At 34.6% G+C, this 246,414-nt stretch overlaps 48 protein-coding genes and 2 non-coding genes across 75 annotated transcripts; 30 read left to right on the top strand and 20 right to left on the bottom strand.

The window, feature by feature from the left end:
- Positions 1-5,138: 5,138 nt before the first annotated feature.
- Positions 5,139-7,757, top strand: LOC105647572 (Heavy metal transport/detoxification superfamily protein). Its single transcript, XM_012233707.4, has 3 exons — positions 5,139-5,519; positions 5,681-5,762; positions 6,084-7,757. Exons 1-3 carry the CDS (start codon positions 5,490-5,492, stop codon positions 7,472-7,474), a joined length of 1,503 nt encoding a protein of 500 aa, XP_012089097.1. The 5' UTR covers positions 5,139-5,489; the 3' UTR covers positions 7,475-7,757.
- Positions 7,758-9,336: 1,579 nt separating this feature from the next.
- Positions 9,337-11,055, top strand: LOC105647832 (gamma conglutin 1). Its single transcript, XM_020684754.3, has one exon. It carries the CDS (start codon positions 10,044-10,046, stop codon positions 10,938-10,940), a length of 897 nt encoding a protein of 298 aa, XP_020540413.1. The 5' UTR covers positions 9,337-10,043; the 3' UTR covers positions 10,941-11,055.
- Positions 11,056-12,573: 1,518 nt separating this feature from the next.
- On the top strand, positions 12,574-15,405 carry LOC105647571 (signal peptidase complex subunit 3B). The gene is made up of 6 exons (XM_012233706.4): positions 12,574-12,886; positions 12,994-13,041; positions 14,242-14,304; positions 14,641-14,694; positions 14,931-15,017; positions 15,114-15,405. The coding sequence occupies exons 1-6, from the start codon at positions 12,761-12,763 to the stop codon at positions 15,237-15,239; spliced, it is 504 nt and encodes a 167-aa protein (XP_012089096.1). The 5' UTR covers positions 12,574-12,760; the 3' UTR covers positions 15,240-15,405.
- Positions 15,406-16,047: 642 nt separating this feature from the next.
- LOC105647570 (uncharacterized) lies at positions 16,048-23,113 on the top strand. 2 transcript variants are annotated; one of them, XM_020684704.3, is made up of 13 exons: positions 16,048-16,203; positions 16,926-17,267; positions 17,340-17,490; positions 18,113-18,441; positions 18,509-18,659; positions 19,004-19,344; positions 19,840-19,993; positions 20,319-20,653; positions 20,744-20,855; positions 21,141-21,466; positions 21,543-21,693; positions 21,880-22,217; positions 22,496-23,113. In XM_020684704.3, the coding sequence occupies exons 2-13, from the start codon at positions 16,935-16,937 to the stop codon at positions 23,009-23,011; spliced, it is 3,237 nt and encodes a 1,078-aa protein (XP_020540363.1). In that variant the 5' UTR covers positions 16,048-16,203; positions 16,926-16,934; the 3' UTR covers positions 23,012-23,113. The 2 variants fall into 2 exon arrangements, with proteins under 2 accessions (XP_020540363.1, XP_012089095.1); XM_012233705.4 differs by having other exon boundaries at positions 19,843-19,993.
- Positions 23,114-23,407: 294 nt separating this feature from the next.
- CAX11 (cation exchanger 11) lies at positions 23,408-26,065 on the top strand. Its single transcript, XM_012233704.4, has 2 exons — positions 23,408-24,491; positions 24,929-26,065. The coding sequence occupies exons 1-2, from the start codon at positions 23,658-23,660 to the stop codon at positions 25,691-25,693; spliced, it is 1,599 nt and encodes a 532-aa protein (XP_012089094.1). The 5' UTR covers positions 23,408-23,657; the 3' UTR covers positions 25,694-26,065.
- Positions 26,066-27,068: 1,003 nt separating this feature from the next.
- NF-YC9 (nuclear factor Y, subunit C9) lies at positions 27,069-29,381 on the top strand. Of its 2 annotated transcripts, none has more exons than XM_012233701.4 (2): positions 27,069-27,391; positions 28,538-29,381. In XM_012233701.4, exon 2 carries the CDS (start codon positions 28,576-28,578, stop codon positions 29,353-29,355), a length of 780 nt encoding a protein of 259 aa, XP_012089091.1. In that variant the 5' UTR covers positions 27,069-27,391; positions 28,538-28,575; the 3' UTR covers positions 29,356-29,381. The 2 variants fall into 2 exon arrangements, with proteins under 2 accessions (XP_012089091.1, XP_012089092.1); XM_012233702.4 differs by having other exon boundaries at positions 28,575-29,381.
- A 1,453-nt stretch (positions 29,382-30,834) lies between these two features.
- Positions 30,835-37,088, bottom strand: LOC105647567 (HSP20-like chaperones superfamily protein). 6 transcript variants are annotated; one of them, XM_089718257.1, is made up of 6 exons: positions 36,947-37,088; positions 35,701-35,796; positions 34,292-34,403; positions 34,103-34,210; positions 31,564-32,596; positions 30,835-31,196 (listed from the first exon to the last, which is right to left on the bottom strand). In XM_089718257.1, exons 5-6 carry the CDS (start codon positions 32,573-32,575, stop codon positions 30,961-30,963), a joined length of 1,248 nt encoding a protein of 415 aa, XP_089574383.1. In that variant the 5' UTR covers positions 32,576-32,596; positions 34,103-34,210; positions 34,292-34,403; positions 35,701-35,796; positions 36,947-37,088; the 3' UTR covers positions 30,835-30,960. The 6 variants fall into 6 exon arrangements, with proteins under 6 accessions (XP_089574383.1, XP_089574385.1, XP_089574384.1 ...); XM_089718259.1 differs by having other exon boundaries at positions 34,103-34,403; positions 36,817-36,957; XM_089718258.1 differs by lacking the exons at positions 34,103-34,210; positions 34,292-34,403 and having other exon boundaries at positions 35,717-35,796.
- Positions 37,089-39,387: 2,299 nt separating this feature from the next.
- Positions 39,388-41,834, top strand: LOC105647566 (HSP20-like chaperones superfamily protein). The gene is made up of 3 exons (XM_012233698.4): positions 39,388-39,547; positions 40,451-40,821; positions 41,215-41,834. Exons 1-3 carry the CDS (start codon positions 39,531-39,533, stop codon positions 41,448-41,450), a joined length of 624 nt encoding a protein of 207 aa, XP_012089088.1. The 5' UTR covers positions 39,388-39,530; the 3' UTR covers positions 41,451-41,834.
- A 332-nt stretch (positions 41,835-42,166) lies between these two features.
- Positions 42,167-43,067, bottom strand: LOC105647565 (uncharacterized). Its single transcript, XM_012233697.4, has one exon. It carries the CDS (start codon positions 42,989-42,991, stop codon positions 42,293-42,295), a length of 699 nt encoding a protein of 232 aa, XP_012089087.1. The 5' UTR covers positions 42,992-43,067; the 3' UTR covers positions 42,167-42,292.
- On the top strand, positions 43,063-45,787 carry LOC105647564 (root phototropism protein 3). The gene is made up of 4 exons (XM_012233696.4): positions 43,063-43,839; positions 43,921-43,990; positions 44,089-45,204; positions 45,291-45,787. Exons 1-4 carry the CDS (start codon positions 43,697-43,699, stop codon positions 45,657-45,659), a joined length of 1,698 nt encoding a protein of 565 aa, XP_012089086.1. The 5' UTR covers positions 43,063-43,696; the 3' UTR covers positions 45,660-45,787.
- Positions 45,788-47,092: 1,305 nt separating this feature from the next.
- LOC105647563 (RING/U-box superfamily protein) lies at positions 47,093-49,839 on the top strand. Its single transcript, XM_012233695.4, has 7 exons — positions 47,093-47,349; positions 47,750-47,844; positions 47,991-48,070; positions 48,165-48,220; positions 48,315-48,427; positions 49,068-49,129; positions 49,289-49,839. Exons 1-7 carry the CDS (start codon positions 47,235-47,237, stop codon positions 49,584-49,586), a joined length of 819 nt encoding a protein of 272 aa, XP_012089085.2. The 5' UTR covers positions 47,093-47,234; the 3' UTR covers positions 49,587-49,839.
- Positions 49,840-50,063: 224 nt separating this feature from the next.
- On the top strand, positions 50,064-54,867 carry LOC105647562 (amidase 1). Of its 6 annotated transcripts, none has more exons than XM_089718330.1 (11): positions 50,065-50,262; positions 50,562-50,714; positions 50,926-51,050; positions 51,138-51,263; positions 51,630-51,812; positions 52,045-52,192; positions 52,327-52,495; positions 53,001-53,135; positions 53,239-53,361; positions 53,493-53,535; positions 54,728-54,867. In XM_089718330.1, the coding sequence occupies exons 1-10, from the start codon at positions 50,153-50,155 to the stop codon at positions 53,520-53,522; spliced, it is 1,302 nt and encodes a 433-aa protein (XP_089574456.1). In that variant the 5' UTR covers positions 50,065-50,152; the 3' UTR covers positions 53,523-53,535; positions 54,728-54,867. The 6 variants fall into 6 exon arrangements, 4 of the variants coding, with proteins under 4 accessions (XP_089574456.1, XP_089574455.1, XP_089574457.1 ...); XR_016319715.1 differs by having other exon boundaries at positions 50,069-50,262; positions 53,239-53,431; positions 54,728-54,803; XM_089718329.1 differs by lacking the exon at positions 54,728-54,867 and having other exon boundaries at positions 50,066-50,262; positions 53,493-53,633.
- A 130-nt stretch (positions 54,868-54,997) lies between these two features.
- Positions 54,998-58,026, top strand: LOC105647561 (mevalonate kinase). The gene is given in 7 exon segments (XM_089718333.1): positions 54,998-55,132; positions 55,707-55,950; positions 56,033-56,286; positions 56,450-56,649; positions 57,274-57,335; positions 57,495-57,703; positions 57,801-58,026. Coding segments are annotated over 7 exon segments (1,155 nt in total). The 5' UTR covers positions 54,998-55,002; the 3' UTR covers positions 57,857-58,026.
- A 230-nt stretch (positions 58,027-58,256) lies between these two features.
- LOC105647560 (amidase 1) lies at positions 58,257-61,966 on the top strand. Of its 4 annotated transcripts, none has more exons than XM_037635696.2 (10): positions 58,262-58,460; positions 58,760-58,912; positions 59,124-59,248; positions 59,336-59,461; positions 59,842-60,024; positions 60,257-60,404; positions 60,539-60,707; positions 61,219-61,353; positions 61,458-61,650; positions 61,759-61,966. In XM_037635696.2, exons 1-9 carry the CDS (start codon positions 58,351-58,353, stop codon positions 61,602-61,604), a joined length of 1,296 nt encoding a protein of 431 aa, XP_037491624.1. In that variant the 5' UTR covers positions 58,262-58,350; the 3' UTR covers positions 61,605-61,650; positions 61,759-61,966. The 4 variants fall into 4 exon arrangements, 3 of the variants coding, with proteins under 3 accessions (XP_037491626.1, XP_037491624.1, XP_037491628.1); XM_037635700.2 differs by having other exon boundaries at positions 58,375-58,516; XR_005177031.2 differs by lacking the exon at positions 61,759-61,966 and having other exon boundaries at positions 58,257-58,460; positions 61,214-61,353; positions 61,458-61,538.
- A 1,068-nt stretch (positions 61,967-63,034) lies between these two features.
- Positions 63,035-65,867, top strand: MK (mevalonate kinase). Its single transcript, XM_089718334.1, has 5 exons — positions 63,035-63,423; positions 63,998-64,241; positions 64,324-64,577; positions 64,741-65,154; positions 65,446-65,867. Exons 1-5 carry the CDS (start codon positions 63,294-63,296, stop codon positions 65,562-65,564), a joined length of 1,161 nt encoding a protein of 386 aa, XP_089574460.1. The 5' UTR covers positions 63,035-63,293; the 3' UTR covers positions 65,565-65,867.
- A 62-nt stretch (positions 65,868-65,929) lies between these two features.
- LOC105647557 (NADPH-dependent aldehyde reductase 1, chloroplastic) lies at positions 65,930-67,520 on the bottom strand. Its single transcript, XM_012233687.4, has 4 exons — positions 67,238-67,520; positions 66,743-67,119; positions 66,300-66,658; positions 65,930-66,168 (listed from the first exon to the last, which is right to left on the bottom strand). The coding sequence occupies exons 1-4, from the start codon at positions 67,508-67,510 to the stop codon at positions 66,146-66,148; spliced, it is 1,032 nt and encodes a 343-aa protein (XP_012089077.1). The 5' UTR covers positions 67,511-67,520; the 3' UTR covers positions 65,930-66,145.
- Positions 67,521-68,145: 625 nt separating this feature from the next.
- Positions 68,146-69,114, top strand: LOC105647556 (putative GPI-anchored protein At5g19250). The gene is made up of 2 exons (XM_012233686.4): positions 68,146-68,304; positions 68,446-69,114. The coding sequence occupies exons 1-2, from the start codon at positions 68,223-68,225 to the stop codon at positions 68,922-68,924; spliced, it is 561 nt and encodes a 186-aa protein (XP_012089076.1). The 5' UTR covers positions 68,146-68,222; the 3' UTR covers positions 68,925-69,114.
- A 1,216-nt stretch (positions 69,115-70,330) lies between these two features.
- LOC105647555 (putative GPI-anchored protein At3g06035) lies at positions 70,331-71,209 on the top strand. The gene is made up of 2 exons (XM_012233684.4): positions 70,331-70,555; positions 70,635-71,209. Exons 1-2 carry the CDS (start codon positions 70,474-70,476, stop codon positions 71,117-71,119), a joined length of 567 nt encoding a protein of 188 aa, XP_012089074.1. The 5' UTR covers positions 70,331-70,473; the 3' UTR covers positions 71,120-71,209.
- A 742-nt stretch (positions 71,210-71,951) lies between these two features.
- Positions 71,952-78,333, top strand: LOC105647554 (uncharacterized). 3 transcript variants are annotated; one of them, XM_020684670.3, is made up of 10 exons: positions 71,952-72,914; positions 73,137-73,364; positions 73,474-73,716; positions 74,041-74,265; positions 74,366-75,034; positions 75,136-75,204; positions 75,458-75,622; positions 76,691-76,907; positions 76,995-77,339; positions 77,605-78,333. In XM_020684670.3, the coding sequence occupies exons 1-10, from the start codon at positions 72,042-72,044 to the stop codon at positions 77,715-77,717; spliced, it is 3,147 nt and encodes a 1,048-aa protein (XP_020540329.1). In that variant the 5' UTR covers positions 71,952-72,041; the 3' UTR covers positions 77,718-78,333. The 3 variants fall into 3 exon arrangements, with proteins under 3 accessions (XP_020540329.1, XP_020540330.1, XP_012089071.1); XM_020684671.3 differs by having other exon boundaries at positions 71,953-72,914; positions 74,041-74,259; XM_012233681.4 differs by having other exon boundaries at positions 71,953-72,914; positions 73,486-73,716.
- Positions 78,334-81,216: 2,883 nt separating this feature from the next.
- On the bottom strand, positions 81,217-85,322 carry LOC105647553 (uncharacterized). The gene is made up of 6 exons (XM_012233680.4): positions 85,086-85,322; positions 84,962-85,001; positions 84,571-84,651; positions 83,813-83,999; positions 81,955-82,222; positions 81,217-81,479 (listed from the first exon to the last, which is right to left on the bottom strand). Exons 1-6 carry the CDS (start codon positions 85,140-85,142, stop codon positions 81,273-81,275), a joined length of 840 nt encoding a protein of 279 aa, XP_012089070.1. The 5' UTR covers positions 85,143-85,322; the 3' UTR covers positions 81,217-81,272.
- A 653-nt stretch (positions 85,323-85,975) lies between these two features.
- PNC1 (peroxisomal adenine nucleotide carrier 1) lies at positions 85,976-88,806 on the bottom strand. The gene is made up of 5 exons (XM_012233678.4): positions 88,524-88,806; positions 87,395-87,626; positions 86,776-86,922; positions 86,501-86,658; positions 85,976-86,426 (listed from the first exon to the last, which is right to left on the bottom strand). The coding sequence occupies exons 1-5, from the start codon at positions 88,664-88,666 to the stop codon at positions 86,147-86,149; spliced, it is 960 nt and encodes a 319-aa protein (XP_012089068.1). The 5' UTR covers positions 88,667-88,806; the 3' UTR covers positions 85,976-86,146.
- Positions 88,807-90,419: 1,613 nt separating this feature from the next.
- On the top strand, positions 90,420-98,326 carry LOC105647551 (mitochondrial Rho GTPase 1). Of its 2 annotated transcripts, none has more exons than XM_012233676.4 (15): positions 90,420-90,579; positions 90,920-91,158; positions 91,330-91,462; positions 91,776-91,925; positions 92,275-92,451; positions 93,158-93,424; positions 94,004-94,072; positions 94,224-94,279; positions 94,659-94,740; positions 95,094-95,305; positions 95,403-95,472; positions 96,297-96,409; positions 96,764-96,914; positions 97,199-97,385; positions 97,953-98,326. In XM_012233676.4, the coding sequence occupies exons 2-15, from the start codon at positions 90,941-90,943 to the stop codon at positions 98,024-98,026; spliced, it is 1,959 nt and encodes a 652-aa protein (XP_012089066.1). In that variant the 5' UTR covers positions 90,420-90,579; positions 90,920-90,940; the 3' UTR covers positions 98,027-98,326. The 2 variants fall into 2 exon arrangements, with proteins under 2 accessions (XP_012089066.1, XP_012089067.1); XM_012233677.3 differs by lacking the exon at positions 90,420-90,579 and adding an exon at positions 90,593-90,830.
- A 766-nt stretch (positions 98,327-99,092) lies between these two features.
- Positions 99,093-100,033, bottom strand: LOC105647550 (Cyclin family protein). Its single transcript, XM_012233675.4, has 2 exons — positions 99,508-100,033; positions 99,093-99,428 (listed from the first exon to the last, which is right to left on the bottom strand). The coding sequence occupies exons 1-2, from the start codon at positions 99,879-99,881 to the stop codon at positions 99,146-99,148; spliced, it is 657 nt and encodes a 218-aa protein (XP_012089065.1). The 5' UTR covers positions 99,882-100,033; the 3' UTR covers positions 99,093-99,145.
- A 2,686-nt stretch (positions 100,034-102,719) lies between these two features.
- Positions 102,720-104,992, top strand: LOC105647829 (putative UDP-glucuronate:xylan alpha-glucuronosyltransferase 5). Its single transcript, XM_012234056.4, has 2 exons — positions 102,720-103,580; positions 103,949-104,992. Exons 1-2 carry the CDS (start codon positions 102,854-102,856, stop codon positions 104,899-104,901), a joined length of 1,680 nt encoding a protein of 559 aa, XP_012089446.1. The 5' UTR covers positions 102,720-102,853; the 3' UTR covers positions 104,902-104,992.
- Positions 104,993-106,225: 1,233 nt separating this feature from the next.
- LOC149498643 (mitogen-activated protein kinase kinase kinase NPK1-like) lies at positions 106,226-112,163 on the top strand. The gene is made up of 17 exons (XM_089718609.1): positions 106,226-106,641; positions 107,097-107,138; positions 107,679-107,744; positions 107,833-107,943; positions 108,017-108,097; positions 108,190-108,267; positions 108,376-108,458; positions 109,176-109,257; positions 109,417-109,517; positions 109,749-109,788; positions 109,951-110,010; positions 110,101-110,150; positions 110,257-110,470; positions 110,565-110,768; positions 110,874-111,208; positions 111,297-111,364; positions 111,778-112,163. The coding sequence occupies exons 1-17, from the start codon at positions 106,366-106,368 to the stop codon at positions 111,879-111,881; spliced, it is 1,995 nt and encodes a 664-aa protein (XP_089574735.1). The 5' UTR covers positions 106,226-106,365; the 3' UTR covers positions 111,882-112,163.
- A 377-nt stretch (positions 112,164-112,540) lies between these two features.
- ATN (cyclin family) lies at positions 112,541-114,550 on the bottom strand. Its single transcript, XM_089717437.1, has 4 exons — positions 114,204-114,550; positions 113,891-114,036; positions 113,728-113,786; positions 112,541-113,588 (listed from the first exon to the last, which is right to left on the bottom strand). Exons 1-4 carry the CDS (start codon positions 114,282-114,284, stop codon positions 112,795-112,797), a joined length of 1,080 nt encoding a protein of 359 aa, XP_089573563.1. The 5' UTR covers positions 114,285-114,550; the 3' UTR covers positions 112,541-112,794.
- Positions 114,551-114,936: 386 nt separating this feature from the next.
- LOC149498645 (P-loop containing nucleoside triphosphate hydrolases superfamily protein) lies at positions 114,937-119,775 on the bottom strand. 2 transcript variants are annotated; one of them, XM_089718525.1, is made up of 14 exons: positions 119,602-119,775; positions 119,417-119,500; positions 119,247-119,279; positions 119,116-119,148; positions 118,774-118,904; positions 118,463-118,559; positions 118,111-118,374; positions 117,731-118,010; positions 117,094-117,255; positions 116,620-116,835; positions 116,496-116,533; positions 116,224-116,391; positions 116,001-116,110; positions 114,937-115,887 (listed from the first exon to the last, which is right to left on the bottom strand). In XM_089718525.1, the coding sequence occupies exons 1-14, from the start codon at positions 119,606-119,608 to the stop codon at positions 115,114-115,116; spliced, it is 2,397 nt and encodes a 798-aa protein (XP_089574651.1). In that variant the 5' UTR covers positions 119,609-119,775; the 3' UTR covers positions 114,937-115,113. The 2 variants fall into 2 exon arrangements, with proteins under 2 accessions (XP_089574651.1, XP_089574650.1); XM_089718524.1 differs by having other exon boundaries at positions 116,001-116,114; positions 116,228-116,391; positions 119,602-119,774.
- Positions 119,776-120,120: 345 nt separating this feature from the next.
- LOC149498646 (DUF1995 domain protein, putative (DUF1995)) lies at positions 120,121-123,131 on the top strand. Its single transcript, XM_089717919.1, has 9 exons — positions 120,121-120,484; positions 120,816-120,903; positions 121,202-121,315; positions 121,573-121,655; positions 121,844-121,958; positions 122,092-122,183; positions 122,341-122,406; positions 122,645-122,738; positions 122,827-123,131. The coding sequence occupies exons 1-9, from the start codon at positions 120,219-120,221 to the stop codon at positions 122,935-122,937; spliced, it is 1,029 nt and encodes a 342-aa protein (XP_089574045.1). The 5' UTR covers positions 120,121-120,218; the 3' UTR covers positions 122,938-123,131.
- A 157-nt stretch (positions 123,132-123,288) lies between these two features.
- LOC149498647 (U1 spliceosomal RNA) lies at positions 123,289-123,449 on the bottom strand. Its single transcript, XR_016319846.1, has one exon. It is a non-coding gene; the product is annotated as a U1 spliceosomal RNA (small nuclear RNA).
- Positions 123,450-124,278: 829 nt separating this feature from the next.
- On the bottom strand, positions 124,279-127,229 carry LOC149498648 (Chaperone DnaJ-domain superfamily protein). The gene is made up of 7 exons (XM_089717920.1): positions 126,899-127,229; positions 126,728-126,808; positions 126,477-126,514; positions 126,221-126,300; positions 125,704-125,787; positions 125,454-125,562; positions 124,279-125,311 (listed from the first exon to the last, which is right to left on the bottom strand). Exons 1-7 carry the CDS (start codon positions 127,142-127,144, stop codon positions 125,170-125,172), a joined length of 780 nt encoding a protein of 259 aa, XP_089574046.1. The 5' UTR covers positions 127,145-127,229; the 3' UTR covers positions 124,279-125,169.
- On the bottom strand, positions 124,570-124,730 carry LOC149498649 (U1 spliceosomal RNA). Its single transcript, XR_016319820.1, has one exon. It is a non-coding gene; the product is annotated as a U1 spliceosomal RNA (small nuclear RNA).
- A 250-nt stretch (positions 127,230-127,479) lies between the features above and the next one.
- On the bottom strand, positions 127,480-129,786 carry LOC149498650 (Tetratricopeptide repeat (TPR)-like superfamily protein). Its single transcript, XM_089717918.1, is given in 3 exon segments — positions 127,480-127,692; positions 127,694-127,749; positions 127,752-129,786. Coding segments are annotated over 3 exon segments (1,962 nt in total). The 5' UTR covers positions 129,625-129,786; the 3' UTR covers positions 127,480-127,659.
- A 380-nt stretch (positions 129,787-130,166) lies between these two features.
- Positions 130,167-136,536, bottom strand: LOC105647543 (glycoside hydrolase family 2 protein). Its single transcript, XM_089718055.1, has 11 exons — positions 136,272-136,536; positions 135,904-136,042; positions 135,384-135,611; positions 135,168-135,226; positions 134,833-134,881; positions 133,898-134,128; positions 133,080-133,249; positions 132,776-132,980; positions 131,864-132,529; positions 131,548-131,775; positions 130,167-131,381 (listed from the first exon to the last, which is right to left on the bottom strand). The coding sequence occupies exons 1-11, from the start codon at positions 136,415-136,417 to the stop codon at positions 130,572-130,574; spliced, it is 2,931 nt and encodes a 976-aa protein (XP_089574181.1). The 5' UTR covers positions 136,418-136,536; the 3' UTR covers positions 130,167-130,571.
- Positions 136,537-137,997: 1,461 nt separating this feature from the next.
- On the top strand, positions 137,998-144,520 carry LACS7 (long-chain acyl-CoA synthetase 7). Its single transcript, XM_037635066.2, has 23 exons — positions 137,998-138,436; positions 138,636-138,696; positions 138,778-138,855; positions 138,969-139,040; positions 139,135-139,216; positions 139,381-139,486; positions 139,581-139,657; positions 140,172-140,216; positions 140,325-140,411; positions 140,726-140,815; positions 140,902-140,981; positions 141,083-141,176; positions 141,309-141,397; positions 141,486-141,574; positions 141,822-141,951; positions 142,042-142,160; positions 142,695-142,818; positions 142,905-142,991; positions 143,165-143,268; positions 143,351-143,436; positions 143,572-143,658; positions 143,742-143,828; positions 144,285-144,520. Exons 1-23 carry the CDS (start codon positions 138,322-138,324, stop codon positions 144,378-144,380), a joined length of 2,085 nt encoding a protein of 694 aa, XP_037490994.1. The 5' UTR covers positions 137,998-138,321; the 3' UTR covers positions 144,381-144,520.
- A 109-nt stretch (positions 144,521-144,629) lies between these two features.
- On the bottom strand, positions 144,630-149,959 carry LOC105647539 (Metallopeptidase M24 family protein). Its single transcript, XM_012233667.4, has 13 exons — positions 149,621-149,959; positions 149,176-149,301; positions 148,851-148,970; positions 148,243-148,518; positions 147,850-148,022; positions 147,240-147,494; positions 146,942-147,093; positions 146,644-146,834; positions 146,314-146,422; positions 146,025-146,179; positions 145,499-145,591; positions 145,104-145,184; positions 144,630-144,843 (listed from the first exon to the last, which is right to left on the bottom strand). The coding sequence occupies exons 1-13, from the start codon at positions 149,957-149,959 to the stop codon at positions 144,772-144,774; spliced, it is 2,142 nt and encodes a 713-aa protein (XP_012089057.1). The 3' UTR covers positions 144,630-144,771.
- Positions 149,960-150,249: 290 nt separating this feature from the next.
- AXR4 (alpha/beta-Hydrolases superfamily protein) lies at positions 150,250-153,212 on the top strand. 3 transcript variants are annotated; one of them, XR_002285952.3, is made up of 3 exons: positions 150,250-151,461; positions 151,656-151,791; positions 152,757-152,956. XR_002285952.3 is itself a non-coding variant. In XM_012233666.4 (2 exons), the coding sequence occupies exons 1-2, from the start codon at positions 150,250-150,252 to the stop codon at positions 152,976-152,978; spliced, it is 1,434 nt and encodes a 477-aa protein (XP_012089056.1). In that variant the 3' UTR covers positions 152,979-153,212. The 3 variants fall into 3 exon arrangements, 2 of the variants coding, with proteins under 2 accessions (XP_012089056.1, XP_020540391.1); XM_012233666.4 differs by lacking the exon at positions 151,656-151,791 and having other exon boundaries at positions 152,757-153,212; XM_020684732.3 differs by lacking the exon at positions 152,757-152,956 and having other exon boundaries at positions 151,656-151,792.
- Positions 153,213-153,723: 511 nt separating this feature from the next.
- LOC105647537 (peptidoglycan-binding LysM domain-containing protein) lies at positions 153,724-156,273 on the top strand. Its single transcript, XM_012233665.4, has 2 exons — positions 153,724-154,171; positions 155,479-156,273. Exons 1-2 carry the CDS (start codon positions 153,758-153,760, stop codon positions 155,854-155,856), a joined length of 792 nt encoding a protein of 263 aa, XP_012089055.1. The 5' UTR covers positions 153,724-153,757; the 3' UTR covers positions 155,857-156,273.
- Positions 156,274-157,344: 1,071 nt separating this feature from the next.
- LOC105647536 (protein BEARSKIN2) lies at positions 157,345-159,252 on the top strand. Its single transcript, XM_012233664.4, has 3 exons — positions 157,345-157,579; positions 158,129-158,406; positions 158,522-159,252. Exons 1-3 carry the CDS (start codon positions 157,411-157,413, stop codon positions 159,185-159,187), a joined length of 1,113 nt encoding a protein of 370 aa, XP_012089054.1. The 5' UTR covers positions 157,345-157,410; the 3' UTR covers positions 159,188-159,252.
- Positions 159,253-163,479: 4,227 nt separating this feature from the next.
- LOX1 (lipoxygenase 1) lies at positions 163,480-168,059 on the top strand. Its single transcript, XM_012233663.4, has 9 exons — positions 163,480-163,935; positions 164,741-165,030; positions 165,136-165,376; positions 165,535-165,876; positions 165,987-166,072; positions 166,164-166,271; positions 166,361-166,665; positions 166,777-167,040; positions 167,129-168,059. Exons 1-9 carry the CDS (start codon positions 163,713-163,715, stop codon positions 167,880-167,882), a joined length of 2,613 nt encoding a protein of 870 aa, XP_012089053.1. The 5' UTR covers positions 163,480-163,712; the 3' UTR covers positions 167,883-168,059.
- A 1,560-nt stretch (positions 168,060-169,619) lies between these two features.
- Positions 169,620-187,559, top strand: LOC105647534 (zinc finger (Ran-binding) family protein). Its single transcript, XM_037642067.2, has 29 exons — positions 169,620-169,854; positions 170,012-170,094; positions 170,329-170,386; positions 170,503-170,552; positions 170,666-170,778; positions 170,916-170,958; positions 171,069-171,137; positions 171,936-172,091; positions 172,198-172,369; positions 172,456-172,547; positions 172,645-173,043; positions 173,244-174,855; positions 175,038-175,265; positions 175,353-175,403; positions 175,478-175,815; positions 176,022-176,164; positions 176,619-177,210; positions 178,738-178,884; positions 179,239-179,514; positions 180,191-180,298; positions 180,368-180,573; positions 180,755-181,058; positions 181,256-181,873; positions 182,284-182,442; positions 183,008-183,699; positions 184,017-184,134; positions 184,653-185,005; positions 185,442-185,540; positions 185,760-187,559. The coding sequence occupies exons 1-29, from the start codon at positions 169,743-169,745 to the stop codon at positions 187,027-187,029; spliced, it is 8,661 nt and encodes a 2,886-aa protein (XP_037497995.1). The 5' UTR covers positions 169,620-169,742; the 3' UTR covers positions 187,030-187,559.
- Positions 187,560-187,667: 108 nt separating this feature from the next.
- Positions 187,668-189,171, top strand: CAO (chloroplast signal recognition particle component (CAO)). The gene has a single exon (XM_012233660.4). It carries the CDS (start codon positions 187,808-187,810, stop codon positions 189,104-189,106), a length of 1,299 nt encoding a protein of 432 aa, XP_012089050.1. The 5' UTR covers positions 187,668-187,807; the 3' UTR covers positions 189,107-189,171.
- Positions 189,172-191,418: 2,247 nt separating this feature from the next.
- On the top strand, positions 191,419-204,115 carry ALY2 (ALWAYS EARLY 2). Of its 2 annotated transcripts, none has more exons than XM_012233659.4 (19): positions 191,419-191,589; positions 192,688-192,804; positions 193,167-193,265; positions 193,463-193,525; positions 194,264-194,341; positions 194,864-195,038; positions 195,913-196,157; positions 196,252-196,624; positions 197,766-197,825; positions 198,426-198,703; positions 198,798-198,854; positions 199,759-200,085; positions 200,207-200,385; positions 200,502-200,784; positions 201,679-201,852; positions 201,967-202,122; positions 202,640-202,852; positions 203,167-203,457; positions 203,587-204,115. In XM_012233659.4, exons 2-19 carry the CDS (start codon positions 192,700-192,702, stop codon positions 203,749-203,751), a joined length of 3,321 nt encoding a protein of 1,106 aa, XP_012089049.1. In that variant the 5' UTR covers positions 191,419-191,589; positions 192,688-192,699; the 3' UTR covers positions 203,752-204,115. The 2 variants fall into 2 exon arrangements, with proteins under 2 accessions (XP_012089049.1, XP_012089048.1); XM_012233658.3 differs by having other exon boundaries at positions 191,420-191,589; positions 195,895-196,157.
- A 256-nt stretch (positions 204,116-204,371) lies between these two features.
- LOC105647530 (sucrose nonfermenting 4-like protein) lies at positions 204,372-210,884 on the bottom strand. 2 transcript variants are annotated; one of them, XM_012233654.4, is made up of 13 exons: positions 209,922-210,884; positions 209,682-209,769; positions 208,542-208,718; positions 207,851-207,952; positions 207,699-207,758; positions 207,385-207,474; positions 206,497-206,631; positions 205,887-206,031; positions 205,644-205,817; positions 205,476-205,539; positions 205,208-205,397; positions 204,987-205,098; positions 204,372-204,880 (listed from the first exon to the last, which is right to left on the bottom strand). In XM_012233654.4, exons 1-13 carry the CDS (start codon positions 210,029-210,031, stop codon positions 204,789-204,791), a joined length of 1,539 nt encoding a protein of 512 aa, XP_012089044.1. In that variant the 5' UTR covers positions 210,032-210,884; the 3' UTR covers positions 204,372-204,788. The 2 variants fall into 2 exon arrangements, with proteins under 2 accessions (XP_012089044.1, XP_012089045.1); XM_012233655.4 differs by having other exon boundaries at positions 205,328-205,397; positions 209,922-210,876.
- A 2,763-nt stretch (positions 210,885-213,647) lies between these two features.
- LOC105647529 (cullin-1) lies at positions 213,648-217,408 on the bottom strand. Its single transcript, XM_012233653.3, has 9 exons — positions 217,270-217,408; positions 216,442-216,589; positions 216,236-216,329; positions 215,816-215,998; positions 215,618-215,665; positions 215,341-215,541; positions 214,680-214,754; positions 214,264-214,353; positions 213,648-214,059 (listed from the first exon to the last, which is right to left on the bottom strand). Exons 1-9 carry the CDS (start codon positions 217,322-217,324, stop codon positions 214,024-214,026), a joined length of 930 nt encoding a protein of 309 aa, XP_012089043.1. The 5' UTR covers positions 217,325-217,408; the 3' UTR covers positions 213,648-214,023.
- Positions 217,409-218,031: 623 nt separating this feature from the next.
- Positions 218,032-220,591, bottom strand: LOC105647527 (cullin-1). Its single transcript, XM_012233651.4, has 8 exons — positions 220,252-220,591; positions 220,018-220,114; positions 219,652-219,837; positions 219,509-219,556; positions 218,972-219,175; positions 218,797-218,874; positions 218,467-218,550; positions 218,032-218,345 (listed from the first exon to the last, which is right to left on the bottom strand). Exons 1-8 carry the CDS (start codon positions 220,410-220,412, stop codon positions 218,265-218,267), a joined length of 939 nt encoding a protein of 312 aa, XP_012089041.1. The 5' UTR covers positions 220,413-220,591; the 3' UTR covers positions 218,032-218,264.
- Positions 220,592-221,550: 959 nt separating this feature from the next.
- Positions 221,551-224,058, bottom strand: LOC105647528 (cullin-1). Of its 2 annotated transcripts, XM_012233652.4 has the most exons (8): positions 223,729-224,057; positions 223,500-223,596; positions 223,110-223,295; positions 222,958-223,005; positions 222,382-222,585; positions 222,202-222,279; positions 221,948-222,031; positions 221,551-221,838 (listed from the first exon to the last, which is right to left on the bottom strand). In XM_012233652.4, the coding sequence occupies exons 1-8, from the start codon at positions 223,887-223,889 to the stop codon at positions 221,758-221,760; spliced, it is 939 nt and encodes a 312-aa protein (XP_012089042.1). In that variant the 5' UTR covers positions 223,890-224,057; the 3' UTR covers positions 221,551-221,757. The 2 variants fall into 2 exon arrangements, with proteins under 2 accessions (XP_012089042.1, XP_020540240.1); XM_020684581.3 differs by lacking the exon at positions 222,958-223,005 and having other exon boundaries at positions 223,729-224,058.
- Positions 224,059-225,039: 981 nt separating this feature from the next.
- CYCH;1 (cyclin H;1) lies at positions 225,040-229,162 on the top strand. 2 transcript variants are annotated; one of them, XM_037642064.2, is made up of 14 exons: positions 225,042-225,258; positions 225,514-225,564; positions 225,652-225,730; positions 225,863-225,981; positions 226,106-226,179; positions 226,368-226,488; positions 226,570-226,638; positions 226,795-226,836; positions 226,969-227,046; positions 227,764-227,822; positions 228,049-228,133; positions 228,344-228,432; positions 228,527-228,610; positions 228,900-229,162. In XM_037642064.2, exons 1-13 carry the CDS (start codon positions 225,199-225,201, stop codon positions 228,606-228,608), a joined length of 1,008 nt encoding a protein of 335 aa, XP_037497992.1. In that variant the 5' UTR covers positions 225,042-225,198; the 3' UTR covers positions 228,609-228,610; positions 228,900-229,162. The 2 variants fall into 2 exon arrangements, with proteins under 2 accessions (XP_089573802.1, XP_037497992.1); XM_089717676.1 differs by having other exon boundaries at positions 225,040-225,258; positions 226,368-226,638.
- Positions 229,163-229,311: 149 nt separating this feature from the next.
- LOC149498651 (uncharacterized) lies at positions 229,312-231,479 on the top strand. Its single transcript, XM_089717677.1, has 3 exons — positions 229,312-229,860; positions 230,509-230,569; positions 231,215-231,479. The coding sequence occupies exons 1-3, from the start codon at positions 229,798-229,800 to the stop codon at positions 231,430-231,432; spliced, it is 342 nt and encodes a 113-aa protein (XP_089573803.1). The 5' UTR covers positions 229,312-229,797; the 3' UTR covers positions 231,433-231,479.
- Positions 231,480-233,701: 2,222 nt separating this feature from the next.
- On the bottom strand, positions 233,702-234,796 carry LOC105647524 (nuclear transcription factor Y subunit B-4). The gene is made up of 2 exons (XM_012233647.4): positions 234,204-234,796; positions 233,702-234,114 (listed from the first exon to the last, which is right to left on the bottom strand). Exon 1 carries the CDS (start codon positions 234,779-234,781, stop codon positions 234,320-234,322), a length of 462 nt encoding a protein of 153 aa, XP_012089037.1. The 5' UTR covers positions 234,782-234,796; the 3' UTR covers positions 233,702-234,114; positions 234,204-234,319.
- Positions 234,797-237,679: 2,883 nt separating this feature from the next.
- Positions 237,680-240,176, bottom strand: LOC105647523 (S-adenosyl-L-methionine-dependent methyltransferase). Its single transcript, XM_012233646.4, has 2 exons — positions 239,802-240,176; positions 237,680-239,391 (listed from the first exon to the last, which is right to left on the bottom strand). The coding sequence occupies exon 2, from the start codon at positions 239,307-239,309 to the stop codon at positions 237,912-237,914; it is 1,398 nt and encodes a 465-aa protein (XP_012089036.1). The 5' UTR covers positions 239,310-239,391; positions 239,802-240,176; the 3' UTR covers positions 237,680-237,911.
- Between the last annotated feature and the right edge of the window lie 6,238 nt (positions 240,177-246,414).

Raw genomic sequence — 246,414 nt, forward strand, 5'->3', positions numbered from 1 at the left:
TGCATGATTTGTGAAGGTCATTGTCGAAAGTTATAAAGGAATATTTGCAATACAAGTTATGAAATGGGGTGAAAGTACTTTAGAATGTCTCATGGTGTAGTGACATAAAGAGTTAAAGAAGGAGACAAAGGTGAGGTCTTTGGTCTTTAAGTATTATCTGAAAGTGAAAGGAATCAGCAGCAATAGTTTCTTTTCTTCTCTTTCCTTTTCTTTTCCCTTTCTTTCTTAGAATTTTGAATCTTTGTTGGTCTTGTTCTTTACAGATCTAACTATTGGCTTCGATTTTCATGCCACCACCACAGCAGTATTCTGATTTCTGAATAACGTTGGGATTGATTCTCTCACTTTCTCTATTAATGGGTCCATATGATACACCAAGGCAAAAAGTAAAAGCCATGTTCAAAAATAATTTTTCTTTCCACTCAGGATCAACGGATTAATTCTCATTTAAAAAAAAAAATTATTCCAAATTTTTAATTTTACAGGTAAAGTTCGATGTTTTAAATATTATTTTTGCCATAACTGAAAACAGTCAAATAACTGTAGCAGTTAAAGAGCAAAACTTGCTCCCAGTAATCAATTAGGAACAGAACAGATTAACACAGTGATAACTCTAAGTTTAAAGTTCTGAAACTGGTTATTTATGCATCAGCAAAACAAATGGGTATGTCTTATCAAATTTGCTAGCTCAACAAAACAATGGCAGTGTGTCACCAACCAGTTCTTTGACTGTCCAAAATTCAAGGGTCCAACTCCTATCTTCAAGCACTGGAGGTCCCAAAGCTTACATGCCCCTCTGTAATTTTGTCTGTTGGTGACAAGTGACAACCTAATTGGGATTGCCATTTCACTATCCTCCTAGTACTACTAACACCACTTTTGGTACCACAACAATATAATATTGTAAAAATATATTCCACATTGGTGATGGAAAAAAAAAAATAAGAGGAAAAAAGAAAAATCAGTTTGAAATTTTTATTTTTATCATTAGACTGTTATTTTGATATTACTAACAGTAATATTGCAAATAATATTATCATTTAAGTATATTTAATTAATCCATTAATGGATATGTACATATAGGTGCATGTGCACTTATTTAATTAAAGAGATGGATGTGATTAAGAATAATTTTACAGTTGTATTATTCTTTTTTCCACATGATCAATATTATATTCTTTAAGGTGTTAGTAATTATATTATCCTTTTTTTTTTCTCCTTATTTTCCATTCTAGGTTTAGATCCACAAGAAAATATGAAGAAGAAAGGAAATGTAATGATGAATTTAGCAATTAGTCACTTCCTGAATACTTCTTTACTTTAGTATGGTCTGTCTAATCTTTTCAATGCCTCTTTTATTATTGCCAACGAACGCTACTAGGAGAATAAGGTAATTTCACGATGAATAGTGATATTTTCCTTAATTATACCATAGCTTCTCCCTGAATAATAAATCATCTATATAATAAATTTATGGAATTTATCTTATTTGTATAATTAATGATTTTGATTGCCCCAATTATATTTTATTTCTCTAAAAATGAGAAATGGTTTATAATATTATTACCAATTTATTATTTGAAATCTCTTACTTTGTAATTTGTACATATTCAAATCAGAAAAAGTATAGTCGAGATCAAAATTGATTGATATGTTATTATTTTATACATTTGCATTAAACAACATTATACATTTTTTTAATGTTCTTGAACTAAAGCATGTTTCTTTATTTACATGTTACAAACCGTACAATATGGACAATGCTTTGCTTTCTTCTAGGTGGGCACTTCACTGGCATCGTATCTCTAGTAATTGCCAACTCTCTCTATCTCTAAGCCCAACTGTCCAAGGATTCAAAATCAATAAACTAAACCAAACCGAACATTTTTTTCAAATAAATAATTAATAAGTTTCAAGACGATTAATTTTATCGAACATTCTTTATATTTAAACTAAACCGAACCGTACAAGTGGCGGGTGCGGTGGGGGGTGCAATGCATGATATAAAATTGAACCAATGATTCAAACCAAATGGATAAAAGGGTTAGTCAGCCGGTCAAAGATTGGGCTACAAAAGCCAAATTGTGACCTAACTCCATCACTACCCATAAAGCACCTAACCAGTCTAGCAGTAAGCAGCAACTAGTATATGTATATATATATATTATATTGTTTGTGGCTTCTTATGGGGTGTCAAATTTTGTCCCCATTCAAACATATCTTTTTTATACATGCCAAAGGGAACATAAAAGAAGATTCAACAGCACTTGCAAGGGTTTAGGCTTTTCATGACAACCATCAATAATTTTTCATTTCTAAAGAAGAAGACTCCAAATTTTTAGAAAAATAACTGTTCAACCACCTTTTTTTGCCTCTTAAGTGTTTTGTTTGTTTCTAATAATGAAATTTACCAATTTCAAACAATCATTCCTTTCTTAAAATTACAATTTTCCTCATTTTTGTTTGTTTCTGGCTCTAATACATGATGGGTAGTGTTGTCTAGTGTCTTCTTCATGCTACAATTTTTGGCTCATTAACCACTAGTGTTAAAGATGCTTCAAAAAAAAAAAAATAATAATAATAATTATTCAGTCATGAGTCGTGACTCATACAAATTATTACTCCCTTTGTTCCATTTTGTTTGAATGGTTTGATAAAATACGCAAATTAAAAATTTAGTCAATAAAAGTTATATTGCCTTTTTTTATCCTTAACTCATTAAAGATATTAACAAAAGTCTCTTGTTTAATGAAATATCATAAAAGTTATCATGGGACAAGAGAGTATTACATTATTTAATAAAATTACATATTTGTTTCGAATTTGATTTCGTTAAATTGTTCAACTTTTTTTTCCAAAAAATGTTATTTTTATTGTTAAATATATTATAATGTTTGAGTATTCGGTGTTTTATACTTAACATGATGTTACTCAACCGCGGAGTCAAGATTAAAGATAAAGGAGGCAAATTCTTTTTCTCAAAAGTTAAGAGGGGTTAAATTAAAAAAGTATACCATTTAAAGGAATAAATATTGAACTTTTAAAAATTTAGAGGTGAATTCGAGAAAAAAAATATTGCTGAAAGAGGTGGGGCCACCCCTGCCCCTCCCTTCATCATTGGTGTTACTGTTTCGTCTCTCACATTTACTATTTAATTCTCATTTTTTTTAAATAAGATGGTACTTTTTGGATCAAAAGATACAGCGAAACAGAGGTAAGTCTCCATTATAAGATAATAACTGTATAAAAGAGTAAGGATGTGATAGTAAGTTTTATCCAATTTTGGGGGTAAATATTAAATTAATCAAAGATGAATAAAAACCCTCTCCTCAACCCTATCTTTCAATGTAGAAACTTTTAGGAGTTTAATATTGAGCAAGATGACATTTTCTTTTGTTGTTTTGATCAAACAAATTACTTCCCAAAATCAAGTTATTTTTCTATAATCTTCCATTATTGATTGCTAAACTAGCAATTAGGTCATTAAAAGAAGTCTTCAAACTACTCAAGTCGGCAATTTTCTATATAGAGAGCTTTAATTTATTTGACACCTCCTTCTTGTATTGGTCTAAAAATAGTCATAACGGATGCGTCAGAGGGACGTCGAGTGATTGATATTATACCTTCAAGCCTTGCCCTTTTTATAATAAAACACAGTGGTTAGATTATGTTTGCATTAATTATATAATTACAATTAAAGTCTATCTAAAAATATTTTTCTTGTAAGGGCTCTCAAATATGTGAAAAGTACCTTTCAACTATTTGTGCAATATCTTAAAGTTTTTTTTTTCTAGAAGGCTATCATAAACATAATGTCATTATGATAAAATTTACTTTGATAATTATTTATTTAAATTGAAAGTAAATTTACTATAATTGTTATATTAAATTTAAATTTAAATTGAAGTAATTTTATTTAAATATATGAATTATCATATTTTTTAATTCAGAAATAAAATTCCAAAGAGTACAAGATCCAAATTTCTTTTATCCTTTGGTAGGTTAAAATTTAAAATGGTGTTAATTATTAAGATAAATAAGACTTTATTTATATATCTAATATTAGAATCACACGATTAAAAATTTTGAGATTGAACTGAATTTAATTGCAAGCACTTAAGGGAACAAACATCAACTATTGAATTACAAAAATATATCTATTATTTCAATTTCAAATTTAATCTTTTAGTCCAAAACCCACAAATATAAAATTTCATGATATGTATAGTAAGAAATGAGGAATATGTGATAAAAATAAAATAAAATAAAATAAAGCCGTTTTACTTTAGATTTGGTGCAACACAAAATAATCATTTTTTGTCGATACATTTTTTATGTACTGTGTACTCCATCTGTCCGAAAATATAAATCATTGAAAATTTTTATACAAAAATTAAGAAAGTAATTAATTCTCTTAGATTATAACAAAACCAAAGGTATTTTCATCAAATTATTTTTTTATTTTAAAACAAATAGTTATTTTTGAAATTATTTATTATATGTAATGTAAATAAGGATAATATTGAAAAATTTATTTATTATTCCTTAAAATACTCAAAACGATTTGTATTTTTAGACAAAATAATAAAAAAAGACTTATATTTTAGTGTAAATGGAGTATTATTTTAAATTTAAATGTTGAAATCAATCTACATCCATGGGTTGCCTCCATTAAATTAACAAATTATTTTTGAAACTATCCTATATATTTTGATAAATATATATATTTTTCCAAATGCCCCTCAAAATGATAAATATTTAAATGTGAACTCATGTGCCCATTGTTTGGCTCAACCCACAAAAAATCTAACAGCCGAAGCCCCCACCTTCATTATGGAGTCCTCTCCACTCAATTATGTTATAGATGGCGGTTGCATCAGCGTAATAAATTCAAATTTTTAATTAATTTATTTATAATATAAAAATTTAGAATTTATTAATATTATTAAAGAATTTTATCTGAATATTATTCAGATAAAAGGTACACATATCTGAGTTTAAAAAAAAAAAAAAAGAAAAAATCATTATTATTACATGAAAAAAGAATATGATTTAAAAAATGTTTTAAGTATAATTCCGAGTAAAAGCTGTAAAACACTTAACCCTGTTAGTATAAAGCCAGCTCCAGCTAGTACAAGCCAAAGATCTCTCAGTAGGATACCTTGCCCCTTCTGCAACCGAACCCTCTCTCTCTCTCTCTCTCTCTCTCTCTCTCTCTCTGTAAAAGAAAAAGTTTTAAAATAGTAGTAGTACTTACCCTGAAGAAGCAGCAGAGGAAGGGTAGCTAAAAACAGAAGTGTTAAATGCTCACCACCCACCGCTTTTAGCCTTCTATCTTTCTTGTAACCTAACCTTGTAGCTCAGTCTTTCTTATTCTCAGCTTTGAAGCGACCGCTTCATTTTTTAAAATCTCTCTCTCTCTCTCTCTCTCTCTCTCTCCCTCTCTTATCTCAAGTTCTGCTTTCAGTTCTCTGTTTGAAACAGAGAAAATGAGTAAACAAGAGTCAATGAAGATGCAGGTAATTTAAAACCCCTGTTGTCCATCTTTAATTTCTTCTTACTATGTTGCTTGAAAATCATATGTAGTTGCAGATTTCTTTCTTTCTTTCTTGTTTTCAGTTCTTGGTTCTTTTTTTTTTTCTAATTTTTTCTTGTTTTCTGTTTTTGGTTTTCGCTGCAGACTTGTGTTCTGAAAGTGAATATACAGTGTCACTGTGATGGTTGTAAGAAGAAAATAAAGAAACTTCTGCAAAAAGTTGATGGTATGCTCATATGATTCCTCAGTGATTTTTGTCTTTTCTACTTGTATGCAACTTTTTGTTTCTTTGTGAGAATTAATTAACTTGTGTTGTATCTCTGTAAAATTTCATTTGGGTTGTACTTGTATAAAGAATTATTACTTATTTATTTATTTGGGTTAGTTCTTTAACACCTCATGGCGTCAGAGAATACTAGATGGGACAGTCATAGACATGAACACAGGATACCTTGCTTCATTAATATCTTCATTTTTCCCTTTTTCTTCAACTTTTTTTCAATTTTATTGGATTTTTTCCCTTAATTGTTACTGTTGTTCTTGGCAGGGGTATACAATGCTACAGTTAATGCAGAGCAAGGAAAAGTGACTGTAGCAGGAAATTTTGACCCAGCAAAACTCATAAAGAAGCTTGAGAAGTCAGGGAAGCATGCTCAGATAATGGGAGGTCCAAAGGGTTTCAATAACTTCCAAAACCTTCCCAACAATCAGTTTAAGAACATGAAAGTGGAGAATGGTAAAGGAGGTGGTGGTGGAGGCAAAGATAACAAATCTCAAAAGGGTGGAAAAGGAGGCCAACAGCAACAGCAGCAGCAGCAAATGCAGCAATTTAAAGGACCTAAAGATCTGAAAATGGCTCATAAAGACCAGAAATCTGTCAAGTTCAATCTGCAAGATGATTATATTGATGCAAGTGATGTTGATGATTTTGATGATGACTTTGATGAATTTGATGACGACTTTGATGATGAAGATTTTGATGATGAAGATGATGGGGAGTTTAGTCATGGTTATGCGCAGGGACATGGTCATGGTCATCATTTGCCTAATAAAATTACGCCTGCGATGATGGGTAATGTCAATAGACCACACGGCCCCCCTCATGGTATGATGATTAATGGGCCTATGAAGGGTGGTGGAGCAGGTGGTGGTGGTGGTGGTGGGGGAGGAAATGCCAAGAAAGGAGGTGGTGGTGATTTTGAAATACCTGTGGTAATTAAGGGCAAAGGTGGAAATAATGATAGTAAGAAGGGTAACAGTGGAAAGAACGGCGGTGATGGTGGCAAGAGTGGTCATAATCATGGCAAAGGAGGGAATCAAAAACAAGAAAGTAAAGAGAAACATGGTGGTAAAAGTGGGGGTATTGCAGCGTTCTTGGGTTTTGGTAGGAAAAGTAAAAATGGAAGAGAAAGTAGTAGTACTACTACTACTGATAAGGGTAGTACCGGTAATGGCGGATCAGCTGGAAACAATCATAAAAACGGGGTCAAGAAAGGTGGAGGCAAAAATGATGGGGTCCATAATCCTAACAAAACCAAACAAGTGTACCATGACATTGATATCAATGGCGCTCATGGACCCAAAAGCATGGGCCAGGTCGGCCAGGTGAGGCCCATGGGAAATTATAGTGGGATGGCTAATTTTCCTGCAGTGCAAGGACTGCCTGCAGGAGCACCACCAGCAATGAATGGTGGATATTATCAAGGAATGGGGATGGGAGGAGGACCCAATCCTTACAGTAATCAACAATATATGGCTATGATGATGAATCAACAAAGGCAAAATGGGAATGATATGTTTCAGCCAATGATGTATGCCCGGCCACCGTATCCCGCTGTTAATTACATGCCGCCTCCGCCGATGCCGTCCCACCCCATGTCTGATCCTTATGCTCACTTCTTCAGTGATGAAAATGCCAATAGTTGCAGTATAATGTGAAATCTAAAGTTGCTAGAGGCTAGAGTAGTTTAGTACAATAATGTTGTTATTTTTGGTTATTTGAGATAATTTGATATGAGGTTTTGTAATGGGTGATTATACAAAAAAGGGTTTAAGGTTTTAAAACTTGCCTTCACCTATGTCATGTCACTTTTCTATGATCATTCAAACTCCTCAGTTTGATAGCAAATATTTTTTTTTTCTTTCCCAATTTTCATTTTAAAGAATGTATATTGTATTATGGCCTATTAGTGCTTTCAAAAAGATGTATCTTTTCTTTTTCTTTTTGTTTTTTTGTATTTTTTTTAAATCACGAAAGCAATTTGGGAATACGCTTCTGCAATTTCAAATTTTAGGTACGTTTGGTTTCCATCTTTTGACTTTCACCATGTGAACATTAGATTACTTGTCTGATACCATTTTCATCGAGTGCAAGAGAGCGTCTTGAAATTGATTGATGTATGTATATCATTAGGCCGTCGAACCACTAGTAGTAACTCCTTTTGCAATTTAGGCCTCCATAATCATCGAAGTTTAGATTTTGATAACCTTAGTATTCTTACGTTTCTATAAATGAATTTGGTTAAAAATAAGGTATGAATATATATCAAATTGCGTAGAAGGGTATTTATTAGTTGTGATTTAGTTGGCAATGCAGGCTGGGCATTTGAGAAAAGTTTTTAGGTTTGATTCCTATTAAATACACAGGGAAGGTTTGAATAGCATCAACTGTGATTAAATTTTGAACCGACTTGATAATAGAGTGCGAATATCGATGATTTGTACATAAAAAAAAGACCTAGAAGGATGGCAAACTAGCTAACTAATTAATTATTATTAACTTTTCGATTCTAGTCGGTTCAAGCACAAATAAACTCACATTATATATTTTCAGTTTCACGGATTTCAACTTTTATAAGAAAAGGTTGAATGTCTTGTCCTTTTTAATTACTAGATTTATCTCTATTGATCATTTCAATTAATCAAATCACACATATGAAACATAATTTTTTAATTATCGAATATCTATAAACTTTTTATACAGTTTTTAACGCAAAAATTAAATAATTTTTATATTTTTAATCATTAGATAAATTATTCGATAATTTTATAAATTAATGGAAATGTATTTAATTTTTTTTGGATGTCAATTCTGCATTTATTTTAAAAAAAAAAATCAATAATTGCTTGATTCACATGACATGTCTGCTTGTGACATTAATTGGTATGGAGTTTCAACTGTGAAACTTTGTGTATAAGCAAAGAAATAAAACTAGTTCGTATGAGTCCAAATGCATTCATGATAAATACCAATAAGAGATTGCCGCCACTTATAAATATAATTCAAATGGAGTCATTTTCACAATGTTGGTTATGATTAGGCCATTTAAATAACTATACATTCATCTTTTCCGCCATAAATTGCTGGATATATAGTTTAACAATGTTTCTAATAGATCAATACTTATCCCAATCTATTTCAATTTGGGTCCACAAAATGAGATCCACCACCATAGTTGTAAAGGTTGTCCATTCTTAATTTAGTGGTCTCACTTCATATTTTATATCATATCATATGTTAAATTACTAATATCATTAATCAATTTATCGTAAATACGCGATTAAATTAACAGCGAATTGAGTTACTAGCGAAAATGAACTTAATTTCTAAGTAAATTTCATCTGTGAGATTAAAGTTGGAAACTCAAAATTATTATTATTAGAAAAGTTTTATTTGAATATCATTATTATCTTGAGTACGTGGGATAAAAAAGAAGAGTTATTTTGACCAACAAACATTTCATTTACTATTGCACATGAACTTATAAGGTCATACTGGCCCATAATTGAAGTTACTGGGCTTTTGTTCAAGAAAAGTGCAAAGGTTCCTATATGAGCCCAACCCAATATGGCCCATTGTTTGCTAGCACTAAAAAAAGCATATGCATGGCAATTGAAGATCTTCTCGATTGCGATTGACAAGTACTTCTTCAAATTCACCAGCTCATTTCTGTTCTCTTCTTGATCTGCTTGTACCTATCTTTTAGCCTCACTCTGCCAGATTTTTCTTGTGAACTGTAACGTCTACTCTTTTATAAATCAATCTATAAAATCCACCGCTATCCGCTGAGCATACTCAGACAACCCGAGCTTTCCATTTCTTCAAGCTTTCTTGGTCCCAACAATGGTTTGTTCATCGTCCCTACATTTTCTCTTAATCTTTCTTGCCTGTTCCTTGTTCTTCTCCGTGTCTGAATCTCAAACCCGTTTTAGGCCAAGTAATCTTGTGTTGCCAGTTCGTAAAGATGGTGCAACCAATCTTCACGTGGCTACTTTTAGCAGAAGAACTCCTCGAAATCCACTTCAATTACTTATTGATGTAAATGGATGATTCTTGTGGCATACTTGTGAAGCAAACTACGTGTCGTCCACTTTGCAAGCCCCACGGTGCTTTTCTGCTCAATGCTTCAGAGCAAATAGTCGTGTCTGTTACTCATGCTCTGGACCCGGGTGCCATAGAAACGCATGTGGGATCGCGTTAACGAACCCTGTCTCTCACCAAACTGCCATGGGTGCGTTAGCTCAAGATTTGTTCTCGTTTCAATCTATTACAGGGTCCAACTGCGGTCCAACTGTTACAGTACCTCAATTCCTTTTTGGTTGTGCAACTTCTAATACGCTATTAAGAGGGTTACCAAGCAATGTTCGAGGTGTAGCTGGACTAGGTCATGCTCCTATTTCCTTACCAACACAAATTTTCTCACATTTTGGAATAAGACAAAACTTTGCCTTGTGCCTGAGTTCCACTCCTGCACAATCTGGAGCCATTCTCTTCGGTGAAGGTCTTTTCAATGCACGCCAGGGGCCTGATGTTTTCCGGCAGATGCGTTATACACCACTATCCATTACCAGACAAGGGGAGTACTTCGTCCAAGTGACACAAATCTTGGTAGAGCAGAAAGCTGCTCCACTAGATACATCGTTGTTAAGAAGATCTCAGAGCGGTTTTGGTGGAACAATGATAAGCACAACTACTCCTTATACTGTCCTTGAACACTCTATTTATCAAGCTTTCACTAGACTTTTCACCAGTCAACTTTCAGTGAAACAGCAAGTACGACCTGTAGCACCTTTCAGCGTTTGCTATAACTCAAGAAATTTTTCATATCCTCATCCTATCGGCCCTGCAGTTCCTAGGATTGATCTTGTTTTTGGTAATCGAAACCTCGTATGGTCCTTTTTTGGCGCAAATTCAATGGTGCAGCCATGTCCAGGTGTGATTTGTTTAGCATTTGTTGATGGAGGTTCGCGTCCTCCAGCTTCAATTGTTATAGGGGCTCACCAGTTGCAAGAGCAAATTATTCAGTTTGATTTGGCTAGGTCAATGCTGGGTTTTAGCCCTTCCTTGTCCTTTAGTAATACTAACTGTGCCAACTTCAACTCCAACTTCACCCGTACTCCATAGAGAAAGAATATGGGAATTGGCAAAGGAAGGGTATGGTTGTATGCTTCCTATAACGAAATGTGTATCTTGCTTCTATTATGTGAACGAATAAAACTACAAGGGTATCTTTTCTTGATTGCCTAAGAAAAACGTAGACAAGTCTTATTCTAATCGTTTAAAGTAGTTCATAGATTCAGATTTGACCATTGAATCGTATTGCAAGAGAAAGAACTGGAATTTGTTTTATGGATAAGATTTGCCTGCATCTGCTGCATGATACCTCTCATATAAACTGTCAGCTGTTTTATATTTTTTGTATGAATGGTCAAAAATATCTTATTAGTTTGGCCTAATCCTCATTGCTCTACGTGAGTTTGTGTATTGAAAAGTATACTGACGGTGATTTTTTTCATTTATAATCATCAAATACTCAACATTTTATTTAAAGAATTTGAATTATTTCTAATCAAATAATCTTTATGAACATCTTGTTTAAAGAATCTAAATCATTTCCACTCAGTCAATCTTTATTTTATCCATATTGAAAAGATAAGGTAAATTTAAGTCTTGATTTTATCGAGAATGGAGCATGATTTTTGATAGATTTCTTGTTTTTCCTTTCTTTGTTTTCTTAATTTGACTTTATTTTTCTTGGGTTGAAGACAATTTTTTTATATTTTTATAAGTTCATTCAGTTATGATGAAAGAAACCATGTATGCATCTGCATGGCTATTGAAGCTCTTGTCAATTGTGATTGACAAGTATTTCTTTCTTCACTTTCACCAGCTCATATGTTTCTTTATCTTCTTGATGACCCGTCTTTTAGCCTCACCCTTCCATATTTTTCTTGCGAACTGTGACATCTCCTCTTTAGATATCAATCACCGCACATTGCTCTAAAAGAGAGATAAAAAATCCACCGTTGAACATATAATACTCAAACAACACAGATTGTCCATATCTTATATTGGCAAAACTGGAACTATAGAGAAACACAAAAATTCGTACTATGCTAAATGACCCTTTATTAGAGCATTCTGTTTTTCAAGCTTTCTTGGTTCCAGCAATGGTTTCTTCATCTTCCCTACATTTTCTCCTGATCTCCTTTGCCTTTTCCTTGTTCTTCTTTGATTTGGCCCGGTCAAGGCTGGGTTTTAGCCCGCCCCTGTCGTTGGAAATGTCTGACTGTGACAGCTTGAAGTTCACCTATACTCCATAGAATATGGGGATTTGCAGAGCAAGGATGATAGTATGCTTCCAGTAATGAAATGTCTATCTTGTCGTTTTTATTATTTGAGTGAATAAAACTAAAAGGCTACCTTTTCTCGATGGCCTAATTAAAAATGATCTTGCAAGAACTGAGCAGTGGCAGTAAAACTCAAATGAAATTTAAAAACACTGCCACGCTAAAAAACGATGATCGGAGATCGGAAAACGTAATCGGAGAAGGAGATCCAACTCCATAGCTGGTTTATTCTTTTTGTCTTGTTAATCTAATCAAAATTATCCATACCCAACTGAATCCAAAGCTTAAAATGTGACGTTGACCAAGATGTACACGTCCGCAAAGTGGGCCCCAAAGATAGACGTGTATAGTCCAATCACAAAACAACAACTGGATCCTAAGTCATACCACCTACACTCCTTGCTCGTCTACCATAAGCCCCAAAAACGTTTTCAAAATCAGTTCTCAGACCGGAAGCCACAGCACAAACGTCAACAGCGACCATCCCTGAAAGACAATTGCTTTCTCAGAATCGCCACTACCTCCAACGAGGTAACAACATTGATAAACGAGCCAAAACGACAGGGATACTCGCAAGAACGACATCCAGAAAAAATGCATTCTTTTGGGTACAGAGCTAACGCCTTGCTAACTTTCGCTGTCACCATCCTCGCGCTAATGTGCGCTATTGCTTCTTTCTCTGATAACCTTAATTCTCCTTCTCCCTCTGCTCAAATACAGGTATGTGATTACTCTTATTTATATGCATTTTATGTATTAGTTGGATTACTTGGATCTGTTGGGATTGAAACCCTAAATTGTTATATTTGGGTTTTTTTTGATTGTAGATATTAAATATTAATTGGTTTCAAAAGCAGCCGCATGGGAATGATGAGGTAAGTTTAGGCTTTTGATTTGTTGGAGATGGGATAGAATTTTGCTAGATTAGTAGTTTTTTCCTTTTCTTCATTCTTCTTAGTTTGACTGTATTTTTCTGGGATTGAAGATATATATATATTTTTTTGGGGAAATTGAGATAAATATTTCTTTTCTTTATAAATTCACTCAGTTGTGGTTTATTGAATTGAATTTCCAGAATTCATGTTGATATGTAGCCATATCTTGAAGTGTAACATTTTATTTATCATGGCGCTTAGGCTATTTATAAAGCGAATATGTGGTGAATCCTATTCCCCTTTATTTTCTTTTAGAAGTTGCAATGAGCTACACAAATGCCAAATCTCTGACCATGTAATACATTGTATGATTTCTAGTGAGATTGCTTTGATGAAGTTGTCTAACTTCAAAGATTATAACTTCTGTCCACATCATCTCTACTAATGTCCATCACCATTTTCTTCTTGTGTTCATATCATTTTCTTGTCGGCAAACAATTGAAAACAAGGATATATTCTGCAGTATGCTACTTTACCATGTGCTGTCTCATTAATTGCTCAGGATAGTCAAAGAGTCCTGGTAATTGTTTTTGCATATTTACACAACTTTATGCCTAGAGGTAAAAGCATACAATGTTAAATCTATGTCAGTATGTTCAAAATATATGTTGAATTTGGTCCATTTGAGTTTGATTCTTCTGTTCAAATAAAATAAAAAAAGAACAAAAAGTGAATGAGCTTTTTAATTTTGTTACTTGAAGTATGCTCGTTCCTGTCTTTGCGACTGGTTCTATTTCGTCAATGTTTTTCTTCATGAAAATCTACACCTAGGTTTAAAGCATGGCTTAGCACCTGGTGCGATAATTTTGGTTAAGCAGTTTGAAATATGCCTTTTCAACTCATAGAAGCTTTGAAGACATGATCATAAGAAAGAATATTGAATGAGAAAAAATTCTCATTTGCAGCATTCCAGGTGTAATTTGGATGTAGGCTGTCTAATTCCTTCTTCCAAATGATCCCCTGATTATTGTTTCTCATTGTTGTGGATCTTACCTGTTTTAAGATAGTGTTTTGGAATCAACATCCTTATATTCTATGCTCAGATAATGCTATGAACTTGCATATGGTAATTTGTAGCGGACTACCTGATATGCTAGCTATTGTTATAATGTTAATGAAATTGTTTTTCATTCAATGTAGGTCAGCCTCACAATGAATGTAACAGCTGATTTACAGTCACTATTTACATGGAACACAAAGCAGGTATGTTGTTTGAAAATTATAGTGGTCTTCCTTTGTTAATGACTCCTGGGTGTGATGTGGCTATGTGCATAATAGACCCTTTGGGTATCCCCTTATGCCTATCATATTTTCAGTAAACTTACCCTTTCCCTATTGAAGTCTCTCTCTTTCTCTCTTTCAATATGACCTACTTCTTCATATACTCGCACAAAAATTATTTCACTGCCAAATGTCATGACTGTTAAGGTTTTAAATTTGATAACATGCCTTATTCATTGCTCTGTTTTTGGAATTTCTTGTGAATTATAATTGAAAACTGATTCGAAGTATATATGGATATTGCCTTGTTTATTGCAGGTTTTTGTATTTGTAGCTGCGGAGTATGAAACCCGAAAGAATGCATTGAACCAGGTATGTCTAGTCCAGCAATTAAGTAATTTCCATTTCAGTTTTGGTTGTTCCTTTTACATGTTCAACTAATTATAATTTGTAATCTGATAATGGGGCTAGAGTCAATTTGCCAATTCATTATTCTTGTTGTAAATAAAATTGAGGCAAGCCCATTTCAAGTGTTTTCCGAAATGTCAGGGTCTCCCACGGAGCATTATGTCGACTGCTTAAAAAATTGTTCAAATATTGTGTCTTAGGTATCACTTTGGGATGCTATCATACCAGCCAAAGAGCATGCGAAATTTTGGGTTCAAACTGCAAACAAGTACCGTTTTGTTGATCAGGTATGCCCCTTTGTTAAGATGCTTGCTTTTGTTTGTCCAGAATAGGCTCTTCTTTCGCAAGGTTTGAATACCAAAACATTATCTTTCAATTTGCAGGGAAGCAATCTTCGTGGTAAAGAATTCAATTTGACTTTGCACTGGCATGTAATGCCCAAAACTGGGAAGATGTTTGCCGACAAACTGGTCATGTCTGGATACCGCTTGCCTGAGGAATATAGATAGGGATAGGGCAATTTCTGTGTACGTTTTGGCTGTAACTTAAGAGCAATTTTAAGATGGGATAACGAAGTTCTCGCGGACTAAAAAACTAGAAACAGAGAAACCATTGTTGACAAAGGAAAATCAATACTGTTTTGGAATTTTTGAGTAATTTATATCTTTTTATACAGTTCTTGGCTTCCAATCTCCCTTTTTTCTCCTCCATTTTCTGCCTACTAATGTTGTTGAACTGATGCTACGCTCTCCCAGCAATTTTATCTTATAATTTACTAAATATTCTTAATAACTCTTCCAAGATTTGTCAGAGCCAGAGAACTAATGGGAAGAGCTTTCTTTACAGTTACAGATTTTCTTGAACCACTATCTGATACTTCATTGTCGTCAAAATCACAGGTTTGATCTGAGCAAGAAAATACTATTAAGCGAAAAGTCAACTTCTACAGTCATTCTTACTAGGAAAATTGAGTTATTTTGTTGTAATTAAAAACTTTTTTTATTGTTTTTCATTTAAATTATCCTTCTATCATTCATTTGAAAACCAGTTGACTATGAACTAACATTGATATTTTGATTCAGGTTATTTATGCAGTTCCATATCTAACCGTTAGCTAAATAGCCAATATTAAATTAAAAGGAGTAAAAAATATTTATTTTAAATAAACAAAAACTTATTTTATAAATAACCAATATTATTAGATTAATTCCATTATAAAAAAAAAAACTTGCAACAATTTGAATTAAAAAATATTTAATAATTTATAAATATAAAATTAAAAAAAAAAATCAATCTTTCTTAGGACAGTTTTATCCCAGTACCGGACCGGAGTATGTTAATCCAAATAGCCAATCATAACAATTCAGCCTAGAATGTGCTGGAGCTGCAAAAGATCCGTACAACTATCCGGCAACAATTTTCCTCTTCTCAATTGCTTCCGCTTCGTTTCTCTTATCAGACACATCGGATCAGGTAAAAGAATAATTTTCTTTCTTTCTCGTATCGCATATTCGCATATCGTCTCTCATAAATATACATAGTATGATGATTCGCGTTTGATTGCTGAGAAAATGTAGGAAAAAAGAAAAGATATTGGACTTCTTTTAGTTTAACTAACCATCCATTTCTCAATAAAAAAGAGAAGCAGATTTATCGTCTTCTGATTAAATTCTGGTAAACTTTGAGCTCGAATTATATCATTTTATGGCCTTGGTTTGTATTGGAATTATGTGCTTCCAATTTTCAGCTTATCAAATTGAGCAACATAGGTTTCATGCAAACTTCGGTTAATGCCTTCTATATGTCCCGATGCCTGAATTTTTTTTTTTTTTTTTTTTTTTTTTTTTGGCAAAAGACTTTGTCTTCAGATGCTTATGTTTAAAAGCCATTGGCTGGCTAGTGCGATGTTGCTGTCTTGGGCTGCTTGTGGATTTGAAGTATGAGAATAGCCAATTCTGTGGAAATGCTAGGAGTAGGGGCTAATGGCTGTCTCTAGACTTCCTTTCATGTTATGAGCAAAAACTTTTCTATGTAATGGATTTGGTATTCTGCAATGTAGGAATGCATTAGTTTGGTTGCCAATAATAGAAGAACATGTTCACAAACCAATGATTAAATATAAGTTTTCTTTTCGTATTTCTTGTTAGCATCGATTGCCCAAAACTATGATTGTGACAGAAGTTTGGATATTGTAGGGGAAATAAATGAGCAGCCAGGTCCCTTTGGGCTGTGACCGTGCAAGAATGAATTGGACACCGTTAATGGAACGGTATTTTATTGAACTTATGCTAGATCAGATGCATAAAGGCAATAGAATGGGTCATACTTTTAACAAGCAAGCCTGGACGGATATGCTTACCATGTTTAATGCAAAATTTGGGACTAAATATGACAGAGATACCTTGAAAAGTCATTATACAAATTTGTGGAAGCAATATAATGATGTGAAGAGTCTCCTTGAACAGAATGGATTTTCTTGGGATGATACTCGGAAAATGGTGGTCGCCAATGATGGTGTCTGGGATGCCTTCATCAAGGTTCATCAAGTCAATTTTTGTTTTCTGTTTTTTTTCCCTCTGAAATTTTATTGATAAAATATTTATCTGCAGGCCCACCCTGATGCACAATTCTACAAGAGGAAGTCCTTGATGAACTTCAATGATCTGTGCTTGATATATGCATATACAGCCGCAGATGGAAGATATAGTCGTTCTAGTCATGATGTAGACGTAGATGATGACATTCAGGGGCTAGTTATTGGTATGTTTTAGTCAAGGATTTCGAATAACGTTACATTTTGTATTGGCATTAAAAAAATACATGTTCTTTTCCTGCAGCCTACATTATTGCCAATTATTTGATGGATATGACTCTTCATGCCAGGCTCTTAATTTAAATATGAATCTAAAGCTCGCAGTGAAATGTAGTCATATGGAAGTGCACCATAGCACTTCATATTCTTGCAGGAAAATGTCAATGCATCATCTCTAAAATGTTAAAACAGTTCATATCACTTTAATTAAATCACAGGCTTCTTATCATAACTTCTATGTTCAAAAAGCAATATTTACCAAAGCTTGGCCTGAAATACTACCCTAAGTGCCTTAATCTGGGCCTTTTTTTTTCTATGTTAACATGTCTTTACAGAGGGAGGAATGGTAAAGTGTTGGATTTATATTTCCTGAAGTGACTTTATGTTTTTGTCCTTCAGCAGATATCCTTTTTATTATGTAATGAACTAGGAAACATATAATATAAGCTTGAGTTTTGCTGTTATTCTCTAGCATTATAGTTTTTGAATATTGTAATAAGCTTTCTTCGTTCTTTATGAAGAAATGGCAACATTTACTGATTTTTTTATCAATAAGAGGTGTTGTTATAGGTAGCATTCTTCCAGCAACTAGTGAGCGTGTGAAATCAGAGTGGACATCAGCCATGGATCGACATTTTATTGAGCTTATGTTGGACCAACTTAAAAAGGGAAATAAAAGGGATAGGACTTTCAGCAAACAAGCATGGAAAGATATACTCACTTTGTTCAATGCAAAATTTTGTTCTCAACATGGTAAAATCTTTTTGAAGCGACGTTATAAGAAATTGTTCAAGTACTATAGTGATATAAGAAGCCTACTTGAGAAGAAAGGGTTTTCTTGGGATGAAAGACAACAAATGATTGTGGCTGATGATGCTGTTTGGGAAAAGACTACCAAGGTATAATGTTAATTTTGGTGAAGGAATTTATACCCGTTATATTTTATGCTTACTATTTTGGATGTAGGCACGCCCAGATACACGTTCATACCAAAAGAGGACCTTGTCAAACTATCATGAATTGAGCTTGATTTATGGAAATCAAGTCATCAATGGACATCTGGATCATATGCACTTGGATAAAAACTTTGAAGATGGCACTGTACAAGTTAAGGCTGGTGAGTTTAAAATTTGTCAGATGTTTAATGTTTCTCAACGATGACTTATCAAACGTGTGATGTTTGCATAGAAATTTGATTTTTGTATTTGATTTTCTCATCGCATCACAGACCTGATGCAGTTACATTTAATTCATCTGAAGGTATAGCTCCTAGGCTCTGAGAACTTGTGGCATCTGTTGGTCAATTTGTAATTAAGATCATAGCTATTGACTTGTACAATTCTTGTAAATTGATCTACCAGGATGGTGGCAATTCATGTGCCTTGGCACAGGCATATAACTGTAACCTTTGTTTATTTTGCGATTGTGTTCTTGCATATAAGTAGGTTATCACTTGTACAGGTGAAGAAAAGGATGTGTATTTATTGACTAGAAGTAATGGTCTTGGACCCTGCTGGTCACCAGCTATGGATCGTTATCTGATTGATTTGTTGCAAGACCAGGCACTTAGAGGGAATAAAATTGGTCATGAATTGACAACTGAGGCTTGGATTGAAATGATTGGATCATTTAATGAGAGATTTGGGTCACATCTTGAGAAAAATATTTTGAAGAATCGGTACGAACATTTGAGAAAGCAATACAGTGGCATAAACTTTCTTCTTGAGCAAAATGGGTTTTCTTGGGATGAACATCGAGAGATGGTAATTGCTGAGGATTATGTTTGGGACTCTTTTATTAAGGTGAATTTCTTTTCAAATTTTTGTATAAAAGTGATTCAGTATTGTTTTTATTAAAGTCTATGGGCTCAAAAAATACAAGTTTATAAATGAGTGAGTGTTGAAATCTGGTTACAAAAAATCCATTGGCTTGTGTTAGGTTAACCACTCATGCAATTATGAGTCTTTAATTATTTTACTAAAAATTAATGTGAGCTCATTTCCTAACACTCCTTCAAGTGCAGCCATGTTGACCTTAACTGCTGGTTGATATTTGCTAGTGCATGAACTAGCTTATGGTAGCCAGAACGTGGGTCCCATGATCTAGATTGTTTGGGAATGAAGCTTTGGTACTATATTAAAGTCCATGGACCCAAACAACACGGACTTACAAATGAATGAGCATTGGAACCCACTTGCACAAAACCAATAGGCTTGTGCTAGGTCCATCATACACTCATTAGTTCTTTAGTTATTTTATTATTAATTAATGTGCAATAGTTCTGTCTCTCACATAAGCAGGTACATCCTGATGCTCGATCATACAGAAATAAATCTGTGCCAAGCTACCACAAGCTTTGTGTTATATTTGGTGAAGAAAGTTCCAATGGAAGACACAGTCATAGGGCTCACAATGTAGACTTTGACAGTAAAGGCCCAACATTTGTTATTGGTATCTTTCTATCTTCCAGTCATGAATTTACTTGATGGAATGCCTTCTTTTATAAGCTTTTATTATTTTCTCTGTTCCATAATGTTAATATGTTGCAGAATATTCACTTCATACATTATAAGTTACAGAGTTGTCTACATATTTAATTTGATTGTGTAATTTTTCCCCTCTCCTAGTCTCACTCCTAGTGCATTACTATAGCTGCTATTTTCTTAATTCTTGCAGAATTCCCAACTTATTTGAGATGCTTTCTTTAGTCTGTGAGATTAACCTACATTCTGAATTCTTGATTAAATTGCCAATTTTAATATTTTGTTTTTTGCAGGAGATGATGCTCAATGCTATGCAAATAGTGATTGTTCAAGGGCTGATTGGACACCTAAAATGGACCGCTATTTTATTGACCTTATGTTAGATCAAGTGATTAGAGGGCATAAGCTTGACCACATTTCAGATGATCAAGCTTGGATAGATATGGCTCTGTTGTTCAGGGAAAAATTTGAATTAAAACTGGACAAAGATGTCCTGAGGGGTTGTTATAGAAGTTTAGGGAGAATGTTCAATGATATGAAGTATTTACTTAGTCAGAGAGGATTTGCTTGGGATGAAACCCAGCAGTTGATCACAGCTTGTGATGATGTTTGGCATGTCTATATTAAGGTACTTTCTTTTCTTTCTTTTTTAGTTTTTTTATTTTATTTATGTTATTTCCAATTACAACCAAGTGGCTAACTTCTGGTCTAAATGCAGGAGAACCCCAATGCTAGATCATACAAAACTGAATGCAAGCCAAATTACAATGACTTGTACTTGATTTATGGAAATTCAAATTCAGATGGAGGGGTTCATCAATCAGGCCCAGGTATTGGCTGCAGTGGTGATTGTGAGTTTTATTTTTGTAGAGTTCTTTAGCACTTTGCATTCTGTGATACCCTCCATGCTTTTTTCCTTTTTGTTTTTTATTTTGTTACCTGCTTTTTTAACGTGAGGTTACTATCAGTGATTCAATGTTAATATCTGTATAGAGTAAGTGTTACATATGAGGTATGTATGATGAAGTACATGTTATCATGCATCAACTGCAGTGATTGGATATTTCGCGTTTAACACTTTTAAAAATTGTGCTTTGTTCTGAAATTTGTTCAAGGAGCCAAAGTTAACAATAACTGTTGCTCGAGAACTGATTGGACTCCACCAATGGACCGATTTTTCATTGATCTTATGCTAGAGCATGTTCGCCAGGGAAGTATGGTTAATCTAAGATTTAATAAACAAGCATGGAATAATATGGTTGCCAAGTTTAGTGCTGAATTTGGATCTCAGTATGATAAAGATGTTTTAAGGAGTCATTTTATGATTTTGGGGAAGCGATTCAGTAGTATGAAAAATCTACTTGATCAGAAAGGGTTTGAGTGGGATGAAGTGAGACAGATGATAATTGCTGATGATGATACCTGGAATTCTTATGCAAAGGTGCTTATTTCTTAGTTTATTGATCTGGTGAATGAAAATCCACAAGATCCTCATAGCTTACATTTGTTTAGTGCAGGAAAATCCAGATGCCCGTTCATACTGCAATAGCGCTCTCCCAAATTATAATGATTTGTTCTTGATTTTTGGAGATACAAACAATAATGGAAGACTCAATTACTCATGTCACTTGATGGACACTGATGACTATGTCTTGGGTCTAAATGTTGGTGTGTATTTTCCCTCTCTCTCTCTCTCTCTCTCTCTCTCTCTCTCTCTCCACAAGCACATACACACACTTGCACAGACATTGTGCCCTCCAAGTTTGAATTGAGTAGAAGATATATAGCTATAAGCATTATTATGACCTAAGGCTGTGTACACTTTGCTATACTCATCTTTGCTTTGGATTTCAGCTGAGGATGATGATCCAAGCCCAGTTGATTATGACCCTCAACAGATAAATTGGACAAAGTCAATGGAAATCTATTTCATTGAACTCGTGTTAGAGCAGGTGCTTAAAGGGAATAAGGTTGGTCAAACATTGAATGAGCAAGCATGGTCCTGGATTATTGCTTCATTCAATGAACAACTTGGCCTTGTATGTGACAAAGATGCTGTGGAAAGCTGGTACCTTAGCTTGATGGAAGAGTATAACAACATTACAGATCTTCTCAATCAAAATGGTTTTTATTGGGATGAAACTGAGCAAACTATAATAGCTGATGATATTGATTGGCAATTTTATATCAAGGTGTGTTTCTTTCTTAAACATAACTGGTTACTACAAGTATTCTAGTTTCCGACTCCAACTCCCTGAACCCCCCCCTCTCTCCTCTCCCATGCCAAAAAAAAGGAAAACCCCAAAACATGGTGTCGTTGGATCTCTCAGATCACTTGACCTTTAAAGAAAGAGTATCCAGGAATGTGAATGGACTGACTGATATGAGAAGAATAGATCTGTAACAGTTCTTCATTGAATTACCACCTTTTTTTTTTGGCTGCTTTTCTTATGATGAAACTTTTCTGCAGGAACATCCAGGTGCAATCAAGTATAGGGATAGAATCTTAAGTAGCTATAATGATCTTTGTATGATTTACGGTAATGGAGTGCTAGTTGGAAGATTAAGTAATTATGGTGCAAAGATGGAGATTGACAACAATGACCTAGACATGGGGCTTGATGATATTTATGGAGATGCACTATATCCAACTGGAGAATTTGAAGTATCTGATTATCGTAAAAAATGGAAACCCACAACTTCATCAACCTCAGTAGCTTCTAGGAAAGTTCAAAGACAGAATTTGACTTATCCGGAAGCACTTGGTCGGAAGGCACACATAGTCAAAACAATGGAAGGTAAGAAGGAAAAAGAATACATATCAATTGAAGTCATTGTTGATGCACTTCAAGCTATACCAGATATGGACGATGAGCTCTTCTTGGAAGCCTGTCAACTTTTAGAAAATGAGAAAAAGGCCAAGGTTTTTGTAGGAATGGATGTAAATCAGCGGCGGAAATGGTTATTCAAAAAGCTCTGTCGATAGCATTTGATTTTTAGTAACTTTGTTAGTATAATGCATACTATTGTACAGTTCAAAATTTGTGTAAAATAGTTCAAATGCAATCCAAAGAGAATTATTTCGTCCTTTCTTCCTTTTTTCATGTCACTGATGGATAGCAAAATTCCTTAGATCCAACTAAAATACTGCAAGGGATCTCGCATTACTAGCTCACCGGTGTGGGCAGGTCGGTAACTCGGTTGATGAAATGTGTCGATGAAGATATTTGATAAGAAGTGACAATTTTTCGATACAAACAGGGCAGCTTCAGGTTTCAATCCTGCTGGTTCCTGTTCCTATATCAATTATCAACCCCCAAAAACGGTTGCTTTCTTGCTTTTGGCAGATTGACACTTGATAATGTTATTTTATTTGGGAAAAACGCGTCAAAAAAAAAAAAATGTTGAACATCCCATGATCTAAATCTAAAGGCGAACCAAAGATCTCCATAATTTTTATCAAAGATCTAACAGTTCTCCAATCCTAATCAAGTGCAAAGCTCGTAACTTTTTTCAGTCAAAACTCAAAACTGATACCAAACCAGTACACACATATACAGTCGCTCGCTTAACACGGGGCAAAAAAAAAAAAAAAAACGAAGAGGAGGAAAAGCCATCTGTTGTGAAATGGCATGGCCTTCTCCTTCTCTCCCCCACTATCCCTCCTCAATTCTATTGCAGCACTGTCTCTGATCTTTCTCTCCACTGTTCTTTTCTCTAAATCTCCATTTCACTTCTCCATATCTCCTCCAATCCCACATAGATCTCTCATCTCCCAAACCCAGAACCAGACTTTGGCCTTCTCTTGCTCCTCTCTTCCCCCCACCGATGGCCTCCTCAACTACCTCTCCCTCCACTTTTGCCTCTTCAATGGGAAGCTTTTCCTATCGATTCCTTGTCTTTCTTCGTTCATTTTCCTTCACTTTTATATCCTCATCAAAACAGCCCAATCCCATTTCTCTATTGTCACCACTAAACTCACCAATCAATTAAACCTTTCTCCCAGTATGGGTGGAGTGACCCTTTTGGCTTTAGGCAATGGGGCGCCCGATGTTTTTGCCTCTCTGGCTGCAGTTCGTTCTGGGCAGTATAGAACTGGGTTTGGGGCTATATTATCTGCTGGTACTTTTGTTTCTGCTTTTGTGGTTGGATTCGTGGCGATATATGCTGCACCATTTAATGTGGATCCTGGGTCTTTTGTGAGAGACGTGGGGTTTTATTTGGTGGCAGCTTTGTTTTTATTCTATGTGTATTTGAGTGGGGAGATTACATTTTGGCAAGCTATGGGATTTGTTGGGTTTTATATGTTCTTTGTTGGTATTGTGTTTTGGATGGATTTGGGAATTGGTGGTGGTAATAGAAGGGATGGAGGAGAAATAGATTGTGAAAGAGGTGGAGCCGTCGTGGTGGATAGTTTGGAGGATGTGAAGCATGATCCTGGATGGTTTGCAAGGACTTACGGAAAGGTAATTATTATATTTTTCTTGGAAACTGATGAAATATTTAGGTTTATTTGATGATTTTGCTTTGTTGAAAATATTTAGATAACCGTGATGTTTGTTTGGCTGCTTTGAATCCTAAGTTGATTGGTTAGCTATGAGAAGTGAGCTTACTCAGTTTGTATGGTGTTTTGTGTGAACTAGGCTGATAAATTTTTTTTTTCTCTTTTTGAAGCCTGATTGGAGATTTGGGGTTTAGGTTTTCTTTATGCTGCCAAAGTGTAAAATTTTCATGTTTCTCCTTCATTTTCATCCTCTGCCAATGTCGTGGACAAGAGAATAGATATCTGAATAATAGAATAATATCTGAATTTTCTTGAGTTGGGACACTTATATTTATGTTGGAGCAGAGGTGAAAGCAACTTCCTATCTGATATGGCTTTTTTTCTTTTTCTCTCTTACAGATCTCAAAAGTATGGGAGCATCCAATCTCATTTGTTCTAAAGCTGACAATTCCCCAAACTGCACCTTCAGAATGGACCAGGTTCTACACGTCTGCCAACATTATTCTTTGCCCTCTAGCACTTTTATATGCTTGCAAGTCATTCATGCCATTAGATCATCCCATAGCATTCCTCCTGTCAAGCACCCATTTCCCACTATGGTTCGTAGTGCTCCTAGCAAGCTCATCTATGGCAGTTGTTCACTTCATACTGGAAAAGGAACCTCCAAAGACTGAGAAAATACCTGTTGTGCTTGTTGCATTTGTAATGAGTGTATTTTGGATATCTGCTATTGCTGGAGAGCTGCTAAACTGCTTGGCAGCACTTGGGATGCTTCTTGAAGTGCCCCCTTCACTCCTTGGGCTTACTGTACTTGCTTGGGGAAACTCAGTGGGCGATCTTGTGGCTGATGTTGCAGTTGCCAGAGCAGGCCAACCAGCAATGGCTATGGCTGGGTGCTTTGCTGGGCCAATGTTTAATATGCTTGTTGGACTTGGAACAGCTTTGGTGATTCAAACAGCTGACTTTTATCCAAAAGCTTATGAACTTCACTTACACACTGGCATTGTGATTGCATTTGTATTCTTGCTTTTGAGCCTGATGGGATCTTTGCTAGTTATCACTTGGTCCAGATTTCGAGTGCCTAGGTTCTGGGGATTTTGTCTTGTTGGCCTTTATGTATTTTTCATGATAGTTAGCTTAGTCATTGCCAAGTTCTCAGGATAATTTGTTCAATTCATTAAGTCAACATTTTGTGGAGCCACAGCCACTGCTTAATTGTTTAAACCAAATTATAGAAAAAATCTTCGCCCCTATATGTAAGGGAGTTGCAGTATATGCGGATTGATGCCAGAGGAAATTGCAAGGATTATGGAGCTTTTAATCTGTAATCTGCATAGATAGATAGTTTTCAAGATTTCTATGTTACTTAATCGGTCTTTCCTCCTTATTTATCCATTAATTTCCAAGTCCTTTACTGGTAATTAAATATCATGATGGTTCATTTGAAAATAATCTACTTTGTGGTAGAAAAGTATGAGCAGCATATCTATGTATTATCCTTCAACTAACTAATGTGAAATTTTTCTTCTATCTTTAGTTTTTTTTTGCACATCTTGCTTTTATTACCTTGTTCTGATTGACTTAACTAGAACTATACGTGATCATGGTTGTTTACCTTTAGTTCATACATATCTACTTACAGTCTAGCCAACGTATTATTGTTGGGTACAACAGTAAAGCTGTCGGCATTTCTTCCTGGTGTTGAGGAGCCATGAACTTTTGATGGTTGACATTTAGCTGTAAATGTTTTTTTCAATGATAGATGCTTAGTTTATGATTATATACCTAAGCATTCCAAATATATCCTTTTCCTCTGCAATTTAGGACAGTAGTAGGGTTAAAATATATACATTTTCTTAATTTAGAAGTAAAGTTCAGATCTTTTCCACATGAAAAAAAATGTTCTTTGATGAGTTTGAAACTCTGTATCAAAATGTAATTATTTGCACGTGAATAATGTTTTTTAATGAGTTCAAGGCAATGCTGTTGGTTGTCAACTTGATATCAATTAACATTGCATAAAATTTTGAAAATGCAAATTGCATTCAATTTGAAATGTAACTTTTCTTTACAAGAGAGATCACCTTAAACTTCTGTCCATTCTTGAAAGATTGCTGAAAATAGCTATACCAATTTTTGGGTGTGTCCCAAAATAAAAATGAGCTAATGTGTTTGGTTTTTTTTTTTTTTTTTCCATAAATTTCTCGACTCATGCTCGATTTAAATTTGATATTTAAAAATTTTCAGATCCATCTCGTAACAGATACAATCTATCTAAGAATTTCTTTAAAAGAAGGATTTTTTATGAGAATATACTAAACCCTACAATCTCACTCAGAGATTTTTTTTTTTTTTTTTTCTTATCTCATTCATGTAACTATTTTTTTCCTTTTATTGAATGGAAGGAAGTAAAGAGCACTTAACTAAAACTAAGCTAGGCTGGATTTTTACTCAATTTAAACGAAAGGTTATTCTAATTCATGTGGCCAAACACTCCAAAACAGACTGGCAGTTAAAAGCCAACTCTAACAAGGACAAAAAAGGAAAAAAGAAGTTTGGTTCTGACAAAACGAGTCAGAATCGAAGAAAACACTATCAGCTTTTTGTTCCAATGCTTTTATTAGTTTAATCATTTATTTTAGGTTACTTCCTATGAAACATTTTTACGGAATAACATCACCAACCGTGACGAAAACTTCTGATTCTGTTGATTCCTTCAAAAACCCTAGAATTTGATAAAAATCGGATCTTTTTCGCATATCTCATCCTATTCTAGAAGTTTCTTTCCTTTTTTCCCCAATTGTTTTCAGGGCCCTCAATCTTGCAAGCAAAAGCACAAGCTTAGCTCTGTAACCAGAAAAGGTAACATCATGTTCTTCTTGTAGTAATCATTAACATATGCGAGTGATCGTGGGCATATATCACTCCATAGATTTTATGGGTTTTTGTCCCGGCTGTATTTTCAGTTATAATTCTTTTCTTAATTTGGAAAAAAAGGCAAGAGTTGTGATACCAGTAAATTTTCCATTTTACTTAATTTCTCTTTTGCCAGGTATATTTCTGCTTAAACTACTGTATCAGTCAAACTGCTATGATCTTAATAAACAAGTAGGCTAGTAGCCTTCCCCTTGCACGTCTGTTTTGGTTTTTAATTTGATTTACCTTCTAAAAATCCTAAAATTTTAAGGAATTTTTTACCTTATCTGTTAGACTCTGGCACATGGAAGCTTGAAATTTAAAGTTTTTTTCTCTAATAGGACAACTTCTTTTGATAAATAGAGCTTTATTTCATTCAAAGGTTAGACAAATCTGTTGAAATTTACTGGGGTGATTAGGTAGCTATATTTGATATGATTCCAGAGTTGAAGTTCCCTTTTTTTTTTTTCCCCTTATGCAAAATATAGAACTCAATTACTGTAGGGACATTTTGGTCTACTTGATAAAGTTTTCCAATTTACCTGTACTACTATGCTGATAAATGGTGTTTATTCTTTTAAGCAAATGAGTAAAAAAGGTGAGGTGCTTGGTATTTTTGGCTTTCATTGGCACTAAGGGGGTATATTGCTTTGGGCGAGTGACTAAAAGAACAGTTTTTTTACTGGGATAGAAAACGGCTATCTATGATTTATCAGGAATTTAAAATTAAAAAAAAAAAAAAAATGACGATGATGCTTAGTTCTTTGGCATGTATCATTACTTTCTTGGTTAAGAATGTAGAAAAAATGAAGTTTTCTTCTTTTCTTTTTCTTTTTCTTTTTGTTTTTTTCGTTTTTGTTTTTGTTTTTGCTTTTGGAGTATATGATATTCAAAAACATTACTTCTGATTATTTTTGTAATAGTATTTGGAAGGTAGAAAGTTGGAGTTTTGCTGACATCTTAGCTGAATCAAATTTGCAATTCAAACAATCTCCATTAATAGATTTCTTTAGCACCCTGTAATATAGTATGCTACAAAATGGGCAAAACTCAATTCTTTTAATATTTCTTCTCTTTTCCCTAAAAGCACAGGCACTAAATTAAGTGTCGTTGAATTTATCTGCATCAGAATGGATCAGCAAGGGCATGGACAGCCCCCAGCTATAGGGGTAGTGAGCTCTGCAGGTCAAATGCCTTACGGGACAAACCCTTATCAACCAAACCAAATGTCTTCAGCCCAAAATCCAGGATCAGTTTCATCAGTTGGGACCATTCACTCTACTGGTCAGCCAGCAGGAGCTCAGCTTGCGCAGCATCAACTTGCCTATCAGCAAATCCAACATCAACAGCAGCAGCAACTACAGCAACAGCTCCAGTCATTTTGGGCAAATCAATATCAAGAAGTAGACAAAGTTGCTGACTTCAAGAATCATAGCCTTCCCCTAGCAAGGATCAAAAAGATCATGAAGGCTGATGAGGATGTGAGGATGATATCAGCTGAGGCACCAGTTGTTTTTGCGAGGGCATGTGAAATGTTTATTTTAGAACTGACCTTGAGGTCTTGGAATCACACAGAGGAGAATAAAAGGAGGACATTACAAAAGAATGACATTGCAGCAGCCATCACAAGAACTGATATATTTGATTTCTTAGTTGATATTGTGCCAAGGGAGGATTTGAAAGACGAAGTACTGGCATCAATATCAAGAGGAGCCATGACTGTTGGTGCTGATGCACTCCCATACGGCTATATGCCACCTCAGCATGCAGCTCAAGTTGGTACTGGTATGATAATGGGTAAACCTGTCATGGATCCACCTATGTTTGCCCAGCAGTCTCATGCCTATATGGCACAACAGATGTGGCCACAGCAGGGTTCAGAACAGCAACAATCACCCTCAGATAATTAGTGACTGTATATGGAAGTTGAGGAACTGTAAGTTCTCTTTTTAACTTATCTGATAATACAGCATGCAAGTTGTGTTTGAAAGTTCAAAACTACCATTTACAGTCATATGAACATATTGAGACTTTCATGCATATTGATAGCAGTTATAGTTCCTTAACTCTTTATTCTTGTATTTTAGCAAGCCTTGTAGACTGATGTGTGGGTGACTGCTCCAAAATGATGATTATATTTTCTGGTGAAAATTTCCTGGAGTGGTGTTGTAGTTGTAATGTTACAGATGATCTTATTGCTTCCATCCAACGTCTTGGTATATGACATGTTTATTCTACTTAGAATTCTGGTTCTTACATAGGATCGAACCTAGCTGCTGGTTTTGCTTTCTTTGATTTTTCAAATTGATTCATTTCTTTTAAAACATTTCTTTTTATTTGCCACTTTGGAAAGCTGAATCTCTCCTAGGTTTGATGTTTACTAACTATATGAATGTCTATGCCATTGTTACTCTGTTCTTATGGAAAGACTGATTTAGTTATATATCAAATTAAAAATATCTTTGACTCTCCTCTTGCATTCTCTTGTTTCAGTTGTTTCTTTTCCCACCAGTGCCCTTGTTCCGTTAATTTGATTACGTGTTTATTGATTGAAACCTGTTGTGAATGTCAAACAGAAAAAAAAGAGAAGTTCCCAGTAATGAAACTGAAAGTAGAGGCCTTCAGCAATCAAAATGTATGGTCAAGATTGGAGATCAGAATTCGCAAGATTTGCATATATAATATTTAGACTGAACTGTTTCAACTCTTTTTAGCGCTGGATCTATACTTAATTTTCAGCCTTGTATAAATGTTGAATTTCAATGCTTGGATTTTCGTCTGGTATATAGCAGGATTACTTTCCTTTAATGTTGCTACGTGCTGTCTATTTGGTAGCCGTTCTGTCGAATTAATTGTTTTGTGGCAAATGGCAACCTTTGCATGTGGGGTTAATCCCACCCAAACAGAGAGGGAGAACAAGAAGAGCTTCTATAGACTGAAATCTCAGACGCTCATACATCTCTTTTGATGTAAGATTTTGCACAAGAGTCCACATGCGTAATTATCGTAATGCTAGGGTTAGGGTTTTGAATTTTTACGTTAAGGATTATAGAAGATGAGATGAGACTGTTTGAAATTCATGGTCTTCATACTCTTCTTTCACCAACCAAATCATGGGATTTGGCAAAACCCATACTTTGTCTGAATAACCACATTTAGAATATGGGTATTCAGACAAAAAGATTGCCTTATTTTCTTTCAAAAACAAATAAATAAATAAACACTGCCTAATTTACTTCTCTTGTTCAAAATCTACCAACTTATCCCTGTGGTTGCCAAGACGAAATAGTACTGCATATGCTAAGTTAAGCTTTACTTCATGTGAACCATGAGAAGAAAAAGGGGGGGGGGGGGGGGGGGGGGGGAAGGGGACTATTAAACATTGCATGTATTTTGTTCAAGTTCATTCCATAACTTGTAAAATATAAACCAAACTATGTTTTTTTTTTTTTTTTTTCCAAACCAGCAAATAGCAGGGGTCCATGCTTGTAAGGTTAACACTTATCCACCATCATCTATCTTTTCATCACAATCCCTTCCAGAATCCCATCTGAACCAAAGTTACCAGAAAACTGCTCAGGATCAACAGGACCTGGCAGCTGAAATGCAATAGAAAACTTTCCTGGTGGACAAAGGTTCTTTGATTGCATTTCAAAGACTTGTGAGAACCTGCATACAGTCCTCTCGCCGGTTGTCGTCTCACCATTTATCAGAACCCTACCACCAGCATCAACTCCACAGCTGAATTCCTCTGCAGTCAGGAACAACAGTTTATCAATGAGTCAAAGCAAGCTAAAAAGGTTAATGATAAAGCAAAATGTCAAGATTTAACAATGAAGCAATGCAAAAATTACAAGGTGAATGGATCAATTACAATTTGAACTCGAACACTGTAATATGCTTTTTGGAAAAATAATCAAGTTAGTTCCGTCATAACAAAAGGGTATCTACCATCTGAATTGAGGATAACATTTGTAAACATTCTCAAATATTACAATGCAAGAAGACACACATGGAAAATAAGAGCAATTCCATTTAAATTAGAATAAAAATAAAGGCAAAACTCGTGAAAAGCAGTAATGAATTTATCAAGGCTTCAACTCTAATGAGAAACTTACTCTCATCTCTTTTCACCCCAGGAAGAGATATGCGAAACATATATGCATCATCGCATTCACCAATATCCATGAGTCCAATAATGGGTCCCACCTGTCCCATAGCAGCACTCCCAGTCAATGCAAATCCACCTTTTCCAGCAGCCACAATTTTTTCCAAATCTTCTTTACTTGGGAAGGGAGGAAGAAATAATATTCCGGGACTGACCTTCCCCATAGTTCTGGTGTCATCTCTGGTTGGCGGAGGAGATGTATGACTATGCTCCGGAGGCAATGTAGTACATGGCACAATGCTAAGAGGCTCCACAAAATGGACATGCTGATCCTCAGGTTGCATGGTGCTAGCAGAACATTTTCCCTTCTGAGAACAATCAGAAGACTTGAGAGGAGTCAATCCTCCAACCGGTTCACCTTTGTGCACTGCCACATTATACAAAGAGCTGCCATCCAGCGATGTCTTGTATCTTGTTGCATCTCTATCGAATAGAAGAATCTCGAGCCCGGTTATCCTCTTAAACCTTTCAATGTCTTCTGGCTTAATGTAAGAGGTATCTGGGTCATTGATGAATACTATGTTTTCAACAATTTTGCACCTATTTAACCGGTATTGGGGATGCAGCAGGGGAGGAAATATATCAGGAAATTGAGGGTAAACAGCACCAGACTCATTTTTAGAGGTGGTAATAGTGCCCTGAAAGAAATTGTGCAACTGATGTAGTTTAACAATAAGAGATTTGTCTGCCTTCTGAAGTGCATAATAGTAGACACGCTCCACTTCCACTGTTTTCATGTGTGAACCTGCTAATTGATCTGAGGTATATGCTGGGAGGCCCTCAGCTATTCTTTGCAAAATCGATTTTTGTGGCCTCTCCTCTTTCAGATCGGGCCCAAAATAGGTACCAATGATAAAGTAAAGGAGGAAACGCTGGTTACCGCTCGGCATCTTACTTGATATAGAGAAGGATTCTGATCCTGAAGCAACAACAGGATTTGCAGCCCGAACTTGTGTTTCCATAGAGTATAATAAAGAAGAAATCTGCAAGAGAAAGTTGCAGCACTTAATAAAAGAAACATCAAACGTTTTCCATATACTGAACAACAAGCATATAACTAAATACAAACAATATCTCTTTGAAGGTAGAATCCATTTATCAGAAGCCTATATTCAAAATCAGTCAAGTAAATTGCAATTCCTCAACAAAAACAAACCCAGCCACCTGCCACCTTCTCAACAGACAAACTTGTTGGCTCAACTTTATTTTCTTCTTAGAAGTAATTTTTGTCGTGCTGATTTTGTATATATTCAAACCAGCATCATCGTAGATCTGTAATATTCATCTGTCTTCAACTCCTTTTGAAATCATAGTCCGTTTCACCACAATAGTAATAAAATATCAAGGTTTTAATTCACAGTTGCAGGTTGCATCATCATTCATCAACCCATTTTATTATGTCAGAGCTGCCATTTAAACTTGCAAGGTATAGTTTCCCAAACAAGATGCAAATTATTGTGAAGATTTTTAAGGACGAAGTTTGTGAAGTTAAGCCTGGAAAAGAGCTAATTTCTTCATCGAGAATTTTATGGCTATAAATAGTATTCCGATTGACAAATGAAGGTCCCTACAAGCTTCCAGCTAGAAAATTTTCCTCATTGATTCCATTATACAAGTCAGTGCATAATGTACATGTGATGTTCTTGGAAAAAGTGCTAGGAAAAAGGAAAAAAATTTCAGAAATAGAAAGACTCATATGGAGTCAAATCTGGTGAAAAAAGAGACGACCGTCTTCTAGGCCCAGAAGCATATAAACCTACTACAAACATTTTCTTTTTGAAATTAATGTGCTTCAGACAGCATTTATGAACCAAGAAGTTTATAAAAAGGAATAATGATCATACAAAAGTGGCTTGTTTGAGATCAGTGAAAATTTTTTGGTTTTCCGTTTTTTATCTTCTCATGTCATGACTAATGCTATGATATCCGTCCGAATAGAGGCAATGATACATTTTCCATACTTCAGATGGATCTAAATATGACAGCATTTTCTGAAAATAACAAGTGCTATGTAATCTTTGAAAGAACTACTGAAGAAAATAGGTTTAGGTGAATTTGAAATCTACAGTTAGATGGTGGATGACAGCATAACAATTGTCTATCTATTTCAATGGCATTGTGTGACTTTGGCCCCTGTGATTGCAAGGTTTTTTTTTTTTTTTTTTGTTCCCGAAAACAAAGTCTCCAATTATGGACAAGTGAAAGTGGAAAAGAGAAATGCAAGATCCAAGAGAAGTCTGATTGTTATTTCAGGATGCAGAAATTTTCAATGGGCAATTCCATCAATGAAAGAATTGATTCATGCCAGTCCACTATAGTGAATATGAATCAGTAGGGAGGTTGTGATTGTTTTACAAACAACACAGCACCAGAGCTGTGTGATGGATCCTAATGTCCTACTGATCACATTCAATTTAGACTTAGGAATACATCACTATGGAAAGATAATTGGATTCAGGTAGAAAGAGCAAAGAAGAGGGAAATCTGACCTGTCATCGAAGGATGTTAGCAAAATCAGAATAAGTGGAGTCACGAATCCCTAGCAGCTCGAGATGACAAGCATTGAAGTGGTGAAAGAGAATTTGCTACGTAACAAGCTTGCAAAAAATTTCAACCAAACAAAACAAGATGAAGAACAAGGAACCATGCAGCAAAAATCCACACTTTAAGAAGCTTACTTCAGTAGAAATCTTCTGCAGACTTTTGCACTGAACCCATGTCCACTTGGCCAGCAGGACAAGTCAACCTTAAATATATTGGACTTATTATGTCTTTTCGTAAATATAAGTCCTAAAACAGGTTTGAGCATGAATTTAGTTGCTAGTGTTAAAACATTTTAGCTAAAGAATAACCATTATTGTGTCCCAATCCTAACAAGGAGCAATCAGTGAAGCTAATGGCAAGAGGATTTCAGAATAAGATCTGAATAAACAAGAAGTAGCATCAGTTTTTACAAAACAACCACAGTAAGGTTATTCTTAATAGTAGCATTACTTTGCCACAAACAACTAAAAATTGGATCAAGTAGTGACTCCAAAAGAAAAAATAACAAAAATATAGGTTATGATAATATATGGTAACTCGAGCTTTTCCAAAGGATCTACGCTACAAGTCATCAAGTCCAAATAGGACCTGGGAAAAATAAAAAATTTATTATCCTAACCAGTGATCAGGGAGTACAAACCCATTGATAACTGCCATGGTTATCGAGATCTTTAAATTGCTTGGATATTAATGGAATTGCCAATTTGGTAACCCATTTTTAACATTTACACTTACTCAACTTGGTATAGGACAACAGGAGTATGGAATGGATTATCCATCATACCAGACATTAGCAACTAACAAAGTATAAGCAATACTTTTAACAATTGGATTTTGCATAACAGAAGATATACCAGAATTTGGCAGAAATTCAAAAACTTTTCAGAAAAATCTTACGGGAACTTATGGCCTAATTCATAAGCCAGAATTTAGTGGAAATTCAAAAACTTTTCAGAAAAAGCATGTAGTGACTTGTGGCCTAATCCATAACAACCTCAGGAAAGAAATGCGGAAAATAAATTAGAGTGGTAAACCAAAATCTGAAAGATTAAGGAAGTTAATGATACTATTCACTTTCATTGACTTCACAAGGGTGGTTAGCCATTAGTTTGCGCAAATGTTTTAGTATCTCTTCAAACCATAATTTTGTTTAATGAAAAACTGAAGAAAGGGTAATTAAAATGCGGGAAGTGGGCAATCTGCTAAATTTGTAATAGGAATTGTCTTATAAAGCTTCCACATGACAGACTTCTTTAACCAATAGAACTGTAGCTGAATGAGTACAATGAGATATTCTTATTTATATAACAAAAATGCTATGAGAGCAATATTTTTGCTTTGCTTTGTCAGTTCCAAGAATATGCAATTAAGGACAATAAGCATAAGCATTTTAACTACTTGGAGCACACAAAAGGCAGCATTCATTTTTGAACAAGTAACAATCACGTAAACATAATGAATAAAAATATCACTTTGTTTTGCCATAAAGAGACATAATCGAAGCAAAAAAAATAGAAAGGGAAAACATGAAAAGATTGATTACAATAATTTCTGGCCACCTCGAGGTCTGTCGCTGGAATTTAGTACCCAACTCTGCTTGTCTCCCACAAACTTCTCGCCACCAAAATCCAGATAGGATCTAGACAAGCAAGAGAATCATTCTCTTCATTAGTGCAGCTGTGAGTGTAAATTAGTAACAGCATTTAAGGCAAACCAAGAAACAAATAATCGATTTTTCAAAAATGGTGTGAATCGTCATGTACATTTATGTTAGAAATGTATAGTCTACCAACTTCCAACAAGAGTAAACTTTGGTGGAACTTTAAACAAGTAAAAAATATAGTGATGCATTATAACGGTGCAATCCACCATTAGAATCATGCCAATTCCTCTTTCATATAGTAAATCATAACCTGGGATTACTAATTAGCAAATAAAAAAACTCAACAAACTTGATGACCATAAATTCTGCAATTTAAGCAATATAACTTTGCAATACGAGGTCAAAAGAGAGAATTAAAACAATATATCAATGACTAATTTTCTGATTTAAACATTGCCATTGCAATAGGACATAAATTTTGCAACTCATATAAGCATACTTTACACTGGATACAAGCTGTATGCTATATCATCAGCGTAACTTCCTTATAAAGATGCATCTTTCTATTCCCCTCTTTCTGAAACACATTAAACAAATTTGTGCGAGAGGGGAAAAACTGAATTTTTCCATCATTTAAACAAGAAGTTAAATCTAAATTTTCAGGATCACTTAAACACTAATATTAAACAAATCTATTAAATAAATAAAAGCAAGTTAATTTTTCCTATATCCAGAATCCAATTGGTTATATTTAGATGCCATGAGAATCAGATAAAACACATATGAAAATACACATGCAATCAAAGGATCCATGCAGACAAAATCTTCATGCAATATGGCTTGTCCCCTTAATCACACAAGGGAACAAACAATCGGTTACCCATTAAAATCCACTAAAAATAAGAGTGCAGACTAAATAAAAACAACACCTTGAAAATAAATTGTGTCATATGCTATCATAAACACACCAATAAAACTGTGATAGAATTTTGAATGGTACAAACAAACGGATCGCTCTAGACTATTTAACACGTTCCAAGTAAGAATCAAACATACCCGTTAATAAAAAAATGGCAATCCAAAGAGGAGAAGCAAAAATCACATAACAAATTAGTGGATGATCAAAGAAAAAACATGCACATTGTTGATAACTCGAAGGAGAAAATGAGCAGAAGAAGAAGCGAACCTTTGAGAGGGAGGTTATTGTGAATAAAGCCAATGAAAAGAAAAACTTGGGATTTTGTTTAGTTTGTCACTTGCGAAGTAAAGACTGTTACTGTATAAAAGTCAGGTTCTTGGTGCAGAGAGACAGAAAAAGAGAGACAGCAGGGCGCTAGACAGGATACTATATGCGTTGCCGTTACAAATAACCCACAGGGGCAGTCTGGGAATTTTGATAATATCCGTGACGGTCCACGCACTTACGTAAGCAATTTTAATTTTATATAAAAAGTATGTGAGATTATACTTGCCTGAGTCCATAGTTTCATCTGTAGTCAAAACCAATGAAAGACCAAATTTTAAAAAATTATTCTACTTTATTTTTTATAAATTTAAAAAATAGAAATACATAATTATATTCCTGTAGGAATAGAAAAAATGTAAATATAAAAAATTGCAATCATCAATTTAGAGATGATTTTGATTAAATAAATTAATTATTTTTCAAATAGGATATATAAAATAAATTTTTTAACATAATGCTTCAAACTCAACTATTACAATGGTCAATAACTTTTCAAATAGCTAATTATCAAATAGGAATTAGCTATAAAGTTTAATTAGCTTCTAATTTCATAATTTTTCATAGCTAATTTTCGTTTATATTATATTTAGATATTAACTTTATAAACGTTTTTATTATTATTATTATCAAAATAATATTTTCATGTATGTTATTTAAAAATAATAAATAACTATTAAATATTATAAAATTTATTTTATTAAATAATTATATTTTTACTAGTTAGTTTACATTTTAATAGTAATCACTATATTATGAGCGGAGTTATGTTTGTATGGTAAATAGTTAAAGTGCAATTAATTATTTATACAGTTACGTGTCTTGGCCGAAATTACCATCATATTATTGTTGTCCAACGAAATTATAGATTCATCTCTAAAATTTAATTTCATTAAATTATTTAATCATTTATGCAATTAATTCAAATATCTAACCTTTAAAATTCCATAAAGGATTCTCATAGATGAAAATATTTTTTAATAAAATTCAAATATGATGGATAAAAGGGGAAAAAAACGTATTCACCAAAGATGAAAAATAAGTTTCATATAGGACAATGGTGCAGCCGATGATGCTATATGAAAGCGAATGCCTAACACATTCACAAAATAAAAATTGGAGATGCAAATTTAAGATGGAAGATGATCATAATAGATAAAAGATGTAAGTAGTATAGGTTCGAGATAAAATAAGAAAAAACGTGTTTGAGATGGTATGATAATGTACCATTAGACTTTTACAATGCGTCGTTTTGTAAATGTGATATTTTGGTAGTGGAACTTACGAAGGTGCTAAACGATAAGATGCCAATCTAGACTTACTCGGAGGAAAGTTGTCGCCATTCACCGAAGATCTATAATTTTGGGATATTAGTAAGGATATAACTATAAATAGAACAAAGTTGAAATGAAATATTATATAACAAAATCCCAGTTAGTTGGTGTTGCCTATTTTATATTTGTTCTATTATTATCAATATATTGAATGATTTTAAAATTCGGCGTTGATTTTTTTTCTTTCACAAAAAGTATTACAAAATCGTTTCCGACTTATATTAGAAACAAATGATTTATATAACTAATCCGAACTCGCTTAGAACTAAGGCTTAGTTGTTATTTACGTTATTTTACCCTAAATGAGAGGGTAACACATTTATGAGAACTCTAATCCAAGATCTCCTACCTCTCACATCACCGAGAGTATTAACTAGATCATATTTAATCGACAATATTATTAAGTTTTTAAGAGTAAATATATTATTTTTTTGATACAAAATTTAATAATTTAATGAGATTAAATCTCAATTAAAAAATCCTTAATTTTATTAAATAATAGAGAATCAAAATTAAGCGACTAATTTTTTTTTTTTCTAAGAAAGGGAGTAAATAATTTTTTAGTTTTATGAAAGGAAAAGGGCATAAATAGTTAATTGCTCCGTTTTGGAAAGGTTAAATTAAGGTATAAAAGTCCAGAAAATAAATGTCTGGACAAAAAAAATTAGAAATCAGTTACTTTTTGAGTTGTTTGTGAATCACGGTCTTTTATGGTATGCCAGAAAATGGATAATTGGAAAAAAAATTTATTAAAAGAAAAATTAAAAAGGATGCTCTTGGGTGGGGCCATGAAAATATATGAGTAATTTCAACGTCTTGTCGTTTTATGAGACGGTAAAGCATGAAAATCATTTCAAAAAATAAGGCTTAAAAGCTAACAATTAGGTACCGTATGTAATCTACCGTAGTAAAGAAACGACAGGACGTTTAAAACTCTAGCATGTCGCAAAAGGCCTAGCTTTAATGATGAAACGGAGTACGCTAGAAGCGAAACACTGGATTATTTACGAGTTACGACCAAGAGCACAGACCATATCTGCATCTCCATAAAAAGGCACATAATGTTGTTTCCTTTCCATTACAGAAAGAGAGCCAATTAGCCAAATTCCAAAAAGAATCGAAACAGAAAGAGAAAACGGTCGCAAAGCTCAGAGTCCAAGGTCGCCGTTGCTTCATTTCGCCGGGACCTCCCGATGGCTTCTCCGATCAGGTATTATAAACAAAATGCATTTCCGTCTTTTAATGGAAGCTTTGAGGTTGATTTTAAGAGAATGTTTGCTTTTTAGATGATTTAAGGTGTTAATTTTCCTATGTTGAGGTATAACCTGTGATACTGCATGGTAAAACTTCAATTTTAAAGCGTATTGTTTCAATTTCTATTTCCAATTCTGGAAAATTTATTCTTATAGATTACTCCTGTTAAAATGCAGAATTTAAACCATTTTCAAATATTTTGCGCTTAAGCCTTTGTTATTTGCAATTTCTCTATTGTGAGAAATGATCTCTCAAGACTACTAGTCTACTACTCACTTGGCTTACAATGGTTTCTTACTTGAGAGCAACAGTTGCATAGCAACAACAGCTGCTTAAATGATAAGATGCCTTTATTTTATGTACATTGCTACAAGTTTCTTTTTTTTTTTTTTTTCGTTTTTTTTTAGATATTTTTTAATCTGAAATTGGTATATAAAGATGGATTTATGTATTGATGCGAATGTTTTGCTCATCACTTCACAAAGTTAATATATTCATCAAACTTGTAATTTGCAAATGTACTGAGTATGGCTGTTAAGAAAAGTATGGTGTGTCTGGTAACAGCTGGAATTATTCTAGTTTAAAGTTGTTCTTACTCATTTTGGTTCTTGCTAAAACTTTTGCTGGATATTTGGATGTAATCAATTGAAAAGCTTAATAGTTTTTTTGTTTTGCTTTTTTGATTGTGAATTTCCACTAGCTGTGTCTATTATGGATGCATATAATTTTGTGCTGTTGGATTCTGCAACTATTTATGCAATAATCGATAGTGTCTTTTTTTTTTTTTTTTTTTTTTTTTTTTTGCAAAATTTTCATGCAAATTCAAAATTTTGAATCTGGGAACTTTGAGAGACTTCAGGCCCAGTGGCATGCGTGGAGGAAATAATGAATCAGAGTTCCGGAATCACCAGCAACCTGTACTTGCAGTACCACCTCTTAATAGTGTGCCATACATTGGCTCACCTGGGATGGTTGTTGATGATACTCCATTGCCAGCTGAAGATGATGCCCAACCTGTTGAAAAAGTTGGGCCATCTATGGTCTTTCTCCCACCAAGCACAACTCAAAAGGAACGGGATAATGTATTGGCGTCTGCCAAAGGTGCAGTTGCCCTGTCTGGGAGTGCAGCTATGGGAATGGTGGGACCGGCTTTAGGATTAATGGACATTGGGGAATCTGATGATGCCTACCTCTTTAGAGTCTCCCTCCCTGGGGTAGCAAGAGATGAAAGTAAGTTCCATTCACATTTTAAAATTTAATCATTTGCCTTTTCCCCGGTTGCATTGCATGCAGAGATTAGTACACATTTTCTTAATTGGTGACATTATTTGGGTTTTACTAGCTTATTAAACCATTCTCTATTCATTTGCTTGCCTTTAGTTGTTACTATTGTACGTTTCAGGATATAAAATATTTAATTAATTTATTAAGTATGAAAATCAACCCTCCCAAGAGCCATACATGTGGGATGCTTTGTGCACTGGGTCGCCCTTTTTATCAAATTTGAAATCGAGTTTCATGTTCTATGAATTTGAGAATTTGGATACTGTTATTCATTAATTCATTCTCTTTTAGACTATCAATCTTGCATGGCTAGTCCAATCACTGATTTTGTTATTGCAGAGGAATTTAGTTGTGACATCGAACCAGATGGAACGATACTAATAAAGGGAGTGACGACCACTGGTGAGAAAACAGTGTGCAAGAATTCCCAAATCTTCAGGATGCAAACACAAAACCTATGTCCACCGGGTCATTTCTCCATCACATTCCAGTTGCCCGGTCCGGTTAATCACAAGCAGTTTAGAGGTCATTTCGGGAATGATGGAATGCTTGAGGGAATTGTGAAGAAAAAGTGAGCAAACAGTGGCCCCCTTACTCTGTATCTTTCAAGTTGTTAGCAAGGGCCAATTTGAATCACAGACAGAAAGGATCACTTGATCTCAGGTTTCCATGAGAACAACTAAAATAAAAAGGAGAGGTAACTTGTTGGAATAGACACATAATGGCCTGAGACATTTATGGTAAGAGAATAGAAATGCCCTTCTTTTGACTTGGATGAACAGGAGTAACATCGTGCAGCATTTGTGCTTGTGACTGTAATACAAGATGTAGCAATGTTTTAAGTACTTCCATTTTGTAGCAATGTTTGATCATTTCCATCATGAAGCATTTGTTTATCCTCTCTTCCTCTCTTTGTTGAGAGTTATATGTTTTGTAATACTAAGAGTTGCATTGTCCCATGTTCATCTCTGCAAAAATCCCTGTCATAGCTCTTACCTGCAAGTAACAGAGAGTAATTTGGAAACACATCTGAAATTGGTCTTAAAATTAACTGCCAAAAGCCAAAAGGGCAAGTATGTGAAAGGACCACTCCTGGTTCACATTTCAGCTCTTACCTGCAATTGATTAACAACAGTTTTGAGATCATATGAGAAATGCAAAGGTATTTTATTTAACTGTTAAGAAAGGTGATTAAACAGAAAAAAAAAAAAAAAAAACTAATGGCCCTCGAAACAAATCAAGAATCATAGTGGTAGAACAAATGAAAAAGCAAGCTTAACAAACATCAAGATCTTGCAACTCATTTTTTGCTTTTATAAATTGGCACTTCTTGGCCTTCGTATACTGATAAAAAAATTTTCAAATGGAAAACAAAACGTCATATAATGGTGAGAAAACAAAATTGTAAAGCTTTTCCTTATAGAACTCTTCTGCCATTTCTTCCCTTTCCCTTCACAAGCTCCAAAGCTGGCAAGCAAACACTAAGCCTGTGAAGCCATTGTTGCATTTCTTTTCTCCTTAACCTCAAACCCATCAGAGCACCAACAAGGCAAATCCCTAAAACCCAATTTTTTAGTCTTTTCTTATTTCCTTTAATCAAAACTGTGACAAGTAAGCCCGACGCCAGAACACCACACAAGAAAACTTCACATTTCAGTTGTTCTCTTCCAAATAACAACAATCCCAATCCACAAACTACTAAAATCCCTAAAAGCTGTAAATTTGTGTTCTTTCTTCTTCTCCACCCATCAGAATTTCCATCTCCAAAAACCTTCCAAAACCCTAAACCCCCTCCATCTCCACCACCAAATTCCGCAATTACCAAATTGAATGGTTCTGGTAAGATCTTGAGATTTGATGCTGCAATGTATACTAATTTTGGTACAATTTTGCTTAATTTTTGAGACCCTGATCCCCTTCTTTTCTTACTTGCACAAACAATTGGATTCCAGATTTGGGTTTGATGCGAAAGCAAAGGTGAAGAGTGGAAAAGAAGGGATTTTGATGAGAGATCGACACGTTGATGGTAACTGACGATAATTTTTCCAATTGCGTTTAAGAGAGGAGAGTACTTTGGAAGAGGGGGTTGGAATTTGAAATCAAAGGGCATTGGCATTGTATTGCCTTGAGATACAACAGAGAAGAAAGAAGAAATGGTGTTGGTGACCGTTACACAATGGGCCTATATTTTTTTTATTTTGTCTTTTTGAATTTGGAAACTGGGGCTGTAAAACTTTTGTCTTTCGGGGATTTATCGAATGCACCAGTTATTTTTTACCCTTTTTCACATTTTCCTTAACTTGTGTTAACAAAGAAGCAACCTACAATAAATATGGGCCACCCCTTAGCAGGCAAAAGCTATGAACTTTTCCTTTTTCTATAAAATGGAGTTTTAAGTAGGGTCAGTTCTCCCATAATCTTTGCTTTGATGGAATGAATGGACTATGGGGAGCGCTTTATGGTCCAGTTTTACGTCGGCCAATATTGAGTGAGAAAGGAGACAATTTGTCTTTTGGGTTAGTGGACAAGAAAGCATAACAAATACTAGTCATGGTGTTGGCTCCAATCTGTCCACTACCCACATCTAATACTCTTACAGATAAAGTGACAGGAGATAGCAAAAGGCAACAAACTATCTTAATGAAATAACTAATTTCAGCCAAGTATTTCTTTTAGTTGTCTGAACTTGCATTATGGTACTACATATAAATGGTAGTGAGAACTCGAGAAAACTCAGAAAGGTTGATCTTTTGAGCCTGCTTGTTTATCCAAAAGCAACTATTTTTTTCTTTTGAAATTGTGAACAAACAAAAGAGGGAGAATGAAGTACAGGTGTTCTAATAATAAGGCTAACATGGGAAGGAAAAGTGTCGATAGAAGGAATGTTAGTGGTAATAAGTGTGTTATTTTTCCATCTAAAGTGAGTATGGTTGCTGAAGCTCTTGAAAGAAGTAACAAAAATTGGTAAGTTAAACTGTTCTTTTGAGATTTTGTGTCTAAATTTAAGGTTTCTTTCTGCAATTTTGATTGACTTGGCTTCTGCAGGATTGTTAGAACAAAAGTTGCAAGTGATTTGATCATACAAGTTGGGGATTCCATCTTTCAGTTACATAAGGTGCAATTTTGATTGATTTGGGTCTTTTTGTCCTTGCTGTTATGAGTGTATATATATGAATCCATGACTCTAAGTTGATGTCATTTTTGGGTGGTCAGGTTCCTATGGTATCAAGAAGTGGGTATTTGAACAGATTAATATTCCAAAGAATAAGCATTGGAGAGAAAAATCCTATTTCTAAGATTCAAATAGACAATTTTCCAGGAGGAGCTGAAATCTTTGAATTAGCGGTCAAATTCTGCTACGGATGGAAAATTGAATTGACAGCAGCCAACATTGCTCCAGTATATTGTGCTGCAAATTTTTTAGAAATGAGTGATGATCTTGAACAAGGAAATCTCATTTCCAAGACTGAGGCTTTCCTGAGTTATATATTGTTCACATCATGGAAAGACATATTTCAGATTTTGAAAAGCTGTGAAACTATTTCTTCATTGACCAAGGAATTACTAATTGTGAAAAGATGCTGTGAATCCATCGCTTGGAAAGCCTGCTTAGACCCTAAAACGTTTGCTTGTAGTGATGATGATGCGTTTTGCTTTACTGGTCAAGCAAATGATGCAGAAAACACACTTGTATCTAAGAATTGGTGGTTTGAAGATTTTTCATTTCTTCGAATAGATCATTTTCTTGAAGTCATTGAATATATTAAACGAAAAGGGATGAGAACAGAACTTGTTGGGTCATGCATAGAAAACTGGACAAAGAAATGGGTTTCTCAAATTCCTCTCGGACAACTCATTCTGCCAAAAAAGCTTACACATCAGTTACTGAAAGTTACAGCAGAAAGTTTGATTAAGGTACTCCCTGAAGAGAAAAACTCAGTTTCCTGCAATTTTTTGCTTCACCTTCTCAAGTTAGGAATGATGATTCAAATCAGTTTTGAACTCTCAAAAAAATTAGAACAAAGGATAGGTGTTATGTTGGAAAAATGTTCAGCTTCAGATCTATTAGTCAAGAATTATGGAAGTAATGATACTGTTTATGATGTGAGAATTGTAACAAGGGTAATGGAAACATATTTTTCTTGTGTGTTAAACAAACCGGCATCAAGAGTATTTGCTGTGGGAAAGTTGGTGGATGACTATCTGACAATGATTGCTCGGGATGAAAAGCTTTCAGTTAAACAGTTTCAATTGCTTGCAGAAATGTTACCTAAGGATGCTCGATACTGCAATGACAACCTCTATCGAGCCATTGACTCGTATCTTAAAGTATGTAAAAGAATGTCTTTAATGTTATCCAGTTTTATATTTTCTTTACCTGTAAATCTAATTGACTGATTTTGCAATATATGCAGGCACATCCTAATCTAACAGAAGAAGAAAGAACAAGCGTGTGTAGAACCATGGACTATCATAAACTATCGAAAGAAGCTCGTCAGCATGCGATGAAGAATGATAGATTGCCCTTGTATATTTCAATGCGACTTATCCTTCTTGAACAAGTAAATATGACAAAGTCAATGACAGCTACTGAATCTAATTACTGTAGAACAAAGGCTCAATCTAGTATTAGAATAAGTAAGGGTCTCGAAAAGGTATGCATAACACCGCAGAAGGAGATAAAGATGATGAAGAAAGAGGTCGAACATATGAAAGTGCAACTAAACGCATTGCAAAAATGTAAAATGCACCTTCAGAGACAAGTGAAGGGATGCATTATGTAGAGGAGGGATCTGGGCTCTGTCATCTGTGAAAACATTGTACGTCTTAACTTTGACGTTATAAACTTTATTTGAAAGTCCTAAAATGTAGTTGATTTGTTTAAAGTTCAGAATAAAATGTCTCTTTTTCATTTTATGCTTTACTAGAAGATATTATGTTTCTGCACCATAAATTGCCTCGAATGTAATTAAGATTAGATTATGGCAAGTTCATAAGCTAGAGATGAGGTGTTTAATGTTAGATTATTTATGTACACGTGGCAAATCAAGTAAGAAAAATGTGCCAGGAGCATAATAAATGAAAGAAACCAGAACAGTTTGTGCTGGAAGAAATAAAAATTAATAGCATGACAGAGAAGAAAATTATGTTGTTCATGAATCTTTGACTACATAAATTATTTTCTTTACTTTCTCTTTGCATACTATAAGAATGACCACCATTTTAAGAATTAAAACTCATTATTTGCTGTCCTGGAAGGAATTGAGTAATTAACATCAGTGCATATTGTTTTCAATATGCGAGTATTGAACTCAAGGGAATTTGAGGACAGCCTTAAGATTTCGCCTTCAAGGGAATTTGAGGATTACATTTTGCAGAACTTGCCTGCAGATAGTCATAAAGCTTTGAACTCATGGCAGCCTGTTGAAGTATCTATTCATGATGTTGATACCGACGAAACTTTTAAGGTAAACTTGGCAAAGAAACAGTCTTTTTGGTCTGAACCATTACCTGATGTGGGGCAAAAAAAAGTTGCTTCTTCTGATTTAACAATTACAATGGAGAATTGTTTCGATGAATATAAGGATATGTCAGAAATGTTTGCTTACTCTCTTCATCCTTTTAGACAAATTATCAAGAAGAGGAAACTTAGTTATGATCAAGAAATTGGTCTACGGCTGGTCTGGAAGTACAGCAGTCAACAAATTAGACATCTCAGTTTTACATGCGCCAAGAAGGTTAGGGTCGCATGACTTGAGATTTTGGAGAAGTGACAGAGATTAACTTTCTGGAAACATTAGAAACAAGATTTAGACATAAATTTTTCTTGTAAAATTAAATAATTTTAGTCAAATATTTTAAATTTAATATAATCAATTCTACGAAATTAAAAATGTAAAATTATGCATAATTTTCATTTATATCAAATAAAAAATTTGAAATGTACAAATGAATTTTATGAAATTTATATCAAACAAGTTCTTTAATAATTTATTAAAAATTTAATTTTTGGTTATTAATTTGATCATCTCTAAAAATTACAACTTAAATTATCAACAATGTTTTCATTTTTAGACTTTATAATGATCAATGATATTATATGAATTCTAAAAGGAGATTTTAAGATACCCAAATTAATAATATGTTAATTTTTTTTTAAAGAATAATACGTTATTAACTGTGTCGTTTTATTCTGTATTTTGCTTTATTAGCGGGTCGTTGAACGACAGAGAAAGAGAAATCTTTCCGCTCAAGAGGGAAATTTTTCCGTCGTTCGGAAAAAACAGAGACGTTCCTCGCAAGCCAGAACCTGATTGTTTCACCTTCCTCTCATTTCTCCATTTTTCTCCGTCTACAAGATGTCCTCTGTTTCTCAATTCAGCGAGAACGAACCTTCTTCTTCACAGGATTCAAATCCATGCCCCATATGCCTCGGTCCTTTCATTCAGGAATCGTATCTAGATTCTTGTTTCCGTACGTTCTCCTGATTTTCTCTCAATTCCTTCCTTTTTCTTTCTTCTTTGACAATCCATATGTTTATTATTTTACCCAATTACGGAATTCCCTGTTTGGTTTTAATATGAGAATTTGTGGTTAAGGTTTAGGGTTTAAGCCAAGAATCGCACAGAACAGAAAGCAATTTGAAACCTTTATGATTGTAGTTGTGTATAACGCTTAAATACTAAATGCAGGTATTTGACAATTCTATAGTAATTTTGTCTAAGCCTTGTTTGAGCTTGTCTTTTGCATAGCTCTCTAGCAATCAGTGTGTACATGAGTGCTTTTCTGTGTGTGTGTTTTCAATGGGAGTACTGAGCAATGTCTGTGCACAGGGATTATTTTTAGTTAGTTGTCTTTTGTTCTTGTATCTCAGATAAGTTCTGTTACAACTGCATTTTGCGTTGGACTAAAGTAGTCGCTGGCAAGCATTCTCGTGCGCCTTCTTCTGTGAAGTGTCCTTTGTGCAAGGTTTGCTATTGTTTTCTCTTGTATTGAGCTTCAGCCTCAAATAAACAATGCCAGCTGCTTTTTTTTTTTTCTTCTCTGATTAACAGATTCGGTGTTAGAGTGAGTGTAAAACATGTTAATGGAGCTAGGGTTTGAACAATTTGCAGACGGAAAATCTTTCAATAATCTATGGGTATGATGGAAGTTCATTCCAAAGGCATTGTATAAATGAAACTCATGAGCATAGGTATCTCTCTTTGTATTATTGTTTCCTCTTCAATTCATTTTATATCTGTTAGTTACTTTTGCTGCTCTTTCTTTCTTGTTTTCTTTTTCTCTAGTTCTTTCTTTTCAAAAGCACACAAGTACAGATTACGATGCTATTATACTGAACCAGGTTTTCTACCACTTCTTGTTATATGCTTTGATTCTTAAGTTCATGGCAAAGAATTGTTGTTTAATGTGCTTTTTGGTATCTAATGTTCTATCAGGTACCTTGAGCAACATAGTTAATGTATCGCGATATTGGAAGTCCCGAAAGTATCTTCAGCCTAATCAGTGGCTTCAAAGTTGGTTGAAAAGAGAAATTCAAGCTCTTTTGCAGGTCCAACTGTTCATTTGTTGTTTTCTTTCTTTTTTTAGAAAAAAAAAAAAAGAAAATTCTTTGCCCTTTTACTTATTCCATCTTGAACATATCACTGAAATTCTTTTGTTTATTGTATTATGCACTTAATATGCTCTAAGCACTTGAACTAATACCATGGATGAAGTTGTGTTGCTGATAAGTTAAAGCTTTTACCAAAATTAATAATTCTCAGTTCTATGGCTCAATGCTGTCTCTAGCGGATGACTGCATAACTGCATAAGAAACAGTTGGGAGATTGTATTGGATGCCCATTCAGACCAAAGAATTCTTGATCATATTGATTTGCAAGTAACATCAACTGATGTTTTTTCCTACTTTACCATCAACTAAATTTGGATCAATTTTCTATTTACTGTTGTTATTTTAAAAGCATTGTTTCCTCCAATTCTTTCTGTGAATACACATTCACAGTTTTGAGTTACATATTTCTTGATGACTAAAGGAAATAGAGGAATGTTTATGTATATCATAGTAATCCCATTTGTAGAAGCCCCTCACTTTTTCTGAAATTGGAATATTAATCTTTTCAGCATTCAGCTGCCTATGGATGCTTTGTTTATCAATAACTGACTTTCTTCTTCTGTTACATTACTTGCAGGAAGAGAATGTTGACATTATTATACATCATATTCTTGGTGTGGTTGATTCATTCCTGAAAAGGTAATTCTTGCAAGTTAATTATGAAATCTACAATTTGATTCCAGGAGTTGGATTTCCATCTTGTTCAAAATCTTTCAATTAAGATCGTAGATAGTTTGACAGATGAATCTAATCATTTTAAGAAGTTTCTTGCTCATAACTTGCTTTAATGTTTGCTAGGAGCAATCAACTTCATGAAATGATGACATCTGAAACCAAACAAGAAGAGTTCAAGACTCTAGTTTGTGATGCAGCAAGGCCTTTCCTAGCTGCAAGAACAGACAGATTTGTGAATGAGTTGGAATTGTTTCTTGCTTCAGGTTTCAATATTGAAGCTTACGATGATGTTTACATACAGCAGCTGGGTTGGAACACTCCTGGAGCGACTGGTGAGTCTGCAGATGTAGAACCTAGTGTAGCCATACCAGCAGTCCCATACTTGTATATCTTTGATGATGACTCTGATGAAACCGACTGAGGCTGCAGGAGTAGAACCCTATGAATGGACGCCCAGCAAGCCCGAGTTCTATGCCTTGGTTGACAACTGTGATGAAGTTGATTGAAACCTTTATTTCCAATGTAGAACCACACAACTTCCATTACTCTGTATCTCAAATTTCAAGTGTATGTGCTGCCGATACATATACATATATATAGATTAGAGCATGTAATGCAGATTAGCTTGTAATTGAGATTGAAACTGTTTTTTCAGCATAGCGCTTTTTTGAATAGCCTCTCTAGCAGGATCATGTTTTTACCTTAATGCCATACATCTGCATGAAGCCATGAACTGTTCAGCAACAAACTTAAAATTAAGGCTATTTTGGTCATTTAATATAAAGAAACGCCAAATAGAATGAAAGTATTATTAAAATGCCGTCGTTGCCCTTGAAAAACCCAACTAAGGAAGCAGCCTCCTTGCTTAAAATCGAAAGGTTAAATAGGTCATCATGTGATCAGTCTGATGACAGTTATCTGATTTGTCTATCCAATATCCTTTTTCTGTTAATAAACGTTGAGGCAGACTACTAACGCATAACAAACATGGCAAGAAACCCTGATTATGGAGCTTTCATGGAAAAATTTGTGCTAAAGCCAACTAACTTATCCGATGAACTCCCCTTAAATGGGCTTACCTTTGCCGTTAAAGATATGTCAGTCCTTCAATTCACTTCCTTTTTGGTTTCCTTTCATTTCCTTTAATTTTATGGTGGGTTCATGAATATTTTCATCTATAATACTTGTTTTCGTGCTTTTCTTGAGCTTATAAGCCAATTCTGGCTACTGGGTTTCATCTGTACTGTTTAGCTACTTATGTTTTCAAAATGGATATGGAGTTTAATTCTTGGAATTAACTCAAAAAATTTTCTTCCCTTCTTCTTTGTTTATTTTTGAATCAGTATCTTCTCGTGCGTTTTGAGTGTTTAATTTGCCTTTCTGGGTTTGTAATTAGATTCGAGGTTGATGGATATGTAACTGGATTTGGCAATCCGGATTGGGCAAGAACACATTTAGCTGCTACATCAACTGCTCCAGCCGTTTTGGCTATCTTGAGAGAAGGAGCCACATGTATCGGTAAAACCGTTATGGATGAAATGGCATATAGGTGAGAATGTGAGACAGTTCTCTAATTTGTGGGTAATTGTCTTAGCTATGATTAAACAAATATGATGAAATATATTTGTTGTGTTAAGCTTCTGACTCGAGTACCTTATGCACTTTAGTTATTGTTCATCTTTTATTTGATAGAAGTCCCCTGAAAATTCAAATTGCTACTTGTTTCTTATTCAAGTGAATAATTTTTATTTTTGGGGCAGCATAAATGGGGAAAATAAACACTATGGAACGCCTATAAATCCTTGTGCTCCAGACTGTGTACCTGGAGGATCTTCCAGTGGATCTGCTGTTGCAGTAGGTGCAAAGCTTGTAGACTTCTCCTTAGGTGAATATCCACTCTAAAATGATTCTACTCTTCATACAGCTTAGGTTATTATAATTCAATCAAATTAAAAGATTGTCTTTGCTGCAGGAACTGACACTGGAGGAAGTGTAAGAGTTCCGGCATCATACTGCAGTATTTTAGGGTTTCGGCCTTCTCATGGTGTTGTTTCTACTGCAGGAGTTATTCCCATGGCACAGAGTTTCGATACTGTGGGTAAGTAACCAGAAACTTTGTGGATTCCTTTTGAATCAATTTGCCATTTTTGACCAAATTGGGTTCAGGTTTTTGTGTGGTTTTTTCCAAATTCAGAACTTTTATCTTTTCAAAACAGCATTTGAAACTTCTGAATTATGGAGCGGCAGTGGACAAGACTTGTTTAGATAAATTATTCAATCTGATATTTTTTCCTAGATTGATAACATAATTCATGCAACACTAAATTTTGTTACTTGATACCGTTTGTCTGTTCACTATTTTTGCTCTACCAATCAAAGGGGACATAGTTGTATGGCAGTTTCATAATTTCCAGACAGCTTGAACTAGACAGTTCATTCTTTTGACATCAATGCTTCACTCCAGGATGGTTTGCTAGGAATCCAGTGATTTTGAATCATGTTGGACGCGTTCTACTTCAATTGCCTGATGTAGATCTAGTCAGACCAAGTCAGATAATTATTGCAGAAGATTGTTTTCAACTCTCAAGCATTCCAAACGGTCGAGTTAGCCAAATTCTTGTTAAATCAGTGGAGAAGTTATTCGGGGGTCAGTTTTCTGTTATTTATGAGTTATTTTGGAATCCAGCAGACTCACTAGGCATTTTAAGGAACATTTATATGTTTCGTAATGGACCAAGTGAGTTTCTTTGGAGCATACAATAGAACACGCAACTTGGCTCCATGGAAATGTTAATCTGTCTTGTTTCATTGCTTTTGGCATCCAAATGCATTGGCATCCACATTGGGGAAGAGATAATTCCTTACATTTGTTGATGCAGGTCATGTTGTGAAGCATTTAACCCTTGGGGACTACGTTGAGAACAAAGTTCCAAGCCTGAAGCATTTTATGAGCAAAGAAATCAAAGAACAAGATTATAATATAGCATCACTGGCAGCCCTTTCAAGTGCCATGCGGTTGCTTCAAAGGTGTAAAAATTCTACAACTCTTTCTCTAAATTGATTGATCCATTGACCTGAATGCTAATTATCATATTCTTAATGTTTGTACTGGCTGAGAGATCTTAAATTTGTATATGTAACTACTGATACTTGACTTATAGGTATGAATTCAAGAATAACCATGGTGAATGGGTTACTACTGTCGAACCAGATTTGGGTCCAGGTATATCAGAACGAGTATGGGAAGCTGTTAAAATGACAGGAGGAAATATTGATGCCTGTTACTCAGTGAAGACAGAACTACTTGCTGCCCTGACAACTCTTCTTGAGGTACTCTCTTGAACTATTCCGAAGCAAAAGAAATCTTTTTCAAAAGAAAGCTTTTTACCAATGTTCTTTGGCTCAATGGTACAAGCGTTATCTCCAATGTTGTGAGATCGAGTTCAAACATCGGTAAGAGCCTAATTAATAATAAAAAGAAAAAACAACAAGAAGAAGGATCTAAGCTTATATTCAGGTGACGTCCTATGCTTTTTTGCAAATTAACATTTGTAAAATTAAGCATGCCACGTATTTAATGAAGAAAGTAGTTTTTAGGATTGATATGCTTCAAGTGAACATTATTGTATTCTATCTAAAATGCTGACATGACTTTGTTTAAATTATCTCAAATCTGGAACGTCGTGAACAAGGCTCAGTTGTGTAGTATCAGTGGCTTATAGGATAAGTGTTCCATTTTGCTATAAATCTGCTAAGTAAATTACATATGCAAGTCCTCTCTCAATTTTTTTTTTTTTTTATTACCTAAACTGGCTCTCTAATAATTGAAGCACAGGATTTTGGTATCCTTGCTATCCCTACTGTTCCAGGGCCTGCACCAAAACTAAATACAGATCCAACTACGCTGGAAGTCTTTCGTGCAAAGGCTTTTAGCTTGCTCTCTATTGCTGGAGTATCAGGATTCTGTCAGGTGACCTATCTTGCTCTTATTGTGACGAAATTCCGTTTTCCTTGGGTTTATGAAGGTTTTGCAATACTAAATATGTTGTATGAACATCATATCAAAACTGCAGGTGAGCATTCCACTGGGTATGCATGATGATCTACCATTGTCTATTTCGTTGTTGGCAAAAAATGGTTCAGATGGTTTCCTGCTCAATGTTGTTCAAATTCTTTACGACACTCTACAAGAACAGGTTGCTGTCAGTCTGAGAAATTAACTTGCTGAATGCAGTTTTCTGCGTTCTATCTTTAAAAAGAAAAAAGGTAAGAAATAATATTCTATTAAGTTTTTCATTCAACTGAACATTTTGTTTCAAAGTTGCAGGTTGCAGAACCACGAAACTCAACTCAATAGACTAGCTTCTAAGGTCAGTACTATCCTCCTGCTCTTACATCATGTATGACTATGCCATATTTGCAAACTGGGTATGTATTGTAATAATACAAGTGTGCCATGGATTATCAATTCAATTTGTAAGCTGCTTTCACTGAACACTTCTAATTTAAATCATTCCGTAAACAATTACCGGCTAACAGAATAAGTAACGGTTAGTAAACCAGCTAATATTACCGAATGCATCCTTATTAACATTCCATCATGATTCATAGAGGCGGTAAAAGGTCCACTTTTGGGAAAACACAAAGTGGGCTGGGCCCACAGTTGGCCTTTTGTCAACGGTCATGGTAGGTAAGGTGGATTAGTGTGGGTTAGCCATTTAATTCAATTTACAAAAAGAATAAACAAATGTGCTGATGACTTCATGGCAACATTAATTTCAATGTCCTGGGACGCTTCTGAACTGCCGTTGAATAACAAAATTGACCAAGGTTCTCTTTATATTCTTACAAAAAAGAAAAAAAAAATATTAGGAAAAAATATTTTGAAAAAATAAAAATAAAAATTTCATGATGAAAATAGGAACTTATAATATTATCAGCGTCGCTCACTAATTTTTGTTTGAGTATTACTTTGCAATGGACAAAAAATTCACGTTTTCAATTTGAAAACGTCAACACAAACTAGTCATTAATTACTTATATTACCTACTTCTTAAAAATAAAAATTACTTATATTGCCTGAATATAGACTCAAGATCGATTTCCCTTTTTAATATTGAAAAAAAATATAATATATATTTTAAAGAAAATATTTGAAGAATTTACTAAAGAAATTTCGGATCTATTTTTTGAATTAGCTGATGTTGAAAGAATTTATTAAAAAGAAAAAAAAAATAAAGGTTATCATGTAAAAATTAGAAAAACCAAAAAAAGCTAATTATTATTTACCCTCAAATTTTAATCGAGATTACTCTTTTATATATATTCAAAATAACTGATTTGATATAAGATTTAATTGTGTTAAACTATTTAATTTTTTTGTAAAAAAATTTATTTAATTTTTTAAAATTTAATTCAGTTAAATTATTTAATTTCTATTAAAAAACTATGTATAATAATTCAATAGTGAATCATACTATATTAAATGTAAAATATTAAACTGTTAAATATATAGAGTATTTAATGATAAAAGATATATTTTTTTAAATAAATGACTAACAGGTCCAATTCAACAACTCACACCTATGCGCCACCAACAAGAGCGTGCGTGCGCGTGGATGTCTCCAGTTACTCCCTCAGAGAGTGACACACAACGTGCACGAGTTAAAAGAGAATGTATCTTTGGTTTTCTCCGCCAAAATTGAGTTCCAGTTCCTCCCATGTCACCCTCTTCTTCCACTTTTGTCAATTAATGGATCCGTAAATCTCACAAACTACTAAAAGATTCCAACTTTATTTTTTTCTGGTAACGGAATTCGAGAAACGGAAAAAAACAGATGGAAGTTAAAGCAAGAGCTCCAGGAAAAATCATTCTTTCCGGTGAACACGCTGTGGTGCACGGATCGACTGCAGTCGCTTCATCCATTAATCTCTACACCTATGTCACCCTCTCTTTTCCCACTTCTGGTAAAATTTATGTATATGCGTTCTTTAATCGCTTCATTTTTAATTTTCTTGTTTGAATGTTGTTCACATTTTGGTTGATTAGCTAAATATGGATATGTGTGAAAGTTATTTGGGTTCCAGTTTTTGGTGCTAAATTTGCAGTCATAGAATTTTCAATTTGAGTTAGTTTGATCAAAAGAATAGTTTTTGAGGTTTTCTCATACATAATTCTTGTTCTCTTCTCTTGTTTGCAACATTTCTTGTACTTGAATTGGTTCAGTTCAGTTGTCAGTGGAAGATGAATTTGCAAAAAGGAAGATTTTCATATTATGTGAGGGTCAGGTTTACTTAAATATATTATCTAAAGAAACCATTTATACTCATTAATTGGTAAAAGTTGGTAACATAGGATGCCTCTAATAGTGATCTAACACCATAAACTACCCAATTTTATTGACAAATTACTGAAACTACAGGTTTTGATCAATTTAATTGAAGTCCTATTCCCCCTGCCCCTGCCTTTTGTTTAAGTCAATAAACTGATGATTTCAAATATAATTGTGTGACCTCTCGATGGATCATTCTTTTCCATAAGAGAATGATGGAACACTGAAACTCCAGCTCAAGGATATGGCACTAGAATTTTCATGGCCAATTGGCAAAATCAAAGAAGCATTACCTAACTTAGGTGCTCCTTCCGCTTCGACACCCACCTCTTGCTCAATAGAATCAGTCAAGTCAATTTCAGCTTTGGTTGAAGAACAAAATATCCCAGAGGCAAAAATTGCACTTGCTTCCGGAATTGCAGCCTTTTTATGGTTATACACTTCTATTCAAGGGTAAGCATTTGGTATTGTGATTTATCGTGATTATTTCGCTCTTCCCACTTGAATTTCCTAATTCAGTTCCTTTTTATGTCAGATTTAGACCTGCCACTGTAGTTGTCACTTCTGACCTTCCACTGGGTTCAGGCCTAGGCTCATCTGCAGCGTTTTGTGTTGCCCTCTCGGCTGCTTTTCTTGCTTTGTCTGACTCTGTAAACGTGGACAAAATGCACCAAGGGTGGTTAATATTTGGAGAGTCTGAACTTGAATTGTTAAACAAATGGGCTTTTGAAGGTGAAAAATTAATTCACGGAAAGCCTTCTGGAATAGACAACACAGTTAGCACATATGGTATGTGATATTGTTGAGCTTTTTAGAGATATCTTTCACACTACTATGTCTTGCTGTTAAGAATTGCTTGAACAAAATATATTATGCCTTCTGCTAAAATACAAAAACAGTGAGCCAAATTCACTGCCAAACTCAAGTTTTAATTTATTGGAGTCTTCCACAGGCAACATGATCAAGTTCAGGTCTGGTAATCTCACACGTATTAAGAATTGTTGTTTAATGTGCTTTTTGGTATCTAATGTTCCATCAGGTGCCTTGAGCAACATAGTTAATGTATCGCGATATTGGAAGTCCCGAAAGTATCTTTAGCCTAATCAGTGGCTTCAAAGTTGGTTGAAAAGAGAAATTCAAGCTCTTTTGCAGGTCCAACTGTTCATTTGTTGTTTTCTTTCTTTTTTTCAAAAAAAAAGAAAATTCTCTGCCCTTTTACTTATTCCATCTTGAACATATCACTGAAATTCTTTTGTGTATTGTATTATACACTTAATATGCTCTAAGCACTTGAACTAACACCGTGGATGAAGTTGTGTTGCTGATAAGTTAAAGCTTTTACCAAAACTAATAATTCTCAGTTCTATGGCTCAATGCTGTCTCTAGCGGATGGCTGCATAACTGCATAAGAAACAGTTGGGAGATTGTATTGGATGCCCATTCAGACCAAAGAATTCTTGATCATATTGATTTGCAAGTAACATCAACTGATGTTTTTTCCTACTTTACCATCAACTAAATTTGGATCAATTTTCTATTTACTGTTGTTATTTTAAAAGCATTGTTTCCTCCAATTCTTTCTGTGAATACACATTCACAGTTTTGAGTTACATATTTCTTGATGACTAAAGGAAATACAGGAATGTTCTTGTATATCATAGTAATCCCATTTGTAGAAGCCCCTCACTTTTTCTGAAATTTTAATATTAATCAACTTAATTATGGATGCTTTGTTTATCAATAACTGACTTTCTTCTTCTGTTACATTACTTGCAGGAAGAGAATGTTGACATTATTGTACATCATATTCTTGGTGTGGTTGATTCATTCCTGAAAAGGTAATTCTTGCAAATTAATTATGAAATCAACAATTTGATTCCAGGAGTTGGATTCCCATCTTGTTCAAAATCTTTCAATTAAGATCGTAGATGGTTTGACAGATGAATCTAATCATTTTAAGAAGTTTCTTGCTCATAACTTGCTTTAATGTTTGCTAGGACCAATCAACTTCATGAAATGATGACATCTGAAACCAAACAAGAAGAGTTCAAGACTCTAGTTTGTGATGCAGCAAGGCCTTTCCTAGCTGCAAGAACAGACAGATTTGTGAATGAGTTGGAATTGTTTCTTGCTTCAGGTTTCAATATTGAAGCTTACGATGATGTTTACACACAGCAGCTGGGTTGGAACAATCCTGGAGCGACTGGTGAGTCTGCAGATGTAGAACCTAGTGTAGCCATACCAGCAGTCCCATACTTGTATAGCTTTGATGATGACTCTGATGAAACTGACTGAGGCTGCAGGAGGAGAACCCTATGAATGGACGCACCAGCAAGCCCGAGTTCTATGCCTTGGTTGACAACTGTGATGAAGTTGATTGAAACCTTTATTTCCAATGTAGAACCACACAACTTCCATTACTCTGTATCTCAAATTTCAAGTGTATGTGCTGCCGATACATATACATATATATAGATTAGAGCATGTAATGCAGATTAGCTTGTAATTGAGATTGAAACTGTTTTTTCAGCATAGCGCTTTTTTGAATAGCCTCTAATAGCAGGATCATGTTTTTACCTTAATGCCATACATCTGCATGAAGCCATGAACTGTTCAGCAGCAAACTTAAAATTAAGGCTATATTGGTCATTTAATATAAAGAAACGCCAAATAGAATGAAAATATTATTTAAATGCCGTCGTTGCCCTTGACAGTTATCTGATTTGTGTGTCCAATATCGAAAGGTTAAATAGGTCATCATGTGATGAGTCTGATGACAGTTATCTGATTTGTGTGTCCAATATCCTTTTTCTGTTAATAAACGTTGAGGCAGACTACTTACGGATAACAAACATGGCAAGAAACCCTGATTATGGAGCTTTCATGGAAAAATTTGTGCTAAAGCCAACTAACTCATCCGATGAACTCCCCTTAAATGGGCTTACCTTTGCCGTTAAAGATATGTCAGTCCTTCAATTCACTTCCTTTTTGGTTTCCTTCCATTTCCTTTAATTTTATGGTGGGTTCATGAATATTTTCATCCATAATACTTGTTTTCGTGCTTTTCTTGAGCTTATAAGCCAATTCTGGCTGCTGGGTTTCATCTGTACTGTTTAGCTACTTATGTTTTCAAAATGGAGACGGAGTTTAATTCTTGGAATTAACTCAAAAAATTTTCTTCCCTTCTTCTTTTTTTATTTTTGAATCAATATCTTCTCGTGCGTTTTGAGTGTTTAATTTGTCTTTCTGGTTTTGTAATTAGATTCGACGTTGATGGATATGTAACTGGATTTGGCAATCCGGATTGGGCAAGAACACATTTAGCTGCTACATCAACTGCTCCAGCCGTTTTGGCTATCTTGAGAGAAGGGGCCACATGTATCGGTAAAACCGTTATGGATGAAATGGCATATAGGTGAGAATGTGAGACAGTTCTCTCATTTGTGGGTGATTGTCTTAGCTATGATTAAACAAATATGATGAAATATATTTGTTGTGCCAAGCTTCTGGCTCGAGTACATTATGCACTTTAGTTATTGTTCATCTTTTATTTGATAGAAGTCCCCTGAAAATTCAAATTGCTACTTGTTTCTTATTCAAGTGAATAATTTTTATTTTGGGGGCAGCATAAATGGGGAAAATAAACACTATGGAACGCCTATAAATCCTTGTGCTCCAGATTGTGTACCTGGAGGATCTTCCAGTGGATCTGCTGTTGCAGTAGGTGCAAAGCTTGTAGACTTCTCCTTAGGTGAATATCCACTCTAAAATGATTCTACTCTTCATACAGCTTACGTTATTATAATTCAATCAAATTAAAAGATTGTCTTTGCTGCAGGAACTGACACTGGAGGAAGTGTAAGAGTTCCGGCATCATACTGCAGTATTTTAGGGTTTCGGCCTTCTCATGGTGTTGTTTCTACTGCAGGAGTTATTCCCTTGGCACAGAGTTTCGATACTGTGGGTAAGTAACCAGAAACTTCGTGGATTTCTTTTGAATCAGTTTGCCATTTTTGACCAAATTGGGTTCAGGTTTTTGTGTGATTTTTTCCAAATTCAGAACTTTCACAATAATTATTATATCTTTTCAAAACAGCATTTGAAACTTCTGAATTATGGAGTGGCAGTGGATAAGACTTGTTTAGATAAATTATTCAATCTGATATTTTTTTCTTGATTGATAACATAATTCATGCAACACTAAATTTTGTTACTTGATACCGTTTGTCTGTTCACTGTTTTTGCTCTACCAATCAAAGGGGACATAGTTGTATGGCAGTTTCATAATTTCCAGATAGCTTGAACTAGACAGTTCATTCTTTTGACATCAATGCTTCACTCCAGGATGGTTTGCTAGGAATCCAGTGATTTTGAATCATGTTGGACGCGTTCTACTTCAATTGCCTGATTTAGATCTAGTCAGACCAAGTCAGATAATTATTGCAGAAGATTGTTTTCAACTCTCAAGCATTCCAAACGGTCGAGTTAGCCAAATTCTTGTTAAATCAGTGGAGAAGTTATTCGGGGGTCAGTTTTCTGTTATTTATGAGTTATTTTGGAATCCAGCAGACTCACTAGGCATTTTAAGGAACATTTATATGTTTTGTAATGGACCAAGTGAGTTTCTTTGGAGCATACAACAGAACACGCAACTTGGCTCCATGGAAATGTTAATCTGTCTTGTTTCATTGCTTTTGGCATCCAAATGCATTAGCATCCACTTTGGGGAAGAGATAATTCCTTACATTTGTTAATGCAGGTCATGTTGTGAAGCATTTAACCCTTGGGGACTTCGTTGAGAACAAAGTTCCAAGCCTGAAGCATTTTATGAGCAAAGAAATCAAAGAACAAGGTTATGATATAGCATCATTGGCAGCCCTTTCAAGTGCCATGCGGTTGCTTGAAAGGTGTAAAAATTCTACAACTCTTTCTCTAAATTGATTGATCCATTGACCTGAATGCTAATTATCATATTCTTAATGTTTGTACTGGCTGAGAGATCTTAAATTTGTATATGTAACTACTGATACTTGACTTATAGGTATGAATTCAAGAATAACCATGGTGAATGGGTTACTACTGTCGAACCAGATTTGGGTCCAGGTATATCAGAACGAGTATGGGAAGCTGTTAAAATGACAGGAGGAAATATTGATGCCTGTTACTCAGTGAAGACAGAACTACTTGCTGCCCTGACAACTCTTCTTGAGGTACTCTCTTGAACTATTCCGAAGCAAAAGAAATCTTTTTCAAAAGAAAGCTTTTTACCAATGTTCTTTGGCTCAATGGTACAAGCGTTGTCTCCAATGTTGTGAGATCGAGTTCAAACATCAGTAAGAGCCTAATTAATAATAAAAAGAAAAAACAACAAGAAGAAGGATCTAAGCTTATATTCAGGTGACGTCCTATTGCTTTTTTGCAAATTAACATTTGTAAAATTAAGCATGCCACGTATTTAATGAAGAAAGTAGTTTTTAGGATTGATATGCTTCAAGTGAACATTATTGTATTCTATCTAAAATGCTGACATGACTTTGTTTAAATTATCTCAAATCTGGAATGTGGTTAACAAGGCTCAGTTGTGTAGTATCAGTGGCTTATAGGATAAGTGTTCCATTTTGCTATAAATCTGCTAAGTAAATTACATATGCAAGTCCTCTCTCAATTTTTTTTTTTTTTTTTTTTATTACCTAAACTGGCTCTCTAATAATTGAAGCACAGGATTTTGGTATCCTTGCTATCCCTACAGTTCCAGGGCCCCCACCAAAACTAAATACAGATCCAACTACGCTGGCAGTCTTTCGTGCAGAGGCTTTTAGCTTGCTCTCTATTGCTGGAGTATCAGGATTCTGTCAGGTGACCTATCTTGCTCTTTATTGTGATGAAATTCCGTTTTCCTTGGGTTTATGAACGTTTTGCAATACTAAATATGTTGTATGAACATCATATCAAAACTGCAGGTGAGCATTCCACTGGGTATGCATGATGATCTACCATTGTCTATTTCGTTGTTGGCAAAAAATGGTTCAGATGGTTTCCTGCTCAATGTTGTTCAAATTCTTTACGACACTCTACAAGAACAGGTTGCTGTCAGTCTGAGAAATTAACTTGCTGAATGCAGTTTTCTGCGTTCTATCTTTAAAAAGAAAAAAGGTAAGAAATAATATTCTATTAAGTTTTTCATTCAACTGAACATTTTGTTTCAAAGTTGCAAATTTAATTCAACTGCTATACTCTCATGTATTACATGAAACTATGCAGGTTGCAGAACCACGAAACTCAACTCAATAGACTAGCTTCTAAGGTCAGTACTATCCTCCTGCTCTTACATCATGTATGACTATGCCATATTTGCAAACTGGGTATGTATTGTAATAATACAAGTGTGCCATGGATTATCAATTCAATTTGTAAACCTGTACGCTGACTTTTACTGAACACTTTCTAATTTAAATCACTCTGTAAAGAATTACCGGCTAACAGAACAAGTAACAGTATGTATCCTTGTTAACATTCAATCATGATTCGCAGAGGCGGTAAAAGGTCCACTTATGGGAAAATACAAAGTGGGCTGGGCCTACAGTTGGCCTTTTGTCAACGGTCATGGTAGGTAAGGCGGATTAGTGTGGGTTAGCCATTTAATGCAATATACAAAAAGTATAAACAAATGTGCTGATGACTTCATGGAGTTGGGATTATACCATTAAACCAACATTATTTCAATGTTCTGGGACGCTTGTGAACTGCCGTTGAATCACAAAATTGACCAAGGTTCTTTTTATATTCTTATAAAAAAGAAAAAAAAATATTAACAAAAAATATTTTGAAAAAATAAAAATAAAAATTTCATAATGAAAATAGGAACTTATAATATTATCAGCGTCGCTCACTAATTTTTGTTTTGAGTATTACTTTGCAACGGACAAAAAAATTCACGTTTTCAATTTGAAAACGTCAACACAAACTAGTCTTTAATTACTTATATTACCTGCTTCTTAAAAATAAAAATTACTTATATTGCCTAAATATAGACTCAAGATCGATTTCTCTTTTAATATTGAAAAAAATATATAATATATATTTTAAAGAAAATATTTGAAGAATTTACTCAACAAATTTCGGATCTACTTGTTGAATTAGCTGATGGTGAAAGAATTTATTAAAAAGAAAAAAAAAATAAAGGTTGTCATGTAAAAATTAGAAAAATGAGAAAAAGCTAATTATTATTTACCCTTAAATTTTCATCGAGATTACTCATATATATATATATATATATATATATATATATATGCAACTGATTTGATGTAAGATTTAACTCTGTTAAACTATTTAATTTTTTAATAAAAAGATTTATTTAATTTTTTAATATTTAATTCAGTTAAATTATTTAATTTCTATTAAAAAACTATGTATAATAATTCAATAGTGAATCATACTATATTAAATGTAAAATATTAAACTGTTAAATATATAGAGTATTTAATGATAAAAGATATATTTTTTTAAATAAATGACTAACAGGTCCAATTCAACAACTCACACCTATGCGCCACCAACAAGAGCGTGCGTGCGCGTGGATGTCTCCAGTTACTCCCTCAGAGTGTGAGACACAAAGTGCACGAGGAAAAAGAGAATGTATCTTTGGTTTTCTCCGCCAAAATTGAGTTCCAGTTCCTCCCATGTCACCCTCTTCTTCCACTTTTGTCAATTAATGGATCCGTAAATCTCACAAACTACTAAAAGATTCCAACTTTATTTTTTTCTGGTAACGGAATTCGAGAAACGGAAAAAAACAGATGGAAGTTAAAGCAAGAGCTCCAGGAAAAATCATTCTTTCCGGTGAACACGCAGTGGTGCACGGATCGACTGCAGTCGCTTCATCCATTAATCTCTACACCAATGTCACCCTCTCTTTTCCCACTTCTGGTAAAATTTATGTATATGCTTTCTTTAATCACTTCATTTTTAATTTTCTTGTTTGAATGTTGTTCACATTTTGGTTGATTAGCTAAATATGGATATGTGTGAAAGTTATTTGGGTTCCGGTTTTTGGTGCTAAATTTGCAGTCATAGAATTTTCAATTTGAGTTAGTTTGATCAAAAGAATAGTTTTTGAGGTTTTCTCATACATAATTCTTGTTCTCTTCTCTTGTTTGCAACATTTCTTGTACTTGAATTGGTTCAGTTCAGTTGTCAGTGGAAGATGAATTTTCAAAAAGGAAGATTTTCATATTATGTGAGGGTCAGGTTTACTTAAATTTATTATCTAAAGAAACCATATATACTCATTAATTGGTGAAAGTTGGTAACATAGGATGCCTCTAATAGTGATCTAACACCATAAACTACCCAATTTTATTGACAAATTACTGATACTATAGGTTTTCATCAATTTAATTGAAGTCCTATTCCCCGTGCCCCTGCCTTTTGTTTAAGTCAGTAAACTGATGATTTCAAATATAATTGTGTGACCTCTCGATGGATCATTCTTTTCCATAAGAGAATGATGGTACACTGAAACTCCAGCTCAAGGATATGGCACTAGAATTTTCATGGCCAATTGGCAAAATCAAAGAAGCATTACCTAACTTAGGTGCTCCTTCCGCTTCGACACCCACCTCTTGCTCAATAGAATCAGTCAAGTCAATTTCAGCTTTGGTTGAAGAACAAAATATCCCAGAGGCAAAAATTGCACTTGCTTCCGGAATTGCAGCCTTTTTATGGTTATATACTTCTATTCAAGGGTAAGCATTTAGTATTGTGATTTATTGGGACTATTTCGCTCTTCCCACTTGAATTTCCTAATTCAGTTCCTTTTTATGTCAGATTTAGACCTGCCACTGTAGTTGTCACTTCTGACCTTCCACTGGGTTCAGGCCTAGGCTCATCTGCAGCGTTTTGTGTTGCCCTCTCGGCTGCTTTTCTTGCTTTGTCTGACTCTGTAAATGTGGACAAAATGCACCAAGGATGGTTAATATTTGGAGAGTCTGAACTTGAATTGTTAAACAAATGGGCTTTTGAAGGTGAAAAAATAATTCATGGAAAGCCTTCTGGAATAGACAACACAGTTAGCACATATGGTATGTGATATTGTTGAGCTTTTTAGAGATATCTTTCACACTACTATGTCTTGCTGTTAAGAATTGCTTGAACAAAATATATTATGCCTTCTGCTAAAATACAAAAACAGTGAGCCAAATTCACTGCCAAACTCAAGTTTTAATTTATTGGAGTCTTCCACAGGCAACATGATCAAGTTCAGGTCTGGTAATCTCACACGTATAAAGTCCAACATGCTGCTCAAAATGCTCATCACTAACACAAGAGTTGGGAGGAATACGAAAGCACTAGTTGCTGGCGTTTCAGAGAGAACCTTGCGGCACCCTAATGCCATGAGTTTTGTTTTTAATGCTGTTGATTCTATCAGTAATGAATTGGCTACTATCATCCAGTCCCCTGCTCCAGATGAACTGTCCATAACTGAGAAAGAAGCAAAGCTAGAAGAATTGATGGAAATGAATCAGGGATTGCTGCAATGCATGGGGGTCAGCCATGCTTCTATAGAAACCGTTCTCCGGACGACATTGAAGTATAAGTTAGCTTCCAAGTTGACTGGGGCTGGCGGTGGGGGTTGTGTGCTGACACTTCTACCAACCTGTATCCAATGTGGCTTTATTTTTTCTCTAAATTTCTTTATATTATATCATTTTAAATTTTCTCGGATAGATTATTTTCTAGTACTTTTGAAAATCTTTCTTCTATGTTGATTGCCTTGCTCAACATGACAGCTTAGATCATTTTCTTCTATTGCTATAGCAAACACCATGAGATCTTTCTGAAACTTGCTCACTCATTATCATACTTGTCTGACAAAGTAATATCATGAGTGCTTGATTTGTGTCATCCTATTTCATGTTCTTTATACGTTCCCTTGACCACATAAATCAGTGCTTTCAGGAACAGTTGTTGATAAAGTAATTGCTGAACTGGAATCATGTGGATTCCAGTGTCTGATTGCTGGAATTGGCGGGAATGGTGTTGAGATTTGCTTTGGTGGTTCATCCTAATTATATCTAGGCTGCAATAAATTTGAGTAAGATCTGATCCCTGATGTTAAATTTCCAAATAATGTCATAAAAATGTATGCTTTGTTGGTCAAACTATATTATTTAATCTGATATCATTTGTACATTATTTTGTTGTTGGGTTTTCCCCTTTCTCAGTCTAGTAAGTTTCAAACTGTGTGAAGTCACCGGGATATTTGTCTTTTATTCTTTTCAGAATTCATAAATACAGTTCTGTAAAGACTAGTTATTTTTTTGGATTCTGTTTATGTTTTTTGGATGATCTATGAATGTTCCGTTTTGTTATTTGTGGATTCTGTTTATGTTTTATGGATAACCTATGAATGTTCTGTTTTGTGTAAGACGCGTGCAAAATCATGATATTATTTCAATTGAGTTGAGTATCATCCAAGCACACAAGCAGTGTATCCCATTTGAGAAGGGTACAACTTTTATTTATCCAAACAAACACGACATTTAACACCTATATAAGCTATAGAAGGAGACACCATTAAACCAGCAACACTCTAGATATATAACAAAAAGACAAAAAGAACTTTTGACTTTCTTCACAGCTATCTCCATCAACCATTCACAATAACGCCTCCTGCAAATCAATTAAACCCAAAATCATCAATAAGAATCTATAGCTGAACGTTTTAGCCATATTATTATTATTGATGCACGCACAAAATGTAATCCTGTCAAGTACATTAAAGAACAAAAACAGTAACTTACCATTGGGGTGAAGAACTTGGCCAGTGATATAAGAGGAGCAATGGTTACAAGCAAGAAACACATAAGAGGGTGCAACCTCACTTGGCTGGCCAGCTCTCTGCATAGGCGTTTGTTTCCCAAAGTTAGCCACCTCCTCTTCACTGAAAGAAGAGGGTATCAATGGAGTCCAAATAGGTCCAGGAGCAACACCATTGACTCGTATGCCTTTTTTCACTAGCTGAAGTGCTAGTCCTCTAGTGAAAGCCACTATTGCCCCTTTAGTTGCTGTGTAATCAAGCAGTTTCTTATTTCCCTTGTATGCATTAACTGATGTCGTGTTGATTATAGAGCTGCCCTCTTTCATGTGCTTCAGACAATGTCTGCCACCACCAACACCAACACCAACATATCAATGATTGGAAAATAGGGTAGTTAATGAGTTCACATTTGCATATTATACCTACCTGGTTGTGAAGAAGTAGGAGAAGATGTTAGTTCTGAACACCCTTTCGAGCCTCTCCTCATCGATTTCCTCAACAGAGCTACTTTTGTACTGCTCAGCTGCATTGTTAACCAAAATATCAATCCGCCCATATGCATTTACCACTTCATCAACCACTTTCTTGCAATTATCATCAAACCCTAAATCCGCTGCTATTGCTATAGGCTCCTTGGCGTCGGGAGTCTTGTTTTTCTTCAAGATTTCAATAGTATCTTGTGCATCTTTGTCTTCTTGTTTCCTCACATAAGTGAAGGCCACAGTTGCTCCTTCAAGAGCAAAGCTATAGCACACAGCACGTCCTATTCCCGAGTCTCCACCAGTGACTAGTGCCACCTTTCCCTGGAAACCAAAAATTATCACACATGCATATACCATACTTCAACTTACACGTTTCTCTGCAGCAACTAAACAGTAACTCAAACGGCTATGCTGATGCTAAAGGAGACAAGACGCATACCCTGAGCTTATCAGAGGGCTTGCTATCGGACATGGCATAGTGTGGGATAGGGTCCATGACATGTTCTTTCCCAGGCTGCTTCTCTTGCCTTTGAGGAGGAAACTGCTGCTCGCCGGAAGCCATTCTTACAAACAGTAATGTAGTGGGTCTTTGACTAGCAAAAAAAATTGCCGGAAAATGATTTTTCCGGTAAGTTCTCAGATGGTTTTGGATTGAATGCAAAGAAGAAACAGTTCCTAAAGGCCTTGTTATTGAAACAAATCGAAGGAGCATATCTATATATAGTTGTGCAGTGAAAGTGCAAGTGCAGTGTTATAATGTGGATATATAGGAAGTTTGACATTGATGTTTGCATGTAGACACGTAGGACTACGTGGCAGGAGAGAAGGAACACGTGTCACGTCATCCGAATTACAGTAGTGAAAGGGACAAATTTTCTTATGTTGACATGGAAGGTGGGAGTTTCCAGCTTCCTCTCCACACCGTCAAAATCCTTTAGGAGTCGGTAAAAACAAAACATAATCACAACAAAAAGAAATACATATTGAAAAAGGATAAAATTCAAAACTTGTTAAATTAGTAAATTTAATTTTTTTTTATTAATTAAATTTTATTTTACTCTTTTTATATTAAAATTTAAAATTTAAATCATTCACTCAAAGATAGATTTTCTTTTTAGTATCTTGGATTGCAATATTCTCAAGTCAAGAGAAAATTTTGTTTAATCACTATAACTTGCAATTGTGAAACGTGGGACACATAAACTAAGAAGCATATGCAAATCCTCAGTTCGAAGGCAAATCAACAAAGAAAGATGGAAATAAACAAAACAAAAAGTATTCGTATGACTCATAAAAGAATCTTAACAGACACAAAGTTTAAATCATCTATTCTTTTCTTTATTCCTGAAGTACTGATCATTCTTACATTATCTCTGTCATATATTTATATCTGTTCATCACTGAAAACAAGTAAGCTATTAGCTATGGCCTCTCTCAAACTTAGACTTATCCTTCTTGGCCTTCTTCTTGCCATTTTCTTGCTTTCTTCTCCAGTACATTGTGATGGTATTCTCTCTCTCATCTCTCTTACATTAGAAATTTATATTTATATATTATGCTCTGTTTATATATTACTATTTATGTTATGATTTATTAATTAAATTATTTATAAATGTTGAAGCCTATTAACCCAAAAGTAATCTACAGACGATGAAGATGATCTTTTCAAATGCCTGAATAGTCACAGGGCATATTTGGATCTCCCAACTTTAGTTAACAACGAGGATGCAGAATGTCTCGCCGGAGAAGTTGCCAAGGAACTGGAGGACCAACCATGTAACGGCAGCCACCCATTACAACTAGACGAGCATACTGATCTATTATCGAAATGCGACATTAACATTAGTCACGCTAAAGAAGGTGTCGTTTTGCCTGTTTGTGTGCCTGATTTGGTTCCAACTGTAGTTTTTACTAATTACACACGCACCCACTACGCCAAATATATAAACGATTCCAAATTTGCTCAAGCTGGAGTTGGCAGTAAGGGTGACTGGATGGTTGTCGTTTTGGGTACAAACAGTACAGGAGGTGACTTTGCAGCAGCTGCTTGTCGTTTGGTTTCTGCTGCTGGTTTTGGTCATTGCTTGGTATGTTTGTTGTTGGGGTTACTTGCCTTGTGGTTCTAATAAATGCCTTGCAATAGGATATTGAGAGGAAATTTTTTTTTTTTAACTATTAATTTGGTGAAATTGTGATGTTTTCTTAATTTAATTGGATTCAAGTCTGTGTATTTGTATTAATTGTCTTGTAATTCTGATTTGTGGTTACTTCTATTGTGATTATGCTTATAATAAAAAAGCAACATTGATATATAAATTATTGTCTTTTTTTTTTAGTTTGATTTTAATAATGCTATATATAGTGATTGAGCATATTTATATAAATATATATATATTTTTATTTAAATGGCGAAAAATGTCCATCCCGTCAACCACATGACAGTTTCCATAAAATTATGGCAATTTTAAATAGATATTAATATATTTTCATATTTTAACTTTTTTTTTTAGTATAATATTTATATAAACTATTAATTTTGTCAAAAAAATCCGTTTTCCTTTAGTTTGTGCAATATCGATTCTTAAATTAATTAAAAATCCCAATCTTAATTCTAAATTTTAATGTAAAAATAATATAAATATGATAATTTATATATGTGTTGTTATAAAATTGAAAAGGAGTAATTTATGGATTGCGACTCAATTGGCAACGCAAATTGAATATGTGAGAAGACAATCCTGATAATATGGTTCGCACCAAAATTTACACAAAAAAAAAAAATGAAAATAAGTGGAAAAGTTAAATTCATAACAAGCATTTGTTTTTTTTTTTTTTTTTCCATATTTATCAAGAAGCAAATAATTATATGGGTTGTCTTCTCATCTATACTTTTCTTTTTGGCATATATTAACCGCATGTATTCAAAATTAAACTCTGATTACTGCAAGATTCATACAGTGACAACTCTTTTAACGTGACAATTTTCATACGAAGGTTCAAAAAACGAATTTTTAATTTGTTCCATCCACTTTTATTCTGACCAACATTGTATATATATATATATATATATATATATATATATATATATATATATATATATATATATATATATATATATATATATATATTATTGTCTCAAGAATTTACGTATTTTAGATAATTCATCACTAAAACTTTCACCTCAGCTTTGACACATGATCTAATGGTATAGCTTATCCACCACTATAAATTTTTAAAAAAAAATAATTTAAGTAAATTAATAAATATTTTATTACACTCTAACGGGAATTAATTACCGATACTTAGATTTATGACGGATAGGTATTTCTCAAAACTCATTGAAAGAAAGAAAAGTGTTCCCTTAATCCTTAGCCAGAAGGCCCAGAACCTTGGCAATACACCAGAAGGTGCACAAAAATTTGCATTGCATGGCCGCCACGTGCAGTGGCGGTCGGTTTATAGGTGTCTGTTTGGCAGGCAGAGTAGGAATATTAGTGCACACATTTAAGGCACCTGTAACCAACGACCCCTTCAAATGTTCAAATTCAAGATCAACACTTCCAACACTTGAATTATCCGATTCTTGCATATTAAGCTTTTCCCCATTTTTCATAAATCTACTCTCTTCCCGTTGAAAGATCGTTTTATAGTTCAGATAAACTATATATTCAAGTTATGGCTTCTCTCAAACTCAGAATCTCACTATTTCTGATGCTTCTTGCCACTGCTTTGCTTTCTTCTCCAGTGCTCTCTGATGGTACTTTCTCTTCTCACTCCTCTGTGTTTTTCCAGGGAAATATTAGATATGACATTCTTTGGGTTTATGGAATTTACAGGTACAGATGAAGATAAGATTCTTCAGGGCATAAACAGTTACAGGACATCCTTACGACTTCCATCGCTTGCCCAGAATGATAAAGCATCCTGTCTGGCCGATAAAATTGCAGACAAACTAGAGGACCGACCATGTCCTCCAACTCCCACCACAGTCCAACAACAAGATTACCCTGAATTACTAGAAAAATGTGGCATTGACAGTAACCATACTACAGACGGTGTCGTTTTGCCTGTTTGTGTGCCTAAATTGGTTCAAACTCTTGTTCTTACCAATTATACACGCACGGATCATGCCAAGTACTTAAATGACTCCAGGTTTACTGGAGCAGGACTTGGGTCCGAGGATGATTGGATGGTCGTGGTTTTGACCACCAACACTCCCGGAGGTAACTTCGCCGGAGCTATGAGTTTGTTTTCTAAGGTTGGTTTTGGTCATTGCTTGATGTGTTTGTTGCTTGGAATGCTTGTTTATGTAGTAGTGTAGTAGTAATTGAAGTGCTTCCTATATGATTTGTATGTGATCATGTATTTTGTGTGATCTCGTAGCAGAAATGTAATATGGTTGTTAATTTTATTTTCTGGACATTCTCTTCCTTGCTATTGCATTCTAATGGTTTTCCCCTTCTCGCTTCTAATTGTGTTCTCATGAACTGCGTTCCCCTTGAACAATTAATTTCCTCCATTGAATTTCGAACCGCGCGTAGCATCGCAGAACGTCATTTTAAACTCTTATGCAGGTCTTGTCAATTTATTTATTTTTTTTTCAGTTTCATTTTGATCATTTGATGATCAATCAGGACGGCAAATTTTGAGGCGTCTTTCTATCAACCTTCTAAAGGAGGATCTGTGACGGCGGGTGGGGTAGTTAAAACGTTCATGTGGTTCTGTTCAATAGCAGAAAATAAAGAGGTTGTTTTTGGTATATATGAACATTTAACATTTTATATATTCACTGGACCATCTCCTTAACATAATCAATGAAGGCCAACTCAAAATGATTTTTGGCTATTACTAATGATGATATTTCTCATATTTACGATTTTAACCTTATTTGGCAAGTGGGATTTTACCAAAGTACTACTATGTATTAGTAATGCTAATTCATTTTTTTTAAATGCAAACGCATTTATTAAGAATATTTACAAATACCAGTAATTAACAGAAAAATAAAAACTGAATGATCACATAATTAAATTTCGAATCTGAGGGTTCTAACTACTAATTTAATAAAGTTAAATTACCAAAAGGCCCCCGTTCGCAAGGGCAGATACTTTAAAAAAAAAAAAAAAACATATACATCTAAAGTAAGCTGCATGTGCGCAGACGCTTAACGTGCGCATTTTGCACCGAAAAACAGAGGCAAAGGCGCAAAACCTGACAGAGAGGGGGAACTAGAGCTCTCAAAGATGGTGGACGATGATGACGATGGCTTCGGCGACTTCGAGTTCGCGCCATCGAATCCGACCGTCCATTCCAATATCAATTTCGTCAATGGCCAAGATTCGGCTTCTGGCGACGACGACGATGACTGGGGAGATTTTATAAACTCCGGTGGAATGTCCCATGCCATTTCGCTCCCTAATATCTCGAAAGCTGTTGACCCGTTCGGATTACTTACAGATCAAAAACTGGAAAACAAAGATCCAGAACCGACTCAGACTGGCTACGAACTCAGTCGAGTTAAATCGGGCATGAATCTGTGGGAGAAGCCGAACGGAGCTTTGCCTCTTTCGATCTTTGGGGAGCTAGAGAAAGAGGAAGAATCAGCTGCCAGCCTTCCACCATTTGGCGATGGTGCTGGGAGCTTATTCTCTAGTAGGAAGGTTGATTCTGTAAAGAAGGGATTAGATGTTAATGATTTGCTTGCTAATTTATACCAACAGAGAGATCCTAAAAAAGGATCTGTACCAGATACGAACGGGTCGAATTCTGTAGACAAAACAAATAAGAACGGGACGATTTCAGATTTGCATATGAGTATAGTGAATTTAGGCGTAACTGAGCCCAATTTGAATACGCCTGCTCCAGATTCGAGTTTGAATATCGTAAATACGAATACGATTCATCCAAACGCGAACGGTAAAAATGAGCTGAAAACGAATACAGAACAGTTGATTTTGGATTGGGATCCATTGAATTTGAATGCAGCTGCGTTGAACTCAAACCAAAATGGGACGAGTGAGGTTGTAAAAGGTGTCGATGAGGATGATGACGATGATGATGAGTGGGAATTCAAGGATGCACAACCCAGAATTCCGACCGGTAATGAGATTTCCAAGGTAAAAAATATGATTCTTGTAATCCTGAGTTTTTATATTTCATTTCTATTCTTGTTTCTTGGTGATAGAATTAGGAATAACTTCATTTGACTCCGCTTCTTATTTGTTACAGTTATTAGAATTCAAAAACTACGTATGCTTTTTCTTTTCCATGCTTTTTTCTTGGGACTTGAACTGAGATATTGGTTTAATGATTCATTTGTTGCAAATATATTGAGTCAGATGAGCCAAATCGAGACTGAGAATGGGCCAGTATCTGATCTTAATGGATTCAATACAAATTGGAATCCGTCGACTTTGGATTTTAGTGGGTGGAATTTAAATCTTAATATTGTTAATTCAACTACGAATTCAATAAACGTTGGTCCAATTCATGAAAATAGTGAAGTTGATGAGGAGGGGTGGAAATTCAAGGGTGCCGATCTCAAACTTCAGGTTGGGGATGATAAGGTAACAGAGATAACTATTTTTGTTTAATTGATTTTTAAATCAGAAAATTTTGCATTCTATCCGCAAAGAATGAAGTGTTTTGGTTTGGGCATTGCTTTGATGGCATCAGTGGAAATTTCAGGATAGCCAGACCAAGACTGAACATATGACGACATTGAATTTAAATTGGGCTGGTTCAGGCTGGGATCCATTTTGTTCAGATTCCAGTGGTTTCAGTTCAAGTGAGGTGAAATTGGACGAGAAACGGTTTATTGCAAACTTAATTGATGAAAAGAAGGATTCTAGGAGTGCTAATGGATGGGTCTTCAATGGTGCCGGACAAAAATTTCAGATCGGATATGAGAATTCTTTGGTAAATAATTCTTGCTATTTAATTGACCCTTGAGTTCTGTTTTTTTTCTTCTGTTGAATTGCTAAACGAAATGAGGAAATAAAAAGAAATATAACCTCTGATATTAAATATAAACTAACAATTCCGTAGTGTCAGCGGAAGTTTTAGTGTTTTAGCTTGCAAAGCCTAATGTACCTGAAATTTTCAGAATTTGTGTTGCTTTCATTTTCTTCCCTGTTTATCATGCAATTGGTTAATTTGTGAACAATCAGAAAGGTGGAGTTTAGAAGCTATAGGTTCGTTAATGGAGTCTTGTTATAACAATATGATTTCCATTTTATCCAGATCAAGTCTGAAAATGGACCAGCATTGAGTTCTAATGGGACTGATTCTAGCTGGAACACATTGACATTGGATGGAAATGCAAACTCAAATTTAAATGGGATGAATTTGGACAAAAAGCAAGCAAACTTGGATCTATTTGATGAATATGGTGATGACAACAATGGGTGGGAATTCAACACTGCAGAATCAGCATCTAGGCCCCAAGATGGGAATACTAAGGTGCAAGTAATGTTCTTATAATTTTCTATTTTGTTGGTGGAGCATGCTTTCATGCACAAGATTTTGTTTTTTCGGTAATTTAATGCTGTTCCTTCTTTGTGCCCAGGAGAGCGGGATAACGGCAGACAACCATAAAGGAGCTCTGCCTCTGTCCATTTTTGGTGATGAAGAAAAGGAAGCAGATGATCCTGTGATTTATCAAGACATTTCAACTCAGGCTTCCACCTCTGATCGAAGAGATGGCATTAAGGGTTCTTGTTCGAATATTTCCATCAATGATCTAATATCAAGTTTGTACAGTCAAGCTCAGCAGAATACTTCAGTTAATCATAAAAAAAATCTCAGTGAAAGTGGATTGGATTCCACCAAAACCATGATGGTCCGTTATTTGGCTAATCATGATTTTGGTGATGATTCCTGGGAATTTCAAGATGCCTCTATAGGCCCCAGTGCTGAAGATCGGACCTCTATTCTTGGACTCGGAGAGTCTGTCACAAAACACGAACAAAGTCTTAGTGGAAATGGACTGGATCCCACTAAAACCATAATGGCCTCTAGTTTGGCAAATGGTAATCATGATTTTGATGATGATTCTTGGGAATTTCAAGATGCCTCTACAGGATCCCGAGCTGAAGATCAGACTTCTGTTCTTGGACTTGGAGAGCCTCTCACAAAACATAATACCCAAACAGAGCTAAATGATTTTGTAGAATTCTTTTCCAAATTGAAAGAAGAATTGCACTATGTTTTACTTTTCCATCTTGAAAATCTGAAGGTCAGTATACCTTTTCAAGATTTCCTAAGTTCCATTCTCCCTAACCCAGTTGAGCATTGAATCATCATTGTCTGTAAATTTCGAAATCTGCCTTTTAATAGAAAGCTCGAAGTGCTGTTGCTCTTACTGGTGAAGATGTGAAAGTGCAAGCTCTTGACAAAGAAATACAGGTTAGTACCTGTATTTGACCTCTTGTTGTGGTTTCTTTAGCTATACTCATTATCTATTCACTATCTCTTGTCATTCTATTTCTTAAGGTACTGTTAGCGGAAAAAATCAGGAAGTAATAGTTAGAGAACATTATAATCTGAATTCAATTTTTTGGTGCTTGGGTTTCTTAGCAATCTAGTGATTTTATGTGAAGTTACTAATAAAGAGTGCTATTTGGGCTTATGTTATTTTCTTCCTGTTTCTCTGTTAAAGGATCTTAATGATGAACTGCACCAAAATAGTATTATCTCCAGTGAAGTCCATTCAGAGAATCACCCTACTGGAAACGTGCACCTCAATGTATTTGTTGAAGTTCTGCAGGAGCCAAAGTTCCACATTTTTGAGTCAGAATGTCAGTTAACAGAGAAATTATCACTAGTATGTATCTTGTGTTTTAATTTGTGATGAAAGAAATGTTTCTTATTAGCTTTAGGAATCGAGTCATCATTTTTCTGTGTCCATAGCACAATAAGATGGCTAGTGGTGCATTCATTCCGATTCGAAATATATCAGGTCTGATTTTTTTGGTGCCCAAAGTTTAATTTGTTTATTTTCGTATGCTTTTTTTTTTTTTTTTTTTTTTTTGAAAGGTATTTTTTATGCTCTTAGTATGTAGCATTATATAGCTTTCTAGAACATTTTCACTCATAGCAGATCTAGTTGTTGTGTATTTCTTCAAAGATATGTTGTAGCAAAGAACTTATTAGTGATACTGCATATGCTGAATTCATGTGCCTAGGCCCTGGGGCTCATCTAGGCTTCAGAAAAGATTTAGGTGGTTGCTGATACAACAATAACAAAAATAACTAAGCTTTAATCTCAAATTAATTGGGTTCAGCTATATGAATTGCTTTCACTTTGCTTTGTTCTTGACCGAGTCTACACTAATGTTAAGAAATAGTTAGTCTCTTCCCCTTTGAGTACCCTCCACTATCAAGTATTTCACTTATGAACAGGAGCTCATGGGGGTTTACACAGGACATGACCAAACCATCTCAAACGTCCTTTCATTATATCCTATGTGCTTGCACCTCTTGTCGGATGTAGTCATTTCTAATCTTGTCCAACCTTGTGCGACCATACAAACATCTTAACATTCTCATTTTTGCAACATGCATCTTGTAATCGTGTTAAGGATTTGGGCTCAATATTCACTCCTCTACATCATCATAGGTCTCACTGCCGATAAAACTCATCTTTCGCTTCTTCAAATAACTTCCTATTACATAGTATGTAACTTGTTTTGCTCGCCCAAGCCTACTTTTCATACACATCAGAAAATCTCTTTAAGGCTGAAAAGAATGCTTCCATTAGAAAAACTCAGAATATGAGTATAGGAATAAGTTAAGGTTTCGTAATTTATGTTTTGAAATGTGTAACTATCTATTCTGCTTGTTTGGATTTTAACTTATTTTACTTTGAATTATGACATTTTTGTCTTGATAGGCAGAGACTGATTTGGGATCAGCAATTGGAATCTTCAAGTATGTGGACTTTACACTGAAGATTTTAACATTGGTACGGAGGGAGGACCAATTTAGTTATATTTCTGTGTGGTCTAAAATGCTGGCTGTCTGTGCTCAAGAGTTGAGACATGGTGCACTCATTTGGAAACAGTCATTGCAGGAGAATGTCCATGGTCAAATATTATTTAAACCTCAAGGTACCTATCGTATGCATAAGCAGTAAATTTCATTATGATTCCATATCTTTTTGGTATGTTACTTACAGATGTTTTGGGCGAGTGCAGGCAAGAAGTATGTCCTTGCCCTTGGTGAAATTTACAGAATTGTTGAAGTTCTTGGATCCTCAGCCAGACTTTATAAACCATGGATATTAGCAAGTTCAACTAATCCCATGTTCATATATACCCTTCTAAGCGAGTGTTCTTCCCTATGGTTAAATTCAGGACTTGAAGAAGCTCTGCAAAGTATTTTGAGTTCAGCTGATTTTGAATATGATGGAAGTCTCAAGACATTGCCGGAATCTATCAAGTACATTCACGAACTTGATGTGGACACGCTTTATAACCATGTTTTCTCTGGACAAGGCCCTATCTGCCAACTGTCAGCATTAACTGCTGACACAGTGCCTGGTAAGCTTATACTTATTCTTTAGACATAAGATTAGGCGAGGCCACAGAAAAGAAGGCTTTCTAAAAATTGATTATGGATTGTTTGTGAATTTTGCTCAACTTTTTATCAGCGTGATGGAAATGAAACCTATATATTTATATCAAGTAATTTGTTTCAACTTGTACTACTTATTGCTTTTCTTGGCCCTTTTGGCATGCATGCGTAGATCTTATTATCTAGGTTGAACAAATTAATATATTCCACATGTTGGTTTCCTTGAACCAGGGATGAAGCCTGTAATCTGGAATGGAGAGTATTGCTTTCTTACACTTGCTAATTTATGGGCAAATTTAGTTAGCAGTGACCCTCCAAATTTGCCATGCATACATGTTGGCTGATGAGAATGTCGGGATATCTTGGAGGTCTTTTAGCAGCCTTTTGTCAGAGATCACTATCTAATTAAATTACACCGTTTGTGACAAGCCTCATCGGACATAGACCAGTTGGAATTAGTCTTGTGGACATAAACAACAAGCTGCACCACAGCAAGGATGGCACTCGGGGGAAGTTACAATTTGAAACTGAAGATCTGAGTGCCTGCATTGGAGCTTGGGAAGATTCCAGGTCGTCGTCTTTTTAAGTTTACCGTTGCCATTCATTAATATTGAAGCCGTGAGAGCAATTGAATATGGAGTTGCGTTGTTGTGAAATGGGCAAATTAAATGATGCCCACATACTTAGAAGTAGGATTCTTACATGAATATGGTTGCTTTTCATCTCCATTCTTTTGTTTTGAAAATTTGTCTTGTAAGTAGCAAGGAATAATGAGAGTTTCTCATGATCAAATTGTATGTTCTTCGATTTTGGAGTAGCAAAAGACATTGTTCGTCAGTTTTAATTTTATTGTAGAGAGAGGTTTTTTTTTTTTTTTTTGGGTAGGCTTAAAGCTACCTTGGGTCCTCCTTTGTAATTTTCCCATCAATGATTATTGCTTTTATCATTTTCTCTTTTCAATTAGTTTCAAGTGAGGCTTTGTAATTGATCTTTCTATGAATAAATGTCACATCTCCGAAAGTACTATGTCCATAAATAGGTGTTGCATTCGTGGATTTTAATAAATAATTTTTTTTTTTCATTTTTATCATTTGTAAAGTACATGGATTGCTATAATTTTTATTTTTTATTTTCAAAAATCTCTCTTTTATTATTAAAAATTAGAAAGCTGTGTCTTGAATTATTGCGTTGGAGTCAACATTTCTTCACATTTCATTTAATTTGATCATTCCTTCTTTCGCTTAAAGAATCTGCATCATTACATTACCCCCATCAATTCTTACTTCTGCTGCATTTTGCATTTCATAAATTCATTTGTAAAACAACCATTCAACCTGAAATTATTTGTTTTTACACTATTGAAAAATTTTCTTTAAGATGGAATAAGCAATTGACCATTGTCTATCTGCAAAAAAATTGTTTAACCAATTTCATAAATTTATTCATTTTATTCTAAAGAAAGCTGTGCATACCATATTTTTAACCCTGTATTGTGTGTTTCCTGTTTAATTAATAAAAAAAAAGTTAATTTAATACTCCTTTTAGGAAACAAAGAAACATGTCCACCTTCATTTACAGCCTATTTATTGAAGTCCTTTTAGGTGAGCCTTTTCTTCTTTTCTATTTCACTGAGTTTAAACCTGACTAGTGTAGATATGCTAAGTCCAGAAACCCAAATACAAGAGAGAAAGAGACGGACTTTTTTCTCACAAAGAAGAAGATGGTTTCATAGTAGTTAAGGGAAAAGAGTTCTTGGTACGAGCAGCAAAATGAACAAACCAAACGACATTTTTATATATACACTCAGCTCCAACAAATGAACAAACTATATATATTCTGCAAGAATATATACATACATGACTCGCTATATTAAAATTTTCAATTTTCAACAGTACAAATTAAAAACATTTGCACGAAAGATAGAAGGGAAAACAAAATCCCAGTTGTATTTAAGCTCATTACATTAACCTTTTAATCTCACAACAGCAGAATCTACAAGTTTATATATCTTTCTACATCCTGAAAAGATGTGTGTGTGTGTATATATATATATATATATATATATAGTTTGCTTGAATTTATATGAATATTTATACCCTGCTACTTGTTGTGTAAGGGGTCAGAGCCAGATGGCACCTCTCTATTGACAGTGGCAACAGAATCATTACCATTGTTAGTAGTGTCTGGAGCTTTTTCTTCTTCTACCTGATGATGGTTAATCTTATCTTGTTTGAAAGACCTGCTACCTTCCACAACTCCATTGTCAAAAGCTGATATACTCACTAATATCAGCAAGAGGAGACAGCCCACTTTAACCTTTGAGACTGACATAGTTAATTTAAGGCTTGTCTTTTTGCTACTCCTTGAGGAGAAGACGAAGAAGAGTTTTTTTCTCATGTACGGGTTGAAACTTTGGACTTTATGTCACATATGCAGATAGGTGGGATTTAAAGGGAACGATTATGCAAATAGTCATCCTCTCACCGACGAGCGGTCTCCAATCTTGTTGACAATCAATATCAAATCACCAGTTAATAATTGAGATTAACAATTTTCAAACCTAACAGAACTTGAATATTGTTTACAAAGGACCTCAATTCCTGGATTTTGATTAGCTTTAACTCTTCCCTGAGGCCCTTTTTTTCCTTTCTTTCTTTATTTTTTAATCTCTCTTGTAATGAAAGTCTGAAATGCTAGTGTCCATTTCAATGCAGTTTTCTAGGATCTCTTTATTAACTATTATATACAAAATGATGATTGAGTTTTTAAATTCTAGGGTGTTTGCATTTACAGAAGAAAGAACATACTAAATTACTAGCACTATATAATTTTGTTTGTTAAAAGCCATCTTGCTCTCGTATTTTTGGTGGGTTAGGTTACAATTTTTCTTTTTTTTTATTAATTTTTTGGACTATGTTATGGCAGCACTGCACACTTTTTTTTTTTTTCCTTAATTTTATAATGCTAGTCATTAATTTATAATCATAATAATGTGAATTCAAATATGTCAACTGACCAATCAAAACGAGTGACTCGCATTGATATTATTCACCATCTACGTGCTTATTGAATTAATAAGCAAAAATATATTTTGGATTTTGAGTACGATTATATATTTTTAAACTTTAGAATAAAAGTTGCCCTATAATTAAAATTGGAGAAAAATTAATATTATTAATTTATTTATTGGAATAAACTAATCAATTTGCATATATATTTTTTGAATTGGAGGGGTTACGGAGTTGTATAGGATTTTCACATTTTTAAACTTTTTATATTTTCTTAAATCAGCACTTGAAAATTGAAATCAAATACAATGATTAAGATAACACCATTGCGCAGGGTGAGGCTCCCTGTTGGTACCGCATGATTCGCATCTCCTCGATCTCGCCGTCTTGCGTGTGGTCCATCGTGTAATTGAATTGTCAATGTCGTTACCTGCCTAGCTTGCTTACGTGTAAAATGTTACAAAGATACGGAAAATTACAATAACTTCGTAAACATTTTCATGACATAATTTATATTTGACTAAAATTATTTTGTGGAAAAAGTGTTCAGCATATAGGTAAAAAAAATATTCCCATTTCTCTCCGATTTTAAAAAGAACAATCCTTCCTTTTGCTTCACTTCTTAACGATGGTGTTTTATTATTATCTTTTTTTAAAAATAATAATAGGGAATGCTAAATCTAAGAATAACAAACTTATTGAAACAAAATAGAAAGATTAGTTTACAATTTGAAAAATGACAATCATATGAACTATACTGCCACAAATTAAAGGTTCTAGAAACAATATATTGGTGAAATTATGTAAGAATAGAAGGCCAAAAAAAAAAAAAAAAAAAAAAAAAAAAGAAACCCTTCATTGTGCTCTACAGCCTGTTCATATAGTGTATTCTTATACTGTTACAGTGAACAAATAAAGCTTCAAAACCACAGAAAGAGCCAACTGCAATAGAAAGATGGCAGCTACAATCAAAACCCACCTTTCGCCTGCAGACTTGATGTGGGCTTTGAGATTAAGTGCCACGAAAGTTGCTGACATGAACCCTGCCACACCTGCAATCACCCATCTGAAAATTTCCAAAGGAATAATCGAGAGACACTGCAACCAAATAGATAAAAATATCAGCTGACTGGTAGATGAAATCTTGTTGAATGCAGGATAATCTCACATCTTTGCTTCACAAGAAAGTATACGGCTTATATTTAGACAAGCATGACATATCCCTAAAGTTTCACAACTCTAATGCTAAACCAATTCTATATCATAATTTTCTTCAGGATCATTGGGTAATCCTGTTCTGCTGTAAGATTTTTCTTTTCCATCAATTAGCCAATCCTTGCAAATGCCAAATTCCCAATGACATTCTTGTCAACTTAACACATCCGTTATATTTTACTATGAACAAATTTTTGGTTAGGAAAGACCATTTTGTTGAGCATCACTTGATCTGTAAGATATGACTACTTTTTGAGAATTCCTGAAGCTACAGATAATTATTTATTTCCTATTTTGCTTCGTCAAAATGATATAAGCAGAAGAAATTACAAGAATTCACTGCAAACAAAAAACTTACCAGAGCGGGAATGAAGATAAAGAGAGAGTAGCCATATAGACAAAACAGCTGGACAAGGCCTGATGGTGCTGAGAAGTACTTGAGGATGACATACAATCCAAGAGGAATGATGGTTACATAGCCATAGAAGACACCAGCAGACCAAGTCACCAGATTTATGTCATATTCCCATTCTTTATTCTTCAGTTTGTGTGCTATATAAGTGACAAAAGTGCCGATCGATGCTGCCACAAAGATTAGGGTGGTGCATATCCAGAATGGTCCGTACCTGCACAGATATGAAAAATTAAAACAAACGTATTGTTTTCAGGAAATAAAAGGAGGAAGAGACTATTAAGTACAACAGTTCCCTGACATATAATGGGTTTGCTAGGTTTTTCACTAGTGGCTTAGCATGTTGCTTAATATAAATTTATACCACAGTTTTTATTTTTTTGGAGAAGCAGAGGAAAGAACCAGTTTCTCAAAAATCAAAACTCAAAATTTACTGCAATCTCAGGGCATAGATCAAACTAATTATGTCAGTTAGACAAGATAAAGCTGAAGAAGTTGGCTGATATGATTACAATCAAATTCACAACACCTAAACAATTATAAGCTCACTTCTGAGGGAGGAAAGTCCTGAAATACAGAAGTCTTACTTAGAGATACTCTTGAAGTGATAATGTACCTATAATCCTGCCAAATCATTGGCATGCTTTTCCCCACCATCTACTTTGAAAAATCCAAATAAAGCTAATCATCTTTAAATATTTTATGCTTTCTTGCCACACAATATCTAGTTATAAGAGCACATAACATAAACCAACCAACTACATAGCTGTACCACTGCAGTGCTAGGCGGCCATTAAAATTACACAATAAGGTGCCATGTATGCATAAATAAAAGAAATAATGACTTCATAGAAAAATATGTATATATCTTATGCGGCCATGCTTCTAAAAGAACTTTCATTGTCATGAAGGAAAGAATGCTAATTATATCCATCATTTGTTTACAGGTAAACAAATATGAGATAAAGAATATGATCTTAAACTTGCATGTTTCTACCTAAAATTATCCACTTTTATGGTTGAGAAGATTCAAGCCATGGATCTCATCTAACCTCCCCCATATCTTTAAACACCTGAACCTAAGCACAAGGGAAGATTGTTTCTACTCTTTATCTGCTATAACTACATTATTAGAACTGCATCCCCTTTCCAGTTGCCCCATCTTTTTACTACCTCAACCAAAGTCCAACAGAAGGTTTTCTCTTATTAATCTGCTACAAACATATAAACAACAAATATTTTAAACTGACCATGAAGCTCAAAAGATCGCCATAAATATATATATTTATAAAACTTGCTCATAAAAGCATAGAAGCATTATGGACACAGTATATAGCATCAAGAAATTAAACACTATATATCATCAAAATATCATTTCCAAGTTCTATGGGGTCCAAAACCACACTTTAGTTCTTGAGGACATCTGGCAATACTTCTTTGCAAACCCTAACATCCAGACACGCCAAACCATTTTTGATAATAATTTTACACATCAACTTTTTAATCATCGTATTTATGTATTGGAGGCCAAAGACAATATCTTATCAGATCACAAAATGACACAATAACAATGTTGATATGTCTTCAATTTCCTGACACCTCTACTTCATGTTCATTACTAAATAGTCATCTAGAGATATGAGAGTTGAATTGTGATATATTTTTCCCATCCTTATATTTAATAAGAAATTAAATTCAATTTTTCAAAAACAAATAACAATACAAAAGATTACTGATAATCTAAATATTTAACTTAACAAAATAATCCATCAAACAGACAATGACTTAGGCAGAGATAACTCACAAATCTGGGTTGCCAGCAGTTTTCTCAGTGAAGGTTCCGTTGAAAGGGAAAAGTGAATCTTTGATCCTCTCTAAAACATCTACAGTGTCTACATCAAAGTATGGCTTATATGCAGCAACTGTGAATTTGCTAAACCAACCACTTTGTTGAGGTTCATCAGAATCATTAATAGGTTTTGAAAATGTATCTGCAACAATCCAAATCTGCCCATTAAACACTAAGATAAGGTCTAGAAGTAGCCATCAATATCTCACCAAGGCTTCCTAGAAAGTAGTGAAAATCGTATTATGAATTTTAGACTGTATTACCACCAATTAAGAAACATATTTTGATTATCAAACCTAGCAAAAGAATCGTTGCTACACTAACTTGAAGATTAATTTCAACCAACATCAGGAAGACAAGTGTCGTCATTGTCCTCATTGTCCTCCCTACAATCACTTCACTTAATTGTATATTACAAATCCATCCTGCTAATACATTCTCTTAATATCATTTCACCTACTGTTTAATTGTCTTAAGATACCAAAACTTTGGGGATGGGGGTGGAGGGAGAGTCAAGTTGGCGAGGGATTGAAGATGCAGTCATACAATCTCCAAACCACTTCTTCGACTCAGGTCACCCTTGATCTCCACATGATATAAATATCCATCCCTCTGTATTTAAGGACTTACTAAACTTATTATCGGTTCCCTATTGTTAGCTAAACCAAAATTAAAATCAACTCGAATTATAACTGGAATTCCATAAATTATACCATCGGCATCACGAGGAGGGTGAGATCCGCCAGAGATTTTCCCATGTGCACTTGATGGAGGAAATGTTTGAAGATTCGAATCTGCAACCGCATATCCAAGCAATCATATCATAAACACGAAGATTAACAAAACTGAAAAATGAAAACAAATGGCACTCATTAGCGTTAGCCTTTCCAACATCCAATAGTTCATGATGCAGGTTCGATTAACAAAAAGAAATGCTAAAAAACTCATTGGAAACTACAGATATTATTCAATTCATTAATGCGATATAATCCGAAATTTTCTTTCATATTTCCCGCATTTTTTCAGCTACCAAACAGCAAGGAACAAGTTCAGCACCACAATTGAAGGGGAAAAAATTTGATATTAATGAAAAATAGATTCTACCTGCGAATTGCACGCTTATGTGGCCTGGATCTGCAACAGCCTGCGAGATAAAACCAAAGAAACCAATCAGATCTCAATACAATTCACATTTATACGTAAAATCATATAGAGAAAAAAGACTTACAGGCACCGAACCCGAGACCGTTTGATTATCAATACTAGTATAATTGCCTGACATCATCTTTACAAGATTTCTCTTTCCTTCTTTCTCTGTTTCTCTTCTTTTCTGCTCTTTCGCCGCTAGCAGATCTCTATCTCTGCTCGCTCTCTACAAGCGTGGGCGTTGGGTTTATTGATTTTTCTATTTTATTTTATTTTATTTTTTGTTATTTTTCTTACATTACATGCAAAACTACAAATCTGCATCAAGTAATAAGAAAGGAAATGCGTATTAGTGCCCCTGAAGTTCGCATTGGGCCGATTCGGAGAATTAAAATATGGTTACGATGCCCAATCTGACTGGCTTGCTTATATGGCCCGACACGCTGGAGTTTAATTTTCCTGTTTTTAAAAGAGAATGCGTGGTCATCCAACGACTGCTCGTTCACACAGTGGGGAAACCATCGCTAATAAACGACTATCGGTTTTGATATCGTTAACAAAACACTGTGCCTCCGAACGACCGTTTTCTATTAAAGAGCGGATTACCATTTTTACCCATATTATGTATAAAACCTGAAATTAAACGGTAACACCGACGGTGTTTGAAATTGTGCGAGTTCTCTCTAACAAAACACGCAGTAGTCGACCGTTCCTTACAAAGCTGCGTTTTTCTCACTGTTATAACACATTCGCTCTCATAACAAATTTTCAAATAATCAAATAAAATTGGAATAAGGTTCAATTTGCCTCCACAATTTAAAAGCAATATACAATAAGGAAAAAACTGAATTTCATGAAACATTAAATCATAAATGATACAAATGTCAATCTGTCTCTTTCCAGAGTAAGAATTCCCACATTAGGTTATTACTTGCATACTGCCTTACCCCAGTATAAAATATGTAGCCCTGATTCAGTAACAGTTGCCAACTTATCATTCAACTTGGGCTATTTATTCTTTCCCATTTGACCTTCCTATTTTAGGAATTAAACCTGGCTCTCATAAAATCCATCTATGTTCTTGATATGAAGTAAAGCCAAGCTATTTACAAAGAACTAAAGTATGTCAATGGTGTATTACAATCAGGCACTTTTTAGTCTACCCCTGTTAAGCAGTAGATACCGTCTGACAGCGAGTATGAGAACCCAAGTACTTCTGGAAATTTTCTCTTTGATCATCAGCAGCAATGCCGAGCTCAGTACGGTTTTCAAGATCTGAGCTTGCAATCCCTTGAAAAAGCCCAAAAGTCCTTCTCCTCTCCAAATTGCTAAGATGACTCCAGGCACTGTTTTGCTGGATTTTTGTTTGATCTTCTTACTTCCATCATCATCCGAATCTGCTGCTTGAATCATTACCTTACACCTGCAAGGACAACACATCTCAATCCGGCTTTAAAAAGAATTTGAAGAAAACAGTTTAAGATGATGGCCACCGACCTGATTGCAGGATATGTAATGATGGTGGCAATACTCTTTGAAATTGCACCCAAAACAAAAGCTGAGACGGCAGAAAGGGATTCCGCAGAGGAACTCTTGTCAGCTGCATTTTTCTGTCCCTTGAGAAGTCTTTGTTTGAGTTGATCAAACACAGTATACTGCATTACACAATAACTCTGACATCAGACTCGTCTCTTAAATCAAATATTAACCTCAAATTGGAGATCTTAAAGCAATTCTTCTTATGGTTTAGAACTATAGAGCAAGTAAAGCACCTGAATTGCAGGATTTGAGGTCAGCAAAAGAGAGATGCCAAGGCCATCAAATGCATCGCTCCAAGTGCCCTCTGTCAATGTCTGCCAAAGTCCTTTTGATTTGCCAAAGGCACTTGTCTGCATCCTTGAGGAGGCTGTATCTAGGGGCTACACAGTGATATAGACACGATCTGATGTTAAAGTTTAATATTCACTATTAATGGAAGGAAAAGAAAAAGAGAACTGGGAAACAAAGAAAAAGCCGACAGTGAACAAAAAAAAAGGGAATAGATAATAAATTCAAGAATAATTGCATCATTTCAGAATTTCTTGTATTTGCTGCTAGTACCAAATGGAGCAATGTCAAAACTGTGATTCACAACCATATAAATGAAGATACTATTTGGACGTAAAATTAATGTCAATTGCAATTACATGATTTCTGCTTAACATAAGGGTATTACATTCTGAAACTATGCATATCCTCTAAGGAAAAATGAAAAGGGATTTGCTAGCGTGTCGCAGGATCCTAATATCCATTTGTGAAATTTGACAAACAAAACTTTAAGACAGAAGTTAAAACATTAAAATTAGATTGCGGTCTAGTTAAGAAAAAAGAAGAAGAAGATTACGGACTCACCTGAGTCACAATGGCAGTGCAAGCCCCTGCAGCAGCAGCTATGACCAAGTTTGCTTTTGTTCCAATTTTTTTAGAACCACTTTTTTCCACATATAGTCTTTTAAAGTAGCTGTACCCATAGAAATAGACAAACTGTGAAATGAAAGACTGCAGATTTTTTGTGCCTAAGCCTTGGTATAGTGAAAGAAATTGTCCATTGGATAAAGCTTCAAATAAAACATCAGAAAGGTGCCTGCATGAGCCACAAAAGCCACAAAACAAAATCAGTAAATTACACACTGTAAGTCTTGCAACAAACTGCTGACTGACTTAAAATATGTTCTTAAGCACTGGAATCATCCTTAAATTTAAGCTAGAAACCTCTTAGAAGGTTGCAGAATTAATGCATAATCCAATAGAGTAGGATAAAAGGCCATATAACAGAAATCAATACTTAGAAACAGCATTTTCCATCCCATTTCGCAGAAAGAACACAACAGAAAGAAAATAGGGTATGGTTCTTAAAAAAAAAGTTTCAATCCATCAGGCACCCTCAAAGAGAGAGTATAAGACTTTCATACGCTAGTACGAAACTAGATTCAATCCAAAATGTTTTATTAGAAGGCAATCATCTTATGACAGATGTTATCGACCTCTACATCCATTATTGACAGACGAAGCAGAAAGTTGGTAAACATTCATACAGGTTCAAGTTCATCAAGCATGTAACCGTCAAACTCCTCCTCCTTATCAATAACCACTGAAGCATTCAAAAGTAGCTCTAGCATTTAATTACAATGCCCAAAGTTGCCAAGCAATCTTAAATCATTATATATTTAGCCCACGAGTACAAATGAAAAGGGTATCGCTCACACCAAACAAACAGAACGCTATTCATACTTCAAGAGTTCGAGTAATGAAATTTTCGGAAAATTAATTTTCTGAGCATAAACCTCAACACAAATAGAAACAGATTCAGTTCAAAAACATGCAGATATAAATATGTGAAACAGATTCAATTCAAATGCCATATAACAAACCAAAAACATAAAACTCATAGAATTGACTTCTACCCGATTGATTTTCTGAGCGGATCATAATCACACGACAGAGTGACGCATAACCAGATCAAAATAAGAGATGGGCTAACCTGTATTTCCGCTGGCCATGGACACGAACCTCAGCTTGGTACTTGGTCTTACAGGTATCAAGAGGGTACAAGATCGTTGTACTCAATAAGGAGCCAATGGCACCTGAGGTTGCTTCTGATATAGATTCAAGATCGACACCCATATCTCCGACTGTATGTATGATAAATGAGTTTATGCCTTAATAAAATTAAGATTTATTGATCGAGATCATTTCGATATTGAATATGGGTTGTTTTTATATGGTGGCTGAAAAAAAATTGGAAACGGAACAGAAGGTATGGGACAATGATGGAAAGTGGAAATGGAGAAAATATATTTGGCGTTTCTCGGGAGTTGAAAAAACGTGATGCTATGCTGGTCTGGTCTTTCTCCGTCCATTAGACTAACGGCCAATTGACGGAGGGATCTAACGGATCATATAGAACCAATTTTTTTGTTAGCTATAGCCAATAGTTTTACGCCAAGCTGTCAAATCGCAAATAATGCGACGGACAACTCAGTCGCTCACGGCGGCTATTGCAAATTAGGGAAATAAACTGTGATTTATAATATTGGGAAATAATATTTGTTTTTATTATTTAAAGGCAAATATAAACTAATTCTTAGTAATTTAAATATCTGATATAATATATATTTATGTTTTAAATACAGCTATAATTTTCTTAAAAAAAATACAGCTATAATTTCATTTTTTTTAATATATGATTAAAAATATAGAAGGATTTCCTATATATATATATATATATATATATATATATATATATATATATATATGAGGACTTAAAAAAGTGATTGTCATTTTTTATTAACAAATGTTTCTTTTTCTCTTATTTTTTAAGAGAAATTCGAATTAAATTTATACTAACATCTTATAACATTTACTAATAAATTATGACTACCAATGCATTAATTGATCAAAGTTCATTAATATTCATGTGTTGATGAACAATAATGTTTTAAGTTTTCCCATGGGTTTGGAAAAAAATTTTAAATTTGATATTTTAATATTTAAATGACTCTTGCAAATTCTCAAATTTGATTTCCTTTTCGATCAATATTTAAAAAAAAAAAACTTTTTATTAACCAAAATATCCAAAACCACTACACAGTACATTAACTTCATTTTCAATTTCTTAAAATATATATATGACCTAAACAATTAAACAAATAAGCAGCTTGAAAACAAGACTAATGTTTTTACACTTAAAACTTGAAAACCATAAAAAAAAAAAAAAAAAAATCTACGGAAGTTAAAAAGTGTTCTTTAATGCAACCTTATTTCATTTCGTAGACATTATTATTGAGTCCCATTTCCTTTTTTTTTTTTTTTTTTTTTTGCCCTTTTCCATCTCATTTTCAACAGAGAACAGCTCGAGAAACTTGCATTTTACAGGCTGCCAACATCCAAAAGTGATTTCATTTCACATCAAACCAAGAAGTTTCCTCCAAAACGAAACAAGCTTCTATAAGTTGTTTCATGTTTGGTTGATTTTCAGAGAAAGATAAATCATACACCAAAGTCTGTGTGTATTGCTGCTATGTGCTGTCATTTATCTTATTTTTTCAAATATTTGAATTTTGAAGAAAAAGAAATATCATATTATATTCAATAATTTTATTTTCCAATTTTTTAAATTTTTTATTTTTTTACTTTTTCGTGGTTTAGGAAAGTAATTTCCGATTGAAATATTGAACCGTAGAAAAGCAAATTTCTATAGAAATTTTGCCTTACGTCTCTCACCTTTTCTTTTCAGTGAGAGTAATTTTTTTTTTTTTTTACAGTTGATCGTGAAACAAAATCACAGTTCCCAGGTCATCTGCGCCATTGCGGGTAATAAAGGAGCCTATACATTATATAAAATCCACATAAGAAATTAGAAATTTTAATTAAAAAAAAAAGAAAAGAAAATCCCTCAGTGTACGTGTTTTTTCACTTTCTCTTGAACCTTCATAGCTTGTTACATACTTCTTGTTCAAGCCTCCATAGCCACCCTCCACCACAAACCCAAAAACTAGGGTTTCTGGTGGCCTCTCTGTTTCCTTATCAGCTGTAAGGTACAAAATATCCACACTCACTATCAGCTTTATTTATTAATTTATTTATTTTTTTCTCATTGCACCAATGGCCGAAATCTAGAAAGTTCCACCCGAAAAAAGGGTGTAGCTGTGACGTTTTTTGGCCACTGCTTAAATCCCTAATTCTCATATATGTCAACCTCTTAATCCCGCTAAGGGTGTTCATGGTTATTCAAGTTTGTTAACTTTCATTTTGTCCCTCAATCCCAATTTTGACCCGGCTTCTCCAGGTTTTTTACGCTTTTTGCCACTCTCTTCTACGTCATGCGCGTTTATAGTATGTATATAGATTCTGATCGTCGCTGATTTCGTTTTACAGTGATTTACTAATCGAAAATTTATGGCGAAAGCTGCAACTGGAAGTGCTAACCATGGCGGTAAGACTGGAGTCCGTATCGTGGTAGCGGGAGACCGTGGCACCGGAAAGTCCAGCTTGATTGTCACCGCCGCTGCTGAAACTTTTCCGTCGAATGTTCCGCCGGTTTTGCCGCCCACGAGGCTGCCTGAGGATTTCTATCCTGACCGTATCCCTGTTACTATTATCGATACTTCCTCTAGGTATTTATCATTCTCTTCTCCTTTATATACACGCTAAAGACAGTAACAAAGAACGGAGAAGGAAAAGTATCAATTTGGACAGCGCTGTTTTTATTCCGAGTTTGTATTTTTTTGAATGGAGAATACTCTCGAGTAATGAAACTTCTCAGTAATTTTTCAAATGTGATTTAGAGCGGAGGATTCTGCTAAAGTAGCTGAAGAACTGAAGCGAGCTGATGCAGTTGTTCTTACTTATGCATGTGACAAGCCAGAGACTCTTGATCGATTGAGTAACTTCTGGCTGCCACAGCTTCGTCGATTAGAGGTTTCTATACTTTTTTCATCCATTCTACAATTGTTTCCATTAAGAATTTATTCATTGGGAATCTATGAATAATTGGTGGAGGAAAGTCATGCATATGATGTAAAATGATGCATCGTTTTAAACTTCCCTCTAATAATTATTCACTAATAACAAAAAACTAATTTGTGGCAAATGGAATCCTGAAAGTGTTTCTAGGAACCTTATTGGTTCTGTAAGAACAGATGGAATCTCAGTATGCATAAATGCACAAAAAAACCGACAGGGAGTACATGCTTCTACATATTTCTTATTGGTACACGTGAACAATGAGCAGGTGAAGGTGCCGGTCATAGTGGTGGGTTGCAAGCTGGATCTAAGGGATGAGAACTACCAGGTGAGCTTGGAGCAAGTGATGTCACCAATAATGCAACAATTTCGGGAAATTGAGACTTGCATAGAGTGTTCAGCGCATAAACATATCCAGGTATTTTTTATTCCCTTTGTTGCAATTATTTACATGGAATTGCTCTGTAGATATTGATGCTTGAATCTTTGAGTAACTTAATTATAATAATATTTGAACAGCCCCTCTTCAATTCAATAGTGCTTCTTGGTTTACCGTCTCTCCTGAGTTTGCTCCTCTTTGATGCCTGCTTGTCTACTTTTATGCAATGGATTCTGTTTTTAACCTATGATGACAAGGTTCTGGCATGATTTTAATTGCCCAGAGCTCACAATTAGTGAACAGATAGCACTTTTTTGGGGCTCTTGAGGCAGCTACGGGTTTTTGTAATTAACATCTAATTGTGAGATTTTCATTTCCCTCTTTTCAGATACCTGAGGTCTTCTATTATGCACAAAAGGCAGTTCTTCACCCAACCGGGCCACTCTTTGATCAGGAATCACAAACCTTGAAGCCCAGATGTGTGAGAGCCTTGAAGCGTATTTTTATTCTTTGTGACCTTGACAGGGATGGTGCCCTTAGTGATGCAGAATTAAATGATTTTCAGGTGCATATTTCTGTTCCTCAACCCTTCGTCTTCTTGTGTTTCTTTTCTACCCCTTTCCATTTTTTGTATGGTTGGGGGGTTGATACGAATTTCATTCTGTGGATAGCCTTTGTTAGTCCCACAAAGGTATAGGGTGCATGGGCATTTCAGCTCAGAAGCGGCTTGCACCCTAGAGTGTCTTGTTTCAGTTCTAAATATGAGAAACAGACTCTAATGACCCTTAAGGCTGAGAGGAGGTGTAGTGAACATAGTAGTGCAGCAGCAAGTAGAGAACTTGAGCGATTTGAATTTTCTTGCAAATTAGAGTTTCTGCCTGCTATTTTTGTGACCATACGACCACAAATGGAATAATGGTCATCCTTCTCAGAGTAAAAGCAGGGAAAATAAAAAGAGAGAAGAAGATCCACCCAAAAATGAGAGTGTCAATGCTCTTTCCTCAAAAAGCCCCCCTTCCCTTGTACTTTGCATCAAAATCCGAAAAGTCTGTTCCATTCCTTTCCTTAAGGGCATGGAGCTGGTTTTGTTAAATCAACCTAAAGCAATCTTCAGTGTCTGGTCTTATGGACTAGGGACATTCCTCATTGCATGGCAAGTAGTGAAAACAAAGTCTTGGGTCTAGGCACATGGCAACTGGTTATGGTTGGATATTTCTGAAAGTAATTTGTGTTTAGGTTTGTCAAGTATCTAATTTTACATTTTTCATCAGGTCAAATGTTTCAATGCTCCATTGCAACCTTCTGAAATTGTGGGTGTGAAGAGGGTTGTGGAAGAGAAATTACCTGGTGGAGGAGCCACTGATAGAGGAGTCAATGAACGTGGTCTTACCTTGACAGGATTCCTGTTTCTCCATGCATTGTTCATAGAAAAAGGACGCCTTGAGACAACATGGACTGTTTTGAGGAAATTTGGGTACAATAATGATATCAAACTCGCGGATGAATTAATTCCAACATTCAAACGAGCTCCCGATCAGGTATAATCTCACTAAGGTAAACTGTGTTATAACAATGACTGTATTGAGCCCCATAATTGACATTCCAATAACACACTCTAGTGGTCTTCCTTTTGACTTTGATATTCCTTGCACTTTCCCGTATCAGATTGTTCCAATTCTTGAACTGACTAGAAAATGAATTCATAGGCATAATACCTTAATTTGACAAACTTAAGCAGTTCGGATTACCAATCTATTGGGTCGTGCAATTTCTTGCTTGAATCAATAACCATGTTTTATTTTAAAACTTGGTTTACAATCAACAACTTTTGGCCATATTGGCAAGATATATTGTGCCTTCAATTCTTGATTTGGTTTGGGCCGGGCTGATTGGCATACTTTCGTGCCTGGCTGCAAGTTGAGATACGATGTCCCTTAAATTACTATTCTAATCATTAATATGCCTGGATTTTCTGTTATATGTTTTCTCATCTTTAGGGTTGAATTCTACCTGCTTGTGTCAAGACTTTGAACCTGATCTTTGCTCTTATTTTGCAATATTAACAGTTCTACTATGTGCTATGTTTAAATTGCTTAATTTTTTGGCCTTTTTTGTAGAGTGTGGAGCTCACAAATGAAACTATTGAGTTCTTGAGGGGAATCTACGAATTGTTTGACAGTGATGGTGTACGTTTCTATCTATTCTTTGATGAGCAGTAGCACTTAAACTGTAGTATTAAATTTGATTTTTTTTGTTCTCCTCTGTTAGATTAGTGTGCAGAGTTCCAATAATCAGAAAATTCTGAATTCTCTAAACTTTATTATATTGTTCTGACAGGATAATAACCTGCGACCTGTAGAACTTGAGGATATTTTTTCTACTGCACCAGAAAGGTACTCTAGCTTGTACTGAGTACCATTAATATATTAATATCATTTTAATTGTCTAAACTAAGTTGAAAAGTACATCCCTCTCAGCTATAGTAAATTCTAATAATTTTAGTCTTTTGTTGCTTTTGCATCAGTTTGTTTGAGATGTCCTTCTTTGAATATGATGAAGAGCTTGAGTTGTTTTCTGAAAGTGTTTATCCATGTTATTTCTGATAAACATGATGATTGATATTTTTTATGGTTATTTGATAAGCTGGCTTTAACCAATGATTTTGCTTTCCAAGTGCCTATTCCTGTCCTGATCAGAATATATACATTTATTTTATCATTTCAATATGACTAGTCTTTATGTTATATTTGACACTTGTCTCTTCAACTTCAGCCCTTGGGATGAACCACCATATAGGGATGCTGTAGAGAAAACTGCTTTGGGTGGGCTATCACTTAATGCATTTTTGTCAGAGGTACTAATATAATATACAATCTCTCTCTTTCTCTCTCTTCTTATGATGCTTTCTTATGCTAATCTACTCACTTGTTATGATTCAAAGTTTCAAACACTTTGCCACGTCTATATTTGTTTCCCTTGCCCAGGCAGTATACTGAAGTTCCATAGGTCCTTTAACCAGTTTTCTTCCTGTTTAAAAATATATGTTAGAACATCCATCCTTAATTAATGGTTTTTCTGCCCTTGGAGGAGGTGGTGGTGGTGGTGGTTAGCTTTGAAGATTTTGTGAAAATAGCAGCATTTGAACAGTTATAATACTTCCATTTCATGCAATGCCTGTGCGTAATAATTTAAAAAATTGTGTTCCAGTGGGCCCTTATGGCACTTTTAGATCCATCTCGTGCTGTGGAGAATCTGATCTACCTTGCATACCCTAATGATCCTTCTTATGCTGTTCGAGTAACAAGAAAAAGGCGTCTAGATCGCAAGAAACAACAATCAGAAAGAAATGTTTTCCAGTGTTTTGTATTTGGACCTAAGAATGCTGGGAAGTCTGCACTATTGAATTCTTTTGTTGGAAGGTTTATTTTCTGAATCCATATCTTAAAACCCTTAAAAATTACGTCATTGAGCTCATTTTCTTTTTGATAATGGGTTTTCATTCGTCAAATTATGCAGGCCATTTTCTGAAGTGTCATCTTCAACTATTGAGGAGAATTATGCAGTGAATATTGTTGATCTACCTGGCGTAAGTGCTAATCCATACTGTGCATCATGAGTTCTAATGGCCATATATAACTGTGGCCTATCCTTATATTTGGGGAGTTCTGGGGGGAGGGTTCCTTAAACTACATTTTTGTGGTTGGATTGTATGGTCATCAAATCATCTTCTATTGTTATGGTTCTCCAATTTAATCTGTGTGGAAGTACTAGAAATGATAGAATAAGAAATTGTGAATATACAAGTTTTTTGCTGTTGTGACATCCAATTTCAAGTTTTTATTGCGCTCTTCATTTTTTGGCCGCCCTGGTGTCTAACAATAAAGATTAGTATCTTGCTCAGGCTACAAAGTTATTCTGATTCCGGTTTGATGTTTGGCACCCTTGGACACCTAAAAACAGTCACATTTCCAGTCTCCTTTTCTTGTTTTCCTAAAAAAATAATTTTAGATAAAGTCGCTATCCATCATGATGGGCTCCAATGCAAGTATACTCTAATTTTAAATTGAGCAGGAGCTTGTAATCACTGACTTTTCATCAAATCTTTTTTTTTTTTTTTCATAAAACTTTGAAATAGACTGCTGTTTACCTTTTACCTTCCTTTTTTGTTTCGAATCAGCATTGCTGTCCTTTAGTTTCTGTTGATTTTTTAATTAACCCTTTGATGCACATGATTCTTTTGTAGAATGCGCAGATCTTAGCTCCCTTCTTGCTCCTGCCTTCCCCCTTTTCCTCCTCCTCATGGCCTCTATGTTCTCTTGTGGTTTTTGAAATTCAAATGCATGTGCTTATATATAAATGTATGCCCCACTCTGCTCTCCAGCTGAAGCTGTAAACTTGTTATGCTTACAGGGAGTGAAGAAAACCCTTATTTTGAGAGAGATTCCTGAGGATGGAGTTAAGAAGTTGCTGTCTGATAAGGAGTCTTTGGCACCATGTGACATAGCAGTTTTCGTTCATGACAGGTAGGGAGTAAGCACCTGTTGAATTTAGTCATATGTATTGGTATTCATTCACTTTCTCATAAGATGTCAACACTTTATGCTTTGTATGATTAATACACTCTTGAGGTGTACTCTGAGATAACCTCAAGGTGAAGCATCCTGAGTTTGCTGCGAGGCAGCAATAATCAAACAGCTTTCCCTTGAGTAAGCCTGTGGGTACCCTGCATATGCTAATGTGAAGATACTGAGAGATGTCTGTGGCTGGATATTTAGTCTGCTGTCACCACATCTTTAGAAGCTATACTGTTAATACCAATCTTGTTGCTTCTGCTACCTCAGCAGTTCAACCTATTTAAGGATTGTCTACTGTTGCAGCTCCGACGAGTCCTCATGGAGGAGAGCAACTGAATTGCTTGTGGAAGTTGCTAGTCATGGTGAGGATACTGGCTTTGAGGTGCCTTGCCTAATTGTTGCAGCTAAAGATGATTTAAATTCATTTCCAATGGCAATCCAAGAATCTACTAGGGTATTTACTCTCCTTATTGGCTCTATTCTTTCATAGAAATGGGTCCAAACTCTTTATTAACTTCTTGACTGTATTTTTTTCGTCACATATATGAAGTGAATGATTTTGTTGTTTAATTGTTTGATCTTGGATGCTACACTAATAGCACTCTATGTCTGCTAAGGCATTGTTGTTTATGCAACCATGTTGTTAAGGACACTTATTTATTAATTATCTTACAGCTTTGTGAGGTGTGCTGAAGAAGACGTAATAACCATCTCCATTGCAACATATTGCTTTTGTAGGTTACTCAGGATATGGGGATAGAGGCACCTATTCCCATCAGTTCTAAGATGGGCGATACCAATAGCATCTTCCGTAGGATTGTTAATGCTGCAGAACACCCTCATTTGAGCATTCCTGAAACAGAAGCAGGGAGAAGTCGTAAGCAATATCATCGACTCATCAATCGCTCCCTTATGTTTGTTTCAGGTATGTTTATCTTCTAGGCTCATAGCACTATCAACTGCAAAGTTCCTAAAGCAATTGACCTCTTGAACTTTGGAATTTACTGGGTTTTAGAGGACTTGCTACTCTATCAGAATGTCTTTGTGTTTCTATTCTCCTGTTGCTTATTTTAGATAAGTTCAGAACTATAATTGTAGCCATTCAGTGAGTCTTGATGATATTGTCTTCTTTTTTACTTGTTTGTTATTCAACTGATGAAAAAATTCATTACATTCTGGGGAGTAGTCAGGTGACTCAGGTTGAAGCTAGTTGCTATGTTCTTACAATGGTAAATGGTTTGACCATCGCAGCTATAGGTGTAATGACTTAAGTTTGATACTTTCACATTTTACCAGTAGATTTTTTGCAAATTATTAGAATAGAACTAACCAGGAATTATTAAGTCATTCTGTTGAAAGCAACATTATTGTGCTGGTGGATGTTTCTACTAGATTGCAATAGTCACTTTTAATGATTAGGGTTTTATTTCACTCTTGCTTATGTACTTAATTATCTATTATTGAATTAATGGTTTGTGTTTCACTGCTGTAGTTGGAGCTGCAGTGGCCATTGTTGGGTTGGCAGCTTACCGAGTGTATGCGGCAAGGAAAAGTTCATCTGGCTGAAGGATGTGAAGATTTACCCATAAAGAAAAGATGGAAGTTGTGTATGACCTCATTGAATCGGATTTGGGTTGTGTCAATTTGAGGTTTGGTGCTTGTAGAGAATTTGCATTTTATCCTGATGCCCTTTAATTATTAGTTTCTTACTTGCAACTTTTTCGGCATCAGGATCTTAACAGTTTGAATGGGAGAGTTACTTGCAGCAGTTGAATTGTATTGATGGCGTATGTATCATTAAATTAGTTATTGTGCAGGGCTTGTGCAATAATAAAAAATTTTGCTATGGACTTCCCTTTTTACGCATTTCGATATTACCACTTTGTATTCTGGCGACTGGCGAGTCGCTTCATTTGTATCTTCTTTTGTTGGCCTCGTGTAGTTCTTATTTATATGTGGAGCGTGAGCATTTGAAGTTGTGCCAAAAATTGAATCGAATTGGATTGAAATTTTATAAATAATAAAAAAAGTTGAAGTGAATTGATTTAAATTTCGAAACATGTATGTATTTATGTACATATATGTAATTTACTTTGTTTTTGGTTATTTTATTTTATATTTTTTTTTATTATTATAAAAACTGAATTGAAATTAGTAAAATTTAATAAGATTCAAAATCGTTTCAATTTTAATTTTTGATTAATGGAACCATTTGTTGATGTCAGAGGAGATAACAGCCAACCAGGGTTTCACAAAATCTGGCTACTGATACGAGATAGCGTTTTCTTTGATGAGTTCAGTTAATTGTTCACAAGTCTGAACATAAACATTCTTTTAAGTCGATAAAGATCTAGATTTTAGTTTTTTTTTTTATTATTATTATTTTTTAAAAAAAAAGCCAATTGCTATGGGGATTCATAAAATTGTTCCAATTATTAAGTAAACATGTTTAAAAGATGGAGGCACGGTCCGCATTGCTTTTTCATACATCTAAAATGTGCTTTTTCATACAATTAGCTTAAAGAAACAGTCAATTTCTTTTACCTATTAACATACAAAGATGTGTATCTATTTGCAACAACAAAAAAAAAAAAAAAAAAAAAAAAAAAAAAAAAAAAAGAGTATAGATAGATGGGAAGAAAAATGTTTAGTTTGATTATGCTTCTCTCTTTCTGTTTCTTTTAATTACATGGCCCTGCGCCTATAACCAGAGAAACCATTTGTTGTATTTTGGGTGCGATGGGTTGTACTTTGCCAATCTCCTTTTGGATTACAGGCATAGATAGTTGGGTGAATCTGCAGGAACTCTCCACCACCTTCCCTTTCCAGTTTCAGACAGTAATTCTTGAACCCTTCAACTGTTACTTGAAGTCTAAAATCCAAATTGAACAACAATTTCATTTCCATTCTATTCATTTCTGCTGTGCTCACTCCTCCCACTTTTGCATAGTAGGCATTATTGTAACACCTGCAAAATATTTATCCTTTTAAATCTAGAATTAATTTAATCAAGCATTCTTGGTTTAAGGATTAAAGAAAGTACTTACTCATCATCCAGAAATTTTGCAGCAACCATTATACTTGTGATCAGAAGGCGATGTACATTAAGGGAAGTAAGACTTACATCCATTCGATGAAGAAATCTTTCTATGTATATATATGAAACGACAAAGCATGAAGTACTGCACCTGGAATACTTAAATACACGTTCAATGTACTGTCTAATGCTTAAGGATGGTGATCTTGATCCATGAAAGACTGTAACTGTATCCTTCTTTCTTGATTCATCAAATAAGCTTTCATTCTTTTGAATAGACCTTTCAAGAACACATGCAAATAGCTGCAAAACTCGAGGAATTCTTGAAACTCTTTCACCATTTTCATATAATCCCAAAGCTGCAAATGTTTCTGATTCACCCATATTAGATATTGTAAATTCTGGCTAGCTAGCTAGCTATGTATATTAGATCCAGGGCATTTATATATCTTTTGTATAAAATATTATAATTAAAGTTGCTTTTGTGAAATTTATTCTTTTCTTTCTTGTAAAGTTAATATATATTGGAGAATAAATGATGGTTATATAAAGTTTTTTAAGAGGGTAATTTTGGGAATAGATTATAAATGAAAGTTTTTTTTTCTCATTCATCGAAATTTTTTAAGAGAACCTTTTTTTTTATCAAGGAAACTATAGAGCGTAAGATTTTTTGCAGTCCCTGCAAAATGCACTTTTCGAAGATCAAATTTGCATTTTCATCCTTACGGAATTAAAATCACTTAACTATCACTCGAATCAGTACCTTTTTGTTTACTAAAGAGAATCTTTAAAACTGGAGCAGATGATAATCCAACCAAACTTGTGATTGTTAGTAGCCTTCATGCCTCATTTAGGTATAAGAAATAGATAAACATTACTTTTCTTGAAGTGGGAATATAATTTTACTCTGAGGTTCTTGAAAACTTAAATGTTCCTTAATGGATATTGGATGTTAATTACAATTGAGAAATCTTTGATTGACCAAAAGAAAGAAATTTGCCCTAAGAACCTCAAAATGTTGGAATCTATGTTGTTGGCCATATTCTTTTCACACCAATTTGCTTTGATATATAGTTGGATTAGAAACAGACATGTCACCAAATGTGGATGACATAATATACCAACTTCAGTAGTGGTAGCTTGTCATTGTTTTATGTAATAAAAATGGTGTCCACAAACAAAAATAAATAATTAAATAATTTATTAAGTCCATACATATTTATCATTAAGAATCTTTTACTAATAAATATTTCTTTCAATAAATAATATTTCATCATCTTATATGAATAGGTAGATATGGAAATAAATTTAAGATTAGTATTCTGTTGAAAGCGAAATGAAAATAATTTCATTTTTAACATTTTATATTTTAATATGTATGTATTTTCAGGTAATAAAAATTTATAAATAAAATTTATGTCCATTTATATAGATAATATTTTTAGAAAATTTTTCCACCTTTTCAAAAACACATACCCTGTTTTTGTGAAATTCATTTATATCAAACTCTTAAATATATGGGCCCGAGTCCGACTAATAAACTTACAGGCCCAACCCAATATTGTAATATTTTGGGCCAACGAAGGCCTGAATGAGGTTTACTTGCGAAAAAAATGGTCAAAACTGGCTGGCTTATGTGGGCCATTAATAATACAACTGTACTTTTCCTTAATTACATAATTAACTAAAATGATTAATTAATTAAGCCTCTGTTGAGACGCACCCTTCACTTACACTTCATCCATATTCCACAATTAACAGTTTCTGTATTCAAGAATTCTTGACAAAGTTTTTATCACCAAATGTACCATGGAAATTCCGTGCCATGAATACATGAAAATGACATGTCGATAGTTGCGCTCGGGTCCACTGCCTGGTAGCACAGAATTTTTCATATCATTACAGGTCACATAATCTTTTTCTATGACTTTGACGGCAACAAAGTCTCCTCCCACGCATTTGATTTGTACGTGATTACCACTCTCCACAACCAAGTCTTGTACCAGTTTATTTATTGTATTTCAAATATCACGCAATGAGATTTCGTATATTAAATTTTGAGGGCAATGTGACATTAAATCAAGTAAATAGATTTTATTCTTAAAAAAAAAAAGTAAATAGATTTTATAAAAACAAAATATTATGCTTTAGAATCCAATAAAAAATATTTTTGTTTGTGGAAGATATGCATAAGGTTTTCAATATTATACAAATTATTAATTAATATCTAATCCCATAATCATAATATTGCTATATTATATTTTACAATCAGCAGTTTGTTTCAATTGTTATTAAAAGATAGTAACTTGTGATTAATGTTGATAGCTAACGGTTGGTAATGGAGGGCGGAGCTAGACTTTTAAATTTTGGAGGTCAAAATAAAACTTTCAAAAGATAAAGAAAACCAAAGTGAAGACATATTTTTTTTTTTTACCAAATTATGAAGAATTAACAATATTATAAATGAATTTTGTATACATATTTAAATAATTTTACTTTGACTTATATTTATTAATTTTCTAGCATCAATTAAATATATTAAAAATAGTAATATTTATTATTTTTAATAATTTATAATAAAAAATAAATTATTATTAATAAGTTTTAATCAACTATAATTCAATCAACTACGAGTTGGTGAGAAGAGCGTTGTTAGACGCTAAAAACTTAACTATTGATGCTCAAAAAGTTAGTAGCTATTTTTCAATAGTTAAAATAAAATACCCCTTTAATATTAATCTATTAAAAAAAATAAACCATATATTAATATATGTACGGATAATAATTTATTGGGTTAATGTTCAAATTGTCTATTGAATCCAAGAATAATATATAATTTGCCAAAAAAAAAATTAACTTTTTACGTATTATATTATTTCAATTTTACACTAAATGATCAAAAGTTCAAATTTTATTAGAAATAAAATAATAATTTTTAATATTTTTCTAAAAAAAAATATAAATTTAGTGGAAAGTTGAGGTGGTAATAGTAGAAAAAGTTGCAAAGTATATAAATATTATCTTCAAGTTAATGAGGATATTAAGCATTATTATTAATTTATTTCAAACTTGAGTTAAGAACACTTGAGTAATTAAAAAATTTTATTAAAAATTATAAGTTACATAAGAAATAAGAAATTGACAATTCACGCGCTTCATTATTAATAATAAGATGCGCGTGGCAGGAAAAGATCAACGTGCGCGGCCATGCACATTGTCATCCTACCAAACCAAGCAAAACCTTTTTCTCTTCTCATTTTCGGATTACAAATAAATGTAAGCTTCAGTTCCTTTCCTTCTTCTCCCTTATAAATACCCAAAATTAAACCAGACGTTTATAGCTCAACAGCTCAGATATGGCCTTTTACAGGCCTCAAAGATCATTCCAAAGCCTCTTCGCTTTCTTTCTCTTATTCTTCTCTTCATCCCTCTTTTTCTTGGTTTTGACTTTTAAACCAAAACACCATTATGTTACTAACCCTTCACTAATCTCTCCTACAAATGACTGGTTCGATCTTGTTTCCAGAAATTTTGATACCCAGAAACTCAAAATCGGCTTAGTTAACGTAGAAGATGATATAAAGATCATGTATGATTCCTACAGATTAGTTGAGTCAGTTTCTGTAGATTTTGTGCCTGTTTCTAAAGACAAGAAATGGGAAGATTTTTTTCCAGAGTGGATAGATGAGTTCCATAAATGGGGCATACCGCGGTGCCCGGAGATTCCCATGCCAAGACTGGAAGCTTATCGTGACTTGGATGTTATAGTTGCTAGAGTTCCTTGCGGTGGTGAAGAGAAATTAGGGAAGAAGAAGGGTATCAGGGACGTGTTTAGGCTGCAAGTGAATTTAGTGGCGGCTAATCTTGTGGTGGAAAATGGTTGGGATAAACCTGATGTTGAACGAACGGTTTATGTTGTGTTTATAGGGGATTGTGGGCCTATGCAAGAGATTTTCAGATGTGATGATTTGTTGACTCATATTGGTGAATATTGGGTGTATAAGCCTGAATTAAGGAAATTGAAGCAGAAGCTGTTAATGCCCGTTGGTTCATGCCAGATTGCTCCTGCTTATGCAGAGACAGGTACGTTTTAGTTTAATCACAGTTTTTTTTGGTGGGGTCGGTAGGTTCTTGACGATCAAGATAGAGTTTACATCTTGGGTTTTGCTAATTAATTAGATTTTAAAGTTTACTTACATCACATGTAAAACTTAAGCTTTTTGGTATTATTTGGATCTTACTTGCCTTCTTTTAGGCATAAAGTAAGACCCAGATACAAGAAACCTGAACTTTGTATCATTGGCAAACAAAAGTCTGACATATGGCAAGAGAAAAAGAAAAACAAGAAGTCAATTCTATTTTCATTTTTCAATGGATACTCTTCAAAAATACATTAATTAACATCCTCAATATATATATTCACTACTCTTTGACCATATATATATATGCAGGTAAAGAGCTTTGGAGAAATTTTATGTCAGAATCAACAGTAATAGGGCAAAACGACACCACATACCTCCAAAGAATTGCCTACCATCAGAAAGTTGCCTACGTAACAGTTCTTCATTCCTCAGAAGCTTATGTATGTGGTGCAATTGCTTTAGCTCAAAGTATAATTCAAACCAACTCTACCAAAGACCTAATCCTACTCCATGATTCATCGATAACTCCAAAGTCCCTTCGAGGTTTAAGAGCCGCCGGTTGGAAAACCAGACTAATACAACCCATCAAAAGCCCTTTTGCAAGAAAAGGATCCTACAATGAGTGGAACTATAGCAAACTTAGAATTTGGCAACTGACAGATTATGATAAAATTATTTTTATAGATTCAGATATCGTCGTCCTCAAGAACATGGACAAGTTATTTACTTTTCCGCAATTATCAGCTTCTGGAAATGATAAAACGTTGTTTAATTCTGGGGTTATGGTGGTAGAGCCATCGAAATGCATATTTGAAGACTTGATGTTGAAGAGTAGGAAATTAGCTTCATATAATGGAGGTGATCAAGGATTTCTTAATGAAGCATTTACATGGTGGCATCGATTGCCTTCAAGAATGAACTATCTTAAGAGTTTTGGAGGAGGAAGAAACCCAAATCATGAAATTCCAGAACAAATTTATGCTATGCATTTATTAGGGTTGAAGCCATGGATGTGTTATAAAGACTATGATTGTAACTGGGATATGAAAGATCGTCACGTATTTGCTAGTGACTCTGCACATAAAAGGTGGTGGCAAGTTTATGAAGCTATGCCAAAGAAATTGCATAAGTATTGTGAGCTTACAAAGCAAATGGATGCAAGAATTAGGAAATGGAGAGGGATAGCTAAGAAATTAGGTTTAGCTGATGGGCATTGGAAGATTAATCCTAGAGATCCTAGACAACATCATTTTGTTGAATGATTAATATTCATTAATTATAGAAATAGCATCCTTAATTATCCCATCATCTTTTTTAACAAGTGATATATATATTGGTAATTAACAGGTGATATATCTTAACTGTATGTCTGTATATGTTTGTGTATTTGGGGGGTTCAAGGATTTTTTTTTATTTATTTCCATTTGAGGATTAATTGAAATTTTATTAACCCATGTTTTTATTTGATTGCAATAATTAATTAATTATTTAACCAGAATTATATATATATATATATATATTATTTTTAAGCTGTTCATATTCAGAGTCGATTGGCTCGACTAATTCGGAATTGCATTGAAGTGATTATAAATTAATATAACAAATATATATTTATTGGTATAGATTATGTAAATAATTTATAAATCTATATAAAATAATTAATAGTGTGAAGTGAATTAAGGATTCAAATGGTTGACATTCTAATTTTTTTAAAAAAATCTTGATTTAGGAAATAAATTAATTAGTAATTCAGAATTATTATTGATTTAAATATATTTCGATTCTAAGCCATGTGGTATCGCTTCCTTGTCAAGATGGTAACGAGCTTCACCTTTTAAGTATAAAAAAATACATATCTGTAGAGATTTATATTGAAAAATAATAAAAATATATGGTATGGTCTTTAATCTTATATTAAAGGCTAAAAAATAACTTTATATAAAATATAATTCGTTAACAAATAAATCTTATTGAAAAGATGATTATAAATAATTTTTTATATATTTAGATCTATATTTTTAATGATTTGTACTTTGAAATTATTAGTTTTAAACCCCTTACTAAATTTAGATTCTATTTGCAATTTTTATTTATTTTGATAAAACTTTACTAAATAATAATATATGAATTTTCACTTATATCAAATATAAAATATGAACTCAAATATGAAAATGAATCTTTTTTATTAAAAAAAACATGAAAGTGAATCGCATAATGTAATTTATTTAAAAGTGAATATTAACGTTTTCAAATGAATCAAATAAATGAAAATTCATCTAATTTTTTTGATGTAAATAAAAGTTTTAAAAATAAAAATTTTAGCGGATCCACGATCCATCTTATTTATTTATTTTTCAAAGTAATCTATATCTTTTTATTTTTAAAAATAAAATTTAATTAATTTTATATATGAATCTGTATGAATATATATTTAATTTCGCAGGGTTGATACGAATAATAAAAAAACCATTGTTGATATTATTTACCCAACTCGAGTTAAAAAAAAAAAAAAAAAAAAGTTGTACATCGTCATGTATGTATTTTGGCTTTTTCTTTTTAATTTATAAATTTTTTAAAAAACAATCTCCCAACTTTTCCCTCCCCTCCTCTGTCTCTCTCTCAAAACTCCATTTTCTCACTCTTTTGCCGACCAAAATCGAACACCCACACCTCACTCTGTTAAGCCCACCAATCACTCTCTCTGTCTCTCTGCCTCTTCTTCGATAATGCAAGACTTTCTGGGATCAGTTAGGCGATCAATAGTATTCCGTGCACACCTAGATAATCAAGACAACACCTTCAATCCATTAACTGGAAACCTAGTCGAAAAGATCAATTCTTGCGTTCGTAAATCCAAAATTTTCTCTAAACCCTCTTCTTCATCTCTTCCAATGGCGCCTACGATCCGATACCGGAAGGGAGAGTTGATCGGTTGCGGTGCATTTGGCCATGTTTACATGGGTATGAATCTTGATTCAGGAGAACTTTTGGCAGTCAAGCAGGTACCTTTTTATTTATTTTCCCATTTTTTTTACTCGTTGCTTTACGATATTTGGAACAAGATTTGGTTGATCTAATTTAGTTCATTGTGGGACTTTGGGTTATAACTTTTTTTTTTTTTTTTTGGTTTTGGGTTCTCTCTATTTTGTTTTGTTTCTGATTTTCGTAATTGTATGCATGTGGTATAAAGTTGAATTGCATTTGGATTAATTTGGGATAACTTGAAATACTTGAACTTTTTAATTTTTTGTAGGATGTTCTCCAATTTTTGGAATTTGATATTAACTTCTGGTTTGTACTTTTGTTTTTACTTCTCCACCTTTAGCAATGGTTTACTCTGGAAATTTTCTTTTTTGGTTGTATCTGAATTTGTTTTCAGTAGCTTATTTTTGGACTTTATTGGGTTGATAGTTATGAGTTGAATTTGATTTTGTGTTCTTATGTTCTTCCTTTCTAGGTGTTGATTGCAGCTAATGGTGCTTCAAGGGAGAGAGCGCAGGTAGGAATTGACCACTATTATTGGTCTGTTATTGGTGAATTTTGTGTATCCAGTCCTTCTCTAGAGAATGAAAATCCTATCTTAATTGCTTCTTGTTCGAGGTGAAATGTTTAGTACTGATCCAAGTGGCATGATCAACTTCATTATTTTTCTAATGATGGATAGAACTAATTTGGTCTTTTTAATACACTGAAATTTTCTCGTCTTATTTTCTAATGTATGGTTGCCAAGTAACTACCTCAACCCATGCAAATAGTTTTCTTCTGCCTGATTAAGTAAGAATCTCTTACTTTGCTCAATTCTCATACATTAAGAAATCTCAAGATTTTGATGTTTTCTTGCTTCCTTTTGCATTTATTGTCATTAATCAAATGGAATGCCAAGGAAAAATAGGTTTGTTTCCTTGAAGTTATGGTCCTAGGATAGAACCCTGCAAATTTTTTGGGTTGGCAACAATTATCATTTTACTTTTCCTATTTGGTTTTGATTTAAATAGAAATATGGCCAAGTTCACTTAATTTTTAATATTGATATAAGTAGGCTCACATCAGAGAACTTGAGGAAGAAGTGAAGCTTTTGAAGAATCTTTCTCATCCCAACATTGTTGTGAGTAATGAGTATTATCTTCTGTTCATTCATTGAATCAATGAAGCGTAATAATATTCTGACTGCATATGCCATTTTTGATCTTCAGAGGTATTTGGGTACAGTTAGGGAGGAAGAAAGCTTAAACATTCTTCTTGAATTTGTTCCTGGCGGATCAATATCATCTCTTTTGGGGAAATTTGGACCCTTCCCTGAGGCAGTAAGTCTTGCCAACTGAACTCATGTGTATAGGTGTCAGTGACTTGGTGCTAACTTGTGTACTTAATGAATAGGTTATAAGAACATACACAAAGCAACTGCTGCTGGGTTTGGAGTATTTACATAACAATGGAATTATGCACAGAGACATTAAGGTGCCTCTTAATTCCCTATTTGATGATACTGTGTATGAGAGAAGTTCTAATTCTCTTTTCTATCTTCTCAAATATGTCTTCGCTGTTTTCAGGGGGCGAACATCCTTGTTGATAATAAAGGATGCATTAAACTTGCAGATTTTGGTGCATCAAAGCAAGTTGTCGAGCTGGTGTGTACCTTTTTCTCCTCTCTCTGCTCATATCTACTGTTTTTGTAATCTGTAGAAGCTGCATCTATATACCTTTTTTTATTTAAAATGAGATGCTTCTTGATGTAGGCCACTCTAACTGGGGCCAAGTCAATGAAAGGAACTCCATACTGGATGGCTCCAGAGGTCATCCTGCAGACTGGGCATAGCTTGTAAGGATAATTAAATTCCTTTTAAGTATCTATAAGTTACATGTGGGTGCTTATTTTTACATGCTTTGAACATGACGGTCTATTTTGGACATGTGCTTGTTTATACCTTTCATATTCTTTTTTTAATAGAGAATTAGTTGGATGAGTTCAATAGCTATATCTATTAACAATATTAAAGAGAAAGCAAAGTATCATGCATTTTCATCTTTGACTGCCTTGAGGTGTTCTAGATTAATTTCATCTGTTCAATCTATAAATTTCTAAATGTATTTTTTCTTCATTTCCTTGCAAAGTGCATTGCACAATTGAATTGCGTTTCAAAAATCTGTAATTGTAAATTGAGGGCATCATAAAGGTGTCCTGGATAGTTTTTTATCTGTTTTATCCAGAAAGTTCTAGATGAATTTTATCATGTCCTTTCTCAAAAAAATGCCTTGCACTATTCTAAGTGTATTAAAAAAATCTCTAAGAAAAATATGTGGGGGCTCGGAGAATTTCAAGAAAATGCATTTTATTGAATTTTGCTCTAGACATTTTGGTTAATGCATGATTTACAATGCTCTGTTTGTATGATAATTCATTTCAGTTGGTGTGGTTGAAACTTGAAAGACCCTTTCCTTCTTAATCAATAATTAATATCAAAATATTGGAGTTCTATTTTTGATGGTTTTGATTGATGAATGAAGCTTACTGATATGTCATAAAACTATTTCCAAGCTCTGCTGATATATGGAGCGTCGGATGTACAGTAATTGAGATGGCCACAGGAAAGCCTCCTTGGAGCCAACAATACCAGGAGGTATCTGATCTTTAATCTTCTAGCTATTATGGTCTCTTCTTCTTCTTCTTTTTTTTTTTTTTTTTTTTTTTTTTTTTTTTTTTAAAAAAAAAAAAAAGAAAAAAAAAAATTTCTTAGTACAAGTTCACTGAAATGTCATACTAATGACGGTTCCATCAGGTTGCTGCACTCTTCTATATAGGATCAACAAAGTCACATCCAGAGATTCCAGAACATCTCTCTGCTGAAGCAAAAGATTTTCTTCTCAAGTGCTTGCACAAGTAGTGATTTTGTTGTCCTTTTCTTATTTGTTTGGTATCAAAATAAAAATTGCCGACATTCTGATAAAGGCGATTGTGGTGAAACAGTGGGGTGGTTAGGTGGTATGAAATTAGTAAAATATTAAAAATATATAGCTGGGGCTATTATACATGAGTTCAAATTCAGCTCTTGAAACGTGGTATTTGATTTTATTCTTCTGGACTTCTGATGTATTTGATTTTCATTGACAGAGAACCAAACATGAGGCCAGATGCATCCAAATTGCTTCAGGTGACTCTAATTTGATTGGCATTTTCTTTTCTCATTAGGCACATTGTTTTCTGTGGAAACCTATCGGTCCTGTTAACTTCTTAGAATACTGGTCATGACCTAACCATTCAGATGTGGTCTTAACATTGTTAGAGAATCCTAAACAATTTCTACAAATTGCAGCATCCCTTTGTTACTGGCCAGCGTGGAGTATCTGATACTGTTATTTGCACTCCTTTAATGGTAAGTATACTTGCAATGGATCCTGTGCTTGTTTGTTCTTCATACTATATCCTGGTTCATGTTTTTATGATGGAATTTCCATTACTACAGGAAACCTCTGAAATTTCTTCGATATCATGTACCAAGGAGCTTGAAACCTTGTAAGTTTTTACAATTTGGGGTGCTTTGAACTTCTACGATGATACATCAGAATTACCTGCATGCTGCTTTTAGAATATTTTGACAATAGTGTGATTTTGTTGACAGTCAAATGCCATCTGTCTCTGGCACAATAGATGTCTGTAACTTAAGAAGTCTGAGAGGCTCAATTGATCCTAAGAAACTATTGGAAAGCAAGGATTTATGGACAACAAATGATAGCGATGATGATATGTGTCAAATTGATGGAGATGATTTTACTGCTACAACTACAAGTGAAGTCAAATTTGGTTCTGTGTTGATTGCTGACAACTTTAACAAGGTGAGCAACTGCTTCATATCTTGGTCACAAGTCTGCTATCTCTGTAACCATTAAACACTTTTGCTAACATGGATTCGTGATTGTGCTAAATAAGAGTCATGATACTAAACCTGAGCTCTCTGGAGATTGGAGTTGCAAATATGGTGAAAGTATGGAGCCAGAACAAGCAGAAGTAAAATTGGACATTGATCAACCAGTTCAAAGGGATAATAATTTTTCGTTTCCTTGTGGGACATCATTCTCTGAGGATGATGATGAACTCACTGAGTCTAAAATTACAGCTTTTCTGGATGAGAAGGTATAACTGCTTTTCCTTAACTTTGAAATAGGCATTTGCAACGATGTTCTAGATATGGATTTATCGTAGACTGTTTTAATGTTGAACTCATAATTTATTTGTTAGGCTTTGGAATTGAAGAAGCTACAAACACCTTTATATGAAGAGTTCTACAACAGTCTGAATGCAGTTTGCTCTCCAAGCTTTGTTGAGAGTTCACATGATGAAACTCCTCCAAATTACCTGAAATTACCTCCCAAAAGTAGGTCGCCAAGTCGGGTACCTGTTGGGACCCCTTCTGCAGCAACTGATAGTGTCAGTACTGGAAGCCCTGGGAGTAATACTAGGCGTGTGTCAAATGTTGGCAATGCAAGTGATCAATCTCCAGTGGAAAATTCGTCACCTCAATACAATGATCGAAAGGGACTTGCAGAAGACCAGCCAGAAAAAACCAGCCCAAGGTTAGTCCCTAATATGGTCTCATGTCTGAGCTTCTGATGTGATTTTCTATTAGTTGGGAGTAATCTGAAATGGGATGTTGTTGTACAGTATGAGCTATTCTGAGAGACAAAAGAAATGGAAAGAAGAACTTGACCAAGAGCTCGAGAGAAAGAGAGGTACTAGTATCATCATTCCCCTCATATAAATCTAAGCTCAAACAATTTATATATATTTTTGTAATATTCACTGGTTTGTAAACTTACCAGTATAATGAGTTTATCTGCATTGCATGCTAGAAACTACTTTGATGCTATATTGAAATTTCTTGGTGAATGCTAAATTTGGCCAGAGATGAATCACAACTAATAGTTTTATGTCAAGTAAATTTACAAATAATCAAAGAAAGCCTAATTGTCACTGTGCATGCACAATCTAAAGGATTAAAGTTCAACTTAGTAAAGCCTAATTGTCACTAAGGTAGAGTGAAGATTTTGGGTTACAATTGTTGTACTTGTGTTTACTAAAGTTCATTTCAAGTAGTTTCGGGTGCTTATTTCAGACTGCATTATTGTGAAAATTATGTTTGCAGAGATGATGCGCCAAGCAGGCATGGGAAGTAAAACGTCATCTCCAAAAGATCGAGCTTTGAACTGGCAGAGAGAGCGGACAAGATTTGCATCTCCAAGCAAATGAGTGAGCAGTCTTTTTTATATTGAGGTTAAACACAAGACTTGCAGTTTTGTTCGGAGTGGTTAAATATTGCATAGTGTGGGCAGTGTGTTAGGTCTGTGTGAATACTGGGGCTCGTTTAGCCTGAGGTTGTGCTATCCAGGGAACGGGTACTGTTTGGAGATAATTTTTTCTTTTTCTCTTTTTGGGGGCGGGCATATTTTTCTTAAGTTTGTAACCAGTTCATCAATGTACAATAATCATGATAAGAAATTTCATAAGCTTATTAAGTATTATGTTGCTTTATTTTCCCCGTGCTTTTTCCCCCTTCGTAGAACATTTTCTTTGGGCAATTTGATTATTTAAAAATAACAGTAAACAAGTAGGCCCTCGATTGGAAGTATCTAGTGCTGTCAAGGGGTTATGATAATTGACGTCCACTATCATGTAAGAGCAGGGAGAACTGGAAATACTAATAAGTTACAATTTTGAACTGGAGATACTAATAAGGAGCAGACCAAATTGTATAATTTTCTTTCCAAATAAAGCAGAAAAGAACAGTTTCCATAATGCCATAACAGAAATTTGTATTGTATGGGATTCTGGTTCAACTGCTTAAAACTGGTTCTTAATTGTTGTTGGAGAGCTAATACATCACGTAAGAAACCAAAAAGATAAGTTCATTCATAGAATGAGAGTCCATTATTCGTATTTGTTATTGATATATCCAACGAACAATCAAAATCCATACAAATGTGAAATGAACATGTATGAAGAGAACTAAATATGATGAGGAAACATCGACACCTGCTAAATAACATAAAAAAAATCAACTATGAACATTGATTAACAGAATATAATCCTCAATTTTCACACAGAGCCACGTTTGATAAAATGAACTTAAATTCTCCCAAATGAGAACCTGATAAAAATGAACTTAAATTCTCCCAAATGAGAACCGTCTGGGCATTGAAACTGGACGCTGTTTCAATCCACTCGTTAACACGTTATCACTCTTCTGTACACTTTTCCTGCTCTTCAATGGAGACACCAATCTGTTAGCCAATCTGGAAGGCGAAAATGACCTACGCAATTTCGAAGCAGTTGACACCTTTGGTGATTTCTTGCTTAAGTTGCCAGCTCTAGTAGGTGATAATGAAACAACTGGTGGGCCCTTGATCTTCACTTGGAACTTAGAAGCTGAAGGTGGAGACTTTATCAAGAACTTATGCGGAGTAGTCTGTTTATTTCTTGAAATCACAGGAGACCTTGTTCTGAAGAATTTCTGCTGTTTAGTGGAATCTGTAGAAAGAAACAAAGGGTTTGGAAATAATACAGTCTTTTTAGCCCATGGCCTGTTCCTAGGAGACACTCTGTTTGCCAAATATGCAGCAGTGTTTTCTTTTTCTATTTCTCTCTTCTTTGGAGGTGAAACCTTGAAATTAATGCGTGATCGAGCTCTCTGAAGGGATGGAGTAGGAGATTCTGATCGAATGGATTGTAGTTTAATTTGTTTTTCCTTCTTTCTTTTGGTCTTGAGTTCACTATTTTCAGGGTTTGGCTTCCGTGTCCTCTGTTGTGTCATTGGAGTTTTAGGGTCTTCTAAGCTGGTTTTCTTGGTTTTGGAGGCAACTGCTTCAACTATTTCTCTTGCAAATTGGGTTGCTTGAAGAATTTCTCCTACTGTTTCTCCTACAAGCATTGCTGGTAATGACATTCGTCGCCATTCTCCTGCGCATAGCATTCAGATAGATTGGTTTTGGTTGATGAGGGAAAAAGAAAATGCATTACTCAGACCCGAAAAGCAAACTCCCTTATCAACCCCAAATGGAGAAATTTACACAATATAAGGAGAGAGAAAGAGAGATACCTACTACACTCGCAGGCAATTTTCCCACTGGAGATTTCTTAGGGGTAGCATTCTTGATCCTTAAAATTGGAAAGTAAAATAATGAGAGCAGAAAACATAAAAGATTCAATTTTTTTTTTAACTCAACTTGAACAAAACCAAAAAAACCAAATTTGAATTTTACCTTAAAGATTCTTGCTTGCACCTAAGACTAGTTCTTAGATAACCTCTGGTACTTCTAGGACTCAGACTAACCCCAGAAGATATCACCTTATTCCCACCTGTCACTGTATATTGGAGCTCTTGCAACCTAGCCATGCATTGATCCACCTTCAATAAATCCATGAAAAAATACACAAACCCATTATTATAAAGAAAGAAAAAAAACACAGTCAAGCAAGAGAGTTCGATTTTTTTTTTCCTTCAGCTTTCTGAGGAACCAATCAGCCATGAAGAACGGATTTGCAATTTGTGCTATAAGCTTTAAGTAAATTTACCTTCTTTACGGTTTCTCTAATTAAAACAGGATTCAGAGGTGCAACCAATCTCCTCTGCTTTGGTGGGGTTCTTGCTACCATGATTGCAAATCTCACAACTGACTAAAAAAAAACCTCTAAGTGGGTCTCTCAAAGTTTCCTATCTTTTCTCTCTAAATACCCATAAACCAGATACACATACAGAGAGAGACTTGAAATGGGTCTCGATCACTACTTACTATGGCCTATGGGTCACCCCTTTCCTTTGCACACTCTCGCTCAGTTTTGTCTTTGAAGTGAAAACTGAAAAAGTCAAAAGACAAAGCTTCTGGAGCGCTGCACTTTGCTAACGGATCTTTTTGCCCCTAACGGTCACATCTATCCATTTTACGTTACATGGGTTGCAAACGGCTACTTTTATTTTCAACTTAAAAAACAATTATTTTGGCTAATAACTTAAAATGGTACTATAGATAGCGGGAGAACGGTTGATTGGAAAAAAAATGAACGGTCCATAAGCCCTTTCCCAACTTGAGTTCCTTAGAAACTGATGATATGGTGAATAAATAAATTAAATGTTTTGATTCTAATATTTAAGATCTCAGAATTTGTATCCTGTCCTGTAAATCGATAATCATATTCCTAAATTAGATAGCCGACTATTTAATTTAATACAGTAATTAATCTGGATTCTTAGAAAAATTTTCTGATTCTTAGATTGGAAGCTGCAATTTTAATATGTCGTCACTGAAAATTGAATGAATGAATAGATGGATTACTGGTAAGCAAGAAGCATACAATTTTTGCAGTAAACTAATACCACAACATAGAAGTATATAATCTTTAAACAGGAAGAGAGGCCCGGTCAGTAAAGGCCGTCAAAGAAACATTCAACAGCTAAATGTTTCTAGTATCACGAAAACAAGGTTCATTACATCTCAATTGAGTGTCTAGAAGGCAACAAGGATGTCTTCCTGTAATTTTTCATTCCTTTCAACTTAAGGGGACTCCACACTAATGATTTTCGTTGCAATGCAACAACTGTCGGATGCTTTGGCTTCCATGAACCTGCCTGCGTTGGAGGACTTCCCATGAATTTACGACTGCTCCTCATGGCAGTGGGTGTTGTCTCTGATGCTGACTGAAATTCTGGCAACGGAGAGAACATTCTTGAATATCTGGCTTTTCTTTGGCCCATCATGAATGACTGCCTATCCACTGCAACACTGTTCTTTAATCGTGAGGCAGAAGTGTGAAGTGGTGTTGTCAAGCTTGGCTCTGGGCGGAGTGTAGCAATGGACACCCGTCTCTTAGGTTGAAGAACTTGTGCTGATGTTGTAGCAGTTGGTTTGAAAGCAATGGAAATACGTCTGGGTTGCATTAGGCTTTTCGTGTCCCTTCCTGCCATTGTTGTTGTATTTCTGGCAATATTTTCTTTGTCTCCTATTGAAGATGGAGCCACAGAAGCTTTAATTTTGGTTTTCTTTGTTTGGAGAGGAGTTGGTGGAGGTACAAAATTGGTAATTCTTCGCAGTGGCATCCTCAGTTTTGAAGGAGCCAAAGGTGGTTTCCTCTCTACATTGTTCTTCTGTTCCGGTTGTCTTATAGATGGCAATGCAGATTGAGAAGAAGTAGCGAAGGCTCTCGTTTCCTGCTTTAGTCTGATCTTCCTTTCCTCTCCCAACTGATTCTCAAGCTCTCGGACCTATCATCAAATTCAACCACAAAAAGGTAACTTGATGACTTTTCATTGTAAATTACTATAATTAAAAGATTTAAGAAAATCAACACTCTGCAGGTTCCTTGTGAGTTATGCACCTTTTCTTGAAGGCTTCTGCACTTTTGTTCCCTTGCAGCAAGCCTTAACTGCAAGGACTGCAAATTTTCCTGCAACTTTTTTGTTTCCTTCTCATCATGCTGTAGTTTTTCTGCCTGTAAATTGACCATTTATCAAAACCTCAGCTGCAGCAATTAGAGAAAAAAAAAAGGAAAAGAAAAAGAAAAAGAAAGAAACAATCGTGTTAGGTATTGACAAGAATACTCGCCATTTGCTTATACTTGAAAAGCTCAGTGAGATCAGCCTGCTTTTTTGCAGGGCCACTTTCGATTCCCCGAACTCGACTGGCAAAATTCAATGAGCAAAGAGTTTCCCCAAGGTCAGCAGAACTGGGGCTTATCTGGACAAACATCAAGGTCTTGCAATCTCCTCCTGCATTTCAGGTTCCAGTTAGTCACTTCCTTGAAAGTAAGGGCAGGCAGGACTGTCATCAATCCCAGTGGCTTAATTAGGAAAAATGCTAAATAAATGCTTACCTAGAGAACTCTGCAGCATATGGGTGAGCTTTGAGTTCCTGATTTACAGAACAAAAGAGTGTATTAGATATAATAGTTTTGCAAGACATGTTAAGATGTGCAATTCATTGTGAGAGACGGAGACCTGTAAGGAATGTGGCCTGTTTTTGATGCAAGGGCAGAGATGACATCACCAAGTGCTGAGAGAGATTTATTTATAAATTGAGATTCTTTCAACCTTTCTCCTTCCACTTCTATCTTCCCCACCCGCTCACTACCAGCCAAATCTACGAGCCAAAGGTGACTCCTTGTTTTCTGTCCATCTATTAAATTCTCCCCTTTTACAGTTACTCGCAGCAAGCTACACAATCAATGTTGTGGTCATTAACATAGATGTATAGTTTGTTTAAGCCACCACTTTAATTGATCAAACTAATTCTTGTACATCTGTTTTCATTCTTAATATCAATGAACCATCTTGATTTTTGTGAACCATCTAGACTTTTGTAAACCAATCTTCATTAAAGAACAAAATTAATTTACTACTTTATGAGATCTATAAAGCCTATATCCAAAGGAAGAATTGAACCAGAAACAAGAAATGGAGATTTAATATTACCAGTGAGAACGGCTGCTGAGCTCATTAGCAATTGTAGATCCAACTGATCTGGCTCGGCTTCCAGATTTTAGTAGATCCCACACTTCCTCTGTGCCATAGACACGGGCTTCGACGAGTCCTGGAACTTCTTGCGTCCCTTCTGCTGCTTGCTTTATTTCCAACCTTCATGCATGTTACAATAATATAATTCATTGTCAGTTAAACTTTCTTTTCATCCCATAAACCTAAAACATTTATCATATAACTGCCTCCTAAAATGAGTATTCCTACTGTTCAATTCGCTAATTTTAAATAAAAGTTGCCTGATTAGATGCCTTCATTATAATATTTTAACTGTGCCAGATCAGGACATTGTAACAAACATTTAGCAAAGGAAATAATAAAATGGAAATCCTCCCAACACTAACATGCTCATTCCAATCACTTTTTGGCAATTATCCACACTCCCACAGTAGCTAATTTACATAATTGAGCAGTAATAAAGATAAAACAATTCTCTAGCAACAATTCTTTAGCAAAGCATCAAAGTAAAAAATGTACTTGCAATTGAAATAATTGGATTCAAAATCAATAAGAGTTTTGCGAGATTAAAAAAAAATAGGAGGAAACTACCAAGTATAACAAAAGAGAAACTAACTTTTTAGGGGGCTGGTTGGAGTTTTCCGCTAAGAGATCCCTTATCTTCTCATTGTAAACCTCCAACATGCTAACAAACAAGGAATATCTCATAGTGCCACTTCTCTCTTGAGAAATTCGAAACAATTCCTCTAGAGTTCTGTAGTTAACTCCTCTATTTTCAGGGGTTCCCTCCATTGTAAATGTCTTTCCAGTTCCAGTTTGTCCATAGGCAAATATGCACACGTTGTAGCCATCGAGCACAGAAGTAACAACAGGTTTAGTTCTTGCAAAAACAGCCTCTACACATTGTAAGATGCAGGATTAAAACCAAATTAGGCAAGGATTAGGTGTGACATAAAGTTTCTACATATCAAAATTGGAAATAAGATCTGAGAATACCTTGGCTATCTTCAGGCCTGAAGATATGGTCAAACTTAAACTGCTTTTTTGAAGAATCAGAGGAAATAATGTGAAGCTCATTGTCCAGGGAGGAGTCAAATTCAACTATATCACTATAACCATTGGCAATTTCAACCTGATTTAGAGGTCTACATCTGCAGAAGACCCTTATATTGCCTTTAAGTTCAATCATTTCATTGTATAGCCGCTTCCGTTCAGATGACTCTTCAAGGTACTTCTTTTTTAGGAGTTCATACTCATTACCTGACACCAAAATGTTAACTCAAAACATATTAAAACCAAGAAGAGACAAATGGGAAACCAAAGTCAACACTCAGAACTGGGTACTTACTAAGAAGCCGAACAGCATCTGAAACTTCAGGGCCAGGAAAGGAATCTGTATCAGTCTTCAATTTCTGTGAGAGCTCTGAATGGTCTTTCTTCAAATTCTAAAGCAGAAAAAGTTGAAGTCAATAAACAAACCAATCAGCACAATTACAGCAAAAAAAAAAACAAGAACTTAAATTGAACCAATTGACTCAGTTGGGTCTTAATTTTTCTTTTGTTCAGATAAAGATATATTCCTTTTCACTTTCTAAACCCAATCTAAACTTATATCGCAACCAAATCTAGAAAGGTCACAGAAGACTAGAGAATTCTTACCTGAATTTGATAGCTCAAATTGATAATTTTCTGCAATATTGGCAATGTGGGCTCCTGAGCTGAAGCGGTTTCTTGGTTTCTGCTCGATGCACTATCCTCGTTCATAGAATTTGCAGTTTCCTCAACTATTTCTATATCAATGACCAAAACCCCATTTTTTTGTCAATTACAGATATAAATAAGGCATTATATATTTGCTTAAGGTAATGTTATCAAAAAAGTGTGATATCATATATTTCTAGGGTTTGCACCAAAGTAATTAATGAAAATTCTAATCCCAACACTCATTTTGGATTAGAAAATTAAAAAAAAAAAAGAGAGAGAATCACGAAAATCAGATACCTTCTTGGCTAGTATCAGGCTCTTGTGTTCGACCTAAAAGAAAGCAAGCATCAAATCAGCGCCAATAACTTTTGATTTAAAAAAGAAAAAAAACTGAAAATAAACAAATCAGAATCAAATGAACGACGAACCTGTGTCATATTTTTCAAGTTCTACAGTTTGAACTGAGAAATTTCAAAAAAACAAAGAAATTGAAACAGAATTAGACTATTAGAGAACAGATAACTCGCCACAGAAATTAATTTTTTCTTGAAATTTAAAAAAAAAAGAAAAGAAAAGAAAAGAGAGTATTGTACAAAACCTGTTAAAGAGGATAAAGCAAGCTTTGAATCGCCAGTAAGAATGGTGTGATCGCAGTTCACAGGAAACATATCTACTATTGGATCTGATAGAAATTGTCGATTTTTTCATTAATCAAACTATTTTCTACCTGTAAAAATACAGAAAAAAAAAATAAATCGAGCATTCTTAGAGTAAGATACGTACTTTCCATGGCCTTGAAAACTACTGAGAATTGCAGAGTCAGAGAGGAAGAGAAAGAAAATTAGAGAGAATAGGGAGAGAGAGAGGTGAGTGTAGGGCTTTGATTAGATTCTGAGTTTGAATTGAAAAGGTAATAACCATTGGATTGAGAATGATAAATTGGGGGTGTAGCTACTTCTAACGGCTATATGATAAATGGAGCGCATCTTTAAAAACATAATATGTCAGTTTGAAATATAGGGCCGAAATTTGGCCCGTTAATAGGACAGTTTCGGCCCATTCAAAAGTTCTATCGGGTCCAATTTCGGGCTAATTTATTGGATGAAGCCCTATTGGCAGTTCTTATTCGTTAAGTCGTTTTATTAAACGGCTATCTTCTAGAAAATGACTGGACTAGCTTATTTTTTTTATTCCTTTAAACTAAACGACAGTTCAATGAAGAAGAATAACAATTTAGGTAAAAATGACCGGTCTTTTATAACCGTCTGTTGCTGTCGTTCGACGACAGGTCGGCTAAAATACGAAATTACGAATTCAAAATAATTAAATTTCCTGCAAATTTTGATAGATGAAAACATTTCAAACTTCAAAGGCAGTTTGGCAGTTGGTAGTTAATTTCCATGGCTGCTTCAATCCCTAGCTGCTTCTTTTATCCTTGCTATTCATTATCAAATCAGAACAACCAAGCCTCAACCACACGTCTTGCCTTATCTTTTCCACATCCCATCGTTAATGACCAAAATGGGATTTCAGAAAGTAGAATTTTTTCTAGCTCAAGAATCTTTGCTAAGTTTGAGAAATTCCAAGGTGACCCTACTCAGGACAATCTTGAAGAGACTGCTCAGTTACAGGAACAGCCGGAAGAAGAAAGGGAAGAAGATGACAGGTTCTTTCTAAACACTTTGTTCTGTTTCTTTTACTTGATATGAGTAATTATCAGAAAGATTGGATGTATCAGTATACCTTTTTATACCATAGCTCTGAATTTTGGAGGGTTTTGATGATTCTTAGAAATTTAGTTATCCAATTTTGTTGATCAACTGATTAAAGCACGGTATTAGTAAATTATATATTTAATACAAGTTTATTTAATTCTGTCTATGCTCTCTTCTATGGAATATATTGTACGTAATGATTGCACTAGGCCTATAAGTGTTCTATTCCCTGAAAGAAGTATGGACGCGAAGTTGTTGATGATATTCAATTTTATATTTCAGTTGCTTGCCTTCTGACTTGGTGGGTGCAGTCCAGCAGTCCAGCCAATCAAGTGCCTTGTTCGTGTCTTCTGGAGGAATGAGAGCCATAGTATGTGACAGAGTGAAATGTAATTTCATTAATGGAAAATGTGTTCATTATGGGCTTACGCCAGTTTGATTTTCTCCATGGAACTTGTTCTTATAGTCTATTTTGATCAAGAAAGAAGAAACATTTTCCCATCATAAAATAAAAACAGTAGATAGATAAAGGAATAAGAAAGTATAAACCTTGTTTTTTCGGGATAGCAGTGAAGTTCAGCGTTTGATTTGCAAGTTGAACATGTAACACTATTTTTGTATTGTTCACTTAATTATGCTTTATCTTTTAATCAAATAATTCTTTGCAGGTGGAGCTCTTAATTCCTCAGCTTCAGTTTCTAGATGATGAAGGTGCACAAGCTGAACTGTGGGAACTTTCAAAGATTTTCTTGGATACACTTATCGAAGAAACAGGAAGTCAGGTTTACTGTTTTGATGAACTTATATGTACTGTACAGGATTGGTTGTTTTAGATAACTTTAGGTATATGAATAATGTTCTTAATCAGAATTGAGCTAAGTGTTAATTGATGTTTTAGACTGTCCCACAGGCACACAGACACCCTCCCCTGTAAGCCATACATTTAAGACTTACCTGGCTTCTTCCATTCTACAACTTTTGCTTGTACAAATTAAATTCCAATCTCTCCTTTGCTAAAATCTTGAAATTTATTCTGCAGAGGATTAAAGCCATATTTCCTGATGCTGGTGCTGCTGCACTACTAAAATATCAGTGGAAAGATGCAAATTTTGGATTTGCAAGGTAATTTCCTTCTAATTGATGAAAACCTCTACCTGTTCAGTTTGTTGGATGAATTCTTTCCAAATAAATTCTGAGTAAATGAGTACCTTGGACATTCTTTGTTTTAATAAAATAGATTGTCTGCTTATATTTGATAATACTTTGGCTTGCATGTACATGTGAAACTAGATGCTTAATTTTTTTTACAGCTTAAGTGACCGTAAGCCTGTTGAGAGTGAAGATGAGATTGTGGTTATGGTTGTTCCGGACTATCAGATGTTGGGATATGTAGAGAAAATAGCATCCAGTCTCTCTGACGATCCGGTAGCTTCTTGATCCTTATAGCATGAATTCTCATCATACAACTTCTGATGTCAGGAACCTGTTATAATATTTCATTTCCAGATATCTGTTGTTATGTCTACATTTACAAATAGTACTTCTCATATTTTGCTAGCCAAGACCTCTCATCATGTGGAACCCACGACTTATCAGTGAGGATGTTGGAGTTGGGATCAATGTTCGCAATTTGAGGCGATACTTTTTGAGGTAAAGTTTTCTTTTTATTTGAATGTTGATAAATAGTTTTAGCTCTTTTGGTTTCTTCAACATGTCAACAAATTTCCTGATATCAGATTTATCAGAAAAATGTTTTGAAGTTATTTTCAGATTAACTTTGCCAAGTTATATCTAATTTGTTTTGCAGCACTTTCACCACAGTCTACTCGATGAGACCTCTGCCATCCGGTGCTGTCTTTAGGTGTTATCCAGGGTAAGAACCATATAATTAAAAAATGAGCATATTGCAACTTGTAAACTTGGAAGTCTAATATCAACGAATGCCCTGAAATGATCAATGTCAAATTGTTGGCCAACTTGGACCATGCATAACTTGCCACAGTCCAAATCTTTTTAAGTAATTTAGCCTATTACATTTTTGTTTTTTGACGTTGTTGATTCTCTCTGATAATTCCATTAACCTTGCTTCTTCCATTCTGGACCATCACCAGGATGTGGAAGGTCTTTTATGATGATAAAGATAGACCAAACAGATATCTGCTGGCTACAGAATTCATAAGGCGACCGGATGCTGAAGAACTTGAGGTTAATTTCCATTAAATTGGCAAGAGAAGAAGCTATTCAAATAAAATTTTCATTCATTATTTACTTATTTCGGTTTGATCTGCTGCAGATAATATTTGGAAATGTCGAAGACAAGTCAGAGCAAGGCCCTTCTTTATTCACCAAAGCTGCAGGCATTTTTTCTTCGCTGAACCGATTCATGAGAGCCATTTCGAAGTAAAGAAGGCCTTTGCACACAAAAAGTCCCGTAATTTTTTGTTTGAATACTAGCTAATTTTCAATGTAAATTAGTTTCCATGGGCAAAACAGCCAGGAAGTGATTCCAAATCCCCATCAAATTAGAATCACCCCTTCGATGAACAAAACAAAAATGTGTTGTCGAAAGTATTAACTCTCAAAAGAGACTGTTGTTAATATTTGGCGTCTTATATCATAAGAATATCTATTATAACCATAAACAATAAAAAAAAAGTCCAAAACGACATAAATTACTGCAGTTAAGAGCCGCCTAGCAAACATTGGCCACAACCGACCCGTCCAGATTGAAAACAATACGTTAGAACTGAAATTGGGAGGGGCCGCGCGAACGCAGGCCCCCACTGCCACAAATTATGACGTAGGCTCTCCCACTTGGGGAGACCTTAGGACAGCACCCCTCCAAAGTGCAATGGAAGTCACTGACCTAGGCCATAGGCCTTCATGATCACCCATCGACCCCGTCCAGGTAAGTATGGAAAACAGAAGGCAAAGGCTTTTTATTTATAGCCGCACGCTTCTTCGTGGGTTTTGTTTCTAGCCAATGTGGGATTAAAGCAGTCTTTTTATTTAACATGGACATAGAACGCGAGAGAAAGAGAAAGCAGCTTCGTTGCCTTTGGAAAAATGGATTATTGGATAAATGCGTATAGAATTTGTATTTTCATCAAAAATTATATAAATGGTTCATATATTACATCAAAATTAGCATTGTTTTACATCATAATAAAGCAAAGCAGCGGGCTTTTTTATTCGCGAAACTGATTCATGAGAGCCATGTCGAAGTTGCTTTTTCTATAGCATATACTCAAGTCTTGTAACTTACAGCTTCAATATTAACTTATGATGTTCAACGTTAAATTATTTGCAAACGTTTAACTCTTCCCTTCCTTGGCATATATTGTGGCCTAACTATAAGGTTAAATCGTAAATGTAAAAATGTAAGTGGCAAATTATAATATTGGTCACTAAATATTGCAATCAGTTTTATTGAGTTAATAACTTCAATTTGTTATGCTTTTGTCACCGAATTTTGTTTTTTTTTGTGTCAAAGGGATGTAATTTAGTAAAATATGACTATCAAAAGTATTAATTTGTATAGTGTTCTGAGTACATTTTTAGAAGCATAATCACTAATTACAAAATGAACAAAAACAAAATATATTTGAGATACTCTTCAAAATAGAAAGTAAAGATTATTAGTATTATTATTTTTATATTGGTAAGCTCCGCGTAAATTGTTATTTGAACAACATTTACAACCGAAAAAAAATTAAATTCTCGAAGAAAAATACGACCCACCATATGAATAATTAAATCTAATATAATAAACAAACAATCCATGTATTTATTACCCATGTGATTTGGCCCAAAACAGAGCCCAACCTCTTGACTTAAAAACCCGACGACAAAGCACACACTTTCTGGAAGGCTACCTATCCGAACCATTGAAACTAGAATTAACAGGGGCACCCATGTATTTGTTACCCATGTGATTTGGTCCAAAACAGAGCCCCAACCTCTCAACTTCGAAACCCAACGATAGAGGACACACTTTCTGGAAGGCTACCTATCCGAACCATTGAAACTAGAATTGAAAGGGGCCGCGCGAACGCAGGCCCCCACTACCACAAATTATGACGTAGGCTCTCCCACTTGGGGAGACCTTAGGACAGCACCCCTTCAAAGTGCAATGAAGGTCACTGACCTAGGCCATGGGCCTTCTTGATCACCCATTGACCCCGTCCAGGTAAGTATGGAAATCAGTCGCCCCATGCTTGTTATTTATAGCCACACGCTTCATCTCATCTTCTGTTTCCACCCGATGTGGGATAAAGAATTGGTCTTCGTTGACAAGTTCATACCACGGACATAGAGAAATAGGCAGTCCTCCGTTTATAATTTAATAACAGGGACATCTTCTATTACCGATCGATGCTTGATAAAACAAAATTTGAGTGAGCTTTATGAGGATTGAACCATAAAAACTTCAGCATAATAAATTATCCCCAGTTCCCTTTCTTTAGCATAAACAGCAAGTGCAAATTCAGATGACAAACCTTGGAATCTACAATTAGAATTTGCTTTCACTTTCTTTGCTAGTTTCCACTATCAAAATATGTCCTATGGCTATATGTATGTTTGGCCTTTTCCGGCAGCAGAAGGCTGCAAGCAAGTACAAATGTATGATCCAGTATCAAAGCCAATCCACATGTTGGTTTGAAGTCTTCGGTTGCTTCTTTGGCTTTTGAAATCGATCGTTCTCGAACTTAGCTTTAACTATAAGCGAATACAGCATGTCTGCTTCAGCTGAACTATCATATGGTACATTCAAGATGCTGCAGTTTATATGAAAGCAAAAGTTAATAATAACTTACTGAGAAATGAATCATAATTTTGCTTTATTTGACTCTTTTGATTCAATTCAGAGACCATATAGTGCAAAGCAAAGTTATACCAGGGTGCGTAAAACAGAAATACCTATCAAGTAACTCCTCTAGAATAATTCTTTGTGAAGGTGTCACATAATGAATACAACTTCTTGGACATTGCCCTACTGCAAGCTGAACTTGGTAATCGTCACGATGGCCTAACCGAACACAAAACAGTGATTTTTGAAATTGAAAATGTTAGTATTACTTTGCTCTTTATAGGACCCAAAAGTAAAAAAGCCACTATTTTCTTACTAATTCATAAGAAGTTCAAATTTTTTGGACCGAAACATACCCACCTTGAGATGTTGCCCTTGCAGTTCCAGTTGAAGAAACATATGTGAAAGCATGAGGAGCTCTTTGTACACATGAATAAGGACACCCTGCAAACATTTTTCAAAGATAAGTGTCAAAGCTAATAAACAAAATGTACATAATTGATGTAGAGATAACCCAAATACGTCCATTTAGATCGGAAAAAGACAAATAAAAGTGCTTTGTCAATGAATTTTATTCGAAGCTTATGAAGGTTTTTAACTTTAAATCTCAAATCTCCAGTGCTCATATTCAAAGTGACGTTCATTTGGCATTTGCTTGAATTTTAGAACTAGCCATGTTCATTGAGTCAGTGTCAACAAGTTATCCGTTTATTGATTATCCGGTGATTTAGAGGTACACAGGGAAAGAATTTCAGCAACCAATTGGCATAAGCTAATCCATTATATTTATAAAAATCGCAAAAATTAGTGCAAAGTTTTCCAAAATTCCTACTAATTATATGAAGTGGAACATGTTACAGAATAAACACAAGGATACCTTTGCCAACACAAAGAACTTCATTAATAAAGACATCAAATGCTTCACATTCTGGCTTATCGAAGGGATCTAAACATTCGCTGAAAATGCAATTCCAACATTTAGATCACATACAGAGAAAATCATATAATAAAGGACAAGCATATCGAACAAACAAGTACCAACTATTGGAAGATGAAGTATATGAATTTTGAAAACAAATTTCAAGTCACATCAATAGAACTGAAGTCTGAACACACCAATCACCAAAATTCACCTTTCAATGATCTCTGACCGGCTGCAGTTAGATAGTATCTGCAAAAATTGTTGACAAACACCATTTTCAAATAACTCCAGTATAAATGAACTTACAAATATTAGGATTTGGTTTATCTATGTGAATTTCATAAACTTGAATTTACGAGCGTTCCAAATACAAAATCATGAAATACTTATACCAAAAATAAACCGGCGTAACACTCAACACTAAAAATAAGAAACTGATAAACTTTTCTATTGGAAAGATACCTCATACGCTTGAATTACGCGGCGAATCATAGAATCAGAATCATTCCCATCTCTATTAACATCAGGATGGTACTGCTTCACCTTCATAACCACAAAGGAAAAAGTAATCAACTAAAAGGGACAAAATAAATGGGAACGGAACTTCTATATTAAGGGAACTAAGTTTTGTACTTTGGCTCTGAAAGCAGCTTTGAGCTTGGCCGCTGAGCAGCCCGGATCAACCCCGAGTACCGTAAAAGCTGATGAGCTGGAGAGAGGAGTGTCCTCTCCTGTTCTCTCCGTACAACGCATAGTGAATTTCAGGTGTGGGTTTCCTGAATTGAAGTTGAAGAAGAAATTATGACTGTTGGAATGTGTAATGAACTTTTGAAACGCGAGAATTGGAGGGATAGACCTGTGGAAACACAAGCCCTCCATTTCTCCAACCACTTGCAGGAGCTGCGACTGCTGGTGCTGGATGCTACTAACTCATAACCAGAAACAGAGTCACGACGCTGTTTATTTTTTAAGGCCTGTATGACACAACAAAACGATGCGTTTTAACATGAACTTGCAATTTCTTATTATTTTTAGTTTTTTTTCTTTTTTGGCAAAACTCATCTTTGGACCCTTGAAGTTTGTCTATTTTAGCTTTTAAGCCCCAGAGATATATTATTTACATAAATGAACCAAAAACATAGTACAACTGGTATTATATAGATAATACATTAAGAAAGGCCATTTGACATCTACCAGAACATTTTGATGAGACATGATCAAAGAATATGGAATTATATTCTAGTTAACATCAACCTTGATGACAGGCTTCTGATTATCTTATGTAACTCATACAATAAAACTTTGCGCTTTGCCAGTTAAGTCTGACTTGTGAGCTAGTTGAAGACACAAATAAAGGGATAACAATCCTTATCTAGTACAAGTTAAATGAATTATTAGCTGTCCTTGTCATCTTGATCCAAGTAAATCTAGAATAAACCTCGTAACTGGTATATAACCTTCATCTATCATGAGTTTAAATAAGTAGCCAAAACCCCTTATATAATATCAGCTTGTGGATTCATTTTGTCCTCATTGTTCACTTTCTTTTCAATTTCAATCCAACTTAAACCTGGTTCTTTCGCCGCCCCCATTTCTTCCATTCTCTTAATAATCCTTGCTGCTTCTTTCCATTTACTTCTACTACAGTATATATTTGCCAACAAAACATATGGCTCTGGATTTTCAGGTTCTAATATAAACAGCTGCTCAGCTGCATATTTCCCTATTTCAGCATCTCCATGGATACTACAAGCACCAAGCAACGCTTGCCAAATAAGCACACCAGGCTTCATGGGGAATCCCTCGATGAAAGTCTTGGCTTCATTGAGAAACCCTTTGCGGCCTAACATGTCAACAACACAAGCATAGTGTTCTGTTCGTGGACTAATTTTGTGAACTTCAGTCATGGATTTAAAGAACTCCATACCCTTGTCAACTAAGCCTACATGGCTACAAGCATGAAGCAATGACAGAAAAGTTACATCTGTTGGCTCTATACCTTCTTGTCTCATTTCTTCATAGAACTGTAGTGCTTTATAGCCATTCCCATGGCGAGCAAAAGTAGCAATCATAGAGTTCCATGAGACAGAGTTCTTCCACGGCATTCGACTAAAGACTTTTATTGATTCCTGCAATTCTCCACACTTGGAGTACATATTGATAAGCCCATTTCCAACAAAGGGATTAGTACTAAAGCTTCGTTTGATAACTAATGAATGTATTTGCTTACCAAGACCAGAATAAGTATCCGCACCAAATGCCCCAAGGACAGCTGAAATCATGTTTGGGTCAACCTCCGCTCCTGCCTTCAACATTTCCATAAAAAAATGTATAGCTTTTTCCTCGAACCCATTTTGTGAAAGACCCACAAGAATAACTGTCATGGAAACCTCATCAAGCTCACTTGAGGAGTCAAAAATCCTCCATGCATCTTCCAAGCTTCCACATTTTGAATACATGTCCATTAATGCACTCTCAATGTACAGATCCAATTGAATTCCCAGTTTCCATATAAGTCCATGAATTTGACGCCCTTCCCTTAATGCCTGCAAACCAGAACATGCCATCAATGAGCTCAAGTATGTCAACAAATTTGGTACTACCAATCCATAGCGCATTTTTACAAATAACCGTAAACTGTCCTCATATAATTCATTTATTGATAACCCTGATATGATAGCTGTCCAAGTAATAACATTCCTCTCAAGCATCTCATCAAAGACCTGCCTCCCAAAACTAGAACAGCCACATTTGAAATATGAAGTTATCAATGCATTCCCTACAGTTATTTCCAGATCAAAACCATTTAAAAACACCAAAGAGTGTATCATTTTAGTGGCAAAACTAAGCTCAGGCCTATCAAAAGCTGATAACAAGGTGGTTATAGTTGCTTGATCCAACCGATAGAAACCTGATTCTCGCATTTGTTTAAAGAAGCAAATACCCATATCTAAGTCCCCATTACTTAAAAACCCAGAAACTATCGTATTCCACGACACAGTATCTCTCATAGGCATATTGTCAAACAGTTTAACGGCATCCATAAAGAACCCGCATTTTGTGTACACGGAAAGGAGAGAGTTCCAGATAACAAGGGCATTTCGAGAATCCAAATGGTTTAGGGGTTCGAAAAATTCAGGGTTTTTGATAATGGAGGCATGAACCGAAGAACCCAGAAGAAAGTAACCTTTCCTTCCAGTGACAGATAAGAGGAAGCTCATATCTACATGGTTGAGAATAAAAGTTGAGGACTTTGAAGGCAGAGCCTGGTGGATTTGCGTTTTGAACGGAGAAGGCACAGAGTTCACGCAAGAAGGAAGATAGGAATTCAATTTGTGAATGACCCATTTGGATTTCATCCATGAAAAAATAAATTAGAGACGGTATATTGCCTATTGGTGTCAATTGGAGGGAAATTAGAGAAATTAATTTCTCTTTCTGTAGAACAAATTTCATATATATATATATATCGGAGCAGAGCGTTTGGCACTTTGGGATATAATGACTATTCCAAAAAAAAAAGAAAAGTACATATTTTTTTTAAAGCATACTTTTACACAAAACAACTTCAAATACTTAATATCAAATACTTGCAAAAAAATTTATTAGAAGCGTTAAAAATTAAATCAAGAAATAAATGCCATTTTCACATCCAATCAAACTATTTACATATAAAAATATATATATAACTTTCAACTTTTCATTCAAAGAATTTTACCTCAACAGTAATACATCAAGTTATAATCTTGACATTCAATTTCCTTGATAAATTTATAATTGCAAGTAGCAGGTTAAAAATTGAAGATGATCATACAATAAGATAAATGAGATTTTATTTTATTTTTTTTACATTATTTTTTTTCCTTAACATTCCAATTTCCAGATTAGTATTCCTCTGCTCTGAGAAGAAACCTGCTTGCGCAGGAAAATGTCTATTTAAACAGAAATGACAAGATAAATTAAAGCCAAACAAAAATATTTCAAACGCCACACCAGTTCCTCTTCACAGCTATTTACAATTGGAAGTAAAAAAGAAAAAACATAGTTATCAAAAAGACAGGAAACAAGAAAAAGAATCTGAATGTTGCCTAGATTGACAATTTGCCTTATTTTTCAGTATCACTAGAAGAACTTCCACGCCGGAGCAACTGAGACGATAATGTCCAGAAGTTGAATCCAAATAATAAGAACACTTGCCGTTTAATGTCCAACATGGATGAAGTAACCTCGAATTTCTAACCATTTAGGAGGCTGATCATGCAAGATTTTGACAGATGACCGATGGAAAAGATAGTACTTGCTGGGTTTAGAAAACAGAAAGATAGCCATGGTAATTCCAGCCACTAAGTTTTATCCGTGGGCTGGCTCCTTGAGGAACCTCAAAAGATATCTTGATTGACATCTGCTCTCCTGGCACAAGCGAAAAATAGTTCTCCGAGTAATGAACAGGGAGAATTCTAGTGTCTTCTCCTTCCTTGTGGTCATAGCCCATAGGCTTTGTTGCATGAACAGAGAAATTAAGGAAAAAGGCAACTCCTACCTCAGAACCGTTAATTTCAGCAACCCTTGTACCATCATTTTCTCGCAAAAAATGCCTGTAGATACCCTGAAATAAACTAGCTTTATGGTTTTTCCCTGTAACACTGTTTATAGCCTCCAATGAGGCCATATCAAAATCTTCGTCATCCTGCCTGGTAATGAAATTATTCTTATAAGTCAAGCGTTTAGAGTCTGGTTTCTTTGATGTATTCTGCACAAGCATTTCCACTTCATAAGTGGACCCTTTAATAGAAGTCTTAGATGATATTATCCTGAGGGGAACTTGTCTGTTCCTGTATGGTTCCAACAGCTTGTAATCTCCTCCAGGCTGATGCAACCAGTAGAAGTTCCTAGAGATAATCCTTTGATCTTTCATGTTGTAGAGTTTGAGAAGAAGAAAATACACTGGCTTGGGGTTTTTAGACTTCGGATACTTCATCTCAACAACGGGAACTACCTTCTTTGGTGGAACGGAGAGTTTTTCAAGAACTTTATAGTGAGGGCATGTTCCTTCTAGATCCCATACAGATGCTTCTATGCCTACACCAGATAGTTCTACCGCCTGGGTATTAACGACCTGTTTATGGCAAGGCAAATAGGAAAACCATAAAAACTTTCTGAAAAATCTGTAACCAACAAAACAACTAAGCCTTGGTCCCAAACTAGCTGGAACTAAGATCCAATTAAATCATCCACTGTTGTAATATCTGCAATCAAGAAAGGACAGCAGTAGTGTATATTACCTCAATAAAATATGAAGCCAGATTCAGCTGGACATGAACTGGCTCTGCAGCACAGCGAACACCATAATAACCAGCAGTTTGGTCAAGAAGGTGATCATAAAACTGGCCTCTCAAACCTGTCCAAGGATTCTGAGTCTTCCAAATCAAGAAGCCAGTGTGTTTACTCCACATATGAGAAGTATAGCCCTCCACTAGAGCTCTATACTGAACATAGTTCGCCAATTGAGCCTGAGATGATTGGTATAAAAATATATTAGTAGACACTTAGAAGAATGATTAAGATATATTGAGTTAACAGATAAAGATCTCACTATACCTGCAAACAAAAATCATCAAGATCTGCCGGTACCCCATATGATAAAATTTGATTATGAACTGTGCCTGGTTTTGAATAAGGAATATATTTATGATATTCCCATACGGGGTTTGGAAGTTCTTCTACATAACCATTAGGAAGCGTCTTAAAATAAGGAATTTTCCAACCTTCTGCAGGCATTGTTGCTCTGATAGTAGCAGCAACAGGCATTCCCACAGAACCAACCTCAGGATTGAATCCATACTGGTAAAAATCTTCCCTAAAGAAGCTTTCAGGATATTGGATTTCATATGGGCCATCAGTGAAGTCCCCCTTTCCATTTGCAAAGCCGTCCCACATGGATCCTTGGATATAATGGCGAGTGCCATCTAGATATTGACTAGGATCCCTTGACTTTGACAAATATTGCGTAGATGTGCCAATTTCATCAAATTCCATAAAATGGGGATGGAGTTGCAATTCATTCTTCAAAGCATTATTGATGTCAGGTGGTGGAACTTGTTCATTTCCACCCACCCAAAGAGCAAGACTGGGATGGTTTCTGAGAAGCTTCACAGTGTCTCTGGCACATAGCAGAAAAAGTTCATGGTCAAGCGGACCATCTGGATTTGATATGGGGTCACCTCTTCCATCAACATCTCCAGTAATCCAAAACTCTTGCCACACCTAGAAAACTTGGATCAGGAATATGAATTGATGAACCAGAATGATATGATTGCCACTAAAATTAAATAGAAATGTAGGATGGTGATGTTTTAGAAATGGTAAGTAGAACATCAAAGCTCCCATGATGATAAATCTAGTGTTCAACAAAAAACACAACGAATTTTCCATTCTAGCTGCAATTTCCAAAACTTGATTCCACTAACTTGCAAGTGTTTATATATAATATTAGAGAGAAGCAGCACTTACGAGCAAACCATAAATGTCACAATAGTGATAGAACTCTGGCCTCTCAGCTAATGCACCACCCCAACAACGTATCATGTTCAAATTCATACCCGCATGGAACTTGATGTCAGCTTCATAACGTCTTCTGGAAAGTCGTAGCAACCCATCTGACAATATCCAATTACCACCACGGATAAAAATTGGCTGATCGTTGACTTTGAACAACCTGTAAGATTTTGCACAGCTTTAAAACTAGTTGCAGAAACCGAGGATACAAACTTCCACAAGTAACACTAATCAGTTGCTAAATACAATAAAGCAGTACCTCCCACCAGTTTTGCTATCAATATGACTCGTAATTTTACGGAATCCATACGGCTGGCTCCATGAGTCAGACTCTCCATATCCCTTCACATCAACGGCAATACTGACGTTGTACATGGTTTGCTTTCCCATACCATTTGGCCACCACAATTCAGGCTTGTAGAAAAAAATCTGCCAGTTTTCACAAAATGACATTGCAGGTAGTTCAATAACTTTAAGGTTAGCCTGTCAGAGCAGAATCTTCAAGATCCTAGGTTAATATGCAGCATGCTAAACTATGCTAATCAAACAAGCAACAGGGGCAAGTAGAACTATCTAGTTTAGAAGCAGAAGATTGTTAAATTGCAGGAAAAATTGGATACTGAAACTGTATGATCTGCATGGTTATATGACCAATGGTGATCTGGTTAAAAACAGTTATCAAGTCTTCTCCTTGATGTGTACACGAATCAGACTTAATTCTATGAAAAGAACAAGGAAGAAAAGCAGCTGACACAAGCAATCTTTTAGGTAAAATTACACTAAAGGGAGTTCATCAAATCAGAGGAACCTTACAAGAGTATCAAGAGGAATATACTGGTCAAAGTAGCAATTTGCTAGGGCGCATGTACATGCAACTTTCACAAATTGGTTGCTTAATGTCAACAATATGAAATAAAAATAAACAAATTCCAAAAAAAAAAAAAAATATATATATATATAGTAAGAGACTGTATGTCATGCATGCCATTTTAAGATACAGGACTATCGAGAGGCATCAGGGGAGCAGCAATCAATCACATTTTATCTTTGAAGATCAATGATGTCTGCTTAACTAACCTCAGGAAATGTATATTGAATAGTTTTTCCAGCCGGGATCGACACATGTATTGTCTGAAGGTGCTCAACTAAGCAAAAGCTTTCTTTAGTGTCCAATGTTGCTTGGATAGTTACATCACATTCAGCAACCAAGGTCCCTTTGTTTTGCAACTCAGTTGTAGCATGCAAATATACCCTCTTGTAATTATCGAAAAATGTTGATGCCAAATGGGGATCTATAATTTTCACTGGCTGCACCAAATTGGAATGTGCATTGATATATAACATTCTAATGATTACGAAGTCATATAAAAATAAGGAGATAAGCACCACTGCCAAAGTCATAGATTTAAAGAAATACACTCAAGTCTCCAATTTGCACAAGATTGCTCTTAGGCATAAGTGAATAATAAGATCAAGTACATATATCCAAAATGAAAAATAAACTATTCAGATTGCCCTAGATCTTAGTCAAGGCTAGTCTGAAGTTAACAGATTGTTTGTTTTGAGAGACGTTTAAGGGAAAAGGTCATAAGTATAGGGAAGTTAGACTTCTTAATTCCCCTCCAAAGCCACTTTTTAGTTCCTTCCAAAACAAAAGGAATATTGTGAAATTAAGTGAGATGTTAATTTACTAATATTCTCTTCTTATACTAAAAAACCAAAGCTATTTAATAGGAGTTGAAGAGTGAAAACGTGTTTAACTTTCTGCCACTTTTAATGAGATATCTAAACAATATCAGGTGAATTTAACTTCATTTACTTAGTTAATTCAAGAAAAAAAAAAAGATTCATTTACTTCGTTATCTACTCCTTACACATCTTTTGATATCGAAGCATAGAGTAAGTTGATAATCTTGACTAGTAATATGGATGATGAGATACTATTATAATATCAAAAGAATGCATTGAGAAAGATTGTGAAAAAGGAATTCAGCATAATATATTGGACTCACCCCAGTGACATAAATTGAAACCTCATCCCATATGCCAGTGTTCCTATCTCTGAAATAGTAATGATGGCAGACAGCAAACGAATCCAATTAATAACTGTAGTTAAATCACACTTTTAAAAGGAAGAACAAAATAAGCAGCAGAAGCTTGTGAGTGAATTGATTTTGCCTCATCATCATGTATTTAAACACACTGCATATGTTCTATGATCAGTTTCAACAAGTCAATTGCTACCATTCTAACAAACCATCAGAAATAAGCTTTATATGGAGAATAAAAAAGAATAATATTATTATTATAATTTACACTCTTTATTCTCAAAGTAACAAATTGCAACCTTATAGGAGCCATCCAATCCCAACCCTCGACATATTGTGTAGCAACATCTTTACCAATCTACAGAAGAGGAAAAATATAGACTGTTAGATTCATGTTCAACTTTTAGTCAATTAATCAACTGACTTTAAGCCATCAACGCACTGATATCTTTCTGTAATTCCAGTAAGACATTACTGAATCCACTAACAGGTTTTGCAAAGTTAGCCATATATACCTCGTGATCACCACCCTGCCCTCCTTCAGAAGGAATACTCCCAGGATGTTCTGGAGGATGTACAAGAACGGCCAGTAAATTCCGCCCTCCAGGATTTAGAAGACTAGTAACATCAAGAGAATGCCTTCGAAACATCCCTTTTGGCAACACCATCTGGTGTCCATTTAAATACACTTCAGCAGAGTAATTGATTGCACGAAAATTGAGCTCCAGGTGTTGATTCCTTGACTGGAAAATTCCAATGAATTAGAGACAATTATCAAAGTCGGCCTATCAAAAATCAAGAAGCAAAAAAGAATTTCCAGTGATCTTTAAATGCCAAGTTAACATTTTTCCCAGATTTTGGTGCAAAATACCCGGCCAGTATGGTCCAATATTGCAAAATATAATGAATAGAAGGAGTTGGGTCAATGACAATCTGAATTGGGCATTAACACAAAACTCATCACACTAGCCCAAAAAAAAAAAGAGCAATCTTATCTTATGTCATATTTGACACTGATAGCCAAGTATCGCATACCAGCTTATGCTCAAAAGTAGTGAAGAACCAAAATGTATAGTACTCCCTTCCAGAAACAGCTATATCCAAAATTGCTTCGTTATTCAAACCGTAGAAAGGATCAGGCACCACATTGCTCTTTACAAGAGTTCCCAAAACACTGCAAAAGAAATCACAGCTCTGTAATTCAAAAAAAAAAAAAAAAAACTATAATTAAATCCAAACACCTGTACATGATTCTACAAGATTTACTGTTAATTAAAGCAAAATCACATTGACAACACAAGTTTATTGAGTCATCAAATAAAGATTAGGCCAGATTTAAATAAAAAAAATCCAAAAATAGAAATAATTCCAACAAAAGAAAGAAATGAATTGCTGTATATTACGTTCCGGGAACAGCAGCTGGCATCCATGGCGAGTTGGGACCAGTAGGAGGGTGAGTGGTGGTGAGTTGCGTCCCGTTGAGTTGCACCTCCGTCGATCTCACCGCTAACCAATCTGAGTCAAGCACAATTTTCCCTATCTCCGCCATAACTCAAAAATTTTCCAAATTCAATCTAAAAAGCGACTAGAAAACAAAAATGACCGAGTAACTAGAAGTATTTGTAGCAGTAAGAAAGAAGTCCACTACAGACGACGATGCAAAGAGTCAGATCATCTAAGAAATACACGTGGCTTGTTTCTGTTTGCTTCTAACGGCGGAAATTTCCATCTACAAGTTACAAATTTTACTGCGCTTTGTTAAAGTAATGTCGTTTTGCCATTTCATCGTTAGGATAATAAGGATTTGGATTTAGCCATTTAGGGAGGATTTATCTAATTGTTCTTTTATTTTTTTCTTACTTGTAGGAGAAATGATAAATTGCTTGTTTTAATTAAATTGATTTCATTAGTGGATAAGATAAAATGCTTTGGAATTGCTAAGTTGAGGTCTAAATAATCATGTCGAGATATAACGATCCAAATTAAATTGGTACATATTTTATGATTTCGTCTAATTTTTAAAATGTATGACAGTATTTTAAATTAGGAAATGGTCATTTAATTGAGTAGAACAATATTGATTGTGGATCCATCAAATCTGTCAAAGGCTTAAGTTAAGAGTGATTAGAAGTATCAAAATTGATAACGACACACAAATACGATTCACCTAATGAGTGAAATAAACGGTGGATTCGTGCCATAGATAATTCATTTATTTATAATACGAATATAAACGTGTCATGTCACAGATTGACACGCGAATTAGATGAGTAATGTATTTATTTATAGGTAAATCTGTAATTTTGGTATCATATATAAATACTCCAAATAAAAATTTTATTTAAATTTTATTATTTTCGTATAATAAGACACCGGTAGTTGATACTCTCAAGAATGGACATGACCACAACGCCTCTTAAAGTAAAGTGGAAGCATGATCGGCCCTCATCTCTCTGGCGGCTGGCCTTAGGTAGAGCGACAGCCTTTTGGATATCCTTCGATTCGAATTGGGCTATGTGTCCGTCACTTGTCTCTTTAGTGTGGGCTTCAACGCCTTAATCAACGTAAAAAGGTTAAACTATAAACTCAGAGTCAAATTTTTTTCATTTTAGTATTTCAACTTTATTTCGTATCAATTAAGTATCAAAAATTGATAAATTATTTACAATTAAGTATATTTGACAGTATTTCCTTACCAAAACATAAAAAAAATTACTTCATTCATTTGCTTTATTTTTTTATTTACAATTATAATTGAGAATACTATTATTATAAAAAAATTAATCTCATAATTATAATTGAGAATACTATTATCATAAAAAAATTAAAATAAAACAGATAAAAAATAAATATAAAGTGAAATTATGAAATCTATAAAATTCCGCGCATTTTGACATACTAAGCCAAACAAAACGCAGCAGAGAGTTAAAAGGATAATATTATAACTTCCTTTTTCTTTTTTTTTTTTTTTTTTTTTGGACAAGATAATGGATGCTAGTATAATTTTCAAAAAAACAAAAAAAAAAAGGTAAGGATATTACAATCATCACTTTTCTTGGTTCGGGCATTTACGTTGTTCCATTATTGCCATTCGACCTTTCTTTTGCCGCTAGTACGTTTGTTTGGTTCGAAGAAATCGAAGACGCTGCAATGTGCGTACGTTAGTGTCAATAACCTCCTCAGTCCTCACAAGACACGCGATACATCATCTGTAATGAAAAATATTTTAAAACGAGGAGAGAAAAAGAAAAAAAAAAAAAGGTCCTTTGGCACGATTGAGTATTGAATTGAAAACTGTGCCCAGCCCCACACGACCGATCCCATCCTTTGGTTGTTTACAGTACAAACGAAGATACTATATTATTTCGTTTTTTTTGTCACCCTAACAATTCTGTCTCTCTTTCATTTCTCTGAAAAAATTTTCTTAAGACAAATTTTCCTGAGAAAATATCTATGGAATCCCCAGCTCGGCGTCGTCTTCAAACTATTCAGGGCCATCTTCTCTCTTATACCATCAACGATCACTCACTTATCCAATCTAACCTCACCGCCTCGCAATTCTTTCAAAGTAATCTCTCGTTAGTTGATGTGTTTACCAGTTATTGATTTGTTTCTGTGTTTGTTCATTAAATTAGCTGAAAAAAGACATCTAGATAAATTAATAATAATATTGGATAGTCTGTTTTAGATTCACTTCCAAGGTACTATGTGTTGATTTCTTTAGACGCTTTTGGTGAATCGAAGTGCAAAATTTAATTAATGTGCAGATCAAAGCTACAGTGTAGTTCTACCTGAGAAGTTGCAAACAGGGAAGTGGAATGTCTATAGGTACGTCTGTTTCATTCACCTACTTTTAGCTACGGTTGTATGATTGAGTAGCTTTTGTTATATCATTTATCTTATGGGCAGGTCTGCGCGGTCTCCTTTGAGGCTTGTGAGCAGGTTCCCTGATCATCCTGAGATAGGGACATTGCACGATAACTTTGCGTGAGTATCTCTTTTGACTGTTATGCTTAAATTATTTGTTACGATATTCTCATTTTTAGTCTATGAACGACCAAATGAAAATTGAAGTATATGAATGTTTCTTATTTATATAGGCATGCTGTTGAAACTTATCAAGATTACAAGTATTTGGGCACACGAGTTAGGCAGGACGGAACAATTGGAGAGTGAGATATTTACATTAAGCGATGTGCCTCATTTATTCTATGTAATAAACAATTTTAAATTGAGATTGCATCACATGTTCTTTGCAAATGAAAGGTACACATGGATGACATATGGAGAAGCGGGCACTGCTAGAGAGGCAATAGGTTCTGGCCTTTGTTATCATGGGATGCAAAAAGTGAGTACACATCCAGGTGATGGTGATGGATAATTTCCCATTTTGATGTACTAGCTCTTACTCTCTGTTATCAGCCTCTTTAGTTAAGCAAGCTTGAATGAATAGAATATTGTGCTTCCACATGATGTCTTCCTTGGCATTGCAATTGGTTTCTTCTTTAACAGGGAGCTTGCGTTGGAATCTATTTCATAAATAGACCAGAGTGGATGATAGTGGATCATGCTTGTGCGGCATATTCGTTCATATCGGTTCCCTTGTACGACACTCTTGGTATGCATCAGACTGTTGAGACACATCTTTATAGATAGATTTTTGCCGAAGAAAATGGCTCTCGCGTGATGTGCTGTATTGATTTCATATACAGGCCCTGATGCTGTTAAGTATGTTGTCAATCACGCTGATGTGCAGGCAATCTTTTGTGTCCCGGAGACTTTGAACACTGTCAGTTTTATCTTTGCTTCTTTAATACTTCCTTTACGCTCACATAATATGTTTTGCAGGGAGTTCTGCATTTCTATTAGTCTATCGACTGAAAACTCTGGTTTTGAGTAAGAATATTTTCATTTGACTATTGCTCAGCAAAACATGAAGAAACTATTGGCTATGAATATTTTAATTCTTAAATCATGGTTTTATGTCAACATGCCTGTGATGCATGGATTATACTATGTGAAAACATGAGTCTGCTGTTGCTTTTGCCAGGTCGGGCTACAGACATGACATACCAGATAGAAAGAGTTTCTTTTAATATATATCACAGATTTTTCTAATACTTTTGTATTGGCCTATATAAGATACATATTCTTGTAACTTGTGATTGTGATATGACTTTTTGTTTGTCTAATTGCTAATTGAAGCTGGAATCCTATGGCAAATGCACCGTGCTCAATTTATGTCATAGTTTTATTTAAATTTTGTGATGCATTTCATGTTCACTCTCATTTAAAACTTGCAGTTGCTGAGCTTTCTATCTGAGATTCCAATTGTGCGACTTATAGTGGTATGTACTTCTTAATCTCTTCAAAGAGTTCTTAATTTACTAGAAATTTAGGTTGGTTTCTAACTTTCTAATCCTAATTCCTTCTAAATTTTATCCTATTCATGACAGGTAGTGGGAGGTGTAGATGAACACTTACCATCTCTACCTTCAACATCTGGAGTCAAGCTTATATCATATCTAAAACTGTTTGATGAGGTAACTTCCCTTTCTAAAATGTACCTCATTTTATATTTATCTGTAGCACAGTACTGAGAAGTTTTATGTTGAGTGAATTAAAAGTGTGTAGCATGAGATAAATGCAACTTTATACGCACTTATCTGTAGCACATACATGGTTTTTGCTTGGATTTCTAATAAGACAAATTGTTAGCATGGTATGAAAATCAAAGTTGTGGATTGCACTCTATCATAAGTTTAAAGTTGTCGTCTGACTAGCCAATCATCAATTGGAACTGTGGTCAAACTTGTTGTTATGGATAGTCATCACTTAACAAATTGTTTTGTTTTAGGGCTGCAGGAACAGGCAGCCTTTTGTGCCTCCTAAACCTGAGGATATTGCAACAATATGTTACACCAGTGGTACTACTGGGACACCAAAGGTAGGGAACTTATCGTTTTGAAGTATGCTTTTCGGATCCGGCAGCTAAATCGATATGTCCTTAATGATTTGCCTCTTTCTGAAAAGGGAGTTGTCCTGACACATGGAAACTTGATTGCAAATGTCGCTGGTTTCAGTCTAGCTATTCAATTCAATCCCTCAGATATGTAAGTTCTCTATATAATTTAATCTAAATAAAGCGAATGTCTTATTGAAGTAGACAAAACGTCTGTTCTTTTTCTGAGGAACTATGGTTGCTTCTTAACAGTTATATATCCTATCTTCCTTTGGCACACATCTATGAACGAACCAACCAAATCGCAGCAATTCAGTATGGTGTTGCTGTTGGTTTCTATCAGGGGGTATGTGACACAATTTAATGAGACCTTTGCTTAATGTTGATTTGTGAAGACCTTAAATATCTTGATTACATTGGAGGAATTCAGTGTGTTAGCAGAGTTTTTAAGCACAGGACTGGTATCTGTTCGTTGCAGGACAACCTAAAATTAATGGATGATCTGGCTGCTCTAAGACCAACTATATTTTCCAGTGTTCCACGGTTGTATAATCGCATATATGATGGGTAAGATTGTGATAAAGAGCTGCATAATTTATTTGACTATAAATAACATGCTCTTATCAGGTCCGTTTAATTAAGTTAATTATTATAGAATTACAAATGCTGTGAAGAATTCTGGGGTTTTAAAGGAGAGGCTCTTTAGAGCTGCCTACAACTCGAAGAAGCAAGCTATAATGAGTGGTATGTGTGAATTACTAGACTCTAGCTTTACATGAAGAATCTTTTTATTGGCTCTTCAGATTACCGGTTATGCGGAATTGATAATATGATAATTATACATGCAAAGTAGCAGAGTTCATATCTCTGTATTCTATAACTTCTGTAGGTAGGTACTTAAACTTACTTTTTTCTCTTAGTTGGAGAATGACATGTCGTGTGCTTGTTGCTATCTAGTGCTTTGGTTTTATGTTTAACATTTCTGTTTCAGGTCGGAACCCATCACCAATGTGGGACAAACTAGTATTTAATAAAATAAAGGAAAAACTAGGGGGGCGTGTCCGTATTATGGCATCAGGAGCTTCCCCTTTGTCAGCCGATATAATGGACTTTTTAAGGGTGTAAGTAGATCTTTAGCCTAATGCATCACTGTATTTGAGTACATGTGCATGCATGTGCTAGTTGTGAGACATAAGCTTCTTTGATTGCAGGTGCTTTGGCTGTCAAATAATTGAGGGATATGGAATGACTGAGACTTCTTGTGTAATAAGTGCTATGGATCTGGGGGACAATTTATCTGGTCATGTTGGATCTCCCAATCCTGCCTGTGGTCAGTGGTTGGCTTTTGCTTGGAAATCAATTAAATCTATTTGTTTACTACCTGTTTGTAGACAGTATAATTAATTCTTTTGTCATCTGTGTTTGTGGGCAGATAGAGAGGGGGAGGGAGAGGAGAGGGAACATATGGTTGTGGAGATTTATGTGAGTTAAAACCCTTGAACAAGAGGAAAAATGATAAGGAAGGTGTAGAAGTAGGATCACTTGATTTTGATTGGGGTTGGGAATAGGATTTTGCATCTGACTGGTATCTTGCAGCCAGTCTGAAGACTTTGTTTATTCATTCTTCAAAGTGAAAAATCTTAGGACTTGTTAAAGTATTTAAATGGTGATTACCCTGTCAAGCTTTTGAAAAGTAATGATAGGCTTTGTTCCTTTCATTTCAATTTATGCTTCTCTTGCGGATGTTGAGAAGCTTTATTAGACTAAATATTGTCGTGGCATGTTATTTTTTCAGAATTTTGCTTTAACATACTGGTTATTAAGAGGCCTTCCTGATAACTTGGTGTGTGATTTCCCATTTCAGAAATAAAACTAGTGGATGTTCCTGAAATGAACTACACATCTGAGGATCAGCCATATCCACGTGGAGAAATCTGTGTCAGGGGTCCCATCATATTCCAAGGTTACTACAAAGAGGATGCCCAAACGTATTCAACTTCCATACCCTGTTTGATCTTGTTATTAGATACGTCTTTAAGTTTCCAGTTATTTAACTGCCTGCTTAATTGGACAGGAAGGAAGTGTTAGATGATGAGGGTTGGTTGCACACTGGAGATATTGGCTTGTGGTTACCTGGAGGACGCCTCAAGATTATTGATAGGTTAGACTGTTTACTTCATATATTTTGGATATATGTTAATTATATTGTTTTAGTTCGTATCAAACTAACTGCACATCTATTTTAAGTGACGGCATGTCCAACAAAGCTAAGGACATTTTTCAAGTTTAGAAGTATTAGAATCTTATTGACGCTCTATAGCCAACTTCTGACAGGAAAAAGAACATTTTCAAATTGGCCCAAGGCGAGTATATAGCACCAGAAAAGATTGAGAATGTATATGCCAAATGCAGATTTGTTTCCCAGTGTTTTGTATATGGTAAGGAAGGTTGTGTTTGTGTTCTGTAGCAATGTTCTTAGCTGTGATTTTATTACTCATTGACTGCTAAATTTGTTTATAGGTGACAGCTTTAACTCCTTTTTAGTAGCTGTAGTTGTTGTGGAGCCAGATGTGTTGAGAGATTGGGCTGCATATGAGGGGATTAAGGTGGATTATTTATTTTTAGCAGGCAACAAATGTGACTTTGGGAGATTTCACCTTGGAATTATTTTTCATAACTGGATACTTTTCTTAATGGTGATTTTGACTGTTCTGTATTCCTTCTGAATTCCATTTTCACAGTATGATGATTTAGGACAGTTGTGCAATGATCCAAGAGCAAGAGCTGCAGTGCTTGCTGAGATGGATGAGGTTGGAAAGGAAGCCCAGGTAACCTTTTCAAAATTCTGCTCCCCAATCCTCACCTTGTACTGTTACCTTCAATTTATCTTTCTTCTCTTACAATTTTGCAGTTGAGAGGTTTCGAATTTGCAAAAGCTGTAACACTTGTGCTTGAACCATTTTCTATGGAGAATGGCCTCCTTACTCCAACTTTCAAGGTAAATTGTTGTTCATATTTTTCAAAGCCAGCCTGGTCCTCGAACTATATAAGTGGGAGATGTTACTGGAATCAATTTTAGTTCAGCGCATTGGTTGGCAATCTTTAAGAGCCTCTGTTTATTGTGGTTGACCACCTTGATCTGCAAACAAAATGATAGAATTTTAATAATATGCCATATGGCAACCTTGGTTCAGTACAATTCCACTTGAACCCACTACCAGCTAAATTGCATTAGCAATTAGCTGGTCAATTTGACTGGTCCTTGATGGGTTTTCAGAACGTAACAGATATCTAGTAAATTGAACTGGCTCATGGAATGGTCCCTAGTTGGCTAGTTGTTCCATTTCTAAACCCTGGTTCTTAAAACATTGCTGACGATTATTTTTATATTTGTCTAGTTGACGCTTTTTTTTTTTTTTTTTTTTGTGCCTGTGCTGATTCGCATGTCTTGCAGATCAAGAGGCCTCAAGCAAAGGAATACTTTGCCAAAGCCATATCAAATATGTATGCTCAGCTTCCTACTTCAGATCCAATACCACAGAAACTGTGATGAGTTGCAGCTACATTTGCATCATCCAGAGCATTTTGCATCTCATTTTTTTATTGTGGAAGTTTTCCTTGTAGAATAATCATTGATGAATACAGAATACAGAATAATACCATTTAAATTTTACATACATTTTGACTTCATTGTTGACCACAGACTCTTGGGTCCTGGAAATGCACAAGGAGTATACCTGTTGTTGCTAAACTTATGTTTTATAGACTTGCCAATCCAATAACATTAGGCAGATCAATATATCTATACAAATAAAATATTTTATTTAGTAAAATATCTATTTTACACGTACAAATGTCCGTCAGAAAAAATATCCCTCCTATATATTTTTGCCATTCAGAAGTTTGGGACATGCAACAACAATATTGAAACTAGATGGGATTCACTGTTCTATAAGTGGTCGTGTGTTGTTCCAGAGCCACTGACGAGCGGGACCATCCAGCAACGGCGAAACCTGTGAGAACTTGTGTTAATTTGTATAAATTGCAAATGCACCAGATAAACCCAAACCAATATACGCAAAACGTGAGGACAAGAAAGCTTATATATCAGAGCTAATAAAAAATTCCCTCTCCTCTTTAAAGTTCTCTATAAGAGAAGACCGAAATTTAAAATTTAAACAGCATCCGAATATTTTTTGCAGAATTTTTTTTATATTCTTTGCTGCTTGTGATCTAAGAATCGAACCGCAGACGTTTCTTTTTCTGTGCTTACCTTTTCCCAAACCTGTGAATGGTAATCATTAAGCCAATCAATTTCGCTAGCTGAGAGCAATGATAAATCTACCAGTTTAGCCTGTAAAAGCAACAAACCAAGTCATATTAGCAATAAGAAAAATAAAATTCTTTGCAAAAACACTCAACTACAACCACTTTTTTCCTTTCACATAAAAGTCTTGTATAGCCATTAAAAATTAATTTTTAAGCATTTTGACAAAAGGTTGAATAATTTGGTACCTCCCAGACAAAATATAATAAGAAATAGTGTTTTTCTTAGCTATTTTCCTAGCGCAAGTTTAATTTATCTTTGTTGCTGGTCAATGAACAAGAGAATACATGAACCAGTATTTTGCATCAAAATTTGCAACAAGGTTGCAACCATCAGCATACCTGAATGGGGAAAAACGTGAGTTTTTCAAATCCCAGATATTCTGTCCCTCCAAAACGATTTGGAGTGTCAATACTTTTCACATGAAGTAAATTCTGCAAAAAGAGTACTCATATTATCCTCAACTGCCTTGCCAAAAAAAAAAAAAAAAAAAAAAAAATTAAAGAGAGTATATTAGCTAAAAGAAAACTGAAAGCAAGAAAATGCACAATAAAGGAAAATGAACATATTTCCACCTACTACCAGAATGGTAAGCACAAATAACAGTCATCAATATAATCCAAATTATATGCAATAGGTACAGTCATGCATCAACCATCACTAACAAATCTTTTCTTTTTTATCATCACTTCAATGTTTGTATATCGCCAGGCCCTTCAGAAAAATTACATCAAGGACCGGGCGAAGAAAGCCAGAGAAACAAATTAATATCAATTAAATAAACTCAATCTGTCATCTTTCGAATTAAGCATCCAGCAATGTTTCATCTAAGTCGAAATTTTTTTAGTGCATCAGTGAAAGTAGTACCTCAATCCGAATACCAAAAGCATGGTCTTCATAATACCCTGGTTCATTGCTTACGATCATGCCTTTTTGCAACGGAGTCATATTTCCATAACGAAAGCTAATACTTTGAGGGCCTTCATGAACGTTTAATGCAGCTCCTACACCATGTCCAGTCCCTAAAAGATTGAAAGAGAAAGAAAAATACAAGTCAGAAATTCTGTTTTCCCTTTGACTACATTTTGTGACATGCAAAAAATTTTGAATCAGATAATAATAGCCAACAGAAAGGCAGGAGCTGCAGGACAAGTACCATGGCGGTAGTCAAGCCCTATCTTCCACAGCGAAGAACGAGCAAAAGAATCCAGCACAAAACCAGGTGTATTTTCTGGGAATACTGCCTGATCAAGAGCAATATGACCCTGCATTTGCAACTCAATTAGGACAATATTATCTTGTACTTAAATGCCAAAATTGGACATGAAGAAAGTAGAACATTGAAATTATGGTCAATATATATTCCTAAACATCTCTAGCAAGTAATTCTGTGACCTACAATAAGATTTTCTCCACAACTACCCTTCCTATATTTTGACTATTGAACATCTATTATATATAAGACAGATCCAAAAAGGTTCAGCACCTGCAGAACTCTGGTGAAGCACTCTTTCTCATATGCACTAGGTTCACCAAAGTGCACTGTCCTGGTTATGTCAGTTGTTCCATCAATATACTGAGCTCCACTGTCTAATAGAAAGAGCTTTTTTGAATCCACAATGCTACAAGTCTCCGGTTCAGGTTTGTAGTGTATGATAGCACCATTTGCACCAGAACCTGTAAAGATCATCCTAACAGTGAACACTCAAGTGGGAGAAAAGCTACTAAAAGCAATTATTTTGAATGGGTAGCCATATTCGAGAGAATACTGAAGTGAGATGTACCACTTATTGTATCAAAGCTAGTATCAATGAAACCAGCCTGATTTGAGCGAAATTCAAGTAGTTTATCTGCAACATCTACCTCTGTCAGTTTAACATCCTTGTGAATTTCCTCTTCCAGCCAGGTCCAAAACTGTGCTAGAGCAGCTGCATCCCTGCATATTAAATATATTAATAAGAATACATATTATAAAGTTCTCTAGTCATATTTGTTTCATGACTGACAATACATCTGGAACCTGCATGCAATTGCAACTCAATTATTCTCATAAAATCATGTCCCAAGAAAGGAAGTAGCTACCTTAAGTGGGAATTCCGCATGCCTTCTAATTCAGCTGGATTTTTCAATGCTTTTGCTAATGAGATAGGTGATGCCTTATAAACTCCAGATGGTCCTAATGATTGACCATTGGAGCTGTTATATATCTTAGTTTTACCATTATTTTTACTTCCAAGGTTCTCGAGATGTCTATCAGAGGCAGACTTGTAGATGTTGACTATAGCAGCATTAACAGATGATGTATCCAACCAAAGTTCAGCCCCCCGTGCAGCCAAACTGAGAGGAAAGCATATTTTAGAATACAGGTGATTCAAAAATATGTTTGCAAATTGAAATGAGAGGAGGTGTTAAAGCAAGCATTTAAATGGGCACCAATTCCCATGTTGTGAAATATGGCATGGTTCATACTTCTCATAGACACCAGTTTCACATATCTTATCCTTGTAATAATTGACTCCAAGGCCACTTCCCTGTTGCAAAGTTCCATGCTTATGTGCATAAATTAGACGATGCAACAGAAGGAAATCTTGTCTCTCATGATTACAAAAGTGGAAACTGTAAGCTCTTCCTAAAAATATGCAGAAGTATTTTTCAATTGCCACAGCTAAAGCACAGGAGCTATGAAACTTACCTTTCTATCTCAGAAAGGATAGCATCATAAGGCCTCAATTCGACTCCTGCACTCTTCAAATGATCCAATACCTCAGGTGTGACTTTAGAATTGTCCACAAATAATTTGGCTCCATCAATCTCCACTATTAAGTACGCGTACATAACGGGTGAATGGGGTACATCACCTCCTCTCTGCAAGAATCATAAAATATATTCTCGATTTGCATACGATGGCTAAACTGTTCTAAATTTTACAGTAAAATAACACTTCCATTTTCTAGATTACTTTTATCATAGCATAAATTCCAAAAATTATAGATAAATGGCACGTAAGATCCCTAAACAGTGTTCCCTCCCCATTTTTATTTAAGATAACTGATATTGTTCCAAAACATCGGTTTGAAAATATTACCAAGTTCAGCAGCCAGGCAATTTCATCAAGCATGGAAATAACAATCGCAGATGAACCGGCATCAAGAAGCTCAGATCTTAAGAAAGACAACTTTGATACTACATCCACACCAGCATATTTTAGGTGATGTACTCTAATTGGTTTGTTTGGAGGATTTGGCCTTGATTCCTTCCATATTTCATCCACAAGATTCAGATCATAAAGGTAGACCAACTTGTGATTCTTCCTAGCAATGGCCTCCTTCAACTCCTCAGCAGCATCAAAAGAAAAAAGAAACTGCTCCCTTCAGGAAGTCAGACAAGATGGCATCACACATTTGGAAGGATGGAGAAAAAAAAGTACACAGAAGTATTATTAAATTGAGATAAAAAAAAAAGGCACAGAGAAACTAAAGAAAAAAATTTGTTTAATCAATTATAACTTGTAAAACAGATACTGCGAATTAAACATTCAATATATGATTAACAAGTGATAAAATACAACATACAAAAAAAAAAAAAAAAAAAAGGAATAATTGCAGATGGTGAAAATTATATTTAAATGTAACATAAATCTCCTCAAGGCTTAAATGAGTCTTAGGAAGAATTCAGAGTTGAGAAATTGCTCACGGGATCAATGCCAACTTTTGCCCCAGGAGACAAAACATCATTAAGCCATTCAATTGTAGTTGGGACTCCAAGATTACCAGCCCGCATGAGGGTCCAGTTAGAGTTCAGCTGCTTCTCAGCCTAAGCATAAGAGAAAATAAATATCAACTGCCCTTTTTATTTGTAGCTATTAGTAGAATTCAATCCCCACTTTCAATAAGCACCAAAGTCACAGAAACTTGGCCCACAACAGAGTTTGATTATACAAGTAGGATATAACCAATGCCCCAGAATGTGGCAAAATAAAACGGGCATAAGGGTAAATTAATGCATATTTTTCACAAACCTGAAGAAAATAACGACCATCTGTCCAAAGAACTGCATTTTCCTTTGTGACAACAGCAGTGCCAGCGCTACCAGTAAACCCTGATATATAAGCCCTCCGCATATAACATTCAGCAATGAATTCACTCTAGCAACCACAATGAAAAGGCTAATTAGAATGATTATAAAAATATCTGACAACTCTATAAGCAGAGTCAACAATCCTAAATACCAAAACTCATTCGCAAAAATCACCAAATTTAATATAATCCAAGGATTAATGATACTCAGAACCCTCTCAATTTTTACAAGTAAGAATGTCAAAACACGCTCTTTCAAAAAAAAAAAAAAAATCTTAAATAAAGATACAATTCAAACAAATATTAGATCTAACAAACTAAATTTCAAAGATTGGAATCCATAAAAGGATCATATTTCTCATAACAAACGCTACATGAGAAATGAACCTGGTGAGCATCCTGAGAAGGTATAATATAAGCGTCGATGCCAATTCCAGGCTTGGAGAACAGCTCGCGGAGAGCAAGGAGCTTCTCGTCCGGCTCGGATTTATTGGTGCGACTCCTGCGAATCTGAGAAGAAGGTTTCGCGGTTATAGGACTGCAATTTTTTATTAAAAGAGGGAATTTGGTGAAATTAGTATAGTATTTAGGACGTGTATCGATCTTCGGGAAAATTGACCTCGAAAGCGAGCTACAGAAAAAACGAGAGTAGAAAGAGCGAGAAGATTGAGTAAGAGACGCGGAAAAGGCGAGAGGCTGCATAACAGGCGATGCAAGCGAGTGCATAATAGCAAAATGCACAGAGAAATAAGAGACAGAGGATAAGGTCTGTTTGAGAGGAGTAAAGTTCCCTGCTTCGCAGCGCCAGAAAATGGATTAAACAGCAACGAATGTGATTATGATGACGATCAAGCTTATTTGAACTTCTAAACGCCGACGTTTCGAGGAAAAGGACGTATTTTTAACTTCTAGCTATTAAGTACGATGTCGTTTACGCGAATCTTGATCCTTGATTCTTGTAAAGTTCACTCTTTTAAATACTGTCTGCGATCTTTCCATCACTCGCAGCTCCCTTAATGGCGATAATCACAGAAGAACCAGAACCAGCACCAGCCCCACAGCTTAAAAAACGAAAAGGAAGAAATGAACAAACTTTACCACCTGAAACCCCAAATCCCAAAGCAGAGTCTCAAACGCAGACACGAAACAACCCGTTTATTTTCTGGTTCTACTTCGCTCTTTCCGTGTCTCTGATCACTCTCTCAGTTATCATTTTGTCCTCTTTCTCTTCCTCGTCAGATCCCAGATCGTTTTTCCTCTCCCTTTCAACTCCTCTGCGCCACCATTACTCTAAAGGCCGTATCATTAAAGTTCAGCTCGGCCAAAACCTACCACTTACCGAGATTTTCGCTTTGGAAAGTGCGAGCAAAGGTTATGCTACCGAGAAGGTACTGATTCTTCATGGGTTGGGTCTCAGTTCCTTTTCTTTTAGAAAAGTGATTGACTTTTTGGGCTTCAAAGGTATTCATGGGGTCGTTTTTGATTTGCCCGGAAATGGATTCTCTGATAAATCAATGGAGGTGTTTGAGGAGAGAGGAAACGGGATTTTTGAGAGGTTATGGGATGCCTATAGTTTGATTAAAGAGAAGGGTCTGTTTTGGGCTTTTGATAACATGGTTGAAACAGGTGAGGTTCCTTATCAAGAAATTGTGTCCCATTATAATAACTTGAGGAGTGTCGTTAAGCCTATTGCATTGGGTAGTGAAGAGATGGGCAGAATTTTGGAGCAATTAATTGAAACAATGGGATTAGCCCCTGTGCATTTGGTTTTGCATGATTCAAGTTTAGGAATGGTGGCAAATTGGATCATGGAGAATTCAAAGTTGGTTAGAAGTGTGACCCTTATAGATACTGGGTCAAGACCAGCCTTGCCTCTGTGGGTTTTGAAGATACCAGTAGTCAGAGAGGTTGTTCTGGGGTCAAATTTTGCATACGAGAGATTGGTTCACTTGTGTTGTTCAAAGGGGATTGCTGGTTTGGATTTGGAGGCACATAGAGTGATTTTGAAAGGAAGGGATGGGAGGAGAGCGGTTGTGGGTTTGGAAAGCAAGTTGAATTCTAGCTTTAATGTGGCAGAATGGGGTAATTCGGATGGAATAAAGGGAATTCCAATTCAGGTGATTTGGTCTAATAGTTGGTCTAAGGAGTGGAGCGAGGAGGGACGCAGGGTAGCTGAGGCTCTATCTCAAGCAAAATTTGTTTTTCACTCTGGTGGACGGTGGCCTCAGGTGAGAATTTGTTATCGTCTAATATACTTACTTTCTTTTAAAAATGTGTACTTTGGCACAATTTGCAAAATTTGATCTGCATTTTGATTTGTTTTATGTGGCGCTCTCTTGAAATGCTTAGAAATTTTGATTCTGGAAATGGTTTAACATTTAAGTTTTTGATCGATGCATATATATAATTTGGCTTGTTGTAGCTCTATCTTTAGTTCCAAGTTAAATGGAAGTTAAATAACTCGTGCAATGCATTTGGAGACTGGAAGCGACTTCAATGACAAAGTGGATGCTGTCGTCTCATGAACTAAATCCATTGCTAGAGAAAGAGTTAAAAATGTATGTGAATGATTGAGGATTCAATGTTCTAGATGTTATTATTTATTATTGACTTGAATAATCTCCTCCATAAATTTTAATCCTCCTAATCGTGTGCCTTTTCTGTCTCTATCCAATGTTATCATGAAAAGAATGGGCTTAAAATTGCCGTACATAATGATTTGATCAACTGAAAAAGAACTTCAAGGAATGAATTTGTTGGTAGAAGCAAGCAGAGAATTGAACTTTGTTTGTCACAGATTGTCGTTGGATGAGAGTGTTGGAGGCTGACCATATATGTATTTATGCATGGGGTTTGTGGTGTTTTGATTTTGACTGGTGGCAGAGAAATGCTAGTCTAACCTTGAAACGTATTCTTCATCCCCTTGGAGTTCACCTTCACCAGTTCAAGTCCTCCTGTTCTAAACTTACAATGTGGCTATTTTTTCCATTACCTTTCCCCCTGTGCTTGCTTGCTTGAAGAGAATGGTTGAATAGGGCCACTAATGCGCTAATCACTCGACCACATATGTTGAATAGCTTCCTTGGTTGAACCAGAGCAAGCATGAAGAGAAGAATATGCATTAGAAGGTTGCTTTTTTCACGAGTTTTTGATTGTTGTCATATCATATTCTCCTAAGGCTCAAAGTTGTCCCCAATTGCTTGAGATTTGTCCAACTGCACATCCCCCTCTTCTTAGGATCAAGATAGACTCTATACAATTCCTTTTTCCTTCTTCTTTTGGTGCAAGATTTTTTTTTTTTCTTTCAGCCGGTAATTGATTAATTTGTTTCCTCTCATTGGGTGTTTTAGAGGGTATAATTCCCATAATTCTCCCTACATTCATTTTATATATGCATATTACATTAAATTATTAAATTATTCAAAAAACGTCTGTGTTTCTTTTTATTATCATTTGGATGATGTAGCACAGTCCCTGCATTTGAATTGAAAATCATTTTTGTTCCTTGTCTTGGTGATTTCAGGAAAACACTGCAGATGAGCTAGCCGATAACATTGTTAAGTTTGTATCCTCTTTACCAAAATCTATTAGGAAAGTTGAAGAGGAACCTATTCCGGACCATATCCAGAAAATTCTTGACGAAGCAAAAGAGGGCAATCATCACGATCACCATCATGGTCATGCCCATATGCACGCAGCTGGCTACATGGATGGTTATGGACACAGCCATGGATGGGGGACTTGATCTATTTTTATTCTCTTGTTTCAGATGGTGTATAATGGTCATCCATTAGAAGTTGAACTGGAATGGCATTATCCTTTGTGTGATATAGTATATTGTTGTACCAAATACTTCTGCTATGACCAGATTTTGCGATACCATTGATAGTTAATTTGGGGCCTATATATGCAATTTCTTTTTGTAATGGCCAGCTTATTTTTGCAATAAAATACTTTGACCGCTCCAGTTTTCTTCAAATGAATTATATTCTTTCTGTCGCACATGGATTACAGCAATGGAAGCAAGATTTTTTTTTTTTTTTCTATTTTCTGAGAGAGATTAGTTTTTTATTTTACCAGAAAAATATATTTTGTTAGAGTGATTTTTTTTACACTTCAAATATCGGAAAATATGAAAATATATTTTCTAGACAAATTAGTTTTTAGAAACAAATGGAGCTTTATTCTGTAATTGTATGTAACGTAAACATTTTCAATTGACGCATTACTAGGATTTTTTTGTTCTCCAAAATTTTGCCTTTCATTTGGATTTTATTTGCTAGATGAAGGAAATTTCAGACACCAAAAGGAAAACTTTCCCTTTACAGGCATACGACAGGCAAAAAACCTGTCGTTCGAATTCAAGGCAAAAACACAAGCAACGACAACAACAGTTACTTCTGTCGGTACGACACTCTGACGTCAATGCTTACGTATGGCGTGGTGACTCGCCTACCATTCATGCTGCTGTTACTTTTAATGTGCAATCTATCCTCCGTCTCTTTTTTTCTCTCTCAAAAACAAATGGGCTGTTGTGGCGACAAAGACGAAGATGATCCAATTCCGATTCTAACACAGCATCTAAACCCGGCGGATTTTTCAAACCAAATCTCGGCGGAGACAACGATTACTATCTCTCCAATGAACTCTCACTTCTCTGCGCTCACGTGCCGGGACACACTACGGCTGATATTCGAGAAGCTTCCGGTGGCGGACTTGGCGCGAGCGAGCTGCGTTTGCAGGGTCTGGAACTCGGTAGCTTCGGATGGTGAGATTGTGCGTAGCGCGTTTATGGAACCGTGGAAATTGAAGGAGGTGGTGGGGAAGCCCGTGTCAAGCTGTTTCTGGAGAGATAATGACATCTGGAAGTTCGCTATTTCGCATAAGATTGTGAGAGGGGATACAGTTGCTAGTCTTGCTGTCAAGTATTCGGTTCAGGTATTGTACAATTTTGAAATTCTTTATGGTTTTCAAGTACTTTCATTTGGCTTATTAAGGGCATTTTAGTGGCTAGAACAGCCTTAGGATTCAATTTATTTTTGTGATTTTCTCAGTATGAAAGTATGTATTGTAACTTATGCTTCGTTTTGGTTCGATTGCTCAAGTTGAGTTCTTTAAGTATTTTTGAGTTAATAGCAACGGGCAAGAAAAAAAGATAAGCTAACTCCATGGAGTTTTTTTTGTTGGTATAACTCACAATATTTAGGAAAAAGAAGGTCTTGTTCATCTTTGCTGATATATTAGGAGAAATGGTGTGTTGAAGGGTGTGAAAGTGGGTGGAATATGAAAAACCAATAAAGCAATAAAATGCAATTTGGTTACTTTTGGTGCATGAGAAGTGATTGATGACCTTATTTGGCTTGTAAATGCTTCATAGAGCTTATTCACTGTTGATATCATGACATGTTTTTCCTTTTCCAATCTTTGATGATTGTTAAAGAGTTTCTGGAATTCAACAAATGTGTCGATCGTTGTGCTTGGTAGACAAAACAAAGAATGGAATGAGATTTGCTATTGAAAATTTACGAGTTCTTCATCAAAAGGTATATTAGAGCTCATTGATTGCATGTAATGATTTGGAATCATTCTATTCTACAGAGTTGAGGCTGTTCAAGTAAAACGATGTCCATTGGGGTGGTCCTAGAATCTAAATTTCAAGTAGTAAATGAGAACCTAAGTTGCATGATGTTATGGACCAGGTGACAAGGGTGAGACACATTTAGTTGGTGGATGGATCTAGTGAACCTTGTAGATTGTTGGTAAAAGGTGCTTCCCTAATTCAATGGTCACATGGCTAGCACGAGCTAGTAACTTGGGGCAGGAAGTATCAGGCTTCATAGTTGCTTAGGTTTGCATTCTGAATTAATGTCTTGAGGAAAAGGTATAGCCCTGCCTCTGATTATGGTGACATTGGAGACAATTTGATCAGCTGAAACATAAATTATAATTTTCTGGTTTTTCCTCCATTCCTTTTATAGGGATGAAAAAAAATGGGAAAATATTCAAGATTGACTTAAATCAAATCCAACATGTATCATCAAGGGTTTGGAAAGGAAAAATGGTAGTCTAAGGAGGGTCAGTTGGATGGGGATGAAAGTGAATCTTAGATATTGAAGTTCTCTTCTACACGCTCACAACCTTTTTGTCAACTAAAACCTTACTTTCTTGAACTATTTATTTTATTTCTTTTAAGACAATTTAAAGATTTTTGCTTTGAGTTTCAATATATTTTCTTCTGTATACAGGTTATGGACATAAAAAGATTAAATAACATGATGAGTGACCATGGCATATATTCAAGGGAGAGGCTATTGATCCCTATAAGCAATCCAGATATTCTCATGAATGGTACATGCTACATTGAGCTTGATACCTGCGCAAAACGGGAAGTGGCAGTGCTGTATCTGGAGGGTGAGCCTGACAAGAGGTTCAGCTATTTGTCAAACAGGGCAACCTCCAACCAAGGCAAGAGAAGGGTTCTTGACTCTTTAAAGAGAAGCATGCAAGTTGATGATGGGACTGCCCAATACTACTTGTCTATTTCAAATGGTGACCCTCGCGCTGCTCTCACGGAGTTTTCTGCAGACCTTAGGTGGGAGAGGCAAACAGGCTTCGGCAGCTAGTTCAAGTTTGGAACTGTGAAGTTGTTGTTCAATCGGATATTTAAAAAAAAAAAAAAAAAAAAAATTGTTTTGGATCAGGGTTTGACATTCCTTTTCTCAACAACATAATGCTAGAGTGAGCAAAGAGCAAGGTGTTAATATCTCATTCATCTTCCTTGAGGATATTAATCTTTGATTCAACAGTTGAGCTGAGATCCTCTTACTTTTGAATCTTTGATGATGCTAAAAGCATGTGTGTCTTCCCTGATGTTAATTGTGACCTACTCTACTTCAACTGCTCTGGCTTCCTGTTTTGTATTTTACCACTGCCTCAAGTTAATGGTTACTTGTATTGTATATGTGAAGTACACAAGTGTGAACCGACTTGACTATCTTGTTCGATTTGTATTTATCAAATGAAAAGTGAATTTGTCCAAATCTGAATGTGTTATAACTCAATATTCTATTTTCATTTTTCGCTGTGTTTTTACATTATCTTTCTATAACTTATTGGACAGGGATGGTTCTGTTTTGCGTGCCATTACAGAATATATAAAATCTGGGAATTTTCTTGATATGGCAAAGCAAACTTCTTTAGTTCTCTTTTATAGGTGATGGAGATTCAACAAACCGTTAGAATTGCTCTCTCTCTCTCTCTCTCTCTCTATATATATATATATATATTCTCTAATTTGTACGTTTTGACATTGTAATTATATCAGTTTAGTGATCTGAGAACCACACTGATGATAGGTTTTCCAATCAGCGTTCCAAGAAAAGAAAAACAACACGAGATGATCCTGCCCAAGTACAGTGTTTTGAAGTTGTTTAAAAGAATGAACTTGCAAGTTCTGGAAATTTGAATGTACACCTAACTTAATAATCGAATGTCTACCTCATAATAGACGTCATCAAGAATCTAAACTTTAATAACTCATTTCTTTTAAAGAATTCCGAAGTTTCGGAAAGAGAAGAAAAATCAAAGTTTGAAAAATGAATTATTAGTCTTAGTCATTACAAGTTGATTATTTAGGATAATAAATCACTCAAAAAAACAGAAAGAATGCGTAAAATTGAATCAAGCAAATTAATCTGAAACCTCTCAAGGTCATACCCACATGTGCAAGTGCTCAAGCTATGGCGACTGCGTCTCCTACTGTTGTTACATAAAATATGAAATGCCAATCAGGCGCGAAAATCCCAAGAAGCCTTAGTAGCTGTTTTTCCAATTCTTGCTTTCGAAACAATCAAATTATATATATATAATATACAAATAAACCAGGATATATCACTTTCTTGAAGAAACCCATTTGATTAATTGTTCTCTAAGCAATCAACATATGGTTTTTATTACTTTCTCGGGATCGTTTATTGATTAATTGACTTTCAATAATTTAGTTAATTATAACTAGACTAGGCTGTAACTATAACTTATAGAAGAAAGGATATATATATGTAAGGTCTTCGAATTTGCTACACCATTTTTGTAAACTGATCGCACGCTGTGAATCTCTATCTTCACACATATATATATTCTTTCAAAACTTAGATATATTATTAGTACTAGTTGATTAGATGGTAATGGCTTCATCTAGTGGTGGTGTGCCTCCTGGATTCCGGTTCCACCCGACCGATGAAGAGCTGCTTCATTACTACTTGAAGAAGAAGGTTTCATTTCAGAAGTTTGACATGGAGGTTATCAGGGAGGTGGATTTGAATAAGATGGAGCCTTGGGAATTACAAGGTATACTCTACTTTCATATTTATGTATATATTTATGGTATTTGCATGTGATTTCTATAAATATTTAGTAGTTATTTCTTTTCATAACATATCATCTTTCTGAATTAAACAATTTTTGGAATTGATTCATGCAATTATATGAAAATTAATCTCATATATTAAGGAAATAATACTCTAGCCATGTTATACTGAAGGAATTGCTCTCTCTCCTTAAAAAAAAAAAAAATTAAAAAAAAAAGAAAAAGAAAAAGAAATTATTAATTGCAATTGCTTGCACTTATTTTCTTCGAGTCTTTAACCATTTGCTTCTTCAATTTAAACTCTTGGTGTCTCTTATTCTCAATTATCTATAATTAAAACATAAATTATTAATTGTGGAAAAATTGAAAAGATTGAAATGCCCTATGATGAAAATATTTTATATTATTTTCCTTCAATTGAGATTTACCTTTGATTCTTTCGATGATAGTTAATTTTGGTTTGATATATAAAATATAATATATGAATTAATGTGGTGGTTGTGCATGTGCATGTATGTAAATACAAATAGAGAGGTGTAGAATTGGATCAACTCCTCAAAATGAGTGGTACTTTTTCAGTCACAAAGACAGAAAGTACCCAACAGGATCAAGAACAAATAGGGCTACAAATGCAGGATTCTGGAAAGCAACAGGAAGGGACAAGTGCATTAGAAACAGCTACAAGAAGATTGGTATGAGAAAAACTCTTGTTTTCTATAGAGGAAGAGCCCCCCATGGCCAAAAGACTGACTGGATCATGCATGAGTATCGCCTCGAAGATGCTGATGATCTTCAATCAAACTCTCCTGTAAGTCAATTTTCCTTAATTTCTCTTCTCTTCAACAAAATCATATTCAAGAACTTTTGATATATATATGAAGAAATGATGATGAAGGTTGCTGATGATATTTCACTGTATATAGGAGGATGGTTGGGTGGTATGTAGAGTCTTCAAGAAGAAGAACCTGTTCAAGATTAACAGTAATAACAATGAAGGAGCAGAAACGAGCATCAATTCTTCTGATCAACAACTCAACACCTCAAACAACATAAACTCTTTTCGCAACAATAATAATAATTTCATGCACAGAGACAACCAATTCAATTTACTACGTCAAAACCAAACCCTAACAACTACACATCATCATCCTGAACTTTCTCTTCACTACACTCACATGCCTCCTACTCAGTATTCTCTTTTCCAATCCCAAAACTTATTGCCAAAGCCTATAGGCTATGATTACTCACCGGCTCTTGCTTCAAGCTCTCCGGTTATGGCGGCAAAGCAATTGATGTCGAATGGTAGAGACTGTGAAAGTGCAGGCAGTGAAAGTCTTAGGTACCCTGAGGCGGGGCTAGAGGTGGGTACTTGCGAGCCGAATCATCATCATCATCATCAACAACAGCAGATGAATCATGACCATTGGGCAATGCTTGATCGGATTGTTACTTCCCATGATCTTGGAAATGATGATTCTTCTAAAGCAGGAGGTGCTGTTAGGTTTGAAGATGGAAATGGATCTTCAGTTCATACAATTAATCAGCTTTCATTGCGTGGAGAAATGGACTTTTGGGGCTATGGAAAATAATTATTATTTTATATATATATATATATAATGCCATTTTGTAATTTTTTTTTTCTTTTTTTTTATGAAAAATTAAGAATTCATGTTGATTTGTGGTGATTATGCAAATTAAATCACCTTTAATTTTATATAAAAACTGGAAAATATTTGATGTACTTGTTTGTGAAATTCAATTCTGACTCATTGATTATATATTTTTAATCATTCTGTTAATCAATTTTCAATTTCAATTGCTAAATTTATCATAATCATCACAATTGTTGTACATGTTGTTCCGGTATAGGTAATAGAAATCCAAAGTTGCTTTTTTAAAAAATTCTTTAGTTTGCTGTTAATTCGTGCCGTTTGTTTAACAACGATTTTTTAATGCTAAACGACAACTTCAATGTTCTGTGGTCGAACGACAGCATATTACTCCGGAATGTGCATAACAGATCATAGCGAATCGAATCCAATCGAATCTCCTTCTGCGACGAAAGAAATATTCGTATGGCCTTGGGAATTATTAGTTGTTACTCGTTACAGCCCAACAGAGGATGGGCATTGGCCCATTTAACCTGAAACGGCTACAGAATTGCAAATTTAGATAACTATAATGGGCTTGGCCCATTATATGAGATTGTGTTTAAAAATTAAAATACGTGACAATTATTTTTTTTTTTTTTATTAATGGGCTCTTATTGATAATCTTATAACTTATAACAACTTGGTTTTAAAAAAAAAAGAGTAAATATCATATAAAATCATGATAATTATGTATCGAAGTGTCAAAATTTTTGTAAACAACTCTCCTTTTCTATGTGCTAGGAAAATATATAATGGCAAAAACCAATTTTCCTTCCGTGCTTCAATTAAATGAATGGCAGCCAAACAAGTCTCATGATGAAAAATAGACTAAAGGGGGACCAAGCACGAGAGAAGAAATAAATGATTTGATATGATTTTATTATATAAAATTTCTGAGAAGTTTGGTTTATTTTGACTATGGACCAATTCCTAACATTGCTTAAATCTCTATTTATCTATAATATTTTAATTATAGAATTTATAATTTTCAACTAAGCCAACCCAATTGATAATATTTTTTCCCTCAAACATTACATGTCTTTGAATTGCAATTGAATTGACTCGGTAGTTTTCTACTTGGTTTATCATTTTCTTAAAATAGAATGATCTCATTTCCCTTTAAAAAATGGAGTGATCTCATCCCACCACATATGTTTTACCAAATCATCATTTGCAAAGTGTCTTATTACCAAGTGACATAAAACTAGAAATTCTTTCAATTTATTTGTCCACGTGTACGTACTTATATTATAGTTTTAGATGAATTGACAGACAATTACTACCATTAAAATATTTCAATTAATTTTAGAGTTTTAGATAATATAAAATTATCGGTTTCATGCTAATCTAGACTCCAAAATTAGAGGGGGCCAACAGAAAATTTTTAAAATTAAGGGGCCAAAATTGATAATTTTTAAAATTATGGTACAAATATCTTGAACCAAATAATTGTGGACGGTGAGAATAAAACATAAATTTTATGTGGACAGTTTGGATTTTCAGTATAAACACTATCAGATCACGTGACTGACTAAACTTAAAGCTACCAAAAGTCATGCTATGTGTAGTATAGTTAAACGATGACCGTTTCTGTTGGGCAAGTCAATTTCAGTGACATGGATATATAATCGACACTTGGAGTTATCAATCAAATTAATTATGAATAGACTCCTTTAGTTAATTCAGTTAATTCAATTAATTTAGTTAATTTATTATAGTTTTACATTTCCATCCATTTTGCCCGTATTGTATTACTTTCGTCAGTGTAATTTTCAAATTCTAATTTTTCAATTTTTACTTGGCCTGGTCACAGATATACATCGTTTTAGAATAATTTTTTTATATGTAAAGGTAAACTGTTTTGAGAACATCAAAAAGTAACTAATGATGTTTTTTTTTTTAATTTATCCATTATTTATATTAAATACAATAATTAATTTTATAATTTCTAAAAGATAAATTAATCTAATTAAATATTTTTTTATAAGTTTCCTTAATTATTTCCTTAATTAGCATGCAATAACTTTACATAATTTAATTAGCATGCAACAACTTTACATAATTTATATTTTTGGACACTGAGAGCACATCCTACCTTAAAAGAAAAAGATAAAAATTAAAAAGAGGGCTTAATAGGAATGAGGTAACATTTATTGTTAGCCAACCATAAATAAACAAGCCATGTTTCAATAGCAATGAAGTGTCCAACTAGGAACCACAAACAATAACCAACTACTTATCCCTTTTTTTTTTTTTTTTTTTATTGCTAGTTAATGTCAACTTCAAAAAAAAAAAAAAAAAAAATCCTAAGATTAAATGGACGGTAGATATCAAATGCTATAATTAGATAGGGAGAGCTAAAACATGTCAAAGAAAATAAAAAAGAAAGTGTAAAAAAAATATTGCTTAAATCCAAATGGATATCTCAACGGTGAACAGTATTTGCGTAGTTAATTACCATGGTTTAAGATCATGGATGTAATTTTCTGCAATGTAAATTCATCCGGACCAACTCTTTTATCCCTGAAGGCAAGAAAATGGATACAAATCTAAATACTCGGTGCATGTATATATATAAAAAAGAATATTGCTTAAACATATTATTGATTCCCACTTACCAACAGAGCTTTAGGATTAAATTTCTTGGTCATATTCACCCCTTCCCTTCCTTTTGGGGGACATTTGATAGTGGCCTCTTTCTTTATCTGATGCAAATTGCTTTTAGTAATAATATATATGATTCTGTTAAACAAATGTCTAATATTTTATTATTTTATTCGAAATCACACGTTCACACTTGTCCATATATTATATTAATCCTTAAAAGACTCAAGAAAATCTAAAAAAAAAATTATGGAAATTCCATTAAGGCTACTAAACAAGACTCCCAATAAGAACTTTCTCTCTTTTTGATATTAAAAGGACTCCACGTGAGAAGTCATGCAGAATAATAAATATTACTTTTTTTTTTTATTAGAGGTATTATTATAAGAAAATTACGGTTTTTTTAGCAAATTAAAATTATTTGTTTTAAAATATAAATTGTTAAATTTTTTTAAATTAAAAAATAATTAATTTTCATAAATTAGTAATCAAATTATTTTTTATTTTAAAATTAAAATTAATTAATAAAATAATTATTATATCTAATATTTAAAAAATAATATTATTTTAATATATTACTCGTTAAAATATTCAAAATGATTTATATTTTAAATAAAATAATAACTTTAAATCAATTTATATTTTAGGGTTGTAAGATTCGGTCTTCAGCCGCTGGGCGCTAGACTCCACAGGGAAGAAAGAATGACATGATAGACTAAGATTTGTAACACCAAATCTTGGCACATATTCATGTCTTATCTGCCCCAATTTCCACTTTGCATAAATAAATCAAAATAGCAGTTCCAATGAGGTTATTAATTACATGAAATCCGTACTTAATTACTACCGGTAATAAGTGAAATTTCTGTGGATTAGTTAGTGAATTATGCACCTTCCTTAACATTTGGTGCACGTGATATGCATGAGTATAGGTATAAATAAAACGAGTCGAGCTGATTTCCAATCTATTAAGTTCGAAACTTAGCTCAAATTTAGCTTGAATGAGTATATTCTTTGTAGATAAATATGTAATGAAAAAAGGGAAAGTTATAGTACGATTCCTATAATTTGCGAAATACAATTAATTCATCTTTGTTTTTTGAGAAATAGATTAAAATATTTTTATAGTTTACTTCCGTCAAATTATGATGTCCTTTCGTCTATTTTTTTAAAAATATAGGAACGGACTAAATGTATTTTTCAAAATATATGGATTACACTGTAATTTTTCTGGTATAATATTTTAGTATATCTAATTTGACTTTTATGTTTTTTTATTGACTTGACGTAAAAGATGCAAAAATTAAATAAAATGACTTAATAGTGTAACGGAGCAAATATAAGGATAAACTAATATATTTTTAAAAATACATGAACAGACTCTTATTTTACAAACCACATAAATCATATGTGATTTTTCTTCGAATAAAATTGGCCATACATAATTAAATATTAAATTGTGGATTAATTAAATGAAGTAAAAAACTCACGATAAAAGCATGGAAGTGTACTGCACGCTCCATAAACGTACTGAATGACCAGCAAGTCATTGAGCATCGCTAAATGGTTGAAGCATCTCACCCTCAGATAATAAGTTAGCAAAGACTAACCTAAAGTCACTCTAAAGAAAAGGAGATGGAACCACTCCAATATGAACCCACAATAAAAAATGAAACTTCTCAGTCAATTCCATTTCTTTCCTTTTCTTTTTTTTATTTTCCTCTATAAATACAGTCTATATCTATCACCTCACACTTACCCAAACTCAAATTGATAACTTTGCTTTGGTGCCCACCTCTGATCTTTCTCTCCTCAACTAGATTCTTTGGTTACCTCCTGAAGCAACTGATCATCAAGAATGCTTCAAAACATAGTTGGTGCCATTACTGGCGACAGTAATGGCAGCAAGAAGATAAAATGTGTTAGTGGTGAGTGCAAAAAGATCACAGGCAGTGTTGTTTTGATGAAAAAGAATGTTTTAGACTTCAATGATTTTCATGCTTCACTTCTTGATCGTGTTCATGAGTTGTTTGGCCATGGAGTTTCTCTGCAACTCATTAGTTCTGTTACTAGTGAGTCTGGTAAGTTTCTTTTTTTAATTTCGTTTCTTGGTATGTTAATCAGTAGATATGTTATTCTCAATTAACTGATCATACTATTGGATTATAGAAAATAGAGTAACTAGAGAAAGAGATTCAGTTCATGATCTGTCAGTTTCTTGGTTTTCATATTTAATTTAATTGTGTTCAAGAATCTTAATATAGGTACATAAAAAGAAAAGAAAAGACAAATTAGAAAACAAAAAAAGGAAAAGAAAGAATGAAATTATGTCATAAACTTACCATATTACTATTCTTTTCAACTTTATATGTCTCTCTCTGTCCCTCTTTTATCAGTTTTCATGAAGAAAAGTTTAACGAAATTAGCTTTTCTTTGCACAAAACCAGAAAAATAGTTCATATCACAGACATTACTTGTGATAATTTCTGCCCTTTCGATTTGTTATGATGATCCATAGTAGGAAACATGAATACACGCTGTGACAGTAAAAAGTCACGGCCATATGTTAGTCTCTTTTTATTAATCAATGGGGGGAAAAGGTTGAAGAATGTCAGAAGAGACCCACACCAGGTCGCAGTTGCCATTACACCTCCCATGGACAATGAGTCAATTACGGAAAGTTCTTGTCGGTGCATTATTTTTATTGAAAAAACTAATTATTAGTAATTAATTATGGAATTATGTCTTAATTTAGCCCAGAAAGTAAAAAATTTTCCTGATGATTGATCATAAATCATCAATGAGCTTCGGTTGACTACTATTATATGTAATTTATAATTCATCAGAACAGCCGCCTCTGATTCTACTTGTTATATGGCTCTCTAGAGAATGGTCTGCAAGGGAAAGTAGGAGAACCTGCATATTTGGAAGATTGGATTACTACAATAGCTCCCTTGACACCAGGAGATTCAGCATTCAAAGTTACATTTGATTGGAATGAGGAAATTGGAATTCCAGGAGCATTCATAATTAAAAACAACCATCACAGTGAATTTTACCTCAAAACTCTCACTCTTGAAGATGTTCCTGGACAAGGTAGAATCCATTTTGTATGCAATTCATGGGTTTATCCTGCCAAACATTACAAGAAAGATCGCATTTTCTTCGCTAACAAGGTAAATCAAGATCATTTTTTTTTTCTTTTCTTTTCTTTTTGTGATATTGGAGTTTGGAGAATGCTGTAAGTTGATGTTACTTAATTTCTTAATATGCTTGTGCAGACATTTCTGCCACATGAGACACCAATGCCTTTGCGCAAGTACAGAGAGGAAGAGCTCGAGAATTTGAGAGGAGATGGAAAAGGAGAGCTGCAAGAATGGGATCGTGTGTATGATTATGCTTACTACAATGATTTAGGAGATCCTAAGAAGGGTCCTAAATATGTTCGCCCGATTCTTGGAGGGTCTTCTGAATATCCTTATCCTCGCAGAGGAAGAACAGGCCGGGCACCAGCAGAATCAGGTTCTTATTTTCTGCTGCTGACAACTATTCTAGCTTTACAGTTCCTGAGACAACACAAGCACACTGAGCCAACACAGTGATTCTGAACACTCTCAATTTGCATTTTCAGTTAAACCAGTCTGTTATTCTGTTTTCTGATTATAATCATTTATGACCAGATCCTAATTATGAAAGCAGGCTATCACTACTAATGAGCTTGAACATATATGTTCCACGGGACGAACGATTTGGTCACTTGAAGATGTCTGATTTTCTTGCTTATGCACTAAAATCCATAGCCCAGTTTCTTAAACCTGAGCTAGAAGCTCTATTTGATAGCACTCCCAATGAGTTTGACTCCTTTGATGATATATTAAAACTCTATGAAGGAGGTATTAAGCTTCCTGATGGACCTTTACTAGATAATGTTATGAAAAACATTCCTTTCGAGATGCTTAAGGAAATTTTCCGAACTGATGGAGAGCGGCTTTTCAAGTTTCCAATGCCTCAAGTAATTAAAGGTATCATAATGTTCTCCGCCATTAAATGCCATTATTAACCTTAATTGTGCACAGTATGTCTTTCTGCATTTTTTTTTTTTTAAATTGTGATTCTGTGACAATTGGGGCAGAGAGCAAGACTGCTTGGAGGACTGATGAGGAATTTGGTAGAGAAATGTTAGCTGGTATAAATCCTGTCATTATCCGTCGTCTTGAGGTAAACATTAAAGCTATATTACTTTCACCAAGCAGAGAAAAGAGATTGATTTTCTGGTTTTGCTTATATATACTGTTGAATTTGACTGCAGGAATTCCCTCCAAAAAGCAAGCTAAACAACAAACAATATGGCAATCAAAACAGTTCAATAACAGAAGATCACATAAAGAATAATCTGGATGGACTGACAGTAGATGAGGTAACATTCATCTATTTGTTTCTTCAATGAGTTGAGTCAGAATCATCAGATATTTTGCACATATATAACTAAATCACAACGGTTAACAGGCATTAAAGAACAACAAGCTATACATATTAGATCACCATGATACAGTGATGCCATACCTAAGGCGGATAAATGCTACCTCCACAAAGACATATGCATCAAGAACACTGCTTTTCTTGAAAGCTGACGAGACTTTGAAGCCATTAGCAATTGAGTTAAGCTTGCCTCATCCTGAAGGTGATCAATTCGGAGCCGTTAGCAAAGTATGCACACCAGCTGAGGATGGTGTTGAAGGTTCTATTTGGCTGTTGGCTAAAGCTTATGTGGGTGTAGTCGACTCTGGCGTTCACCAGCTTATCAGTCACTGGTATGAATTTGACCAGAAAAATAAAAGAAAAATGAAAAACTAAATTAAGAAACAGTATTTGGTTAATACAACTGAAATTAATTTCTGAAAAAGTTCTTCCTTTGTTAACAGGTTGCACACTCATGCAACAATCGAGCCAATTGTGATTGCAACAAATAGGCAATTAAGTGTGCTTCATCCAATACACAAACTTCTACATCCTCACTTCCGTGACACGATGAACATAAATGCAGTTGCTAGACAGATACTTATTAATGCTGGTGGATTATTGGAGTTCACAGTTTTTCCAGCAAAGTATTCTATGGAAATGACATCAATTGCTTACAAAAGCTGGAATTTTAGAGAGCAAGCACTTCCTGAAGATTTAAAGAAAAGGTAAATAAATATTATTTCACTAATTATAGGCCATAAATATTTTCTACATCATTTAATGACATGAAAATCAACTCTTTGTTGTATGTAGAGGGATAGCAGTTGAGGATCCAAAAGCGCCGCACGGTCTTTCTTTACTGATAAAAGACTATCCCTTTGCTGTTGATGGGCTTGAAATATGGTCAGCAATAAGAGAATGGGTTAAAGACTATTGCTCCTTTTACTATGAAACAGATGATATGGTCATAAAGGATCCTGAACTTCAGTCATGGTGGAAAGAAATCCGTGAAGTAGGCCATGGTGACAAGAAAGAAGAGCCTTGGTGGCCCAAGATGCATACAAGAGAAGAGCTAATAGAATCATGCACTATTATCATTTGGATAGCATCTGCTCTTCATGCAGCAATCAACTTTGGTCAATATCCTTATGGAGGCTACCTTCCTAATAGACCTAGCATAAGCCGCAGGTTTTTGCCTGAAAAAGACACTCCTGAGTATGAAGAGCTTAAGTCGAACCCCGAAAAAGCCTTCCTTAAAACTATTACTGCTCAGTTGCAAACTGTTCTTGGCATTTCTCTTATAGAAATTCTGTCAAGGCATGCTTCAGATGAAGTTTATCTTGGGCAGCGAGACACACCTGAATGGACAACAGATGAGAAGCCATTAGAGGCCTTTAAACAATTTGGAAAGAAGCTGGAAAAGATTGAGGAGGGTATTATAGAGATGAATAAAGATGTGCAATTGAAGAACCGTGTTGGTCCTGTTTTGATGACTTACACTTTGTTAGTTCCTAGCAGTGAAGTTGGACTCACTGGTAGAGGAATTCCTAACAGTGTTTCTATCTGAGGGCTAAATAACTTTCCCTGTAGGATTTTCCTGTTCTGGTTTCATATTAATGCACTTGCGTGTAAAAAATCCGAACTTTTTACAACTTTCAAGCAAATGTTTATGTAGTGTCATAGTCAAATGTCATATATATGCTTAAGGTAATAAAACTTCATAAATGGATACTTTGTTGTCTAACATTAGTACAAAGAATAAAAATGCCATACACAATGTGAGGATTAATTTCCAGAGGGAGGACATATATAAACAACTCATTCATACGACGACAGTAAGGACACTCGAGGGTTTCATTCTTGTTGCCATTTATACGAACCAGTTCTGCAATTTCTTAGTTGTAAGGTTCATGATCCCAAGATGAAAAACACACCCGTCTAGAGTGAGCCTTGTGAACCTTGGATAAGAGTAATCCACCCCCATTGGAAAAAACTGCACCTTTCCGTTTGGTTGAACAGAAAATGCAAGAAAAAGTAAGAAAAGATTCAGGCTTTGGAATTCTTTGCATTTTTCCGTTTATTTTCAGGAGTTAGAACTGTTAGATTATTTCATAAATGAAGATGCAAAAATCATGAAAACCTAAACCTTTAAGAAGGTTTCTCCAATATACATACCTTCAAGGCAGCTGTACAACATGTAGCGAGCTTCTAAGCAGCGGAGAATGCCAGGGTTCTGCTGATTGGTTTCAAGCACACAACTTGCTACTTTTGAGTCAATCAAGCTCTTTCTTTTCAGACAACAGTTTTATTAAAAAGAACTTAACAAAAAGATATGGGAACTAACCCAGATAAATTAGAAACATCAAGTTGAAAATCATCACAAAGAAATAATTTGGAGGCCCCAACTTAATATCCGTAATGACAAGTGAAGAAACTCGCAGAGAAATATCAGGTTTAAGATCACGATAAAAAATTTATTTGGAGGCTCTCTCAAAAGAGTAGAACAAAGAATATGAAACTCTTGATAGAATAAATTCTCACTTATTATTTGGTTATTGATAGGGAAATATAAACAGCTATTTATAATGGGCTTAATACTGAAATAGAAACTATTTACTGATTCTGAAATAAATTACGAAATATGATATTTGGTGAGAAATCAATAAAATAAATAAAAATAAAATAAATTTGGGCAATTGAATTCATTTCCAAAAAGAGAAAATGCATATAATAAGTAATAATTACAAATGGAACTCTCAAGTGACAATATTAAATGAATGAAAAAAATATTCAACATTGCATTGGGCAGAAATGGAAAGAAATAAAAAAAATAATAAATACGTTGTATCCTCTTGCAGAGACAAGTGAATTTAATTGTAATCTTTCTTTAACATTATTTTTATTTTTAATTATGCAAATCGATTATTAGTTACACCGAATCTGTTTGTATTTGAGGAATTTTCTTGTTTTTTTTTGAATTTATTCACAATTCCTCACTGATGTTATTGTTCAAGTAAAGTGGGCCTGAGCCCATTTACCAAAAGGACGGTCTTGGCAATAGAATAGGAAGGAAATGGAGTACGGACCGGGAGAGGATCCACTGTTCACAAATAGAATATGAGGCTCAGGATTAGGTTTACGCGCGGTCGTTCAACAACCGAACCCCCTTTGTCGTTTATATCATTAAAGGACGGTTGTTCAACACATCTCGTTTCGTAAATCAGTGACATAAAAGCCATATGCTATCATGCGACGCTACTTCTAATTTGTACGCGGTCGTTCGAGGACAGATCTGTTGTCGTGTGATCGTTATTCATCAAAGAACAAAACCGACATGTCATCCACAGAAGAGTACGCTGGAAGTTGATAATCGACTTGCATATACACTTTGACCTGGCGCCAAATTTATAATTTGAGTGGAGAATCGATGGCGAATTCGCGGCCGGATTCGAAAATTTTCAGCGTCCGAATCGTATCGATCGATTACTACATGGCACCGCCGATCCCTAACACCGATATTTGCTATAGTAGCTTTCAAGGTTAGCTTTCAGTGTTTTCAAAATTGTAATGGAGTTTGAAGTTGAGACCTTATGATATTTTAGTTTTCCTGTAAGCAAATTGGGGGTATTGGGGTTTCTAATTTGCTTTTATTATTGAACTCGCTGCCCTTTACTGAAACGGACTTGTTGAACGAAGGTGGAAAGGTGAACGAGGTTCCTGTTGTAAGGGTTTATGGCTCAACTCCTGCTGGTCAAAAGACTTGCTTGCATATTCACAGGGTAAGATTGCTATGCTCACTTAATGCTATGTGTAGTTGCAAGCCTCAATCTTCTTGGGTTACTAGTTCTTCTTAGCTTCTTCTTCTTCTTCTTCTTCTTCTTCTTCTTTTGGTGATTTAACACATTTTTCATTCCTTAAATGCTCAAAGTGCTGTCCGACGACGCCTTTGAAGCTCCTTAGAGTATTGAATTGCGTAATGTACTTATCTAAGCTGCCTGTGTTGGTTGCTGTAGGCTTTTCCCTATTTATATGTCCCATGTTCAGACATACCACTTCATCCAGATCAAGAAGGTATGGCTATACTAGTATTGGTTGTTATTCTGTCCTGCATTTATAATGTGATTTGCTTCAGTTAGCACATGATAGTCAAAATATATATACTCTCTTTAACTTGCTGAATTTTGCAGGTGATTCATACACAAATGCAATTGCTCTTGCCCTTGAGAAATCCCTGAAAGTATGCTTCGTTAATTCCACTGCTGAGTTCCTTTCTTTTTAATATTTTATTGTCTTTTTTTTACATGGATGACACCTTATATGTGATATGAGATTACTTTGGTTGACTCACAGCTTAAAGGTAATTCTGGTTCGAAAAGACAGTATGTGCATGGCTGCAGTCTTGTCCGAGCAAGGAAATTTTATGGTTACAATTCATCAGAAGAGTTGTTTGTCAAGATATACCTGTATCCTTATGTTTGCTTATTCTCTTCAGATTGTCATGCAGTTTTTTCATTTTTATAGTACTCTTTTTTGGTACATTTGAATGAAATTTTATAGTACTTTGGGAATTACATTGCATAACACCTTGACAAAATCTTAGCTATTATCCACATGATGTCTCTCGTGCTGCTAATCTTCTTCTGGTACCATTATTGAACCAGCCAATAGTACTAAGTCATAGTTTCATTCTTTTCATTTCAAATTTTGTGTTTGGGCACAAGGATCATTTTACCATTAAACCACTAATTTCCAGGGAGGAGCAGTTCTAGATAAAAGTTTGAAGCCTCATGAATCTCATATCCCTTTCATTCTCCAGTTTATGGTAAATGTTGTTTTATATTTGAATTCATTGAATGAAGTTCTTTTATCACAAGAATCAGACTGGATGTTCATGACTATTGATGTCATTATAATTGTTGGTTGTATCATAAATTTGCTTTTGGTGTTTGACCACTTTTATGGCTTTCTTTATGGACTGTTCTTTTCTTGGTCCTGGCAAGCTTATAGAACAAACTGTTGAATAACTGCTAGATAAGTTCATCAAGTGCCATATGCTTGTATGGTATTTTATTTTGTATTTTGATAAGTAGTATCCCAATACCAAAGGTAGGCCTCCTTCTTAGTCTATTCAAAGACAAGCCGTTCATGTTTGGACTAGGGGATTTATGAGGAAAATACTGGTGGCATGGCTGAGGAATCAAATCCTGTTTCAAGACGTGGGTAGCACGCTGACTTGCCAACCAGGCTAATCCTTTTGTATGCTGAATTGCTAACTGTGTGATCTAAATTTGGCTGACAATTCCCTAACATCTATTCGATCCTGGAAGATTTCATCTGGGGAGATACTTGTGTTTAGACATGAACTACTCTTCACATTTAAACGTCAATACAAGGCAACTTGATTGTGTGTTTGATAATATTATTGTAATCCACAGGACAGATTTATATGTACCTTTTGCTTTCTTTCCTTTTGGTAATTTTCCATTCTCAAGTATGACTCAAAACTCACTTTAAATGATACAAAATATCTTATTTATGGTTTTGTCAGAACTCAGGCATCATTATGTTGTGAATTGCCTCATTTGTATCTGTGGATTGTTGAGGTCCTCTTTTATTTCAGATTGACTACAACTTGTATGGAATGGGCCATGTCCATCTATCAAAGATGAAGTTCCGTCATCCAGTACCTGATGTTTTTATGCCAAGAAAATTTAATTGCAATAGCCAACATGGACTGGAGATGGCAAAGGTTACTTGCATGTCCACTGAATTTCAGGTCATCTTTGTCTCTTTTTCCATATCCAATGCTTTTAGGGTATCTTGGAATATATTCATACCGGTTATGTTCTAATTGTGAATGATACTGTGGATGATTTCATTAGGCAGGTTTGAGTAGTGGTGAGTCCTTCGATTCTCCCTTTTGGATATCTTCTACTATTCCAGGTGATTGGATGTGGAACTTTTCCAGTGAATTTGAGGTGCCGTCAGATCAAGGTCTTCACCAGATTAAACGTCAAAGCATTTGTGAACTTGAGGGAGATGCAATTGTAGATGGTTAGTTTTGGTCCATGGCTATGCCACTTTAACTTATTTCATTCATGATTTCATTGCCCATATTGTTAACCTTTTGTGGTTTACAGAGATTTTGAATCAGCAATTCAAAACATTTATATCCCCTTCTCAAAATTGTTCAGACGTAAAGATGGTGCAATCCCTTATACCCATCTGGGAGGTGTGCCTGCTTTCTGTCGTGCTGGTGTTTTATATGCAACATTGGATGTCACAGCGGCTGTTTTGTCCTTAATTAAACTTACTTTCTGGTTATGTAGGAAGAATATGAAAGGACTGGGGTGCATGGGGCAGCTATGCCACCTGATCCTGGAAAGCCACTTGCTGAGGACGTTTTGAAAACTCTGTTCCATGTTCCTGAGTTTGAGAGAAATCTTTTAGAGTTGTGCAGTAAATCAATAGTAGAAAACTTATCTTTGATGGGGGATAATGTAAAATTTCAGCAGTCATCGATATCTTCAGCTAATAAAGAAAATTTGGTTGAACGTGGAATCATCAATTCTAACAGTATTGATGAAGGACCTCAGAAGTTTTACACAAAAGGAGACGCTGTTGGGGTTTCATCACTTATGGGTTCTTCATGTGACGATGAGTTAGACACTACACCTACAGAAAGGCAGGATGCAGAATCTGAAACAAATGAAACATTGGATCCAAAGGTAGTTCTCATGATTAGCATTTCTATCTTTCTATCTATATTTCCATTTCCGACAATCTTACTCTTACCTAAAAAATAATCATGAAGACACATTTGGGTTTCATCACCCTAAGCTTCTATATCTTCAGAAGCTATTCAGTCTCCCATTTTGGCTGCACATATTACAGGTTTCGGATGTTCTTAAAATTCATTTGTTTTCAGACTGCAGATACAGAAGCTTTGGGTCTTTTGAGGTGGCTTGCCACTTCTCAGGCTGCTGAAGATATAAACTCTGATGATGATCTTGTTCGCGAGACCATTCTAAGTCCATTGTTACTTGCAAGAACAATTGAGAACGTGCTGGAGAAAGCCAATATGGAGTATGAGAGTGAGTCTCAACAAGAGTGTCAGGACATTCTAGATTCAATTGAGGATTTGAAGGAGACAGCTTTGCGTTCTATTGATTGTATCAATCATAATCAAACTTCATCAGAAACTCATCAAGGGGATGGTTTGCTCTCATCTACTTCCAGATCTTCTGGAAATTCATCAAAGATAGAGATGAAAGACGATTCCAAAAGGTATTTTCAACACCAAGTACTGCAGACTACTATCACGCAAGTTACTAATAAGCGCAAAAGGGAGAAATCATTATGGGGCTCATTACCCTTCTCCATGACCCAAAAGGGGACCGATGAATCAGAAGCTGTTTGGTCCAACATAGCTGACGCATGTGTTGTTGAAGGTCAAGATTGCATTGGCACATCCATGCCTAGAAACGAAGGGGGGAAACATTCTGATACTCCAATGAAAAATCCTGACACAGATTTTTGTCAAATAGGTGACTTAGTTGGATGCTCTGTGCGGGACTTAATGAGAAGAAAGCGATGCCACCGAATAGCTCAGCAGGAATGTGGAAATAGTGGGGTCAAAAAAGTTTGTGCAGTAGGGGAACACGAACCAGACAATATTCTCATGCCAAATCAATTGGATTTACATGCAGTAAATGAAGAGCATGGCAACAAACCTCTTGGGTCTGCCAACTTTAGGCCTTCAATAACTGACAAACAAACAGAATTTCCTGAGGGTTACAGTTTTATATCTGTTCATCCTAGTTGTCACACATATGTGGAAGCACCTTATGTATCAGGCAGTGGTGGTGCATTGCAGCATAGTACTCATCCTTCTTTGGTAGATACAGGGATGAAAGAATTACAAACGCTGGATAAGTCCAACAGCCAAGAATCTGCAATTGCCATGTACCATTATGAAATGAATAACGGTGAAGACTTTGACTGCAAAGGTGCAACCTCAACCGATGCTATAACTTCTAATATCTATAGATCCAGATCAGATTCTTTATCTGACAATTTGTTATGTAAAGATGTTAATTTGGTCATTGAGCGAGTGGAGCCAAAGGAACACATCGGTCCATACTCTTTGTCAGCTTCTCTTATTGAGCATGAGATGTTTGTGAGAGATGATAATGAGCCAAAAAATTGCCACAAAGGCAGAATTTCGGTGGCAAAATGCAATGAAATTTCTAATGAAAAACCTATGGGCAAGCACATGTCAGCTGACACCGCTGTTCTAGAGAATGTAAAAAGTTGTGTTGCTAAATATGGTAGAGATCCAGGTTTCTTGGCACTCGACAACTCCAGATCCAAGGTTGTTAGCATGGAAGGAGTGTCTGGAAGCTTAATTGGCATGACCTTCAACAAGAAACCTCCCATCGTGGATTGGAAAGATGGAACATGTGAAAATGCTTCATGTATAGCTGCTGTATCTTGTCACACTTCTCTTATTAATAAGTACAACAAAAATGAAACTTCAGGTTTTCCATTTCCCTTGTCATATTTAGCCTTTCCTCCTCCCTGCTTCTTTTGACATGTATATATATGGATTTGGTTAAAGTTAATTATACTTGTTATTAGGATTGAGAGCTTTTTAGATGGGCATAGGGTTTTATGACTTACTTTTGGTTTTGGAACTCAACAACAATCAAATAACTTGTAGGAAATGTGTTGGATGAACTTCTCCCATTTTTTGAAGAGGACTGTCAAGAGAAGAAAGTAGTTCAGAATGATTCACTTTCAAACGGTGACTTAAATGTTGAGAAAGAAGCTATCATGGGTGTCCCAACCCACCATCAAAATGACGGTTCACTCCTGTACCTTTTGACACCCATTTATTCACCCCCTTCTGCAGATTGTGTATTTAGATGGTTAGCAGGTGATAATAAAGGTACGAGCTAGAATTTGCTAACTGATGTTTCCAGTCCTTTCCAACAACTTGGATTTCATGTCTAAAACCTTATTTGTGGTTTTCCAGATATTCCTGGAGAGAGAAATGCATCGTCAGCAGAGACTTTACCCATTAAAGGTAGATCATCCAAATCCTTTATTTATGTAGGACCATGAAGCTAAGAATCTTGTTAACTCCGCTGCTTCTTACAGGGTCTCCTGAGATGGGTTCACAAGGTTCTTCACCTGTTTGTGGTAACAAGGTTTCAATGGAATCAGGTTCTTTATCTCACTTGATACCTATACAGAATCAAGTGCAACAAGAAATACATCAAAATGATAATTCGGAGCCTATTCATAGCAAGGTTCAAATGACATTGCATGGTGAACGAAATAATGTAAACCTGGATGCATGCACTGATGGCTCTGTAGATTTATCTCAAATTTCAGGCCCAAATGGAAGATCAAGGCCTACTCCCCTCAGTCAAATTGGATTTCGTGATCCTGCTAGCATTGGTGCTGGGCAGCAACTAACCTTGTTAAGTATAGAGGTATTGATAATAGCACGTGTAGGGTTTCACCTCTTATGATGGTTTTTTGTTTGTATTGGCATTTGCATTTCCATCAACCTTCATATTTTGAGATGAAAATTTAGTAGGCAACTCAAGCCTTGGTGAATTGCTACCATATAATTTAGTACTCGGTTGGAAAAAATACATAAATAAATAAAGCGGTTTATGGAATCACATGCTGACAGGTTCAGGCTGAATCTAGAGGAGATCTCAGGCCAGATCCTCGGTTTGATGCTATCAATGTAATAGCTCTTGCTTTTCAGAGTGATGGTGATCCTGCTGTTGAGGTCTATGTGCTTTTACATAGTCATACAGAATCTTATCAGAGGTATGATCAATATTATCAGGCACTGATATTTGCTTTACTTTCTTTCTTTCTTTAGATCTGTTTTCTACATTTGCATTACATGACCAATGTACTGGTTGGGCTTTCTTGAGGAAAAGGATTGGTGAAATTAACTAATCCAAGCACAAACCAGGAAAGAAAAAACAAAATTGCTGCAAATTCTGGAGGATGTTCTTTTGGTTGAATAAGAAGGAACCATAGGGTGTACCAAGTTCTTTTGGCTGATATTTTTGGTTTAGGGCCTTCAAGGTGGCTCCAGTTCCAATTTGGACCATTATTTTAAGTCCTATCTACAGTTTGCTGTGTTTTGTGGTTTTGCAGGGAATCTTTTTTTCAAAATTTAGAATTCGGTTTTCTCTAGTTTATGGCCTATTCCATGTTTGAAATCTTTTACATAGTAATTTAATCATTGCCCTCATCGTAATTTGTTTTGCAGGAGTTCTGATGGAATATCTGTAAATAAGGTGCTTTATTTCTCTGAGGAAAAGCATGTATTTAGCTATTTTATAAGGATCTTAGGTTCATTTGATCCTGATATTTTAATGGGTTGGGATATTCAAGGTGGTTCTCTTGGATTTTTGGCTGAGAGGGCTGCAAATCTTGGTATGGGCTTGCTTAATAAGATTTCTCGGACACCATTAACAGCCAATATAGAGACTGGGCCAACAGAAATTTCTGATAAGGGAGAGGTGGATATTATGCTGCATGAGCCATTAATTGCAGACTCTGGTTTGGTAGAGCAGGCAGTAATTGAAGATGAATGGGGCAGAACTCATGCCAGTGGTGTCCATGTTGGTGGCAGAGTTGTCCTTAACATATGGAGACTGATGCGTGGTGAAGTTAAGCTTAACATGTATAATGTTGAAGCTGTTAGTGAAGCTGTGTTAAGACGAAAAATTCCATCAATTCCATATAGAGTATTGACAAAATGGTTTTTAAGTGGTGCTGGACGAGCAAGATATAGATGCATTGAGTATGTGATTCAGAGGGCAAAGCTGAACCTTGAGATAATGAATCAACTTGATATGGTAAGACAGGAAAGATTTGAAATCTAATGTTATTTTATATATATTTGCATTTTTAGGTTTGCTGGCCTCAATTCTTCCCCTTAAATTATGTCGTATGTTGAGTGATATATGAGGCTCTAGATTAGTTAAATCATTTTTTTTTTTCATTCAAAAATTCATATTAGGTTGGTTTTACATGGACATCACCTTTGGTTCATTCCTGGCACTCACTTTTACCATCTAGGCTGATTGTAGGAATTGATTGAATGAATTAGGCATGGCTGGTTCATTGAACTGCCGGTTTTGGTTCACGGAACTGGCAGTTCAAAAATTTTAAAATGTTGAACCTGAACTGGCCCTTGAACCGCCGGTTCCAGTCCGATTCTGGCTCCAGTGTGGTTCCGATGGACCGACGGTTCCGATCATGGTTTCCGACGATATATATATATATATATATTTTTTTTAAAAAAAATTGATTCCAATATTATATTTTTCTTTCGAATATATTAATATGAGTCTCAAAGATATTGGTAAAGTTTATTTAAATAAATTTTAGAATGCTCATACTCATATAAGAATAAAATTAATTAATTTTACAAAATAATCAAATAAATTATCACTTTATTTTGTCTAAATATTATTAATTAAATAAATTATTAGAAAATTTTGAAAAATGCTTCAAAAGAATATAATTTTGAACTTAGTGAACAATTTAAAAGGAAAAAAAAAGAAGTTAAAAACAATATAAGTTTAGGCTAAATATTTCTCTCTTTTTTTTCACCATTTTACTTTTTAGATTTTTAGCTTTTAAAGTAAAGTGTATTTTCAAAAAAAAAAAAAAAAAAAAAAAAATCTTAAGTATATAATGTAGTAAAATGTTATTTAGACTTTTAGAGATATATAGAATAAAATAAGTGATTATCATTTTGAAAATAAAAATAGAAAATTTTCAGTTCGAACTGGCCTGGAACCGCCGGTTTACCACCGGTTCAGATTCAAATTTTAACATTCACATGAACTTTAACCGGCCCTTGAACCAATGGTTCAGGTCCGGTTCCGGTTCATCTACAGTACTGTTCGGTTCCGGTTCAAAATAAACTAGTGGCTATGCCTAGAATGAATTGAAATTTTCTATGAACTCTAGTTTATTGCTCATTCTTTAGTCCAAAGAGCATAATAATAGTTTGGCTTGAATTGATACTTAATTTGAATCAGAGAAGAGTTTCTGTATATTCAACTTTCCATGAAGGTTCCTTTTTCTTTTTCTTGCTTCAGGAAATCACTTTAGTTTGTAATCATGGGCCTTTTAATGGTAGTGCTTCTTGACCATCACCTTTTTCACCAGTTACTCTTTTTACAGGGTGTATTTACAGCACATCCACATCCTATTGAGTGTTGTAGCTGAAGGAAATATAAAAATTTTAAGTGTGGAAAGAGGAGTATCTAGGAACTGCCCCCTCCCAAAAAAAAAAAAAAAAAACCACCTTTTTTCCTCTCTATTTGAATTCTGGACAGCTGATATTGATCTTGGTGTGGCTGGTTTTGCAGATAAATCGTACTTCAGAGCTTGCTCGTGTATTCGGCATTGATTTTTTTTCTGTTCTCTCACGAGGCTCGCAGTACCGCGTTGAATCTATGATGCTCAGACTGGCACATTCACAGAACTATCTTGCCATTTCTCCTGGGAATCACCAGGTTATTGCTGAATAGACTTTGTTTCACCATTTGTTACCTGATGAAATGTTATGTTAATTTGGCTCCTTTTCACATGTGATCAAACATGCACTTCCAAATTTTACCGCCATATTATTCTACTAACATTTTTTATCCTGAAGACTTGACTGATACTTTCTTTTATGTGTCCTGCTGTTGAAAATCAGCTATCTTCATTTTCTAGATTCAGCATTTGGTAATCTAACCTCCCCCTCGGCATTCTTTCTGAGATTATCATCATGGAATGATGATTTCTGCTTTCTTTTCTTTTCTGACCTATACTTGAGTTTTGCATTCTAACTGTTTGAGTAATGACTCTACTTCATGTACATATAGGTTGCTTCTCAACCTGCGATGGAGTGTTTACCTCTAGTAATGGAGCCAGAATCTGGTTTTTATGCTGACCCAGTTGTCGTCTTGGATTTCCAGTCTCTTTATCCATCAATGATAATTGCATACAACCTTTGCTTTTCCACTTGTCTCGGAAATGTTACACCTTCAAAGGCAAAAACGCTAGGAGTTAGTTCGTTTTCACCAGAGCCACATGTTCTAAGGGATTTGATAGATAAATTACTGCTCACTCCAAACGGAGTTATGTATGTGCCTCCAGAGGTAATTCAGTTAGTTGCTTTTTGTTTCTAATATAAAATAAGTTTTTATTGGTAAATGCCTTGCATATGGTAACTTTAACTCGCTTTCTGTGGAATGTTTCTAGACAACAAATCTATAATTATTGTTAATGAAGCTCAATGGAAGATATTCCAGATTGAAACGCTTACACAATTCATGAATTGTATTCTTGTATAAGAAGGGAAAACTTTCTTATTGCTTAGATATTATTTTTCCTCTTTCCTTCCCAGAAAATTTACTTTTAACTTCCATGTATAAATCATCATAGCATAATCTTTGTCGCTTACCTGTAATGTGCCTAAGTTGTCCTGTTGTGTTTTCTTTTTCTTCTTTTTCCTTTGGGTCCCAAAACAGTTGACTTCTGATCAGAGAAAGACATTGAGGCTGCTAATGTATTGCTCAAGTTAAAATATGAGTCTCTGTTGATCTAAAAATACTAGGTGTAATTTTAAACAGTTCATTTGTGATTGTAATCGGATTAGAATGTTCTGTTTCTTTTTTTTGCTGTAGCTAGTGTTCTTATTTTATGCTCAGTAAAAATCTGGTTATTTTTCAACTTAAAATAAAAAATTTTTTCATGATTAGCATGTCTTCCTGTCTGTTAAAATGGGGGAGAGAGAAAAGGAAAGAAAGTCATACCCATTCCTTGCATTTACAGGTTCGTAAAGGTGTACTACCCCGTTTGTTGGAGGAAATATTGTCAACCAGAATAATGGTGAAACAAGCAATGAAGAAGTTGGCTCCCACAGAACTAGTGCTTCACAGGGTAATGCTGCACAAGAATACTTACCGAGCATAAAATAGTTTAAGCACTAATTTTCATATATTCTTTCAGATATTTAATGCAAGACAGCTTGCTTTGAAGCTGATAGCAAATGTAACCTACGGTTATACTGCTGCTGGATTTAGTGGTCGCATGCCATGCGCTGAGCTTGCTGACAGTATTGTTCAATGTGGCCGTAGCACACTGGAAAAGGCTATTTCTTTGGTAAATGCAAATGATAAGTGGAATGCTAAGGTTATATACGGTGATACTGACAGGTATTCAACATTAGTTACTATATTAGGGATTAAAAACCTGTGACCATGTAATTTTATCTTGAACCAAATTCATAGAAGTTTATCATAACTTTAGGTGACTGGAGGGTTAAATTAGTTACAAGAAAGGCTGTGGTCTCATTTTGTTTTGACAGCTCTTATCTTTGGGGTTTGTTTTGTGCAGCATGTTTGTCCTCCTGAAGGGACGCACTGTTAAAGAATCTTTTCAAATTGGGAATGAGATAGCTTCTGCTGTAACTGCCATGAATCCAAATCCTGTCACCTTGAAATTGGAGAAAGTCTACCATCCATGTTTCCTTCTTACGAAGAAACGCTATGTTGGCTACAGCTACGAGAATGCAGACCAGATTGAACCTGTCTTTGATGCCAAAGGTATTGAGACTGTTCGCAGAGATACTTGTGGTGCAGTTGCAAAAATGATGGAGCAGTCATTGAGACTCTTTTTTGAACATCAGAACATGTCTGAGGTGGAAAGCAGACTTTTACCAGTTTCTTATAACTCTAAGCTGATAATTTTTTCCCGAAACTATTGGTGTTTCGTCTGTATTAACCTTCTTTTTGGCGATACAAAAGGCCTTTTTTAATCTTTGTTTCTGCTAGAATTTCTCCTTTGCAATATATATTTATTTTTTTGACCAAGTGAATGTCCATGTTTTGTATGCAGATTAAAGAATATTTGCAGCGTCAATGGACTAGGATTCTATCTGGCAGAGTTTCTATTCAAGATTTCATTTTTGCAAAAGAGGTTCGATTGGGCACTTACAGCACAAGGGTATCTTCATCACTCCCACCAGCAGCAATTGTGGCTGCTAAAGCTATGAGAGCAGATCCCAGGGCAGAACCACGGTATGCAGAGCGAGTGCCTTATGTTGTGATCCATGGTGAACCAGGTGTCCGTCTGGTTGATATGGTTGTGGATCCATTGGAGCTTTTGGCTATTGATTCTCCTTTCAGATTAAATGATATATATTACATTAGCAAACAGATAATTCCAGCGCTGCAGCGAGTATTTGGACTTCTTGGTGCTGACTTAAATCAGTGGTTTTCAGAGATGCCTCGACCAGGAAGGGATGCTTTTGCTAAGCGCCAATCATATGCTTCGAATCCCCAACGCACCAGAATTGATTTTTACTATCTTTCGAAACATTGTATGCTCTGTGGTGAGTTGGTCCACACATCAACACATATATGCAATAAATGTTCACAGAAGGAAACTGCTGCTGCAACAGCTGTAATTGGAAGGACATCAAAATTGGAGAGGGAGATGCAACACCTTGCTGCTGTAAGTATGATGACCATCCTGTTGGGAATTGTAGCAATTCTTTATGGTCAACGGTAGTTATAATTTCTTGAGCTTTGGTTATTCTACATGCTATGTCCTAGTGTAATATGTACCAGTATTTTTCTTTCCGTAGACCACTGGCGTTCATTGAGCTTGGGAGTAAATTCTTGGACTATGAATCACAATATTGAACTTTGTAAATTCTTTAATGAATCACCCATGTTGCACGTGAGAGCATTTTCGTTGCATAAAAGCATTATTCAGATTATGTTTGTGAATTGCAACTACTTGCTTATTTCAGTTAGATTGAATATCATGATTGAATTGCTCCTCTCTTTCTCTTCCTGATTTCTTTTTTTTTTTTTTTTTTCATTTGATTATATCAAGCGATTTTTAATTCTCTTCTACAGGTATGTCGACATTGTGGAGGTGGGGATTGGATTGTGGAAAGTGGGGTCAAGTGCAATTCGCTTGCTTGCTCAGTGTTCTACGAGAGGCGTAAAGTTCAGAAAGAACTACAGGGTCTCTCTGCTGTAGCTGCAGATAAAGGTTTCTACCCCAAGTGTATGGTTGAGTGGTTTTGACTGTCTGCTGTTTGTACATCCCTGGCTTGGATATCATCTTCAAGTAAGAACATTCAAAGTTTTTAACCAACAAAAGCTTTTCCTGATGTAACCCTCTTTTCTTGTTGTATAGCTTCTAACTGCTTTACCCTTCCAACCATATAGAAAACTGTTGTTGTATCATGTGAATATCCTGGTAATGAATCTGTATTTAATTATATATATGTTCCTCATTTATGTAACCTATCCAGTCATTTTATCTTAGGCAGCTTTTCCACGGCTTACAGTTACAGGATGTCTTGCTTCTTGCGTTTCGAGGCAGACAACGAATACGACCTTTATGACATTCATTTGCTGGAGAAAACTGGGCCTAAGCCCATGTGTTAAGTAATTAGCGGCCCATAGGCATTTTCCTATGTTCAAGTTTAAAACTCTTATATTATTGTGGGCCCATTAGGCCCAACGTTGCTAAATTCAGTTTCTCGGTGGCCGAACAAAACCAAGAAGGGTTTAGGCTTCTCCCTCCGTCCATCCCATTCATTCTCAAATGCTAAATGCAGGATTTTTCTAACTCCGGATACTAACCTTTCTTTCTCAAAAAATGGCGCAAACCCCAATCTCTTTCCTCCTCATGAGACGCATAATTCAAAACCCCAAAAACCCTAAACCCGCATTCTCTTACCCACTTAACCTTTATCGAAATCTCTTCCTTAAACCCTACTCCACTTCCTCTCCCTTACCGGATACCCCAAAGCCCTCTTCTCTCTCCGCCCGCATGAGCTTTGTCTTCGATCAAATCGATGCCATCGAACGTGATCGTGCCCAAAAAGATGAAACCCTCAAAAAAATCCGAGCTTGGCGCCAATCCAAAAATACCGTACAGCGCGAGCAACAAAACCTAGAAACCGTAAGTACCCAAAGTTCGGAAATATTAAGCTCTCAAAATGAATGTATAGAATCTGGATTTACGGATAATAATGATTCTAGTTCAAATTTGACGCCCGAGTCTAATTATGGTGAGCTAAAGAAGAAAACTGAGGTTGAGGTGGTCCATCCGTGGCCTGAATGGATTGAATTGATGGAGAGATTGGTGCACCAGAATTACTTTGACCATAGGAGGAAAGATGAGGATAAAATGGTTCGAGAATTAGGTTTTAATGCACATGAGCTTGGAGATGACGATGTTGGAATTGATTTTAAGGATTTCAAGACTGTACAGAATGCTGTTGTCAATTTTGGCAAGGACCGGTTCGATATCGTTAGGTTAGTGATTTATATTATTGGCAGTATTGAACTCAATCCATTGCTTACTATAGTTATCTGCGTTTTGGAGGGTTTATCCACTTAGGTTTATATACATAGGTTATCTCAATCACTAATTAGGGGCGAGGGGGGAGGGGGAATAATCTTTTAATTGTTAGTTTATTTTTATCTGCTCAAAATCATATACTGATGTAAATGTTTTTAAGCTCATGGTTAGTTCTCTAGATTCGTTGTAGTTACATTCTTTGTAATGTTGTTCCAAGTGTTGTCATTTGGATTGGCATATGCCATATGGTGAGACATAAAATTAATTTCAGGTCATTGAAGAGGCAGGATATACAAGTTTTAGTTGGCTATGGATGCCCAAGTGCAGATAAGAAGGTTGTTTTCTCTGCAAAACTTCTAAGGAAGCATGTCCACCTTGATGAAGGTGATGTAAGTGTTACTTTCTTGTTAGTGGTTTTGGCATGCTTTAAAACTGATGTATCAATTTTGATGGTTCTTTCTTATTATTTTGATGTTTTATAATTGAACCGTCGATGTAGCTTGCATTTAATTCAGAGAGGATTGTATTCTCATGTTGGTCCTAGTCAAGGTCCTCGGTTATTAAGTGCCATAAATTGACTCTTTGCCTGTTAAAATTAGTAGTAAAAATATTTAACATTTTACTTTCATGTTGTCTTGAATAAGGTGATCTTACATAAATAAAAAGGTATTCTTCATTGCTTCTTCTCTCTATTCTGCTTATGTTTCTTGTTTTGGTTCCTTTTGCTGTCATGTTTTTCTTTTCGTTGATTTATTCTCCCCAACATTCCTTTGTTGGGTTAAAAAAAATATATTTTCCCCTTCTATTATATATTTTTTATAATTAATTTTGAAAATATGGCATTTGCAATGGGATAATCTTGTAATAATTATGAACGACAATTTTAAGTGTGCTATTAATATTTCAGGTTTGTAGCAACTGCAGTTTGAGAAGCTCGTGTGAAAGAGCATATCTGCTAACCAACAAGGAGGATGAAGCACGAACAGTAGATGTAATGCGGGTTCTGCTAACTTATGGTTTTGATCCCATAAATGGATCAGTAGCCAATAAGTCTCTTCTGAAACAAAAATCACTAAAAACTGTAGTCCGTAAATTACTTCATGAGGTTGTAAAGCTGAGTGCAGTTCCAATTGATCCTAACCTTCCCCCTCCAGTTATCAAAAAGCCCCCGCCAAAAGTGAAGCAACCTCCACCTCCTCCAAAGAGACGAGTTGGACGTGATGATGTTGAGATGAAAAGGGGGGATTGGATCTGCCCCAAGTATGTTACAATATAACTTGCCTTGCTAATTGACTTATCTCGTTATTGTTATTATAAACGGTTAGCTGTTTATTGTGTTTAAGTGAATTGCCATTTTGGAACATTTTTTCCACTGGAATTTTTCCCCAACATTCTCCTTTTCTTTGGAAAAATATGCTAAAAAAAAAAAAACTGTATATGTTGGACTGTGTCATATTCATTGGCATTTGCTATCTAGATAACCTTATCTATGTATGATAATATCATGGTCTCATATGCATCCATGGAATATCTCAGAGCAGAAAATTGCTTTGCTAGGCAGATCTGAGGCAATATTTACCATAAACTTTCTAAATATGCTTTCAGACAGGAATTGAATTATTCCTTTTTTTTTTTTTTTTTTTTTTGTCATTGTTTTTTATCTTAGCTGCTAATAATGTTCACTGTATGTTTCCAGGTGCGACTTCATGAATTTTGCCAAAAATAAAGTGTGCTTACAATGTGATGCCAAGCAACCAAAGAAACAGTTGCTTCCAGGAGAATGGGAATGCCCAGAGTAAGCTTTTCAATCTCAAAGAATTACTGTTTCTTTTCCCTTTCTTGTCACTGCTGTTGAGACAGATCATTATAAGTTTACCTGTTATAAGAAAAGATATGCAGTTTGTAAAATTCATTAATGTTGCATTGGATCCTAGCATTGCAAACAAAGGGATTCAGAATTTTTAATTTAAATTAATTGAATAATATTTCTCTTTGTTGGTTTATTCTATGGCAGGTGCAACTTCTTAAACTACAGGAGAAATATGACATGTTTCCATTGTGATTGCAAGCGCCCACCTGATGAATTTACTGAAAACAGAATGGAAGAGAGGCAGCATGGTCGAACAAGGTTGGAGAAGGTTGCCAGCCGGCCAGAAGTTTCTAATGCCTGGAATTTTGACTTTGATGACAATGAATCTGATGGGGCAGATGTTGCTGCTTTTGAATATGCAGATCCTGCAGCAATGAACAATGACTCTTCTTTAGGTACTGCAGCTCAGGGAGGAAATTTTAGAGGGTTTGACGATGATCTTAACAGAACCAGCAGAGTTCCAAGGGTTCAGGAAAGAGAATATTCTGATCCTGGTCATAATAGACTTGGGACAGGGTTTGATGATTTTGATGATGAAGATGATGTTGACAGTTACGAGTTAGATACTGAAAACAATAGGCCTACATTTAAGGATTCTCGAAATACTTTTTCTCAACAAGGGTACTCTGAATTGGAAGATGGTGCAGAATCTGGTGATGATTTTCACACTCATCCAAGGACAAGTCCCCCATTTTACTCCAAGCCATCTAAGCCTATGCATAAGAAGGCAACTTCCTCTGGTTCTGGAGATGATGAACTGGATATTGATTCAGACGAAGAACTTTCAGTTAATCCCAAATGGAAATCTAGTCATGTTGCTGATGCTAGACACATGAACAGAGGCAGGGGCCGAGCTGGCCTATCCAAGGCCAGGGGATTGAGTTATGGTTCAGATGAAGAAATTGTGCTTGATTCTGATGCAGATGATTTTGATGAGGATTTTAGCTCCAGCAAAAGGAAAGGAAATAAACAGGGTTTTGGCAGAAGGAACTATCAAAGAAGTTCCGACTTGAACTTTTCTGCTTCAGAATCTGAGAATGATGAGCAATTTTCTCGAGGTAATAGGTATGGAAGGAACAAAATGGAAGTTGGTAGACGACATGACAACTTCAAAGGTCGTGGTAATAATGACTTTGGAGGAGATCGTTATGGAAGATCCAATGGTAAGATAGGGCGCGGAAGGAAATCTTGGAATGATGACTTTGATAGATCTAATAGTGTAAATAGAGGATTGCATGGTAACGATCGTTCTGGGCAGAGAACAAACAGTAGAGGCGGCAAATTTCAGAATTTCAAGGGATCAAAACAAGAAGGATTTCGAAATCAGCGACAAGGAAAGTCCCGAGATTATAATATGGACAGGGATAGTGATTTCGGGGAGATTAGAAATAGCCGGCGAGTTATTGAAAGGTAATTTTGATCCAAAGATGATTGTCATCTCCATACATTGTTGATTGCAATGCTGATTATGCAGATGACTAGCATTTCAGCTCCCAATTATCAGCACGGATTTACTTGTGTGAAAGTCTTTGACCCAAATCAGGAATTGTTAGAACGGTAACTGTGGTTATCTCCCAATCTGCAATACAAATTCTCCATCAGATGAATGAATAAGAAATTTTAGGGCGTAAGCAGACTGCAACTAGCTGCTTCATCCAGGTGGAACACATGCCTGCTATATTTGCGCCCGTGTCAATCAGATTAGTGCAAGGATAGCATATCGAATTGGATTTTAAGTTAGTCTGTTATGAAAATTCAGTCGGAGTGTAGGCACCTAGAATTTTTGTTTCGTTTCATGTAATACAAGTTGATTTTGGGTTCATATGTTGGGCTGCTGGTACAGTAACATGGCATATTATATTCCTGCCACAGAAATGCTGTTGAAGGAGAAATTTATGATTGATTTTGGACAAAAATTACAGATCGAAGGTTATTTTTGCTGTCTTTCTCGGACGTGAAGTTCAAAACTATTTGCCTCGGCCGTCAGATTAATAAAAATGAAGGTTTGAATTAGTAGCAGAATCATTGACGGTGCCTAACAGCCCATATGTAGTAAAAATAAATTGACATATGCGAACATCTATGAAAAGTGTGATCAGGGAATTTTGTAATTATTGTTTTTATTATTAAAATAACTTACGTGGACCAACAAAATCAAACTGCATAGTTCTACGACTGTCTTATCCATAGAAATGGATGGGCTAACAGATTTCTTATCCCCTTCGTTTTCTCTCTCTCCCCCTCCATTAACAACCACCAAACCAAAAACTAGAAAAACAGCGTACAGTAACAGACTTTTAATGGAGAGCCTGCTTGCTAATCAATGCCTTTCTCGTCTCAAAATCTCTCCAAATCTCACAATCCATTCGTCCTCTTTCTTCTCCCATCAATTCCCAAACCTAAGAACAACCCATATTCAGAAGCCAAGCTTCACACTTTTTGCCCTGCAAAACCAAGAAACACAGAACCCACTTAAAGATAACACCAAAAACAACCGCGCTACTGAAGATGACGAATCTTACGGCGAAGTTAGCAAGATCATTGGTAGCAAAGCTCTTCAAGATGGGACAGGCATGGAGTACTTGATAGAATGGAAAGATGGCCATACCCCTTCATGGGTCCCATCAGATTATATAGCTAAAGATGTGGTGGCGGAGTATGAAACTCCATGGTGGACCGCCGCTAAAAAGGCCGACCACAATGCTCTTAGCGAAATTATTGCCGCCGATGATGGACGTGACGTTGATGCTGTCGACAGTTATGGACGCACCGCATTACTTTTCGTATCGGGTCTCGGCTCCGAGCCGTGTGTTAAGCTTCTAGCAGAAGCCGGCGCAAATTTGAACTACCCTGATAACAGTGGCGGCTTAACGGCGCTCCACATGGCAGCCGGGTACGTGCAGCCGGGTGTTGTTAAGTTATTATTGGATCTTGGAGCGGATCCGGAAGTAGAAGACGATCGAGGATTGACGCCGTTGGATTTGGCTAAAGAGATCTTGAAAGTTACCCCAAAGGGTAATCCAATGCAATTTGCTAGAAGACTGGGGTTAGAAAATGTAATTAGGATTTTAGACGAGGAACTGTTTGAGTACGCGGAGGTGCAGGAGATTATGGAGAAGCGAGGGAAGGGCGATCAAGTAGAATATTTGGTCAAATGGAAGGATGGTGGTGATAATGAGTGGGTCAAAGCTAGATTCATCGGTGAGGATTTAGTTAGGGATTTTGAGGCTGGATTAGAATATGCTGTAGCAGAAGGAGTGATTGGGAAGAGAGTAGGTGATGATGGGAAAAATGAGTATCTTGTTAAATGGACGGATATTGAAGAAGCCACGTGGGAGCCTGGAGAGAATGTTGATCATGATTTGATTATGGAGTTTGAGGAAGGACAGACAATTAATGGGGCTGGAAATGTGGAGGTCCAATTAAGTAATGATGGGCTTGGTAGTACTGTGGAAGCCCAAACAAGCAAAAATGGTAATGAGTCTATTTGAGAATTTGAAGCTGTAATTTTGGGATTGAAGTTTTTTAATGAAAAGATTGTTATTAAAGCCTAAAATGGATTTTTAGCAGTCATATTTTCTGGACAAAATGCTCTTTTTATTTTTGGTAAGATAAATTTTAAAAAAATAATAATAAAAAATGAAATATTTGTTATGATCAAATTGCTCTAATTGTTCTGAAATTGGCTCAAGGTGGTTGACGTTGTGCAGGCAGTGACTTCAGCTCATATCATTGGCCGAATCCAAGGTCAAAAAATGAAAACCGGACGATAGACCAAATTGAACCGACATTGGTTTGATCGGTTTTTACATCTCAACTCAGTTTTATACTCAATCCATTAATTTCTATGAAATCAATTTGAATCAAAACCACAAATTCGGTTCAACTCAATTAATGCGACAAATTGAACTTCTCTTGATCGAACCGAATAGAAATTGATGGGTTTGGTACGACCGGTGATTTTGGACCTTCCTACCAGCACATATCTAATTTTGTATAAAATAAAATATAATTATTATTTTAACTTTGCGTTTATCCGAAAAATAGAAATTGGTGATATGAGTCAAGACAATATAAACCTTTCGTCTTTTTTTGCCATAAAAATACATATGACGTCCTCATCTCTAGCCAGACTGAGAATAGCTTCCCCCACTCTCTTTCTTTAATATAAACACTTCTTGATATATAATTTTCTTCGAATTTTTAATTTCCAATGGAAATATAATTTATTTTCATATCAAACCCATCAAATCTTTTTTCAATTTATATATGAATTTAGTTTCCATTTATAAGGTTGATTTTTTTTTTTTTCAGGTATGAACAATATATTATATGTGGGTTTTTTAATTTGATAAAAAAAATAATTAATTTAATAGAACAAATGAAAATTGACATGTAATATAATATTATTGGGAAAAAAAATAGAGAAATACTACAAATTGAGAAAAAATAGGGGATATATATCACGTAAATTGAATGATGTTTTAAATAAAACAACTCTTGGATATGTTCAAACTAACTTTTGTATCATTATCCTTTAAATTTAATAGTAAATATTTTTGAGTGAAATTTTTTTTTTATGAGAAATTGTATATCTAAATGAACATTTAAAAAAAAAAAAAATCTTCAACATGGAGAAGGATACAAAAAAATATATATATATAAATAAAAATATTTTCAATTTTGGGTCCAATCCAAGTTCACTATTTCCCCAATTTATTTTCCACTCTCCCTCTTTGGATAAATTTTCATTGTTCTCCTCTTATTTCCTCGCAATAAAATTTCACTTAACATTTTGTTCTCTATCTTTTCAAATGAACTTATGAATTATTTTATTATTATTTTCGATAGTTATGTGATGAGAAAATGAGAAGAACACATGTTTGGTTTGATATAATTACATGAAATGTCATAAATTAAATAATATAATATATTTGAACAAGGATATAACTATTGAATTTATTTATTAATGCATGAAGTGTAAATTTCATAAATTGTGAGAAGTTTTTGTGGAATAAAACTCAATTTGCACCGTGAATTCGAAAGCAATATACAATTTGTTAAAAAGTTAACTTTTGTTATAAGTTACACTCGGAATGAATAAAAAAATTTTATTTTTTTAAAAATAATTTTAAATATTTTTAACTAACAAAAACTTATTTAAAAAGTTTAAAATTAGAAAATAACAAAATTTTAAAATACAACAATAATTATAAAAAAAACTGTCTTATCTTTAGTTTAAAAAATAATTAAACAACATATTTGATTTAAAAAATTACATAATTAGAAAAATGTTTTGGTTATATTGAATATTTGGTTTGAAGAATATTTACTATTTTTAATTATATTTGATTTAAATAAAATATTTATTTTTTAAGTAAGAAATTGAGCTTTTTTATCTCTTGGTGTAAGTTTAGGAAGTAAATTATATAAAAAATTATTTTTTGAGCAAATTGCATATTGTTGAGGAGAAAAATTAAGTCTTATTCTAGGTTTTTTTTTTTTTTTTGGGTTAATAATGAATAGTTAAAGCCAACAAGTAATATTTCTCAAAGTATTGTGGAAAATAATGAAATAGGTAGAGATTGAGGGACACTTCCTGAAATTATCAGCAAATTTTTCAAATTTAATCCAGTGCGATAATCCATCAAAGCCTAAAACAGTAGGCACAATCGCACCGTGAAAACCATTCCATTTCCTACGTGTACGGTGATTAGCGCGCAATCAACAGCCCACCCATTAAATCAAAAGATAAAAAACCCAAGATATAAAGAGAAAAATCAAACCCAAAGAATCTCATTGGTTATGCCACCTTTATATTCAAGTTTCGCGGCAACTCCCTCTTTCTCTCTCTAAGAGCGCACCTATGTCTCTCTCTCACACTCTTTGTTTCTCTCTCTAAGACTTGCTCTCTCTCACAACCGAAGTATTTATCTCTCTCTTTCTCTATGGTTTCAACCCAAACCTGAAATCGGTGAGTTTACGGTATCGGATCTGTGAATTAGGGATCTAAAGTGACCCTGTTCTAAGGTTTTTGCTTGGATATACGAGATGAATTTGAAGATTTTACTCACTAATTCCGAATTTTTTCTGTTCCTTTTAGTGGTGTGATACTTTTTTCGGTGGGTTTTGTAAAGTGGGTGTTGAACTAGTATTTGACTTGTGACTGTTCTATTTGTTATTTTGGTGAAAATTTGCAATTTTGGAGGGCATTCTGGTAATGTACGGCATTCAAATATTTATGTACGGCATTCAAATATTTCTTGAATGCCGGGGCTTTCTCACATCTTTTTGAAGTTGCTTGGACTGTTTTCCATTTTTTTTTTCTGTATTTATTTTTTAATTATGTCTTTCTCAACCTGTGTATAATTTGGTTATTGGGTTTTAGCAGTGAAATTTAAATTTGGGTTTTGGGTGGGGAGAGAGGGAAATGTGTTGTGCGTGTGCTGACTTAAATTTTATGTCAAGGATCTAATTTTTCTGGAAGTGTTTGAGATGTTTAAAAATTAATATTTCAATTGATTGCTTGTTTACAGTGCTTCATTTGAATTTTTTTGCCCTGATTTTTGAATAAAGGTATTTTGGTTGACGTTGGCATTTAAGAAATGAATGTGTATTTTTGGTGTTGTTTTATGTTAATAAATCCGTTTAGTAGTTGGAAAAGCCTTTTGGGTTTATTGCTGCGACTGACCTTTTTAAATTTATATTGTGCAAACAAGGTTGGGGTGCGTGGACTCAAAATTTTACTGAACTGCAAGTTCGTTGTGATGTGGATAGTGATATCTTGTTTTAGAATTTTTCTCTTGGATTTGTGATTCATATTTAACAAGCTTTGATGTAATTTATCTAGTTGGAATATTGAGAGTTACAATCAATGTTGTGAACCATGATCAAGAAATAAATTAATAGAAAGTAAAACTGTAGTTGTATAGTGTTTACGTGGGTCTTTTTTGGATGTTGTTTTCTAAATTTTGTGTCCACAGCTGACATCAATCGCTATATTCTCATTTTTTATAATCGTTTATATATCATGAGCTTTAACTGGTTTGGTTTGCTAATTTTGATGTTTCAGGATAAGTCCTAAATGGCACCAGCAAGGAAAAAAAGTGTGAATAAGCGGTTTCTGAATGAAGTTTCACCTCATAAAGAGGTCAGGAATTCGAACAAAAACAAAGATCGGGTGACTGGGGTGAGTATTGAATTCGTTTCCCAAAGCTTCCGTTTGCTGATACTATGAGCTGTAGTAGTGTGTGTGTGTGTGTATATATATATATATATATATATATATATATATTGTGTTATTACATAAAGTTATTAATGATTTTGATTAGTTCTCAATGCTGTAGTTGTTGGCTCACCCAATTGTCTTCAGAGTTACATTGACATTCAATTTCACCTTTTAACCTTGGTGCAAAGGAAATTGATTTTGAAACAACTATTATATCTAGGCAGACAAACGCATTGCACTTTTTTCCAACATTCGTGAGTAATGAACAGTTGTCTTTTAATTTTGCACAAAAGTAATGTGGATATTTCAATGCAAATTTCCAGAAGAGAAGATTTTCTGATAAGTTAGGACCTCGATGGAGCGAGGGGGAGCTTCAGCGTTTCTACAAAGCATATAGGGTCCATGGGGAGGATTGGAAGAAGGTATGCATTATATATTGTTTTGATTCAGTTTGTATTATCTTAATTTTTTTGCTTGTAAATGTAATGTTTTACTGTTTTTATTCTGTGAAATTTCATGTTAAGATTTAAACAAAAAGAACTTATCTCACCCCTAATACGTTTTTTTTTTTTTTTTTTTTTTTTTTTTTTTGAATTTCTTGATTCTTTCTGATGTTCAGGTTGCTGCCGAAGTGCCTAATAGGTCTGTGGACATGGTGCTGGCCCTTTTTATGATGAATAAGGTACTCATGTTGCTTAGGTGCTGGCTTAGTTGATTGCTGGAATTACTAAGCATCTTTACGGACTTGATGATTGTGGCTTGTGTTTAATGTGCCTCTTTATATGAGCTGGATAACTTGACCCACTTAACTTTAGAGGCCAGTCCCCTTACTTGCATGCTGTTCGCTTTTTTTGTGATTGTGCTGTGGTTTTAAGTGTTAATGGCTTCCACAACTAGTTGCCGATTTTTAATTCCAGTTGACCAGCAGGGGTTAGGTTTTATATGTATAGGCATTGGTTTTTGGTCTGCAACTAATTTGGCAAGCATGAAGTCTGAAATGAATCAATCAGTTTCCAGAAAGTTGACTGTGGCCTTAAATCTCTCTCTCTCTCTCTCTCTCTCTCTCTCTTTCTCTCAAGAATAGTTTGCTCTAGAATTTTTTTTGTAGGAGTTTCAAAATGCATGTCAAGAGAATGGCTTATAAAATTTGGGCAATGCTTAAAGTGGCAATGCAAGAGAAAGTAATTTTGGGTGGATTCATCTCTTAATATTACTGATACTGATCCCTGCATGGGTCCATGTCAGTGAGTTTGTAAACTTTAGAAAATAAGGATATGCTGATATATGTAAAACTTGTGCTTTCGTGTTAATTGTTGGCTATTATATTGTTGGTGAAGGTTCAACTCTTTATCCAGGTGTGCAGGTTTAGTTTTCTTTGGTTAATAATTTTAAGTTTCCGACATGGTTGTGATTTTCACAGGTGTACTTATCTCTGCCAGAGGGAACAGCTTCTGTGTTTGGCCTTATTGCAATGATGACTGATCATTATAATACATTGGTAAGCTTGGATCATTCTCTCTATGTTTAGGGTGGGAGGTCATCTGGATGTCCTCAAGTCCATGGTTGATATGCTGTGAATGCTGCCAAAAACTGGTTACCCACCATATCATCAATGGATTTTTCAGTTTCCTTTTATCATTTTTTGGATGATATTCTTTGAAGTTATTTTATTTTATTTTTCTCCTTGAAAGAAAGTTGAGTTTTGTGTAGTAATGCATGCTTGATATTTTTTGTTACTTTATGACAAGCAAAGAGGGGGATGGGTATCATAATTGAGGATGGTAAGTCTCTTTGCAAAATTCTAATGAGTTGTATTTATGCTTGAGAACTCCTATGTTGAAGAAATTGGACTCAATGTGCTTCGTGCTAATGTAATGTAATATAAGGCTAGTACATAGCCACATTCTCAGTGGGTTAGTAGGAGGGAAGATCTTAAATCTTCTGCTTGATAGATTAGTTTGAATCATACGTGTATGCTTGCTACATGCTAATAAGGGTGCACGTATTATTGAACCTATAGGAAGTGAGTGATAGCGAGCGAGAAAGCAACGATGTATCAGGAATGTCACGGAAACCACTGAAACGCAAGCGGGCAAAAGTTCAACCTAGTGCGTCAAAAGAAGATGTTGTACAGTCTAACTCAATTGCTTCAAATGATGGATACTTATCGTTGTTGAAGAAAGGAAACTTTTATGGTAATTGACCTGCTTATAGAGGATATTATCCTTGTTCTTTTTGATTTCCCTTACATGCACTGTTATTGATGTTGGCTGTGCTTGAAATCCTCCAATTTGTATGTGCTTTTGCATTGATTAAAATTCATTGTAAATTGTGGTTGTGCATAAGTTGACTTGCTATTTTGATTCCCCTTTTTCTTGGTCAATTCCTCAGTTATGGTCATTTGAATTCTATAAGGGTAACAAAATGGATCAGCGTGTTGGGTTCAGTATGAACCCGCTTACATGTGATACGATTAGGGTTAACACGGACATGACTCGTTTAATAATCGTATCAAATATTTAAATACGAACACGACACAAAAATTAAACGAGAGTGTGACACGAACAGCACACGTGTAACCCATTTAATTAAATATGTCATATATGAGTCAAAAGATTCAACTAAATTTAATCAAATGAGTCGTATACGGGTCAAAAAAACACGACAAGTATAACCTGCATAACTCACTTAATATATATATGTATATATATTATATTAATTACATTTTTATCCTTAAATAAATGGGTTAGACAAGTTAGACGGGTTACACAATTCAACCCGTGACACAACTCATTTACACTTGTGTTATATATGAGTCACTTGTTTATGACATGAATCCATTTAGATTCACCCTAATCTGTTTAATTTTTGTGTTAGGCGAATTGTGTTCCCTTGTCATGACCCATTTTGACACCCCTTAGAATTCTGCATATAAAATAGGTGCAGTTTGAATATTTAAAATTTAACCAAGCCAATGAATGAATGATACAATCATTATAATATCATCTAAGGCTCAAGTTGAATGCCTGATGTTTCTCATATTCATGTTAGGTGCTCAACCTCGTGCAGTTGGGAAAAGGACACCTCGAATCGCTGTTTCATATCCATATAAGAAAAATGATAGAGAAAATTATGTTTCCCTCAACTGGGGTCAAAAATCAGAAAATGATGCTAATGATGATGAAGTAGCACATGTTGCTGCACTTGCATTAACTGAGGCATTGCAAAGAGGAGGTTCTACCCAAGTTTCTTTCACACCACATAGAAGAACAGAACACATTAAGTCATCACCTGTTCGAAGCTGGGACAGGATGGTATGTTGAAATACTATTAAGTATTGTATTGTCATTGTTGTTGCCTTTACTTTTCATATCAACCAATATGATAATTTTATGTATGTTTGATTAGTTTCCACAGTCAAAATCATCTCATACGAAGCTTTCCAATGGTTCCACTTATGAAGAATGGATTGAAGGTGGTGTAAGCATGAGAGATGATGATGGTGCTTATACCAGGGAAACAAGCTCCTTGGTGGATATGGAAGGTGTAGGTACTGTAGAAGTTCATCGAAAGGGAAAAATGTTTTATAGAAAAAGAGTAAAGGTTGAAGAGACTGGGAATTGTCATTCTGATGATGGTGGCGAAGCTTGTAGTGGGACTGAAGAAGGACCAAAAGTACGTGCTCTAAAGGGGGAAATTGATATTAATGAGTCAAATGCAAAAATTGATGACACCTCCCCACAGGCCCAAAAGAGGAGGAGTAACAAACACTTCTCTGGAGGTAATTTTGTTTGTCCTATTCTTCTTTGCAAATAGTTAAGAATGGATTTCAAATTATCATTTCTTCCAGTTCAAAAGAAATCATAATGGGCAATTCCATTATATGTTTGTCCTCTAGAGTCACCCATCCACGGTGTTGACATGCAATCAACTCCTTGATAATAGTCAGGTTATACTCGTCATTTCCTTCTGAAATTGCAAATTTGACTATTCATTTTTTTTTTAAAAAAAAAAATTCAGCAATACTGGTGCTATTTTTCCTTTTTGAGTACTGGAGGTTTACTTTGCTATAATTTTAAATTCTTATACTTCATTTTAGATATATGAATCTATAGCTATACATTTTGTGATACCTCTTTGAGATTTAACACAAAAAGCATAAATGAGGCATGTGATCGATGGTAATGGGATTGATAAGGTTTTTGGATGACTTACAAATCTATCATGAGAAGTGCTAAATTTGAGGAATAACCTCACGTTGGGAATTCTATGGTGTTGTGTTTTATTGGTAAGCTTGGAGGATGTGCCTAGGGATGAGGATACCACTGGAATTCTATCGATCAGGAGTCCCAAAAACATATAGACATTAGGGTTTAAGGTCTCTTTTCCTGATATTCAGATTGTTGTTTCCAGAGAAGCAACATTTTGAAAGTGATCCCAGCCCAAGTGGTTTAACTTTTTGTGTTAGCCTAGCAATTTTACATGTAGGAGAGGTTCCAGATTTCGTTACTTCACATCTTATCAATATGGTAGTGTTGCTTTTATTTTTCCTCATTTTTTAGACTCTGCACACCATTTTCTCTCTTCTATTTTTGACCAGCCAATTTAATTTAATTACCAAAACCATTCAAGCAAAATGGTACCACCACTTAGCTAGTGAATACATGGAGGCCTCTAATTGATTTCTGTTTCCACCAAGCTGAACTGTATTCTAGGTGTCGTAAAGTAGAAATACTAGTTATCAATGTGTAGGCAGTGATTGGACCAAAAATAGAGGGCAAAATGTGACAAATTTAACTTGTGAATTGAGCAGCTATACTTTCTGGATTCTTCCCCAGCAATTAGAATTTTTGTATCTTGCATATGCATTAATGTTGTAATTCTATCTACTTAAAATAAAATTTCTTTTTTCTACTCCACAGATGAATTCTCTGCCTTGGATGCGTTGCATGCGTTGGCTAACATTTCTGTAATGGAATCTGGTGAGTGTCAAATGCCTATATGCTCATATTTCTGTAATGGAAGGAGACAGAACAATGTTGGATTAGAGTACAGTAATTTATTTGACAAAAATCACTGATAATATGGCATCAAGAGGTGCTAATTTTCAGTTGAAGCTGGCAAGTGGTGCTTTTGTTCCATCACACTACTAAGTAAAACATACTCTTTCCTTGCAAAGTGTCTCTCTCCTGTTCCATGACTTCATCTGCATAATTTGAGATACCTTTACTGATCTGTCTTTATATGCATATGCACGTGTACATGGAACATTCAAGAGACAAATAGTGTCATCACGTTGATGAATGTTTTACTGGCACATTTTTTGGCAGTTTTAAATGGTTTGTTTCTACACTTGTTTATCATATTTACATATATATCTTTTCCTAGGATGGCAAGAATTTGGTGACAATATTTTCTTGCCTTACATAGAAATATAAAAACCAATTTGGCCTCAAATTTTGTTTCATGCTGTCACTGTGAAAGTTGGTTATAAAATTGTTGTGGTGACCTAGTTTTTTTTTCTATTCCTTCCATGTGCTTTAATGGTTTATCCATTTTTTACTTTTCAATATTTGGTCTAGAATCATCTGTCCAGTTGAATGAAGGAAGAACTGCATTTGACGTGGATGACAAATCTAGCATTCCAGAAGCTACATCTACAAGCCATCATAGAGATAAAAATAAACTCCTAGTGCAGAAAGAAAAAGTTCTTCGCACGAAATGTGAAGTTGAGGGTACCTCAAGAAAATCTGAGCTGGGAAGACACATGGCAATTTGTGCTAAACCTGTTTCTGAAGCAAAGCAAGGGCCCCAGTCTTCCAAGTCATTGAAAAGAAAACGTCAGTCTTCGGTATCAAAGGTATTTACAATATCTCTTTCATTCAGTTGTATTTGTTGGTCTATTGCTTGGTGGTAGATTCATGGGAAAATGATTATCTTCGTTCTTATTGCAGGTGCCAAATTCTGAAGCACCCAAAAATTCACATCTAAGTAAATCATTGGAGGCCGAGGTATGACAATTAAGTTTTTTTTTTTTTTTTGTTCTAAACTTGATACTCATCCTTTCAATGTTTTCTAGTAAATCACTGCTATTTTGGTCCCCCCACAGATGTTCAATGTTATTTTTTTCTTAAAGGACGATACAAAGTTTGCAGGGTGTATATAAATAGGCATGCTATGGATATGATAAGAAAAGCTTAATCCTTGTTGCTTTTAGCTTGATTTTGTGCCTTGTTTCTCTGGCAACTGAAGCCAAAGTCCATGTTGCATTCCAGTATGTTAATATCCAGTTCAAGTATTTAGGTTTCCTGATCTAGGTTGGTATAGTGCTTGGCAAGAATTGCCACTTACTGTAAGGTTTGTGGATTGGCCCTTTTTTTTTTTTAATCATGTGTTATAAAGAATGTTAAGAGTTTGTAGCTTCTCATTAAATTAACAGAAGCTATCTTTCTCAATTAATCAAAGCTTGTTCGTTTGCTTTTACAATATTTTCTTCCCATAAAAAGCATAAATTCATTGCCTTTAATGACAACCTTCTTGTTTGGGTTGAAGCTAATTTTCATATAAAAGCACTTCAGCTGCTGTTCTATGAGCTTATTAAATGTTTTTGGTTTGTCATGTGATATCACTACTTTGATGTCTTGTCTTTCGACAGAAAATGTTGCATTAACTGTCCAAGAAACTTGTATCTATGTAAAAAACTTATCCAGCTGGTGATATGGTTTATTATGCATTTTGAATTTGAAGCTGAAGTTATGCATCTTGAATGAGTATGTTTCTGGTCTGAATGCATATATGTATATATATAATTCAACTGCTTTGTTGTTAGAATTCATCAATTAGTCGCAGCAGGCTAGTCTTTAATCCTTTGGCAGTTGAATTTATGTTTTACTATTTCCGATGCACTTGATGTAGATTGTAGAGGAAGAGGAGATTATATCTTCACTTAAAGGAAAACGAACTGGCCAAATTTCCACTGTTTCAAAACAATCAAAAGCAATTGGAGTACCAAAACGATCTTTCAGTGGTGATCAGAAAAGTTCTGCAAGTGATGTAGCAACGTCAACAGCACAAGTTCTTGTGGCAACTCAAGATACCTTGCCAACTAGAAAAACTAGCAGGCGCAAGATGGATCTGAAGAGAGCATTTATTCATAAAGAGGGGAATTCTTCTAAGAACATACTGAAAAATCAAGCTAATAGATACTCCACCTCCCTGCAAGATACAGCACTCTGTCTGAAGGTAAAATATATCCAATGTATTTCCTTTTGAACTCAAATGTCCTGAACCTAATTTACAATTTTTCCTTCTTTTTTTTTCTTTTTTTCTTTTTTTCTTTTTTTTTCTTTTTTTGAAATTACAGGAAAAGCTTTCTTGTTGTCTTTCATCTCCTATGGTTCGCAGGTGGTGTACATTTGAGTGGTTCTATAGTGCAATTGACTACCCTTGGTTTGCTAAGAGGGAGTTTGTGGAATATTTAAATCATGTTGGACTTGGACACATTCCAAGATTAACTCGAGTGGAATGGGGTGTCATAAGAAGGTATAATGTTATTTTCCTACTGCCATTAGGCATATCCATCAGTGAATTTATGTTGTGGAATTTATGAGAAACTTGGTTGGACAGCATCCTTACTTTGTGTCTGCTTGTTGATGCAGTTCCCTTGGTAAACCTAGGAGGTTTTCTGAACATTTTTTATGTGAAGAGAGGGAGAAACTCAAACAGTATAGGGATTCTGTGAGAAAACATTATACTGAACTTTGTACTGGTATCAGGGAAGGACTTCCAACGGATTTAGCAAGACCTTTATCAGTTGGACAACGAGTAATTGCTTTGTATCCCAAAACAAGAGAACTTCGCGATGGATGTGTACTTACAATAGATCATGACAGGTGCAGGGTTCAATTTGACTCTCCTGAGATGGGAGTAGAATTTGTCAAGGTAGTTGAACTATCTACTGTATAGTCATGACAGCTTCTGATGTTTATAATGTCTATTTCAACAGTGCTTTGGATTCTGTTATTTGCTATTTGCATTGTTTTTTATTCTCTTCAGAAACATGTGAAGGCAGCACATATTCCTTTCAGTTACAGTATAAGTTTCTTCTGCTATACCATCAGAAATTCGCCTTTTTGCTAATGTAGTTTACTTGCTTGGGAGACAACATTCGTAGCTATTGTTTTGAACGCTTAACTGGGCTACAGTAATTAAATCAATGTAGACTGATAATGACTAGTTTTTAATAGTTTCATAAAGCTTGATGGGTTAAGTTGGCTGTGGTTTGTTGTAAATATTTTGGTGGTAACCTTATCACAAAATAAGTCTTATGGGCTAAAGAGATGGGTGGTTGAAGTCAATAGCATGGTGTTCCTGTGAGTTATTTGCCATGATTTTTTATGAGCAGCCTTGCTATTCACTGGAATCATTTCAACTTTCATATATGTTAGCCTACCTATACTGAAGTTAATAACATACAATTTGCAAGGCGGTAGGTAACCGTATTCTTTTAGTTCCAATGATATTAAATTGTAACCATAGAAGGGTTTTCATGGATTATAATTGGAAGTGGATCTTTTATCTTAACTTGTAAGATTGTCATTAGAAAGACTTCATTTAGAAGTTGTTGATCATTGCTTTTCTAAACAGTGCTTCGTTTTTTTGGTTGACCTTATCATCTTTAATGATTATATCCCCAATTATTCATCCAGATTGTTTGAAATTTGATGTTGCTTAGCCTTGAAGTTGTAACACGTTACTTTTTTGTCCTTAATTCCAACATCTATGTTAGGATTAGCTTTCTATCCTTTGGGAATGACTTGACATCCTTCGTTTCAGGATATAGACTGCATGCCTTCAAATCCAGTAGATAACATGCCAGAAGCTATTAGGAGACACAGATTCTCTGTATCTAAGGAACTGCAAGCAAATGGGCGTTCAAATACTGGAGGGTTTACTTCAACCAGGCACTTAGAGAACTCACAAACTCCCATGAATCCACTGATAAAGCAGGTGCAGGAAATATTAAATTTTGTGGGTTGTTTCCTTCTATTAGTTTCAGATGTAGAGCATTAAGAAGCCAAATCTTTTTAATTCTTAAGCAATCTGATTTATTTACGCTTACAGGTGGATGCAAATCATCTACAAGCAAAAATAGCATCTACGGACATTGCAAATGCACAACAAATTTTCTATGGTCAACCTTCTGCTGCAACACAAGTACAAGCAAAGGAAGCTGATATACAAGCTCTTTCTGAGCTGAATCGTGCTCTTGATAAAAAGGTAAATGTAGTATATGCATAAACTATTATATGACTGTAGTTCATACCTCTTGAATATTCGGCTGGATCAATTCTTTGATTGTGATAGTTGATACATCTCTCAGACCATTTTGGTATAGGTTCCATTTCAGGCGATTTTTCCCATCTTCCTTCATGGTTCAGCTTTCATTAACTTCTTTTGGTTTTTGTATAACTGTGTAAATTGATTGAACCTGTTAGCCATTTCCTTGGAATTGGACATAATAATACTCATCTTTTCTCTCTCTTGATCACTGTTTTTCCATGTTAAATAAAACATGGGAAAAATCAAAAGAATTAAGAGAACTCTCTAAAAGATTCAGACCTTCCAAGAAACCATTCCCCCCGTATTTGTATAGATACTGGAAAGCAGTGGCCAGGCTTGTGGCTTGTGGCTTGCGCATGGATTTGTATATACTGCTTTACATGATAAAGTCCTTGCTTTATAATTTCAGTTCTCTGTTTTTGTGTCATCTCAATTGATTTGTTCTCTCTTGCAGGCCTCTTCTGCTTTAGTCAATCTGAGGCAGCATCATACGTTCTCAGGAAATACCCTGCCTCCCTGGCTTAAGCCCCCAGCCAATATCAGTTTACCAGGTGGCCTGCCAGGTTTGCACGATAGTTTTATTTCTCAAGAATCAGGATCTGCCGTGGTTGAAATTGTTAGAAGTTCAAGACACAAGGCACATACAATGATTGATGCTGCTGTTCAGGTAATGAGCCTTGGTGCACACGTGTGCCTTTTCAAAATATCTGTGCATTGGTTGGGAAGTTAAAAAATGCATTCTTCTCATTCATGGATATGATTTGATGGATGGACTACCACCTTGCTTTTGGGAACACTCAATACCAGATAAATGATTTATAATAGTGAATAACACAATTCTTCTAGCGACATTAGAGAAAGTTTGGGTTTATAGGACATTTCATTTGAATTTTTTATGCCAATTGTGTTCAAATATTAATTTGTTTTCATTGCGGTATGAACTGCTGTAAGCTACAACTTACTGATGCAATTTCATTTCAGGCAATTTCGTCCATGAAAGAAGGGGAAGATGCTTTTATGAAGATCGGGGAAGCTTTAGATTCTATTGATAAAAGACAATTAGCATCAGAATCAAAGGTACAAGTAATCAGATCACCTGAGCAGGTCAATGGCATTTTGAGTCATCAAAATCAGTTTATTTCCAGGACATCAGATCCTCAGGCAAACAGTACTACATCTGACCCCAAGTCACAAGATAATGCTGAGAAAGTTGAGACTGCAATCCCTTCAGAACTTATAAAATCATGTGTTGCTACTCTGCTCATGTTACAGGTAACCTGGAGGTTCTTCATTATGACATTTTGATTTTTATATCTAACACGCCTCTCTCTCTCTCTCTCTCTCTCTCTCTCTCTCTAGCTAGCTCCTTTGTGCTAAGTATAATTCGCTCATTATATGCAGACATGTACCGAACGACATTATCCCCCAGCTGAAGTGGCTCAGATAATTGATTCTGCTGTTACCAGCTTGCATCCATGCTGCCCTCAAAATTTGCCTATATATAGAGATATACAATCCTGCATGGGAAAAATCAAGACTCAGATATTATCTCTAATACCAACGTAAGAGGCCAGTATGCTTTGGGCTCTACTTGCACGCGTTGGGGGCGAAAATCGCCCTCTAGTCAGCATTTTGTATATATTATGCTGTAGTTTTGGTTTCGGCAAAACATGCCCCATCGAGCTCCCAACCTCAATTTTTTTTTTTTTAATTTTTATTTGCCCTTGCTGAGACAGGGAAAACACCTATTCATACCTATATTAATTATCTCTCATATTCTGCCCCCCTCCCCTTGTAACACTGCTCCTCCTTTTCCCTTTTTAGCGATTCGGCTGAGATTCTATCAATGGCCCCCAGTAGCTCTCACTTGGTCATTTTGAACGAGTAAATTTTGACTTTTATATGAATTGATTAATGTTGATTATGTGAATTAATGGTCCCCAATCCCTCAAAATGTTTACCTTCCATTTGGTTGCAGAGCATAAATTGACGATTGCTGAACATCATGTGATTGAAGATCATTCTTAAAGCAAGATTGTCCATGGGAATTTCAAATTGCACTTTGTTATATGAATTTCTAACAAATGTTGCAGAATCACAAAATAAAAATTGAATAAACTGATGTTTGCACATCCATATTCAGAAACCACCTCAGGACAGGGATGACAATTATTAAGCCGGATTACTTGCACCATAAAGAACTCCATTTTACTGTCCAATTTCCAATATACAAGATCAAAAGTAGATTGAAAATAAAATATAAACTAGCCATCTGAATTAGGCGCATCAATCACAAGAATTGCCTGCACTTTAAGCCTGTAGGAACTAAACATGGAAGCTGCTCTCCAGCAGCACAATTGAGTTGATAATAATTGGATCGTAAGGTGGAAAATTTGAATACTCACAATTTACAAATTTTTTTCTCTTTTTTTTTTTTTTTTTTTTTTTTTTTTGCGCTCTGAATTTTCTACCCTAAAAAGAGGGTGGGGCTCATAACCATGGGGCCCTTCCAATGAAAGAGACTTAACAGATGATAAAGAAATGAGCCTTCTCCAATGTTACTATAGCAAACAATTCCACACAGATCATGGCTAATGCCTAGGCTAACCAAGCAGAAACCTGAACACATCACTCAATGAGATTATCCCTTCTACACGCTTGGTACCAGCCTCCACAATCAAAATTCTCCTAACCCCTGTAAAGATAATGCAAAAGAAATTAGTGGAAGTTATGGCTAAAAAGTGGTGCAACTTCATTAGTTAAACTACATAAAAATAAAAGCTAACTCAGTATATTAGTACCAGGAATAGCAAGCCGCTCCATCACTTTGTGTAGAGGATCAGATCCCAAACACATGTGACATCTCTGTCCATTGTAGAATGGTGAACTCGCATCTTGTCCCAATTGCAAAGCCTAGTACAAGATAAAGGCCGACCACCACAGTGAGTTCTCAGTCAAGCACATGTATCCAAAGCAATGCACTTCCAGTATTGTAAATTTTCATCTGACTTGGTTCTCAAACCTTTTGCACAAGGAGGTTTATGCAGTCCATACAGTTGGTTGATTGAGGCCATTGGCAAAATGGATGTCTGCAATTGCATGAAATGTATTTGTAGAAGGAAAAAAAAAAATCAGAAATTACCTGATGAATACTGATTTCGTCAAGATGAATCTGTGCATACGCTTTATCTTTTGCCAAAGCAGTGATGTCACTGTTGAGGAAATAACAAAGGTGTCATGAGTTAGCTGTACATCAGTGGAAAGGAGATTACACTATTAGAGAAACTTACCTTCGGGAGTATATGTCCACAAGTGAATCATTGTCATCTACAATCGGTATTGAACTAACTTCAGCTGCAACAGATCATACAATATCATATGAAACTAAAGAAAAACATACTGATCAGCTAGAGAGAGAGAGATCTGAAGTTCTGCAATTCTGTCTGAGTGTGAATTACCCTGAACTAATAAAGATAGAGCATCACCAAGAGAAGCATTTGGTCGCAACATAGCAAATGGCCGTAGATTTGATTCTCCAATTTTTGGAACCCATGTGCCAAGAGGAATTGTACAAATCGGTTGTTGAAGAACAGGCAAAGAGCTAGCAGAGTGCCTAAAGTGCCTGCATATGCCTGGAATTTAGGTCCACAAGTTAGTAAACATTTTATATTACCCCCGAAGCAATAACCAAGAAAGCTTACATTTTAGTATTCCTGACAGAGAAGCAAGATGTAGTAGCTGTGGAAATGAACCATCATGTGAAGAAGAATGAATGATTGGAACCATTGATACTTTGTTTTGCAAAATTTTCAGAGCAACATCTTTCAGATAATCGTACGGCCCAGCCTGCATATCACAGGAGTTGTGATGATAATCTAGTGATGACATATTGTAAAGACCAGATAAGGATTAACTCCAAAATTATGCCTATCTCAAGCAATTCATTTGTGCCGTCAGATCCACAAATTCTGCTACAAAAGTATGCTGGCAATAGCCTGCTCTAAAAGTAGTTCAACCAAATGGTCAATAATCATTGAAAGCAGTTAATCTTTTTTTATCCTTGCAAACCACTGACTCACAGAGTGAAGTGCTTAACGAATTTGTAGATCTTCAGAATTAGAATAAAAATATTAATAGCAACTGCCCTTTCAAATGTATTTGAATTCACATACAAACATTTCTTGATAAAATAAACACACAGTCAAACGTCAAGTTCATCATGTTAGATGCTCAGGAAAATAATAAATCTAAGGAGTTAGGTTTGTTTGCTGTCGAGATAATAATAGGAAGGAATCTTTGGAAGCAACTCACATGGATGAGACGTCTAGCATATGCTCTCCCATCGCCGTCGATTTGTCTATTAAGATGTAACTTCCCTTCCTTCCAAGCAGATATAGAGTGCGTCTCCAATTCTTCCTCCGTCAAATTAGATCCATGATTTCCAAGCTGAAATCCATAGCTTCATAAATGTTAACAATCCCTAGGAATAAAACACAGACCATAGACTATGAAACAGCTTGATATTCCCTAAATGACTCAAGCTTCATATCTTACAAAAACATATGTATTGGGAGTTCAACAAGTGTGAATATGCATTTGTGAACACAAATATGAAGACTAATTTACATATTGCTTAAGGGTAAAAACTAAAAAAATCTATATGTCGGATGAGCTTTGGTACTCAAAGCATGAAAAACATAGGCAGAAAAAAAAAAAAGTTAACTGAACTATTTTTCCTTTGAGTTTGTAAAACATGAAGTGCATCATTTATTAAATTGCAAATGAGATTGTTTTATAAGCCAACCTCAAAACATTTTGAAGAGTCTTTGCAAGTATGGTTCAAATAAACATAGATTTCTTCGGTTATTCTCCATGGCAAATGAAAATATAACATTTTCATCAAGAGAAAGAATATCAGAATCTGCATTGTGATTGCCAAATGGCTAATGGTAAAAGAACAGCTTGATCAGGATTTTTTTTATAGGCAGTAACATCTTTCTTATTATAGATATAACCACAGAAAATAATAGGCCATATAAGCAACAGAGACCTCAATACTGTCATAGTTTTGTCTCTTACCAAGATAAGCATCTCATACATTAACATTATGAATTTCCAAGTTCTTCTAATATCGATAAATTCTTTTAAAAAAGTAAATTATAAATATCTTTAAAAGTCAAAAATTGGAAAAACACACACCTCCCTTAGAATCAAGATGAAATCCAAAGCACTGAGAACTCCAACAAACTGGCCCTTGGGAAAGTCCCAGAGAGGAGCTACAGGGACACCCTGAAGTAGATTAAATTTAAATCAGAAAGATGGAAATCTATGCTAAAATCAACTCATGCATTTTGCAAAAGTCTGAAGAATTGAAGCGAGGCCAGGGAGATTAGTAGTTTCAGATATCAAACAAGGAATGTTGGTTCAATATAAAATTCTGAAGCACTTCAGCTCGATTTAAAGTGATTATGCATGTCGCAAATTGATTCCTGTCCATGTACTTAGAGATTCACCTGTTCATAGAGAATATGAAATGCCTGCTTAACAGGTAAATTAACATCCAAGGCAATAACCTATACAGTTAAAAATGAGAAAGAAGTCAGTGTGCAAAATTGAAGTAGTTGAACCCAGATGAATAGCTGTGAAGAAGGTAAAGCATTCAAACCTTGCCTGACTCGGGAAGCAGCTCGTACGCAGTATGCGTGGACAAAAATGCAGAAATACGATGACGAGAGACCTCCAAATCAGCCTCTGTTAGCCTTACTTCCTGAGAAGTACCACAAGAAAATGTGACCTTTTTTTTGACAGAATAGCACATGGAGAGAGATAAAGAGAGAGAGAGAGAGAGAGAGAGAGAGAGAGAGAGAGAGAGAGAGACTATAACTATACTTGCCAAAAAGAAAAGAAGAAAGCAACACCATTCTCTCATTTATTTCATAATTTTAAGATGCCCATTGAATTCAACAGCTCAAGATTATTTCTCCTGTAAGATTTACAATTTTGACTTTTCCACCGTCCAAAAATCAATATTTTAAAACTAAACGTTGTGTTGCTACCTTAATGTCAATATCAGTGCCCTCTTGTAAGAAGCCTAAAAGAAAATCTAAAACCATCATTTGCTGACAGCCAAGACTATACAGAATCATGGATACATAGGAAATGAAAAAGACACAAGAATAACAGGCTAAAATATAAATGTGCACACATTCATAAATTAAAAGACCAAAAGATAATAACAGATCCAAAAGAAATGGATACTCAAAATCCTGGTCACAGAGATGACATGAATACTATGAAATCAAGATGACAAATTAATGGAGCTTGATGACAAGCCACAAATTGAATTTGACTCTTACCGGACGTAAAAAGACATCATCCAGCTCCATATTAGATCCAGATGTCTCAGGATTAACAATTGAAGGAACCATATCTGGTTCCCTAGGTAAGAAAACAGTATTTACTACCCCATAATTCCCACTCACAGATTGCTGGTGCTCATCATGTCGCCATTCTCCATCAACAAAAAACTTGTACTGCATGAACGCAAAAATCTGAATGTCAGAACTAAACGTCTTTTTGAAGCATGCCATTAAGGGGAAAAAAACCCAACTAGCACATTAATAATGCATTTAAAAACCCCAAAAGGTTATCTTCTAGCTGTCTGAACATAACTGGAGACTGCTGTAGGTTTGAACCCTTAGAAACAAAAACAAAATATTTCTATTATTTAACAATAAAATTGGGAGTAATTTGAAAATATTAATCAATTATGATGTCACTACAAAGATCTTCTCTTAAGCTTGACATATAGTCATCATCATTTTTATCAAGGAATATATATATATATATATATATATATATAGGGGTAGATAGGACAGGGTTAATTGTACATCAGAAACTACATGGTTACCATAAGTACAGGTGATCTCCAATATAGCAACAACTCTTAGTTGTTGATGTAGGCCGTTGACAGGCACATCTTAATTTGAATAATTGATAACCCTGAGATAACACCTAGGACTGAGATGGAATGACAGATTAACAGCACAAAAGGATAACTTTATCAAGGCAAATAATGAGAGCTCCTGAGTCCTAATCATTTACTTCCTTTGAGTACTATTATTTCATTGTTGTTCAGTTCGAGGAGGAATAAATTGTACAATGAATGGCATGCTGCAGAAAGACATACTATTTTTCTTTAGTCTATTTCCTTTTATTAGGATATGGGGGTCAACTTTTGTCTAATACTTCAGTTGCAAAAATCTATAAAGAAGTTGCATCTTTTCGCTCCAGCCACGGTTCACCTTTGGTCAGCATTAGTGTTAACTGAGACACTGCATATGGCTATGAAGTACATACGCTAGCTCATTCACAACTCCCAACGTGCAATAAAAATTTGAAATAATACCAATTACAATGCCAATCTATATTTGCCTACCACCTAATAATCCTTTGTAGAGATGAGCTAAGAATGATATTAATATCAGCAGACTAACCTGGTGATATCCTGGTGTTAAGCTGCAAACAACTTGGAAAACAGTTGGGCACCCCTCCACTGGGGACATAGGAATGTGTTCAGTCCATCTGTCCAGAATACAAATCCATACAAAACGGCCATCACACATCTACTACATAATTAAATAACTAAAGACTAGAAACCATTTATTTGCTTGCAAATGGCAAAAAACAAATCCGAGGTAGTTCAGAAACTAAACCTTAACAATTTAGTAACTCACCCGGTGAACGAGCCACTGAGAAACACACTCCTCCCTCCATACGGCCATACAAAGCGCATGGGAACTACTCCAGTATTGTCATGGGCAGTAACTGGACCAGAACTGAACATTTCCTTCCCAGAAATAGTTTATATAAATATGGTAAATAATCAATACCAATCCACAATATGCCAACCAAGCAAAAGCCCTCAACTTGCCAAAGACGGACTCCAAATCAACTATTTATTCTTATTTGCATTTCTCCATTTCACAATCTCTTCAAAAATAATAATTAGGAAAATAATGGAATAGTTAATAGGGATCCTCCACAGTCTAGTAGAGGACCCCTTGCTGCTTACACATGCAGAGTACCAAATCAGAGCCAAACCCTAAAACCTCTAAAGCTTGTCAAAACTTCTGATTAATCTCCTTATCAACATTCAACCAAAAAAATATTAAGCACTGAAATTGAGCCCCAAATTGCAAGAATTCCCTACATGCAACACCAAGCTAACACAAATCCCGTTAATCTCAGCTCCTGATCAGCAGTTCAAACTTGAAAGTCAAAAAATCAGACAGACATGAAAACCCACCAAAAATACACTGTAATCAACAGCAGTTCAAGCCTTGATCTAGTCCAAAAAAAACAAAAAATTTGAAAAAGAAATGGACTTCACAGCTGAATCTAATTTAGTAACCCGAAAACTTCGAAAGAGAATTGGGTGAGGGGGGAATGGATTTTGTGGTAATTTGGACAGAAATTGGGGGATGATAGAGAGAGAAAAACCCTAATTCTGATATAAGCGAAATTATAGGTAAATTGGCATTGTATCGTTGGATCTCAAAAGAGATTCTTTGTGGGTTTACTTCTACGAACGAAGGGAATCTGATGAATTAACAACAGAAACAGAAACAGAAACAGAACACAAACTACAAAAAAATAATTTATATTTTATATATTAAAAAAGAAGTAAAGAAAAAGCGTACAAAAGAAAACAAGCAAGCAGAGTCGATGATAATTAATGGTCGCGGTAAAAACTAGGAAGAACAGTTTAAACGTATATACATACATCTTTACACATTTTCTTTTTTATTTTCATTTTTGTTCTTAAAGATTGTATATTTATTTTTTTCTCCTTTTATACTTATAAAGTTTTATTTTAGAAGTTTCTTATTTGTATAAAGTTGACCTAAGAACATAGTTGATAAAATTTATTATTCATTAAATTTGACAAGTTATTGTCTTCTATGTAAAATTAGTAAATAAAAAAATTAAAAAATGTCTATCTTTTTGTTTATTTGTTAGTAAGCTTAAAAAAGTACTTATTTTAGAAAAAAAAAATAAGTATTTTTTTAATTAAAAAATAATTTATTATTCTAATTGCAAAGAAAAATTTAAAGTAAAACATATATTTTTGTTAATTATATATGCTTTTTTATTAGTCCATCTAATTGCAAAGAAATATGTCTTAAGATACATACAAAATTAGTTCAGAAAAGCTACGACTTGATTAGATTGAACGGTGATGAAGTGATTGGAAAGTGGGGCCCTGCTGTGATCAATGAGCAATGATGGGTGAGTCGGGTAACATATCATCCCATCATTCCCATCCCAGCCTCGTTTGGAAGAAAGAAGTGTTCTTTTTTTCCGAATCAGCGATGTTAAAAATTACATTATAAATTCATTTAATTATATTATAATAAAAAGATTTATTATGAAAAGGGAAAATTATTATTTCATCCTGAGATTTTACATAATTATTTAAGTAGTCTTTGATATTTAGGCATATATTTATAACGTCCCTGAAGTTTGCCACCGTCATATTAATTGGTCCTTCCGTCAAAAAAATACACTTTTTCCGTTAATTTTACGAAGAAAAAATGAAATTATCTTTTGAAAAAATAATTATTTCGTTCCTGAGGTTTGCCATAATTATTAAGTAGTCTCCTACATTTATATAAATATTTATAATGTCTCTGAGGTTTACTTCCGTCATATTAATTGGTCCTTCCATAAAAAAAAATACATTTTTTCCGTTAATTTTGAGTGAAAAAAACGATATTATCCTTTATAAGTTTTCATTGACATTATCATTAATCTCTTTCCTCTAAAATACCTGAAACTCACATTTTCACCATCTTCCTCAACCCAATGCGGTCTTCATTGCCACCACCGTGTCAATGAAAACTATCATCTCCATAACCAGATCACCACCAAAACTAAAACCAAACATCCAAACTCATTCAAACCATCATTACCCCTTCATCCATTTATCTCTCTCCTTGATTAGAGGATTTAGGTTAGTTTGGTCATTCTACTAAAAATTAACAGCAAAAAGTGTGTTTTTTGGACGGAAGGACAAGTAATATGACGAAAGTAACCTCAGGAACGTTATAAATATTTGTATAAATGGTGGGGACTACTTAAATAATTATGGCAAACCTCAGCGATGAAATAATTATTTTTCATTTTAATTTTGTTGGTGATCTGGTTATAGAGATGATACTTGACAGAGACACGGTGGTGGCAATGAAGACCGCGTTGGGTTGAGAAAGATGGTGAAAATTTGAGTTTTAGGTATTTTAGAGGAAAGAGATTAATAATAATGTCAATGAAAACTTATAAAGGATAATTTCGTCTTTTTTACTTAAAATTAACGGAAAAATGTATTTTTTTTTTTATGGAAGGACCAATTAATATGACGGAAGTAAACCTCAGGAACGTTATAAATATTTGTATAAATGTAGGGGACTACTTAATAATTATGGCAAACCTCAGGGACGAAATAATTATTTTTTCAAATGATAATTTCGTCTTTTCTTCATAAAATTAACTAAAAAAGTGTATTTTTTTTACGGAAGGACCAATTAATATGACGGTGGCAAACCTTAAGGACGTTATAAATATATGTCTAAATATCGAGGACTATTTAAAAAATTATGTAAAACCTCAGGGATGAAATAATAATTTTCCCTTATGAAAAAGATAAAATTAGCGTTTCTTGAATATAAATTCATAGTTTGATTTAATTAAATTTGGCATTAATTTGGAGTGAAAGGGTTAAAAAAGTAAGAAAGTGAAAAAGGGCGGGGGGCTTAGGTGTCAACATCACAGACCAAACTGCCTCTCGTGTAAAAAGGATTATGAAAGTCGTTAGGTCCGGTGGTTAGAAGGCAAGAATAGACCTTAATTAGGCCCCTGACTACGAGATTCCAATCTAATGATTGAACGTTGTGATTTTGGATTACTAATGTCTCTTCTACAATCATTTTTTTGACAGCGACACCCTCCGCACTCGGCTGACCTTTTTCCCGTTTTTTATTTTCACAATTTCATTTATTCGAGGAAAAAGAAAATTTGGCTTTTAAGTTATTCATTTTATCAAATAATAAGTTTTCAATAATGCCCAATTTCCATTCTAAATTTATTTAGAGTGTATATTTATTTAAAATTGAGTTTTTTTTTTTTAACTACTTTAATAGAAATATAAACTTTCAATCAATTTTTTATTGATCAACAAGTGTAAGAGATAGACAATGAAAAAAAAAAATTATTACAGGATTACACATTAGCTTCTCTCAACTTAAGATTATAGGATTATATTTAAGGTTAGTATAATTTTTATCATACATATATATGCATGTACTCATTATTATATGTAGGCACAACCTCATAAGTCATACACATGCAAGAACAGTAACCGTTAGATTAGATAAATGATCATAAAAATTTAATGGCTGATGTACTGACACTGAATTTAGAAGTCTAATTAAATGGGATAAAAAGGCCCATAAAAGCTACAAGCAAAACCAAACTCTTTTCGAGTAATTTCACAAAATTACCAATAAGCCCCCTTTCGTAAACTAACAAAATAAAGTATGATGGTTTGTTTTGAGACCTGAGAAAATATACATTTGCTCTGCCAGCTATATCTGTTGCGAAGCATCATAACAATGTTTCTATTTGTTTTTCCCCCTTTTAATGAGAGGAATCTGTCATTTTAAACAAACTATTAACTAAACTAACATGGGGCAAGGAGACATCTCAATCCTAGCTTAACCGAGTTGAACTTGCCAGTAAGGCAGTCAACCATTCTTGCGGTGAGGACTCAGAGCTTCCCTCTCAAATTTTCATGCCAGCACATTTTGACAACATATCCTACAAATAATCAAAATAGCAAACCATATATCTGTCAGACGAAAAAGAAAAGGGCAAAAGGCTCCTCATAATTTGAAGAATGTTAGATGAACCATGGACGATCAGTATAATGTTTTTTCAGCCTGCTTCCAAAAGAAATTTCTTTAAATTTTGGTTTCACCGAAGAGTAATAAAACACAATTTTTTCATAAAGTTTATAAGCACCTGAAAATCTGTTACCAAGCCGCAGTTCTCACCCTTCTGCTTCTCAATAAGTTTGTCCGCTGTTTTATCCAACAAATAGTATCTGGCAACCTGCAGAGGTAACATAAAAATCATAACAGAAATAGATTATATAGTTCTAATATCACATATAATTCTTCAGGAGTTGCAATTGGAATTGTCACATCTCAAAAACATAATGCTCCAAGCCTCCAAATAATAGTTAACAAATGTGAAATAAATAAATAAAGGATCTAAAGACAAGTTAATATCGTAAGTCAATTTTTGTTTCAAATACTAAAGAGAGACCTGGAAAGAGAGGATAAATTGCAGTTCCTGGGAAGTGTATAGAAGCCATCTAGGAAATTGTTAAACAATTTCTACAGCATGAAGAATATCTAAAAAGCAATAAAAGATACCTTCAATAATTTTTCTGCACTGGAGGGAAAGTAGTAACTAGCTCTTTCTTTCTCCTGATTCAAGCACCAGTAAACCTGAAAAATCAATAGAATCAGTTGAAAGTTATTTGTCAAACAATGTACCAAATGTACATTAAGCCTGTGTTGTTTGGACTTGGGAAGACATAACAAGGAGGGAAGAGGGAACGAAGTATGAAATCTAATTATCCATCCAATTGTTTGGTTAAGAGGAAAGGAAAGTAACGAACCTAATCCTGATTTCTTTGGTTGGGATGATATAGGAAAAAAAGGAAACATATGATACTAAAGGAAGGTAAAACATGAAATTAAAATCAGTAAGAGGGAGGTGTTTTGCTATTGAATGACAAGTGAGGCTAAAATTAGAAAACCATATTTTAAAAATTGATGAGTACTCCTTCCTTTCTTATCTGCCTTTTTTGAACTGACTGCAAAATGCATACCCAAGAGCTAAGAATCTAGAAAAGGAAGGTTCAGTTTCCTTTCTTTGAATGGATCCAGTTAAACAAAGGAAACCAAGCTTTCTTTCTATCCTTCCATCTCACTTCTCGTGCTTCCTTCCCCACCCCCCCCCCCCCCCACCAAAAAAAGAAAAAGGAGAGTTCAAGACTACAGAAAAACAGATTGATACATATAAAAATACCTTTTGGATATAATCTTCAGTTGAGTAGCAAAGAAGCCACTGCTCAGCCAATTGACAGTAGTAAGCAGCAGTTTCTTCAAGCAATTCCCTCTCAAAATCTTCATAATAGCTTACACTATTATCATATATTTCCATGAAGAGAAGGAGAACATTCTTTAGTAGATCCCGATCAATGTGCAATCCCTTGCGCTCTTGCCTGATCTGTACAAGAAATTTAGTTAAAATATTAGTTTGTCAGACAGACTTCCAAACCTTATAGAAAAGCATATCTGCGCACCATTGTTATTGCAGCAACCCCACATCTAGGATATAACTCCCTGAAAACCTGAAATTTAGGATGGGATCATTGAAAAGTTAACATGTTGAACGTGGTATGCAATCTAAAAACTGGGATAAAGCAATATAAATATAATTAAATAAAACATAGAGAAACAACTTCGATGTCCAATATAAGAACATGACAAATTCCGCTTACCAAATCCTGGAAACAATTTTTTGATGTGTCATCGAGTGAAAACTTATTTTGAGGGAGAAAGCATCGATCAAGATACTCAAAAAATTTGCAAAGCCACCTTGCCATCAACTTGTAATTTGACCATATCGGGATGAGTGCCCTCAACAATGAGTCATCATTTTTGCCCACTAAAGATGGCAACACCTGAGAACAGAAAAGAAATGATAGCATTAATAGTATTTCTTGCAGCAGCCTGAAAGTTTTCTGGTTGTTGATCAGATAAAGGTTACAAAACACAGTTATAATAATTTACTAGAACTCATATAGCCAGTGAAAGCCAAATTGCTTTGCAGATTTGGTATTGTGCACTTAAATTCATATGGAAAAGGATGCAAATTATAACTCCACTGTGTCTTCCAAACCTAAATAGAATCAACTCACTATTGAAACGATACTTTCTTCCATAGTCTTCTTAAATCTTTCATATAGCCAATTTGAACCTTCCATAGACTCAACAATCAGTTCATAGGCAGATCTATCAATGTAGTGAAGGATATCTCATCCATCTAAACATCATTAATCAAAGATATAGGAGTATTAATAGAGGAAAAATTTCAATGAAATCTTCTCCATTTTATAAAGGATACGAATGAAACTGCATTTGTTCTTCCATAGTAAACTTTGTTTCTGGATGTCCTTCCATGATCTTTTTAGCCTTTGCGATTGCTTTTTCAATCACCATCTTTTGGAAATTCTGTCTGGCTTCCATCATATTTCTTACTTCTTTTGATGTATCTAAAACAAGAAAGATTAACAATTACTTACCAAGAAAGATTTAAAAAAAAAAAAAATCTTAGCACTAAAAACGAGCTGAAAAAATACTCAAATCAGTTAGACATAGTAAGAAACCATTTAAAACCGTTCGCAGCATATTTAGATTGCCTCTAATCCCTAGCATAAGCAGTGAATAAGATATAAATTGCAACGCAACTAATTAACACAAAATAATAAGATAATTATAGAAAAACAAAAATCAATGGAAAAACATTCTATAAGCAAACAATGACCCACTAAACTAAGAATAAACATAGTTTGCAATTGCAAGCACCATAGAATATAATAAAATAAGTTACATTATCAAACACGGAAACCAAAGCGGGCTCTCTACTTACTATACCGCACAGAATTCAGAAGTATATAATTACGCAAATATGTAAGGAATTAATGAAACCAAAGCGGTCCTCTAAGGAATTAAGCAAATATGGAATTGTGGATGTCACCAATCAAATTTTCAGATATTGCTCATTGAATCGAAGACAAGTATTGTCCGTATCTTTCTCAGTAACCAAACAGAAACAATGAGCAAAACAAACGTTACCTCACTGACACACAGTTGATTAATTTAAAGCAGAAAATCAAAGAGTAATTTGAAATTCAAAATAAAAAGGAGAAGACCAGAAAGAAAAGGTAAAAACCTGAACTGAAAGGATTTGATGAGACAACGTTTCTGCAGATAGTTGATGGACTCATGGAGAGGGAGGGCAATATGTATATAGGAAAAGTTTTAGTTTTCCCTCCTTAAATCGAAGAAGCCAGCGCAGAAAACGACTTATCTTGTTGTGCCAAAAAAGTTATTATGGGCCCAAAGCCCAGTAAGGTTTTAGACAGTCGGGCTTGATCTTATACAAGTGATCTCACTTTTCACCGTAAAAATTGCTATCATTGAAGTGCCACTCATAGATTATTAGGCTGTAAATGACCTGAGAAACAAGTAATTTGCTTGGGGCTCAGCTCAGCGTCCAATAAGTTTATTGATCTAAACCCACGCTGTTTGATTTGCAATTGATTTTGTAGTTCTCAAAATCGAAATCGGTTCATTTACGGTTATTGAGTCAAACTCAAAACTTTGGCTGTTTTTGAATGTACTAAGCTTGGACTCAGTTAGGATTCTGCTAGCTCAATAATAGCCATTTAACTTTATAATTTTGCTTTTCAACGTTAATTACCTACCTTTCACTATATATAACATGCTGCTCAAGGACTACATGACTTCATATACCGTTTCAGCATGGCAATTTTCATAATTTTCATATCTAAGTTTCGAACTTAAAACCTTTAGTTAATAAAAGAATCAACGTGGCAATTTTCAGACATTTAGTTAAAAGAGGAATTCCAACTGCATTAATTATCTCAGCACTCATGCCAGTGTCTAACTAATCAGTCGAATCACAAAAACATTCGATAAATATCTGAGCAAAATTCATATTAAGACTTAAAGAGTTCATCCTTCATGCATACAGTACCATATCAAAAACCAGAATTTATTTTCTACCCAGATGGCAAAAATTAAGTCCATTAAAAACCAAATTTTCCTGAGTCCTGACAAAATACTAGTAACTAATAAAACCTACTACAGCATCATTTCACATTGAGCCTGAAGGAAAATAGTCGCTTCTAGTGAAATCCCTCTTCACTGATCTGGTTCCACTCCCACAGAAGCAAGGTCACCCTCATCAAGAAGGCTTAAGCTGGCATATTTTGATAAAAGTTGCTGCAGCAAAAAATTGAGCTCATTTAGAAGAATCAATATGCGATTGAGCTTGTTTAGAAGATTAAAATAAAATATCATCTTCGGCCATTGCAAACTACAATATGGAAGTTCATATTCAAACCTGATCATCAGCAGTAATCTCTTCGGCCTTTCGCTTCTGAGCCCATCTATTGGCATTTCGTTCCAGCAGTATATATTTCATGACCTGCAAAATATGCCAAAAAGAGCACATAATTTCATCAACACCGCAAAAAAGTGACTGCGTCAACATCTAAATTCAATAAGTGCTTCCTGCCATACAATTTGGTATCATGCTCAAATTAATCCAATTCAACTGTAAGCAAACCCAGCAAAAGTACAAACTACAAATATATTAAAGCAAAATTTATTAAATTTTCGAAAGGGATAAGCATGATTTATAAAGGGTTTTTACAAAACTACAGTAACCTACATTCAGTAATTTTGCTTTTGTTTTCTTGCGAGGATAAACTTCTGCTCTGGCTTCCTCCTGAATCAAGCACCAATCAACCTGAAGGCGTTGAAAGAAAATGAGTCATCAGTTACACAAATTACAAATACATACAAATTTGACTTAGGTAAGCTGCCAAAGGCCAAATAATAATGACCTTTCGCAGGTAATTAGTAAATGAGTCCCGCCAAAACCACCATTCCATGGACAGCTCAGAGTAGTAAGCGGCAGCTTCTGCAAGCATTATCTGCTCAAACTTTTCATAATAATTTGTAGTTCCTTTTCCTTCTGATCCCATAAAACCAAAGACATCCTTCAGCAGGTTCCGATCAATAACCTTTCCTTCACGCTCTTGAGTAATCTGTGCAGATAGTCATTTTTTCAAATTGCCACTATCACAGTCAAACAAAGTTAAATAACAAAGAAAGCTCTAAGTCCATGTTTTGTTCACTCCAGAATTAGGGACGGAATGCAATTCTTGGAACAGGATTATAATTTTGGTTTGATTTACAAGGAAATCCTAAATTTTGTTGATATCTTTATGTTTGAATTTATAGTAAAATGATATATTCAAGAAAAAAAAAAAACTTGAAATTGTATTCTTTAAACTTAGACATCCATTTTCATTCCCATTCAAACGCAAATGTGAACCAATCCAAACAAGCTCTAACGCTACAAGTAAATGTCAACAAACCAGACTCAATGTGGCTTCCTGAATTTGGCCATATAGCTTATCGCAGACCTGAAAATTAGGATTGGATCAACCAATGAACATTTTAGGGAAAACTTAATAAAGCACAAAGGAAGCTAAAAGAAAGTGTGATGGTTGTTACTTACCAGGTTGCAGAAGTAGCGTCTTGGGGCATCAACCATTGGTGGAAGTCTTTTTCTAGGAACGTAGTAACGATCCAAGTATTCAAAGAACTTATAAGAAGAGTCTGCAAATGCCTTGAACTCTGACCATGATTTTGTAACTTCTTCTAACAGAGCAACGCCATGTTTGCCCAGCAATCTCGGTATTACCTAAGCAAAAAATGGCAACCATTAAAATCAAATATCAAAGAACCCATTTGCAAAACTACTAATCAATCGATCATACACCTTTTCAAAAGGTAGACCCTCTCCCTAAAACTAATGCGTAAAAATTTTCTTGGGAAATAAAAGAGAAACTGGTGATCGAGTCACAAAGATTCAAGCTCTCACCTTTTCCATAATCCACTCTTCTAAATGGTACATATATTTCTCATAAATCTTCTCTGAATAAACCTTTGGGTTCCGTGCACACAGATTGAAAACGCAGCTAGCGCAAATGTTAAGGACACATAATTACCCACTAAAACACACATCAACATTGAAAAAAAAAAGCACATAAATAAAATTAAAGAAAAAAAAATGAATTTTAACCAAAAAATGGACCGCATTTTGTGTAAAGGATACTCATATATTTCCATGTTTTGTGCGCTTGTAAACGGCAAAACAGAGCGACCATCAGCGATCATTTTCTTCCTCAGAATCGCATCGTCTATTTTCTTCAATCCTTCTTCCAAAGTCACAAGCATAGCCATCTTGGGTCTGGGCTGCTGCACCAGAAGCACCATAAACAGTCTATTACTAACTTCAGAACTGAAGAAAACTTTTGGGAAATGGAACCAAATACCCTTATAAGGAAAGAAGAAGAGAATGTGGTGTATACAAAGAAGAGGGAGCTGTTACGGAGATACTTAAGTAAAGTGAAAACAAACTTGCAGAAGAAGGCCAACAACTTGCTTGCGAAGTTAGGCGACGCTTGGCAGGTGTCATACATGTATAAAGTCGCGGGAGGGAATCCTTACTTTCGCGGGAAGGACTTTCACAGAGGGCCGTTGGTTGTTTTTTCACTGTAAAAAATATCTTAAAAAATGGATAAAACTTACATATGGATGTATCCGTACGCTAAACTGCCTATAGGACAAAATTAAGATATTCTTGACTATTCACTGACTAAAAGCAAAAAAATTGTTGATTGCCGAAAATACCCTAAATAACATAGATAAAAATATCTTTAACAATTTAATTTTTTAATTAAAAAAAATAAAAAACACAAAATATAATTTTTTTTATTTTGTTTGTTCTGTTTTTTTTTTCTGAACTATATTATATTGTATCTTAAAAAATATTAATTTTAAAATTATATAAAAAATTAAATTACGAGTACTTATAGTATACAAACAACATGCAATATATGATTATAGAAATTAGTATGTGAGAAAATAACAGAAAGAATTTATCTATTATTGATGTACTGTCCATCTAAATATAAATTAATTAAAAATAATTTTCAATTCAAAAATATTTATGACCATTTATTAGAAAAGGAAAAATAATAGTAATAGTATTTTATCTTTTACACATTAACTTAGCAGACGGTTGGTAAGGTAATTTCACGGGTCGGTCAGTTACTGTTACCATAAATGGGCCATAATGACTTCTCATTGGTCGAATTACAATTGTATTCGTCGGCCCAACCGAGAATTATCCGAACTTACGTAGAAGCGTGGGCCAATAAATATTAAAGGTTAAACTTTATTTATATATTTTTACTTAAACAATAATAATGCTAAAAACAAAGAAGGAACAAGCCATAAATATTAGACATCAATTTTCAATACATCAAGTCAATTAAAAAATTACTGTTTTAAAAAATTATTATTGATTTTTTATTTATGTATTTTTTCCAAGTGAACCATCGTTAATGTCTTTGTTTGAGAAAAAAACATTTTCATTAGTTTAGTACATGAGCAACCAAGCAACTGTAGGTAAGTCCTTGCAAATTATGATCCTGCAATTCCAAACACACCGTGCCAAAAACCAGCATTTGTCTTTCTACCTATATTAATTCTTACAAATCATAGACTCATTTGACATTGAGCCTGAAGCAAAATAGTGCTCTAATGAAGTCCATCTTCACTGATCTGGTGCCATGTCCATAGAAGCAAGGTCACCCTCATCAAGAAGGCTTAAGCTGGCATATTTTGATAGAAGTTGCTACAGTAAACAATTGAGCTTATTTAGAATAATCAATATCTAATTGAGCTAGTTTAGAAGATTAAAATAACAATATGAAAATTCATCAATTTTTTCAGTCAAAATCAACCTTGTCATCAGCTGTCACTCCTTGAGCCTTTTGATTCTGAGCCCATCTATTGGCATTTCGTTCAAGCAGTATATATTTTATCACCTGCAAAATATGCAACACAGAGTACATAATTCTCATCGACACTGCAAATAAGCGATTGTTTCAACCAAAAACCAGCAAATGTCCAAACTATAAATATGTTAAACCAAAATAATAAAAAGGGATAAGCATGATTGTTAGAAATGACTTTGTATAAATCTACAACAACATACATTCAGTAATTTTTCTTTTGTTGTCTTGTAAGGATAAACTTCTGCTCTGGCTCCTTCCTGAATCAAGCACCAATCAACCTGAAGGTGTTGAAAGAAAATGAGTCATTTATTAGTTATACAAACTTTACAAATACAAGCATATTGACTTAGGTAAGCTGGCAAAGTCCAAGTAATAGTGACCTTCTGCAGGTAGTTAGTAAATGAATCGCGCCAAAACCACCATTCCATTGACAACTCAGAGTAGTAAGCTGCAGCTTCTGCAAGCATTATCTGCTCAAACTTTTCATAATAATTTGTAGCTCCTTTCCCTTCCGGTCCCATAAAACCAAAGACAGTCTTGAGCAGGTTCCGATCAATATCCTTTCCTTTACGCTCTTGAATAATCTGTGCAGAGGGTCATTTTCTAAAATTAACACCATCTCAGTCAAACACAATTGAAGAACAAAAAAAGCACTAAGGCCGTGTTCGGTTCAATATGGAACATGGAATGCAATTCTTGGAATAGAATTCTAAAATTGGTTTGCTTCAAAAGATATCCAAAATTTTATTGATATCTTTATGTTTGAATTTATAGTACAATGATATATACATTTTTAAGCATTATTCTCAATCCAAACAGCAAATTCTATTAAATTTTTTTTAAAATAAACTCAAAGTTGAATTCTTTAAACTTAGACACCCATTTTCATTCCCATTCCAATTCCAGTGTGAACCAATCCAAACAAGCTCTATCGCTACAAACAAATGTCAACAAACCAGACTCATTATAGCTTCCTGAATTTGTCCATACAGCCTATCGCAGACCTGAAAATTAAGGTTGGATCAAACAACAGACATTTATTTTGTAGAGAAAATTTTAATAAAGCGCAAAGGAAATAAAAAGAAGTGAGATGGTTGTTGTTGCTTACCAGAATGCAGAAGTAGCGTCTTGGGGCATCAACAAGGGATGTATATTCTCTTCTAGGAACATACCAACGATCCAAGAATTCAACGAATTTATACGAAGAGTCTGCAAATGCCTTGAACTCTGACCATGATTCTGTAACTTCTGTTAACAAAGCAGCACCATGTTTGCCTAACAATCTTGGTATTACCTAAGAACAAAATGGTGATCATCACAATCAATTTTCAAAGGACCCATTTGCAAACTTACTAAGATTGGCTCAATCGATATATAACTTTTCAAAAGCTAGACCCTTTCCCCTTAAAAGAATAATTAAAAAGATTCAACTGCAGAAAAATTTCTCAGAAACAAAAGAGAAAACTGTTGACTGAATCTCAAGAATCAAGACTCTCACCTTATCCATAATCCACTCTTCTAAATAGTTCAGATATTTCTCATAAATCTCCTCTGAGTAATTCTTACTCTTTTGTGTACACAGATTGTAAACGCAACTAGCACAAATGTCAAGGACAAATACTAAAACCCACACCACCAACATTGAAAAAAAAAATTTATATAATTAAAATTCAAGAAAGAACTTAAATTTTGACCAAGAAATAGACGGCATTATATGTGAAGGATACTCATATATCTCCATGTTTTGTGCGGTAGTAAACGGCGCAACAGAGCGACCCTCCGCGATCATTTTCTTCCTCAGCATGGCATCGTCTATTTTCTTCAATCCTTCTTCCGAAGTCATCGGTATATCCAAAATCGGTCCGGGTTGCTGCGTCAGAAGCATCATAGACAGTTGACAACTGTCTTCAAAATCGAAGCAAAAATGGAACCAAATAGCCTGAGAAGAAGAGAAGAAGAGAGAGTGATGGAAAGAAAGAGGAAAGAGCCGTTACAGAGATATAAAGGGGAAAAATAAACTTGCAGAAGAAGGCCAACAACTTGTTTAGGTGATGCTTGGCAAGCGTCTTGCGTTCAGTTAGTCATACATTTTCTGTTGCCGTAAATGGGCCATAATTGTTTTCATTGGACCTGCTCATTGTTTCCGTCTGAAATTTTCAACCTGCAATCTGATTGGTTCGGCCCAACTTGGTGATAAACCTCAAGTATTTTATGCAAGCGTGGGCCGAATTATCAAATATTTGAGGAGTCAAACCTCAAGTATTTTATCAAACAGTAAGGACTAAGTTGTAATTTCAGTCTATTCTCAATAACTAAATGCTATTTTTCATTTTTTAAAGATATTTATCCAATTTAAAAATAATCAAGTAGCTCAGTCTAAGCATTTTAATTTCAGCTTGGATTTATCTCTAATAAAAAACACTAGGTCGAAATTTGTTTGGTGATAAAAGTTCGTTTCCTTTTCATACACAAATCTAATAATTTATAAACTCAAAATTGAAAAAAACTCATGAACTAACTCTAAACAAAAATGATTTATATATTATTTTAATAAAATAATTACTTTTCTTATGCTTTTAAAAAATTATTCATGAAATAAATTAAATATAAATAAAATTTTAGCATATAAAATATTTTTACTATATAAATTAAAAATACATTAAAATTTATATTTTTAATTAATCGAGTAAATCCAAACATTAAATAAATTAAAGTTAAATAAAATTTTTAAGTTTAATATTTTTAGTACACTCGCATTAATTTATTATGTATTTTAATAGTAAGTTGGACTGATGGGATATAAAATTCATAGAATTTAAATTTTATGAATTATGAAATTAATAAAATTTCATATTTTATTTTTTTTGAAAAATAAAATTCACAAATTCGGTTTTTAGATTTTTTTTTCCTTAATTTAAAATAAAATCACAAAGAAATCTCACCTCTAAGTATATATTTTACATAAAATGTTTAAATATTGTTACAAAAAATCTCATCAATCCAATTAATTAATTATTAATAATTCCGAACAAAAAAATAAAAAAAGGAAAAGAAAACAATGAGACGTTGCGCCTCAACGGGAGGTGAAAGAAAATCAGCGAGGATTGGAAAAGGAGGGAGGAGGAAAAATTTGTATCTTGTTCTCTACTGAATCGCCGATTCTAGAAGTCAGGCGAGTTAGGGTTGCCGAATCTGCAATGGCCGATTTTCAGACTTCGACCCACAGAGCCAAGTGGATCTTCACTCCTCAACAGTTAGTAAGTGATATTCCTTGCTTTTTCTCAGAAGCACGCTGCATTCCTTCCGTTTGGTTGCCATCGGAAAGGATTCAAAGTAAAACCTCGAGTCTTGTTTGACCTAACATTTGGAATTGTGATTTCATATTTTCTTTTTTCTTGGCTTCCAAATATTGTTTTTGCGAAAAATTATTACTGCTATTGATCATCAGGGTTTTCAGTTTCACGTGTTTTTCATTTTCGTTATATAGTTATAGTGTTTATCTTTCAATACAGGTTGAGAAGCACAAAGCTACTAATCAAAGAGCCAAACAAATGCTAGAGAAGGTATAGTGTAATCTTGCTGCTCTTTATTTCACTGATCATTAATTCATCATAATAGTAATTTTTAGTTTTACCTTTCATATTTTGAAGTATGGAACAACAAGAATGGAAGTAGACGTTGATGGGTCACTGTCATACCCTGAACCTCAAGTTAATACAGCAGAGAATGGTATATGTTTTTCACTTTTCATTGTTGTTTCACTCATTTGCCATTTTTTTGTTTCAATTTTGTTGATTTGTTGGCTTGGCAATCAAAATATCTAGAAATGCTTCTGATGACATCAATTTTTATTAATGTCAGCCTATAAGCATTCTCGTCCAAAACCGCTTAGTGTTGAAGAAGAACAATTTATGCGGGTGTACTATGAATATAAGCTTCGAGAAGTGTGTAATGCCTTCTACTTTCCACATAAGATTCAGGCAAGTTATTCTTTTTTTCCCAAGGAACCAGAATTATGATAATTTCCATGAAAAGTTGACAGATACATAGATAAATGGCTTGTTCAGTTTCACTGACATCTTACTGGAATTTGATGTGCTGCAGGCAACAGCACTCATATACTTTAAAAGGTTTTATCTTCAATGGTCGGTCATGGAGCATGATCCAAAAAATATAATGTACGTTTTGTTGAGTTCTCTTTTTATATCTATGTCTATGCACGTAAACTTGATTCATATTATCCATCTGAATTTGTAGAATCCGTTTGGCACTATGTTCTTATCATTGTAAATCTCACTTGCATTATACTCTTAGATTTTGCTTGACAATGTATTAATCACTTGAGTTTACTCCTTTGCATTCACAGGTTAACCTGTATATATTCAGCTTGCAAGATAGAGGAAAATCATGTGTCGGCAGAGGAGCTTGGTAAGGGGATTTCACAGGATCATCATATGATTCTCAATTATGAGATGATAATTCTTCAGGCATGGATATGGCTCTTATGTTACTGCTATACCATATTGCTTTTACTTTTTTCTATATTAAACATAATCTTTAGTATGCAGAGCTTGGAATTTGATCTTATTGTCTATGCACCATACCGTTCAGTTGAGGGTTTTATCAATGACATGGAGGTAAGTTAGGTTTGCTAGTTTTTATTTTTTGTGGTTCCTTCACCTTTATTCTTTGTATTATTCTATTGTCTTTATTTGCTTTAATTATGAACTTTCTTCAACTTTTTTTCTTGAATTATATGTTGCAATTGTTCACATTTAGTTCTGCCTCAATAGGAATTCTGCCATGCGACAGATGACCAAATTCAAATGCTGAAGGTAATTGCTAATTTTCTCTTTGTACTGGATGACATGTTTGTTGCCCCATTTTCATCACATCATTTTGGTTATGAGTTTCAATCTTATCCTTTTGGAGTTAGAATTTTAGTACGAGGGGTCAATATTTTGCAGGAGTTGCAATCAAGTGCAGTAGCAGAGGTTGACAAAATCATGTTTACTGATGCACCACTGCTTTTCCCTCCTGGGCAGGTATTTCATACAAACTTGATGCGCTTTATTGATTTTTGGCATATCTTCCTTTTCGTTCTTAGTTAACTTAACTTTGTATCAAAGCAAGAAGATAATGCATAAGAATAAGCAAATGGCTGGGATAAACATTTCAAGCCTGATGTACCATCCTTGAACCCCACTCAAATTGGAAAACCTGTGATGAATATTACACAATCAGCCTGAACTTAAAGAAACTTTTCTTAAATCGGAAGCCCTTTAATTAAAATGGAAGATATTTTGCAAATAGCCTATAGCTTTTATATGTCAGAACTTCATGAATGAAACTTCATATTTTGAGATAGCTGTGGAGCTTTCATGTGTGCACTATAAAAGACATTTCAATTGCCTTCTAGGTTACTCCTTTTTATTTTTTTTTTATTTTTTATTTTTACACTGGACACATGCTTTCTAGGTTATTTTCACTGTTCACATTAACATTGGGGCATTGAAATATATGCAAGGATAGAATTGAATGTTGATAACATGTGATTCGGCCTGAGCTGTTTTGTACTTTCATGTAATGGCAGCATCACATTTGATTTTGCTTAACTTCAGTTTGGTGCAGTTTGCATTGGCTGCTAGAAAAGTCTCTGCTAATTGTACAGTTGACTAATTATAGATTGTCTAAGATGGTTTATTCTTTTCCATATTAGCATCATCTCATTTGACTTTACTCAATTCATTAATTTGCCGCAGTTAGCATTGGCTGCTTTGCGAAGTGCAAATGAGATGCACCAGGTTCTAGATTTTGAAAGGTTAGGATTATGATCTTTATTTACTGTTACTCTCCTGCTCCTTACGCTTCCTCTCTTCATCATCCTCCTTCCCCTACCGCCCACACGCACGTGTATACCTTCCTCTTTCTTTGTGATTTTGAAAACACTTTGATTTAATAGTTATTCTCTGAAGCTCAATTCTTCTTGCTGGCCAAAAATTACGAAAAAAAGAGTGGAAATTTATTTAATACTACTTCTTTTGTAGATACCTTGGGGACATCCTCGCTCGTCAGAATTCTATACACACGATGTCAGATCTTTTCGAATCTCTGGACGCCATAAATTCTTGGGTATAAATTTATCAATATAATATCAGTTTGAATTTGATGCAAATTTTGTTTGTCACCTTCTGATGGTACATAGAAATGGTAGAAAATTATGTAGGCAATATGTCCCCTAATTCCAGTCTTGGTTCCACTTTAAGTTTAGAGAAATATAATATTTTTCTTGTTACAATTGGTAATTTATTCAATCATATCTTGTGCTGGTTTTGAATTCAGGTAAAGAAGTACAAGTTCCCTACAGAAAAGGATATGAAACACATAAATCGGAAGCTGAAATCTTGTTGGGGCCACAGCTCGCATGACGAGTAATTCCCATATACTATCTTATATTCAATCAGACAATTAGTAGTGTTCCTTTTCTAATTTTTCACACTGATTTTTTTTTGGTTGACACTGCAGAAGTAAGAAACGGGAGAAGAAATCAAAACACAAGTCCCATAAGGGTTCAAATGAAATGCAAAACGGCCCATCCCTTGCATGATTGTAAGTTCTGTCTTGTTTTTCTGGGCTTCTTGTTTTGTTAACTTGAATGATCAAGTCGGTTTTAGCTCCTCAGGGTTGTATGGCCGCCATATTGTTGCTGCATTTTGGTATGATGGCACTTTGTTCACTCCCTTGGGCAATCTTTTATTGTTTACTTACTGGATTGTAATCTCCTGTAGAAGCGTAGTGGAGCCCATCATACTACAATTTAGCATATTTTTAACCATCTTAAAGGGGCTGGAGCTTCTCATTTGTGGTTGGACTTACTTTGGTTTTTATGTGGTTTCAGATAAATGGCCCTTGGGTCTTTTGCTCTTGAAGTTGGTACTAGCTTCAAAAAGGAATCTTGTTTGTCAAAAAGAAATGTTGATGTATTGGATAGGGATGAATACAATACCATGACTCTCAATGGCACAACTTCATGTATTAGGAAGGAAAATCTATCTCACTTGTAACAGACTTTTTTTAAGCTAAGCAAAATTGTAGAGATTGAGGCTTTTTCTCAAATTCTGAGGAAAATTTTGCCCTTGGAATGATCTAAAGTATTTTTTATCTTCTCGTCTCTGTACTGTTATTGCCTGAGATGAAACAGAACATAATGTTAATGTTGTTTCAGGTGTTTTTTGGATTGCAGGAAAAGAAATTTCAGATCCTTCTCCAAACGACAGGTTCCAGATAATTGTCAATTGTAATCAAAAAGGAAATGAAAAGATCCTGTGAATATTTGTCGTTCATAATGAACAGTAAAATTGGTTCCCATTCTGATCAAGTGTAGTCTTTTGTTAATGACAGAAGGTTTTCCGCAAATAGCAAGACTTGCTCGCAAACCTCAATTGGAATTTGGAAATCACCTTTTCTTTTCCTTTGTACCAAAGACAGCCGTTTCATCGGGAAGGCGACGAGGTCGTTTCGTAAACGACACGATAATTAGTAACGCTATGGGCCTGTGAATCTTCTGGCGCAGCCATACAGGGATCTGAAGTGGGCCTTTGCGTTTTAAAGTTGGTTTACAGCCCATATATTCCCATTGTCTATTGAAGTTTGGGGTTTCTATAACATGCGGTGCGGGAAATCCGGTTCTAACACAAAACGTCTCCTTCTTCCTTGGAAATAAATAACACTTCTTTAACCCCCTGTAAAACCCCAAAGGAAAAACTTCAGGCACCCGCTTCGGCGCTTCCGCTTCGATGGAGAGCGTTGTCTTCATCAGCTTATGTATGCCTCTCTCTGCCTCAAAATTCTCTCTCCAGGTAATTCCAACCTCATATTCATGCCTTCTCTTTCGTATTTTCCTTCTTAATAACAGTGTTACTTGCTTTTCATTTGATCGTTTTAGGGAATTTAAATTCATATGTGTTTGACAAAAATCTTGCTTTGATTATCTTTGTTTATTTTTCATGGTTGGATATTTAGCCTGTAATCCAAATTATCTTATGGGTTTAAGGTCTGATTTTATTAGTTTTTTCTTTAAATTGATTAAAACTGATCTAAATTCACTCTAATCGCAGTTAGGACATTTAGAAATTTGTGGAGCTGAAGTTGGTTTTGAGCTTTGTACTTTCAGTAGTTCAAAGCAGAAGAGCAGTTCACCGCTTTTGCAATTTGACCGGGCAAAATTATAGAGAGGGATGTAAAAGGAGAGACAAAGTAGTTTTTTTTTTTTTTTTTTTTTTTTTCAACATATGAAGAATTTAAGAGGCAATTGTAAATTTCGAAATTCACTATCGCTGATCTTAAAGTTAGTGTGCAAGAGAAATTCTGTTGCGATGCTACATTATTTTATTTCTTCGTTGTATATAGACAATTTTTATCTTTATGTAGAATACATTAATACTATATATGTTAAGAACTTGTTTTTACATAAAAGAAGGTTAATGTTTGTTGGTACTTTCTCCCAGGAATTACAACTGAGGAAAGTACCTTTGGCTAGACTTTCAAGTCAAACAACCATCAGAACCAGTATTTCCTAATCTTCTTCTTTTAGTTATCTTTTTGTACTTTTGCTGCTTGCCAGACATTGAAATGGAAGCTTGCCACTACATTCATCATATTTAATTTTTATTGTCTTTTAGGTTTGACATACAATAATAATTTATATTTATAAGAGAAATAACTCTAATATTCCAAGTTGCAGTTCTGTTCAGCACTGAAATGTTTGTCTTAATGCATTGAGATTGAATTTAATAAATGTAAATTGATGTGTAAATTTTGCTGTCATTTTCATCTTGTGGATTTATGCTGGTTGACAGCCCAAGATTAAGAACTCTTGTACAACTACTATCTACTTTCTTTTTTTATATCTTTTTCCCTCGTGCTTTTTCCACCATCCATTGGTTTCAATCGCTTAAGCCAAACTCTCACTGATGATACACTCTCAACTTGTATTCTATTGGTGCCACCACCATCATCTAATTAAAGTGTTAACAGATAATGTGTAGGAAAAATACATTGAATCTGGAAGTCAATGTCCTATGTTGACAACTAAATAGGCACGCATCTAGTTCCAAGGTTAACAAAATGGATTAAGCATAAAATTAAGCGCATTTAAATTGGATATCCTTTGTGCTTGGTTTTGATAAATTGACATTTGAATTTTGTTTGCAGCAACCAACCTTCTTGCATCCTGCTGCTCAAATGGAGACATGATTTCTGTGAGAAGCTGCTGTCAATATGTAACTCCCTTAGACCATTTTGGTGAATTTGCTTCTTGTTGTGTGAATGTTAGTTCATGTACTGACAAAATAATTAGTGGCTATTGGGTGGGACCTGATATTGATGATGGCTGGGGATTTGTAGAAGCTTTTGTTAATCAACTTATTTGATTTCATTATGAACTGCTTCTGAATGGTTGCATGCTTATTTTGCTAAACTTATTCAGATCATGTTGAATGTGAAACACAAAACAATGGTTGAAGCTTTATTGATAGAAAAAGTGCAAGAATTTCCAAATGCTGAAGTGATTATATGAATCTTTCTTTTTCTTTTTAAGTTTTAGGAAGGTCCTGAATTTGAAAAGGCATTTCTTGATGCACATACCCTTCAGCATAGGGCATTCACTGTTTAAGAGTCAATCAATCCTCATAGAGTTGGCTGATTGAACATGTTTTAAACATCTCCTAGCACTTTGCTTTATTTAGCATAGATTTAACATCAAATTCTAAATTGATACACTTGCACATAGATACTTTGATGTTGTGCGGACCACAAGGCATTTAAAAATTTTTTTGACACTTGCTGGAGGGGAGATTAGATGAAAGGACTTGCTTTCACTAAAACCCTTTCATTAATATTCAGTAAGGTGGATAGATGGCCACTCGACCCATTAATACCACTCAGCTGGCATTACTTGATTACACTACTCTTGAAACTTGAAATCTTAGCATCAATTGTTGCAACTTATTTGACATGTACACGTCATGTGTAGTTCAATGTCTATTTCAATTCTTGTTTCTGCATAAGTTGGCACTTTTTGATTGGATCAACCAAAGTCTTGGAACCATTAGGGTATTGAAGGTCAAAAAGTGCTTTAAGAAGATCAATGCAACTCTTGAAATGTCTGATGCCGCTCTTAAGCTAAGCTGCTGCATTGCAACCGGCAACCCGAGATCCTTTTCCCCTTTGTCCTGTAAAATTGGTGCACCATTTTGTGGTCCAATGCAGGTTTTTGTTAATAAATTTTAGTTGCTGTTGCCAATGAATGAGCAGACGCTCACCAAGGAACAATAGCTTGCACGCAGGTTATGAAGCTCGATGCCGTGATTCCAGCAATAGTCATCGGAATCATGCTATATAGTACTGCATAGATAATCACATTATGGCATTGCATATTGGCATAGTTATTCTTGGAGTTTTCAGGTTATCACATTCATTTTATCAAGAAAACCATCATGTTATGTCTCATCGATACAGTATCGGTTGGAATGTTTTAAGAGTTCCAACTTTTGTCTTTCAATGTCTTATATTCTGTACTTTTTATTGGGAAACAATTTTAGTGGGACTTTTCTCCCATCTCTCTTTTGTATTATAAGCATTCTTCAGATTCCATGTTCTGCAGAAACTGTAGATAGTTGAGAAGTGGTCCCCAAAGAGAGAGAGAGAGAGAGAAAGAAACCCTAATCTTATTCGTTAGGGTTTTAGCAATTACCCTTTATTGGGAGATTACCTAATCCAATTGCAAATTAGATAGTTAAAAAAATGGCATGCTTGCGATTTTAATAGGATTTTCACGACAAATCATGTTATGTAAAGCCTCAATACTTGTGGTCCCCTATTCTAGTGTTATGCAAATTAAAACCCTAAACCAGTACATTTACAATTTTGTGCTCAACTTTATTTAAATTTTCCATGGAAATCAAATCGCAATTTAATTGGATGTTTATTAATTGAAATTTTTACAAATTGAAAAAAAAATAGTAAATTACTAAAAAGATGGATGCACAAAAGAATATAATAAGAGATTGACTCCGTTGATAATTCCATCAATTATTTATTTATTAAAATAATGAATTAATTTGCCAATTATCTTGTCTCACCATGTCTTCTATCTTGCTCTCCTCAATTGATCTATTGGCTTGCCTAGACAACTTTAAGAATGAGTGATTACCTTTTTTCTGACTTTTAGCGTCTAACTAATGCGTTCCACTTATTGAATAGGATTTTATGGTTGGTCCGGACCCCTCGATATATGCCGAAGGCGTCCTTGCGGTGATCTGTACTGTATACAAAGTTTAAACCTCAATTTGTAAAACCATTGGCGAAAATTGCAGACCGAAAGAATCAGAAGTGGTTAATCATTCACATCACATGAAGGGAATATATGCTTGAAACTAATGTGATCAGAAATTTTCATTTTCCCTTTTCTTACAGAGAGAGAGAGAGAGAGGCAGGGAATAGTACTATTAGTCGCAGAACAAATCTGAACAAATGTACACTATTATTTGGTTCTTTCCCCGTGAAGACCCTCCTGAATTATATATATATATAAACACACACATATATATATATGTATGAAATTCCCACTCAAGAATAATTTTGTTTAGTTGTTGATTAGCACATCCAAACATAAGAATTTACTAATTATTAAGTATGTGAGACTGAAAAGTAATACTCATATAAGTTGTGATTAGAAAGTCTATCGAAGTTTTTAACAGGAACAGGAAGAAGTAATAGTGTCATCTACATCCATATCCGTACCAAGGTTTGAGATCAAAGAGAGAGAGAGAGAGCTGCTAGAGGAAGAAGAAGAAGAAACAAGAAAACGTACTTTTGCTCAGCAACTATTAACTGAGTGAAGAAATTAGGTTTTGAGTACTTGGGTATTTCCCCATAAATCTCTGAACATAAAATGAAAAACTAAGCACAGTTCATCCTCTTTCTTCTTTTCTTTTTATAATAATATTATAACAGGTTCATAGGAAGTGATAAAGGTAGATCCAATTACATTAACCTTACAAAAAGTAGATGAAGTGAATTCCAAAGCGCAAAGGGAGATATTACAAAATTTTCTGATGATGAGAAAAGGAAAAGGGTGAGAAATTGGAATAAGGCAGGAGCAAAAAAGAAAATTCCAGACAAAAAGATTAAAGACAATTACCTGAGAGTTGCAAACTAATTGATACAAGTTTATAAATTAATCACAAATTCTCAAGAGAAATCCAAGTCGTCGTCTTCTTCTCCATCTTCATTATAAAAGAGCAGGCAAAATATTTCTCATGAGCTGCTATTACCCTTCTCAAGAACCCTAAACTCCAATGTAGAAGGAATTGTTTCATTGATCTGCTGCTGTTCTTGACTGCTACTACTTTTAGAGTTGGCTTCTTGATTGTCATCATCTTTTTCTTGATTGGAAGGATTAGCTTTGTTTTGATTATTGTAAGCTTTCTCTCTTTCAGCTTCTCTATATTTATGTAAATACCTAACTATAGCCTCAGCGTAGTTGTCAAACCCTAAAGAACTGAGAGCCCAACAGATGTCATCTCCATTAACTGTCTTTCGATTCTCCTTTTGACACTTGTCAGATGCTTCGCCAGTTACAAAACTTATAAATTCTGTTGCACATTCTTGCATTGTTTGTTTAGCTTCTTTGGAAATCTTTGCACTTGGTGGCAAGATTTGCTTCATCATCCTCCCTACATTTGCAATTGGCAACAATCTATCTTGTTCCTCTTCCATTTTTCAACTAATAGTTCTTCTCAATTTCATCTCTCTTTCTCTTTGCAAAACTCCTCTTCGAAATAAGACTGTGTACGAATATATGAGTGAACATATCTATTTATGCTATGCGCTATCATGGGTCCGAACTCCTTGATACCTAAATTTCATAAAGAAAATTTAATAGCACCTTCTACTTTTAGTAGATACATTAAATTCTTCGACTATAAAAATTTTACATTTATTTTACATTTCAATTTATAACAATATCACACATAATTTTACACATTTTAAGTTATTGAATATATACATTTAAGGCATGAAATATTTTATGCATATTTTAACATAATTATTGGATTTTATATTTTTTTTTATCATTTGATTTTAATAAACATATATATAAGAACTTGAAATTGTCATGATAAGAAAATTGTAGTGTCTCTATATGATCTAAAACATCAATTTTTCATCAATAGAATTTAGAAACACACCTAACAATAACTGATATTTCAAAATTTTAGTAATCAAAATGTGTTTGTAAAGTCAATAAATTTTATGAAAGTGTTTTACTTGGCCAAGCTATTAATTATAAAACTTCAAATTTAATTAATTTGAATTTCAGAAACTAACAAGTCATAATCTTGAAGACATTGAAGGTTAATCAATAATTATATATCATCCAATAGAAAAAATCCATTGCTTCAATTTTGATTGCAACAACACATAATTTAATTTTGGATTTATTAATAGGGTTTTTCAGAAGGTATTGCCTCAATAAATTCCTCCCAAATAAAAAGAAAAAGAAAAATAATACCTATACTTATATTAATTAAGATTTTGAAGAATATATATATTTAAATAAATTAAGATTTGAATATTAATCCTAGAAATTAATCAAGCTCCAAGCAAAAGTAAAACCACTTTGCTGAATTTGAGGGTGGCTTTACAGAAATGAGAAACCTAATCCTAATCCTAACAATTAGCAAATCCTAATTAAACCTTATTAGCTATAGATGGTCCCCTACCTAACCCTAATTAAACCCTTTTCCTTTTGTGTTAATTAAGGGAAAATCCATCCAATCTTTAACTTTTTCCTTGATAGTAATTAATCATAATTATAATTATAATTATAATATTTTTTTGTACTTCTCTAATTAACGACCACCTTTGCATGTCTTGAGATTAATCTAAACAAATGCTTAAACAACTCATTTAAAAATCAATTAGTGTGCATGATTACCTAAACAACTTAGGTTAATTTTAGGTTTGTCGAGTCGTGGATTTATTTCCATCTACTAATTGGTCAAGTTGTGAAAACCCTAGCTTAAAAGCTTCCAATAAGAAACATATTTGTATTCTAGCAAGATCTATTAATTAGGTCCTGACTAGCAGAACTTTTTTTTTTTTTTTTTTGTAATATTATATATGTTTGTAAATTTTTTTTTTTTTTTGAAAACAATATATGTTTGTAAATTAAAACCTAAAAGAAAATCCAACGTTTTCATTTTTAAGGTTTTCACATTTAATTACAATTTTCTTTTGCTTATGGTATAAGATTGATTAATATAGTGTTATTAGATATTAAATTCATTTATTTATTTTCAAATATTTATTAAAGAATTTGAATAATAATAAAATAATAAGTTCTGCAATTTTTTAAGGACAATATTAGAATTTGCATTTAAAATAATAACCAAGAAATATAGCATTATATAATTTAAAGCATTGGATAAAAAAAAATTTCTGTGATAGAAAATGATAATTTCCTCTAGCTGTATATAGATATGTGTATTATTGTGAGTATCTATAAAATTTTATATTAACTAAAATAAATTTAAATAAATTAAATAAAGACAAAATAAACAAGAAATTAATTATGCAATTCTTTAAGAGTAATATGCATTTTATCATTAATATTTCTTAATAAATTGCAATAAAAAAACATTAATTAATTAATATTTATATTGTAAAGCAGACACTTTATTATATATATATTAATTCAAATTTATGAATGTCATTAAGGAAAGTTGACCGACCGACCGAACTACTTTCTATTTCCTCAATAAATCATTAAAGTGCATAATTATTTCTTTTGGGAAAGAATTATACGCTAATTAGGGGAATCAGGATCGTTCTTTTAAGGGCACTTAACCAGAATATTAATGATCAACTATATAGTTTAGTACTGTACGAACTTATATTGTTTCATATTATATAATTATATAAAAACAATAGTATATAGAAAGTAATATTAATGTGGTGGCGGTGGTGGTCGCAATCCAAAATTCTGGTACAATCTTCAAGTAAAATATAAGAACGGTTAAAGAAAATTTGGTAAGAATAATCCACAACCGTCCATTTGCTTGCACTTCTAATTAATTTTATTTCTACGGATGTGATTTCTTCAAGTTGAGTTCAAACGGGAATGATTTTATTAAAATTCAGTGATTTTAAGATATGATGCAGAGCTGTATAAAGCTGAGCATCTAGGTTAACAAACTTTATTAGGGTTTTTCAAATCCATAGTGGGCAAAAAATCTGAAATAAAATATAGAAATTTATAGTGAAAGAAAACCCTAGATACTTGGAAGTCTTTTTAGGGTTTAAAGAAGACAAATTTATTTTTAATTGGAAAACAACTTTCTTGAGATTCTTTTAATACACCTTCTCTTTACCTAATTAATCAAAGTGAGAGAATTAATTAACATAAACTTCTCTTTTTCCTTTACTACCCTTATACAGCATAATTGCTTTGGACAAAGTATTATTCTTCTTGTCCAGCTAGAATAGGTTTATCATCTATCTTCAACCCAAAATAAATTAATTTTTAAAAGAAAATTATTATTTCTTTTGTTTCAATTCATTACATTATGTTCCCTCTAACATCTCTTATTACATATTTAAAGAAAGAAAACAGAATTAACAAAATACTTGAATCTGGATTAGGCTAAATGCTAACATCAGTTTCTAATTTAGAAGCCTAAGGCCCAATTGGTGAACTCTTATACGCAATATTGGCCCATCAAAGTTGGTTACATATGGGAAACGGGCCTTAAATAAAACAATCTCCAAGTATGATTTAACAAATAAAATACTACAAGTTCAAAAGCAAAGGAAAATGAAAACTTGGAAGAGAAAATTTTCTATTACATCAGATAGCTCTAGGAGGTTTTTCTAGCAATGCAGAAAGATAGACTTCATCCTTTGACTTGGGAGAAATAACCCATTTATGTTTCTTATACCTGAATTGAAGAAACATATACAAATAATCATCAAGATCCTTTCTATTACAAAAGAACCTGTCAATCCATAACAATCCTCCTGGTCTTAAAATTCGATCCCAATCAAAGAGAATGAAATCCATTAGCAACAAATCAATCCACCCATCCATAAACCCAGTAGTATGAATCAAATCCATCGTATTGTCGAAAAATGGAAGCCGTTGATTCAACGTGACGTACAAAGGAATTAGACCTCTAAGTGCAATCATTTCACTGAATGGAGCACCAAGATTTAGTGCTGTAGAAATAACAGTAACATTTTTTTCTCTCATTCTAGCAGCAAAAGTCCCCGTACCTACACCAAAGTCAAGACCGATTCGAATCTCTCCAGGCTTGATTGCCAGAACATCTGTAATCAAGAAATCAACAGAAAGTGAAGTATTAGTTACCCACTTGAGCTTTTCCTTCTCCATTTCGAAACAACCGGTGCACTTTGAATAACCCCTCTTCGGATTCTTGCTCGATAAGCACTGAAAATCCCTGCATTGATAGTTACTCCATCTCACATTTCTGTAATCTGGCAATTTCCATAAAGATTCGTTCATCGAATATGGCTTCTGATAGACCTTTGAAGCCCTAGTTAAGCACCGTCTACGCGGCAAAGGATCACATCCACTAACCATGAGCTTCTGAGCAAGGTTCCAATCGTCTTTACAATAAGATCCAATATCATAATCCATGTATCCTTCCAATTCTTTCTTCATCAAAACACAAGCATGCCCTATTGTATTATATATTCTTTCAGTTCCATATATATTTATCTTCCCAATTCTGTTTTCTTTTGGGGTTATATACTTCCTAATCTCCTCTACAATGAAGTTGTTAATCAAAGGCTCTTCCTTTATTGTTGAGTTACTAATCCAAGGCAACCGAATCTGCCTTAGCGCAAGGTGAGCACTACTGAGAGGTTTAATCACCTCCTGCTCTAAAAATTTTTTATGTTCTAGGTTTGTGATACTAGTTTTATCCAAAACATCTTTATGCTTCTCCATTTCTTGCACAGAATGTTCTAGCTTTTCTTGTAATTTTTCCATCCTATCAAGCACTTGGCCTATTCGATCGTTCAATGCTCTAACATCAAACCCCTCAGAAACATCATTTGCCCCATAAAAATAGTGGCAGATTTCTTCATTGTGTAGGAAAAACCCTAACTTGTAAAATTTGTACAGACTTGCCAAGCTTACAACAATAACAAGACCTCCTAATATGATTTGCAGCCAACACATTATTCTCATCAATCCACATTTTGGAAAGCATAATCTTCCCATCTTAATCAAATAGGATCTTTGAACAATGATCTTTTCCTGTTTTATTACTACTTAATTTCTCTTTTTTTCTTGGATTTTCAACCTAATACAAAATAAAATTCATAAAAAAGTCACAAAATAAGCCAAATTTTAGAACAAGAAAATCAATATATTGTACATAACCTCATATTATGAAAGAAAACTGTTTGGATACTTAGAAAATGAAAGAAATACAACTAAAACAGAGTTTTTCATCTTTAACTCCTGTCATTTAGTTTTATCATTTCATCAACTCCAATCTTTTACAAATGCTGTACTTGCTAAGAACACGCTGGTGATTCTCTAAACAAATTCAGAAAAAAAAGATAATACAGGATTTATATATTTTGCTTCATTTTGGTTTTCCCAGCGACCAAACAGAGGAAGGCAAGATTACAGTAAACTATATTTAAAAAAGAAAAAGAAAATTGAATTGAATAAAAGCAGAGGATTATAAGTAAATATAGTGCATACCCAGAAACAAGTTACAGTAATGAGAATGAAAGCCGAAGCTGAATCTCTCTTACAATGATTTGGATATCTCCCAAGAATCTTGAAGTTTCTCCTCTTCTCTAATCAAAGACACTATTGAATTATTTCCAACTTGAGATTAAAAAGGAGATCTACAGCTATAAGGAGCTCCAGCTCCAAGTTGTTACTTGAAGAGCTTTCTTTTCAGAGCTGGAAAATCGTGAAGCTTAAGTTTAACTATCTAAAATATAGAGATTGCTTTCTTCTTAATGAAAATGCACGAATCTCCTCATCAGACTCTAGGAAGGTCAATCTCTCTTTCCCCATACACATATATATAAATATTTTTTAATTTTTTTTCGAATTAGAACCATGTTCAAATAATTTTTTTTTTCAATTTCAAATTAAAACCATGTTCAAATAAAAATTTTTCAGCAATAGCGATCATAGATTTTAAATTTTCAGGTAAAATTGCTATGAAATGTCCATTTTTCCTGATACAATCCACTGTTATTACTTAGATGCTAATGGTATTGGCTTTTTTACCAGTAAAAAAGTACTAACAAAAACGAAAATAAAGCGTTGACTTGGAGAGTGTGTGAGACGCTGGGATTCGGTTGTCTACCAGGACTGTCAGCTACCGCCATGGCAACCTGGTGACAGTCTGTCAGTTTAGAGTAATGGACTAAGGACTAGTGCTAGTGTTTCCCATTCCCTTGTTGCTCTGCAGGAAAATAAAAATAAATGAATATTTATCTATATAATTATTAATCTTTTAAACAGTATATAAATTTCAGTATCTTCTTGATTATTTGAAAATTATTATGTGAGGTTAATAGTTTAATAATTTATTTCAAATTTTAATTGTAATTGAAAATAATTTTAAAATATTTTTTATAAGTTTTATTCTTTTTTTACACACAATTTATAGATGCTTTTTAATAAATTTTTAACAATTTTGTAAATGCATATTAACCTATAGAAAGTCCATATGGATCCTCCTCACAACGATCAGTCTCCACACAGCAAAATTTTTTATGCCACTAGTCCATGGATAAAGTGGTACGAAAATAATTCCAATTCGGCTGTGAGATAAGAAAACACAATGGTAGGTGATCTAAAAATTATTTCTCATCCCTCTTTCAAAAAACAAAATATTATTATTTCTTAATTCTTAGAAAAAATTGTGATTTTATTCCTATATATTGTCATAATATACAATATTATCTCTAAATTTTTTCAAAACTAAATAGTTATCCTTATCTTTTATCCGTCACGCTACTCTATTTTTTTTTTTCAATTTTTTATATTTTTTTGGTCATTAAATTATTATTTTATCTCTATATTTTATTAAAATGAATTGATTTATTTCAGTATTTATAACCATTTTGTTATTGTATTTTGCCCAAATTAATTAATCCGTACTTGTATATAATGCAAAGAATTAACAAAAAGGTATAATAGTATAAGAGAGGCAAAAAAATATGAATAAAACTGTATTTTTCTAAATATATATGGCAAAGTAATGTATTTTCAGAAAAAAAAGATATATGTAAGAATAAAATAATAATTTTTATTCATACTTATTGTGCATTCAATCTCCATTTTGGGCCGGATCAGTCACACCATGCACGTGCGTTGGGCCCAAAAGAAGCACTAAGCATAATCTCATGTGATGAGAGGTCTTTCTCCCGGGCAAACAACCTCAAATAATTAATCAAATCTCCTCTAAAGCTGATCACACATTGAAAAATAGATAATTTTAATTGTGTTGTTACTAAATAAATATATTTCATTTATAAAATTTTCTTTTTCGTTCTTGAGTTGTTACTTTAAGTTAAAAAGCATCTTCCAATAAAAAATAAAAGAAAATTTAATTATATGCTTATGAAATGATAATACATCTTTTTAATTTAGAAATGAATTTAAATTCGATTTGTATACTTCTTTCTTTATTTAAAAATAAAGGGAATTAAAAAATAAATTATAGGGATTAGTTAAATTAGGCATATATATATTTATATTTTCATACAAATAAGGAAATATATACTTATACTTTTTTTTATCAAAATCATATATATACATGCTATACAAGCAACGGAATGATGTATTCTTAAATTGATACAAAAAAGTAATTTTAATCTGAATAAATATATTGACCACTAATCATTTAAAGAATGTGTTGTAAATAAAATAATTTGAATTTATAAGCTCACAAATATTTAGAGACCAATTTAATACCACTTAACCAAGGTTTGTTAACTATAAAATAAGGTTTGCATGATAGTAGAGTTAAAGAAATAATTAAAAGGAAGTGATTTCCCTCATCATCAGGTAACTTATATATATATATATATATATATATATATATATATATATATATATATATATATATATATATATATATATTATTTACCGTCCAAAACTCATTCTTCCCACTAATTTGAATTCGTGTCGAATATCACCCACGAAAGAGAAAAGTACTCCCTCTGAAATGTTTAAAGGAAAAGATGGGCATTGTATTATTAACATATATTACGGTCATATTCGGCAACAGTTGTTTTGACAGGTCAAATTACTAAATACTGTAGTATTCGATAATATAGTGTTTGAACTAATTTTTAGAGGTTAAAATAGTAGCTTTTGCTTTTAACGTCTTCTAAAAAGTTACTCAAATAAAACGGTATTAAAACAGTTAACAACTATCAAAACAACACTGAAAATCATAAAGAAATTAGTCTACCACCATGATATTTATTTGCTTAAAATGCCAAATTAATATAAAATAAAACCTACAAATTATCATTAATCATTCTATTAAATCAAAATTTTAATACTAAAAAAAAGTCAAAAGTTTCCAAAAATACATTATGATCTACTTCTAGTACTCAAGTTTGGCCCTCTTAGAATTTTACGAGTATCAAAACATTTTCATACGTTTCTTCCCCTTGTACATAAATTTTGTTAGAGACACAACACTAACATTTTCTCCTTTACCCGTATCGAGCCCTCTATCTCTCTATACTGTGAGACGACTTCGCTTTTCTTGTTCTGTCTTTAGCCCCTTGAATTGTCCCTTAAACTACCCATTAAACTTAAACTGGCTTAAACAAGGTACCTTTTCTTTATTTCTTCAAATCTTTGGTGCTCTTTCTTCTTGTTATGGTTTTCGTGTCTTCAACTTCAAAGTTTGATGATAGATGTAAATTAGAGCATAACATGAAAGTCCCGTTTTTTTAACAGGCTGTAGATTTCACGTTGTCTTTGATATTTCAGGCACTTCCATTGATGTTAGTGAACATTCAATCTATATTCAGTGTTGGTTTCTTGCACACGCACTTTTATTGTTAACGTGATATTTCTCTATCGTGTATTCTTGTTCTTTATATCCTTGCTATGTATTGTTACAAGTTAATTGTTGGTGGGATCACATCAATCCTTCGTATAGGCTTTAACTTAGCAATGCTTGGCTTTAGCATTATCAGTTTGTCTGCTTTTGAGAAGAACTTTGCTTGTTATTGTGGTATATTGCTCGCTTGGTTTCCTGGATCTTTATTTTCGATTGTTTCTACTGTTTTTGCTGATTCTTTTTGTTTTTTGAACATGTTTATTAGCTCTTGATGCTGAACCTTTGGTAAAAATTGATCTGTAAATGTTTAATTTGGTCTGGGTTGGTATCCTCAAACCTCTATGATTTATCAGCGTTTGTTTTATTTGGCATATGGGTTTTACTGGTGATCAAGTATATAAATATCTCTTTTGGATAATTGTGTAAATAGATTGAGCATGCTTAACCTTGTGAGAGGTAAGACTGTGACTACCCTATTTGAAAATGATAATCATCGTGATTCTTTCTAACAATCTGGTTTGTGGGCTTTGCTGAGTGATGCCAATGCTGTCTTTTTACAATATAGGTTGTTAATGATTGAGAATTTCTCTTATTTTCTGGGGTAGTAGTAGTTTCATATGAGTTTCCGTTAGACCTATGGGTGATTAAAAATTTGTCGTCTTATTAATATTAATATTTATTTATTTATGCTGCAAATATTAAGGACTTTACTTTTATTTGTCATAATTGTTTTAGTTCAAACATGGAATCTGGAAATGACAATAATGATATTTCTGGTGAGAGAGAAAATTTTAGCCCACAAGTGCTTGTTTTTCTGTCTACAGGTTTGTTGATGAGTGTGAACTCACTCAGTTTATGTATAGTTCTTGCATTCTTCTTTATGTATCCTTCTTAGCCTAAGCAAAGCTTCCCAATTAGGGAAACCACTAATGCTTGTTGTCAGAAACTTGAACCTAATAGATCACAGCTGGAACCATGACATGTTGGCTCATCTCAAAAAAGATTAGGATTGAGGATGCTTTCAACTATTTATGTAGTCTGTTTGTTTGCTTTTTGGTGTTACATTTGGATTGGTGTGCTTTAAATCACGTAAAATCTAGTGAATTTATACCTGGGTTCATAATTGATCCAATTCGTGATATCCTTCCCTATCTTTCATTTTCAGTTTATTGCTCATCATTTTTATTGTGTATGAAAATTTCAGATGGAGCCAATTCACCTGAACAATGATGACAGTTCTATTGAAGAATCATCTTCTGAGCAGTTAATTCTTCCAAGCTCCCCTAAGATAAGTGGCATATCTGGAGATCCAGAGGTAAATCCCCGAGTTGGTGATGAATATCAGGCAGAAATTCCTCCCATGATATCAGAATTTGAAAATGCTCAACTTTTACTGAACTCTTTTGATTCGAAAGTCAAAGATGATGGTTCTCACTACTTTCTATTGGGTTTGCCCATCCCACTTGCTTGGATTCATAATAAAACAAATAACAGAAAGGATAAAGGGGACCGAATGACCAACCCTGATGATCTAGTCTATGCAAGTCAATCAAGCAAATACAAAACTAGCAGAAAGAATAACATTCTGAAGAGCAAATGTTCAAGACAAAAAGCAGAACCATTGGATCTTGGAGTGGATGATCAAATAAAATTAAAGCTAGCAAATCTTGGACCCGAGATAGCAAGGAAGGCTAACGTACCTCAGCTGCATAAGAGCAAACATCATTATCCTGTTCCTGGTTCATCCAATCTCCCTTGGACAGATGCCGAAGTTGATAGTTTCATTCTTGGCTTATATATATTTGGAAAAAATTTTATTCAGATAGAGAGATTCATGGACAACAAAAAAATGGGGGAAATATTATCTTTTTATTATGGTGAGTTTTACAGGTCTGATGGATACCGTAGATGGTCAGATTGCCGAAAGATAAAACGCAAGAAATGCATCTTTGGACAGAAAATTTTTACAGGGTGGAGACGACATGAACTGCTCTCCCGTTTGCAGTCCCATGTCCCTGAGCATTCTCAAAATGCTTTTCTAGAGGTGCTTCAAAATTCAATTCTGCACTAGATATATTTGTTGTCAGTATGAAATCTTTTATCTGTGATCATAGATGCATATGCAGATGAGGTACCTGTCATTGGAATGGAATGCATGAATGTTTTCTTCTGCACTTTGTGCAAAGAGAAACTGCTGTTTCGTTTGCATTACATGCTGAAAAATCTCTCTCCATTTATTGCTACTTGCATGTCATTGTTTCTTCCTCAATGCCGTCCTTTACTGTATATACTCAAATTTCATCATTCTACCTTGAATTATTTCGTACCTGCACTGTTGTACTTTTTGTATGTGCACACCTTGATTTCCTATTTTATACTTGTGATAGTATAAGTGCTAAAATTTTAAAAAAATACAACAAATATGCACACAGTGCTCTTACGACTTAACTCTGATGGTATTTTCAGTAGGAAAGAAAATTATTAAGAAAAGTTTTGAATTGCTTTTTCTTTCTTTGCTTGAGAGCATAATGATTCAAAATTATTTTCAAGGTAGTTGCCTGAACTTTTTAACTATTTACTGAAGGGGCAAAAGCTTTTACTTGATTTAGGATAAGATTGGCTTGACCAAGTCTTAACTTCTTAAGCATTGTTTCCAAGCAAAATCCTTTTGCAGTCCCAAGGGATCTCTCTGGTTTATATTTTCATTGCTTGAGTTGTGGGGTACACAAGCTGTTGCCTTCTCTGACATGCTATACTCATCTGGCGAACTCATAACATGCATGAGGAAGCACTCTTTTTTCTATTTTGTTTAACGGCCATTCATTTTGTTTTCTTGCTCCCTTTGTTCGAAATTTGTGGCTTAGTTCAAATCTGGGTTGTATTCCATTTCTTTCAATAGTAAATAACATTTATATAACACAACCCCACAGTCCCTAATGTCAATGTCGGATCGGGGCACACGAAAACATTGAAATCTTTGTAATAGATAGAGTTCTTTCTGGTTACTAAACATTGTCCTTTTAGGCGTGCTGCTAAATAAACTTGTTTAATGTTTGACAGAACATCCCAATATCTCACCTTATTTTTTACCTGACATCAGGTCTTTACAGCATTTTCAGAGGATAAAATTTCTCTAGAAGATTATGTATCCAATTTAAAGGCCATTGTTGGCATTCAAGCTCTTGTAGATTCTATTCGAATTGGTAAGGGGAAGGAAGATCTGACAAGTGTTTCCATGGAACCTGCAAAAAGCAATCCATTGTTTTC

This window comes from Jatropha curcas, chromosome 2 (genome assembly GCF_041381405.1).
Source record: "Jatropha curcas cultivar XTBG-Jc1 chromosome 2, XTBG_Jcur_1.0, whole genome shotgun sequence".
Classification (NCBI taxonomy): domain Eukaryota; kingdom Viridiplantae; phylum Streptophyta; class Magnoliopsida; order Malpighiales; family Euphorbiaceae; genus Jatropha; species Jatropha curcas.

Coding starts and splice junctions, on each gene's coding strand:
- LOC105647527 (XM_012233651.4), bottom strand. CDS start 220,412: ATGGTGCTTCTGGTGCAGCAGCCCAGACCCAAGATGGCTATGCTTGTG. Junction 219,557..219,651: donor GACGCTACTTCTGCAACCTG/GTAAGTAACAAC, acceptor CCTAATTTTCAG/GTCTGCGATAAGCTATATGG. Junction 218,875..218,971: donor TTACTAATTACCTGCGAAAG/GTCATTATTATT, acceptor CAACGCCTTCAG/GTTGATTGGTGCTTGATTCA.
- LOC105647543 (XM_089718055.1), bottom strand. CDS start 136,417: ATGGCGGAGATAGGGAAAATTGTGCTTGACTCAGATTGGTTAGCGGTG. Junction 136,043..136,271: donor CCAGCTGCTGTTCCCGGAAC/GTAATATACAGC, acceptor TTTCTTTTGCAG/TGTTTTGGGAACTCTTGTAA. Junction 132,530..132,775: donor GTGACATTTATGGTTTGCTC/GTAAGTGCTGCT, acceptor CAAGTTTTCTAG/GTGTGGCAAGAGTTTTGGAT.
- LOC105647832 (XM_020684754.3), top strand. CDS start 10,044: ATGGGTGCGTTAGCTCAAGATTTGTTCTCGTTTCAATCTATTACAGGG.
- LOC105647536 (XM_012233664.4), top strand. CDS start 157,411: ATGGTAATGGCTTCATCTAGTGGTGGTGTGCCTCCTGGATTCCGGTTC. Junction 157,580..158,128: donor GGAGCCTTGGGAATTACAAG/GTATACTCTACT, acceptor AAATACAAATAG/AGAGGTGTAGAATTGGATCA. Junction 158,407..158,521: donor ATCTTCAATCAAACTCTCCT/GTAAGTCAATTT, acceptor CACTGTATATAG/GAGGATGGTTGGGTGGTATG.
- LOC105647528 (XM_012233652.4), bottom strand. CDS start 223,889: ATGATGCTTCTGACGCAGCAACCCGGACCGATTTTGGATATACCGATG. Junction 223,597..223,728: donor CAAAACATGGAGATATATGA/GTATCCTTCACA, acceptor CATTTGTGCTAG/TTGCGTTTACAATCTGTGTA. Junction 223,296..223,499: donor AAGAGTGGATTATGGATAAG/GTGAGAGTCTTG, acceptor TTTTGTTCTTAG/GTAATACCAAGATTGTTAGG.
- LOC149498646 (XM_089717919.1), top strand. CDS start 120,219: ATGGCTGCTTCAATCCCTAGCTGCTTCTTTTATCCTTGCTATTCATTA. Junction 122,407..122,644: donor GTCTTTAGGTGTTATCCAGG/GTAAGAACCATA, acceptor GACCATCACCAG/GATGTGGAAGGTCTTTTATG. Junction 122,739..122,826: donor CGGATGCTGAAGAACTTGAG/GTTAATTTCCAT, acceptor GATCTGCTGCAG/ATAATATTTGGAAATGTCGA.
- ALY2 (XM_012233658.3), top strand. CDS start 192,700: ATGGCACCAGCAAGGAAAAAAAGTGTGAATAAGCGGTTTCTGAATGAA. Junction 196,158..196,251: donor TTCGAAGCTGGGACAGGATG/GTATGTTGAAAT, acceptor ATGTTTGATTAG/TTTCCACAGTCAAAATCATC. Junction 196,625..197,765: donor TAACAAACACTTCTCTGGAG/GTAATTTTGTTT, acceptor TCTACTCCACAG/ATGAATTCTCTGCCTTGGAT.
- LOC105647529 (XM_012233653.3), bottom strand. CDS start 217,324: ATGAGTCCATCAACTATCTGCAGAAACGTTGTCTCATCAAATCCTTTC. Junction 215,999..216,235: donor AAGAAAGTATCGTTTCAATA/GTGAGTTGATTC, acceptor TTCTGTTCTCAG/GTGTTGCCATCTTTAGTGGG. Junction 215,542..215,617: donor GGGTTGCTGCAATAACAATG/GTGCGCAGATAT, acceptor TTTCTTGTACAG/ATCAGGCAAGAGCGCAAGGG.
- LOC105647555 (XM_012233684.4), top strand. CDS start 70,474: ATGGCTTCTCTCAAACTCAGAATCTCACTATTTCTGATGCTTCTTGCC. Junction 70,556..70,634: donor TTCTCCAGTGCTCTCTGATG/GTACTTTCTCTT, acceptor TGGAATTTACAG/GTACAGATGAAGATAAGATT.
- LOC105647566 (XM_012233698.4), top strand. Junction 40,822..41,214: donor TGGGGTAGCAAGAGATGAAA/GTAAGTTCCATT, acceptor TTGTTATTGCAG/AGGAATTTAGTTGTGACATC.
- MK (XM_089718334.1), top strand. CDS start 63,294: ATGGAAGTTAAAGCAAGAGCTCCAGGAAAAATCATTCTTTCCGGTGAA. Junction 63,424..63,997: donor CCTCTCTTTTCCCACTTCTG/GTAAAATTTATG, acceptor CTTTTCCATAAG/AGAATGATGGTACACTGAAA. Junction 64,242..64,323: donor TTATATACTTCTATTCAAGG/GTAAGCATTTAG, acceptor TTTTTATGTCAG/ATTTAGACCTGCCACTGTAG.
- LACS7 (XM_037635066.2), top strand. CDS start 138,322: ATGGAATCCCCAGCTCGGCGTCGTCTTCAAACTATTCAGGGCCATCTT. Junction 138,856..138,968: donor ACATTGCACGATAACTTTGC/GTGAGTATCTCT, acceptor TTATTTATATAG/GCATGCTGTTGAAACTTATC. Junction 143,659..143,741: donor AGGTTGGAAAGGAAGCCCAG/GTAACCTTTTCA, acceptor ACAATTTTGCAG/TTGAGAGGTTTCGAATTTGC.
- LOC105647523 (XM_012233646.4), bottom strand. CDS start 239,309: ATGGGAAGATTATGCTTTCCAAAATGTGGATTGATGAGAATAATGTGT.
- LOC105647570 (XM_020684704.3), top strand. CDS start 16,935: ATGAGCAGCCAGGTCCCTTTGGGCTGTGACCGTGCAAGAATGAATTGG. Junction 19,345..19,839: donor TTTGGGACTCTTTTATTAAG/GTGAATTTCTTT, acceptor CTCTCACATAAG/CAGGTACATCCTGATGCTCG. Junction 19,994..20,318: donor AGGCCCAACATTTGTTATTG/GTATCTTTCTAT, acceptor TGTTTTTTGCAG/GAGATGATGCTCAATGCTAT.
- NF-YC9 (XM_012233701.4), top strand. CDS start 28,576: ATGGATCAGCAAGGGCATGGACAGCCCCCAGCTATAGGGGTAGTGAGC.
- LOC105647572 (XM_012233707.4), top strand. CDS start 5,490: ATGAGTAAACAAGAGTCAATGAAGATGCAG. Junction 5,520..5,680: donor AAGAGTCAATGAAGATGCAG/GTAATTTAAAAC, acceptor TTTTCGCTGCAG/ACTTGTGTTCTGAAAGTGAA. Junction 5,763..6,083: donor ACTTCTGCAAAAAGTTGATG/GTATGCTCATAT, acceptor TGTTCTTGGCAG/GGGTATACAATGCTACAGTT.
- LOC105647553 (XM_012233680.4), bottom strand. CDS start 85,142: ATGATGTCAGGCAATTATACTAGTATTGATAATCAAACGGTCTCGGGT. Junction 84,652..84,961: donor CATAAGCGTGCAATTCGCAG/GTAGAATCTATT, acceptor ATGCGGTTGCAG/ATTCGAATCTTCAAACATTT. Junction 81,480..81,954: donor TTATCTTCATTCCCGCTCTG/GTAAGTTTTTTG, acceptor ATTTGGTTGCAG/TGTCTCTCGATTATTCCTTT.
- LOC105647551 (XM_012233676.4), top strand. CDS start 90,941: ATGGCGAAAGCTGCAACTGGAAGTGCTAACCATGGCGGTAAGACTGGA. Junction 92,452..93,157: donor CAGAATTAAATGATTTTCAG/GTGCATATTTCT, acceptor ATTTTTCATCAG/GTCAAATGTTTCAATGCTCC. Junction 96,915..97,198: donor CAATCCAAGAATCTACTAGG/GTATTTACTCTC, acceptor TTGCTTTTGTAG/GTTACTCAGGATATGGGGAT.
- CAO (XM_012233660.4), top strand. CDS start 187,808: ATGGATGGGCTAACAGATTTCTTATCCCCTTCGTTTTCTCTCTCTCCC.
- AXR4 (XM_012233666.4), top strand. CDS start 150,250: ATGGCGATAATCACAGAAGAACCAGAACCAGCACCAGCCCCACAGCTT. Junction 151,462..152,756: donor CTGGTGGACGGTGGCCTCAG/GTGAGAATTTGT, acceptor TGGTGATTTCAG/GAAAACACTGCAGATGAGCT.
- LOC105647563 (XM_012233695.4), top strand. CDS start 47,235: ATGTCCTCTGTTTCTCAATTCAGCGAGAACGAACCTTCTTCTTCACAG. Junction 47,350..47,749: donor GTATCTAGATTCTTGTTTCC/GTACGTTCTCCT, acceptor CTTGTATCTCAG/ATAAGTTCTGTTACAACTGC. Junction 47,845..47,990: donor TGAAGTGTCCTTTGTGCAAG/GTTTGCTATTGT, acceptor AACAATTTGCAG/ACGGAAAATCTTTCAATAAT.
- LOC105647562 (XM_089718330.1), top strand. CDS start 50,153: ATGGCAAGAAACCCTGATTATGGAGCTTTCATGGAAAAATTTGTGCTA. Junction 53,136..53,238: donor GAGTATCAGGATTCTGTCAG/GTGACCTATCTT, acceptor TCAAAACTGCAG/GTGAGCATTCCACTGGGTAT. Junction 53,362..53,492: donor ACGACACTCTACAAGAACAG/GTTGCTGTCAGT, acceptor TCAAAGTTGCAG/GTTGCAGAACCACGAAACTC.
- LOC105647556 (XM_012233686.4), top strand. CDS start 68,223: ATGGCCTCTCTCAAACTTAGACTTATCCTTCTTGGCCTTCTTCTTGCC. Junction 68,305..68,445: donor TTCTCCAGTACATTGTGATG/GTATTCTCTCTC, acceptor AGTAATCTACAG/ACGATGAAGATGATCTTTTC.
- PNC1 (XM_012233678.4), bottom strand. CDS start 88,666: ATGGGTGTCGATCTTGAATCTATATCAGAAGCAACCTCAGGTGCCATT. Junction 87,627..88,523: donor CATGGCCAGCGGAAATACAG/GTTAGCCCATCT, acceptor TGGCTCATGCAG/GCACCTTTCTGATGTTTTAT. Junction 86,923..87,394: donor GCACTGCCATTGTGACTCAG/GTGAGTCCGTAA, acceptor ATCACTGTGTAG/CCCCTAGATACAGCCTCCTC.
- LOC105647565 (XM_012233697.4), bottom strand. CDS start 42,991: ATGCCAATGCCCTTTGATTTCAAATTCCAACCCCCTCTTCCAAAGTAC.
- LOC105647537 (XM_012233665.4), top strand. CDS start 153,758: ATGGGCTGTTGTGGCGACAAAGACGAAGATGATCCAATTCCGATTCTA. Junction 154,172..155,478: donor CTGTCAAGTATTCGGTTCAG/GTATTGTACAAT, acceptor TTCTGTATACAG/GTTATGGACATAAAAAGATT.
- LOC105647829 (XM_012234056.4), top strand. CDS start 102,854: ATGGCCTTTTACAGGCCTCAAAGATCATTCCAAAGCCTCTTCGCTTTC. Junction 103,581..103,948: donor TCCTGCTTATGCAGAGACAG/GTACGTTTTAGT, acceptor ATATATATGCAG/GTAAAGAGCTTTGGAGAAAT.
- LOC105647539 (XM_012233667.4), bottom strand. CDS start 149,959: ATGCACTCGCTTGCATCGCCTGTTATGCAGCCTCTCGCCTTTTCCGCG. Junction 149,302..149,620: donor CTTCTCAGGATGCTCACCAG/GTTCATTTCTCA, acceptor TGTGGTTGCTAG/AGTGAATTCATTGCTGAATG. Junction 145,592..146,024: donor CTTTTGGTATTCGGATTGAG/GTACTACTTTCA, acceptor CTCTTTTTGCAG/AATTTACTTCATGTGAAAAG.
- LOC105647564 (XM_012233696.4), top strand. CDS start 43,697: ATGAAGTACAGGTGTTCTAATAATAAGGCTAACATGGGAAGGAAAAGT. Junction 43,991..44,088: donor CCATCTTTCAGTTACATAAG/GTGCAATTTTGA, acceptor TTGGGTGGTCAG/GTTCCTATGGTATCAAGAAG. Junction 45,205..45,290: donor CCATTGACTCGTATCTTAAA/GTATGTAAAAGA, acceptor CAATATATGCAG/GCACATCCTAATCTAACAGA.
- LOC105647567 (XM_089718258.1), bottom strand. CDS start 32,575: ATGGAAACACAAGTTCGGGCTGCAAATCCTGTTGTTGCTTCAGGATCA. Junction 31,197..31,563: donor TGGGGTGAAAAGAGATGAGA/GTAAGTTTCTCA, acceptor TCCTGACTGCAG/AGGAATTCAGCTGTGGAGTT.
- LOC149498643 (XM_089718609.1), top strand. CDS start 106,366: ATGCAAGACTTTCTGGGATCAGTTAGGCGATCAATAGTATTCCGTGCA. Junction 106,642..107,096: donor AACTTTTGGCAGTCAAGCAG/GTACCTTTTTAT, acceptor CTTCCTTTCTAG/GTGTTGATTGCAGCTAATGG. Junction 110,769..110,873: donor CAGCTTTTCTGGATGAGAAG/GTATAACTGCTT, acceptor TTTATTTGTTAG/GCTTTGGAATTGAAGAAGCT.
- LOC105647530 (XM_012233654.4), bottom strand. CDS start 210,031: ATGTTCAGTTCTGGTCCAGTTACTGCCCATGACAATACTGGAGTAGTT. Junction 207,475..207,698: donor TTCATATTCTCTATGAACAG/GTGAATCTCTAA, acceptor AATCTACTTCAG/GGTGTCCCTGTAGCTCCTCT. Junction 205,398..205,475: donor GTGGACATATACTCCCGAAG/GTAAGTTTCTCT, acceptor TTTCCTCAACAG/TGACATCACTGCTTTGGCAA.
- LOC105647534 (XM_037642067.2), top strand. CDS start 169,743: ATGGCGAATTCGCGGCCGGATTCGAAAATTTTCAGCGTCCGAATCGTA. Junction 172,092..172,197: donor GCATGTCCACTGAATTTCAG/GTCATCTTTGTC, acceptor TGATTTCATTAG/GCAGGTTTGAGTAGTGGTGA. Junction 176,165..176,618: donor CATACAGAATCTTATCAGAG/GTATGATCAATA, acceptor TTTGTTTTGCAG/GAGTTCTGATGGAATATCTG.
- LOC149498648 (XM_089717920.1), bottom strand. CDS start 127,144: ATGGAGGGCTTGTGTTTCCACAGGTCTATCCCTCCAATTCTCGCGTTT. Junction 126,809..126,898: donor AAGCTGCTTTCAGAGCCAAA/GTACAAAACTTA, acceptor GTGGTTATGAAG/GTGAAGCAGTACCATCCTGA. Junction 126,515..126,727: donor GCGTAATTCAAGCGTATGAG/GTATCTTTCCAA, acceptor CAATTTTTGCAG/ATACTATCTAACTGCAGCCG.
- LOC149498645 (XM_089718525.1), bottom strand. Junction 119,149..119,246: donor ACTTGAAAAATATGACACAG/GTTCGTCGTTCA, acceptor GCTTTCTTTTAG/GTCGAACACAAGAGCCTGAT. Junction 118,905..119,115: donor GCCTGATACTAGCCAAGAAG/GTATCTGATTTT, acceptor TCATTGATATAG/AAATAGTTGAGGAAACTGCA.
- ATN (XM_089717437.1), bottom strand. CDS start 114,284: ATGGTAGCAAGAACCCCACCAAAGCAGAGGAGATTGGTTGCACCTCTG. Junction 114,037..114,203: donor TTAGAGAAACCGTAAAGAAG/GTAAATTTACTT, acceptor GATTTATTGAAG/GTGGATCAATGCATGGCTAG. Junction 113,589..113,727: donor ATTGCCTGCGAGTGTAGTAG/GTATCTCTCTTT, acceptor TGCTATGCGCAG/GAGAATGGCGACGAATGTCA.
- CAX11 (XM_012233704.4), top strand. CDS start 23,658: ATGGCCTTCTCCTTCTCTCCCCCACTATCCCTCCTCAATTCTATTGCA. Junction 24,492..24,928: donor TTGCAAGGACTTACGGAAAG/GTAATTATTATA, acceptor TCTCTCTTACAG/ATCTCAAAAGTATGGGAGCA.
- LOC105647550 (XM_012233675.4), bottom strand. CDS start 99,881: ATGGGTGAATCAGAAACATTTGCAGCTTTGGGATTATATGAAAATGGT. Junction 99,429..99,507: donor GCAAAATTTCTGGATGATGA/GTAAGTACTTTC, acceptor AATATTTTGCAG/GTGTTACAATAATGCCTACT.
- LOC149498651 (XM_089717677.1), top strand. CDS start 229,798: ATGGAGAGCGTTGTCTTCATCAGCTTATGTATGCCTCTCTCTGCCTCA. Junction 229,861..230,508: donor CCTCAAAATTCTCTCTCCAG/GTAATTCCAACC, acceptor ACTTTCTCCCAG/GAATTACAACTGAGGAAAGT. Junction 230,570..231,214: donor TCAAACAACCATCAGAACCA/GTATTTCCTAAT, acceptor TTTTGTTTGCAG/CAACCAACCTTCTTGCATCC.
- LOC105647571 (XM_012233706.4), top strand. CDS start 12,761: ATGCATTCTTTTGGGTACAGAGCTAACGCCTTGCTAACTTTCGCTGTC. Junction 12,887..12,993: donor CTCCCTCTGCTCAAATACAG/GTATGTGATTAC, acceptor TTTTGATTGTAG/ATATTAAATATTAATTGGTT. Junction 14,305..14,640: donor TTACATGGAACACAAAGCAG/GTATGTTGTTTG, acceptor TGTTTATTGCAG/GTTTTTGTATTTGTAGCTGC.
- LOC105647560 (XM_037635696.2), top strand. CDS start 58,351: ATGGCAAGAAACCCTGATTATGGAGCTTTCATGGAAAAATTTGTGCTA. Junction 59,249..59,335: donor GCTTGTAGACTTCTCCTTAG/GTGAATATCCAC, acceptor TCTTTGCTGCAG/GAACTGACACTGGAGGAAGT. Junction 60,708..61,218: donor CCCTGACAACTCTTCTTGAG/GTACTCTCTTGA, acceptor ATTGAAGCACAG/GATTTTGGTATCCTTGCTAT.
- LOC105647524 (XM_012233647.4), bottom strand. CDS start 234,781: ATGGAAGAGGAACAAGATAGATTGTTGCCAATTGCAAATGTAGGGAGG.
- LOC105647554 (XM_020684670.3), top strand. CDS start 72,042: ATGGTGGACGATGATGACGATGGCTTCGGCGACTTCGAGTTCGCGCCA. Junction 73,717..74,040: donor TCGGATATGAGAATTCTTTG/GTAAATAATTCT, acceptor CATTTTATCCAG/ATCAAGTCTGAAAATGGACC. Junction 75,035..75,135: donor TCCATCTTGAAAATCTGAAG/GTCAGTATACCT, acceptor GCCTTTTAATAG/AAAGCTCGAAGTGCTGTTGC.
- LOX1 (XM_012233663.4), top strand. CDS start 163,713: ATGCTTCAAAACATAGTTGGTGCCATTACTGGCGACAGTAATGGCAGC. Junction 165,377..165,534: donor CCGGGCACCAGCAGAATCAG/GTTCTTATTTTC, acceptor ATTTATGACCAG/ATCCTAATTATGAAAGCAGG. Junction 167,041..167,128: donor CCTGAAGATTTAAAGAAAAG/GTAAATAAATAT, acceptor TGTTGTATGTAG/AGGGATAGCAGTTGAGGATC.
- LOC105647557 (XM_012233687.4), bottom strand. CDS start 67,510: ATGCTCCTTCGATTTGTTTCAATAACAAGGCCTTTAGGAACTGTTTCT. Junction 67,120..67,237: donor AGCCCTCTGATAAGCTCAGG/GTATGCGTCTTG, acceptor TTTGGTTTCCAG/GGAAAGGTGGCACTAGTCAC. Junction 66,169..66,299: donor CCAAGTTCTTCACCCCAATG/GTAAGTTACTGT, acceptor ATTGATTTGCAG/GAGGCGTTATTGTGAATGGT.